This window comes from Artemia franciscana, chromosome 20, assembly GCF_032884065.1.
Source record: "Artemia franciscana chromosome 20, ASM3288406v1, whole genome shotgun sequence".
Lineage (NCBI taxonomy): Eukaryota > Metazoa > Arthropoda > Branchiopoda > Anostraca > Artemiidae > Artemia > Artemia franciscana.
In genome coordinates this window covers 17,986,297-18,274,654 of record NC_088882.1, presented here as the reverse complement: position 1 = coordinate 18,274,654, position 288,358 = coordinate 17,986,297, and the positions used below count along the sequence as shown (strand labels likewise).

General features: G+C 35.6%; 3 protein-coding genes across 10 annotated transcripts in view; all 3 read left to right on the top strand.

Moving 5' to 3' along the window:
- Positions 1–73,743, top strand: part of LOC136039842 (ATP-sensitive inward rectifier potassium channel 12-like) — a 139,951-nt gene extending 66,208 nt beyond the window's left edge. The window contains exons 3-8 of one of the 7 annotated variants that reach the window (XM_065723764.1): positions 43,480–43,748; positions 46,753–46,934; positions 51,390–51,617; positions 61,744–62,125; positions 70,372–70,442; positions 70,518–73,743. In XM_065723764.1, coding sequence (XP_065579836.1) covers positions 43,480–43,748; positions 46,753–46,934; positions 51,390–51,617; positions 61,744–62,125; positions 70,372–70,442; positions 70,518–70,577 — 1,192 coding nt within the window. In that variant the 3' untranslated portion in view covers positions 70,578–73,743. Of the gene's footprint in view, positions 1–16,043; positions 16,196–25,494; positions 25,597–35,953; positions 36,028–43,479; positions 43,749–46,752; positions 46,935–51,389; positions 51,618–61,743; positions 62,126–70,363 lie in introns of those variants that run through there. The other 6 variants (XM_065723762.1, XM_065723760.1, XM_065723763.1 and 3 more) reach the window with 6 other exon arrangements.
- A 4,427-nt stretch (positions 73,744–78,170) lies between these two features.
- On the top strand, positions 78,171–96,808 carry LOC136039836 (small ribosomal subunit protein uS4). The gene is made up of 4 exons (XM_065723752.1): positions 78,171–78,280; positions 87,814–88,043; positions 89,313–89,499; positions 96,591–96,808. The coding sequence occupies exons 2-4, from the start codon at positions 87,821–87,823 to the stop codon at positions 96,760–96,762; spliced, it is 582 nt and encodes a 193-aa protein (XP_065579824.1). The 5' UTR covers positions 78,171–78,280; positions 87,814–87,820; the 3' UTR covers positions 96,763–96,808.
- A 5,621-nt stretch (positions 96,809–102,429) lies between these two features.
- Positions 102,430–274,170, top strand: LOC136039835 (protein rhomboid-like). Of its 2 annotated transcripts, XM_065723750.1 has the most exons (10): positions 102,430–102,507; positions 124,062–124,177; positions 128,004–128,202; positions 139,080–139,103; positions 170,355–170,519; positions 245,585–245,815; positions 265,904–266,046; positions 268,092–268,204; positions 269,015–269,115; positions 271,486–274,170. In XM_065723750.1, the coding sequence occupies exons 3-10, from the start codon at positions 128,032–128,034 to the stop codon at positions 271,786–271,788; spliced, it is 1,251 nt and encodes a 416-aa protein (XP_065579822.1). In that variant the 5' UTR covers positions 102,430–102,507; positions 124,062–124,177; positions 128,004–128,031; the 3' UTR covers positions 271,789–274,170. The 2 variants fall into 2 exon arrangements, with proteins under 2 accessions (XP_065579822.1, XP_065579823.1); XM_065723751.1 differs by lacking the exon at positions 124,062–124,177 and having other exon boundaries at positions 102,481–102,507.
- Positions 274,171–288,358: the final 14,188 nt, after the last annotated feature.

The following is a 288,358-nucleotide window of genomic DNA, read 5'->3' as shown; positions in this document are numbered from 1 at the left end:
TGATGTAAAATCAAAAGTCATATCTGACGTCTCGAACAGTTTTCGATGGAGTATATCTTCGGACATTTTTGACTTATATTTTTCCCATAACTCTGTAGGAGCTGATGGAGAGCAAGTGCACGAATTTGACTTGGGGTTGACGTTTCGCACGCGTCATTGATGCAGTTATCCCAGTGTTGGTCATTCTCCAATAAATTCAGAGCTTGGCATGCACTACGGTAAGTGTCATGTATAGTACCGTTTACAGTTCTCAAATACTCAAAGGATGTCGGACCGGGTACATTCACCAAAAGCAGGCGTAGGAAGAAGCATTCATATTGATTGGGGTGAACGGTGTAGTCTTCCTATCGTGGTATCTTTGAAGATGGTAGGTTGGCCGTAAACCCACTGGTTATCTACTTCGATGGTGGTACCGTTGCCATTGTATGTTCTTCAGTCATTTTACAATTAGAAATTTCTCTTTCAACAGTCTTCTTACAATGAAAAATTTGTCTTTGAACGATATTCTTAAATACCTGTGTCCTGGTCGTCATTTATATTCCCTGTGTCCCGGTCGTCATTTGTGTCCCGGTATCCCAGTCTGTAATTTCTCTTTGAGTGTCCCGGTCGTTATTTATATTCCCTCTGTCCTGGTCGTCATTTGTGTCCCGGTCTGTAATTTCTCTTTGAGTGTTTTTTCTTTTTAGTATTTTTTAGTTTTTTACATTTTTTCTTTTTTCAGTTTTCTTTTTCTTCTTTATTTTTCAGCTTCACTATGAAATACATATCGCCGAACCTTTGTTTTTTTAACTAAAATCTGGTAGGCATTGATGACCTTATCCAAGTCAAAATCCCAAACCCAATCATCATCGCTATCATTTTGAGTTTTGATATGTTATGACTCTCGCTGTCCAGGTGGATCTTCATCTAACTGCGCGGTTTTGCGTTCTTTAGCCTCAAGCCTGTTTCCTTGCTGTTCTTTTGATTCCTCGGCACGCTTTCTTTTCTGACTTTCTCTATCAGCAGCAAGTCTGCTTTCGCGTTGCTCTGGTAGTTCCTCGGCACGCTTTCTTTTCTGACTTTCTCTATCAGCAGCAATTTTTTTGGCATAGACTCTTTGAGCATCTTCATCAGTCATTGTAAACTTAAACATTAATAGAATTCTACGCGAACATATGTCTTATATAACTTGAATGACGTCACCTTCAAAGCAAAAATGATGGCAACTAATTTCATGACGTTAGCCGAAACATGACGTCACGTCACCTTCAAAGCAAAAATGATGGCAACTAATTTCATGACGTCAGCCGAAACATGACGTCACCTGATCCACGATCCACAGATCCACAGACAACTTATTTTTATATATATATAGATATAGATTTGTGCGTTGTATCGCTGCTGTTTCGACATGTGTAGAATTGGATCGTGAACAAAGTTACAGTACGAGTGATCTATTGTCGTATGTACAAAATAACATTTCCAAGTTAACGTCGGAACAAAAAGACATTTATGATACGATACTCAATTTCAGGACGTATACAACTACCTGCTGATTTATGTAATTTAGTGACGTCCAAAAATGAATTGATTGAAAAAGTATTTCCGAATATTCTAAAAAATTATAAAAATAATAAATGGCTAAGTGAAAGAGCGATTCTTGCACCCAAAAATATAGACGTCCACGAAATCAACAATATTGTTTTGACCAAGATTCGAGACCAGGCAGTCCTTTACAAGTCAATCGACACAGTTTTGGAACCAAATGAAGCGGTTAAGTATGCATGTTTGTTTGTTTGTAAAAAGAGCGTTTGCATATGACGTCATTATTAGTACATACGGCTTTGTATATGCACAGACAATGGGAAAGCCAAGAATGTTGTATATTCGCAATTTTTACGTAGTTTAACTCCTGCAGACGAAATGAATGCTTGCCTGAAAAATTCTAATTTATGGGCACACGTAAAAATATTAAAATTAACTACAAATATGCGTGTCCGATTGCAAAACGATGACTCTGGTCAAACATTTTCTGATCAATTGCTGGCAATTGGAAACGGAAAGCTCCCAGTAGTGGGAAAGCCAAAAATGTTGTATATTCGCAATTTTTACGTAGTTTGAAACACATATATAAATCTATCTATATTCACAGGTGGGACACAGGGACACAACTACAATGGTGCGTAACTAATATGGCGCGTAACGACTTACGCGCGCCCCAACAGCTAGTATATATATATATATACATATATATATATATATATATATATATATATATATATATATATATATATATATATATATATATATATATATATATATATATGTGTGTGTGTATATATATATATATATATATATATATATATATATATATACACACATATATATTTATATATATATATATATATATATATATATATATATATATATATATATATATATATATATATATATATATATATATATATATATATATATATATATATATATATATATACAAAGAATAAATACTTGAAGTAGTACTTGAAGTAATACTTAAGTACAATTTTGGCAAGTACTTGATATTTGATACTTAAGTAAGAATTCGGAAAGTACTTATTACTTGGTATTTAAGTAAAAAAACAATGAGTACTTAATACTTGATACTTAAGTAAAAATTTGGAGTACTTGTTGCAGCACTGCTGTGGACTGACACAATTAGAAAACTAAGATGTTTCTATGTGAAGCAAAGATAAAATGTATGCACTGACAATCTTGTTCTACGGATGTTTGCAGAAGTTTCTGTTTTGATTGAAAATTTGATTTTCGTAACAAACAGCCCTAAATATCCATAGCGTGAGCTTAAAAACCATTTTTTATTAATTTTTCATTTTGTACTACGTTTGATCTATACCGGGTAACTCGATCAGTAGGCATTACGGTAGATTAATGAAGCGATCCCCCTCCGACAAAGACCATATGGGCTACGCACCCACGAACAAAAACTACTATACTTTTCTTATTTTTCGCCAAGTTGGGTTGATATCCGATTATTCCTTCAAGTACATATTTTAATGATTAGAAAGTAGACACCATTTACCTCGAAAGATAAAAGTGTCCTAGAATCCCAAAAGCTCAATAAGGACACTTGCTCTTACCCCCACTGAATCTAGATCCAAAGATTGTCTTTGAAACAAAATATCACGGGAAGAATCTAATGACACTCTCCCCTTTCACTTTCCCTCAGAGGCTAGACCTGGTTGTGGTTATTGATAAGGATAGCTAGGAGCTAGCTCCTTTGTCCTACCGATTTTTGTTAAGATTAAATGAGAGAACAAGTTTTTCAGCTGAAAGTAAGAAGCAACATTAAAACTTAAAACGAACATTAATTATTATGTATATGAGAAGTGTTGCTCCCTCCTCAACACCTCGCGCTTCACGCTAGAGTTTTTAGTACTTTTAAAACAGCTTCTTATTGTTCTGACTAAGCGAACCTTGTGTTCAAACTTTAGCGTAAAAAGTAAGGGGCTGTGGACGAGGCCCCTCTCAGGCGTAATAATTAAATAAGTTTTAAAATAATAATTAAGTTTTAACGTTGCTTCTTATTTTCAGTTGAAAAAACTTGCTTTTTTTTGTTTAATTTCTGGTCTTTTTTTAATAGAGCCTGGAATCTGACTTCACCTATACGCGAAAATCCCTTCTCCCCATGAACATATCCTCTAGACAATTCAATCCTGGTATAATTGCCTTTAACATCTCCACATGTAAAATTGGATAGACAAAGAGAAAGTAAGACATAAGAAGAATTTTGTATAGGAATTCTGGCAAATTCCCCCAGTGTAAAATTTTCCCTGAAAAGTTTGACCCCTGGCAACCTCCCTTCCCATGAAAAATTCTCCCTGTGAAAAATCCCTCAGCAAAAAATTTCTCTCCCCCTCCTAAAAAATATATGCATACTTCATAACAGTTAATACTATACGCCAACAGTGGGTAAATTTCATAACTTAAAGACCTTTCCCCAGGGGCTGTAGGGGGTTATGTTATATCCAAAGGCATGGTTATTCAGCCTTTCGACTATTTTGAACAAAATGGCCATCTCAAAATGTTGGTCGGGCGATTTTGAGAAAAAGGAGCGTGGGAGGGGGTCTAGTTGCCCTCCAATCTTTTTGATCCCTTAAAAAGACCATAAGAACTTTTAATTTCCGTTCAAATGAGCCCTTTCTCGATTTTTTAGGACCGCTGCGTCGATACAATCAGACTTTCTTCTGGCATAAAATACAAAATTTCACATTTTTGCTGATAGGGGCTTAAACCTCTACAGTAGAGTTCTCTGATACACTGAATCTGATTGTGCGATTTTCGCTAAGATTCTTTGACTTTTAGAAGGTGTTTCCTCCTTTTTTGAAAATCAGGCAAATTTTCCCAGGCTCGTAACTTTTGATGTGTGAGACTAAACTTAATGAAACCTACGTAATTGGAATCAGCCTGATAAGACAACTTTTTTGATATACCTATTGGCATCAAAATTCGGTCATTTATAAGTTTCGGTTACTATTGAGCCGGGTCACTCCTTACTTACAGTTCGTTGACACAGCTCTTTATGGTAGATATACTGAAAACAATAATGTAAGAACTGTCACCTCTACAGAGCTCATACTGTAACCGAACATCCAAAAGGCACATCTACAGGAACTAGCTCTTGCTTCCGAACAGGTCTGACTAAGAACTGACATACTGTTCATGCAGAAATGCAGATGCTGAGGTTGTAGAGACCCTATTTCTTTGTCACTCATAGACGTCTGACCTGCCTCGTATTTCCAAAGGGAACAGCTAGGATAGTTGCTTTTATCTCTCACAAACTGTGGTTGAGATGTGATGATACCATCCAGAAGATGTTGCAATGACGGTATTTTTTTCTCCCCCTCCCCCTATTAGGATTATATCAGAGACGACGCTATACCATTCCTTATAGTAACAGTCATACGGCTCCAATGTTGTTTTTTCCGGAGGCTCTTCATATGGAAGGGGTCGTCGTATAAACTTCAAAGGGGGCTGATTTGATTAGAAATAGGGAGTTCTAGTGCACTTTTTAAGATTCAAAAGTGAATATAGGGCAAATAGCCTTCCCCCTCCACGCCCTTTTCCCCAAATACATCCGATAAAAGTTTTCAGATAGCCATTTCGTTAAAAATAGTTCAAACATCAGATAATAAAAATTCCGGGGTCGTCACAACTCCTCAGGGCCAAAAGGCAGGCGTTGTAAGTTATGTCCTGGGGGCATATATGGTTCTTATAGAAAGGATGTTCGTATAAACTTCAGAGAGGGCTTATTGTATTAGAAATTGAAAGTTCTGGTTCACTTTTAAACAGTCAAAAGAGATCGAAGGGCAGTTAGCTCCCCCCATCCACGCCCTTGTTTCTCCAAACCCATCCGATAAAATTTTGAGATAGTCATTTTGTTAAAAAAAAGTTTAAAAATCAGGTAATAAAAACTCGCAGGGTCGAAGAGCCCTGGGGCAAGTGTTTTAAGTTATATCCCGGTGGCATATAAGGTTTTTATGTAAGGAAAGGTCGTATAAGCTTCAGAGGTGGCTCATTTGATTGGAAATTGAAAGTTCTAGTTACCTTTTTATGAGTCAAAAGAGATCGGAAGGCATCTACCCCCCACACACCCTCTTTTTCCCAAATGAATCCGATCAAAATTGCCAGTTTATTTGAAAAATTCAACGATCAGATAAAAAATTCGCGTAAAGGGTTGTAACTTATGTCCTGGTGGTATATAAAGTTTTTATGGAAGAAGTGGTCGTTTTAACCTCGGAGGTTGATAAGAAATTGGAAGTTCTAATTCCCTTTTCACAAGTCAAAAGTGATCCGATGGCAACCTGCCCCCCCCCCCCCCCCACCGACCCTCTTTTCGCACAATGCGTGCGATTGAATTTTTCATCTAGCCATTTTGTTCAAGATAGATCAAAGATTATATAACAAAGACACCCGGGATAACACAGTCCACCAAAACCTGGGGGCAAGGGCCAAAACCGGGGGCATACCCCGAGTGCATATAAGGTTCTTATGGAAGGGATGTTAGTATAAACTTCGGAGGGAACTCATTCGATTGTAAATCAGAATTTTTAGTGCCCTTTTTAAGAGTCAAAAGTGATCGTTGGGCAACTAGCCCTACCCTTCCAAGGCCCCTTTTTCCCAAATATATCTGATCAAAATTTTGAGATAGCCATTTTGTTCAAAATAGTTTAAAAATCAAATAGCAAAAACTCAGGGATCAACATAACCCCCTAGAGCCCGAGAGAAGTAATGTATGTTATGCCCCGGGGGCAAATAAGCTCTTATGTAAGGGGTGGTCATATAAACATCTGAGGAAGATCATTTGATTGGAAATTGAAATTAATATTTACCTTTTTAAGAGTCATCAAAAGTGTTCGGTAGGTATATACCCCGCCCCCCTCTTTTTCTCAGATGCATCCCATCCAAATTTTAAGATAACCATTTTGTTTGAAATAGTCCAAAGATCAGATGGCAAAACTTCGGGGTCAACATAACTGCCCCCGAAACTCAGGGGAAGGGTTGTAACTTATGTCTCGGAGGCATATAAGGTTTTTATGAAAAAGATGATGGCATAAACTTCGGAGGGGACTCAAATGATTTAAATTTGAAAGTTCTGGTTCTCTTTTTAAGAGTCAAGTGATTCGATGCCAACTAGGTTTCCCCGACCAAACTGAAGGCCATAAGGCTCCAGTTTTTCCCCAGAGGTGCTTCACATGGAAGGGATGGTCGTATAAACTTAGGAGGGCCTCCTTCGATAGGAAATTGGAAGTTATAGGGCCCATTTTAGGAGTCAAATGTGATCAGAGGGCAAATAGCCCTCACGCCTTTTTTTCACCAGATGCATCCAATGAAAATTTTGATCTTAGTTCAAGGATTAGATAACAAAAACTCCGGGGTGGATACACTTCCCCCAGGGACCAGGGGCAGGCGTTGTAAGTTATGCCCAGGGGGCATAATCCCCAAACCCATCCAAAAAAAAAATGTTGAAACAGCCATTCTATTCAGAATAGTTCAAACGTCAGAAAATAAAAGCTTCAGATTCGACAAAACGGCCCAGAGCACAGTGGCAAGTGTTTTAAGTTATGCCCCGGGAGAATATAAGGTTTTTTACGTAAGGGGTGGTCGTATAAAGTTCAGAATTGGCTAATTTGGTTGGATATTGAGTTGCCTTTTTAGGGTCAAATGTGATCGAAGGGCAACTATCCCCCCCTACACTCTCTTTTCCTTTAATGCATCCGATGGATTTGAGATAGCCATTTTCTTGTAAATAGTCCAGCGATCAAATAACAAAAACTTCAGGATTAACATACCCCCAAAGGCCCGGGGGAAGTAAGGGTTGTAACTTGTGCCCCGGGGGTATATAAGGTCTTATGGAAGGGGTGGTCGTATAAACTTTGGAGGGGACTCAAACTATTAGAAATTCAAGGTTGCAATTCCATTTTTAAGAGTAAAAAGTGATCCGATGGAAACTAACCCCGCCCTCCTCCGCACCAACCCTCTTTTTCTAAAATGTGTCTGATCAAATTATTTGTGTAGCCATTTTATTCAAAATTGACCAAAAATTATATAACAAGAACTCCAGGGATAACACAGCCCCCATCCCCTGAACCGGGGGACAGGTGTTGTAAGTTATGCCCCCGTGGTACATAAGATTTTATGGGAAGGATAGCAGTATAAACTTCAGAAGGGGCTCATTCGATTGTAAATTGGAAATTCTAGTGCTCTTTTTGTGGCACTTGGTGTTTACCAAGTGATATATAGTGATCGCAACTTATGTCCGTCGGTCTGTCTCTCTGTCTGTCGGTCGGTCTTTCTGTCTGCCTGTCTATCGGTCCTGGTTTTGCTAGTTTGGGCATTTCCAGATAAGCTAGGACGATGAAAGTTGGCCGGAGTATCAGGGACCAGACTAGATTAAATAAGAAATAGTTTTTCCCCTATTCGACCATCTGGGGGGGGGGAGCGATCGAACGAGATAGAACGAGGGAACGAGCGAACGAGATAGCGAACGAGAGCGAGCGATCGTTCGCTCGCGGGGAGCGAGCAAACGAGATATGGCTTGCTGGTCCAGGGGTATGATTCTCGCTTAGCCGTGGGAGAGGTCTTTGGTTTGAATCCTTGACCACCCTAATTTTTACATGAAGAAGATCCAAAACTAGATACGTGATCAATATAGCGATTGTTGAAAGTCGGCAGGCATATCAGGGACCGGACCAGATTAAATTAGAAATAGTCGCTTTTCGGATTCGGCCATCTGGGAGGGGGAAGTGGAAGGATGGTTATTTCGGAAAAATTAGAAAAAATTAGGTATTTTTAATTTAAGAGTTGGTTATCAAATCTAAATGAAATTTGATATTTAGAAGGATCTCGTGTCTCGGAGCTCTTATTTTAAATCCCGACCGGATCCGATGACATTGGGGGAGTTGGAGGGGAAAACTGGAAATCTTGGAAAACAGTTAGAGTGGAGATATCGGATGAAACTTGGTTGGAAGAATAAGCACAAGTCCTAGATGCGTTATTTAAATAACCGGACCGGATCCGCTCTCTTTGGGGAGTGGGGGGAGGGGGGTATTTCCAGTGCTTTAGCGAGTTCAGTGCTTCTGGACGTGCTAGAACATTGAAAATTGGTAGGCGTATCACGGACCTGCACAAATTCACTTGATAACAGTCGTTTCCCCGATTCGGCCATCTGGGGGGGGGGCTGGAGGGAGCGGAACTCGTGAAAAATAAGGTATGTTTATATCATGAATGGGTGATCGGATCTTAATGAAACTTGATATGTAGAAAGATGTCAGGTCTCAGATGCTCCATTTTCAATTCAGATTGGATCCAGGGACACTGGGGGATGGAGGGGGAAACGGAAACCTTGGAAACCGGATATCTCGGAAAACGCCGGACCAGATCCGATCTCTCTGAGGGAGTTGGGGGGGGGATTTCTAGTTCTTTGGTGAGTTCAAAAAAAGCACGAGTTCTAGATGCGTGATCGACATAACCGGACTGGATCCACTCTCTTTGCGTGTCAGGGACCGGCACAAATTGACTTGATAACAGTCATTTTCCCCGATTCGACCATCTGGGAGGCTGAAGACTCTTGGCTCTTCCGACGTCGTCACAAGTGCCATATGGGCTCTTGGCTCTCGTTAAGAGTTAAAAGCGATCGGAGGGCTACAAGCCCCCTCCCACAAGGCTTTATTTTCCTCAAATGACTCTGATCAAAATTTTGAGATAATCATTTTGTTCAAAATAGTCTAAAGATAAAATAACAAAAACTCTGGGTTTGACACAGCCCCCAGAGCCACTAATCAAGTATTGTAAGTTGTGCACTGGGGGCATTTAAGGTTTTTATGTAAGGAGTGGTCGAATAAACTTCAGAGGTGGTTCATTTACTCGAAAATTGAAAGTTCTAGTTACTTTTTTAAGAGTCAAAAGTGCACGGGGGGAGGGGCAGTTACCCTCCAATCACTTCTGGCTCTTAAAAAGGCAACTAAAATTTGAATTTCCAATGAAATGAGTCCCCTCTGAAGTCCATTTGAGCCCCCCTTCCATAAAAACCTTATATACTCCGGGGTATGACTTAAAAACACTTGCTTCCAGGCTCTGAGGGGTTGTGTCTCCCCGAAGTTCACGTTATCTGATCTTTGAACTATTTGAACGAAATGGCTATCTCAGAATTTTGGTTGGATGCATTTGGGGAAAAAGTGTGGGGGCAGGACTAGTTACCCTCCGATCACTTTTCACTCTTAAAAAAGGACACTAGAACTTTTGATTTCCAATCAAATGAGCCTCCTCCGAAGTTTATACGACCACTCCTTCTATAAAAACTTCATATGCCCCCGGGTCATAACTTTCAGCATGAGCCCCTGGTTTCTGAGGGATTGCGTCGACCCCGGAGTTTTTGTTATCTGCTCTTTGCAATATTTTGAACAAAATGGCTATTCCAAAATTTGATCAGATGCATTTAGGGAAAAGAGCGCATGGGGTGGGGGGTCTAGTTGCCCTTCGATCACTATTGATTTTTAAAAAGAGAACAAGAACATTTGATATCAATCAAATGAGTCCCTTACGAAGATTATACGACTATCCCATCAATAAAACCTTTATATGCCCCCGGGACACGACTTTCAACACCGTTCTCTGGGCTCTGGGGGGAGGGTGTGTCGATCTTGGGGGTTATATTGTCTGATCTCTAAACTATTTAGAACAAACGATTATCTAAAAATCTGATCGAATGCATCTGGGAACAAGAGGGCGTGGGGAGGGGGCTAGTTGCCTCCAATAACTTTTCACTCTTATAAAAGGTACTAGAACTCCCGACTTCCAATCAAATTAGCTCCTTTTAAAGTTTATACCACCACCCATTCTATGAAAACCTGTATGCCCCCGAGGCATAATTTTCACATGTGCCCCCAGGCTCTGTAGGGTTGTGTTGAACTATTTTGAACAAAATGATTATCTCAAAATTTTAATCAGATGCATTTGGGGACAAGAGGGCATGAGTGGGGCTAGTTACCCTCCTTTTACTTTTCACTCTTAAAAGGAGCACTAGATCTTCCGTTTTCCAATCGAATGAGCCCCCTCTGAAGTTTATACTACCACCCCTTCCACCCCTCTCCAGGGGAAAAAAATAATAATTATAAAACATTGAAGCCTTTTGACCTGTACTATAGAATAGCGTTCCCTCTGATTACAGAGCTCCCCTTGTGATACACCAATTTTTCTTGTACAAAACAGAATTTGTAGATAAGTAAAAAAAAATATATATATATGTAAAACTTGGTTTTTAAACATGTCGTGTGCGTCAGACCTTCATAATGTTTTATCGCGCAAGAGAATTGGTTTCAATTTCTTACAACTTAAGATTGTTTACTACTCACTATTGGTATTATAGCTGGTAAGACCAAAATGTTACCTGATAAATCAATCCAATATTTCTATATGCTCTTCAGGGACTTAGCAGCTGTTAAAAAAGTATTTATTTTTATGCTTAAGTTTTTAAGATAATCTGAATCAAACAGTTTGAGGTAAGGAACTGTAGTAAGGAGCGACCCGGGTCAATAGTAACCAAAACTCTGAAAATGGAATTTTGATATCAATAGGTACATCAAAAGAATCGCATTTTAATGCTGATTTTAAATATATAAGTTTCATCAGGTTTAGTCTTACCCATCAAAAGTTATGAGCCTGAGAAAATTTGCCTTATTTTGGAAAATTGGGGGAAACACCCCTTAAAAGTCATAGAATCTTAACAAAAGCACACCATCAGATTCAGCGTATTAGAGAACCCTATTGTAGAAGTTTCAAGCTCCTATCTACAAAAATGTGTAATTTGTATTTTTTGCCAGAAGGCAGATTACGGATGCATGTTTATTTGTTTGTTTTTTTGTTTTTTGTTGTTTTTTCCCCAGGGGTGATCGTATCGACCTAATGGTCCTAGAATCTTGCGAGAGGGCTCATTCTAACGGAAATAAAAAGTTCTAGTGCCCGTATTAAGTGACCGAAAAATTGAAGGTCACCTAGGCCCCCTCCCACGCTAATTATTTTCCCAAAGTCAACGGATCGAAATTCTGAGATAGCCGTTTTATTCAGCGTAGTTGAAAAACCTTATAACTATGTCTTTAGGGACGACTTACTCCCCCACAGTCCCCGTGGGAGGGGCTACAAGTTACAAACTTTGGCCAGTGCTTACATTTAGTAATGCTTATTGGGAAGTGTACAAACGTTTTCAGGGGGATTTTTTGGTTGGGTGGAGGGTATGAAAAGAGGGTGATATGTTGGGGGAACTTTCCATCGAGGGATTTGTCATGGGGGAAGAAAATTTCCATGAAGGGAGCGCAGGATTTTCTAGCATTATTTAAAAAAAACAATGAAAAAATAAATATGAAAAGTTTTTTTCAACTGGAACTAAGGAGCAGCATTAAAACTTAAAACGAACAGAAATTATTACACATATAAGGGGCTCACCTCTTCGTAATACCTTGCTCTTTACACTAAAGTATTTTTAGTGATTTAAACTATTTATTCTGCGGCTTTTGTGATTCAGGGTTCATTCTTAATGAATTGGGACAAAATTTAATCTTTAGTGTAAAGAGTGAGGTATTGACGAGGGGGTGAACCCCTCATATACGTAATAAAAACATGAGATTACAAAAGTTCGTTACGTAAGCTAATTTATAAGTTACGTTTATCTTTTACTAATAAAAACATTCGTAAAAAATTTAAAGTTCTAGTTGCCTTTTTAAGTAACCGAAAAATAGCAGGGCAACTAGGCTTCCTCCACCGTTCCTTTTTTCTCTCAAAATCATTCGATCAAAACTATGAGAAAGTCATTTAGCAAAAAAAATATAAACTGGCAAATTTCGTGTTAATTATTCCTCTGCGGAGAGCCAAAATCAAAACATGCATTTATTCAAAAACTTTCAGAAATTAAATAAAAAAAAACAAGCTTTTTTAGCTGAAAGTCAGGAGCGACATTAAAACTTAAAACGAACAGAAATGACTTCGTATATGAAAGGGGCTGCTTCCTCATCAACGCCCCGCTCTTTACGCTAAAGTTTTTTACTGTTTTAAAAAGCAGAGTTGAGAGAAAGAGTCAAACTTTAGCGTAAAGAGCGGGGTGTTGATGAGGAAGCAGCCCCTTTCATATACGAAGCAATTTCTGAATGTCGCTCCTTACTTTCATTCAAAAAAACTTGTTTTTTCTATTTAATCACTTGGTAGATACCAAGTGCCATAAAAAATAAAACAGTATATTTATAAAATAGTATAAAACATGCACCAAGATTTTATTAGTAATATTATCATGCTTTCTTCTAAAAGTCATTTTAAATAACATTATGGTAAATTACACACCATCACACAGATAAAAATTACAGACTGAGAACATAATCAGTTTCATTAGCAGTAGCTATAATGTATGGCAGACTAATGTCAAGAATAAATATATTACTGGGCTATGTACAAAATAAAAATAATAAGCTTTTTCTGTGAGCCAGGGTAATGGGGCTGCTTGTCATACACCACCAACTCCTATACTCTACTGATGATGTGCTGTAATATCTAATTTAAACCACAGAAGAATGTCCCTGTAATCATACCTATTTGTGGTCACTAATGCCTAATAGGCTTCAATAGCATCTATCCTAGCACTTTCCAAGTTGGAGGGTGTGTCACCGGGCTATAAAAACAATTACAGACCTTTTTTTACATTCTGTATAGTGTTTAAATAGTTACTATCTTAATAACAGACCAGAACAGATCCAACATTTGACCATATTTTGCTCTGAAGTGTGAATTAAGGTGATTAGCTGTCTAAATACTGGGTATCTTATGATACAATTAGATAATGTATTGTTAAAATTCTAGTTTTGAGCCCATCATTGAAATATACTATGAAGCACCTACCTCTAATTATCCTCTCTATGAACAATCTTCGACTGTTTAGTGACTTCTTGCTATCTTGTAAAGGGGTTAGGTTAGGAAAATTAAACTTTTGGGGATGGGTATATAGGCTGAAGTATAGGTAAATTTATAGCAAACCACATAACTGGCTTTTGTATAAAGTGAATATACCACTTGATGCCTTTTTTTATGCTCTTTGTGAATATAATAATTGTTTCTACCTTAAATTGATATTTAATCACTTTTTTAGCTCTTAAAAATGATGAATTTTCAAAAAATTATTACAGTTCATATAACTAACTTACCAATAAAGTGAACATACCACTTGATGCCTTTTTATGTTCTTTACAAATATAATAGTCGCTTCTACCACAAATTCAAATTTAAGCACTCTTTAAGCTCTTAAAAATGACGAATTTTCAATTAAAGTAAAAGTTATCCATTGTTTCTGACAAAATAATACTGTTTTCTCTCCACTGTTTTTGACAAAATAATACTAAGCTGAATACTTAGCTGATACTTAGCTGAATACTTTCAGCTAAAAAAATTTGTTTTTTTATTTAATTATATACTGAAAGCTATTGATGAAAAGCTTTATAGATTAGTTTGTTGTTGCCAGGCTACGTACTCACTTTTAACTAATAAATCAACATTCTTGTTTTTTTATGCTTGGTGTTTGTGTTTTCGGTAAAGCGCTAGTTTTCTACAACCCTAAAAACATAGGGAAATACGATTATTTTGTTTATTTGTACTAATTTTATTGATATTTGTTAGGTAGACTGTGAAGCAATAGTTTTTGTTCGTTTTAAGTTTCAACTTTGCTCTTTACTTCTCTCAGAAAATGTGTTTTTTAAATTAATATTCCATGTCAACACTCCTGTATACACTAGTATCATGCATGGAACCTACTTGTCTGCAGTTTACTATAGCATAACCAGGTTGGCTGTCTTACCTTCAAATGAATATTTGATGACCAAATACTGTATTGGTTATAACTAGAGTGTTATACTTCAAAAATCACAGCAGTCTGTTACCATTACTGTTTTCTTTTCCTACACCAAATTTACTTGGGCTAGGATACCATCTATACCTATTTCTACCGACACGGGTATCAAAATTCCCTAATAAAAAGACCATATTTACATCATGGACCTTGTCTATTTGTTCCTGTAGCTGTAAGTAAAATTCGTCTGAGTCACTACTATCTCCATCAATCGGTTCTACTCTACATGAGCCATTGCTACTATGACTGATACCCTGCACTTTTTAGTCATAAAATCAGCAACTAGAATTCTATTTTTAATACCTTCCTGATCAAAACAAGATTTAGCAGCTTCCTTATCCATCATGAGCCCTACTCCCTGCCTATGCACTCTATCCTTCCTGCCTAAGTAAATAAATTCTATATCACCTAATTTCATGTTTTCTACCCCTGGGAAATGAGTTTCTGAAACTCCTAATAAATCCAGTTTGAAACTTCTAAATTCATGAGTCAATATGCCGATACAATATTTGTTTTTTTAGCGTTCTAATATTCCAAGTTGCAATTTTTATGTTCTTTAAATCATTAAAATTATAATGACACCAGGAAAGCAATGGTGCGAGAACCATTGCAGGATGGGGACTAACACATTTTCTCAACTCTACATGAAGCGTTCAAACCGGCCTAGAACCGGATAGGAAGAAGTCCCTGGGACCTCTTTTGGAGGCTTTGTGCAATCCTGTACTCATCTTGGTCATAACATGGTTTTTCGCACTTGACGATTCTGTTCTATCAACAAGAGTTGAAATCTTCGAAAGATCACTACTTGAATATTCTATGGTTTTCCAAACCAGGAGTTATCGTTCCTGGTTTTTTTTTGGAACGATAACTCCCCGAAACCTTTGAGGGCGGAAACGTACTCTATTTCACGGAAGTAAACTGTTCTATAGGCACAGCAGATTGGAAAGGAGTTCTAATTCAAGTTGAATGTTTTCTTATTTTTTTATGTAGTTAAATTCGCTTGCGAGAGAATCATCTTTCACGAATAAGTTCAGTGAAAATTCTGATTTTTAGGGGGGTCTGCAGCATGCGCTTCTTGATGCTTTTGAATTAGAGGTAATCCATTGACATTTTAGAAGATTATTCGAAAACAGGGTTGAAAAGAGGGTTGATCCTTAAAAAATATACAGTTTAGTCAGCAGCCAAGATATCCATTGCTAAACATTCCCAGGAGTTTTGTTTTCCTAGGTGGATCCATGATTTGGGGGGGGGGGGGGCTAGAACTCTGATGACCATAAAAGTAAGTAAGTACTCCAAAGAACTAGATTGTTTCTAAGCCAAGGGAGGAGAGACATCACTCATTACCCCCTCCCACTGGACCTGATCGTCAAATAGAAGTTTTCCCGATCTGTTTTAACTGGATTTCTCCGGTTTTTCCCTCTTTATTTTGGTATGGGGTGCATTCTTCATTGCCATTCAGGGATTTTTCTACGTTACGACAGTTGGGGTTATTCCATCTCGTATTTCTCCTTCTAAGAGATTTGCGATGGTTTCTTAAAGTTTAAAAACAGAAGTGTTATGTTTCGGGTATTTTGCAACAATGGCCTGTAGCTAAATACAAAAAATACAAGGTGAAAAATCAATAGAAGTATCTTAGTCTGCTTTGGTTTGTGCTTGGATTAACACGAATTAATCTACTTTAATGTTTTATTTAACAAATTGGAGATAAACACGAAGGGAACTAATTTTCAAAATGAGACGCCCAACAGCAAAACAAAAGAAACTAATACTCGATAATATGTAAGTAATTATTAATATTTAAAAAAGATTTGCCTGTTCAAGTTAAAATAAAACTTAAGTTTTGCGTGTCGAAATACCTTCCATGCTTATTTTTATATTTCATTTATAATGTAAAGGGCTCTAAAATGCATATGTAAAAATATTTAATGAGGAGAGGAATTCATTCAAAGAAAGTCGAAATTCCAGGATTTTCCCTGATAAATTTTTCATAAAATTGTATTGCTGAGCCTACTGACCGTGTTTGTTAAAAGGGATTTAGTATAAAAACACACGATTAACTTAATATTTAAATGGTAATAGTGATATCACACTGTTTGCTTCCGATGGGGTATTATTTTTAGCAGACCAATCATGACCTTTTTATATTCGTTCGGGAAGAAGCTTATGTCACCGATTGGCAATGTGAAAGCACTTTAAGAACCTAAAAGATATGTGAACTTGTTTCGGCTGCTTTTTCTTTTGGTTGCTTTTTTGAAAATTTAGAAAAATATAGCTGACTAGCAGTCGATCACCCCTACTGAATAATGAATCGCTAGGAATGCATAATCAATAAGGATGTCCTGAACTAAGAATGTTTGGCTTGTTTGATGTTGAAATGTGGTAATATATTCTTGCAAAATGTATAATCAATCACTCTTTATTCGTATATCTGAAGGAAATTTGCAAATCATTCTTCCAAATAAACAGAAATGACTTTGAAGAGGTACATAATATGGTCGTTATGGATATTTACGATGCACTCTTATACCAAGGTTCATAAAGTTAATTAAAACCCTTTGGCTTGTTGTATATTGCATTATAAACGGAGAACTTGTTCAGTGTTTTAAACTGGACATTAATCTTAAATTTCTTCTTAAAATCTTCTTAAACTTAAGTATAGGGGTGTATAATTGTGCACTAGTCATTATGAAGGGGTACCGGTGGATCTTTGTGTAGGTTGGGGGAGAGGGTCTAAAGCCTTAAAAGTGTGCGTGTATGTCTAAACTGCCTAACTCTCTACGACTCTTCAGATAAATGTAGAAGGGAAAAAAAAATAACAAATACATTGAAGGCATATTGCTCTTTACTTGGCGCACACGGCGCTTTGTCTCTGATCCGTGCCAAAATTTTATATTGGCCTGATGCATAACAGCCTGATGTTATTCCCTATTATTGTTTTTGCTCTCTTTTCATTTAACTTCTCTGTTTTCTCCTAAAAATACTTTAGCATAAAGAGCGAGGTATTTAGGAGGAGATAAATACCTTGCTCTTTATGCTAAAGTATTTTTAGTAATTTCAACTATTTATTCTACGGCCTTTCTGATTCAGGGTTCATTCTTAAAGAATTGGGACAAAACTTACGATTTAGTGTAAAAAGCGAGGTATTAACGAGGGTACAAACCCCCTCGTATACATAATAAAAATATAAGGTTATGAAAGTTTGTTACGTAAGTTAATTCTTAAGTTGCGTGTATTTTTACTAATAAAAACGTTCATTAAAAATTAAAAGTTCTAGTTGCCTTTTTAAGTAACCGAAAAATTGGAGGGCAACTAGGCCTCCTTCTCCACCCCTTATTTCTCAAAATCGTCTGATCAAAACTAAGAGAAAGCCATTTAGCCAAAATAAGAATTAATATACAAATTTCATTTTAATAATTTATGTGCGGAGAGCCAAAACCAAACATGCATTAATTCAAAAACGTTCAGAAATTAAATAAAAAAAAAACTAATTTTTTTAGCTGAAAGTAAGGAGCGACATTAAAACTTAAAACGAACAGAAATTACTCCGTATCTGAAATGGGTTGTCCCCTCCGCAATCCCTCGCTCTTTACGCTGAAGTTTGGCTCTTTGCCACAATTCTACTTTTTAAAACAATTAAAAGCTTTAGCGTAAAGAGCGAGGGATTGCGGAGGGGACAACCCATTTCATATACGGAGTAATTTCTGTTCGTTTTAAGTTTTAATGTCGCTCCTTACTTTCAGCTAAAAAAATTAGTTTTTTTTTATTTAATTACGAATAATAAACCCGAATCTAAAAACAATCGTTGAAGGAGGGAGTCATAGCCTTCCTTCATGTGCGAGAAAGCGTTGATTGCTCTAAGAAAGACTAATCAAACACAAGAACTATTGTATTGGAATAAGAAGTATTTTAAAGCACCATATAACATCAGCTTAAAGAGTGGGAAATGAGGGGGAGTCAATCCCCTCAATGTATGGAATTTTTTCTGTTCATTTTAAGTTTTAATGTTGCTCATTACTTTCATAAGAAAAACTTGTTTTTTCATTTCATTTTGATCAAGAGATGACGATGACTAGAACCAGTAAAATACTGATCAATGTAGTCCGTAGGAAATAAATCAACTGACTATTTTTGATGGAAGATCTAAAATAATGATTGAAAAAATTAAAGAATTAAAGAAAAAGAAAATTAGTAAGGAGCTTATAGGCACTCCTCCTAGGAGAATAACCTGGCAACAACAACGGAGATGGCAAATGCTCTTCTAGAACAAGTCTTCCCATACTCTATAGCCTCTGAAGAAGTGCTAGATGATTTTTAAAAAATTAACGAGATAAGGGGAAAAATAAGCAAAACGCGGACGAATAACGGACAAATACTCCGAACAAGTACCATAATAAGATAGGAAAACTGCAGAAGATATAGCATACGAAATTGCAGTTCGAGAATTTATCTTGTTGGAATTTTTTAGTCAATTCTTGTTTAACTGTAGCGCTCATATCTTTACTAATGACTGGAAGGAAAATTTTAGGCAACCCCCTCCCGAAGCTCCGGATCTGTCACTGGGTGGTTCCAAAAATGTGCAGTATCTTGAATTAAATTTTTTTGGCTCTAGTTGTTTACCCCCCCCCTGGAAAATAACTCCCAGGAAAATACCCCCGTGGAAAATACCCCGCGCGGAAAATACCCTCCCCCCGCCGTGGAAAATATGGTTTCTAAATTTGAGAATTTTATTTGAGTTTTTTTTTCGTCGAAAAGTGCTAAGAAACGGGAAAAAGAGGAATTTATATACCAAAGTATCTAAAAAACTTATAAAACACAAATCCATTTTTGTTGAAAAGACTTCCATATGAACTTTTGGCAGTAGCGGGCCCCAAATTAAAAAAAATTGAAGAAGAAAAAAAATGAGGCGAACAATCATCAAAATTAAGCTAAAAACATATGGCACCAAAAAGTTCAAAGTTTAGCTTTCCTTTGAAAGAGTAGTTGGCTTTAGGATCCATCAAATTCTTATTGTTTAAGTTTTTACGGACAAAAGCGATATCAAATTCTACGAGTTTGTTTTTCTTATCTTCGACAAGTGGAACTACCACAAATCACCGTTAATAAATAAATGAAACCCAAAACTAACAGAAATTACAGTAGACAACCTGTTCAAACTCAAAACGAGCAAAAATTAAAGGAACAGGGCTGACACCGCGCATGTCTTCTCAAGATCAGAACATAATTTGAACTTTACTCAAATAACAAAAAAATGTGTATTGTCAGTTTAGTATACATATTCTCATATTTATTCTATGTAGTCTTAATACTATTATATCTATTAAAGTCAAAAAAGTTAAAAACATTTAAAATGTATTCTGTTTTCATTAAAGTGCAAATTATGGTCTGGTCTTGAGGAGGTGTGGGGATTGTCAGCCCTACTTATGTTAATTTTTTGCGGGTTTTGTGTTTGAATCGATTATCTAATGTAATTTCTGTTCGTTTTGGGTTTAATTCATTTATTGATGTTTATTTGTGGTAGTTCTACGTTTGTAAAATTATTTGAATTTATTTCTACTCATTTTTGGCTTAATGAGGCTCTTTACCAGTCTTTGACAAACTTGTTTTGTGGAAAAAGTTTTAAATTAATTTCTGTTCCTTTGTTGGACATTGTCTTTTTCATAGAAAAAAATATTTTGTATCTTTTTGTTGTTTTTATGGCACTTGGTATTTACCAAGTAACATATAGCTATCGCAATTTCTGTTGGTCTGTCTTTCTGTCGGTCCTGGTTTTGCTAGTTCGGGCACTTCCAGAGAAGCTAGGACGATGAAAGTTGGCTGGTGTGTCAGGGACCAGACCAGATTAAATTATAAATAGTCTCTTCCCCGATTCGACCATCTGGTGGGGGTGGTGGAGGGACGGTTAATTCGGAAAACGCAGAAAAAACGAGGTATTTTTAACTTACGAACGGGTGATCGTATCTTAATGAAATTTGGTATTTAGAAGGATCTCGTGCTTTTCAGCTCTTATTTTGAATCTCGACCGGATCCGATGACATTGGGGGGAAGTTGGAGGGGGAAACTGGAAGTCTTGGAAAACGCTTAGAGTGGAGAGATCTATTCTCTGAGGCCAACCTGACTTTTATACATAATAATGATAGATGGTAATAAGCTTACCTAAGCTATGGATGTCAGGTGATTGATTTTTCTTCTAAAGATAATTTCGACAGGACCTGTGCCTGTCGAAATTAACCTGATGATGACAGGCACAGGTCCTGTCGAAATTATCGTTAGAAGAAAAATTAATCACTTGACATCCATAGCTTAGGTAAGCTTATTACCATCCATCATTATTAAGTGGAGAGATCGCGATGAAACTTGGTGGTAAGAATAAGCACGAGCCCTAGATACGTGATTGAAATAACCGGACCGGATCCGCTCTCTTTGGGGGAGTTGGGGGAGGCGAACTTCAGTGCTTTGGCGAGTTCGGTGCTTCTAAACGTGCTAGGACGATGAAAATTGGTAGGAGTGTCAGCGACCTGCAAAAATTGACTTGATAACAGTCTTTTCCCCGATTCAACCATCTGGGAGGGAGTGGGGGGACGGTTAATTCGGCAAAAATAAGAAAAAATGAGGTATTTTCAACTTACGAACGGGTGATAGGATCTGAATGAAATTTGATATTTAGAAGGATATCGTGTCTCGAAATTCTTATTTTAAATCCTGGCTGGATATGGTGACATTGGGGGGAGTTTGAGGGGGAAACATGAAATCTTGGGAAACGATAAGAGTGGAGAGATCGGGGTGAAACTTAATGGGAAGAATAAGTACAAGTCCTAGATACGACATTGACATAACCGGACTGAATCCGATCTCTTTGGGGGATTTGCGGGGGGGGGGTAATTCGGAAAAATTAGAAAAATGGAGGTATTTTTAACTTACGAACGGGTTACCGAATCTTAATGAAATTTGATATTTAGAAGGAACTCATGTCTCAGAGCTCTTGTTTTAAATCCCGACGATCTGGTGACATCAGGGGCAGTTAGAGGCGCAAACCGGAGACCTTGGAAAACGCTTAGAGTGGAGAGATCGGGATTAAACTTGGTGGGAAGAATAAGCACATGTCATAGATACGTGATTTACGTGACCGGACTAGATCTGCTCTTTTTGGGGGAGTTAGGAGGGGAGTCCAGTGCTTTGGCGAGTTGGGTGTTTCTGGACGTGCTAGGGCGATGAAAATTGATAGGCGTGTCAGAGACCTGCACAAATTGACTTGATAACAGTCGTTTTCCCTGATTCGACCATCTGGGGGGCTGAAAGGAGAGTAAAAATTAGAAAAAATGAGGTATTTTTAACTTACGATAGGGTGATCGGATCTTAATGAATTTTGATATTTAGAAGGACCTCGTGTCTCAAAGCTCTTATTTTAAATCCCTACTGGCATTAAACCTCTGATTTTCCTTTTAAATCAATCTGTTGGTTCTTAGAATTTTGCTAGAGCTCATGCCATATAAGCTCTTGGCTCTTGGCTCTTCCGACCTCGTCAAAAGTGCTCTTAGCTCTTGTTTTCTATTAGACTCCATGGTTTAGCGTTGAAGATTATTTGACTGTATTTCTGATCGTGTTTGGTTTAATGAGGCTCTTTATTTTTCTTCAAATAAAAACCTGTCCCGTATGTTTCCCATTAACAAACACTATATATAAGTAATTAAAAAAAAAAAAAAAAAAGTTTTTCAACTGAGAGTAAGGAGCAACATCAAACCTTAAAACGGAAATTATTATGTATATGAAAGTGATTGCCCCCTTCTCAAGACCTCGCTCTTTACGCTAAAGTTTTTTTTGTAGAATTGTATAACAAAACTTATTATTTTAATTAAACGGCCATTGTATTTCAGGAATTGTTCTCAAAGAATTAAGACAAAAGTAAAAAATTTAGCGTAAAGAGCAAGGTCTTGTTTAAAACAAAGCTTATTTTTGTAACTAAATGACCATTGTGTTTCAGGAATCGTTATTAAGGAATTAAGACAACAAGTCAAAACTTTTGTGTAAAGAGCAAGGTCTTATGGAAGGGGAAACTCCTTTCATATACGCTATAATTTCTATTTGTTTTAAGTTCTGATGTAGCTCCTTAGTTTCAGTTTAAAAACATGGTATTTTAAAATTTAATTTCTAATAATTTTCAAATAATACCTGGAAATCCGGCTCCCTCCGTGAAAAATTTCGGTAGTTATGTAGTATACGCCACTCACTCGAGTTTACGATGTGTAAAACTCGGTTTCCGGATTTACGATGTGTCAAACCGGTTTCTTTGTTAGTTTCTTTTTTACTTTAGAAACAAATTTGGGCTATATATTTGCAAATTAGGGGGGCGGGGGTAAAGTATAGAGGGTCTGCATGCAAAATGTGTTGGGCACGATTATTCTACATATTTATGAAGTAAGAATTGTTTTCTGTCTTCAAACTGTCCAAATACTTTAACCACCCACCCCTTATGTGTAAATTTATAGCCCAAATTATTAATCCCCATCTATTCTGTCACTTGTCTTTGTCTTGTCTCACCTTAAGCTGAAAGAGACTAACGAAGAAACCTGCTTGTTCTCGCGTTTTACACAGAGTAAACTTGATTGGGTGGCGTATAATAGCCTACCCAAGTCCCAAAATTTCTTCCCCCTACAGAAAAGAAAAAGACAAAACTCAAATAAAATTTTCAAATTTGGAAAGCCTTATTTGCCACGGGTGTATTTTCTCGGGGGGTGTATTTACTGGGGGTTAATTTCTACGGGGGGTATTTTCTGCGAGGCGATTTTTCGGGGGGTATTTTTCAGGGGGTAAACGCTGGCCACTAAACGTTGTATTGTCAATGAAATTTTTAATTTACAATCTTATTGAATCGTCATCACCAACACAAAATGGAAGTTTTATTCCTTTCACTTAAAACTTATTGAATGCATTTACTTAGGCAGCATTGCTGGCTTATAGGCAAAGCTTTGTCAAGCAAGTTTTGATTAGGCCAAGAAAGCTGCAAAACACGAGCTCGTAGTTAACCAGGTGCGTCAATAGGTTTGTGATTAAATGAAAAAAAAACACGTTTTTTTAACGGAAAGTAAGGAGCGGCATTAAAACTTAAAACGAACAGAAATTACTTCGTATATGAAAGGGGCTGCTTCCTCATCAACGCCCCGATCTTTACGCTAAAGTTTGACTCTTTTCTCTTAACTCTACTTTTTAAAACAGTAAAAAACTTTAGCGTAAAGAGTGGGGCGTTGATGAGGAAGTAGCCCCTTTCATATATGAAGTAATTTCTGTTGTTTTTAAGTTTTAATGCCGCTCCTTACTTTCCGTTAAAAAAGCTTGTTTTTTTTATATTTAATATCTGAACGTTTTTGAATCAACGCATGTTTTGATTTTGGCTCTCCGCAGATGAATAATTAAAACCAAATTTGCATGTTTATTTTTTTGACTAGATGGTTTTCTCATAGTTTTGATCGAATGATTTTGAGAAGAAAGGAGCGGGGGAGGAGACCGATTCGCCCTCCGATTTTTTTGTTACTTAAAAAGGCAACTAGAACTTTTAAATTTTTTAAAATGTTTTTATTAGTAAAAGATATACGTAACTTACAAATTAGCTTACGTAACGAACTTCTGTATTCTCATGTTTTTATTGCGTATATGAGGGGGTTGGCTGGCCCCCAACCCCCCATTGCACTTCCTGGATGAAGGGCCAAGAAACGGAGATCAGCACCGCCGGTACGGACTGTAAAGTCTAATGCCGTATTCTGTACCTTTTTTTTTTACACTAAAGCTTAAATTTTGTCCCAATCTCTTAAGAATGACCCCTGGATCACAAAAGTCGTAGAATAAATAGTTGAAATTACTAAAAATACTTGGAGGTGAGTCCATCATATGCGTAATAATTTCTGTTCGTTTTAAGTTTTAATGCTTCTCCTTACTTTCAGCTAAAAAACTTTTTTATATTTATTTTTTCATTGTTTTTTGAAATAATGCAAGAAAATCCTGCGCTCCCTTCATGAAAATTTTCTTCCCCCATGACAAATTCCTCCAAGGAAAGTTCCCCTAACATATCCCCCTCTTATCAACCCCCCCCCCCCCCCAAACCTAAAAATTCTAAAAACTTCTGTACACTTCCAAATAACCATTATTATATGTAAGCACTGGTCAAAGTTTGTAACTTGTAGCCCCTCCCACGGGAACTTTGGGGAAGTAAGTCGTCCTCAAAGACATATTTATAAGTTTTTTGACTACGCTGAATAAAATGGATATCTCTGAATTTTGATCCGGTGACTTTGGGAAAATAATTAGCGTGGAAGGGGGCCTAGGTGCCCTCCAATTTTTTGTTCACTTAAAAAGGGCATTAGAGCTTTTCATTTCCGTAAGAATGAGCCCTCTCGCAAGATTCTAGGACCACTGGAACGATACGATCACCTCTGGAAAAAACAACAACAAATAATCAAACAGTTCGTTACAACGAACTGTTTGATAAATTTGGGTTGAGTTTTATGAAGACTGAGTTAAATGAGAGTTTAATTGAACGGGAGTTGAGCTGCAGGAGGATTTAAGTGAATGAAGTTAAGTCAAATGAGGGTTTGATTTCATGGGGTTAAGTTTAATGAGAGTTGAGCTGCATGGGGGTTGAGCTGAATGAAATTTGGATAGCAATGGGGTTGAATTAAATGGGGTTCGAATCTCACAAGGTATGGATTGAGCTAGGATTCAGCTAACGGGTTGCGCTTAATGGGGCTGAGTTAAACAAGCGTTCAGTTGCACGGGAACCCTTTTTTACTGATCAGAAGTTAACTCAAAGGGGTTTCCCGACTTCACATACAAAAGTCCTGAATATTCTTGGGTGCAATCCACATAGAAAGGCTAAAGAAATCTGTCTTTTAAGTATCCTTTTCAACGTTAACCTTTTGAATTAGGAGAAAATGACAGAACAGTTCAAACATACAATTCAGGAACCAAAATCATTTCCTTGATGTTTTGCAAAAAGTTACTGATGATGAAATTGCAATTCTACTGAATTATCTATGAGATATTTTAAGGAATATATCAAAGATCGCCTTAAGCTTATCAGTAAAATTGAAACAGGGACAGTTTCATCAGCGTCAGAATTCTACAGTTCAGAAATGCTTTCTCTAAATAAGCCACCATACAATATTTTCATTTCTATTTCTAGTAAATTCGAGGTTTGTAGCCCCTAATTAGAGAAGGTCAAATTAAACTTAACTATTTATTTGTATATAACTGTGAATTAGGATAAGCAGTCGGAGTTTTTATTCTGCATTTCTCAAGGTGAGTTAAAGAAATATGTTATCAATTCTGAAGTCTATTGGGCTTTTTGAGCCTTTCCCGAGTGGTTGTGGGTACGTAAAGTTTAATTATAATTAGTAGCAAATAAAGTAAATCAATTATTAAATCTAAAAAAAAAGTTTTCAAACGGACGCAGGAACGACGTTAACACTTAAAACAAACAACAATTATCTAATATAAGCAAGTCTAAACTCCCCCCCCCCTCTGCACGATATAGCTTGACGTGTGATTTATTGAAAGTATGATTGATAATATTTTTATTTTGGCTGTGTAAATTTTAGACTTTTCTTACGTATAAGACCATTCCTGTTTGTATTTAGGTTTAACATCATTCTTTGCTCATACGAACGTAATATGACTTCACACTGTAAGCTGTTCTGCGTTAATAGACGGGTCAAATCACCCCCTCCTTTCAACTTAAAGCTTATCGAATGAATTTGCCTAGGCAACATTGCTGGCTTATATACTGTATGGTAAGTAAGCAGTTTGGCAAAGCTTTGTCAAGCAAGTTTTGGTTAGGACAAAAAAGGTGCAAAACACGATCTCAAGCAACTATCTCGAGGAACAAAACTCGAATATCGACTCTTGCATCGTATAGTCCAAACATGTTCGTGACGATGAAAGGAGGCCATTCACCATAGGCTATTTATTCTTAAAGCCCTTCACAAGTTAACAGTATTTAAGAAGAAAGTTAATTATAAAATTTATATGTCTGATGCTCTGTATTTTTGTTCCTTCTTCCCACATAAGAACCAATAAATATCTAAGTTTTGTTTATGCATAACTTCCTAACCCTCCCTGGCACTTCCTGGCTGAAGGGCCTCGAAACGGAGGTCAGTTCTGCTGGTTAGGACTTTAAGGGTCTAGTGCCGTATTCTTTTACTTCTTACACGATGAAAGGAGGCTAAGTTGTTAATTTATCCCTCCATATCGATCCGGAAAGCCTCTCAAGAAACGCCGGAAAAATAAAGCTTAAGAATGCACTTTTTCATGCATCAAGCACCCCCTAGAATAATCCAAAGACCCCTCTCAACACCGATAGTTGGATTGTAAGCGTGCAATACTGTGTATAAATAGTGAAGCTTCCAATGAGTCAACGAATGCGTAGCAGTAAATGCCCGTTCGTTGTGAGATTTTACTTGTACTAAGGTTCGGCTAATGTTAATTTGAAGCAATCAGAATTTTTCATAGAATATTTTAGCCAATTAGAAAATTCCATGAAAAGTTTGGTTGAGCATTAGCGCTAGCCAGTGCCTGATGGTTAATCCCAAAAATGATACCACACTATAAATATTGGTGCTAGGGGGAGGGTGGGTAATCTTGTCATTTGATTATCTTGTTTTAAGTAGCGTAAAGAGTTACATTAACCAACTGAACGGCACGACATGGCTAGCGACATGAGTTGTCATCCGATCGCTTTTGGCTCTTAAAAAGGGAACTATAACTTTCAATTTCTAATCATTTGAGCCTTCTCTGAAGTTTATCCGACCACCTCTTCAATAAAATCTTAATGTGCCCTCGGGACATAAGCTTACAACCGATATGCCCGGGCTCTTTGGGGTTGTGCTGGACCCCGAAGTTTTGTTATCTGATCTTTGGACTATTTTTAAAAAAAATGGCTATCTCTACCTTTTGACAGATGAATTCGGGTAAAAAAGGCTGTTGAGGGTCTAGTTACCCTCCGATCACTTTTGACTCTTAAAAGGGGAACTAGAAGTTTCAATTTCCAATCAAACGATCCCTCCCTAAAGTTTTACGACAACAGAACATGCCCCAGGGCTCTACGGTTGTTTCGGCCCAAAGTTTTTGTTATCTGATCTTTCAGCTACTTTGAACAAATTGGTTATCTCAAAATTTTGATCGGATGTATTTCAGGAAAAAAGGGCTTAGGGGGCTAATTGCTCTCCGATCACTTTTGACTCTTAAAAAGGGTACTAGAACTTTCGATTTCCGATCAAATGAGCCCCGTCTGAAGTTTACACTACCACTGCTTCCATAAAAACTACAACACTTGCCTCAGGGCTCTGGGGGGTTTTGTCGACAACTGAGTTTTTGCTATCTTACCTTTGAACTATTTTAATTAAATGGTTATCTCAAAATTTTATTGGATGCATTTTGGGAAAAAGGGCGAGGGGGGCAGTTACCCTCTGATGACTTTTGACTCTTAAGAAGGCACTGGAGATTCGATTTCCAATCGAATGACCCCCTACGAAGTTTATATGACCCACCCTTCCAATTGAAGTGTCATTACCTCTGATAAAAAAAAAATTTAATAAAACATTGCAGCCTTATGGCCTCTACTATAGGTAACGGTGAAAAACTGGCGAGTTGTATATAAAATGTAAAGAAAATATTCACAAAATATCTATTTTGGGGGGGCGAACCTCAAGAAGCCCTTTGTGCATTCGTACCTATTAGTGCAGTTCAAAAACAGTGACACCTTGAACAAATTGCAAAAAAAAAATCATTTTATACAACTCTATAGAGAAAATGAGCTTATTAGCATATCCGAAACTGGCATCGCTACCCGAGGTGAAATGGGTCGAACTTGCTCTTCAAGTACGGAGATGAGGGGCAAAAAGCTAAAACTTTATTCTGTGATGAAAGAGATATCTTCTACGGGGTTACTAAGGTGGTGGGTAACAAAAATTAGTGTTAAAAGGGTAAATCACCAGTATTACCGCGGTATTTTTGTAAATTTCCCGTTAGAAATCCGTTATTAAGAGGTCCTTTCTTGGGTTTTCTCGATCGCAGATAACGAAAAAAGAAAAGAAAAATGACTGAAAACCTGGAAAAACACCCACTTTTGCAATATTAGGGAATATAGACTGCAAGCTTCTTCTGAAGAATCGACTGGCTTTTCCTTATCCCCTAAGTTGAGAAAAGTGCTTTTTAGGACTGAATAGACGGAATCTAGGCGTAGAAAACCACTTAATCAAATGCCCTGCTATAAAGAATTTGGTTTAAATTCTTTTCACTTTGTCAGTCATAAGAAGAAATAATTTTCAAAAATCATTGTCGATAACGGCAGTGTTGCCGTCTTCAGCTTCTATGGAATTTTAGCAGGAGATTCCACTGCAAAATTTACAAGCTATGACGCAATCTAGACCAGACTGAGCCACAGAGTCACAGCTATTTGATTTACCGGAGCCAAGACTTTAGAAGCTGCAACGGAGCGGGAGATAAATCAGTCATTGTAGGAACCAAGACTGTTCCTTTGCTCCTGAACTCCCAACGAAGAGACTCAAGGCAGTTATTTTCACTCCAGTTTCGTGTCTGACGGTAGACGTGCAGCGAGTGAAACTTTGCAAACGTACCTGTGGATGGTAAGCCTAGAGGTTGCATACATTTTGAGGACGTTGGTATCTTTTTTTAGGAGATACGATAGCGAGCTGAGTCTAGGTCTTCACAACTCTTGTGTCCAAAGATGGGCAATAAAGGGCATCTCCAATACTAGATATCTCCTCCTGGAGCTTCTTCGAAATACCCCAATTTCCTCAAATATGCTTCTATCCTCTTTTTTCCAACACCACGTATATGGGAAGTGGTAATAAACCCAAATAGCACATGGCAGAAAAGTAAGGAATTCCATGGTTCTATTTCCATTCTAGTTTTCATCATTTGTATCCCACAGAACACTAATGCTGCCATGTTCTGCTTCTGGATAATAATATATCTTCCTGGAATCAGAATTAACATAAACAGCAAAAGAACGAATAAGTTAGTATCGTCACCAACAAGTGCAGTAGGAAAAATAGACTTCTCAACTACAGTTTTAACGGTACTTGCATTCTTGTTGCCATCTGCGTGAATAACTTCGATCTCCCTTTCACATAAGCTTTTGCCGAGCATGTGAATGAATATTGCTTTTTTTTTTAATTTGTCCTTTGGATTTGAATATATGTATCTGCAGTAAATAACTCTTCTCTTCGGTAAAATTTAACACGTCTGCTTTGTTTTTGGTCTTGTGTTACAGTCCATGCTTAATGTCTGTCAAAAATGACTGTAGGGTATGGGTACCGCGTTTCGATAAACGCAAAGAACTGGTCGAATATCATTGAAAATCTGCTTCCAATCTACTACTGATGTCTCTGAAGAGAAACCTAACCATACAAACCGTGAAGGTGGGGTCTTATTAGTTTTCTCCTATTTGAGCACAGGTTATCTACGTCTTTACTAGCTCAAATAAAGCTTTCCCAAAATCAGGCTTTTTTCGTCTCCTCATGGGCTCACCATCGTCAGAGAGTGATGAAAAAAACAAGAAATAATTCGTGCTGGAAACATTCTCTTTGGCTGCCGTGAAGGTTACTTGCGATTTCTTTCTGAAAACATAACCCTTTATGTAATTGTCAAGCGTACCATCAAGAATCGCTGTTCCCTCTTTTAGAGCTTCTTCCATGTCTAATTCTAAGAGAGCCATTATCCCATTCACTATGTTTCTCAGTCCTTTACAATCTTCGAATAAATTTGACTTTGCAAGCATTTCCACGACAAGCAGTGTATCTTCATAGTCGCTTTTTTGCCTCGAGAGTCTGTTCAATAGTCGAGTATTTCTTCCTATAAGTTCCTAAATAAGATAGTTGCAAGCAAGACGCGAAACAACCCAAAGATTTTACTAAAATTCTGTCATTCTGCTTCATCAGTAAGGCCTTTGTGTGCCTTAATACTCCTCATAAATTCCTGTTCTATTGCTAGTTCAGCTGAAAAGCCAGCCCACACTCTATCTTGAAATGGAACTACTGTTGTAAACTCATAACTTTCAATAGGCAGAATTGGAGTCCCCAAGCTATGCTCAGGTGTCCTCGCAAAGTGCGAGTTACTGCTTTTTCCGTCAATATATGAGGAACTGTTTTTTCAAAATAAAAATTCCAAGAACGTCTTTCAGGTTTGATTCTTGTATGATACGTCCTATGCACCCAAGAAAGCTCATGAGAAGATAAAATCTTTCTAGTTTCAAGACAATTCTTTTCTATATTCTTCCAAGTTTTTCACATTCTATTATTTCCATAGGCTTTCACCATAGAGGCTGAACAGCGTTAGGATGGACATGAATTCGTATTTTCCCTTTGCTCATCCATAAACATCAAGGGAGAATGCAAGCAGGCTTCAATACTTGAAGGAAGGTCGATCATGGGTAGAAACAAGATGCCTGCTTTCTCAGCTGATCCTCGAAATATTGCTTGCAAGAACTCATTCTAAGCAGGCCATGACGCTGTAGGTACCAATAAATGACCCACACTATGTCAAGCTCACGATAAGGATCAAAATTTGAAATTTGCAGGAGATTATTGTATTTTACCGTTGAAAGAATTGCGCTGTTTTCTTTGCTATTCAAATTGTAAAATTGCGGAGCACCAAATAATATTAGCTTCTGCTATTTTTAGCCACCGTAAATTCAAATTTTTTTTTTGGTTGAAACTGGAGTTATCACTGCAATTATAGCTAAACCTTGGACAGCACCCTTGCCATCTAAAGTGCAAACATCATGATCCACATTGTCAGCCACATGCTGTATAAACTTATTTTTACTGAACTGGGTTTCTACTTTCCGGTTGCATGGTGTACACTTTTTGAACTTATTTGCTTCAGCGTGTAAGGAACAGAACTGTTTCATTCAGAGTATCAAAAATTATTCAGGAAACTAGTATGTGGAAATCAGTAGGATTGGCTGGTTTATGTCTGAAGGTGAAGGGATAGTTATTGGTCCAGTGACACATATAAAATTTATTCGACAGTATTTTCATGCCCTTTTTTTGTTTTTTACGACTCCAATAGCTCCGTAAAAGTTATTTATTCAACAAATTTTCAAGATTTATATTTTTCGCCCTCTTACCTCGCACACTGAGGGCAGACTTGACAATTATAGCAACAAAATATGTTGTCATGCCCTCCCACTTCAAATACTAAAGAGGGATTTCCAATCCTTCTTATACTGGTAATGCATCATTTTTATCTTCATTTCCTTTTTCTACGATCAAAATAACTCTACAGAAGACATCTTTTTGACTTTTCGCTTTTGCCCCCTCTTCCGCACTTGAGGAGGATTTGACCATTTCACCTGGTGGTACTGATGCCGATTTTGGATATTTTAATAAGCGCATTCTTTTTCTATATTTCTGCTACAATTGTGTCTAGGTCTACCCTTTTTTATTCGTATCTTTTTTTTGTATTGTATGCCACCTGTACATATGACATGCATGTCGCGCTATATAAAAGGAACATTTATTCCTTGCCAAAAATTTACCACACCAGGTCAAGTAGGTATGCAGAATTTGTAAAAGAGGGGGGAGGAGATAGATATTCGGAAAATTCTTAAAACGGTGAATTATATGAAAAATACTTGGATTCATGGGGTGTAAGGACCAGTCCCCCCCCCCGCAGTATACCTGCCTGGAGCAAAAAGTCATAGTACCAAGAACGGTATTTATTTTGTACTTTGTTTGACCATATCTGAACACGTGAATTCAATACTCAAGAAATACGAGCTCTGTTTACCTACAATTTTACTTATCAGACTATTAGACTACATTAATTGCAGCAAGGCCATTAATGGTAACAATCTCAGGCTTTTATTGTCTAAGTTTTATTGCATGCATTTGCTAATAAAACTTGTGTGCTCAAGTATTTGAAAATGCGAGGCAATGGGCCAATGTTTTGCTTGAATTCCAAAGTTATGTCTATTCACAGTATATAACATAATTTTACGTTTTTTTTCTAGGTGTCTCTAGGCATATTTAATAGCTTTTAGGCAAAGAAATCTAAAAAAAAAAATGCTAGACAAGTTGTCGTCAGTGTGGGAATTAAACCCACGATCCTTCAGAAGCTAGCCAAAGCCTTTATCCGTAGACCATCCAGCATACTCAAATAGCTATGAATAAGGTTTCAATGGGCACATTCCTAAAATCAACAGAGACAGCTTTGCATAATCCTACAAAAATAGCGAATGTCACCCACCTATTTATTATAGTTTTATAGATATATACACAGTCCAAAAAGCAACAATCTTTGTTCATTTTAAGTATTCAATTTTACTATTTTTTCATCAGAAAGACTTTGTTTCAAGCTAATTTATGTAGACATATGCCGTACAAATTTAAAAGTAATGTAAATATATTAATATGAAACTTCTGTACCAATTGCACCCGCCGGAGATTGTACCCATAATAGATCCTTAGACTCGATAATATGAAAAAAACTTCGTTTTCTTAAAGAGTTAAAGAGGCTGCGTCCCAAAGTCGAACCTTAAAACGTACAGGAATTAGGAGAGGCAGTTGGGGGGCTGCCGCCCCCCAAACCCCCCGCTTTTAAAGACTCTTTTGTACAGGTTTTTTGTTGTGGGGGGACTTCATTGTTACTAACTACTAGTTTCGGCGCAATGGTTCTCCTGTCGTTTTGTGTTTAACATTTTTCGAAGTTATTCCATCATTCATTCATTTCAATTTTTTGTTAATTAAAAGAGGGCCTTTCCGAAGCCAGGAGCGGGGGGTTAGGGGGGCGGCAGCCCCCCACAACAAAAAACCTGTACAAAAGAGTCTTTAAAAGCGGGGGGTTTGGGGGGCGGCAGCCCCCCAACTGCCTCTCCTAATTCCTGTACGTTTTAAGGTTCGACTTTGGGACGCAGCCTCTTTAACTCTTTAAGAAAACGAAGTTTTTTTCATATTATTTCTGTACGTTTTTCTACAATCCATGGTGGATGTAATCTAATAATAATTTTCCATGTTTATTTTCTCGCTTTCTGTATCAATAAATTCAAACTGACAAAATTATCTAATTTCGATACTTTTAATAGTTTAGCAGCTTAATTAAAAATTTAGCAGCTAGTGGTTTTTACCCACCCGCCTCCGGTTTATGGGCCCAGCGCGCTTTCGCTGCGCCTAGCTGCTGTTATGCTTGTTATCAAACAAGTTATTACAATAGAAAATTTCACCAACGGCTTCAATTAGGAAATCAATTTAAATGGTTCTTTTAACTTGCTTCCATCAAGCCTTACCCCCGCTTCAGTATAAATTCTTGTGAACATTCCAGTATGTAATTCTGATCACATGTTTCCATGTTTATTTTCTCCCTTTCCGTATCAATAAATTCAAACTGACAAAATTACCTAATTTTACAGATTTTAAAAAGTTAGCAGCTAGCGGTTTCGATCCACCGACCTCTGGGTTATGGGCCCAGCACGCTTCCGCTGCGCCAAGCCGCTGTTAGTGTAAGAATTTTTCAAACAAGTGATGTTATTACAAGAGAAAAATTTTACCTTCAATGGGGAAATGGGTTTTTCTAAGCTAGAAAATCGGGGGGTTAAGATTCTCCTACGAAACTTTCAAGGGCACTTACTCTTAGAATTCCGCGTCGAATGAGTCTTCGTACACCCAGATCCGATGTCGGCTGTGACCTGTAGGCGTGGCAGAAAAAAAGGGTTTCTGTCATTTTTCTCAAATAAAAATTTTACGGATTAAGACAGAATTTTTGAAGCTTTCAGTCAGTCTCACCATGTCGAGCTGATCATTTTGATGTACTTGATGTTGAAATTCGTAACTTTTAACAACAAAAAACTTAACATGGGCTCTTATAGGGAAATGGGGTTTTTCTAAGCTAGAAAATCGACGAGTTAAGATTTTCCGATGAAACTTTCAAGCAAAATTACTCGGAGAATTCCGCGTCGAATGAGTCTTCGTACACCCAGATCCGATGTCGGCTGTGACCTGTAGGCGTGGCAGAAAAAAAAGAATATGAACATTAAGTGGCTATGTGTGGTTTCTGGAAAACAGGGAAGGAGTTATCGGATCGAGCTGAAATTTCGCGGATAAGCTCCTGAGCCCTAGGGGACCTTAACTTGTGAATTTCAGCCCGATCGGACAACGTTAAAGGGGGGCTGGGGTTGGTGGGTCGAAACTTTCGGCCAGATTTTCCCCATGAAGGAAAAGTCGGAGGGGGGATGAAATATGGCAGGTTTCTTAGTTGGAGCTCGGGCTACGAAATGCATCCCTCCCCATCCCTCTGCGACCACTGGAACCGAAGATCGCTTAACATTGTCGTGGTTCGCCTCTTTAAAGAGGCACGAGTGTGCCTCCTTGATAATCAATACGCATCGAATAACTTATCCTGCCCACCGCTCTTATTTAGACACGCAATCTAAGAAATTTACTCTGTATTATATATATATATATATATATATATATATATATATATATATATATATATATATATATATATATACATATATACAGGCGAAAGTAAAACAGTTCAAAATAGGGATGATACCTTTTTATTGACAGTGAATAGACATAAAATTATTTAACTGGATATTTCGAACACATATACAGTGTTCGAAATATCCAGTTAAATAATTTTATATCTATTCACTGTCAATAAAAAGGTATCATCCCTATTTTGAACTGTTTTACTTTCGTCATGGAAAGGCAGTGTGGTCTTCGAAGTTATATACAGGCGGAGAAACACACTGGAACAAGGACAAATTTGAAAGTAATCAATACAATGATATAAGTACTTTCCTTTTTAGTGTAAGTTACAACAGAGGTTTGTCGCAAAATCGCATTTTTCAAAGGTAAAACCTTAATAATAGGAGCACTGAGTAGAAACAATTATGTTACAGCTTACTGTGTGATATTAAATGTGAATGGGGGGGGGGAATGAACTGCTTATAGCTGAGTAACAGCTTCAGAGGTCACTCCTTGAAATATCATGACTCGAAAGAGGTGTAATATACCCACGTAAGTTGGGTTAAAGACTCGTGCCTTAGGGTCTTCAAGCTATTCAGATTATATTCCCTGATAATCGTTTCTCTGTGTTTATGCGATCTGTCGTGGGATACAATCTTCTATGGATGCCGTCTTCCTGGGTGCAAACTTCTTGATGCAAATCTTCTCAAGTGTATTCTTCACGGGTACAACCCTCTAATTACTCTTAAAATTACGTCAAAAAGCCTTTGAAGTAGGATATGGTGAAACCTTTTCATCCCTCGTTTCTTCTTCTAGAGGACAGGATCCTAGGGACCCTCTCCTGTCTTTATTTCCTGTATTGACCAAAACTCTATTGTACTCCGGAAGGTCGAGTTCAAATGGGTCTTATAAGTCAGTATTGTGAAATCCAAGCACCTCGAATTAAGATAGGCATCGCCCTATCCTACTTCATCTTGAGAGGCGATAAACATCTACCCTTTGGACACTATCAAGGGATTTAAACATTAACTGCTCTATTTAGTTCACTGGCACAGTTTGTCTTGGTAATGTTATGGCGTTTACCGAAAGGATTTTAATAGTTGCGACTTATGTCAAAACACTTTGCAAAGAGTAAGTGTTTTGAAAACAGTCTTATTTACTAAAGGTTGAATAGGCTAGTTACCGTTTTGGTAAAATACTAGATTTGGCTTTTGTTGATCTTGAAAAGTAGGCGAGTTAGGTAAATGGAACTCTCATGAATAGATCCAAAGCCTTAATGATCTTCTGGGGAGGTAGTTTAAAGTGCCAGTAAAATTCAAGTTGAGTAACTTCTTGCTATCTCAGAAAGGGGTAAGGTTAGGAAAATGAAACTTTTGGGGTTCGGTCTACAGGCTAAAGTATATCCTGGGAAGGTATTTTAAAGTACCCACCTCCACTCCTTCTCCCTATAGAGAGCCCTAAAATTCGCCTACATGGCAGATCTATACCTATTGAAATTTGGTTAAAATTTTGACAAAACAACATTTGACCTTTATTTTATTTTTGAAGGTCGTCAAAGGTCAGGGCCCTCTGGAGGGAGAAGGAGTGGAGGTAGGTACTTCAAAATACCTTCTCGGGACATACTTTAGCATGTAGACCCATCCCTGAAAATTTCATTTTCCTAACCTAACCCCTTTCTGAGATAGCAAGAAGTCAATCAACTAGAATTTTACCTAAAGTGCCTACATTCACTCCTCCCTGCAAAGGACACAGACCTTTTAGAATATTTGTGTTATAAAAGTGGAACCTTGCAAAATAGATCATATGCTGAAATGATCCACAAGAAAAAGTGTTTGGTACTTATGCACTATAGCGACTCCACTCATGATGTGAAGTTAATCCTAATGAAATACACTTAAATATGATGAAAATATAAAGCTTTAGTAACAAAATTATGGAAACTACAACAAAGAATTATGGAAAGCAGGCTGTCCTGACAGTGTTATATTAAATAGCCTATCTAGGCTAACCGAAATACCAATCCTATATATTATAATTAAAATATACCTATATTGTAGTTTATCTTACTATGTCTAAGCTAACTGTCTCCGAATGCAAACAACCTAGTTTTAGGCATACAGAACAGATCAAACTTCTTGAGTGGGGTCGCTATAATACATAAGTACCGAAACTACAACAAAGAATTACGGAAATCAGGCCACCCAGAACGCATTACATGAAATATGTAACCTAACCTAAATAACAACTCTATATAGTAAAATATTTAATAAAAATATATCTAAGTTGTATTTTATCTCACTGAGACAAAGCTAATTATCTCCGATTGCAGTGAAGAAACCAGTTTTTCTCTGATAAAGAACTTCAGTGGGGTGGCTGTAATACATAAGTACTGTACTTTCAATGATTTTGTTACTTAAGTCTTATGTTTTTATCATATTTTCGTACATACCATTAGGACTATCGTAACTTCATTTCTTGAGTGGGATGGCTATAATACATAAATACCCTTGTTGATTGTAAAAGGATTAATAATCAAACAGTTCGTGGTAAGAAGCGACCCGGCTCAATAGAAACCGAAACTCTTAAAAACGGAATTTTTACAACAATAGTTACACCAAAGGAATTGCATTTTAATGCTAATTTTAAATATATAAGTTTCATTAAGTTTAGACTTACCCATCAAAAGTTACGAGCCTGAGAAAATTTGCCTTATTTTAGAAAATACGGGGGAACACCCCTTAAAAGTCATAGAATCTTAACGAAAATCACACCATCAGATTCAGCGTATCAGAGAACGCTACAGTAGAAGTTTCAAGCTCCTATCTACAAAAATGTGGAATTTTGCATTTTTGCCACACGACCGATCACGGATGCGTGCTTATTTATTTTTATTAAATAAAAAAAAACTAGTTTTTTAACTGAAAGTAAGGAGCGACATTAAAACTTAAAACGAACAGAAATTACTCCGTATATGAAATGGGTTGTCCCCTCCGCAGTCCCTCGCTCTTTACGCTAAAGTTTGACTCTTTGCCACAATTCGACTTTTTAAAATAATTAAAAGCTTTAGCGTAAAGAGCGAGGGATTGCGGATGGGACAACCCATTTCATATACGGAGTAATTTCTGTTCGTTTTAAGGTTTAATGTTGCTCCTAACTTTCAGTTAAAAAAACTAGTTTTTTTATTTAATTTCTGAACGTTTTTGAATTAATGTATGTTTGATTTTGGCTCTCCATACATAAATTATTAAAATAAAATTTGCATATTAATTCTTTTTTTGGCTAAATGGCTTTCTCTTAGTTTTGATCAGACGATTTTGAGAAATAAGGGGTGGGGAAGGAGGCCTAGCTGCCCTCCAATTTTTCGGGTACTTAAAAAGGCAACTAGAACTTATAATTTTTAACGACCGTCTTTATTAGTAAAAAATATACGTAACTTAAGAATACGTAACAAACTTTTATATTCTTATATTTTTGATTATATATATGAGGGGGTTTGTCCCCTCGTTAATACCTCACTCTTCACACTAAATCTCAAGTTTTGTCCCAATTCTTTAAGAATCACCCCTTAATCAGAAAGGCCGTAGAATAAATAGTTGAAATTACTAAAAATACTTTAGCATAAAGAACGAAGTATTTATATCCTCCTAAATACCTCGCTCATGCTAAAGTATTTTTAGAACCCCTCATATGCGTAATAATATCTGTTCGTTTTAAGTTTTAATGCTACTCCTTACTTTCAATTGAAGAAACTTTTTCATGTTTATATTTTCATTGTTTTTTTTAATAGTAATGCTGGAAAATCCTGCGCCCTTTTCTTTGAATTTCTCTTCCCCCATGAAATATTCCTCCAAGGAAAGATCCTCCCACATAGCCCCCTCCCCTCAACCCCACACCCAAACCAAAAAAATCCCCCTGAAAACGTCGGTACACTTCCCAATAACCATTACTGTATGTAAACATTGGTCAAAGTTTGTAACTTGCAGCCCCTCCTCCAGGGACTGTGGGGGGGGGGGGGGTAAGTCATCCCCAAAGACATAGTTATTATGGTTTTCGACTATGCGGAACAACAAAGGTTATCTCAAAATTTTGATCCGTTGACTTCGGGAAAAAAAATTATCGTGGGAGGGGGCCTAGGTGCCCTCCATTTTTTTGCCACTTAAAAAGGGCACTAGAACTTTTCATTTCCGTTAGAATGAGCCCTCTTGCAACACTCTAGGACCACTTGGTCGATACGATGACCACTGGAAAAAAAAACAAATAAACAAGCACCCGTGATCTGTCTTCTGGCCAAAAATACGAAATTCTACATTTTTGTAGATTGGACCGTAAAATTTTTCCTATAGGGTTCTCTGATGCGCTGAATGCGATGGTGTGATCCTATGACTTTTAGGGGGTTTTTTCCCCTATTTTCTATAATAAGGCAAATTTTCTCAGGCTCGTAACTTTTGATGACAGACTAAATTTGATGAAACTTATATATTTAAAATCAGCATAAAAAATCCGATTCTTTTGATATATCTTATAGCATCGAAGTTCCGTTTTTTAGAGTTTCGTTTACTATTGAGCCGGGTCGTTGCCACATCAAACAGTTCGTTACCACGAACTGTTTGATTTTTTGTTGTTGTTTCTTTTCCCCAGGGGTGATCGTATCGACTCAGTGGTCCTAGAATGCCACGAGAGGGCTCATTCTAACAGAAATTAAAAGTTCTAGTGCCCTTTTTAAGTGAGCAAAAAAATGGAGGGCACCTAGGCCTACTCCTACGCTCATTTTTCCCCAAAGTTGCCGTATCAAAATTCCAAGATAGCCATTTTATTCAGCATAGTCGAAAAACCTAATCACTATGTCTTTGGGGACGACTTACTCCCCCACAGTCCCCGTGGCAGGGGCTGCAAGTTACAAACTTTGACCAGTGTTTACATATAGTAATGGTTATTGGAAAGTGTACAGACGTTTTCATATTTTTTGTTGAGGGAGGGGTTGAGAGGAGAGGGTTGTGTTGAGGGGACTTTCCAGGGAGGAATTTGTCATGGCGGAAGAAAATTTCCGTGAAGGGGACGCAGGATTTTTTAGTATTTTTTAAAGAACAATAAAAAAATAAATATGAAAAAGGTTTTTCCAACTGAAAGTAAGGAGCAGCATTAAAACTTAAAACGAACAAAAATTATTAGGTATATGAGGGGTTTACCTCCTCCTAATACCTCGCTCTTTACGAAAAAGTAATTTTTTATTTTCAACTATTTATTTTACGGCCTTGGTGTTTCAGGGGTCTTTCTTAAGGAATTGGGACCAAATTTAAGCTCAAGTGCAAAGAGCGAGGTATTGACGAGGGGGTGAACCCCCTCATATACGTAATAAAAACATTCGAATATAGAAGTTCGTTACGGAAGTTAATTCGTAAGTTACGTATATTTTTACTAATAAGAACGTTCGTAAAAAATTTAAAGTTCTAGTTGCCTTTTTAAGTAACAAAAAAATTGGAGGGCAACTAGGCCTACTCCCCCGTTCCTTTTTTCTGAAAATCATCCGATCAAAACTATGAGAAAACCATTTAGCCAAAAAAATAAATTAATATGCAAATTTTGTTTTAATTATTCATGTGCGGAGAGTCAAAATGAAAACATGCATTAATTCAAAAACGTTCAGAAATTAAATAAAAAACAAGTTTTTTTAACTGAAAGTAAGGAGCGGTATTAAAACTTAAAACGAACAGAAATTACTCCGTATATGAAAGGGGCTGTTCCCTCCTCAACGCCCCGCTCTTTACGCTACAGTTTTTTACTGTTTTAAAAAGTAGAGTTGAGAGAAAGGGTCTACATTTAGCTTAAAGAGCGGCGCGTTGATGAGGGAACAGCCCCTTTCATATACGGAGTAATTTCTGTTCGTTTTAAGTTTCAAAATCGTTCCCTACTTTCAGTTAAAAAAACTTGTTTTTTTTATTTAATTTACGGTCATAAGCTAAATACATCAAACAACAGTGATTTTCCCTATGTTGGTCCTAGTTCAGTAACGATTATCAATGTTTTATAATTTTCAAATTTCTCACTTGTAGGTAAGTAATTCAGCAGGTTTTTTGGCAGTGCTAGGAAGTTTCAGAGATTTTAGGTTACTTTTAGGCTTGCTCAAAAATTAAAATGTTGGGTATTCGCTTGAAGAAGTAACTTGAATCTAGTTCTCTAATAGTAGGGAACTTTATACATATATATTACATATTTCTTCTCTATTACCTATTTGTCTAGGACTAGACAGAAAGCAGGTTGTCCTCGTTTGGGGTGGGGGAATGTCATAAAGAAAGATTTAAAGGAAATTGGAAGTTCCTGGGACGGTGTACAGAGGGATGCTTTGAATATATTCTGATAGAGGAGGAGCGTGCGTAGCTGTGCTGGCCTCGGGCAGCTTGGTGCCGCAGTGAGTGCCAGTAAACCCGTGTACCAGTAAATTGAATCAACTGTGATGAAACAAAAACTGGAAAAACAAGTTGCGGGTGGCCGAATGCACTGAAAATATATAATTTGGGTTATCTATTTGCACATTAGGGGGTTTGGGGGAAACGTATAGAGAGGTTGCATGTAAAATTTTTCAACTGTGATTATTTTGCATATTATGAAGCAAGAACTATTTTCTTAACATGTTTCCTTCTCTCCAGTTATTTCCCTAGGCATCTCATATTATGTCCCAGTTCCACGATCGCCAAAACTGACTCCAAAACTTGTCTCCAGACTTTCATAACTCTTCTAGTTTTCCACCTTCCTGCATTGAGCTGTTTATTTCTGACGACTAAATTTGAAAGTATCAGCTACAATTTTTTTTCTAGCATGTAGACACTACTTACAGGGACATCGTTTCGGGGGACATGGGTGGGGCAGTTGCACCCTAATAATTTGGAGAACAAATAGTATATAGCCTACACCCGTTGTCGATCCGGATATGGACCCCTCTTGCCCCCCCCCCCCCCCCAATAAAATCTTGGAGATACAACCCTGACTACCTACGCGATAGAAACACTTGTGACTGTGCAGTATTTCAAGAGTTTTTTGGGCAAAAATTAGCAAACCGTAAACAGCAGTTAAGATATTTATGAGACTTGGTGAAGGAAATCGCTAAAATCTTGAGATTCAAGGAGGGTGAATTCAAGGTTGTTTATGCATTCGTATCTGTATTAAAGCAACAATTAATTATTGACGCCAAAAACCCTGCTCTAAGAAGGTCGTTTTACTTGTATGGACAATTTTAATTTTTGTTTCTCCTCCTCCCCTAAAATTTTGACACTGTTGCTGGATTTTGGTCAGTGAGTTTTGACAGTTGCTTTTGATTTTTTTGCAGAATTGGATTTGCTATTTCACGAGAATATTCATCAATAAAATAAAATATATGCATTATTCATTAATCTGTTATGTATTTCAAGGAACAGAATGGAAAATCGCGTCGAAAATCTTTTAAGTAGTTCTTAATAAATCTACACAAGCGTATTTTGGCTACTGAAAAATTTTTATGTGTCAGTGACACTTCTGTGTCTGAAATTAATCATTTTTAAATTTAACCTTGGACTTAATGTACATAGCATAGTAAATAATTACTTTATATTAAGCATGATCCGAACGTTTGCTCTTGTTACAAACAGGTCGTAAACATGGGTCTTTGACCGGAATTTTTCCTTTTTTCCCTTGAAAAAATAAAACGAAAATAGAAACAGAAAGAACGAACTTGTAATTTGAATGGCGAGTATAGGGAAAGGAAGACGCAAAATAACGTTCATTAACCGTAGGCGCTACGAGGCCTTGTAGCGCCTCGGTACTCTCGTTTCATTGGTGAAACGCACTACTGATGGTTATTCCCCCGTTGAGGGCAATTGAAAAAATGATTTTTAATCAACTTACCGATATTTTTGTGTATTTAAACATTCTTCACAAAATGTTTTTAGCGGGGGCGTCAATTGGAAAGTGTGCATTTGCTGCCCCCTACGCTTTAAAGAATACCTTGTGTTGGTGTTTTCTCCTTTAAAAAAACGCCCTTTTTGGTTCTTCCATTGAAAAAATATCGAAATCCCCCCCCTCTTGATACTGGAAAATAAATCTATCCCGCCTTCTACATTTTTGTGAATCGATGCCATTGGCATGAAGGTACTTAAAGTAGTTAAATCATCCGAGTGTAGGCACGTACACAATTTGTTTTTTGGGCGGATACTCAATGGGGAGAGGGCGAACTTTGAAAAATTGGAGGAAACAGACAAATTTTATGCAACATAGAGAAAATTGTTGACCAAATTGTGCCTGGTAGGATCTCGGCTCCTAATCCTTTTCCTGTGTAAGACTGTAGCTCCAAACATAAAGACGGAATTCTTGTGTTTCCCAGCACTCACATATTAGTTTTCTTACCACCATGTTGGTCAGATGCATACTCAGGGGGGGGGATTTATACCCCCTCTCTAAATCCCAATATTTATATTTTTTTTCTCGTGATTTAATAAGATGCCTTTTTTGTATTTTTCAAGTTTGTCTTCTGCGTTTCTAAACTTGATTTATAGGCCTTGGCTTCCGTATTCTTTAATTTTAGACGACTGAATAATTTTAAAGTCTCTTTTACAGATACCGACAGGCCAAGCTGTACTCCCGGAGAATGAGGCAAAGGGTAGTTTTAAAGAATGGAGACTGTAACGTAGTGAAAACCAATTTGACTAAGCGACGTTTGAGGTATTTAGCAGATATTTTTACTACTCTAGTTGATATACAATGGAGATGGACGCTGTTGGTTTTCACACTCTCATTTATTATGTCCTGGCTAATCTTTGCTGCTCTTTGGTTTCTTGTCTGTTTTACGCATGGCGATTTGGAGATCGAGAACTTGCCCGATGGACGTAAGTGGAATAAATTTGTCATTTTAAAAAAAATTTCCTCTAGTGAATATGAATGTAGACATATTCGCACGAATTTATTATGGGGACCAAAAATGAGAAACCGCATAGGGTAAATAAAAGCTTTCGGAGCATAATTTCTTTGATATTTATCAGAGTTGAATGGAACTTTCTGAATCGTATCAATTGTAAATCCCTGAGAATCTAAGAAAGTTTCATAGCCCTGGATGACCTAGTTATTTTCGAATATTAAAGAAAGTGTATCCTGAAAGTGATTGCTTACTCTTGGATTCTGTAAAACAAAGAAGAAAAAATCATTAATGTCTTCTGATTTCGAGTGGGATTGGTAAGAAGGCGCATGATATCGGTTTTTATACGAATGTAATTGAATGTGTGGGGCCTTCTTAAACAGGATATTTTGAGGAAGGCTTCAGGGCAATGTGTTTGGTAAATGATTAGTTATCGTGGTATAGGATGTTGAATACCCACTCAAGATTTTCCTGAGACTAATCACATGGCCTCCAAAGACCCCCCACAGCCAATAGCAGAAAATGTTTTACTCTGAGGGCTTGCTGGCCTATTCGAAATTATCTTGTACGCTGGTGGATTGAATCTTTTGTCGTCTAGAAAGTAAACCTCCAAAGCAAGCTGTATCAAGATATCGAGCTAATTTATCTGAAACGTAACCCCAAAACAGTCAAAAAAGTATTCGCGTATCTTTTTGCTCTTTCAAAATTGATTAGGCCATCTCTAGAAGGTCAAAATCTCTGTAATTATATACCTGTTTTGAAATATATATATGTATATGAATGTTCAAAATTCCAAAATATTATCTGCAATAAACATATATTAAGCAATTGCAGTTTGAAAATACGGGGCTGGATGCAAAATTATAAGAAACGTTAATGTATTAATTGCAGTATCTAAAAGAACAATAGCTGAGAGCTCATATGGCACTTGTGACGAGGCCGGAAGAGCCAAGAGCTCATATGGTATGAGCTCTAGCAAAATTCTAAGAATTAATAGATTGATTTAAAAAGAAAATCAGAGGCTTAATGCCGGTCGGATTTAAAATAAAAGCTCCGAGTCACGTGGTCCTTTTAAATATCAAAATTCATTAAGATCCGATCACCCACTAGTAAGTTATAAATACCTCATTTTTTTTAATTTTTCCTCTCCCTTCAGCCCCCCAGATGGTTGAATCGGGGAAAACGACTTTATCAAGTCAATTTGCGCAGCTCCTTGACACGCCTACCAATTTTCATCGTCCTAGCATGTCCAGAAGCACCAAACTCGCCAAAGCACTGAACCACACCCCCTAACTCCCCCAAAGAGAGCGGATCTATTACGGTTACGTCAATCACGTATCTACGCCATTTGCTTATTCTATCCTCCAAGTTTCATCCCGATTTCTCCACTCTAAGCGTTTTCAAAGATTTCTGGTTTCCCCCTTCAACTCCCCTCAATGTCAACAGATCTGGTCGGATTTGAAATAAGAGCTCTGAGACATGAGTTCCTCCTAAATATCAAATTTCTTTAAGATCTGATCACCCGTTCTTAAGTTAAAAATACCTCTGTTTTTCTAATTTTTCCAGATTAACACCCCCCAGCTCCCCCAAAGAGAACGGATCCGGTCCGGTTATGTCAGTCACGTATCTTGAACTTCCCCAATCCCCCTCCCAATGACACTGGATCTGGTCGGGATTTAAAATAAGAGATCCGAGTTATGAGTCGTTCTAAATATGAAATTTCATTAAGATCCGATCGCTCCTTCGTAAGTTAAAAATACCTTTTTTTCTAATTTTTCAGAATTAACCCTCGCCCAACCCCCCAAAGAGAGCGTATCCATTCCGGTTATGTCAATCACGTATTTAGGACTTGTGTTTATTTTTTCCACCAAGCTTCATCCCGATCCCTCCACTCTAAGCGTTTTCCAAGATTTTAGGTTCTCCCCCCCCTACTCCCCCCAATGTCACCGGATCCGGTCGGGATTTAAGAGCTCTGAGACACGATATCCTTACCAACATCAAATTTCATTAAGCTTCCATAGTAAAACGTTGTAATAAATAAACAGGGCAAGTAAACAGGAATTAGCTACATGTTTCACTTTTACCACAAATGCCCTCTCCGCTTCCAATTTTTCCAATTTTATTTAAGAAATAATTTAACCGACCATGTCCCGTTTTAATTTGCGTTAGCTGGTGTTTAACATTTATTTTAGAAGCAGCTATTGAATGATTTTTTGATGGAAAGAATTGTATTGGCCATGAACTCATTCTATTAGTGAAACCTTGATACCAATTTTCATAGAGAGCAATTTTCAGTTTACGTCTATCTAAGCGAGAGGGGGCTGAGCTATCATCTGATTGAACATCAAAAAAAACTTTTACAACCTCATCAGTGTAAATACTGTGTGACTTTATCCTGCTAGATATTGCGATGACTGGTGTAGGAGATTCTGACCAGTATTCTGGTCTGCCCATTTTTGCATAGCGCATAATTGTTAATTCTTTGTCTCTCAAATCTATTGGTAAAACTCCTGCTAACGCTGTTAGTACATCAGTTTGAGCGGTGCGGAAACAGTAACTATAGTAGGCTATATAACTTATTTTTGCAGGCTAGCCTATGAATGAGGATGTGAATTAGTGAACATGGGTTTTCAAAAGAGTTGCATATGTCAGGACTAAGAATAGAGACCGGGCTGCTAGCAGAATTTTCTAAATGGTCGCATTTCTGAACTCTTCGAATTTGTAAGAGGATGTGACTGGTTCTGACAGTTAAGAATGGGAATTTTTCAGCTGGATCTGATCCTCAGTGTGCCTCTGAATAAATTTGAATTTACTATTGAGCAGATTCGCAAGAAGTAAAGTGTATATTCAGTAGGCCCTGTAGATAACTTCATCAAAAAATCATTGTTCAAAATGCATATTTCTTGAAACAATGTTTTTACGCTTATAACGGCAGAATAGGTTGCAATTATTTGAATAAATATTTACTAATCTTCTAGCGATGCAGTCAAGTGGGAATTTTACTCCGTGTGTCATGGAAATTTACAATTTTGCATCGTGTTTTCTGTTTAGTTTGGAAACCCAACACACTATTGGTTATGGTACAAGACATACCACAGAAGAATGTCCTGTGGCTATTGTGGTCATGTGCTGCCAATCAATCAGCGGAGTCATGATACAGGTAAAACATGCCATAGCCTACCTTCTTTTTCTGTGTCATTTTCATGTTTTACAGATAATTTTCATTCTTGGAAAGCAGAGTTTATAGAAAACGTTCTTTAATTTTTACTAATTCTAAAGACTCGTGTTGGTTAATCCTCTGTCAGTGTGACAAGTTTTCGAATATCATTTTCAATTAGCTTGATAGTAATTTTTTCGGGCGAACAACCTGTATTTAAAGAAGCTTTTTTGGATGAAAATTGTTTTATTAGTTTAACAATATTTTCTACTATAAAAAGTTCTTGCTCTTTATTGAAAACGTAAGATTTGTGGAACACATTGCTCCTTTTTATGGCACTTGGTATTAACCAAGTGACATATAGCAATCGCAAATTCTGTCGGTCGGTCTGTCTGTCTGTCTGGCCGTCCCGTTTTGCTACTTTAGGCACTTCCAGGTAAGTTAGGACGATTAAATTTGGCAGGCGTATCAGGCACCGGACCAGATTAAATTGGAAATAGTCGCTTTCTCGATTTGACTAGCTAGGGGGGGGGCTGGTTAATTCGAAAAAATAGAAAAAATGTATTTTTAACGTTCGAACGGTTGATCAGATCTTAATGAAATTTGATGTTTGGAAGGATATCCTGTCTCAGGGCTCTTATTTAAATCCCGACCGGATCTGGTGACATTGAGGGGGAGTTGGGAGGAGGAAACCTAAAATCTTGGAAAACACTTTGATTGGATGGATCGGGATGAAACTTGGTGGGAAAAATAAGCACAAGTCCTAGATGATTGACATAACCGGAACAGATTTGCTCTCTTTGGGGTAGTTGGGGGGAGGAGGGTTAATTCTGAAAAATTAGAAAAAATGAAGTATTTTTAAGTTAAGAACGGATGATCGGATCTCAATGAAATTTGATATTTAGAAGCATATCGTGTCTCAAAGCTCTTATTTTAAATCCCGACCGGATCTGGTGATATTGGAGGAAGTTTGGGGTGGGGGAACCTAAAATCATGGAAAAAGCTTAAAGTGGAGGGATTGGGATGAAACTTGGTGGGAAAAATAAGCAGAAGTCTTATATATATGATTGATATAATTGGAACTGATCCGCTCTATTTGGGGGGATTTGGGGTGGGGGTTAATTCTGAAAAATTAGAAAAAATGACGTATTTTTAACTTACGAAGAGTGATCGGATCTTCATGAAACTTCATATATAGAGGGACCTCGTAACTTGGATCCAGCATCATTGGGGGGGGGGGTGCAGTTGGGGGAGGGGACCGGAAATCTTAGAAAATTCTTAAAGCGGAGAGATCAGGATGAAATTGGGTGGGAAGAAAAAAAAACAAGTCTAAGTTACGTGACTGACATAACCGGATCAGATCCGCTCTCTTTGGTCGAGTTGGGGGGGGGGCAGTTCGGAAAAATGAGGTATTTGTAACATACGAACAGGTGATCAGAGCTTAATTGAATTTGATATTTAGAAGTATCTTGTGCTTTAAAGCTCTTATTTTACATTCCGACCAGATCCTGTGACTTTGGGGTGAGTTGGAGGGGGAAACCGGAACTCTTGGAAAACGTGAAAATTGGGGTATTTTTATCTTACGAATAGGTGATCGGATCTTAATGAAATTCGAAATATAGAAGGATCTTATGTCTCAGATGCTCTATTTTCGACTCGACTTGGATCCGGGGACATAGGGGTTGGAGAAGGGAAACAGAAATCTTGGAAAACGCTTAGAGTGGAGAGATCGGGATGACACTTGATGGGAAGAATAAGCACAAGTTCTAGATACATGATTGACATAATTGGAACGGATCCGTTCTCTTTGGAGGAGCTGGGGGGGTGTTGATTTGGAAAAATTAGAAAAATTTTGGTATTTTGAACTTAAGAACGGGTGACCGGATCTTAATGAAATTCGATATTTAGAAGGAATTCATGTCTCAGAGCTCTTATTTCAAATCCCGACCAGATCTGTTGACATTGGGGGGGAGTTAGAGGGGGAAATCGGAAATCTTGGAAAACGCTTAGAGTGGAGGAATCGGGATGAAGCTTGGTGGATAGAATAAGCAAATGTTGTAGATACGTCATTAACGTAACCATATTGGATTCGCTCTCTTTGGGGGAGTTGGTGGGAGGAGTTCAGTGCTTTGGCGAGTTTGGTGCTTCTGGACGTGCTATAACGATGAAAATTGGTAGGCGTGTCAGGGAGCTTGCACCAATTGACTTGATAAAGTCGTTTTCCCAGATTAGACCATCTGGGGGGCTAAAGGGAGAGGAAAAATTAGAAAAAATGAGTTATTTATAACTTACGAGTGGGTGATCAGATCTTGATGAATTTTGATATTCAGAAGGACATCGTGACTCAGAGCTCTTATTACCTGAGTCACATCGTGACTCAGAGCTCATATGGCTCACGCCATATGAGCTCTTGGCTCTTAGCTCTTCTGGCCTCGTCGCAAGTGCCATATGAGCTCTTAGCTCTTGTTTTGTATTTCTTAAATCTAAGACAAGTGCCTGCTGAATTATTTTTGATGCAAAAAATAAAATCTGAACCCCATGTTATCATATAGACTTATACATACGTGTTTATAGAGGAGGATAGGGCTCCCCCTCCTAAGATAAACCCTTTAAACTTTTCTCCTGAAAAAAATTGTAGTTTCGCCTATTTTCGATCATCCTCCGTCCCTAGGCAAGATCCTCTAATGATTCCTTCCTCCCCCCCCCAGGTGGTAGGTGTGTGTATTTATGGTTTATGCATGATATACAATAAAAAATGCATATTTGGAATTGCATAAAGCTCGATTTTTGTTATCTATTTTAGTTACTGCATATATGTAAGAAACTTTACTGTTTATACACTGAAGGAAAACTTTGTTCCATTAGCCTCATCAATCCCGCGTTATCCATAAAAAAAAAAAAACACGTGCTAATGTACTTTAAGATTATAATGGAAATAGGCGCACTGTAACAAGTTTTCCCATGAGATAAACAATCTATTCGTTTTAGCGGATGTTAACTACATTTTTCGTAAAGCTATTAGAACTTTATGTACTTTTTTTAAGGGAGAGAGAAACTATAGGAAAATGACAGTAAGATTGTTTGATTATACGATGATGACTGGCTTCCTAGACAAGGAAGACTATTTTTTGGTCTTCAAGACACCGTAAAACAATTTTGTTTTTAGAAGATTAATTTCTAACTATTTGTGAACAGAAAGGGAGATTATATAATCCATGCATGTTTTTACAATCTATGTATCTTTAGAGCCAATGAGTTCAAAGTATTTCTTATGGGGTCTTTATTTCCAGAGGTGCTCTTCCTCTTAGGAAGTAGTTGAGATAATTCATGATAGGGACGAGCCAACGCCTCAGTCCCCTAAATGAATGACAACGTGAGGTGATTTGATTAAGTTTTTACAAAATTCTACTTTTTTTAGATTAACAAAACAAACGGCGAAACAACTAAGACATTGGAGAATTGTGAATTTGCAGGTATATATATACATATATATATATATATATATATATATATATATATATATATATATATATATATATATATATATATATATATATATATATATATATATATATATATATTATTTCTACTTAGCTATGAGGATATATACCTGTTCTTTAGTTCATATACGTACTTGTCTACCATATATATTATATCATGAATGTATATGTTTTTTTTTACATCTGTGAGCAAAATATTTACGAGATTCAGAAAAGCCATAACATTTGTTAAACCTTTAACCAGATTTTAAATTCTTTTTTCTTTTTCTTCCTTTCTTGTAAGATCATTGATGCCATTGGTGTATAATGACAGATCATTATTTTTGGCAATTTTTGTAATTACCGTCTACATGGGAGGGTAGTCTTCAGATAGACATGCATTTTGCAGAAACAGCATTGGTTAGTAAGATTAAGAACGGCAAATTGTCTAAAAATTACATGCAACAAAGGTAACAGTAATTCGCAAAATGATTGCTACTGTTACTAACAACTCACCGCAGCACCAAGTCGCCTGAGGCCCACACAGCTACGCGCGCTCATCCTCTATCCTAATCCAATCCCCATCTCAATCCCCCAGATCTGCCTTCCATTTAGCCCTAGACAGTTGGCCGAAAAGGACAATCTTCGGCAACCGTGGCTGTGGCACTTTGAGCAGGGTATGCACCATAGTTTACTGATCCGCAATTCTTTTGTAATAACTAATAAGCAAGGTATTACAAAACGATTACGGATTAGTACATTACGGTGCATACCATCCTCAAGCGCCGCAACCTCGGTTGTCTGCCCCTGTAGTCTTTTTTAATTTTTCTTAAAACAGTATACTGTTTTTTTTTTTTTTTTTTTTTTTTTTTTTTTTTTTTTTTTTTTTTTTTTTTTAGGATACCGATACTTTATAATATGCAATTCTAGATTTTTCAGATATTGATATTCAATAAAATAATAAGCTACGATTTTTCAGGCTTTTATGGTTGGTGTAGTTTTCGCCAAGTTGTCCAGACCGAAGATGAGGGCGCAAACACTCTTGTTCAGTCGGAACGCAGTGATTTGTCTTCGTGATGGTATGTTGTGTCTTATGTTCCGGGTTGGCGACATGCGAAAGTCACACATAATAAATGCAAGCGTACGTGCACAGATCATAAGGACGAAGGTTACACAAGAAGGAGAGTTGATCCAATACTACCAGCAGGTAAATCTTGTTCTAACTTACGATACCAGACAATCGATACGCGATCTCATCATTTTCTCTTAGTAATTTTTTTTTATTACATAAGCCTTGCCACATATGAATGACCAATTAATAACCATTACACGTGTTTTTTTTTTTTGTTTTTTTTTTTTGTCTTCAAGTTTTATTACAGACAGAGTCGTTTCTAGGCTGACGGGATGCTGGGAAAAATTAATCTAAGCGCCCCCCTCCCAGCTCGAATGTAAGCAAAACAAGTTGAAACAAAGTGAAAATTTTGATTACAGTGGGAAGTTCCCCAGCTGCGGCACCCTAGGCAGCTGACCCAGTTGCCTCCCTCCCCCTCCTATTAACGGTTCTGATTATAGAGGTGTCATTTTTCATACATTTTAAGAGGTCAAGGACTGAGAATTGTTCTTAGATAGGTCAAAACTGAAGAAAATCCATTTTTGTAACATCTTCGGACATTTTTTTCTTTTTTGGGGGGATCTATAATCATGTATACCTATACTCATATATACCTATAGTATATTCAACGCGAAAGAATTGACATAATAAAGAGCAATTTGTCATCTGTGCATTTGTTTTTTCCTTGGCTTCGTCACATAGACAGCTGGTCCTGAAAAGTTGGATGAGGGCTCTTTTGATCGCAAATGAGAAGTTCAAGTGCTCTTTTTAAATGCTAGAACCGATCAAACCATAAGTGTCAGGAACCTCCCACCCCTTTGACGATCCATGTGCACCTGGGTACTCCAGATTGCATTGGCTTAAATTTTCAGTATATCCATTTTAGCCATAACGGTCGAAAGCATAAAAATACCTCCGAGGCCACCTTGATTTGCTCAGCCTCAGGGTTCAAGGGACATCATAGACACATTTGAATAGAAAGTGGACTTGTTAAACCTTACTGAATAAGGGTCAACCAAGGATTTCATTCACTGAAAATAATATAATAAATTGAGTAAAATGTAGGATATATTTAACGGCAAAGAGACGTGCTGTGCAAACGGAACCCAGTGCTACATCTTCAGAAAGCACAACTGAGCCTAGTGAGTAAAAACCATGAAAAGGCTCATGACTAATACTACCAGTCAAAGGGAAAATACTAAACAAATCGCCGTGTTTATAACTTGGATATCAGCTGCTGTCAAATACTGTTTGTTGATCACGTTGAGTAAAATAAATAGAGGTTAAATAAATAAACAAACTAGGCTATTTCGAATACATGAAGAGTCAGGAAGGGCCAACACTAAGGAAAATCCTTTTAAGAGCATGGAGGTCAACCCCCTCACTCCTTTAGGTCCTAAAGTCGTCTAATTTAATCCTTTGCCCATTAATCGATTTTACAAATGATGTAGTATCTGAATACGTCCTGTTTTGTCCCTTGAGACCCAATATCTAACCCCCCCCCCCTTCCCCCATTTTATTGTATAAGTACAAACAATACAATATATCCATCAATCCCAAAGAACTTCGTATGGGGAAGATCTGAGGATTATTCCCCATCCTTGAGTAGGTACTCAAACAAGGGACATTGTGACTCAGCCCCTATATTTTTACAAATTATCCCTTTTTCTATATTAATTTCACAACTGGATCGATTTTTGATGGTTTCTTTTTTCTTTTTTTATCTAAATCGTATAAGTTTTTAATATTTAAACAGTAAACTAAGAAATGTTAATCTGATTCATGACTTTCCTGATATCTGTCCTTAATCTTTCAACCTTCTTAACTTCATTTTCTTTCCTTTGTTTCTAGTCGTTCTCGCGTATCAGGCTCTGGAGACCACCAGCATACATGCTAAACATGCCATACCGACGTACTTTAAGTCGCACAATATAAAACAAGTAATATGAACAAATGTATGGGAAAAATCTAACAGTCTGTATTTTGATAAACTTCCAATTTTCAAGAAATTTTGGCGATATTCCAGCCAAATTTTCGAAAGATTTGACTGATGGTAGAACAAAACGAGGGAAAGTTCTCGGGATATGATTTGTTCTTGCAAAGAATTCCGTCGAACTCCATCGTTAAGGACCGTACAAATTGAAAAAGAAAACTTTAATCAACGTTTAATGCTAAGATTGTTATGGTTATAATGTTTATCTCCTTTCATACTGAAACTGTTCCCTTCTCTATATAAGTTCATTTTGTCAGAACGCAAGTAGAACATCTTCAAAGAACATGATCATTATCATTCGCAGAAGCTTTGAATTTGGAAAATATGGCACAATTGAAGATGATTATGTTGTCCATACATTTTTCACAAGGGAAAAAGTTCTCTTCTGTATTTAAGTCAATCTGCCTCAATGTTTTTAAGTCTACTTTTTTCAGTTTTTGTTTCTTTGAAAGAAGGGTCCTTTGGCCTATAAAAATATTTTCTAGCTTCTACAAACTCGATTATTTTTTGCGAAAAGATCCATTTTGGGGTTGTAAAGGTAAACATAAAAAGTTGAAATCTCTTCAACTACTTCCGTCAAGGTTTTGCGTTTCGTTCCTTTTTACGGTTGCATTAATGTACAGTCTTACGTAGGGTTTTTAAAGCATATGGAGTCTGGTGTGAAGGGGAGAACAGAAGACGCAATGTAAAAGTTCCTTTAAGGTGGTATTTCTTGTTCAGGGAATGGCTTTCTCCATTAAACTGCCAAGAAAACGATATTTTCGTCTGGGTCTGCAATTAGAAGGGGAGAAAATACTAATTGTCCGTTAGGTACACTAGAAACCGTGTATTTAATCAACTATGGCTGAGTACGCATGAGTACAAGTGATATAAGAAAATGGCACTACCTTTTGCTCCAGAGTTAAATAAAATTTTCGTATCTCTGCATTTAGAAATTTCACTCTGGTCGTCATAAACATATCAATATGATTCTGATCATTAAAAACTATTGTTTTTCCATCTTATGGAAACTTGTGAGCCTTCGATCTTGTAGAGGCCTATGAAATATTTGTGCATGCTAGGATATATGGTAACAATAGCTGAAAAAAAAAATCCGTCCGCATCCAAGATTCTTTTTTGTCTTGGATTAAAAGCCCATTGATCGCTGTTCTGCTTACATATATTAGAGTTGAGTGCAACTCTTGCTTTTTGCTGGATGGAATATTTCATTAAATTGAACGGATGTAAAACATTGCTTTCTGTTCAACGACAGAAACATTAAAATGCCATTATCTTAACATAAGCTTATCTTAACATATTAAATTCAGTAACCAAAGTTTACCATGAAGACACCCCCATGTGCACTGGCTTCAAGGTGGTTTGGGGAAAAGGTGTGCTATGCATCCGGGTCCACTTCTATAACAATGCTCGAGATAACTGAATCTTGGTAAATAACATTATTCGAAAATTTTTACTTTTTGGGATTTGGATCTGTCATTTTTAGACGACAAGCCCCAGTCTCTCCGGAAAAATTGTAATTTAGCACCAGTGCTTTTTTGCGTAGATTATCAGTATCAATATTTTGTTTCGCTAATATATTTGGTTTTGTATTTCTGACAGAACATAGTTGTAATTACGAGGCCAAGATGGGAAAGGTGCCAGTTAGATTCATATGACAGGCATTAGAATGCGCTGATTTTTTTTTTTCCCTTGAGGCTAATTATATTGTTGCCTCATTCAAAAACACATCTTTGTTTAATTATTTAGACTACGGTGATTACTGAGTAAGTTATAGTAAATACTAAGCTATTAAGCTGACTTTTTTCCAGTAGACTTTAGTAACTAAAGTAGATTAAAGCAGACTTTTTTCTAGTAGACTTTATAAAAAAAAAAAAAATGTTGTCTACACATCTGATAGTATTAAGCAACGTTCACTTGCAAATCTGTTAAGACTTCCATGCATAAACATAAACATGGTTAATGTTTAATTTCATAAACATGGACCTACACTTATTTAGGCATGGATTTCCAGCCAGACATACAAATGAACGCCACTTTTAAGCCAGATAATGAATATAGTGACAAAAATAAGCTTCTCGATTGGTAGAATGACTATAGGTCTAGACCTCAACTGGAGGTCTAGCTTCAAGTTGTTGCAGCCAAATATTGAATATTGCACACAAACAAAAAATTCAAAATATTGATGTCCGTACAGTCACGGGTCTATAAGTCCAACCAAACGTGCTTGTGACCGCCATTTTAACGTGCTTATTGTGTAACGTAAACCTTTGCCTTCAGAGAAGAACTCCCTTAGCAATGGCTCAAAATGTACACCAAAGTCTGTATTCCCGTTAGTGTTACAGATAAATGTTTAGTTTCGTTCCAAGTGTTACAGATAAATGTTTAGAGCACTTAAAAACGCTAATTCTAGAAGCGCATCCATTTCTGGTTGACCCTCCTCCTCCATGGGGCAAACTAAAAATGCGTAAAGTGGACTTGCTTACAGGTAACATTACCTATAGAGCGAAGCGTATTAGTCCATGAGCCCCGCGGGTAGCGGAACGGGGTCTGTATTCTATATTTATTTAATAAACCTCATTTGAGGTTTTTTTTTAGTTTTATCACTCTTTGTTGAATAAATATAGAATACAGACCACGTCCCGATGCCCTCGGGGCTCTAGTATATGTATATGCTCTAGTATATGCTCTAGTATATGACTAGAGCTGTACGACAACACTCATGGGCTGACTAAAATGATAAACTGACTATCATTGCCTCGATACCGACTTAATTTTTGATTGTGTTCGTTCTTACATTTTGGGGTAAAAAAAATATCAGCTATGTTTCATATAAATATTGGTCATCGGCCACACTAACTTTTTACCTCTCTACGGCTGATCGTCTCATGGCTTGAAAATGTTTGAGGGTACTACAGATTGCTATTGGGATATTCTTAGAACTGGTAAAACTCGACATACACGCAAGAATTTCATTTGGAAGAGGGTACATTTCAAGGGGGTGCTTAAATTCATTGAAGCAGCAAAAATAGGTAAATTATATGAATCTTATTTAAAAAGAACCACTTTACGGGCCTTTTGGCTTGCAAAGTGCGACCTCGATGGCCGTGTGTCACCTGTCACAGCTTATTTCAGTCTTCGACCTTCGTATATTTTCCTCGCTTCACCCGGGTCGTATTTGGCCCTTCAGTCATTTTTTTCTTTCATTAGACGATACTAGTTTAAACGTGATATTAAATAACTTTGGAAAAACCCATCCGCAAAGAAAAAAAATGACACCAATTCCCTTTAATCGGATTCTATGTGCATCTGCATCTACATATGTTAGCCTAACATTGATATATCACCCCACAAATATATCTTTTGTCAAAACGGAGATATCTTGGGGGAGTTCTCCTCGGTAGTAAGCATATGGCTTTCCTTCACTTTGTATATAGGAATAAGGTAAATTGCTTTCTCAAAGAGAATTGATACCTCACCCCTGACCCGACACACGTATACATAATAACTGAGCGTTTGAAATACTCTTCGTAAGAATCTTATCGAATCTTGGCATGTCACACTCACATTGACGTTGAAATTCCTTGAAGGTATTTTAGTTTTGGCCTTTTCTCGAACATTTATAAGCAAGAGACTTAAACAAATAAAAATAGCAAGGTTTCGAACAAAAATGTTTTCTCCCCCCCCCCTTCACAATACGACACCATTCATATTACGAATATTAATGTGACTTCGAGTATTGGAAGCAAAGAATTACAGACAATGATTTACTGGCCCTATACTTTTAGGTTGCGTGCCATAACGTGGATTTCTTTAAATGTTCCGAGAGCTGGTCCCTTTGGATTTTAAATTTCTGTTAAATGCATAAAAGTAATCATAAAAAAACCTTGTGAAATAAAAATGTTATTGCCATAAATTAAATAAGAACAACCGCAGAAATAAAACAAAAAGAACACTTGGCCTCTTGGGACGAGGATTCACCACCACCACCCCGTGTCACCTTCTCGATGACTCTGCTGATACATGTCTTGAAATTTTAAACTTCTAGTATAAAAAAGGCAAATATTTCCTTCATTAATATGTCAAGAAGGTACAATTTGGTGCTTGTCAAGAATATTAAGCAAACAAAATTCTGGCACATAATAAAAAAAGATGTACTATGTTCCACAAGCAATAACGCCAGAAGAGAGTTTTTAAGTGTATCAAAAGTGGAAAGCCAATTTTAGAAAGAAAAAGAATAATTTTTCTCTGGGATATTGACCCCCCCCCCCCCACACACACACACACGCACGAATATACAGAGAAGAGCATTGGCTGCTTACCACCGCATCCCATATAGTAAAATCGAAGTTGCTCCTCCGAACAAGCCCGGTATTGACTCAGATTAAAAACTTTTCGATAAACAAACTTAAACCAATTAATATTTACTAACAAAGTACACGTATTTAAAACCTAAATATATAACAATGGGATCCGTTTGTAGAATAAAACTGAAAGAATAAAAATGAATAAGTAAACTAAAAATTCAGATAATTCCAAGTCATAGATGCAGCAGTAGTCGCAATCTACCCAAATTTGAGGTTTTGAGGTGTCCATCTTGAGAAGAAAAACTTTTTTTTCATGGGTGGTAGTGATGGGTCTTTTCTTTCGCAAAGGCTAGCAGTCTATACCAAAGTCTTAGAGAAATATTCAGTGATTCATTTAAAAGCTATTGCTCATACCCATGTGCTTCCGATAAATAAGTTTTGATAGCACTAAAATAAAATGAAATATTCCACAAAATCACATTGTCTCTAAGCATAGACCAAACAATTTTGGTTACATCTGTAAAGACGATAGCTTAAAAACATTATGGCTGTCATTCACTCTTTACTAGGTCCCTGCCAACAAAAAGGCAAAAGCTGTTTTCTATGTATTTACATGAAATCACTGTTACAATAGAAACTGCAACATAGTAAAGAGCGAACAACAGAGTAACTGGAAGTAAAAAAGGTGTTTTGAAAAAAAAAACTTTCTAGTGCTAAAAATGTTTCATTGATGCTTCTATAAAAGGAACAATGTGGATTGAGATTCATTTGTGAACCATTTAGCTTCATTTGCATGGCAGATTGGCCACTCACGAGAACCGAAGGCCTGAGCTCCCGCTTTAGCAAAGCAAGGGTCATTAAAAATTCATAAAGAGTAAATTCAACAAATTGATGGATAGATAGATTTATTCAACAATAAACCTCTTCCTTGCTAAGATATATTGCAAAAAAATTCTATCAGTAGCTTCAAAATCATGGGTTAGAAGGGGGCTGCTGTCCCCTCAAGCTCCCACCCTTCACGCTAAAGTGGTTGCATTTTTATCAGTGCTTCAAGAATGAATACTCCTACATTTGAAAAAGAGACATTTGAAAAAGTCTAGATAATAACTTTCAAAGTGGGATATGAAGCTTTTGGGGGGGGGGAATTCTGCAGGATTGACTTTGATCAGTTTATCTCTTTTGTTTTTGGCGGCTTTCTAATTCTCAAATTCAAAATTCCTCCATCTTTCCTCTCTAGTTTTTTTTCTTCTTATACGTTTGAATTGTTTGCTATATATTATGTATAAGAAATATATTCTTGACAGGACTTTGGTTATATTATTTCTATATTTATTTAGTAGTAGTTCTCCCAACTCTACGATCTGATGTCTCCTATGGAATTGTGCTCTCAATTAATTGATGACTTTAATCTATTGAATCTTGTTAAATGAATGAATGAAGCCTATTAAATTCAATGTATTAAGGAGTTTTCTTGGCAAATGAATTGAAACAAAGGGCGTGCTTAAAAAAAAAACCTGCAGCACAACGCTTTTTGCTTGGATCTGTTACCAGTTGTTCAAACGGGCAATGGTGGGGTTCAATCCATGCAAATTGGAAATATTATATAACGGCTATCACAATAACTTTTTCATTGCTCTCTAAGCCACCCCTCCCTTCCAAAATAGGTCGGACCTTTTATTGAAGCAAAAGAGTCACTATGCAACTGTCTACCGTTTAAAAATGACGGCTTCACGGTAAATTAAGCCTTGTTCTCAGGCCACCCTCACTCTCATCCAACACAGTTTGACACAGGTTTGTAGATTATTATTTTGAGTGCCGTGTTCAACACAGCAAATGTCGTTTCAGAACCCGTGTCCAACACGCTTGGGACCCATAACATGAAAACGCTTTAAAGTTTTGCTGGGTTGAACACGGAGAACCTGAAAACGATTTTTGTCGAATTCGCTCAAAACATGCTTCAAAGCCAGTGCCTGAAAACACAGCTTTAGTAGTATGCAGGTTTTGCTTTGTAAGGCTTGCTGCCAAAAACTTTTTACTGTTACGTTCAAAGGCTTTAAAAATTAAGATTAGTATCTTTTGCCCTTGAACAAAGTAACCATTAGACCTTAAGGCAAATTTATGTTGACTCACTCTGACAGATCTTTTTAAATGAGAATCTGATAAGCCTCTTTGTCATAAATCTTGCCTTTCGAAAACGCAATAATGAAGTTTTGTCGCTACGCACAGATAATGATTGAAAAATTATTAAGACCATTCAGTCCATTAAAAGCAATAATTGCTACACGATTCTTGAAAACGGTTAAAAACACCACTCCCTATCTTGCTGTTCCCCGTACCGTTTTGTCCAATGTAATATATCATAATTAGTATGCTAGGTGTCAAAATTCAGTGGCTGGACAATGGTTTTTTTTCGTAATAAGGATGACCTTATATCTCTTAAGAAAGTCAACCTCTTTACGCTAAAGTTTGACTCTTTGTCACACCTCTACTTTTTAAAACAATAAAAAACTTTAGCGTAAAGAGCGAGGGTTCTCCGATAGGTTGAATGGTTCTCCGATACTTTGAATGCGATGGTGTGATTTTCGTTAAGATTCTATGACTTCTAGGGTGTGTTTCCCCCTATTTTCCAAAATAAGACACATTTTCTCAGGCTCGTATCTTTTGATGGGTAAGACTTTGAGTAGGTATCTTTTGTTGGGTAAGATGGGTAACTAAATTTTATGAAACCTATATTTATATTTAAAATCACCATAAAAATCTGATTCTTTTGATGTATCTATTAGTATTAAAGTTCTGCTTTTCAGACTTTCGTTTACTATTGAGCCGGGCCACTCCTTACTACAGTTCGTTAGCACGAACTGTTTGACAATCATGAAATGTCTTTTTCGCATTCAAAACGACGGTCAATCATTGGACTGAGCTCGTTGCGCAGAAGAAATAAAAAAAAAAGCAATAATCCTATGCTTTTATTGTATAATGTTAAAAGTGTCTTTAAATGGTTTACCTTTAATGTCCCAAAACTCTTATATTGTTTTGTGTTTTCAGTAAAGGACTAATTTTCTATAATCCTACAAACATAGGGCAATATCACCAATTGGTTTATTTGAACTAGTTTCATCGATATATGTTAGATAGGGAGTGAAATAATAATTTTCGTTCGTTTTAAGTTTCAACTTTGCTCTTTACTTCCCTCAGAAAAGCTTTGTAATTTTAAATTAATTAAGATAAGAATTGGATTCTCACGATAAAAACGGTCTATTCCGCAGATTGTTTAAAACAAGGGGCTGCTGACTGCATATCGGAGGTGTATTGTCTGTCAGCGACTTAGGCAAAACTGTAAAATATTGCTCCAAAAGCTTAAGAAATATCAATCCACTTTAACTACAGAAGTTTGAATTTTTTCTCGGGAAAATTTTCACATACTTAGCCGTTAAAACAGGTTGATTTATTCCGTTTTCAGAGATGCTGTTTTACAATCCAAGTTAAAGTGAGCATCAAAACTATTATAACATCAAATTTGAGTCCAAAGTATAAATTTTGTTGCACTTGGAGCCTTACAGCCTTACCTTGCTTACTTTTTTGCCGTCATAAAAATCTTCGAAATTGACTGTAAGTCTAAGTTCCTTCAGAAGAAAACGGTAAATTTTATCTCCTCCTTAGCTCGGAGGAGATCCTTTCCTTCAGGAGAAAACAAGCCACGACCTATGTAAATGAGATGTCAAATGGGTGGCATTTAATGCTTAGATCACCACTGAGCATTGAGAGACTGGCAATGGAGCCAATTTTTTTACGATATTCTTAGTAGAGTACTCGTAATGACTGTATGAGCGAAACAATCCTGTTGCAGGTATAGAGTATCTAAACCATAGTATAAATCAAATTTATTTGGCTCTTTTCTTATTTATTTTTTCTACTAATTTTCCAGGACCTTCCTGTAGGAGCTGAAAATGGTGACAACTCGATCTTTTTTGTCTGGCCAATCACAATTGTACACATCGTCAACTCTGCGTCGCCTCTTTACAATTTATCTGCTGCGGATATCTTGAAAGAGAAGTTTGAAATTGTAATAATCCTAGAAGGGACGGTAGAGTCAACAAGTATGACGACACAAGCAAGATCCTCGTATATCCCAACTGAGATCTTATGGGGACACAGATTCCAGAATATGGTCAGTTTTAGGAAGGACACTGCCACGCATAATATTGACTACAGTCTATTTGATTCTACATATGAAGTTGATACTCCATTGTGTTCTGCTCGAGAATTGGACGAGTTTAAGAGGGCCAAAGAAGAAACTGGGGAAACAGGTTGGTTTGCTTGGATTTACCGTTTTTCACCCTTTACTGTATCTGAAAAGCAGTACCTTTTATGAAATGAGATTTTCGAGAAATATAACTAAGCTTATCCCTTCCCTCTTTGACATGTCCCAAGATCAGGAGGTTTTCTTGTCATTTGTCTCACAATTTCACTGCAGAAATTCGTTCTATATGTTAACCATGCAGACATGGTCGTATTGTCTAATAGGTTAGATTACGCCTGAAGCATAGAGGGCGCCTAGCTTTGGGGCCGACTCGGAGTTTTATGAATGGAATAAGTTTTCTAGAAATCTTTAAGAATTTTGTAATGACAAATATTTAACTTTGACGAGACCATTCATTAAGTGAGGAGGTCATTTGTATAGAAATTAAATAAAAAAAAAAAACTACCATAATTTAAACCAATCGTTTGGAAAACGTTATTAGAGAGGGGGTGCCAATCTGAAAGAATTTCTTTTTATAAGAAACCTCAATTAAGACTCTGCTTTTGTGCCTCCAGGAATTCTTAAAATTAGTTTTAGGTGTCAATCCCCCTCCCATTTGTTATTTAAGCTCCTCCTTCCTTCCTTAGGTGGAACTCCGCTATTATTTCGAAAAGAAATGTTTAAATTATATAAATTAAAGCATGGTAGCGTACATCACTCCAAGGCTAATATTATTCTAGGCCATGAAAAACTTCACAAATCATATAAAAATTGTGTTGTGTGTAGCTTGATATATTTGGCATTAAACACGTTAAAGATATTGTTTTATCAAACCTGTAATATAACTGGCCAGGCTTTCTATTTAAATTCTTGCAGAGCACATTACATTTTAATGTGAGTGATTATTTTAAATTTTCTTAGGAAACGCAAAATTTTCGCAAAGAACACCTTGAAACCTCCTGGCCTTTTCAGAAACAGTGCATCAGTACATAAAAGTTACGTAATAGGCATTCTGTTTTATTTGTTATTAAATTAAAAAAACAAGTTTTTTTAACATAAAGTAAGGAGCGACATTAGAAATTACTCCGTGTATGAAAAGGGCTGTTCCCTCCTCAACGCCCCGCTCTTTACGCTAAAGTTTGACTCTTTCTCTCAATTCTACTTTATAGAACAGTAAAAAACTTTAGAGTAAAGAGTGGGACGTTGAGGAGGGAACTGTCCCTTTCATACAGCCGTTTTAAGTTTTAATGTCGCTCCTTACTTTCAGTTTAAAAAAACTTGCTTTTTTAATTAATTTTTGAAATTTTGCGTATTAATTTTTTTTGTAAATGGCTTTCTCTTAGTTTTGATCAGACGATTTTGAGAAAAAGGGTGGGGAGGAGGCCTAGTTACCCTCCAATTTTTCGGTTATTTAACAAGGCAACTAGAATTCTTAATTTTTAACAAATATTTTTATTAGTAAAAATTATACGTAAAAACTTACAAATCAACTTACGTAACGAACTTCTATATTCGTACATTTTTATTATGTATTTGAGGGGGTTTTCCCCCTCGTTAATATCTCGCTCTTTACATTAAAACTTTAATTTGTCATAATTCTTTAAGATTGACCCCTGAATCACAAAGGCTATAGAATAAATATGTGAAATTACTAAAAATACTTTAGCGTAAAGAGCGAGGTATTTAGGAAGAGATGAACCTCCCATATGCGTAATAATCTCTGTTCGTTTTAAGTTCTAATGCTGGTCCTTACTTTCAGTGGAAAAAACTTTCGTATCTATTTTTCACTGTTTTTTTTTTTAAATAATGCTAGAAAATCCTGTGCTTCCTTCATGGAATTTCTCTTCTCACATGACAAATTCCTCCAAGAGAAGGTTTTCCCACGTAGCCCCCTCCCCTCAACCCCCCAACCAAAAAATCCCCCTGAAAAGGTCTGTACATTTCCAAATAACCATTATTGTATGTAAACGCTGGTCAAAGTTTGTAACTTGCAGCCCCTCCCCTAGGAACTGTGGAAGAGTAAGTCAGTTCCAAAGAGTTATTATGTTATTATGTGTATAGTTATTATGTTTTTCGACTATGCTGAAAAAAATGGCTATCTCAAAATTCTGATCCGTTGACTTTGGGAAAAAAATGAGCGTGGGAGGGGGTCTAGATGCCCTCCGATTTTTTTGGTCACTTAAAAAGGGCATTAGAACTTTTAATTTCTGTTAGAATGAACCCTCTCGTGACATTCTAGGACCACTTGGTGGATACGATCACCCCTGGGAAAAAAAACCAAAGAAACAAACAAACAAATAAACACGCACTCGTGATCGGTCTTCAGGCAAAAAATACTAAGTTCCACATTTTTGCAGATAGGAGCTTGAAATTTCTACAGTAGGGTTCTCTGATACGCTGAATGTGATGGTGTGATTTTTGTTACGTTTGTTTGCCTTTTAGGGGTTTTTCCCCCTATTTTCTAAAACAAGACACATTTTTTTTTCCAAAACAAAAACAAATGTTAAGGTGCTTATATATCTAAGGTATTCAAAAGGGTTTATAAAAATATATTTAGGTATTAAGTGACAACATTTGACCCGAGAGTACAGAAAGTGCAAGAGACTCGATATCACGCCAAGTCAAAATCACGATGTCAAAATCACGCCAAGGGTGCTACTTTGACGCCCTTATTATAGAGTAAAACAATTTCCTAACAATGGAAGAGAAATAGTTTGATTTTTCCCTACGACAAAAAAATGTAAAAGAGTTAGTTTTCCATTTTAAGGAAACATATTAAGAGATTCGTAAAGTAACTAATAAAAAAGTGCCGAAAAATAATTAGGTGGACTCTACAAAAGGAGATCCTATCGGCCTTCTTGTATTCTCACAAAAAAGCACGTTTAGCTAAATGGAACCCCGATAGAATATGGGTCCAGGTACAAGTATACCACCTTTTCCTCTCCCCCTAACTAACTCACTGCGCTTCGTTCGGGTGTCAGCTTTACGTCATAGTATCATGTCATAAAATCGCGCACCACACTTTTATACTACTACTGCTAACAACTCATTGCAGCACCTAGTCGCCCAAGGCCAGCACAGCTACCCAGACTTCTCCTCCATCTCAATCTATTCAAAGCCACCCTCTTTACACCCTCCCAAGAAGTTCCCACTTCCATCAAATCTTTTCTAACGACATTCTCCCACCCCATTCGAGGACGACCTGCTTTTCATATAGCCCTAGATGTTGGGTGACAAGAATGACCTATGGGAATCAGTCATACTTTTATGTACGTCTATATATATATATATATATATATATATATATATATATATATATATATATATATATATAAATATATAAATAAGTTGTTTGTTTGTGTGTCTGTTGACTGACGTCATGTTTGTGTGTCGACTGATGTCATATTTGTCGACTGACGTCATTATAAGGATTGAGCTGTACGTCGTCATGAAGTTGTTTGTCGACTTACGTCATGTTTCTCAACTGATGAAATTACAGACCGGGACACAAATGACGACCGGGACACAGGGAATATAAATGACGACCGGGACACCGGGAATATAAATGACGACCGGGACACAGGGACACAACTACAACGTGGACGCCTGGGGGCACAGAGGGGGATATACAAATGACGACCGGGACACAGGGCATGTTCGAAGAAAAATTACAGACCGGGACACAAATGATGACCGGGACACAGGGAATATAAATGACGACCGGGACACTCAAAGAGAAATTACAGACTGAGACACCGGGACACAGGGACACAACTACAACGGGGACACCGGGGGTCACAGGGGGATATATAAATGACGACGGGGACACAGGGAATGTTCGATTAGCAATCACCATCAACAAAGCTCAAGGGCAATCATTAGAATAATGAGGTATAGATCTGAATACGGATTGTTTTTCCCATGGACAATTATATGTTGCATGTTCAAGAGTCGGTAAACCTGACAATCTGTTTATATGCACAGACAATGGGACAGCGAAGAATGTTGTATATTCACAAGTTTTACGTAGTTCAAAACATGTATATATCTACTGTGTATATAACTACAATGGCGCGTAACTAATATGGCGCGTAACGACTTACGCGCGCGGGGGGTTGGGGGGTTGGGAGGGGCGCGAAGCGCCCCCACCAACAGCTAGTATATATATATATATAGATAAGTTGTTTGTGTGTTGTGTGTTGACTGACGTCATGCATGTTTGTCGACTGACGTCATTATAGGGATTGAGCTTTTTGCCGTCATGAAGTTGTTTGTCGACTCACGTCATGTTTGTCTACTGACGAAATTACAGACCGGGATACCGGGACACAGTGAATATAAATGACGACCGGGACACTCAAAGAGAAATTACAGACTGGGACACCGGGACACAGGGAATATAAATGACGACCGGGACACAGGGACACAACTACAACGGGGACGCCGGGGGGCAAAGGGGGGATATATAAATTACGACCGGGACATAGGTAATGTTCGATTAGCAATCACCATCAACAAAGCTCAAGGGCAATCATTAGAATAATGAGGTATATATCTGAATACGGATTGTTTTTCCCATGGACAACCGGGACACAAATGACGACCGGGACACAGGTAATGTTCGATTAGCAATCATCATCAACAAAGCTCAAGGGCAATCATTAGAATAATGAGGTATATATCTGAATACGGATTGTTTTTCCCATGGACAACCGGGACACAAATGACGACCGGGACACAGGGAATATAAATGACGACCGGGACACTCAAAGAGAATTTTCAGACCGGGACACCGGGACACAAATGACGACTGGGAAACCGGGACACAGGGAATATAAATGACGACCGCGACACTCAAAGAGAAATTACAGACTGGGACACCGGGACACAAATGACGACCGGGACACAGGGAATATAAATGACGACCGGGACACAGGGACACAACTACAACGGGGACGCGGGGGCACAGGGGGATATATAAATGACGACGGGGACACAGGGAATGTTCGATTAGCAATCACCATCAACAAAGCTCAAGGGCAATCATTAGAATAATGATGTATAGATCTGAATACGGATTGTTCTTCCCATGGACAGTTATATGTTGCATATTCAAGAGTCGGTAAACCTGACAATCTATTTATATGCACAGACAATGGGACAGTGAAGAATGTTGTATATTCGCACAGTAAAAACTATATATATATATATATATAATGGGACAGTGAAGAATGTTGTATATTCGCTATGTAAAAACTATTATATATATATATATATATATATATATATATATATATATATATATATATATATATTCACAGGAGGGACACAAGGACACAACTACATATGGCGCATAACGACTTACGCGCGCGGGGGAGGGGCGAAGCGCCACCCCAACAGCTAGTATATATATATATATATATATATATATATATATATATATATATATATATATATATATATATATATATATATATATATATGTGTGTGTGTGTGTGTGTGTGTATGCATTTTTTCCTTTGGGAGGGGCCTTTAGCTTCAAGCTTATTGTGTGTAAATTTTAACATTTCTAGCTGGAACAGTTTCGGTTATTAGCGGACACACAAAACGACAAACACGTATATTTTTGGCCATTTCAATACTTTCACTATAATTAAAACGCATCCACCTCCCCTGTTATGGACTTGAACATGTCCTCCTCCTGATCTTATGCCTGTTGTATATCCCTAATCTCCTTCAGCAAATCCTAGTGTATTTGCATGAGCGACATTTTGTATTCGGTATTTTGGCCACATCGACTGTGGTAACGCTTCAAGCACACTATTGTTACACAACTACGCTTTTTATATGCTGTCATTCTTATAGCGGCTATTATGTAAATAAGTAAATTTGCATATTTTTTTCTGAAAAACCAAGATAAGTGTTCTACTCTTACGGTAGTTATCACGTCCAAGACATGTGCTATTCAAAGTTTGTATTCCAGGCTATATAACGACAGTGCCGCATTTAAAACCCCAGTCTTCATTGTTTCTTTGATGCTCAGTTAAACCGGTATTTTACTTATGAAACCACGTGATCCATAAAGAAAGGATAAACTATCAGGATCTAGAGTTGAACAGTAGTAAATTGTTGAGATTTTGACAGAGGAGTACGGATCTGAAATCCCTCACCATGCGTATACGTCAAATGCTTTTTCTCTGAACTTTTTGAATTCGTGAGCAAACCTGTAAAATTCGGGAATTTTCAGGGAAACGAGACTGAATTTTAGTGTCGAAATTGGAGACAGAATCAAGCACAATCATTTTTTTTTTATATGCAAGAGACATCTGTCTTTACCTCTGATGGAACCTTTGTTAGGCCAAAAACTCAGATTTTCTTTTTTTGTCCGTTAATAAACGAGTGGTGGGTGTGTTAGCTAATAGTTGGTTTTGCGTTTGACTTAAATTATTAAAAGCTGTATGCTATTGTATTAGACACAATTTTTTTCTATTGTATTATTGTAAAAACAACATACACGACATAATTTCGTTTTTGTAAATCTTTTGCCGTAATGAGACAAATTCATTAAGAAGGAGCGGAAATTTAGTCTTATGAAAGTAATGCGTCACCTCAAATCCAGATAGGCACTAGTAGTTGCCAAATTCAATTATATGATAAGCAAGCGCTATCTACAAGACAAAACTAGATGATTCATTCAAGTCTCCCTTTGGGTTTACATGCATGTGCTACCTTCTTGGAAGCTGGAAAGAGTTTTGAGAATAAGGGCTCTGGTACGATATCCAACATATTAGCTACCTTGTTCCTAGGTTTTTGAATTCATTTTTAAAACATTACAAAGTGACTGTCAAGATTTAGCACAAACGAAGTAATAGCAGGAGAGGAGAAGCGGACGAAACTGAGCAAAAAAAATCGACAAGTAACATAGTATGAAAAGAACGAAAAAACTACCTGCTTTTTTGATCCAATTACAAATGCGCAATTACATAAACAACAACTAAAAACAAAGACCTGATCCACAGGGCACGATGGGCAAGGTAGTGACCAATAAGTTCAAATTTCAAGCCAAAGAAACTTATGGTTTAAACACATAAGAATATTCGATTTAAAGTTAACATCAGCCTATACGAAACTGAGCTGTTTACGAATTTGATTAAATTTCGTTAAATTGAGAATTTCAATCATAGTAGTGTCTACCCCTGTAGAACCGACTGATGGAGATAGTAGTGACTCAGATGAAATATACTTACAGCTGAAGGATCAAATAGACGTAGAAATAAAATATTTTTATGTAGAGGATTCCAATGCCCAAGTCGGTAGAAATAGGGATATATGGTATCCTAGCCTAGGTAACTTTGGTATAGGAAAGGAAAATAGTAATGATTACAGACTGCTTTACTGTCTAGGTGTAATAATCTATTTATGACCAATACAGTATTTGGTCATAAAATCGCCGATAAGTTAACATTGTATCCACATGATAATAAAACAGCTAAACTTATTGATTATATTATTGTAAACTGAAGACTGGCAGGATCAATACAAGATACTGGGGTATATAGTACTTTGGTTAGTAGATACGCCATCTAGCAGTGTCTATGATTAGTTTAAAGCTGAAATTTGGGAATTGGAATTACTTTTTAGGATGCTATGACGTTGGCAGTGTCCATAATGAGAATTTGAGAGAAAATTTCCTGGAACAGTTGAAAATTGTACTAAATCTGAGACTAATCTGTAGATCTGTAGAAGATGGATGGAATAACTTGGGGAAAATAGTTTGTTAAGCTGTTGATGGTGTGTTAGAGAAGAAAGTTAGTAACGCAACTAAGAATTTTATTGATAATACTTTATGTTTAATAGAGGAGGAGGGGCTATTACAAGAATTATTTGTATAAAATATAATATGAAAATAAAAGGAATGTAGCAAAAGTGGAGAAAGGATCAAAATACGAATTAAGGAGGTGTGAAGTTAAGGCCATGGACAAAATTGAAGATCTGGAAAATGCTTTCAGATGGTATAATAGTAAAATATTGTACTGGTACACTAACAAATTGAGAGGGAATAGTCAATCTGGATTTGTCTCTGTTAAAGATATGGACGTGGCCACATTTAGTGACAAGGAAGAGTTAAAGAGGGATTAGTAGAACATTTGGAGGCTGGGCTAAGCCGTGATAGAGTCAATATATATATATATATATATATATATATATATATATATATATATATATACATATATATATTAAATGTTACTGTTTAATATCAGTTTCTACTGCATTGCTTGTGAGTTCTAATAATCTTTTTTTTTAGTCATCCAGTTTCCGCCAGACCAGATCCTCCCTGGACTTGGTGCTTACTCTCCTCTTACACCCTCTTCAAACGGTTCTCAGTTCTACAATGTCTACACTACATTCAATAGCATTGGGCCTTTTGACCGAAATACACGATTCCCTGTTGGAGCAGCAGATGTTTTTGGACCTCTTTTACTACCACCATTGAACGCACCCGAAAGGCCACAAAGTAGAGACGGGAGAGATGGGGACGTGACAAAGAAGCTACTTGAAGCTTAGCACTATCGTCATCATTAGCATGTATGAGAGATAATCATTTTTAAGTGCCAGCTAGAAGAATAAGTCTGTGATGTCGATTAATAGCCTTATTACAAATTTTTCGGTGCCAAAAAGTGCGAAAGAAACAAGAAATTTAATTATTCTGTTGGTTCAGAATACGTAGCCTCGGTTATTTTTTATCTGGATTTCAGGTTAAACTTTGTCTTTACTAATTATTGTTTAGTCGAGCCCATTCAGTATCATTCGCTTAGGAGCAAAATTATTGTCGCTTAAAATGTTCTAGCTATAGAGTAACTATTTTAAAATACACTGAGTGTGGTCGGACCTTTATCTTCAACTGAACTACAGTCAACGTTAATTGATTTATGCTCTTTAGTCACAGCTGCGCCTAGTGTTTTACCCTCGCACTCTATTGGGCTGTTCGTAACTTCACTGAGTTGAATCTGCGCGTAGTCACCTAAGAATGTTGGGAATTTCAAATTTAGAAATTTTTTTACAAAGATGCTCTTAAAGTAATTGAAAGAACATCTTTTAAAGAACACTCTTAAGTTCCTTTGTTATTTTTGTAATCGGTATTGCAATTTTTAAATAATTTGCCGTACTGACAAAGAGGGAAACTAGTGACGTTAAGACCTTGTCATAAGTGTGGTCCAGGGTTCGAACACACTCATTATGTTAACTATCTAGTTTTAGATGAAAAATATTTTGGCCGTTGCTAGCAAAAATTGCTAAAATTGCTTTGATATCGTATTTTCTATAGGAATATATAATAAATTTTTAGCGTAAAACCTTGCAGGCCTTTCTTGCACGACCAATTACTTCCTTGTCTTTTTCTTTAATATGTAAAATTTGATTTTAGAAAATTGGTGTTTTTTATGCTTATAATTAAATGAAGGTTCTCGTCTTGACGAGTTTATGAAGGGTACAAACTCGGTACAAAGGGTACAAAATCTCATAAAAAGACCGAGTCCCATAATTCCCAGTCCTTTGGTCAGGGATAAAATTCCTGTTTAATATCTCTTCGACAATGAATGAAATGTCAGCCACACAACTGATAGGAAATTCGATATAACTAAACTATTAGAGGGATATAGCCCAAAAAAAAAACTTATATATGATGAGCCTTTCCATTATGCCATATCTTCAGTGGGTATTTGTGATCTTTGATGATTCATTTTGTGCCTTGATCAATGTGTCTTTAAATTTAGAACTGTGATGAGAATATGTGCCTTATATTTTTTTGTATAGTCGTTAGTGCAACTTTAAATTGCTCAAAAAGCTTTTTTTTAGGTGTTTCGGTGCCTTAGATTTCTTAATTTTGAATTGAAAAATACAATAAATGTCTAATTTTTGACATTTTTTCAAGTTCCTTTCTGCATCTCATAGGCTTGATTAGGACCTATTTATGGTGAGGGGCTGAGTATGTTATTAGCACTATTATATTTAAATAGTAAGTGTGTTCTTTTATGCAGACTTTAAGAAAAGTTGAGGTGTATATATAGTCAAGAGCTCTTCCTTCTCAGATGACTTGTGCTAATTAAATATTCTAAATATTACTAAAAAGCTCATAATCTTCCTGATTGTTTATTTTAATTCTCGATATAGCAAATGCTCAAGAATCGCAAATGTATGGTTTTGTTATTATTTCGACTGTCGCGATTTGTTGTTTGCTTCATAAATTCAAACAGGAATACTGCAAAACTACGCAATACCAACTGTAAGCTCCCCTCTTCTTATTAATGTCTGAAGCCTGTATATAGTAGCAAAATGGTTATATACGAACAGTTTTTCAAAATGTGTATCATTAGGAGGGTGTATTTCAACCCCCTCCACCCAGGAAGGCAAATATACAGTAAATTTTCTTGGTCTATTTATCAAAACAGCAGACTAAAGGTGTGTTATATGATAGCCATGGGAAATTAATCGGAAAATTGTGATATTTCAGTGGGACCAAGGCAGACGCCACAACCCTTATTTGAATGCATGAGTTGTAACTCCCGACTTTTCTGATCGGTTACATACTTTGTTCTATGTGAACTGTCTATAGTGTTATTTTGTTATGCCTTAAATAACAAAAGGTAAATGAGAGCATTACTAGGTGGTACGATGAGATTATTTATTGTTTTATCAAAAAATATTATTGATTGACTAAAAGTAGTGTCTCTAAGTTACGGACCAGATCCGAACTGTTATGATCACCAATCCGTCCTGATCAGCGCTGCCAACGCTTGAAAATAATTTCTGACGAAGACTGTATGGCAAGAGATTAATTGTTACCATTAGAGCAACAGGTTAAAAATTTGGAAGAATAGGAAGAAAATTTTGGATCAACTAAGCTTGAACAGATATCCAAGTAAGAAAGGAATGAGTAAAACCAAGTGGTTCAGGAAGATTTGTATTGTACCAAAAAATTTCCAAACGTGCCGGATTGTACTAGGGCTTTTGAATTGCACAAAAACGGTACAGTTGTACCGCGTCGGCAACGCTGAACACAATTAGTCACATCCCTGAGTTGTTGGGTTTTTTGTTTTATGTTGAAGTGGCGCGTATTCTATTCTTAAGACCTTCATTGTGCCCTTAGTCGGTAAATGATTTGATACCTCTTACAGTGAATGGTCGTTGATTATAGTTTCCTAAAATTATTTTAACTTCAGCTGAATTTTATCGCTGACCTAGTGAGTATCTTTTGAACTAAAATACTCACCTAAATTTTAGGTTGCTTTTCCATATTAAAGTAATTTAATCACCCAAATTTGAAATAATCTATTATGTGTGAATTTAAACTGCTATCTCAATCAGGTATTGATTTACAAGGCAATTATTGATTCCATGCATAAATGCAAAGCCATTAAATGTTAGAACCATTAAGTGATTATTTTTATATTTATGAGAATTTAAGTGAATAAGCTACCAATTAAGTCAGAATATCGTAGAATACGACTAATTGACTTTTTTTTTAGTTAAAGACAATGCTAAAATTGGCACCGTTTTTTGCTTTTCTTTAGCAAGACTGATTGATAACTTCACCGATTGATTGTTTATTCATTGATGGTTTATAGATAAATGATTAAATTTTGATTATTTATGTGTTTAGATTATTCAGTAAAATTGCTGATTAATTAGTTAATTAATTGATTAAGTCGAATGATTCTAGATAAACAAAAAGTATTAATGTTTTAATCACTTTTAGAAGGTTTTGCTTAGAATCTCTAAATATAAATTGGGCCTCTGGCTGATTTTTGGGCATGATATTGTATTAAAATAGCCTCTTATTTTAAATCACAAGGATTCTTTTTTTTTTAGCTCAGTTGCTAAAAGTCAAATACCCCATCCCACACAAATAGCAAAATGTTTATATACTTTGCTTGGTGGGATTTTTGACCACTTGGGATAAATACATTACTTTTTTCTTTTTTTACTGTATTAGTATTTTCAAGCGTCTTTAACTTTGAAGATAAACGGCTGTCGAAAATTCGTCAAACTACACGATTTTATAAATAAGCAAAAAAGGTTAAAAAGGGGCATCTTAGGTGATTGGCTGTTTCCATAGGTGTTTTATGTTTTTTCAAGAAAGGGTTAATAAAATAATTCTTAGTCTGTTTTATAATTGAACAAAAGACACAACGTGCAATGGAAAAACTAAAATATTGAGAACCGACTTGTTCTGTTTTGGTACGAAAAACAAATCTCATGACATGCCTATTGAAGAGACATACCGTGATGCCTATTGGTAAGAAAACAAATCTCATAATGCCTACTGAATGACCATATGGCTTCATTAATTCAAATTGCATTGTGGGACATTTTGGGCTAGATTTAAGACTTACAGTTCATCTGTTTAAATTCGGCACATTAAATCGAAGATTCTAATCGGATCTTCTGTATATTGTTTGGTCCTCGAGAAAGTTTAAAGTTTTTGCTTCTTTTCTTAAATACCTATTTGGAAACCAGAGCTTGTAATCTATTGTAGTCATTTCGAAAGCTCAAAAAAGCCTTTCTTTTGCAAACAACTCCTGAAAAAAAGATTGATTCCTCTTGAAAACCTTCGTTCAATTGGATAATAATAACAACTCAAAATTCGAAAACATCTTTTTTGAATGTTCGTTCTATGCAATTTTGATCATCTAGAATACTGCTTTTTAAAGCGCTCTTGACGCGCAGCAGTATTGAATAATTACCGTACATATTAATGGTAATAAATATCAATGTTAATGGTAATAAATATTAATGCATATTAATGGTAATTAATGTGCATTCAATGGTAATAAATATCCACACACACATTGATACTATGTTTTATGGCGATAACCTAAGACGAAGGGGGATAAAGAAATGAAAAGGTGTTAATGCATGCACCGTATGTTCTTTAGTGTAAGCCGAATTTATCTAGTTGTATATTTTTTTGTTTAGCTTTTTTTGCGTATGCGAAAGTGTGTATTGTTTGTTGTTGTTTTTTTTTTTTTTTTTTTTGACGTGTAAATAGTCACTTGTGTCCTACGTATTATAATAAAATTATGCAATAGCAAGATTTTGTAAGCTTTATTTTTGTATAGGATGATACTCTGTTGCAAAAGTAGAACAGGTAATTTTTAATTGCTCATATAAATAAACTCTAGGCATTAATTTTACAGACGGCTTTACTCAAATCGATTTAGTACATCAAGCTTCTAAACTATCACTGGAATGCTATTTAAAATTATTGAACTCGAATTTCATTGTTCTCAAATTGAAGGTTTTTGATAAATTAAAGAGATTTCTACATTGGAAGAGACCTCTGAAACCTTTTCCACGTCGAGATCACTTAAAATCTCATAATATGATCTAGTACCTTCGTTAGAATACGTAACTTGATTCCAGCTAAAATTTTACTGTATGTATGTACTGCAGGTAAATGTATAAAAGTCTCCTAAATTCTTCTTGAAATCAGCTCTTGGAATCTTCTTGCACCTAAAGAGGCGCTTGAACCCCTGGTCTTAAAACCCTGTACTTTTAAAACTAGTTTAGTTATTTCTGAGACTTCGGGAAATAAACTTCGTTGCTTAGAGTACAAATTTTTTTTTTATGATGCCCACAACTACCAATCATGCATTGGGGACAAACTATAAGTTATCCATTATTGACAATACCGTTTGCCACCTGGAGCACCAGTATCATATATCTAGCGGTGACATTGTCATCGTAGGTGTCCCTTTTGGCCAAATTGCAGTCGTGATGCTTGGGTAAAATTCACTGCAGCTCAATACCTATGATTCTAAATCGAACAAAGGGAGAGGCTAATAAAAAGGATTTTATTGGCCATTCAATAGCCAAAAAGTAGACATCTGTAATTAATTGTTCATATTTTGGAGGAATAACCATCATCTCTCGGCACATACTTGTTCAAGCAATTTTTCAATTCGTAAAAAGCGACTTCTATTTATCTTTAAGAAGGCTTTGCTTCTTTAAAAATATACTGTATTTCAACTTGATAGGAATGCAAAAACAGGCAAAAAATATGAAAAATAAAAATTGTACGAGTGTAATTGTAAAAGGGATTGGGTAGGAAGAAGTCGTACTGGGTATGTTCTTCATAGGGGGAGAGGAGGGAAGGGAAGTAGGATGGGAAGTGTCTGGGAGGAGAAGGTTTACATGTTTAAAACTTTAATCGACCTTACTACATTTTCCTGATAGGTGAAATTTGCATAAATGGACCAAACTACAACGACCAGATCTACAATCAACACTTAAGAATCAACTCTTTCTTAAGAATTCTTAATAAAAAGTCACTTTTGGCAAGGGCAAGGTTCATTTTGACAAGACTGTTTGGTAACCTTTCCTTAACCTGACTAGTAACTTATTTAACTTTAATGCTGCTCTTGGGAGAATTGGATAGGGTCATTTTTTGGAAGGATTAATTACTGATAAGCTATTAATTTCTATTGAGGTGACATCACAATGCTTTAGTCTACAAAATTGAAGCGCTACCCTCAGTCTTGCATTTTACTTCCTGACGGGAAACGACTCTACGTAACAGTGATTTGGGGAAGTTGAAATCATCTTCTGGTAAAGGGGGGTCAGCAGAAATTCGGCATTAATCTCCTTGGAGTTACTGAGTATGTTGACTGGAATTTGTAGAGCGGGGAGTACGATGCGAAGATAAAACATGTGACTTTAAAGGGTTTACCTGCATGCTAAAAGCATCCTTAGAGAAAAAGTCAGAACATAATCAACCTTCATTCCAGTCAGTAGTTTTAATTCCAGCACACTTTTCAGATCCTACATGAAAAGAAGAATTGCATCCTCCACAATTGACTGAATTAGAAAACACTCTTAATCTTGTATTTTAGACAGGCTAATCTTTATGGATGTGAAGCGGTTAACAAACTATATATACTCTGATTTGTCGCAATGTGTTATTAGGAGGAACACTAGATGAAGACTAAAATGAAAAGGACATAATTTTCATCCAAGACTTGGACCCTCAAGGCTTGGGAGTACATTTTTAGGGAAACGAACATATAAAATGAGAATTATATTATGCACCGCTAGCTTAAGATAATTCAGTTTATCCCTTTGAATATTCTTCTAGGCATCTAGAATGTGGTTCGACCTATTTCTAAGCTTAAACTTTTAAAATATCTTGTAATAACTTTTGTACTTCAACGGCTGTAATGAGCCGTTTCTGTGTGAACGTTTCGCGATTTTCCTGTATCCGTTATCCGTGAGACGTTTTGTGTTAAAAAAATAAGAAGAAGAGAATCCTAACACTGTAAACCAATGGCGAAACAGCTAACTAAAAATAATTTAAAAATCCGAAACAGTTTTATAGTTTTTATACCTTATACTAACAGGTTTGACATAAGCTAAGACGTAAGCCATGCTAAGTCTATTTCATCTTCTGAAAACAAATCCCTCGGTATCATAAAAGAACCATCTCCAGCCAAAATCCAAGAGTTTTTTATGAAGTTATATAAAGCACTTGTACGACCACGTCTGGAGGTCGGAATGTCATTGGCAGGCCCTTTTTTCAAAAAAGATAAGAAGTTGCTTGAGGATGTCCGGCGTCGTGCCACTAAGATGGTTAGCAGCATGAATAAATTTCCATACGAAGAAAGACTACGTCGTTTGAAGCTACAGATACTGACATACTGAAGAAAAAAGGGGTGATATGATTTTAACCAAAAACACCCTTTCCGGTCTTTTTGCAGAGCCCTTGCATTCTGGTATTAGAGGATATTCAATGAAGCTCCCCATGCAACATTCCACGAGTAGACATAGAAGTTATTTCTTCAGCCAAAGAGTCAGCAATCTGTGGAATCAATTGTCTGAGGAAACAGTTTCTGCAACTTCAACTGACACTTTCAAGTCCCACCTTGATAAGGAATGGCTCTGCCAGGAGTTCATTTACAATTGGGAAGCTGCAGAGTCCTCCATAAGAGTCTAGATCAACAACCACAGCCTAAACCAAACGAATTTTTTTCGTCATTGGGCATCACACGGATGGAAAATCCTTATATCGCTCAAAACTGCGATTTAAGGTAACAAACGCTGATACCGAAATAGATGGCGTCTTTACAAAAGCGGCTCGACTGTTTTATACTCATCGCTTAACGGTGCTATTCATTTTCCGAAGAAGCTTCTTAGTTTATTTGATTCACACATCAGCTGGAGGCTGGAGGTAAGATCATTTTTTTTTATCCAATTTAATCCTTCTAGTTTTATATTGTTTTTGGCCTGGAAAATATTGGAATATTTGGTGCAAGCTGAAAATACCAAACAATGGAATTATTTATGTTGCTTTTCTAAAAGGAGACCACATTTATGGTGACCAATTATTCCCACTGGGTTGGCTCTAGTGAGAGGTGATTGGGTCTACACTTCCATTGTGTCAAGCTATAGTTAAATAAGTAAAAAAAGGATGCAGCACTAGACTCTTAAAGCCAAACCAGCAGTAGTGATCTCTGTCTAAAGGCCCTTCAGCCAGGAAGTGCAATGGGGGGATGAGGGCCAGCCATCCTGTGCTTTTGCACATCCTTCCTGTTAGTAAAATAGGAGTACTCCCAAAACCTGTCTGTTTTTCCAACATGCCAAAGGAAAGTAGTATTCCCCCAAAAGAGGTCTTTAACCCTAGATTTACAGATATTTGAAACCTTGACAATTTTGATTTAGCATAGGGCATAAGGCTGAAAATACTGCTTGTAGGCCTACCTCATTTTTGAGCAGAATATCAATTTAACAAGGCCTCCCTTTTAGGTAAAATTCTAGTTTAGTGACTTCTTGCTATCTTGGAAAGTGGTTAGGTTAGGAAAATGAAACTTTCAGGGAGGGGTTTACAGGCTAAAGTATTTCCTAGGAAGGTATTTTGAAGTACATACCTCTGCTCTTTCTCCCTCTAGATGGTCCTGAACTTTGATCAGAACCTCCTCCTTCTGCTTGAATGAAGTAGGCTACAACAAACTTGTTTTCAGCTTCACAACCTTGCTCAATCCTAATTTACAAGGTTTAAAAAAAACATTGACATTGCTCTGAATTCTACTCAGAATTCTACTAGTAATAGAAACTTAAGGTAAAATGTTGTTTTGTCAAAATTTTAACAGATGTAGACCTGTCATGTATGTGAATTTCAGGGCTCTCTAGAGGGAGAAGGAGTAGAGTGGGTACTTCAAAATGTACCTTTTGTAAAATTATATCAAACCATATAACTGGCTTTCATATAAAGTGAATACAGCCCACCACTTGATGCCCTTTTTTATGCTATTTAAGAATATAATAATTGCATTCTACCTCAAATTCAGATTTAAGCACTTTTTGAGCTTTTAAAAATGACTTATATATGGGGTGTGAAAAAGGCTAAAAACATTTGTCTCAAACTTTAATGTTATATAATCCACAAGCACTGATTTCCCAACATCAATTTGGATAAATTAATTTTACCAATGTTATGGCGTTTTTTTCTTTGCACTCAAAAAACTTAGTATTATTTTGTCAAAAACAGTGCAGAGAAAACATAGTATTTTTGTCAGAAACAATGGATAACTTGTACTTTAATTGAAAATTTGTCATTTTTAAGAGCTTACTGAGTGCCTAAATTTGAATTTGTGGTAGAAGCAACTATTATATTTGTAAAGAACATAAAAAAGGCATTGGGTGGTATGTTCACTTTATTGGTAAGTTAGTTATATGAACTGTCATAATTTTTGAAAATTCATCAATTTTAAGAGCTAAAAAAGTGCTTAAATATCAATTTAAGGTGGAAACAAATATTATATTCACAAAGAGCATAAAAAAGGGCATCAAGTGGTATATTCACTTTATACAAAAGCCAGTTATGTGGTTTGCTATAAATTTACCTATACTTTAGCCTATATACCCATCCCCAAAAGTTTAATTTTCCTAACCTAACCCCTTTACAAGATAGTAAGAAGTCACTAAACTAGAATTTTACCCCCCTTTATAACAAAAATATAGTCAAAGGTTGTTAGTAGAGAGGATAAGTAGAAGTAGGTGCTTCATATTATATTTCAAAACTAGAATTTTAACAATACATTATCTAATTGTATCATAAGATACCCAGTATTTAGACAGCTAATCACCATAATTCACACTTCAGAGCAAAATATGGTCAAATGTTGGATCTGTTCTGGTCTGTTATTAAGATGGTAATTATTTAAACACTATACATAATGTAAAAAAAGGTCTGTAATTGTTTTTATAGCCCAGTGACACACCCTCCAACTTAGAAAGTGCTAGGATAGATGCTATTGAAGCCTATTAGGTAATAGTGACCACAAATAGGTATGATTACAGGGAGCATTCTTCTGGTTTAAATTAGATATTACAGCATATCATCAGTAGAGTATAGGAGTTAGTGGTGCATGACAAGCAGCACCATTACCCTGGCTCACAAAAAACTTATTATTTTTATTTTATATATAGCCTAGTAATATATTTATCCTTGACATTAGTCTGTCATACATTATAGCTACTGCTAATGAAACTGATTATGTTCTCAGTCAGTAATTTATATCTGTGTGATGGTGTGTAATTTACCATCATGTTATTTAAAATGACTTTAAAAAGTGTATAAATAATAGAAGGAAACATGATATTATTACTAATAAAATCTTAGTGCAGGTTTTATACTCTATTATTTTTTATGGCACTTGGTATCTACCATTTCCCTGATTTGACCATCTGGGGGGGGGGGAATGGTGGATAGTTAAATTGGAAAAAATGAGGTATTTTTAACTTATGAATGGATGATCAGATCTCAATGAAATTTGATATTTAGAAGGATATTGTGTCTCAGCTCTTATTTTAAATATCGACTGGATCTGGTGACATTTGGGGGTGACATCTACATAATTGGAACAGATCTGCTCTTGTTGGTGGGAGGTTTAATTCTGAAAAATTAGAAGAAATGAGGCATTTTTAACTTACAAAGAAGTGATTGGATCTTAATGAAAATTTCATATTCAGAAGGACCTCATAACTCAGATCTCTTATTTAAATCCCAACCAGATCCAGCATCATTGGGGGGGGGGGGAAATCTTGGAAACACTTAAAGCAGAGATTAGGATGAAACTTGGTGGGAAGAATAAAAGCATGTCCAAGATACATGACTGACATAACTGGACCAAATCTGCTCTCTTTGGTAAAGTTGGGGAGGGAGTAATTTGGAAAAATAAAAAAAAATGAGGTATTTGTACATTACAAATGGGTGATCAGATCTTAATGAAATTTGATATTTAGAAGGGTCTTTTGCTTTAGAGCTCTTATTTTAAATCCCGACCGGATCCAGTGACATTGGGGGGTGTTGGAGGGGGAAATTGGAATTATTGGAAAATGTGAAAATTGAGGTATCTTATGAATAGGTGATTGGATCTTAATGAAACTTGATATATAGAAGGATCTTATGTCTCAGATGCTCCATTTTCAATTCAAATTGGATCTGGGGACATAGGGGGTTGGAGGGGGGAAACAGAAATCTTGGAAAACACTTAGAGTGGCAAGATCAGGATGAAACTTGATGAGAAGAATAAGCACAAGTTATAGATACATGATTGGCGTCATTGGAACGGATCTGTTCTCTTTGGAGGATGGGGGATGTTGATTTGAAAAAAAATTAGAAAAATTGAGGTATTTTTAGCTTAAGAATGGGTAACTGAATCTTAATGAAATTTGATATTTAGAAGGAACTCATGTCTCAGAGCTCTTATTTCAAATCCTGACCAGATCTGTTGACATTGGGGGGAGCTGGAGGGAGAAACTGGAAATCTTGGAAAACGCTTAGATTGGAGAAATTGGGATGAAACTTGGTGGGTAGAATAAGCAAATGTCATAGATACGTGATTTACGTATCCATATTGAATCTGCTCTCTTGGGGGTAGTTAGGGGGTGGGGTTCAGTGCTTTGACAAGTTTGGTGCTTCTGGACATGCCAGGACAAAGAAAATTGGTAGGCATTTCAGGGAGCTGTACAAATTGACTTGATAAAGCTGTTTCCCTGATTAGACCATCTGGGGGCTTAAGGGAGAGGAAAAATTAGAAAAATGAGGTATTTTTAACTTACAAGTGGGTGATTGGATCTTAATAAATTTTGATATTTAGAAGGACCTCCTGATTCAGAGCTCTTATTTTAAATTCTGACCAGCATTAAGCCTCTAATTTTCTTTTCAAATCAATCTATTGATTCTTAGAATTTTGCTAGAGCTCATACCATATGAGCTCTTAGCTTTTGTTTCTTCTAGTTGAGATCATTGCAGGTGAGTGGTGCTAGTGGATCAAATCAATCCACTAGCTTTGCTAGTGGATTGATTGGTATATTTGCAAGAAGTAATAAAAAGGAATCAAGTAGTAAATTCATTGTCTCTTGTCAGTATTGATATATATTTATATATATATATATATATATATATATATATATATATATATATATATATATATATATATATATATATATATATATATATATATATATATATATATATATATATATATATATATGTGTGCGCTTTTCTTCCGTTTTGCCAAATACCTCCTACGTTTTCCTCCCTGGTACAGAAACTGTCCTCATTAAAAAGTATCACATAACCGACCCTCATGTTGCAGTTGAAAATTTAATCAAAAGACACAATATTAAAATAGTAGATCACGATTGGTATAATCTCCTTTTACAATAGTTCTGTTTTCGTTTATTCATTTTAGTGCTATTTTGTTTGCCCTTTTATTAGTTGAGTCTCTTTCTAGTTATGTCTCTTCTGATATGTTCTTATATATCTTCTTATATTTATATGTTCGTGCTCCATTTTTTTCATTTCGTATGATTGACGGGTTCTAAAATATATATATATATATATATATATATATATATATATATATATATATATATATATATATATATATATATATATATATATATATATATATAGATATATATATGTATATGTATTTTCATTGGCTCTAGTTTTTAGTAATACCAAGTATTATAGCCAGATTTTTACCATATTAAGGATTTTTTCCTAAATATAAGAATCAGATTTAGATTTAAAAATATTTACAACCTTGTATATCAAGAATTAGAACCTTCTGCCTTCTTTGAGCAGTTTTAAAGGTATTTCTCAAGCTTTTATGTATAAAAAATGATGATAGTAAAATATCATCAAAGTTCTTTGCTTTTGGGAAGGAAGGGGCACTGGGAGGTACTTCAAAATACATTCTCAGTGGGGCATTGAGACTCATCAAGTTTTATTCATAAATCAACTACTCTTCAAGATGCGCAAGAGGTCTGCATCTAGAATTTTACTATTCTTTAATAGTAAGGTGACTTTAAATTGTGTTCTATATTGTCCTGCTGCCTTAATGTCTGGATGTAGACCTGCTCCTAGTCATTAAACTGTATAATAGACCGTTGTTTTATTTATATTAAGGTGTATTATAACCAGAAATCAGAGGAGAATTAAAAAAAGTATACAATTTAATCCTATGGGTGCCAATTTGAGGAGGTGAAAGTGTTCCTGTTAAGTATTTAGTGGTTGATTACCTCTGAAGGAAGAATGCTAAATAAATAAAAGTAGTATAATTAGATTCTTTATTTTATGCTCTTCCCAAATTTCATGGTTTATTTTCTGACAATGCACCCTACCCCTCTGATAGCCTCATATATAGTCCGTATATATATATATATATATATATATATATATATATATATATATATATATATATTTCTCGGCTAATTGAAGGTATGTCTCATGTTTTTTTTTTCATGCTGGCTTTTTGCAGTCTTAACTAGTTGGAATTTACTTTTGTCAGTTAGGTTTCACCATTTTTTAAATTTCATCTGCACCTCAGCAGCATCTTTGACAAAAAAGAACAACAATTGATTTTTAGGTCCAGGCTTATCTTATTACCCTTGAAATTTATGTCTAATGTCAACACATTTGTGCCTTCCTTATTTCAGGAACTACTCATTGTGAATAGTCCCATTTGTTTGAAGGCTAGAGAAATCTCAGGCTTAATCCCAGAATGACAGTATGTCATGTTTGATTCGTGGCCTGTAAACATTTTATTCAACAGAACCTTAGATTTGATTCTGTTTAATTAATCTAAACTGGACATGAGCAGACTGCCACATCTGGTCAGGTATTTTGCATTCCGAAGATTTTTATTTGTTCAAAATATTGTATATGATTTTTCTAATGACTGGGGGCTTATTTGCGGATTATTTTTTCACCCTCGTCCCCTCCACTCCTAACACTACCCTTTTAAATTTGCTAATGAATAACTTTCTATGATTCATTGATGTATGGTAGTGTCCCTATTGTTTACTAAGATATTATTATAGTTAATTTTCTCTTTTTGTATCCTTTCAAATTGCTCTCAGTGCAATTCCATGTACGCTTATCAATTTTTTTGGAATTTAGTTTCTTGGAATTCAAAACTTCAAAACGTGGTTCTTATGTAGTATGATCTATACAGTTGCAACTGAGCCTCAGTATGTTTATGATTGATTTCAACCCAGTTAACAGTATTAGCTTTTTTATAGCATAATAATACAACCATTAAGAACTCTCTGTAACAAGAGGCCAACTCAGCTGTGTATGCTCCTCCTCCACCCTAATTTGTTCAATGCTTCACTATTAGCCCCCCTCATTGAGTTTTAATTTCCTCTTGATCCTTTCTCGTGACTTCATTTGGGGATGACCTTTTTGCTTGGCCTGAGACAGAAGACAAAAATAGCACAATCTTTGAGAATTGTTATTCTCTGATTGTAAAATGAGGTCTTGCATCTTGTTATTCCTTTAAAATGTAAAAGTGGACAATATTTTTTAAATTATTTGACAAATCTTCCTCTACCTTTCAAAGTCCTTGTGTTTCAGAGCCATGCTTGACCATTGTCATTATGTGTGGCTTCCAGCATATTAATCTGGTTTGCAGATATCTTCCCTATTCTTCCAAACTTTTTAAACTGCAAAACCCCCCAGCACATTGGAATTGCAATTACATCTTCAGTACATTCACCCTTTGTACCAATAAAGCTAACTTTACTAGCTTTGCCTCTTCAATTTACTAGCATTGCCTCTTCATCCTCATTTATTTTTAGCCTAGGCAACTCAGTCTTCATACCAGTTATTTCTAAACTTTGTCTTGTACTCTGTATCCTCAAACCCTCTGAAAATTCATTCATTTTGCTAACATTTTATTTAGCACACTCAAATTATCTTCATGGTCCAAGTTTTGGAGTGTTACACTATCCTATTTGATACCCAGTTTCTCCATATCTTTGCTGTGCTCCTTGGGAGCAAGTCCATATGAATAGGGTGAAATCACAACCTTACTTACTCCTGATTCCACACTCAACAAACTAATAACCTCACTTCTTACCATAACTGTAGCAATATTATTCTGTGCATAGTTTAAATAACTTTAATGCACTTATCTATGCAAGGACACTACCATCACTTGAGGTTTCCTGTCAGGTAAATCAAATGTCTGTTCATAATTTATAAAACTGAGGACTAAAGAGGCCTGATTTATCAGACTTCAAAATTGTTGTTCTATGTGCAAATCTGGTCAATACACCCTCTCCCTATAACCACACTGATCTTCACTTAAAACTGAAACCAAAAGTTAGAATATACACAATCTTTTAGTCTAATAAGCTAAATAATGCTAATTAATTTGCTTCCTGCAGAAATAAAACTAATGCCTGTAATTATCACAGTCATTCCTATCACCTTTCCTTTAATTGGTTTTGATTAATGTTTTTTTAAGATCGCTAGGAACTTTCTTTCCTGAAATCATATTTCCATAATTTATGTCTGCTTCACAACCACCATATTTCAAAGACTAATTTGGCATTTGGCTTGATTATTTTTCAATCCTTTTAGCACTGTAAAATAAATCTTCCTTTTCTCCCTAATTGTCATTTCTTATTGCTTTATCATGGTTTAACACATTTTCAAATGTTCTGCTGATCTATCTTCAATATTTTTTCTTACTTCTAATTGAGGCTCTGCTTGTCTCTTGAACTAGGACAAATCCAGAGTGACTACTTTCTCTCAATGTCTTAACAAGCCATACAACATCTTGATGTTATGCCATCTGACTATCTTCCACATTCTTAATTTTTTCCATGACTTCCATTTAGCATCTTCTTAGTCATAATTTTATGCCTTCTCTACTTTCATCTTGTTTTAGGTCTTTCACTCGGGAAGTCCTGTACAAACCCCATCTCTCTACTGCTAAACTCGGTGTTTTTTCTTGTACTTCTAGTTGGATTTCTGATTTCCTCCCCAAGATTTGATCTGTAACTCTTCAAACTACAAAGATATTACTATATGTTTTTTTTTGCTTTTTATGTCAATAATAGTGTACACAGTCACGTTATCAGTGAAACTTCAAATAAACAGTATTTTCTATGAATGAATAAAAAATAAATGAAACCAAAATTGAAAATAATCAAGTCAAGCTTCAAATCAGTCGGTATTATTATGAATATTCAAGTTGAATTTCAAACGTAATTCCAGAAGTATTGTTGTTTGAACTAGTAAAGTTATGCTTCTAGGTATTTGCAGTTGGTGACTGGCGTTTACCCCCCCCCCCCGGTTCCAAATTTGACAATTTTTATTTGAGTTTTTTTTATTCTCTGTAGGGGGAAGGAACGTTGGTATTTGTGTATTATGTCACTCACTCAAGTTTACGCTGTATAAAACTCGAGAACAAACCGGTTTCTTCATTAGTTTCTTTCACCTTAGCGTGAGACAAGTCGTGACTTGTCTGGAAATATATAATTTCGGCTATGTATTTGTACGGGGGGGGGGGGGTAAAGTATTTTGACAGTTTGAAGTCAGAAAACAATTCTTACTTCATAATATGCAGAGTAATTGTACCTAACACATTTTGCATGCACACCTGCTGTACTTTACCCCCCCTCCAATGTGCAAATATATAGCCCAAATTAGTTTACACTCATGTAAATGTCATGCCACGCAAATTAACGGTTCTGTGTTTATTTTAAATTCTTGATCAACCTGCCTAGAAATAAAACTCAAGTAAAATTTCTGAATTTGGAAAGCCTTATTTTCTGGGAGGGGGTAAACGCATAGAGCCTTGCAGTTAATGGCTGTTTGGTAGGCAAATCCTTTAATCATTTGCAGCCCATTTAACTCAAAACTAGTTTTAGAGGGAATAAGACTTTTTTTGTCATAAAATGCTGATGCTACTTTTTGACTACCTCATGTTTTCAAAATGCTGTATGTTGAAAGCATTTATTAGAACGCTTAAAATAATGTTTTCAAGTTAGTAGAACAAGTGGATAGGATGTACATGCCTCAGCTGGATAATATTGAATACTGATAATAGTTTTATGAAACAATTTGATTTCTTACTAAGGGAAGATGTTTCGATAATTGGAGTCCTTCTTTCGACTTAGCTTATAGAACAAGGTGCACAGACTGTTTTTTAATAACCTGTCAATGATGCTGTTCTGCAAAACCTTGAGCAAAATGCAAAAATGTTAACTAAATTTCAGTTTAGACTGTCAAATAGACAGGATAGTTGAAATTGCTCTAATTGTAAAGAAGATATCTACGGATCCCCTCCCCCTTTTTTTTAATTATATATGTACTTGTTTTAGTTTTCTCTCCCTGTATGTTATTGTCCCCTCCTTCCTACTTGGAGGTTAATACTCTGTAATCTGTTATTTTTGCAGCTAAAAGATGGTGAATCATCGAATTGCTAAAGTAGAGTCGAAGACCTATGTTGCCCCCCGCAGGCCTTTTGAAAAAGCTCGTCTTGATCAGGAGCTTAAACTTATTGGCGAGTTTGGTCTGAGAAACAAAAGAGAAGTATGGAGGGTCAAATACACCTTGGCTAAGATTCGTAAGGCTGCCAGAGAGCTTCTTACACTTGATGAGAAAGACCAAAAAAGATTGTTTGAAGGTAATTAAATATTCTTATTTATGATCTGACTATTATCATTGTTTTCAAAGGTTTGTATCCGAAAAGCAGCTTGGTAGACTTATCTTCTGTAAAAAGAAAATAGTTGTTTCAAGAATGATTTTGTAAAATACTCGCCCATAAAAATGAGCCTGTTTATGTTCCCTGCTCAAGTCAAAAGCTTAAGTATGTCTCACAACACAAACTTTACTTGAATACGGAGAATGTGTATTCATCTTTTTTGAATTGATTCTGTGATTTTGTTTTCAATTGCACTGCAGTTCTTATAACTTGACATCTTTGATTTAATTCAATATTATTATCTGTTTTAAAACCCCTTTGTTTCAGTCTTATAAGATTCTGAGCCAAATTTAGATGCTTATTATAATAAACTCTTGGTCATATAGAATCATACTAATAGCTTTACATTGAGGAAAGAGTAGGATTTCTTCTGATGTGGTTGATCCAGTGGATTTGTACCCTCCTGGGGGAGGGGCTGTTAAACATGAAGTTGTAAATGTAAAATCTTGACATAAATAGTTTCGACTTTTTTTTTGTTTTACGTCCTGAAAGGTATTTTCAAAGAAAAAAAACATAATGATCAACTAAAGGTTGGTGGGATAGTGTCAATTTTAGCCACAAACACTATTCACCCATAATAGCTATCAAAATATAACAACAATTTGCACTAAGTTAGTCAATTTCAGTTATTATTGTGTGTCTCTTCAATTGTACATATATATCATTATGCAAAATCCATCTTAATTTTTTATTAACAGTCGCATACAAACAATGAATAAATAAATGATGATGCTGAAGTATAAAAAAGAGAAGTCTAAATTTGCAGAAGGGTAGCTTAGTTCTGTGAGGTGAAGCAGAACACCAGAAAAGCACAATGTGAGGGATGAATAATTCACTCAGTCAAAAAATATTTTAGCATTCTCTTCTATAAAAATTCACATGGATCAGCTGTTACAATCATATCTCCTTAATTCCAAAAACTAGGTTGCAGTTTTAATTTCAAAAAATGCAAAGATTCCCCATATCCTTATGTGAATACGTGATTCACTGGTTGTTTATTAATGATATAACTAACTCAACGATAAAAAAAGAAAAAGATGTGCTACTGAGATTTTTTTAAATGATGCAATTTATCTGACACTTCTTGTCATAAATTATCTTTGATTGAAAATTTTTCACTGACACTTATTTTCAAAGTATATTTTTGTCAATTTGTTTTTGAGTAGACTGAATCTCTATTCGTATCCATAGGTAATGCTCTGCTTCGTCGCTTGGTCCGCATTGGCGTGTTGAGTGAAGATCGCATGAAGCTCGATTACGTTTTGGGTTTGAAAATAGAAGATTTTCTGGAAAGGCGTCTTCAGACACAAGTTTTTAAACTTGGACTTGCCAAATCAATCCATCATGCTCGTGTTCTTATTAGGCAAAGGCATATTCGGTAAGGGTACATTAGTTTAAAGGAAGTATTTTGTGTATTTGTATTAGTTTCACCTTTATAATTATTTTTGCAGAATATTTTTGTTTGTTTCTTATTGAATATTTTTTGGAGGATTATTCATTAAAATAATGGTACAAATTTGAGATGAAGAGGGGCCATTTACGGGGTTTAAAACTGCATTACGAATAACGACAAAGACCACACTGCATACAAAAACAAGAAGCCGTTTAAAATGACTCTTTTCAAAGACAGTAGCTGTAAATTTGAGTAAATATTTTGGCTACATGTTCAACAGCTGTCTTCATCAAGGATAAAAGAAACTAGATGGAAAACATCAAACAATTGAAGGTGTAACCATATTAAGTAAATTTGTCTTAAAGAGCTATAATCTATTTAATAATAGTTATTTTTCTATTCATTGAAGCTTATTCCTCCTATTCTTGGCATGTGGAGTCATTTTGAATGTGGCCCAAAGTTGAGTAAATCTGTTTATGTCTAGGCAAGATTGAGAAATTCATAGTTACTCTAAATAATTGTCGAAAAAAAAATAATTGCTGGCAGAATTGCTGTAAAAGATGTTGACGATGAACTTGTTTGTTTTTCACATCGTAAACGTGTTGATGTTTACATCGTACTTAGTAAAGATCATGTCTTTTCATGTGTTGCGTCGGCTGTAAATAAGCGATTATAAAAAATACACAAATGTTACATAATTGCAATAATGTAATACCTGCGTGGGCAAGAGCGAATGCGTTGTTTACAATGATGTAATGCCTGTGTGGTCAAGAGTGAGTGAGTTTTTTGCAATGATGTAATACCTGCGTGGGCAAGAGCGAGTGCGTTGTTTGCAATGATGTAATGCCTGTGTGGTCAAGAGTGAGTGAGTTTTATGCAATGGTGTAATGCCTGTGTGGGCAAGAGTGAGTGCGTTGTTTGCATTGATGTAATGCCTGTGTGGGCAAGAGTGAGTGCGTTGTTTTAGCACTTTTCCTCTAATCACACATGGCTATAGCAATAGACAGGATTTCGTTGTGGCTTGTGCCTGTGCACAATCCTCATTTCTGTTCTGACTACAGTTTATACAAGAATATAGGTTAGATAATAACTCATTCTTTTTATATTGCCGTTTTCGCTGTGAATTTTACAAATTTTGGGGGAAATAATGCAGAATTAAAATTTATGCTACCTAGCCGTAACAATAATTCAGACGAAATGGTTGTGTTAGCTTACAATACTTCTAGTTTGAATTCAGACTGGGAGATTCCAAGGTTTTGGCATTTTCTGTTTTGCTGTTGCGCAAACTAACTTGCAATATTTTTGTATTTCTGACTTGGTTCTGGAAGTTGGATTACTTGCCTTTTTCATGGAAAGGAAATCGTCTAGGAGGGACTGTGATCTATGGGATCGGTTATAACAGATAATATTTGGTAACTTTTTGTTCTGGCGAAGGCCAACACCTCAGATTAATACCCAGCGTGATTTAATATCATCGTGCTGTAAAGGTCATATTCTAGATTTACAAGTTACTGTAAACACCTTTATTTCTAGTCTTATCCTGAATTTTCCTGTTGTAAGGAGGTTCAAGTTGTATCTTCTCATTTTCATATAATTTTTAATATTTTCATATAATTTTTTCAATCGTGTGTTAGTATTTGCTTTACTCCCTTTTATTATTAGACAGTCATCGTTATATCTAGTGAATAATTGTTGATGTTTTGGTACTTGCAGATAATGGAATTGGCTGTTGTTTTTGTGACCAAAACTTCAAATAGTACAATCTATTCTTTAAGGCCACTTGTTTAGAGCTTGCTCTAAACAACGCCTTTGTCATTAACAAGAATGACTGATTTGAAAGAAAGGTAAAATCTGCTTTGCCTTAGATAACCTGTTCTGCTGGAATTTTTCAATTACATCCGTTGGACAAGTTTGCCTGTCTTGTATGTGCAGAACGTTGCTTGTTGCTCCATCAATCTACAATTGACGCCCTGTGGTTGAAATTAAATATATAAAAAAAAAAACAGAAATTCGTTAGGAGGACGATAAAAATTCACGTTAAAGAATTAATTTAATATTCATTGATTCCGATGAAGCAAGCCGCTCCCTAAGCTATTTTAGTTTCATTTACATAAAGTGTTACATAAGCGAAGCATATTGTTTATCATTGAAATTTTTTTTACCAGGATTGAATTGTCTAGAGAATAAATCCGTTAGGAGGGATTTTTCCGCAGGTATAGTCAAATTTTCTGGCATTATTTAAAAAAGCTCAGAAATCAAATAAAAAGGCAAGTTTTTTCAACTAAAAGTAAGGAGCAACATTAAAACTTGAAACGAACAGATATTAATATGTATATTAGGGAGTTGCTCCTTCTCAACACATCGTTCTTTGTACTAGAGTTTTTTAGTTCTGTTAAATAAACCTTCTTATTGTTCTAATTAGACGAACGTAGTATTTCAGGAGTCGTTCCTAAAGAATTGGGACAGAATTAAAACTTTAGCGTAAAGAGGAAGATGCTGAGGACAAGTAACCCTCCTCATATACGTAATAATTTTTGTTCGTTTTTAAGTTGGCTCCTTACTTTCAGCTGAAATTTTTTTTTATATATTTAATTTCGGATCTTTTTTTTTAATAATGCCAGGAAATCCGACTACAACTCCGGAAAAATCCCTGCTCCTCACGGATCTATTTTCTAGACAATTCAATCTTGGCGAAAATTTACCCAGGATAATTACCCTTAGCATCTCCACGCGTAAAATTGAGTTGGCACAGAGAAAGCAAGATAGAAGAAAAATTTCGTGTAGGAATTCTTGCAAATTCCCACAGTTTAAAATTTCCTCGGGAAGATTTGCCCCTGGAAACTTTGGAGATTTGCCTTCTTGGAAAATCCTACCAGCAGAAAATTCCCCCTTCCCTTGCCGAGAAATGTATGCATACTTCCCAAATAACAAATACTATGCATAAACAATGGGAAAATTTTGTAACTTAAAAGACCTTTCCCCAGGGGCTCTTGGGGAGAAGGTTCATAATATCTCCAAAGGCATAGTTAATCAGCCTTTCAACTATGCTGAACATCTGGCTATCTTAAAATTTGATCGGACAAATTTGAGAAAAAAAGGGGTCGTTACCTTCTGATTTTCAGTACCATAGTTTTATCAATTGTTTCTCAAAGGGATATTACGTGGCCGTACAAAATCCTACTTTAGGACTGATAGAAAACCCTACTCGTAAGGAAAAAAAAGAAGTGGCAACACTATATTTATCAATAACTTAGAAAAGAATTGCGTCAATTGCATAAATTTCTTCGAAGGCTATGATCTTTCATAGTGATAGTACTAGAACTTTATTCTTTTTGAAAAGGTGTAGACCAAAAATATTCCCAAGAATCAAGAGGGGTTATGTCTGGTTCTACCTCCCCCTCCTTCCACAAAACTTGTTCTTTTTTTGTCATAAGGTTCAATGAAAGTTAGAACATTTAGGCATTAAAATGCACTCTGATACGCCAGGTCTTCATATTTTTGCATTAACAATAGCTAAAAATATAGCAAATAAATTCCAGAAGTATTAATTCTTCAATACCCGAGTCAGTGTGAAATCCAATCCATGCAAATTTAGTTATTGTACAAGTAAGATAACAAGGCTCGGGGTCATGGGCGTACATAGCTTCTTGTATGGGGGGGGGGGTGAGCTGAAGTTATATTGGCAGTTCAAAAAACCTTAAATTGCCAGCAAGTTATATCATACCATAAAATCTTTATTAATAAATAATCACAAAAAAATAATAAATCAACAATAAGCTTCAGTACTTATCTTCTTGGATTAGAGTCAAATCTTTTCAAGACATGCATAATTGCTCCTTGTTTGACTTTTATTCTGTCATTCCAGCTGTTTATTTCCAACTTTTTCAACCACCTACCTTTTATCAACTGTTTTTTAGCCATCTACCCTTTTTGAGCTGCTTTTTCAGCCATATCTAATGTAAATTTGAAGTTCGGGGGGTAGCAGCCCCACTTCTGTACGCCCATGCTCCAGGCTCGAGCAAACCGGTTTAATTGTGACACTAATGAACCTTGGTTATAAATTAGGCAAATATAACGACAACTGAGGGCGAACGAGTTTTATGTCAGAGTAACATGGGTTTAACATCAGTCTGGCAGTGTCCAAATTTTGTTTTAGTGAGTTTTTGGCTTTGAAGGGCTGTGTCTTAATTTTGTTGTCTGGTCTGCAATGAAACGAAATCGAATCTTCTGGAACAGTATTAACAAAGCACAACAAAATAGTTCAAAGTGTATTCTTCTAAGTTCCTCTCAAACATTGCAATCTTCTGGGTTTATTGGAGAAAATGATTTGAGGCATTAGAGTGGTCTTAGAACTCTCGTTTAAGTGATCTCCATACATCATTTCTTTAGCGAATGGAAAATACTCAATGAATGAAAAAACAACAAATATGTTTTAGAAAAAAAAATTTCTTCTAGAGTCCACTATGGATATTTCTGATTCCCATTAATACATCTTATTCATAGTTGTATAATGCTAATCACCAATGCTTGATTTTATATTGGTATCAATTAATTTAGAGTTTTATTCTTTAAAATTTAGTTTTACAGAGGTCAAGGCTGAGAAGGTTACCCGGGATACCCATGCCTATTCCATCTACAAGAAGCCTTTAATATATCGTTGGCCTCCTAGTGCAATTTTACTGGTGTTTAGAATCCATGTAGAATGATCTGTTTTCTTACGCTAACACTAAAATACTTCATTGAAAAAAGAAATGTTCAATGTTTACGTAATATTCTTTCTAGCTATATATTTGAGTACATTCTATTCGTGTTGTAGGATTCATCCATAATGTATTCGATCAATGAATTTATTCATACTAAACAAATCTATTTTACAAACACAACTAATGATTACTCGCCTTAAAAGACTCAACTTATTGGGGGCTTGTTAGATTTTTTTTTTTATTAAGAATATGGAATTCATGTAGCTGGCCAAAGTGTAAAGATTTATCAGACTCAAATTTGTTTTTTGATGCCGATAGATATTGACAAACGATAAATGATCGCTAAAAATGGTACGTGTAATTTAACCGTTTTGCAACTTATCCAAATTTAACTTAACTTTCTTGCAACTCAACCCTGTTTAACTCACTCTAATTTAAATCAGGCACTGTTTGACTTAAGGCCAACGCTAAGAATAAGTCAGAACTAATACCGATTAGAAGCTGAAAATTTGCTTCAAGTGTTTTTGGTTTTATTGGAAACTGCAAGGGTATGGATTTGCAAAGGGGCAAATGAAAAATGATTTTATACCCAGCTCTCTGAGCTCTTTCAGTTTGATTGTTGGAGTGATGTAAAAGTGTTTTGTTTGGGTTATTCCATATAGGATCGACGAGGAAATGACACCTACCGTAATGGGCTGGGGGATATATCCGAGGACCTTTGCTGGTTACCCATTTCTGTGCCCCACGATGTTCCAGCGACCCGCTAGGGCTGGTGAAAAAAAAAGAAGGCATGTTCGGGATTCAAGCGCTTTTTTATAATTCCCCATTGATTTTAGTGTTGAAATGAAAATAGATAGCTTCTAGCACTAACGAATCAGCTTTGTGGTTGAAGGATTTTTTTTAATTTGGTAGTTTTTTTAAACCTTTTTTGTGTTCTCCTTTCAACTGTGTCTGGGAGGGGGAGTATTAAAGAGGGATATTTTTAAACAGCATTTTGGGGGTCTTTGATCATGTATGTTTCAGTGGTAGATCTTTTATGGCTTTAAGCCTTTACACTCCAGAAATGACACTGAAGTCCCATTTTGGTACCTTAAGTCATTTTGTGATGGTGTAGTCATGACAAAACGCGTAAATATAAATATTAGCTTTCAGATTACCTTAAGCAACTCTCTGGGATGTTCTACTGGAGAAATAAAGCAGAAAAGGGTGATTTACCAGCGTTTCCTTGCAATTCTTTGCATGGGGGTTCAGTTGCACCTAAGGTCAGATGTGCGAGGGCTCAGTTGCAATTGAACCGCTGAAAATAGTGTCACGGTAGATCAAATTTAGGTTTAGTCACAACGACCGTCAGTGAAAAAAGGCGAGTTGTGGCTATCTCCATAAACGTAATATAACCGAATTTATGAAACTGTAATCTTTCGCGCGAATCGTCCTTGGGTTGTTACGCATCTCTTCCAGAAAATTATGTTAGAAGATTAAATAAATGTTTTAAGCTTTTGTCAGTATTGTTCTTAAAAGGTTTTTTCTCAATCGTTTTTATTTTATACTAAAACCCCAATTTTCATGTTTCTTTTTCCCTCGTTTCAGGTTTTTAAAATATTTATGTTAATTTGTAAGATAACATTGAAAGATGAAATAACAAAGCTTACACGCGAAAATTTGCAATGTTCTCAGTAAATGTATATCACGTAGAACTGGTTTGTGCAGATACTTTTTTATTTGATTTGCGGGTAAAACGTTGCAAGCAATAATATGTGTCTTGATGTTTTGCTAAACAAAATAAAGGGTATTTTTTAACAACTGTTCTCTGGACAAACTTTAAAATATTTGGTGGTAAGTAGTTGAACTATGTCAATGGATATTTTACGATTAGATATGAGATCATTTCTGGAAGTTTCATTTGCTTGGTCTCTTCTACTTTAAATTGTGAGCAAAAGTTGTCCTCAAAGTGTTTTTTTTTTAGGTCTCTAGTTTTGACCTGAGTTTTAACAGGTTACATTTCGTATTATCTAGATGATAAAAAAATAGACTTAAATCGTTAAATTGTTTCAAAATAGGCTTAAATCGTTAAGGGTCAAGAAAGCTCTATGGATCATTAGACCTACAAAAATTGCTTTTGTTTGTCCCTGAGCGCCTTCAAGTCTCTCGGCTGGTTTTCTTGGTATGCAAGTTCGTGCGCTTTTTCATTCGTATGCAAGTCAAATATTTCTTATTTTTCAAAATATTTCATGTCAAAATATCACCACAAATATTTCTTAGGGGAGAAATTTGAAATGCAGTTTTCATCTCCTGGAGGGTACTGTAAATTTTAAGAGTTTTTAGGGGGGCTTTTTGATATAGACTTATGCTGTATTTTTTCATTTTTATTTATAGTGTAAGAAAGCAGTTAGTTAACATCCCTAGCTACGTTGTTCGGCTCGATAGCCAGAAACATATCGATTTCTCTCTCCGATCACCATTCGGTGGAGGACGCCCTGGCCGTGTCAAGAGGAAGAACGCTAAGAAGGGTACTGCTGGTGCTGCTGCTGAGGAAGATGAAGAATAAACGTTTTAAGCTGTGATTTTGAATAAAGGTTACAGTTTAAAATTTAGCTTTGATGTTTGATCGTGCTTATTGCTAATAAAAGGTATCAGTATAGGATTTTTTGACACAGTAAACTTTTAACAATGTAAATTATAAGCTATACCCTTTCTTATGTTAAATTATCCCAGTTACACCATGAAATTTAAGGGGTTTTGTTATATAGCATCCAGCCCATAAAACAAAACTTAAAATTATGACCATAATGATTCTAAGGTTTTGTGTAAGATTTGAAGAATCTTACCTGTCAAAAACATCAAACACAAAATATAAATGACAAAATTATATTATTTTTTTTGCAATTTCAGGATTCATCTTAATTTATATTAAAACAGGAAGTTTTAGCTTTGTTGAAACGACTATATTGACAGAAGTAAAATTTGAAGTAATTGCCCAATAGGATACAGGAGTTCCAGGGGAATTATCTTAGAAGGATTCTGATGAATTATCGGCTCGAGTTTGCCCCTCTTTCAAATACAAGTTATATGTATTACAGGGAAGATATACGAATCCCCTCTTGACCCTTAACATATACTATACACTTCGTAAAACTTCAGGTTTTTTCTTCGTAAGAATTAGTGAAGAACGAACTACGTTGTCACAGGTGTCAGCCAAACCACACATTAAGTTATTTTCGTAAAACGTCAAGGCGTTATATTTTCACAATACAACTATTAGCTGTTCTCTCTTCAGCTCTATTGGCCCTTTTGACTGGAAGAAAGACTGAAGACATCTGCTTTCGTTTGAACATCACGACGTTTAAACAAAATGCCACACTAGCAGTGGAGAAGAGGGCACATAAGGGCTACCCATGCAATAAAAGTGATTTTCCTTATTGTTTAAGTCGGGAGCTGTAAGTTCCGGCGTAGGGTTTTCGGTCATGTCGATTCCAATTGTGTACTTTTTTTTTTTGATCCGACGCCATTTGCAGGGGTTTCAAGAAGTTTTTTTTTTACTTCTAATTATTTAGTGTTCAAAAACTTCTATTAAGAGATATCGTGATAATATAAATATGCGAAAAAAAGATCAAAGCATTTAAAAAGGGTTGTATAAATCCTTGTAGTGAATTTATCCTGAAGCTACCCATCGACTGCGTTCGGTTTCAGCATTAAAATTTTCAAAAATATTTTGAAACTTCTGGAGCTGGGGAAAATCTACCATAAGCTCTAAACTACTTTCAGGCCAATTTGTTATGTCGTTGGAAATCAAGCATACGATCTGGGAATATGCGAGAAAATTGATACCGTACAAACTATTATGGTCAGACGTTCTAGGTGAAAAGTAAAATAAAGAGGATAGAAATGACGACCAGGCACGTGTGCAGGTAGAGGCTTCGTAACTGAGCCTCCTATAAATGTCATAATTAAAAATGGATGTTAAATGTGTTTGTAGCCTTAGTTATGGGCACTCAAGTAAATTCTTTCGTAGGTGCTTGTTAATACTGTCAAAAATGAGTCAAATTACAAATTTATTTTAGTGCAATAAAAGCATATCTCACATTCAGAACTACTACAGGAAATTTGCAGTGCCCAGATTTGTTTGTTCTGCTTAGGGCTTGGCTGAACGGAAAGCAGGTCATCTTTGTCTGGGGTGGGAGGATGTCATAAATAAAGATTTAAAGGAGATGGGAACTTCCTGGGAGGATGTAAAGAGGGAGGTCTTGAATAGATTGGGTAGGAGGAGGAGCGTGCGTAGCTGTGTTGACCTCAAGCGGCTTGGTGCTGCGATGAGTATTATTATTAGTAGTAGTTTCATTGAGTCGTGACTACTAACCAGTTGATAACGTATCAATTAATGCAAACATCTTAGAAGCAACTTGAATTCGACGGTATTAGTTGGCAAGTGAACAAACTGATTTAAAGAATTTCTGATTAGCTATTGTATAAAAACAGAATTATTTAACTAGGTAAATATTCTTTTTACCTTCTGTTCAATTTCGTGTGTAATTTTGGTGCATGGCTCCTGCATAAATTATTTTTGTTATTTATGTAAATTTGGTTGTTTTTTTTTATACACGACAAATACCTCCTGATCAGTTTATTGGAAGTCGAAAATTGTTGAATTCTAATCCGCTTATTATTGCATATGCGAAATACCATGTGAAAATAAATAATAGTAATTGAATAATAAAAACAACTTTCCTAAGCTCTGTGGAAAGGTTTTGCACTTCCATTGGCGAATTAGCTTTTTGCTGTCCATAGAATGCTGCCTGAAAACATGTCTGTAGAATATTAACATTAGAGACGGTTAGGCTAGGTCACGTATTTAATATAAAGAGTTGTGGGCTTCCTGCTTTCCATAATTCTCTGTTGTAGTTTCCGTAATTTTGTAAATAAAGAATTATAGTTTCATCATATTTTGGTTTATTTCATTATGATAAATTTAACTTCTTAGTGTGGTCACCATAACACATAAATACTAAATAGTCCCCTAATTCTCGATTTAGTTACTGTTCTCAAGAAGAATCGTATAGCGTCGGGATATTGAGCTGGAAAATTCTAATTGAATGTAGTCTAATATTATTGTCAAATATCAGAGATTAATAGATGGTGATTCTTAATAGAGCACAAAGAGTCAAGATGGATGTCAAAACCATTCCAGAATTTGTGGGATGGTTTACTAAAAGACAGGAGAATAGGGTCGATTTTTGCAGGAAAGACAGCTGGATGAAATTTTTACGTCCACATGAGGCTGTGTTTTCGCTTTGAGTAGTACGATGAAGTATATTGAAGTTCAACTCCAATTGTTATGAAAATAGGCCCTGGGCGAATTATTTTTCAAAAAATTGTGCCATATATCTTCCCTGTTTGAAGGCTGACTCGCTATAGCAAGGCCTGGCTCTCAGTAGGTTCGGTGGATGTTCGTCGCTGAAACAAACCAAGGAAAATAATTAAGATTTAAAAACTAAAATGGATTGATAAAATGAATAAATAATTAAAAGCTCACAATCGTGCTTAGATTACAGAGTTGAATTATTGAAATGCCTAAAATACCTCGAGAACAATTCAATAATTGTTACAGACTAAATTGGGTTAGTACAGTTTCTTGCCCTCATTAGTCAACTTGTTATAGAAGGAAGTTCTTAACCATTTCTATTATTTTTTATTATTGTGTCTAAATTTCTGAGCATTGAGCAGTCTGGTAATCAAAATTTGTGGGCAAGTCAAAAGAGAGGATGGTGAGAATATACATTCCCTTCCGTGTACAAGCTTCTCAGGTAAGAAAACTAAGTTGTTTGTGGTATTTAGTTCCTAGCCGATTATTTTATTTTATACAGCACATAACTCTTTGGCAGTTTCCTAAGAATCATAAGGATTTGTCACTGTTCTCACAGCAGAAAATACACCTTTAAAAAAGAAGTTTTTATAAGTGTGGGATTAAATCGAGCAGCCTACAAGTCAAGAAAACTTACTTGGGTTGATAAATTTCATGAATCTTTGTTTGCTAATCTATCAGAAGCACGTTGACTCTTCCCAAAGTTCATTACATTTTAAGTGTTCAAACAGTTTGTGATATCAGAATGTAAATAAGGAGCGACTCAGCTGAATAGTAACCAAAACTCTAAAAAACGAAATTTTGATATCAGTAGATAAATTTTAAAAAAATGGCTTATTATTTTGATTCCAAATATATAAGATTCGTCAAGATTAGTATTACTCATCAAAAGCTATGAAGCTGAGAAAATTTGCCTCATTTTCAGAAGAGGGGGGAAACATCCTTTAAAATTCAAAGAAACTTCATGTAACTATCAGATAACCCAGATGTAGAAGTTTCAAACTTTTATACACAAAAATGTGCAATTTTAGTTATTTTTGCCAGATGAAAGATCGGAGATGTGTGTTTATTTGTTTGATCTTTGTTGTTGTTGTTTTTTTTCAGTGGTGATTGCATCGAAGCAAAGGCCATCGAAGATCCCGGGAGGCTGCATTCGAACGAAGATTAAAAGTTATATTGCCCTTTTTAAGTGACCAAAAGATTGGAGGGCAGCTAGCCCCCTCCCATGCCTCGATTTCTCCCAAATATCGTTCGATCAGAATTTTGATAGCCAATTTGTTCAGCATAGTTGAAAGATCCGATAACTGTGCCATTAAGGGTAAGATGGCCCACCACAGCCTTTGCGGAAAGGGCTGTTATGTATGAAATTTGTCCTTTTTTTGCGTGTAGTATTTGTTATTGGGAAGTATACATAAATTTTTGGGGGGTTTGGGGAATTTATGAAGTATTCTTAGGAGTGAAATACCCATCCAAAAGTTTAGGAGGGGGACTGGAGGATTTTTTTGACAATTCTTTTTGGTCATGCTTTCAGTATAATGCTGGCAAAATCAATAATTTTTGGCATAATCTTAGCCCGTTCATAACAAGATTTAACTAGTGCCGAGATTTAGCTAACACTAAGTTATGCTAATTAGAATTCTTCAATCAATCAGAAAATTCTATTAATAATCTTAATGGCTTTAAAAGCTTTAGCTAAATCTCAGTATTAGTAAAATTTAATTTTGAAAGAAGCTTTGCAGCTCTTTGCGCTTTGTCTAATGATTACTAACATGCTCCTTATGTTTTCCTCGAAATAGACTCTCTTTATTGAGACAGGTGTATTCACATATACAGTTTTATATTTCATGGAGCATGCGAGAAGATTCTTGCAGTTTTCTGCTATTTATTCTATTCCTTCAATCTAAATATATGGTGAGAATCTTGACTAACGGTGGAGTTTTATCACGGAGCTTTGCAGAAGCTGATCTCTATTATTATTTTTTTTAAACCGTTAACTTGATATTTTCCAAAACAATTTGAATATTTTGAAAATTTACATTAATCTAAGCTTTGCTCTGAATTCGGAAAAAATGTCCAATCATACATAATTCAACAATGTGCTCACCACTCTTCAAAAAATGACTAAATTTCTCTCAGTAATGTTCATTATAATTGCAATACATGATCAATTGGAATTTTGCAAGTTTTTTTTAAATTCAATTCCACAACCATTTATGCTTTCATGGAAATATGCCTTCTTGAAATACCGAGAATTTGCAAAATTGTGAGTGAGCTCGGATTTTGAATTTTAGTTGACACAGACTCAACTCCAAGCCTTTTACCTTATTTAGTCACACTAAATTTTGCCATTTACCTTCGAGCCCTAGCTAACTCTTCGTAATTCCAGGCACTGAGTAAAGTCAGCACGTAGTCAAGGTTATTGGTAATTTTACTTAGAAAGATTAGAAATTCTTGACAAAGCTTGTTTTAGGGTATTTGAAAAGGACTCCATTGGACTTCTTCAGACAATTTTCAATGTTATTATAGTAAATTAAAAGGATACAGTGTCAAATAGTGATATCTAATCTCTCAGACAACGGCCATGTTTTTAATTTTAAACCTACGACATTCAGACCTCGCCATGCCTACAATCAGAAGTGGTTGAGCAGGCTTTGCTAGAGTATTCAGTGCTCGGGTACAATCTCGCTTTTTGCATTCTCTCCGACTATCACAATATAAGTAAGGCATAGTGTTAGTAAAAATAAAACCTCAGTTGTGGCAGCACTTCAGAGGCTGCGCATGGGGATATCCGTCCCCCTCCTCCCGAAATAGGACAAGTTGACAAGACTGTAATAAATCATTGTTACCGTCAGATAGCATAGATGGCGATTATTGGCATAGTATTTAAGTACAATATTCATTGACAGTATAAACAAATAATTACTAATGTTCAAGGTTGGTAGTAGCATTGAACTGTTATTTTTTCACGACCTTTATATGACGAGTTGACCATTCTTTAGAAGGAAAAAATGAAAATCGTAGTAAATGAGCTAATTTTGAACTCATTCACAATGTTCAAATTGGCCAAGCTAGGCCTAAATCAAACAGTAATAAAGATTGGCATTAGTTTAGTATTCTATATTCACAATTATTTCCAAATATACTAGGTATTACCATGAAAGGTATTAAGGGGGGAGGGTGAAATTGCTGCAGCAACATCTATGACATAAGGAAGAGTTTGAATAGGCAGAGGGATAGGATAGGCACTGTTCTTTCATTATACCTACCCTGCCTAGCAAGCTTGTTAAAGCATGCCAAATCAAGCAATAAAACTTCAAACAAGCTTGGTTCAAGCTGCCTGCTATCTGTTGCAAGCTTAAATCAATGCTTGAAACAAACATGCCAACAGCACAGCAAATCCTTGATAGAAGCTGGTATTTTATATAAAAAACATTCTTGGCATAAGCATGCAAGACTAGTCATTGTAATTTGAAAATAGGTAAAATTCTAGTTTAGCTATTTTTTGCTATCTTGGAAAGGGGTTAGGTTAATAAAATGAAATTTTCAGTCAGTAGGGCCAAAAACACACATTAGGAAGGTATTGGCAAGCTCCTATGCTAACCCAATTCTGATTTCTAACTTTTAGAAATTTGCCTACTTGACAGGTTTACCTATTGAAATCTTGACAAAAGATTTTATCTTGATTGTCAGTTATTGGTATCTTTTTCTCTGGTTTAAGTTCTTAAAATAAAACTCATTATTTGAGTAGGATTTTGAGCCATATTAATAGTTTTTTTTTTCTAAATTTGGTGAATGTATTTTTAGATCTATAAAACCTCATAAATTAGGATTAAGCAAAGCTGTGAAGCTAAAAACATATTAGTGGTACTTTATCTAAGCAGATGATCTATTTTTCAAGGTTTCACTTTTATAACACAAATATTTTCAAAGATCACCAAAGGCCAGGGCCCTCTACAGAGAGAAGGAGTAGAGGTAGGTACTTCAAAACACCTTCCCAGGAAATACTTTAGTCTGTAGGTACGTCCCTGAAAGTTTCATTTTCCTAACCTCTTTCCAAGATAGCACAAAGTAGCTAAACCAGAATTTTACCTGAAAATATATTTGAGCCAAAATTTATGCATGTCAGATTCCCAGCTCAAGCTTGTTTCAAGCCTGCAACTTTGAGAGTATACCCGAAACTACTGTAAATCACATTGACCAGCAGGTAAATCCTGTGTTGTTGCTGGTGAGTGATAGCAATGATTCAAATTGACAGCCCACTTTGTTTTCCATGGTTGCTTCAGCCAGTCATAATCAACTCCATATTTGAATGCATTGATGGTCAGGGTTATTACCATATAATCATTTAATGAATTCCATTTTGACACAATTCTATTTTTTTTTCATTCTCTATTCTCTATTTTTTTTTTATCAATTTTTATTCTCTGTTTTTTTTTTCAATTCTCTTTAAGAGAAGTGTTTTGCTGTATCTGCATTCTCTTCCAGAACAGCTTTAATGAGTAGCCTCTAGCCTTTTGCTGGGTGTCTAGTAAAATATAGATGGAGAGTGTTTGCTGGTTAATAACTTCTTAGTCATGACCAGGGGAGTAGCTCCAGTATTTTTATGGGGGGGGGGGGCAAGAGGGCTTCATATCTGAATAGTAAAGGGGCATGGGCTATACAATAGTTATTTCCTCCAAATTATTGGGGGGTGTAACCCCCCTCCAAAACAACACCCCTGGTAATGACCATGTCTGTTCTTCATCTTCTGTAAAATTAGTGAAGGTAGCCTAAATTTTCTTATTCTTGTAGGATAACCTGGACTTTTGCACCCTTCTATACATTTTTTTGCCTTTCATTATCTTAAATTATAGCTTGGAGCAATCTAAGGATTTCTCCTTGCAGAGCTCCAGAAATGATGATTTGAGTTGTATTCAGGATTCTTTAGTGATCAGTTGTACTGTGCTGATCCATAGCTTCCCAGTTGAGTTTATACTCCCTAGAGGACCACTCTGCACCAAGTCTTTGTTTGAAGATGTCTGTAGATTCAGCAATAACAGTTTCTTTAAGAGTTTTCTTGAACTGTTGTTGATTCTTGAGGAAAAAAATTGAGTGCAGACTCTGGATAGAGTAAGCTGCTTAACAAGTTTCAACTGATGACCTCTAGTTCTTGAGTTAGGACACTGATGCTGGGAGTGTATTAGCCCTCATTAACTTATAGGTTAAAATAACATCACCTCTGTTTCTTTTGTATACAAGAGTTGGATGTTTCAGCTTTGCTAGTCTTGAAGGTTATGAAAGTTTCCACATGCCAGATATCACTTTGGTTGCACATCTTCCAACACTTTTATGTCCATTTGTTGAATAGACTCAAATGCAGTTACACCATCCCTATTGATAGGGGAGGCAAGAGTCATTCTATATTCTATGATAGGCCAAACTATGACTTTGTACAACTTTTTATTAACCCTAGTCTTTGTGATGTTTTACCAACATTCATTCTTGTATAGGATATGAATTTCAACTTGTTACCTATAATAATCCCAAGATCTCTATCTTCGTTTGCATCTGAAATAGGTTGAGATTGTGCATTATTTGAACCTATAATGTATACATGACCAGAGTTACTTTTCTCAAAATGGATAGCTCTTTACTTTTTGATGTTTTAGGTACCAACCCTCTATCCATACAGAGAAAGAGTTAATATCAGCTTGTATTGTAGTGTCTGCATTTACTGGGCCAATTATTTTAGAGTCTTCAGCATAAAGGCTCAGTTTATTTAGGACTACATGTGGGGCATCATTAATATAGATATTTGACAATGTTGGCCCAAGCACAGTACCTTGTGGAACTCCATTGATGACTTGCACTTTCAGAAAAGAAAGATTGGCCTCCATCACCAGGAACCTTGATTTCTTGCTTCCTGTTTGTCAAGAAGGCCATTATCCAGCTGGTTGCAACTAAATTAATACCAATAGCATGCAGTTTTATACTTGAAGTAAACTTGCTAATAGTAAGGCTAATTCTTGGTTTGCCTTGATATTGGCCAGCAGGCTGATATCAAGTCAAATTGTTGGACAGTCGTGGTTTCTTTATAATGTCTACTTGCATTTATATGCTGCCTCATTGATACGAATTTGAATCAACATTTTAATTTGTTGCTGAAATTCTTTATCTTACAGTTTTCAGTTAATTCACAAAAGTAGAATTCTTTGCAAACAATTTTTGTTAGGGTGGCAGGAACACTGTAAAATTAGGGTGCTAAATTGAATATTATTACTACTACTACTACTAATAACTCACTGCAGCACCAAGCCGCCTGAGGCCAACACAGCTACGCACGCTCCTCCTCCAACCTAATCTATTTAAAGCCTCCCTCTTTACACCCTCCCAGGAAGTTCCCATTTCCTTTAAATCCTTATTTATGACATCCTCCCAACCCAGACAAGGACGACCTGCTTTCCGTGTAGCCCCAGACGGTTGGCCAAAAATGACAATCTTCGGTAATCTGTCATCCTTCATCCCTAGAACGTGGCCTAGCCATCTCAACCTTTCTTTCATTATAGCCCCAGAAAGCGGGATTGAACCACACTTTTCGTACAACCTACTGTTTGAAATACGGTCAGTCAGCCGGGTACCCAGAACAGTCTGTAGGCAATTTCTCTGGAAAACATCTAGTAAATTTTCATCTGCTTTTTGGAGTGTCCATGCTTCAGAGCCATATTTGACCACTGTCATCACTGTAGCTTCCAATATTCTAATCTTGGTTTGTAGGCTTATCTTTCTATTCTTCCAAACTTTTTTTAACTGTGAAAAAACACCCTGAGCTTTAGCTATTCTACTTTTAACATCTTCACTGCTCCCACCATCTTTACTAATAATACTACCAAGGTAACTGAAGCTCCCAACCTGATCAATCTTTTCGTTACCTAAGGTCACCTGTTCATCTTCACTTATTCCTAACCTTAGTGACCTAGTCTTCTTAACATTAATTTTCAAGCCTATTTTAGCACCCTGAACTCGTAAAACCTCTAAAAATTCATTCATTTTGCTCACACTTTCATCTAATATGCTTAAATCATCAGCATAATCTAAGTCCAGGAGCGTTCTTCCTCCCCATTTGATTCCATGGTCTCCAATTGCCTTTCCTGTGCTCCTTAAGACGAAGTCCATCAAAATGATCCATATAAAGGGGGATAGAACACAACCCTGCTTAACTCCTGATTTAATACAAAACCAGTTGCTAACCTCATTTCCTACCTTAACCGCAGCAGTATTATTCTCGTACATAGCGCAAATCACTTTAATGTATTTTTCTGGTATACCATATAACGATAAGACCTTTGTTAACGCTGTTCTATCAACAGAATCGAAAGCTTGCTCATAATCGATAAAACTAAGGACCAAAGGTGTTTGACAACGAAGGGACTTCTCAATTATTAACCTAAGAGTGAAAACATGGTCGACACATCCTCTACCTTTTCTAAAACCGCATTGTTCTTCCCTTAAAACTTTGTCTACAGCATGTCTCGGTCTAAAAAGTATCATATTACTCAGTAATTTGCTACCTACAGAGACCAGACTAATGCCTCGATAATTCCGACATTCACTCTTGTCACCTTTCTTATACAGTGGTTTAATTAAGGTTTTCCTAAAATCATTGGGTACTTCCCCTTTTTCAAAAATCATGTTCATAATCTTCAGTAGCTTATTCCTAACCTCAGAGCCACCATATTTAAGGAACTCATTAATCATACTATCAGCACCTGGGGCCTTATTATTTTTTAATCCTTCTAGTACTGTCGCTAATTCTTCCTCACTAAACAAATCTTCCTTCACATCCAAGGTATCACAAACTTTTTCATTTTCATCTATATCTTTTCCTGCAACTGTATCTCGGTTTAGCACATTCTCAAAATGTTCCACCCATCTTTCTTTAACTTTTTCCTTATCACTAATTGTGACCCCATTTCTATCTTTAACTGGGACTAGTCCGGATTGGCTACTCCCTTTCAATTTATTAACATGCCAGTATAATATTTTACTATTATGCCGTCTAGCCGCATCTTCCAGATCAATTGAATATTAATTCAATTGAATTCAATTGATTGATTCAATTGAATCAATTGAATATTAAGTCTAATATAAAGAGCTAAAAATACTTATTATACAATACAGATTAAAATTTTAAACTATAAAAGATAAATTAGTGATCAAGTTAAATGTTCCATTGTTCTTGAATTACTTCAGCCAATTATTCACAAAAGTAAATAAAGATGTAATGCCTTCAATTTTAAGGGTCAAACTAAGCTAATTTGGACCCAGTGCTATAAACTCATATAATTGTGGGTCAAGGATGGGGGGGGGGTAATTTGTTATGTTCTTCAATGAAAATACCAAACAAAGGCATTTTTCAATAACAATACCAAAATACACTGTATTTTTCCCACACAGGGGTGAGGGGGTGGGGGATGAATGTCTGAGATTTTTTGCTGTTTTTTTTTTTTTTAACATAGTTGCACATAAAAGAATGATCAAGTGTGCATACAAGTAATACCTTAATGTTAAAAAGATACTGATACTTAACTACTACTAATGCTGATACGAATTTGATAATTATCAGTTGTAAAGAAAAGGCTGTGGTTTCAGTAAGACTGACTAGAGACAAACATGAGGATTGCTAGGAGCAATTATTTTCCTTCTAAACTAGCTACAACAAAAGAACAATACCGTCTGATTTGCTATTCAGCTTTCTATTTATTAGATGTTTATTGTTAGTCCTCTCTCTAGTCCAAGTTTTGTTCACCATATTTTTGAGCTATTTGAAACAACTTTCCCTGCCCATTGCTGCTTTTGGTGTTTCTGATTTTTCAGACGTCCACACAATTTTACTCCATCTTTATCTTGCTCTAAACAGGAACCCCTCCCAATGCCCAGGAAGCATTGGAGAAATAAGGCTAATTCTGGATTTGAGTTATATCAGAGGATTTGAGTTATATAAATTGCTGCTCTAAGTTTCCATCTTTTCTAATTTAAAATACTATGCCTTAAATTATTGACTCTAATTGGTTAATTAAGAAGTTTAAGCTTAAAGGTTGAACAATGTTCATCTCAAAATATTTATGAATGGTATATATAATTCCTCCTGTAATTGTGCATAAATTTGATTCTATTGATAAGTGCAACCCTATATGTGGTGTGAACATTAAGTGCATTGATTGTTGCTGTAAAACTTGAAAAAAAACTGGATGTTAATGAAAAGATTGTTGCTTCAAAACAACAAAAAATAATGACAAGAGGAAAAAATACCAAAATGAATGACACAAATTGTAATAGTTATTGAAGAAAACTTAACAAAAGTAAAAATGACTAAAATAACAAACCACTGCAAAATATTAAATTTATCTGAATAGTTGTGGGTATCCGATACAGGGTATTTAACTGACTTGACAATAACTGTTTCACCAGTTAAAGAAGACAAATATTCTAGAATTCAGTTACAATACCTTGTATGATGTTTTAAAATAAGCAAACTAAATTCAGGACATTCATGCAATTTAGTCATAACTTCACATACAAAGGGCTGCAAAGAGCCACTATCAGTGTAGGCAATGAAAAATTTCCTAGCACCCTCCCTCTTATTGGCTTCTTCAAATCAACTATGAAATATTTCTCTAATATTCATTATGCATGATTCCGTGAGATAGCAATGCAGTTCATACTCTCCTCTAAGCTGAACCACTACAATAGCAAAATTTTAATTTATTGCATTAATTTTTTTCTTTTGCTAATCCAGCCCATATTTGTTGACTCTCTCCAAAGTTTATTAACTTTGACTTCCACTTCTTAAGTTTGAACTTGTTTAGGGTTGAGATATAATATTCTGTCCTATTTTTTAATTCAACCTTCTGAAAAAGGATTTAATGCATATTACTTTTCATCCCTATTTATACTAAACTCCTTATAGATAATTTTTTGATTTCCATGATTCTCTGAAACATTGTAACAAAATAACACAATTGTCAATTAGTGATCAAACAAATTTTCCACAACTGTCAATTCGTTAGAGTTGTGTTTTGTATTGTACTTCACTTTAGGGTGAATCTGTTGGTATTTCGGGCTGGTGAGGCCTATTTTCTAAATTTTTTTTGTGTTCTGCCCATGTAAAATTTTCCATAAGAACAAAGTATTATATACACAGCATATGTTTTTTTAATGTTACATTTTTTTTTCCAGTGTTTGGTGAAGATCCTACCATTAGAAGGGGTTTAAAAGCAGTTATTGTATTATATTTTTGTTTTCTTTATTTAATTTTTGTCAAGGTAAAAGATAATATTTGAAAGATAAAGATAAAGAATTGGTAATTGAAAAAAAAAAATCAGTTTATACGCGTTTAATGATAATTAGTTGATTCTGTATATAACCAGGTGATTTCTCCAACTACAAGGTCTATCAAACTGTTGATAGGAGAAAAAAACAAAAAAAACTCAGGACTATTGAAGAAGATAAAATAGTTCCTTGCCTATTACAAAAATTGAACAAATAGTGACAAGATGTGATATTAGCTGCCTTGTAAATGCCAACTCACTGTACAGTCTTTAGTAAAGGCTGGAAAAGAGGAAAGACTCAAAGACATACCAGGTTATTTGCATAAAAAATCTTGTTCTTGTGGAAAATTTTTATGTGGGCTGAACAAAATCAAATATAGAAAATTGGCCCCAATAGCATAAAAACTAATAGATTTCTTCTTAAATATAATACCAACTTAAGTAGTAGTTGCAGAACATCTGTTTGATCTTCCATACTGTAGTATGTTTGTCTAACAAAAGCAAATAATAATTAAGTTTGGGCTGTTTCTAAGTATTAGAAAGATAAAAGAGAAGAAAAACACAAGGGGATCAGCATGCATAGAGATGAAAGGGGATGCAGATCAAATCCTATTTATAATATTTCATTAAACAAAAAGAACAGAACCATGTACGCTTCTAATATTGAAGAACACAAAAGAAATTTTGGATGCTTCTTCTTCTTCGGAAATGCTCAACCTCAGGCAAGTTTAAATTTAATAAGTAAAGGTTAAAATGAAATAAACTCCAGGAAATTCAACACACTTTGGCTCACTTAGCAAAAGAAAACAAAATCTGCTTTTAATTGTAGTTAATTTGACCTGTACTATCCATATGGTTTTTAAATAAAAATATAAAGTTGGATATATTAACTAGCAAAATATGCAAGAATTGGCTTGAAGGGGCAGAGATGAATATTTAAAAAAAAATAGGGAGGGACCCAAAACCTTTATGTACATGCCTGATCAGATTTGATAGCAGAAAGTCTTTCTGTAAGGTGGGACCTCGTGAGACACACCTTTGATTAAAAGCGAACTTTAGACATATCATGTGTTCATTCTTTATTTATAATACTATTGTACTTTCTAAACTAAAAGTAGGCTTTACTATTATTTGGACTCGCACATAATGTCCAAGCTTGACTGGTGTGTAGTTTTCACCTCTGTTTTCACTAATCTTTCATGCAAAAAAAATAAAAAAATCTCTACCTGCAAATCTATCAAGGTACTCAGTATGAGTCCCCTTCAGACCCAGGCAGGATAATCTGTCCCCCTCTTTGGTGGCCCTGGACATCCGATTACTTGTCGAAACAGGTATTATCAAATTAAAAAGTGGTTTAACTTTTAAAAGTGTTTAAGGTGGCAATTTTGCCATTTTTATGGTTGTTAGAGGCTCTGGTACTGAGGGTGTAGCCCATGCTTTTTTTCAAATAAGTAGGAAACTAAATTTTTGTTTCAGTGGAAATCAATTATTTTGCAATCAACACTTTTGTTGGGTATGAATTTTGTAGTATAGAACATGAAAATTGGAAGATAAAATTTTGCAATAAGGGTGACGTTTACATGGCTCCTTTTTGGTTCTAACCAAATCTGTTGCTACCTTGAAAGAAAAAACATAAAATCAAATTACAAAATCATCTTGAAATTTTTTAAAAAGAAACAAAAGTACTGTATCTCAAAACCAACCATCTTCAATAAAATCAACACTTTGTGGTAACAAACTGTAGTAAGGAGCGACCCGGCTCAATAATAACCGAAACTCTAAAAAACGGAATTTTGATACTAATAGATACATTAAAAGAATAAATTTTTTTAAGCTGATTTTTAATATATAAGTTTCGCCAAGTTTAGTATTACCCATCAAAATATGAGCCTGAGAAAATTTGCCTTATTTTCGAAAAAGGGGGAAACACCCCCTAAAAGTAATAGTATCTTAATGAATATCACACCATCAGATGCAGTGTATGAGAGAACCCTCAAAATTTGGAATTTTGAATTTTTTGCCAGACTACGTGTTTATTTGTTGTTTTTTTTCCCAGGGGTGATTGTATAGACCCATTGTCCTAGAATGTTGCAAGAGGATTTTAACAGGAATTAAAAGTTCTAGTGCCATTTTTAAGTGACCAAAATATTGGAGGTAAACTAAGCCCCCCCCACGCTCATTTCTTTCCCAGAGTCACCAGACCAAAATTTTGAGATATACATTTTGTTCAGCATAGTCGAAAAATCTAATAACTATGTTTTTAAGGGTGACTTAATCCCCCATAGTCCCCAAGGGAAGGGCTGCAAGCTATTAACTTTGCCCATTGTTTATGTATAGTATTGGTTATTGGGAAGTATACAGACGTTTTCAGAGGGAATTTTTTCGGGTGATGGGGGGTTCAGGGGAAGGGGTCTACGATGGAGGATATTTCCAAGGGGAAGAGAATTTCCATGAAGGGGGCACTGGATTTTCCAGCATTAAAAAAAAAAACAATGAGAAATTAAATAAAAAAACAAGTTTTTTCAGCTGAAAGTAAAGAGCAACAATAGAACTTAAAACGAACAGAAGATCTTCACTGAACCCACCTGCACATATTAATATCTTCACTACACCCACCGTCTTCACTAATAATGCTACCTAAGTAGGTGAAGCTGTCCACTTGATCGATCGTCTTGACTGCTCAACATCATCTCTTCACTTTCACTTGTTTCCAGTCTTAGCAACTTAATGTTCTTAACAGTAATTTTTAATCTTATTGTTGCTCCTTGAACTCTCACAACCTCCAAAAGTTTATTTATTTTCTAACATTTCCGTCTAGGACACTCATAACGTCAGTAAAATTTAAGTCTAGGAGAGTTTTACTTCCCCATTTGTGCTCCCCCATAGTATTTGCTGTGCTCCTTGTTATAAATTTCATCAAAATAATCCATGCAAGTGGGTATAGAACGCAACCCTGCTTAACTCCTGATTCAATACGAAACCCAGTGGCGTCGTTGAGGAGGGAGACAAGGAGAAAATACCCCTCCCCCAATAACCTTGAAAAAAAACTATAATTTATCAAGTAGTTTTAAAAAATGTTTGAAAGCTTGTTTTAAGTGTCAAATTTGCTCTTTACTTTTAGCTTCTACGTCCATAGAATATCAAGGGCTTCTACGTCCATATAATTTTCTCGTAAATGTTTTGAATTCCGAAATAGAGGGCAATCCCCTTCCATGATGCAAAAATAGGCACAAGCTATGGCCTCTTTGTATTGTATGACACTGAGTCGATCTTGCCATGGGCTGATATAGGCTACGTATGGTAGTTTTATTCGCAAGTTTGCTGGCTGCCTCGTTGTACAGTGTTCATTGGTGGTCGATACTGGGGTTGAAATGTGCGTCCGTTTCTTGAATACTTCAATAGTTTGGGAGAACGAAATTATTGGCAAAACTCCTGAAAGCTCTTCCCATCATTTTATTGGTTTGGCTGGAAATTTGGTCCAAATGTCTGGTAAAGTTTAGCACTTCTAATGGACGGCTCCCATGGTGTCAATAAAGTTAATAAAACTGTCCCCAAAGTTAATAAACCGTTTTCCTCCCATGACTTTATCGACTTTATTACAATAACCAAATAGTAGAATTTTAAAAAAGCCTTTTTAAAAAGCCAGTAAATTTTTACCAATGTTGAGCAATTACTCATTTTTCTAGTCTAAAATAAATGATATATATGTAATTTGAAGATGTTTTTCTCAGTTCCATGTCTGATTAATTCAAGGGATTTGCTACAAAAAATTGATGTTAACTCACAAAGGTAAAATTCTTGTGTGAGTGGGAGAAACTCTATGATATGAAACTTTTTTGAAAACATTATTAGCTTTAATGATGCCGTGGGATCCCCACATAAGTCCTCTGTAGTTTATACTTTGTGGACAGTACAAGCACTGAAGAAAAACTCACCTAACAGCAGTATGATGAGTAACGGTCTGGCACTCTGTCTTGTGATCAGAATAGGCTCACAATATGTATTCTTGATTTGACATGTAATCAAATAAGGATCTTAATACTTCTTCACGGAAGTTCATGCTTATTAGAAAGTATATTTTTCGTTTTTACGTTAGTTGCCTATGGTGTTACCGTATTTGAAAAAGCCAAAATTAAGTAACCTTTCATCCTTTCGCAGCCAAAACGACTTCTTGTTTGTTTTCCAGGTTTTGGCCTGGAAGTATTAAGTTGAGTTGAGTCTTGGCTTCATAGAGTCCCAAGTATTTTCTCTAATAATAAAGATTTCAACAAGGAACACTAATTTGGAACAAGTCCATTCGAAAATGAAATTCAGATCATTATCCATGCCCTAGGACTTCAGCAATCCCAAGATAAGTTCTGATTCCTCCTCCCCCACAAACAGAGGATTGTTGCGTAACAATTAAAGCCAATGATGGAACATCTGTTAGATTGTTTTTTTTGGGGGGGGGGTAAAGTAATTGAAAAAGCCGAAAAACAAGTGGATTGTGCGAAATTACACAAAGGGTACAAGGGTATACAATCCAAGATTTGAAGAGGGACCAGGTCCACACTCCCTAAATACACATCTATTGTGTAGTTCTTATACAATAGTATGAGTTCTGAGAAAGGTTAGCTTCAGTTCAGATTTAGTGCTGTTTCTGAACAATGAGGAAACACGTTTCGTAATTTTTGGTGCTGACATGAAAAATGAGTTTTATGCTTGTGAAAAATTCAATATTTAAATTTGTGGTGCTAAGTGTCATTGTTTTACCGACTTTATTGCGATTTAACTTTGCCAAGATTCTACTTGGGTTTAAGGAAGTCATTAAGAAAGTATTAAGTCTGGTTCACGGTAGATCGGAATACAAAATGAAAAATTTAGCTGCAATCCAGCAATTGTAAACAACAAATTATGAAATGGATGAGTTAGAACTTGCTGATGGATGGAGTGGAAAATTTTGGTTTTTATTTATGTTGTATATTCGCATTTTGAACATGACGTAAAATGGACTCTAAATTATGGGGTTTAATATGAAATAATTGGTAAAAATAGAAACAACAAGGAATCGTTAAGACGCTTTTGGGAATTATTAAATAAAAAAAGAATTTTTTTTTAACTGAAAGTAAGGAGCGACATTAAAACTTAAAACGAACAGAAATTACTCCGTATATGAAAGGGGCTTTTCTTCCTCAGCGCCCGCTCCTTACGCTAAAGTTTGACTCTTTCTCTTATCTCTACTTCTTAAAACAGTAAAAAACTTTAGGGCAAAGAGCGGGGCGTTGAGGAGGAAAAGTCCCTTTCATATACGGAGTAATATCTGTTCGTTTTAAGTTTTAATGTCGCTCCTTACTTTCAGCTAAAAAAACTTGTTTTTTTTATTTAATTTCTGAACGTTTTTGAATTAATGCATGCTTTGATTTTGGCTCTCCGCACATAAATAATTAAAACGAAATTTCCATATTATTTTTTTTGGCTAAATGACTTTCTCATAGTTTTAATCGGAAGATTTTGAGAAAAAAGGAGCGGGGTAGGAGGCCTAGTTGCCCTCCAATTTTTTGATTACTTAAAAAGGCAACTAGAACTTTTAATTTTTTACGAACGTTTTCATTAGTAAAAAAAATACGTAACTTACGAATTAACTTAAGTAACGAACTTCTATATTTGTATGCTTTTACTACGTATATGAGGGGGTTCACCTCCTCGTCAGTACCCCGCTCTTTACACTAAAGCTTAAATGTTCGTAAGAATAAAAAGAATAAGAACTAAAGGCCATAGAATAAATACTTGAAATGACTAAAAATGCTTTAGCGTAAAGAGGGAGGTATTCCGAGGAGGTGAACCCCTCATATGCGTAATAATTTCTGTTCTTTTAAAGTTTTAATGCTGCTCTTTACTTTCAGTTGAAATTTTTTTCCTCATTTTTTTTTAAAAAATGCTAGAAAATCCTGCGCCCCTTTCATTGAAATTCTCTTGCCCCATGACAAATTACTCCATGGAAAGATCCTCCCACGTAACCCCACTTCAACTTCTCCCCCAAACCAAAAAAATCCCCTAAAAACGTCTGTACACTTCCCAATAACCATTACTATATGTAAACACTGGTCAAGGTTTGTAACTTGCAGCCCTTCCCAAGGGGAACTGTGGGGGAGTAAGTCGTCCCCAAAGACATAGTAATTTGGTTTTTCGACTATGTTGAATAAAATGGCTATCTCAGAATTTTGATTCGTTGACTTTGGGGGGAAAATGAGCGTGTGAAGGGGCCTAGGGTCCCTCCAATTTTTTGGTCACTTGGAAGGGCAATAGAACTTTTAATTTCCGTTAGAATGAGCCCTCTTGCGACATTCTAGGACCACTGAGTCTATCCGATCACCGCTGAAAAAAAAACAACAAATAAACACACATCTCTGATCTGTCTTCTGGCAAAAAATGTGAAATTCCACATTATTGTATATAGGAGCTTGAAACTTCTACATTAGGGTTTTCTGATACGCTGAATCTGATGGTTTGATTTTCGTTAAGATTGTATGACTTTTAGGGGGTGTTTCTTTCTATTTTCTAAAATAAGGCAAATTTCCTCAGGCTCGTAACTTTTGATGGGTAAGACTAAAATTGATGAAACTTATATATTTAAAATCAGAATTAAAATGCGACTCTTTTGATTTAACTATTGGTATCAACATTCCATTTTTTAGAGTTTCTGTTATTATGGAGCCGGGTCGCTCCTTACTATTTGACTTCGGTAAATTATCATAAACTAAATTCAATCCAAATTTTCTACGTAAAAAAGTTTACCTCGAGCACAATTTGAGGTTTTGAGACCAGACGCAGACATCTATTAGCCGCAGTGCCTTCATAACTAGAAATTGTTTTTTCCAATTTGGACGTTAATTCTGTCGTTTTTTAATGTTGTTACTTTATTACTTGTTATAACTTTCTTTGTATGATTTTTAAGGTCTTTTATTTGGCTATTTTCAAGCATATTAAAGGCATATTGCTTTTTCAATGTACTTTTTTTGTGGAATTTATTAATTCTGTGAGAGGTTTGCTGTTACAATCTCGGTAACTCGACCTTTGTCTTATAGATATACTTGCTAAGTCGAATTTCAGGAGATCCCGATTATTGATGTTCCATTGTATTTTTAGTATGTCTGTGAATTAGCTTGTATTCAGTTATGCGGGACATTAAGAAAAAATCGATAGAATGACAACCCCCTTTTTCCCGATTCTAATAATTAGGGGAGAATCAGTTTTCTGTCTTGGTACAAGATTCGTGACTCGTATTTCTGAAACAGTAACCTTTCTATGCTTGAGCGTGCGATATAATAAATGAAAGGAATTTGTATTCTAGCTGATTCAGTAGGAATGCTTCATCTAATTTTTTTTTTATTAAATGAGTTAAAATAAATGGTTCTTTGATTCACATTAATTCAGTAAAAATAAACTTTTTATGGAGTGTGGCCAGCCCCACCTTGGTTGGACTAGCTTTGTGATTTGCCTTTAATTTCTTGAATGGGAGCTGAATCTTTTTTGAAACGAAAAAAACAGGCTATTTTCAAGTTATTAATACTAGAAAATTGGTTATATACTGATCAATGTGTCAAAATGAGCATTATTAGAATCGTTCCGGAAGAAAATACTTAGTCTTTTGAAATCATAAATGAAGGGAGATGTTGAAAATAAATGTTTTTGGTCAATTGTTTGGATTATAAGGATTTCTCGTCACACTGTTCAAGAATTGTTCATTCAAGGTATTCAAAGTAGAAATTTATGGCAGTAATTTTTTAAGTTTTTCTTTGTGGATTTTTGTGCAATTATAAATGGAAAATTCCGTTCCGGAAAATTCTGGAAAACTGAAAAATTATAAACCTTTTTGCGTGCACATTTAGCTGTGCTCAGTTTCGACTTACGCATTTGCGCAGATTAATTTGGGTGGTTAAACTGAATATATAATTTCTATGTCTGTGTAAGTGTGAGATCTGGTTTTACTTTGAAGTATCTTGGCCCTTCTGTATGGAATTCACTTCCTGTGAGTGCTGGAGAGGCTGAGCACCTCCCGCAATTAAAAAAAAATTAAAAGAATATTTGTTGGGGAATTATTTTTTCTTTTTCTTTTTTTATCTGGGGATTGGGAATGGAGTGGGTTATAGAGCTGGAGGGAGGAACGGGTTGATGCGTCTGGGGTGGAGGGAGCTATATTTGGATGAGGGTTGTTACCCCGGGGGCGTTGAGAGAAGGTAAGTGCCTTTGTTCTTTTTTTCCTTCAATTATCATTTTAATTAGTGTAGGATGCTTCTAGGAACATTTATGTAGTTTTTTTATTATTATTTTTAATTTAGGGTGTCTTTTGGAATATTTATGTAGTTAATCGCTATGCGTTAGCAAACTTTATTTTTTTCTCTAGCGTAGTGATTTGTATCTGAAATAGTTTATATTTTTGTTTATTATGTAAATAAAAGTCAAAAGTCTGTGTCTATTTTTGCTATTTCTTTGTCAATTTTTGGTGTATTTGTTTCTATCTAGTGAAATAGCGAAGAGTTGGCATCCCCAGCTTTTGGCCACTTCGAAAAAGTTTATTTTGAACTCAGGTCCGTAAAATTTTCTGTTTTGGCTGGTCCACTTCCGAAAAACATGCACTATAATATGATGGTTATATGATTACATTGGCTCATCTAAGCGGAGGCTAAATGGTTAGAAGATACTGTTGTTGCGTAGATCTACAGTGGTGTGACTACTGTGGTTTTTTCAGCTCACTAGGCTCTTAGGGAATACAGAAAACAATATGTTAGCTCCTTTAAGTTTTAGTATGCACGCTGGTTTAATTTATAATAAACTGGATTAAAATTTTTTTATGGAACTTAGCATTTGTAACATTGTTTTAAATATGTATATTAATACAGTTTCAAACACACTACAAGGTGCTCAAGAAAATTCAGAGAAATCTGTTTGATATGGCTCCGTAGACGCCGCTTGAAGGAGGGGTGCGGGCGTCAAGGCCTCATAAAGATTTGAAGAGCTGTTGAAATATGGGAGGAGAAAAGAATTCTCCTGAAAATCTCCTGAGAATGAACTAAATACAAAGATAGTCAGATATTGCAAACATACTACAATATTAATAGCTTCTCTTATGGTAGGTTTTTAGTTTAATAGTAACCAGAAACATCATTTTTGGAGAGGGTGGGGATACTATGCCCTTTAAGGGGCAAAGAATTAGGCATAATGTGGACCAAATTAGGCCTAACTCTCTGAAAGATGAGCAAATAATTCCCTTTATTCCCCCGTCCTCTGTAAGGAAGAACTTTTGAATTTGGACCTCTCCCTCCAGAGGTAAGTTGGAATGGTATATCCGTTTATAGTGTACATCACGTTTTAACACTAAATTTGATTTATGTGAAACTCGTCATTTCAATTGCGTCCGTTGTCTGGATCTTACTAACTTACCTTTTCAAGGTGTTTTCTGTGATCAAACAGTTCAAGGAGCGACCCGGCTCAATAGTAACCAAAACTCTAAAAAATTGAATTTTGATATCAATAGCTACATCAAAAGAATCGCATTTTAATGCTGATTTTAAATATATAAGTTTCATCAAGTTTAGTTTTACCCATCAAAAGTTACGAGCCTGAGAAAATTTGCCTTATTTAAGAAAATAGGGGGAAACACCCCTTAAAAGTCGTAGAATCTTAACGAAAATGACACTATCAGATTCAGCGTATCAGAGAACCCTACTGTAGAAGTTTCAAGCTCCTATCTACAAAAATGTGGAATTTTGTATTTTTTGCCAGAAGACAAATCACGGGTGCGTGTTTATTTGTTTGTTTGTTTGTTTTTTTTCTTTTCTTTTCCCCAGGGGTCATCGTATTGACCAAGTGGTCCTAGAATTTCGCAAGAGAGCTCATTCTAACGAGAATGAAAAGTTCTAGTGCCCTTTTTAAGTGACCAAAAAAATTGGAGGGCATCTAGGCCCCCTCCCACGCTTATTTGTTTCCCAAAGTCAACGAATCAAAATTTTGAGATAGCCATTTTGTTCAGCATAGTCGAAAACCATAATAACTATGTCTTTGGGGATGACTTACTCCCCCACAATCCCTGGGGGAGGGACTGCAAGTTACAAACTTTGACCAGTGTTTACATATAGTAATGGTTATTGGGAAGTGTACAGACGTTTTCAGGGGGATTTTATTTTGTTTGGGGGTGGGGCTGAGGGGAGGGGGCTATGTTGGAGGATCTTTCCTTGGAGGAATCTGTCATTGGGGAAGAAAAATTCAATGAAAAGGGCGCAGGATTTTCTAGCATTACTAAAAGAAAACAATGAAAAAATAAATATGAAAACTTTTTTCAAATGAAAGGAAGGGGTAGCATTGAAACTTAAAACGAACAGAGGTTATTATTTATATGAGGGGTTCTAAAAATACTTTAGCATAAATAGCGAGGTATTTAGGAGGAGATAAATACCTCGCTCTTTATGCTAAAGTATTTTTAATAATTTCAACTATTTATTCTACGGCCTTTCTGATCCAGGGGTCATTCTTAAAGAATTGGGACAAAACTTACGATTTAGTGTAAAGAGCGAGGTATTAACGAGGGTAAAAACCCCCTTGTATACATAATAAAAATATAAGATTATGAAAGTTTGTTACGTAAGTTAATTCTTAAGTTACGTATATTTTTTACTAATAAAAGTTCTAGTTGCATTCTTAAGTAACCGAAAAATTGGAGGGGAACTAGACCTCCTTCTCCACCCCTTATTTCTCAAAATCGTCTGATCAAAACTAAGAGAAAGCCATTTAGCCAAAAAAAAGAATTAATACACAAATTTCATTTTAATAATTTATGTGAGGAGAGCCAAAACCAAACATGCATTAATTCAAAAACGTTCAGAAATTAAATAAAAAAAACTAATTTTTTTAGCTGAAAGTAAGGAGCGACATTAAAACTTAAAACGAACAGAATTTACTCTGTATATGAAATGAGTTGTCCCCTCCGCAATCCCTCGCTCTTTACGCTAAAGGTTTTAATTGTTTTAAAAAGTAGAATTGTGGCAAAGACTCAAACTTTAGCGTAAAGAGCGAGGGATTGCGGAGGGGACAACTCATTTCATATACGGAGTAATTTCTGTTCGTTTTAAGTTTTAATGTCGCTCCTTACTTTCAGCTAAAAAAATTAGTTTTTTTTTTTATTTAATAGCCCTTAAAGCTGTTAACTGTGATGCTAAGATCTCGTCTGAACTGTAATTCAAGAATTGCCTGAGGCTCAATAGTATGGAATTTTTCTCGACGCATTCTTTTAATTAGTAGTTTGGTCAGGAACTAATAAAAGCCTTTTTGCTCGATGTTCTAGATTTTCAATTCATATTAAAAAAAAGACAATTCTTACAACCCAAATTATCGTTGACTATCTATCTTTAGAGGTGCTAGGCTTAATCACCCCGGAAATCCCCTCCATAGAAAATCCCCCCGTTGGAAATTCCACCAAATAATAGCTCCCGTGGAAAATTCCCCCCGCATAAAAATTAAGTTGCCACAGAGAAGTATGAAAAATGAAAATAATGAAGATTAGGAGGAATTTTGGAATATTTTGCCGATATTCCAAAATATAGGCAGAATATGTGATGTAGAATGTTTCATAGTATTTCAATTCAATTCAATTCAATTTATTCAAATAAAACTAGAATATAACACGAATAATAATAAAGATCCTGGAAGCGAACTTGTTGAGGACCATAACCACAAAAAATTGAAAATGAAGAAGAGAGAAAAAAAAAGAAAAGAGAAAGCATGGGTAACTAAAGCAAATTGAATAAGAATTTAGAGAGTTATAATATCAAAATTTTAGTACATTGTTATACAACGTGCGAAAACTTGTGGATAGCTCGACACTGGAGGGTATTATATTCCATTGAAGTATAGATTTATAAATGGGGGATCGCTGGGCGGAACTAGAGACACACTTGGGGACAATGAAGGAACGGTTGGATGAACTGAGACAGAGGCCTTCAGAATTATTAATACTAAAATAAGATAATAATTGAGGAGGAAGATTTTTATGGTAAGCGGAGTATGCAAGGTATAGATTTAATTTTTTGATGATTTGTTCAAAAGGGATAATACCAAAATCGGAGTACAAGTCCTGGGTGGGATATAGTCGGGGCAGCCGAAAAACTGCTTTGATGGCACGGTTTTGGGCAGATTTTAATTTATTGGTAACTGAAGGAAAAGTGTTGCCCCAAACAGATCCACAGTATGAGATATATGGGTAAATAAAAGAGTAATAAAGGTTGACAAGGATATCGGGAGGAAGAAAATAATTCGCACGATTAATCATACTTACCTGTCGCAAAATTATGGCTCTGATGTAGGACACGTGTGTTGCAAATGATAGGGAGGAGTCTATGTGGACACCAAGAAACTTGGCAACTTCGACCTGTGGGAGAAGATTGGTAGAATATTTTAGGCCAAGTGCTTGCTGAGCTTCATTTTGTTTTTGTAAGGGGTTCGAAATAATACAACCTGACTTTTCTTGATGTTAATGGTCATATAGTTAACAAGACACCACTCCTGTACTCTATTCAGAAGGATTTGAGTAGAGGCGACGACGGATGGTAAATTAGGTGATGAAAAAGTTGCTATCGTCAGCAAAAAGTACTGGGTGCACTGATGGACCCAGGTTCGTAACCAAATCATTAATATAAAGGATAAAAAGTATTGGGCCAAGAACAGAGCCTTGTGGGACGCCCCTTCGGACAGGTAGGGGATGTGAAGTCAACCTGCCCAGACTCACACTCTGTACTCTACCGGAGAGATAAGAGCCAAACCATGAGAAAGGAACTCCACGAATCCCTAAGTTGTTGAGTTTACTTAATAGAACACTGTGATCAACCATATCAATGGCCTTAGAAAAGTCCAGAAATGTGCCCAATATAGTATTTTTAAGGTCAAGTTGGGAACGTATAAACTGTGTGGCGCCTATTAGTGCATGAGCAGTTGAAAATTTGGAACGGAAGCCATATTGATGAGGAGAAATCAACGAATCTGAAGAATGAATCCCAAATAAAAAGGGAGAAAGACGTCGGAATATAATTCTCTCGATCACTTTAGATATAACTGGGAGAAGTGAGATTGGACGATAATTACTTATCTCAGACGGATCGCCTTTTTTATGAATCGGGATAACAATTGCTGATTTAAATATTTCTGGGAAGACTCCATTGGTCATAGACAGGTTTGCTATGTGCACAATGGGTTCACAAACATAGGAAGATACGGTCCTAAGAAGCTTATTACTTATGCCAAAGAAGTCAGGTGTACTACTATTAGTACACCTGACTACTATTAGACTACTATACTACTATTAGAAAGGTAGACCCGTCTTGGATCGAAAAAATAGCAATTTGATTGAATAAAAACCTGGAATCGAAGAAAAAAGGAAAGTTTTAAACATTGCCAATTTGAAAACTTCGAAAATACATTGAAAAAATAAAATTTTTCCAAGAGCATACTGGGCTTGATTTAGAGTTATCCATAAATTTAAATTGTATCTTCTTAAGCATAAGAAATGCATTTGTGTATCTCTATTTAAAGGGGGATTATGCAAGGATTTCCCCAATGTTTGCCAAAAGTATTCTTGGGAAAATTGTTCGTCAAAAATATACCTTTTTGTTTTTGACCCCCTCCCAAGAAAATATCTCTGATCCTCATTTTCGTAAGATTTAAACCTGTGTTAATCAACTAATGTCTGCTCTGTCATGTTCTTTACAAGTCGTATACTTCTAACAGATCAAAGTTTGTTTTGTTGCATTTATGGAATTTTTTTTGATCGCTGGGCTTTTATTCATATTAATTACACCTTTTGTGGTTTTGACCCCCTCCCAGGAAAATATCTCTTTTCCTCTCTCCGCAGGCGTTAAAGCTATGTTCGTCAACGAATGTCCGCTCTGTCGTGCTCTTTGCAAGTCGTATGCTTTTAAGAAAAAATTATCTTGGCGTATTCCGGATTTTTTTTTTTTTTTTGATTACTGGCTTATTACTCACATTCATTACCAACAAAAAAGTTTAAAAATAGCATTTTCATTTTTCGAATTAGAAGTTGAAATTTTTCAAATTACAAGGCCTGGCCGCAGTGACTTTGTTATGTTCTACCATTCTATTTTAACTCTTCATTTTATCCATTAAATAAATTTGTTATATATTAATTTCTTTTTACAGGAATTCGCAATTTACGTTGAGTAATAATGATGAAGAATTTAAATATGATTGTAGTTCTAAAGAACATTGTTTGTTTTCAATAGCTTGAAAAGGAGGATACAATGTCTCACTTAGTGGTAAGCCAATTTTTCACTCTAAGGGAGGATTGATAATACAGAAATGAAATCTGTGTTTAAGTTCAGAATTCAAAATGTATGACAGTACATTCATATGATAATAGTAATAATATTTATTACGTACAAACATACAAAAGTATAAACAGTGGAGTACAGGAGAAAAAATTAATAAACAAAGCAAAACAAACACGTAACTCAAGAATAGTAAGCACAACAAAGCTAATATAACAAATAAAAACAGTATAATAAAATAGACTGACCAGTAGAACTGACGAAGTAAAGCTGCATTGATAACTAGAAATATTTGCAAACACAGTATAGACCGCTGCCCATGTTTCGCATTCATCATGTTCATCAATTATTTTTAACCCACAAAGGTAACACTATGGAGAAAAGAAAAAGCAAACGAAATTAAGAAAACGACCAAAAAACTAAACACATATCCTACATAATACATAAATAACAAGAGAAAATATAACTAAACTAGAAAGATAACTTATAAGAAGAAGAAGATTATGGCACCATCGCCATACAGGGAATTATTCTTACAGAGAGATTGGACATAACTTGAAAGCAGTGGCTGCTGTTCATTTTTGTTGTTGTTGTATCAACGGATTTTGTTTTATTATTATATTGAACAAACGAAGAGTAATAGCAATAAGTAGTGTAGTAAGAACATTGAAAGGACTTGAAGCATAAATGAGGAATAAACTATAAATCACTAACACTAAATCCAGAAAGGCTATATTTAAATATTTCTTCATGTTATTAAATCCCTAACACTCATCAATGGTTTTATTCTTTCGAAGCGTCCCTAAAGTTCTCCCCCTCCTCCTTTATATAGTTAGTACTACTCAAAATTCACTTGAGAAGGCTCAAGAGTTCAACAAGTTACTGTAAAACCTGCTTAGCTTGGCCACCTAAAAGGTAGAATTTCGCAACCTTTGGGACGTACGTAGTAGGTCGGTAATCACGGCTCGTACAAGTGGAAAAAGAGAACCGTTCAAATTTACGACGACCACAGGTACAAAGACCAAAAGAGACCTAATCGCTAAATATATATTTCACATGCTGGGAATCAGCCATATTCTCAGAGATTTCGTTTGGAGGAAGGATCATATCAAAAAAATATATGAAAATCCCCCCTCCGCTTGTGTAACGGTTAAGGTGAGATATATTTGTGGGCCATGTGGCAACATGGAAAGTTAAGTTGGAACAGGAACAAATTACCAATTTGGAACGAAAATAGAATTTCTTGTTTAAAAATACTTTAGACGAATGAAGCTTCCATATTAAAAAGCTACTATTTTCATTCCTTCCTACTGAAAAACTCTAAATCACGACCCTGCAAAATTTGCTTCTATAAATAGCTGACTTGTGAAGAAGTTTGTCACTAGAGCTCTTTTCTTTAAATTTTGCTGTTGGCTCTGCAATGAAAGCTCTCGAGGTTCTGTAGCAATAAAAATTTTCCACTAGACCGAGTTGAAAACAGAGAAAAAGAACGAGAATGGATTAGCGAAAAGGAGAAATGCTGAGAACGAATGAAGAACCGAAAACATGTAAATGTCTCTATAGGCTAAATGATTTAAAAAAAAAAATTGTGAAGTGGAGAGTTTTGAATATGTTTTGGTATTCACGGCCCTAAGGAATTTGAATATTAAAATCAGTCTTATTATTTTTGTACAAAGAATGTTTGTCTTCATCTCAAAATTAGATTAAGAATATGGTAGAAAAAGTATAAAGAAAAAAGTTGGCACGGCACCAATAGAATAATTAATTATTAACGGATTATACACGAAAGGTGAACGTAGTATTGTTTTTGTAGGCAAATGTTACGCTTTTGAATTTGATGGGGAAATTGTTGGAATGTAGAAATAGGCTTAGTCAGAATGTACTCAATGGCTGGAAGTAAAGATGATAAAGGTGGAAGTAAAGGTAATCCAGTTTTTCACCCTGGGAATTTTTGTTGCCATGGTGAGTGAAACCATGAAGTACTACGTGGATGGAACGCTTATAATAGCTTTTAATTTTAACTTAATGGATTTTGCCTCAGCTCACCAGACTAGAAGTACCAGACAAGTGTAAATCCATCAATACTTAATATTGAAAGGTAATGTATAATTTTTTTTTCCACTTGTGCCGATAAGCCAATAGTTGCTATTGCTTACCACACTTAGAGACTATGGTAAGCTGTATTTGATTTTGGTAAGGTAATTGAAACGGAAATACTAAAAAAGGTGGGGCCAAATGCTTAGAAATTTGAAATGTGACAAAGATTATGGTAAATCATAATAGAAATAATTACCAGAGTGGGATGTCTCCAAAGTTTACATTTATATTTTCCAGCGAGACAAGAAATTCGACTCAATCAGTGCAAATAACGAACTATGCGATTGTTTTTTAAAGAAAAACAACTAGATGCTATTGTATTATAAGCCATTACATGCAGGCTTAGTCAAGGAGCATGGACAATGATAAGAGAGGAAATCCAAGCTTGTCTCTGAGAGACGAAAAAAAGTGATGCTATATGATGCTATATAGTGATGCTAAAAGTAATTAATGATACTTAGCAAAAATATTAAGTTAATTACTGAAACCTAAATAAAAAGAAAGAAGAAAAAGTGAGGCAATTTTAATGGTACTTAGCAAAATCGTTAAGTTAATTACTGAAACCTAAATAAAAATATTAGTTGTGCTTTTTTGCTTTTGCTTTTCTTAGGGCCGAAAACAGGATAACCAAGTTTTTCAGAAGATCCTAGTAGGTATATTCGTGTGCATTTTGATTACCTATCCTGTGTTCTGTGGACTAACCTAGTCTTAGCTGTTTATAATTCAGGAAGAACTGCTGCTTTCAGATACATCAGGTTGGATCCAATAAAACTTACACCTTAATTGAAGGTCTAATTTTTTTTGAAAGTTTAAATTTGAAGGTATAAATAATTGATGGTCTAATTGAACAGGATCCAATTTGTCTTCTATTGAAATTAAACTCATTTTTCATTTTCCTGTTTTACTTGGTAATGGACCACTCCACTGTCAATGACTTTCCTGGTTTCAGGTGCCTATCAAACTGGTGCTAGAACGCTTGAGTCGGCTCTGTTATCAGTCTTCCAGGTTTCTTAAGGCTGAATCTTACAGTAGTCCAAAAGAGTAACTTTTAAGACATAGACACCCAAGTGATTGAGAAGTATGATAGATATTATTTGGTCCTTCTAATTAGTGGTAGCTTTTTCATAATCTTTTCTCAGAGGGTGCAAATGTTTTAAGCATGAGAATATAGAGGGTCCCAATATAATGGAACCGGGTAGTCCTTGTTTGCCAACCGATTAGGGCCAGGTGAGAAGTAGGTCGTCAAAGAATGGGATGGGAGGTTGATGTAAGGAAAGATCTAGAGATAAAGAAATGGAAATCTCTTGGGAGGGTGTAATCAGGGATGGAGGAGGAGTCTGTGTAGCTGAGTTGGCCTTAGGCGGCTTGATGCTGCAGTGAGTTCTTAGTTGTAGTAGCTTTAGTAATTATTATTACCAATACAGTTTTTAATAGCAGACATGACAGCTACCCAAACTGTTACTAGTTTATTGTGACACATGCATGCACGATAAATATTTTTTGAAAAAAACTAATTTAAGATTTTGGTTAAATCAATTCTGAATGATGGTTAAACCTTTATTATAAACGAATTTGGATGATTCAATTGGTTCCGAAATTTATTATTAGCTGAACCTAAGAGCAAAAACTCACTATGAATGGGTCTTAAGGCCTACCACAGCTAGTGATACCGGAATGTTGTTTTCTAGTTTAAACTAGTTTTTCTTTTATGTTTTAGACTGACAATGGAACACGCATATCTTTAAATGAAGTTTAAGATAGATATTACTTGTCTGAGGAAAACTATGTATTTATTGTGGAGAGGCCAGCTCATGAATATGGATTCGCTGGACGAGATTGTGGCCGTAAATGATGATTATGATGAGGGAGGATCGCTTTTTGACGAATCTGAAATTCGGAAGGAGCTTCTTACGGATGTAAGTGTGAACTAATTTTTAATGTCTTGCTCTAACTTTAACAGAGCATGCAATTAAAATGTAAATGACTCATTAGTAGGCTGGAAATAACCAACATGTGAGGGAAATTTCAATATTAATCTACACGTCTATTTCTTTAAAAAAAGTTCATTTTTATGATCAAATACCCACATTTTTGCCTATTTTGGCAAGTTTTTCACAAAGTTTTCCAGTGAGCTAAATCACCAGAAGGTCCTTGGAGGGAGGGTCTAGACCTCATCAATAAGTAATTTTGGGCGTCATTCTGCATAAATTCAATCTTTCTCTTCTGAGTCTGCATTGCTTTCCTACGTTTTTAGGTGATTCTTTTTTCGCGTCGCCATGGTGTTCGCAATAGTCTCTTTTCATTACTTTCTGTGTAAAAACCATTTGTAAATAAAAGAAATGAACTTTCGCGAAGTTTTTATTGGAGATAACATATATTACAAAAATATAAGACTTTATAAGAAGTATTTAAAGGTAACTTGAAGATGATTTTCATTGTCACTTCCTCCAACCTTTGGTACACCCTTTTCATCAATAACACGCTGTAACTAAATAAAAGAAAAACTTAAGACAAATATATTGACCTCTAGGCAAATTTGACGATAAACTTTAATTCATTTTCATACGGAATAACTTTGCTGAATTTATTATTCATGTTTGAAAATCGATAATTTGCTTTTTATGTTTGAAAATCAGGCACTGTGTGTCAACATATCTGGAATATTCATTTTAACTAACTACTTGTATTTCTCGTTGATTATGCGTGACTTGTTTCAAATATCCCTGGAAAAAGTGACTCACCTCTGTACTTACTGTAGTTATTTTGTTGAATAATATTCATTAAAATCATTTTCATAATTTTATAAATTAATTTTATAATAGTCCATAATTGAATTTCTGTAAATATAATAATTATTCCATAATAGAAAATTCTTTCTGTTACTATGGTGTTTGAAAGTCGCGTAGCTGTTGTATTGACACATTTAATCTCTAAGAAAAAGCGGCTAATAAGACAATGTTATTCCTATCGACCTCTGAATCTATCCATCTATTTTTTAAAGTGTCTTATCTTATGAATAGGAGCCCAAGAATTGCACTATAGTGTTCTTAATTTCTGTTTAATCTCCAAAAAAAAATACTAGTAAGACAAATTTTATTCGCATTGACCTCTAAATAACTTCTCCATCTATTTTATAGTTGATTCCTTATAGAAGAATCCAAGAACTATTCAGTAGTGCTTTTAATATCTATTTAATCTCTGAAAAATAATATTAATGAAAAAAGCTTATTCCCATTGAGCCATGAGTAATTTTCAGCAGCCAATTTTAACCGAGTCTATTCTGAAAAATATTTGAGAACTGTCTTCCTACTCAAGTACGCCAGCAAATACCATAAATTGTTAGGTATATCCCAGCAGATAATTGGAAATGAAATAAGACTTTAGTAAGCTAGTTTTTGAAGAGTTTGTATGGCCTTGGATTATTATTATTATAATTATTTCTTTTCTGTATAGCTTGAATAAAGAGATCGCAGGCTTGAAAATTTTAGCTTGATCTTTGGAAGCTTAGCTTCAAGGAACTCTGTCTAATCTAAATCAAGCAATTATAAACTAGTACAAAGCTACCCACTCTAGTCAGAACTGCTATTTCATTTTTATTTGGGGGAGAGGTGTAGAGTCAAAAATATTTCTTGGGAGAGAGCCAAAAAACTTCCTGTTATTGTCCGATTTCCACAAATGTTGATTTCCCTGCAAATTTGTCGATTCGTTTGATTGGATATTTTCTAGTATTCTCTATGTATATTTTTTCATATTTTCTAATGGGGTATTTTAGAGCTAAAAAACTTCCTGTTATTGTCTAATTTCCACAAATGTTGATTGCCCCGCAAATTTGTCGATTCATTTGATTGGGATGTTTTTGAAAATCCTCTATATATATTTTTTATATATATTCTGATTGGATATTTTAGAGCTAAAAAACTTCCTGTTATTGTCCAATTTCCACAAATGTGGATTCCCCCGCAAATTTGTCCATTCGTTTGATTGGATATTTTCTAGACAAAAAAGGTTAGCCTTTAGTACAAAAAAGTGGAATTGCAGAAAAAATTGAACGCACTGTCGATAAGAATACAATAAGATCAAGTCAGGAACAGGGAAGTTTGATGTTCATTTATGAAACAATCGGATATGTTCTTTTTGATCTAATTGAGGGATTTTTGCTTAAACTTTACTGGCAATAATGGGAAAGGTCACAAGTAGCAATCTAGTAATTCTGATGGAGAGCAGAAAAAGTGAAACTGACTTTAGAACCATTTATCTTACATAAGTCTATGGTATAACCTGTTTCAGGTTGGTATATGCACTTTTTAAAGGTTTGGAATAAAAAGCGAAGAACAAGAAGAAATTCAAGTGGGCTTTGCTCACTGCTTTTTCAAAAAAAAAAAGATATTTCTGTAGCCTGATAGGAATTAATACTGAAATATGTCGGACAGAGTGCGAATTTGAATTTAGTTCATTAATTCGCTGAACGTCCTTGTTTTATTTGAAGCACCTGCATTAAAAAAAGTTTTTTTTTTATTTCACTTCCTTTGTGAGGTCCTAAACAACTCCCTCTTTCTAGTCAGGTATTGATCAGAATGAGTTATGGTAGCTTTTTAAAAGAAACGTGAAGAATTTTCTGACTGTATTTATGCATTCACACAAGATTTCTCTCCGCCCTGTTTCTTTGACGCAGTGCCATCTTAAAAACAGAAAATAGATAGATGCCGTAAAAGTATGATAAATGAAAATTAAAGTGAGTGCATTTAGGCTAAGATAATAGATAACAAACCATGGATTATTTGACGAATTTTGGTTGGGTCCCATATTAAACTTTATTAATCGTAATTAATTACCTATTACTATTTTTTCTTCAAAACATGATATATAAACAAAAAAGTTACCATCCTCATCATTTACAAGGACTGAAAAGGCTCGAATGTTTGACCCTTTTGTTAATTATGAACTTTATGATACAAAACTGGGTGTGCTCTACTGGGATCATCAGAAAACATCTGGACTCTGATTGTAAAAATACTTGGGGGAAATACTGTCTTCAGATAAACGTTGTATAGCCCCACATGACTCGGTGGGTATTACGGACACTTGCCAATTTTATAAAGAAAAGATAAGTTACTGCATTTTCTGTTATTCATCATATGTGATTGATCAATGTAATACAAATGTTTTAATGGTCATTAATGAATGTCGATGTCTTGAACGCACTCCCTAATTCAAACTAATTTAGTGATATAGAAAGAAAATAAATTATAGTGCCTTCAACACCATGTTGAAGAAAAACTAAGAAACATTTTCTTAGTCGAAGGAAAACTAAGAAAAATCAGGTAAGGAAGCAGAATTTAGTTTAGGAGGTCGTCGAAAAAAGCTTGAAAAAGGATAGCATTAAAACAAAAAAAAAATCTTCTCTGCATGTTAATACTATACAAACAACTCACTGCAGCACCTTGACGCCTATGCCCGACACTGCCGAAGATGCCCTTCCTTCATTCCAGTCTGTCCACAGCTACAGTTTTTACTCCCTTCCGTGATCTTTCGATTTCCTTTCAACCCCATTCGAGTATCTCCTTCTTTTCGATTGTTCCCAGAAGGGTTGTCAAAAAGTATGATTTTTGACAATCAATCATTCTTCAACCGATCGACCGACTCATCCTTGACCTAGAAAAAATAGCACAGTGCACCTCGGGTATTCTACCTTTTACGTCTTTATTGTATCAACCATCCTGTTAAATCTTTCATAATTCTTGATTTAAGTGACTTGGTCTTCTTAACACTAATTTTCAAACTTTTTCTTGTACCCTGAGCTTTTAAAAGCTCAATAACTTCATTCACTTCGCATACATATCTATGTAATACACTCAAATCATCTGCATAATTGGATTCTAGGAGAATTTTGCCTTGCCATTTGATCCCGTGCTTTGCCATAGCCTTTACTGTGATTATTCAGACCAAATCCATCAGAATAATCCGTATGATCCTCATAACAGCACAAACTTCTTTACTCCATACAAACCTTATATGCCCAAAAGGCATAACTTGCAATTCTTGCCTTGAGGGCTCTGGGGATTGGGGGGGTGGGCTGTCATCCTTATAGACAGAATTTCTGGACCTTTCAACAACGTTGAACAAACTGGCTATCTCAAAATTTTGATTGGATGTGTTTGGGAAAATGGTGGGCGTCGAAAGGGGGTTGCCCTCCAATCAGTTTCTACTATTAAAAGGGCACTAGCCTTTTCAATTTTCAATCGAATGAGCTCTTTTTGAAGCTTCTATGACAATCAGTAGCGATCTCAGAATTTCTGTCAGATGCATTTCGGGAAAACACGAGGTGAGGGGGGGGATCCACCCTCCGATCACTCTTAATCTTAAAAGGGCACTAAAACTTCTGACTACCAAATGAGCCCCCCCCCCGAATTTTATACGATCACCCTTTCTGTATAAACCTTATATGCCCCTTGGGCATAAATTATAAAAAGCCGTTATCATCTTCAATTATATAATATCCAGACCTTTCAAGTACGTTGAACAAAATGGCTATCTCAAAATTTTTATGGAATGTGTTTGAGGGTGGGCGAGGAGGAGGGTTAGTAGTCCTTTCAATTTCCAATCGAATAAGCTCTTTTCGAAGTTTTTCCGACAACAAATGGCCATCACAAATTTTCTATCAGATGCATTTTGGGAGAATACGAGGTGTTGGGGGGGGGGGGGTATCCACCCTTCGATCACTCTTAATTTTAAAAAGGGTGCTAGAACTTCTGATTACCAATCCAATTAGCCCCTCCAAAGTTTATACGATCACCCCTTGTATATACCTTATGCCTCCAGGGCATAACTTACGCCCTTGCCCCAAGGGCATAACTTACACCCTTGGCCTGTCTTTTACGATCACCCTTTCTATATACCTTATGCCCCCAGAGCATAACTTACACCCTTGCTCTGAAAGGCCTGGGAGGGTTGTCATCCTCCAAGACATAATTCCAGACATTTTATTTACGTTGAAGAAACTGGCTAGCTCAAATTTTGATTGGATGTGTTTGGGAAATTGGTGGGCGTGGGAGAGGGGTTAGTTGCCCTCTCATCACTTTCAACGATAAAAAGGGCCCTACTCCTTTCAGTTTCCAATCGAATGAGCCCTTTTCAGAGTTTCAACGAGAGCTCTTTCGATATGAAGTGCCCTGGTATAAGTCCCCCAAAAATCAAGGAGGCACACTCGTGCCTCTATAAAGAGGCGACACACGACAATGTTAAGCGATCTTCGGTTCCAGTGGTCGCAGAGGGATGGGGAGGTATGCATTTCGTAGCCCGAGCTCCAACTAAGAAACCTACAAAATTTCATCCCCCTCCAACTTTTCCTTCATGGGGAAAATCTGGCCGAAATTTCGACCCGTCAACCCCAGCCCCCCTTTAACGTTGTCCGATCGGGCTGAAATTCACAAGTTAAGGTCCCCTAGGGCCCAGGAGCTTATCCGCGAAGTTTCAGCTCGATCCGATAACTCCTTCCCTGTTTTCCAGAAACCACGCATTAGCTACTTAATTAACGCATTTCTCTCCATAAGAGCCCATGTTAATTTGAAATTTTAAAAAGTTATTGAGAAGTTATATTTACACACATGTAAGTGATTAGCTCAGTCGGTAGAGTGTGGGACTTTTAATCCTCTGGTAAGGGTTCAAGTCCCTTACGGGCGGTTTTTTTTAACAACATCAAAATAAAAGTGTATAATTTTGATAACACCTGGACAGCTTATCAATTGAGAGATAACAGAATATTAGCTTCTTATGAGCAAAAGAAACATTTCGGTCATTCTATCTATTTTTTTTCTATTTTATACAATGATTTAAAAGCGGGGGGGGCGGCAGCGACCCAAGTTCCTCTCCTAATTCCTGTACGAGGAGTACAGGAATTATTAAATTACATCCACCATGGATTGTAGAAAAACGTACAGAAATAATATGAAAAAAACTTCGTTTTCTTAAAGAGTTAAAGAGGCTGCGTCCCAAAGTCGAACCTTAAAACGTACATGAATTAGAAGAGGCAGTTGGGGGGCTGCCGCCCCCCAAACCCCCAGCTTTTAAAGACTTTTGTACAGGTTTTTTGTTTTTTTGCTAACCCCCCGCTCTTGGCTTCGGAAAGGCCCTCTTTTAATTAACAAAAAATTGAAATGAATGAATAATGGAATAACTTCGAAAAATGTTAAACACAAGAGGACAGGAGAACCATTGCGCCGAAACTAGTAATTAGTAACAATGAAGTCCCCCCACAAAAAAAACCTGTACAAAAGAGTCTTTAAAAGCTGGGGGTTTGGGGGGCGGCAGCCCCCCAACTGCCTCTTCTAATCCCTGTACGTTTTAAGTTTCGACTTTGGGACGCAGCCTCTTTAACTCTTTAAGAAAACGAAGTTTTTTTCATATTATATATATAAAATAATACATTGTGCCCACATCGCTCTTGACTTAGGCAGCACTATTGCTCTGCCTATGATAAGAAATGCTTAGAATATTTATGTGTTAGCGTAAGCTAACAATACTCTTGATTAGTTTTAAAGGTTTATTGAAAGGGGGAACATTTAACTTAGTTTAGGCTGATATTAGGCTTTTAAAGCTAAATTTAGGCTATTTTTGACATTACAATTGCGTTGTTAAGTTTTGTTTTGACTAGCCTGCCTATCCACGATGAAAACATCTACCCTACAAAAAAGATGTTTCAAGCAGCTGCAATAGTGATGTTTTTCCACTATTGAAAAAAGAGAACCGTGCAAGATTTATTTATATATATATATATATATATATATATATATATATATATATATATATATATATACATATATATATATAAAATATATATATATATATAATAATATATATAAGTAACTTAGTCTGATGTTGAAACTGCGTTCAATAGAACTCAATAATAACGCTTATTAAACTAGTTGTTGCAATCAATTATTATTATAAGCTTTGTTGAACTTAGGACAAGTTGAGTAAAGTTTTATCAATGCGTAAAGCGAAGAACTAACAACTAAAGCAATCTAGCGCAACCCAGCAAAATCAAAGGTTAATCGTGTATGCGACTAACCCTATTTACGGAAAGGTTATAGTTTTATTTACTATTTTTGTGCTAGCTTTAATCTTGGCCGAATATTATAAAGAAAAACAAGTTGCTAAACGGATTCTAATTCTTTATATTTACGTTTTTTAAAAGCTAGCGCAATGTTTTGTAAGCTAGTCTAGCCCTTGACATGTTAAAACCAGAAGAATTTTAAAAACAAAATAAACAAACTTACTTTCTGAAAGTTTTAGATTGGATCCAGAGAAACTTAAACCTTAAACGAAAATATAAACTTTGAAATTGTTTTTTTTTTTTTTTTAGTTTTTTCAGTTCGGCTGGGTAGTCCTTCACTGGTAATGTGCAGTTTCTTATATCTAGAAAACCCATGTTTAAGCGCTTGAGGTACCTCACATATCAGCCTTCCATACTCTTTGTCTAATTTTGACAATATAGACAATCTTTGACAATATATAATTTCGATGATGGAATTTTTTAGGAGTCGATCAACTTGCGTTATCTTTTTGGTTGGATTCAATTTAGTTTTTTTTTCGCATTATCCTGAATAACGTGTTATTTTGTGATTTGCAACATGATTTCTGTAACTCCATGCTAAAATATGCTTAAGCCTATTTTCCATATTCGAACACAGAAACAAATATCTGAATACACATATACACAAAAAAAAAAAAAAAAACACCTGAAAACATTTTTACAGTTTCCATAATATCATTCAACCAGCTATGTACCTTTTTAGTTACTTTTTCTCTTTTGTTTTTCTATGTGTTTAATCGAGTTAAACTATTTGACATTTGGCAACAAACTATATGACAACGTCTGCGGCTTTAATTTTCATGTTTACATTTATGGGTTAGATCGACTGTTTTTTGTTTCTTTTTGTATCCATCTTTTTTCTTCTTTTTTTTTTTTTCATTTTGACATGCCATTGACATAATACTTTCGGCTTTTGACATTCAAATTAAAGTATTTTTGTCTTACCTAAATTTGATCTAGAAATTATCCTTTTTTTTCTAGTCGAAGAGATCTAGAAATGTAATTGGATTCGGAAATAGTTTGGAATTTATTTTATGTTTACAGGAAAAATAGATTCTAACTTCTTGAATTTTCGGAATACATGCCGCAAAAAAAAGGATATTTTTAGAATCAAGCGAATTTTCTGGGTAGAAAATTTAAATAAAATATTGCTATATCCAAGAATTTTTCGTTAAGATTTCTTTTTCAGTGGAAACTCTTACAATAGAAAACACTCATATAAAGGACAATGTGATGCACTTGTCCCTTTTTGGCATCATTAGTTTCTAAAATTCACAATATTATAAAACTAGCGAAAGAACTTCGTCAGTTTTTTGCATCTCCCTTTGCTCTCCTGTGCCTTCGGCTTTTGTAAATAACGTGCTTGAGCCTTTGGCCCTTACAAATATACCCTGGGACCGCCTTTCCCTGCTCACTTCACTCGCTGTGATCAGCAGCATTGGGTTAGTACCCCCCTGTGCTTATATTCTTGATTTTGTGTGTTTAGTTATTTAGTTTCATGCATTTTGGAGAATAATCATAGCCCATTATCTTTGTAACTTTTTCTGCAAAAATTCCACGTTTCTAGCTTGAATAGTTTATCTGCAAAGTCACTGGGGGGATAAAAGTAGTAGTAGTAGTAGTAGTAGTAGTAGTAGTAGTAGTAGTAGTACATTTTCGTTTGTTCGGCGCGTACTGAAAGTTTCAGCTTAAAAATCTTTGCCGTTCCTAAGATATTGCTGATATCCCCTTTTGGCAACTTGCTTGCACGTAGTTTGTTTTGATTTACTTCTTTGTCCCACTTGACATTCCCTGGAAATTTCACCTTAATACCCGTGGGCTTAGAAGAACTGGTAGCAGTAATATTAGTTGTGGTATTAGGAGCAGCAGAAGTGGCAGCAGTAATAGCAGAAGAAGTAGTAGTAGTAGCAGTAGTAGCTGTTGTTGTAGTGGTGGTAGTAGTACTAGTAGTAGTTGTAATAGCAGCAGTAGTAGTTATATGCACTTAAGTTTCCTTTGTTCAACATCCCCCTCAACACTCCCTGAAAGTTTCACCATTATAAACTTAGCAGCAGTAGTAGCAGTACAGTAGTAAAAGGCACACAGAGTCCTTTGGTTGGTTCAATATCCTCTTTTTAAAGTTTCATCTCAATGCCCTTAGCCTCAGTAGTAGTAATAATGCTAATAAAGCGACTATCATATAGTCGTTGTGGTAGTAGGTGTATGCACATATTGTATTTCGTTACCTCGAAGTCCCCCTCAACACGCCCTGAAATTTTGAATCTATGACTTTAAGTCGTTTGGTTAGTTCAACATCCCCCTCAACTTACCATGAAAAAGTCAACTTAACTCTAAGCTACTCTTGATTTATTGCTGATACTACCTTTTGACAACTGCAAATAGTTTTTTTGGTTTATTTCAACACCCCCCTAAACATTTTCATAAAATTTCATGTTAATGCCTTTACCCATAGTGGAAATAGTAAATTAGTAGTAGAAATAGTGGCCGCAGTATGCATATAGTGCCAGCTTAATACTTGAAGGTGTTTCTGGGATATTGCTGAAACGCCTTTTTGACAACATGCATGCACATAGTGTATTTCGATTTAGTTGAAAACCCCTCCCTCTAAAATTTCCCTGGAAGCTTCACCTTAATATCCTTAGTCTCAGTAATAGTAATAATCGTATTAGGTGTAGTATTGGTAGTTGTAATAGTATGTACATATGTGCTTTTTGGTTAGTTCAACATCCCTCTAACATATGATGAAAGTTTGAGCTGAATACTCTAAGCCGTTCCTAAGATATTGCTGATACACCCTTTTGACAGCCTGCCTGCACTTAGTGTGTTTTGATTTAGTTCAAGACCACCTAAACATTACTTGAAAGTTTCACATTAATACCCTTAATCTCAGTAGTATTAGAAGTTGTAGTAGTAATAGAATGAGTAGTAGTGCCCCTCTTTCCTAATAGTATGACCCTCTATCCCAATAACAAATACAATATGTAAACACTGGGTAAATTACAAAACTTAAAACCCTTTTCCGAGGGGCTGTAGGGTGTCGTGTTATTCCCAGAGGCATAGTTATTTGACCTTTCAACCATCCTAAAAAAAAACGGTTGTCGTAAAGCTTTGATTGACTTTCTTTGGGGAGAATGGACGTGGGCTTGTTACTCTCCAATTACCTTTGACTCTTTGGGTACTAGAACTTTCAATTTCCAATGAATGAGCCCCTCCCGGATTTTCTACTATAAATCGTTTTATACGGAGTGCTCGGGTGAAAATAAAATAGTCATCTATAGATCCCACTTCGTTCTTTATTTAGGCAGTGCTATTGCACTGCCTATAATACGAATGCTAACCTCCGTCACCTATTACTAAGTTTTCATGATTGGCATTCATTGGCAAACAGATTTTTTGCTGAGAAATGATAAACTTTCTATAGGTTTTCTGATATAGGTTTTCTGATATAGGAATGATAACCTATAGGTTTCTATAGGAATCATAACCTATAGAAAATCTATAGGTTTTCTATAGATTTTCTATAGAATTTTTGCAGAGAAATGATAAACTTTCTATAGGAAAGTGATAAAGCTGATTTACTTTCTATTTCTTGATGTTTAGCTCTTCTAATACTTAATCCAAGGCTATTTGGGATATAAGTTTAGATTTATCCATACCTGTTCCTGTTATATACACTTTGGTTCACACGATTTTTTTTTTCAGAAATGGCGACAGATCTTCGATAAGGTAAGAATCTTCTTTCATCTTCTTCTTCTTCTTGTTCTCCTTGTTGGATTATCTGGAGCTAATGCGAGTACACTCTAGATCCTCTGCAATTTTATTCGTGGTCTCCGTTTCACATTATCGTAATTCATACTTTAATGCCTTCTCTGGGTCCCTTACGTTCCTCTTATTGCCGTAAGATCTATCGCTCAGAAGTTCTTGTTCAAATTCGTTCTGTTTTCTTATGTATTTTTGAAGACCACACTTCCATTCCATGACTTAAAATAACAGTTCAATGGGGACAAATCCTTTTATTACACAGTGAAAACATAACACAATCTCTGGATATTTTGGTCACATACACAGTGGCGAATACTGTCTGCTGAGGACGGCCACAGTGTATGTAACCGAAATATCCAGAGACTTTTTTTTAGTGTTTTCACTGTCTAATAAAAGGATTTGCCCCTATTGAACTGTTATTTGTACTTCTGTTTCTTTTTCTAAGCTTAAAGCATTTCAGCTAAAATTTCTAGCTCCGTTTCTGACTTTCCTCTCTAAGACAATTTCTGCTATTTCGCAAACTATTTTCCTAAAATTGTTCCAACATCTTCTTTGTGGAATTCCAATTTCTAGTTTCACACAACTGTTATTGGAAAGTTTCTCTCAAATTTTGATCCTGGAGTTTATCAACGTCATAACTAATTGGAAGGTAGCATAACTAATTGGAAGGTAAATTTCATCTTTAATTAAACTCTATGCGCTATTAGGTGATAATCTTTACTTTTAACATCAGTAACTTTACTCCTACCTACCCTAGTGTTCTGTATTGATCCTGCCAGTCTTTGTTTTGGGATAACAAAATCTATATAAAGTTGGCGGTCTTACTATCATGTCAGTACCGGACTAAGTCATGCCTGTTTTTTCGAATCTAAGGTCACCACTCCCCCTTCCTATTATATATCCTTTCTCTATATGAGCGTGTACTATGGTCCTGACTCTTATGCCTTCAACCTTCCTCTTGAGTCTCCAATAAACGCAAATTGAGCAATTATGCAACCCTAAAGTTAGGCGCGATATTGCTCGGTGCTGTAGTGAGTTATCAGTAGTAGCAGTAGCAAAATTACGCGTCATCCATGGAACGCGACACCTTTCCGCCTATAATTTTTTCACTTTGCTTGGTAGTAACGCTCACAATACAAATGGCCTAAAACCTAATTTTGTTCCGATCACCATAAGCATACAAAAATGTTGATTCTCCCTTTTATAAGCACTAGTTCTATCATGCTGAATGTATATAATTTTAGTTTTGAGAAATCAATTTTTATGTTCACTGTAAAAATCTATCCCCGGTTTAAACAATTTTTTAATGGGCCGATAATCCCTCACCAGTGTCGTGAGATGTGTCCATGTGCTCATGAAAAGTTGAGGATTTTTCAATGTTTCAAATGAATTGAAAATTGGAAAGAAACAAAATCAGGGGGAATCATGAAAAACTCTTTGATTTTTTAGGAAATTAAATACCAAAATCAGTTCTTTTCATCTGATCATCTGAATCATCTAAGGAGCAACATTAAAACTTAAAGCGAACAGGAATTATTCCATATATGAGGGGGCCTGCCCCTTCCTCAATCCCTCGATCGTTTCGCCTAAGTTTTTTAAGTGCTTTAAAAAAGCTTTTTCTTCTGATGAAACGGTCCTTGTGTTTCAGGTGGTTTTAAAGAATTGTGACAAAAAAGTCGGACTTTAGAATAAAGAGCGAGGATTGAGGAGGAGGTATCCCCTCTCATACGGTATAATTTCTGTCCATTTCAAGCTTTAATACTGGTCCTTATTTCAGTTGAAACTACTTGTTTTTTATTTAATTTGTGACCGTTTTTCAAACCGTGCCGAAGAAATTCCCCTCCCCCTCCATGGAAATTCGCCCCGGAAGCTTTCCTTCCCATGGAAATTCTCCTCTAGAAAATTCCCTCCCGCAGAAATTTTGAATCTATTTTGAAATCTATTTTGAAAATAGCTATGTCTGTGGAAAAAAATGAAGATATTAGACTATTTTATGATTGCACATGGTAAAGACTGTGATTCGAGGCTCTTTTCCTATTTCAAAAGTCTTAGTTTTCGGGGGTAATAGTCATCTATAGATCCCACTTCGTTCTTTATTTAGGCAGTGCTATTGCGCTGCCTATAATACGAATGCTAACCTCCGTCACCTATTACTAAGTTTTCATAAGTTCCCCCCGAAAAATTTTGACATTTTTCCTTAAAACAAATGCTTTATGTAAACAAAACATGGGTAATTCTATTACTTACAACCCTTTTCCCCAGGGGCTGTAAGGGGTCATGTCATCCTCAAAGGCACTTGATCTTTCAACTATTCTGAACGAGATTTCCATCCCAAAGTTTGAGGGAAAAAGGGGGCGTGGGACGGCTAAATTTACCTATAGTATTTTTGGTCACTTAAAAAGGGCACTAGAAAAAGGTAAATTTCTGTTCGAATGAGCTCTTTCCCGATCTTTTAGGACCATGGTTCAATAGGATCACACCTAGAAAAAAAGAAAAAAAAAGAAAAACAACAACAAATAAACACGGACCCGCCATCTTTCTCCAGGAAAAAAATTACAAAATTCCACTTTTTGTAGATAGGAAATTGAGATCTCTATAGTCTGTTTATCCTATATGCTAAATATGATAGTCTGATTTTCACTAAGATCGCCTTGACTTTTTGGGGGTGTTTCCTCCCTTTTTTGAAAATCTGGCAAATTTTCTCAGAATCAAAGTTTTTGATGGGTGATATTAAATTTTTTTTGATGGGTGATATTAAATTTAATGAATTTTGTATATTTTGAATCCTTTGATGTATTAAATGTTATCAAAATTCTCTTTTTTTGACTTTCCGTTACTATTGGGCTGACTCGCTACTTACGTACAGTTCCTTACCGCAAACTATTTAATTCTTTGGTCTTTGGATTAAGCTTTTAGTTACTAAAGAACTAAAGTTATATCTGGTAACTGGTAACAAAAAATAAACGTTTTGTATTATTTAACAGTTTTGTTAGCGTCATACTTCACCAAGAAACGATCCACTACTGGACTTGTTTATATTTAAACTAAACTTAGGTTTAAAACAAACCATCACAGAAAACTCATCATAAGAATAATAGCCAATTATGATAAACCAATTGAATAAAAAATCGGACGTTCCAATTAAAAGACGTTAAACTGGTGACGCTCTATATATTGATCCTATCCCTAGTTTGTCATATATTAAATGCCTGGAAAAAAACTCCCTTGATGAAGGTCTGTTCGTTAGTAATAGTAAAAAAGACTGAAACGTATTTTCAATTTTTCAACCCTCTTATGGTATTTATGCCGTGTAACACAAAATCTTTTGAATTTACGCAAGCGAAACAACAATCCATGTATTGTTATGAACATTTTGCATCCTCTGTTAGCCCAAGCATCATGAGTATTGTGTCTTAAATCTGTTGGGAGAAATTCCAGCTGCTTTGCGGGTCACTTCCTGACCCCCCAATGGAGTAGATGCCGTCGGACACGTGCCTTCTGCTGACCTTGTTTACTAACACCTTACCACGACTGTTTACTTATATCTTTCAATCTATTTCATTAATTCCCCCCTAATGGTCATCTCGAAAACACCTGGTCAGCGTAGCAGGAAGGTGATGAAAATAAGAATAAATACCGAAATATAAGGGAGAAAATGCTGTAACAGGATTTTGATGATTCTTGTAGGTCTATATCTGCCGCCTAGAATTAGGAAGTATTCTTATACAAAATTTCAGTTTGTAGCAGGTATGAGGACGTGTATTTACTCGGGGCTGGGTATATACACAAAATCAGCATATACAAAAAAATATTAAAATGGAATTAAAAGAAAATAGTATTTATTCTAGGATTTCTGATTTGATCAAGTGACTAGCCCCCTCCCTTCTTGCGAACGTGATTCATTTGAATTTGACCCGTTATATTGAAAATGTTGCTGCAGAATCAGTTAAGACTAAAAAAAGTTAAAAAGGGTTATCTGCCCTCATCAATCGACATAGTCTAGTGTTGAAAATAAATTTTTTTCTTTTTTTATATATAAAAGACTGGCTCCAAAACGCTTCAAATTTTATAGAATAATATAGGGTAGAATAATCATACAATAACCTAAATTAGAACAGAGAATAAGCACAGGGTAATCTTTTTTGCATTTAGGAGATGTAAATAAAAATAAAAAGTGATTAGGAAAATTTCAAGTTTTAACTCTAGTGTTTTATCTTTGGAACTGGAGCTTCAGTTTTTTCCGTTTTTCTTCTTTTTTTTTTTACTTGTTTAACTTTAACAGCTAACCTTCTACGTCGTGCATATAACTTAGCCCAAGAAAATTGTATCGATTTTAAAACGAGGGCTACGTCTATTTTACTGACTCTCCAAATCCTAGTGCCACTCAATGAGTATTATTCAGATTTTGGGGGGTCGTTGTTTGAAATTAGACTGTTTAGTAGGCTTTTTGAGGACATAACTTGCTTTTGCTGCTTAGAAATGGTTAGAAAGGGACCTTTCATTAACAAAAGTAAATTATTCAGTTTCATGGCTAAAGTTTCTAATTTGAATTTCAAAATATAAGATTTTGCGAACAGATCTGGTGTTGAAATTGTCTAACTCGTAAGAATATCAATTATAATGGTTTACTTAGACTGTGTTGGACGCCCTTTTCTTTCAATATTGGGCCGATAAATAAATGGTCTACCTATAATAAATGGCATCCAAAATACAAGTGTATCTCCGCTAGGATTTTTTCATCCGTGTCTTAAATAGTCAATGCCTTGACGCTAGTGTGGGAACATGTTTGCCACAAGATGTTCATTTTTATATTCAATAGTTTTTGCTGGAACTAATTACCTTTCCCAACTTAGACTCTATGGGAATATTTAAATTTTAATAAATATATTTTAGCTTTTTTTGTCACTTTTAATTTCAAAGTTATAATTTTGCTGGAAAGAATATAAAGGCTAATGTATAAGAATTTAGTTTATTGGGAGCATTGGTTGCATTGTATGTAAATGTGACCTAGGTACCCGGATACGACAGGGGAGTGTAGACCAGCCCCCTCTAATCCGCAAGATTTATGATTTTTACTATTTTTTCTCAATTTCAAAAATCTATTGTAATTTGCTCGTGATTTACTTTTCTTAACAAATTGGTATCCCACAAGGCCTGGCTTGGTAATAGCCAGGCATAATAATCCCACAATACCCTGGCTTGGTAATCCCACAAGGCATAGTAGTATCAGTGCTAAACATGTTTCGTACTTGAAACAAAAGGTAATAGCTTTCAACGTTCAAATTCTTATAGTCAAAGGGTCAGATATGATTTGTTAGATGCAAAAACATTCTAATGGCTTCAAAATCCTCTTATTCTTTAGTTAATATTCTTGAGTTAAACCATATTTTTTTGCCTCTAAACTTTGGTTAATAAAGACTTAAAAACGGCCTAAGAAGGTGTCATTTACACTTGAATTTTGAAAATTTTCCTATACCCTCTGCACAGGCCTGGCTCGATTGCGGAATAATTTTAGAGAAATTAGAACTATGAAAGTGACGCTTTATGCAGCTTTGTCCACCGTTTATGCAACGACAAAACTAGCTATCATGCATTTTTTTGATTTTCTATTTTTTACCTGACTAGCATTTTTTTGGTAAAGTACCGATGGGGAAGGTATTATTGCTATAAAGGTGAAGCAGATAGCAAGGTAGATATGTCTCTAGATGCCCAGCCAACTCAAGCTAGCCAGTTGACGCTGATCAAGACAATAACGTTATTAAAATGAATCTGATAACACATTAACCAAGTGGCTACCCAGGATTTGAAGTCTAAAGATTTCCTTGATTTTACCATTTTGTTGATATAATTTAGGAGGAATTTTCCCATGACTCCAAAACGTTAACTCCCACGAAATAAATTCCTGCGAACATGCCTGGACAAAACTTGACTGCTTAAACTTTTGAGTCCCTGGTAAGGGTCTAGGGTTGACATTACGGAATTTTTTAATAAGGCCGCTGTGAACATGAATGGTTTAATTTTTAAACGAAAACCCTTAGAATATGAGCATATGACTATATGAGCCTCCAAGTGATAGAGCTTGTGATTGGCTATCGTTTAATCAAGTTAAAATCAAAAGATATTAAGGTTGTTGTTGCAGCGATTCTATTTGTAGAGGCATCTATTTCATTTGGGAAGGATATGTGTTTATTAATATAAAAAGATGCCACTATATACTTAGCTCTTTTTTGTAATTTATAGATTTTGAGAAATGGGGTAGTTATAAAATCACCTGATTCCCCCACGTTCTATGATTAAATGGTGATTTTGAAATTCCTCGGTAGTACGGAAAACTGGCAAGCTTTCTAGTCTGATTCAGGACGCATTAGAAAGGTCTAAGGGCTTCTCAGTCGCCCAGAATCAAAGAATCGATTCATCAGGACTGATTGCCTTATTATAGGCTAGCTACAAAAGGACAATATGTCCACAAAAAATTCACTGGACGAGTGACAAATTCTAGTTTATTGATAATCTAGGATCAGAGTTGAACCAAGTGAAAAGGGTGTCCCCCCCCCGCCTTGCATTGCATCAGCCACTGAGTGTTTGCCAGTTATTATACACGGTCTATTGAATTGTTTTTGAATTGAAATTTTCAAACATCAGTTAGAATTTGTGTAGCTGGACAAGTTTTCTTCATGTGGCTAGCGATTCGTGTACTGCTTATCCAGGGATCATGGCCCGTAAGGGTCTAGTATTTATATAGTATATATTTTGACCGGGAGAAATATTAAAAAAATGGAGTAAAGATATTGAAATTAATTCTCTTCTCTTGGCACATCTAGTTCAAAACCAGGGGGGAGAATGTATGTAGTCTTTTTTGATTCGGGACTATCTAACATATGAAATGACAAAAACCCTGACTGGAAGATTTAATGTCCCTATTAGCGACAAGAAAAGTAAGTCATATTACCGTATTTACTAATAGGCGGCAACTTAATATCCTCACACAGAAGCAACCTTCTTTTATGTTGATCCATTTTTATCATTCTTTTCTATTCACACTCTGAAAAAGTTACAAACCCGTGCACGGGGTAACGGAGGGGGTTTATAATGGTTGCAACCCCCTACTGATACCAGATGTATTATCTGGTTAGTCGTAAGAAATTCTTGGGGTCCAGGTGCTTTTATATTAATAGTGACCCATGGTCAGTGTTTAGTGTCAACGTGTTGATGAGTCAATGATGATAGTCAAAGGGGGAGGCTTATGAAAAGCTTCTGTTGACAATGAATATCAGAAAAAGGCAAGGAAAGTAGTTTTGAACTACGGAACAGGAATCAGAAAATTTCAATTAAGAGAAGGAACTGGTTGAAATGTAGACGAGCTGGAAACTTGAAACTTATCGAAATTCTTATAGTTTTTAACCCCAACCACGCATTGCACTCTCGGCCGAAGGCAGTAAATCAGGAAATTGGTACCTGCTCTGCGCAGACAATGGGTCAGCATGCGGAAAGTTTTTTTTTCTTTTTCAAAAGTCAAATCCATTCACTCTACTGCTCAATTTTTCAAAAATTTCGGATTCAAAGCATCTAATTATCTAACCTTTCTGAAAATTCACTAGAGATGTAATTTAAGACCTCAAAATTACCGTGTTTTGGCTATCGGACGCTATTCTTTTTCAAGCCGTTTTGACGAAGCACATTAGTAGGATATGATAGCACATCATTTGATGGGGGGGGGATTCACCAAAATATGAATGAACAGGCAAAGTATTTAGTATTGCAGGAAAATAAAGAACAAAATCCTAAAAACCGTGATATTTCGGGTGGTGCTGGACCCCCAGACCCTTTCCTAGTGTGCCTGCTTAAAGTTTACCAATTTCTTGAAAAAAGGAGAAGATATTCTCCAAACACAAGCACAAGCAAACACAAATGCCACAGATTTGGTGCACCGAATGATACTGACTCTACAATCTTCATTGTAATATTTTTCCTATATTTCTTTCATAGAATTTATAAATAATTTACGGAAAGTGTTGAATTCAAAGCATTTAGATTTAAGAGAAGGCAAAATAGAAAATTATAGCAGTACTTTCTCCGTCATTTAAATCTTGATTGGGAAAATTTGCTCCAAAATCAATTTTAAATAAAAACATGTTAAATCCCAGATTTTTGAATTGTATTGATTTGCTATTATTTTTCGGAAAGAGGATTGTAGTCCGATTTAAGTTCCATGCTTTACGCCCATGTGTCCTCCAAAATTCAAATTTACGGTTTTCCCATAAGTCCCTTGTTCGCATAATTTGTCTGTTCGCCTAAGCCTTATTTTTCACAAATATTCTGTCTTGAAAAATAATAAACAGTGCGCGAAAACAATAGTGACTAAAGGGAATAAATTTGGGTCATTTTCATAAATAGTAATTTTCATAAATAGTATTTTCTTATGTGATCTGGGAATTCGAGAGAAAACGAATTGAGTTAGGATCTATCCTTTGAGGTAGGGTCAGGCAAGATCCCGACGAAAGCTAGCACTTTTTCCCTACAACACTGTCAAAGTTGGGTTTCTTTGTCTCCCCCTAACTCCGGGGAAAATCTCGGCCCTTCAATTCCTCAAATAGAAATTCAAATGAAGTTTCTGAGATTTTTTCCGATAGGTTCCTAGCTAAGCTAATTAATACAGGCCACTGAGTTGTATGTGGAAGCGAATGCAGGACCGGAGGCAGGGGCACGTGAATTAGTAACAGTGTGTAGCTTTTTCTTCTTTATTTTCTCAATAATAGTCGAAGTCGGTGAATGGTAAAACTCTATTTTAGGTTTTTTTTTGCTATCTTGGAAAGTAGTGTAGTTAGGTGAATAAAACTCTCAGAAAATGCATCCAAAACCTTATTAATCTGGAAAGATACTTTGCTGCATGTGCATCCATTCCTTCTCCCTCCAGAGAGTACTGGCTTTTGATGACCTTTTATAATCTTTGCTTTATAAAAGTGAAACCTTGCAAAATATATCTTTTGCTCAAATGGGGCAGAAAGAAGTGTTTTGAGCCTCACCCCTTTGCTCAATCACAATTTATAAGGTCTAACAGAACTGTAAATCTATCTCTTAACTTTAGGGGAAAAAAAACTTCTGATTTAGATTGAAATTCTATAGAAATAATGGGAATTACGTTTTTAAAAACTAAAGCCAATGAAAAAGAGACTGAAAACTCCAAATTAATGAAAAAATACCTCCCAGGAGTATATTTTTGGCCCTTGGTTCATTTCTGAAAGTTTCATTCACAAACTCGACTTTTTTCCAAGATGACAAGAAGTCCCTAAAATAGAATTTTACCCTGTGGAATTTTACCACACTTGAGAATAAGTTTAAACGCACAAAAATATTTCTGGGGACAAATGAAAGGCTTATGTCTCCTGACCGTGTCTATGATTTCAGGCGTATAGACTCTGCTACCTCAACAGATGTAATATGAAATGTATTGTCAAACGGGGTTTTTTACCCCACTGTCCTAAGCTAAGCACATCGTACCAGTTGGTTTAGTTTCTGTTTTCCAGCGTCAACGTTGGATTTTCTAGATGTTTCTGCGTTTTCCCACATTGATTTGTCTCTTATTCCTGCTTGCAGAAATAATAGAAAGGTGAAGCTTTTTATGCCAAATCGTGACTGTCCCATTTTGAATCCCTTTAAGAAGCATCCTTGTTTTTATATTCTTGTCCTCCTTATTTCTTTTTCTTTACTGGTTCACTTAAACCCTTGTTCTAAATAAGAAGAAGTTTGGAAACATAGCGCACAGCTGAATAGTGTGGATTCATTTTGGTATATAGCGCTTAAAACTATTAAATGCATATAAGCAAATTTTGATGCGGTAATAAAACTTTAACCCCCCCTCCCGAACAAAAAAACTAAATGCACCCTTGCTCTGTGGTCTTTGAATTTAAGGCGCGGAAAAATTCTTTCCCAATCTTCTCGGTTCTCTTCTACCTCCTGTGAAGTAAAGAGACTTCTGGAAATGCTGCCAGGGGATGTAGGTTCTACGGAGAAATTAGCAGCAGAGCATGTCAGAAGACAGGCTTAAAAAAACAGATGCTGTAGCTTATGCTCTTACGAGGATCAAAGAAAAATTGTTTTCCCCCTCCCCAACACAGAATTCGACAGTATTTGCTTCTATTAGTAATTAAAAGGGTTATTAATTAGAAAAGTAAATCAATCATCTGCTTTAATTCTACCCCGCCCCAAAAGAGTCTTATTGAAGGTTTCTACTCGATCCCCCTAGCCTTGAGACAAAACAGTGTATACTTACCTAAGCTATGTTTGAAACTTGACCCAATTTTGAGACCTGCTGATTCGATAGTGAGAAATAGTCACAATGTAAGCTGCCGTTAGGTACCCGTTGTACAACGTTGCATGATTGTTTCAGAGCTGAGAGTTAGCCTACTGACGTACGGATAACTAGTGAAAAAGGTAGGGGATCTTCTCACTTCCTAACTTATTTAGGAAAAAAAGTGTTGTGTACCCCAATCCGCTTCTGGAACGATAATGTCATTATCATATTGCCTACCAGTCGTTGAATAATCGGTTTGCCCAGTAGTTGAAATGTGCTTACTTTCAGTAAGACGGAATTGGTTTGTAATTAAAGATATCATTTTTTCCCACATTTGAACATTTAGTTTTTGATTACTTTTTTGTTCCATTTGGGCGATCTCGAAGCTGAGTAAATTGGTTTACAGATGAGTGAATTTTTGCATGAAAAATATTTCCGTACTTCCGGATCGGAAACTCAACAATATGAAATGGAAAACGTGATTGTTTCCTTAAAAACAAGGATATGTTCAACATTTGCTTTGGTTATCGATCAATTATAGTCATCGGTTGTTTGATATTCATCAAAGGTAGCTGTCACATTTTTAGTTTGACAGGATATAAATTTTTGCTATTTTTGAAAATATTTATGAATTTTAATGTGAGCCAAAAAAAAAAAAAAAAAAAACATAAGAACAAAAAAGGAGTGGACTCCATTCTTTTTTTTTTCTTTTCATCAAACCACTTCGTATCAAAGGGATTGTTGTAGAAACTTCGGAGAGGACTCATACGATTGGAAATTGAAAGTTCTACTGCCCTTTGAAGAGTAAAAAGTAATTGGAGGGTAATCACCCCCTCCCACGCCCCCTTTTGCGACCCTCCCCCCCAAAGACATTTGAACACAATTTTGAGATTGTCATTTTGTTCACATAGTTGAAAGGTCAAATATCTGGGGTCTGCCGTATTTCCCCTGGAAAATCTCCCCCGTGGAAACTCCCAAAGAATAAAAAATAAAAGAAAAGACAAACGAGAATGGGGTTTTATAAAGCCAACGGAAATACTGGATGAAGCAAAATGAATGTTTCGGGAGGACAACCACTTTCCTTCTTCAAAGTTATAAGAGGAAAGGTACTTTTGTATTATACCAAACACGCTCAAGATCAAGAAGTGAAGTTAATCATAACAAAATATACCAAAACATGATGAAAATACAATACTTTAGTTTATATAATAATGTAATTTGGGCTATATTTTTGCACATTCGGGGGGGGGGGGATAGAGTAACATGCCGTATTCCAAAATTTATTCTTTTTTCGTTATTTTGGTTTGTCATACTTCTCCCTGGCTGCTCAAGTTTACATTTTGAAGGGCTTTCAAACGATGGGAAAATTTCGGTAAGGGAATTTTTCAGAGGGAGCTATTCGCTGGGGGGGGGGGGCATACACTACACCTAGTACCCAAAAAACTATATCTGTAGGGACTATATGAATCACAGCCCTTGGAGCAAGGGCTGTAAGCTAAGCAACTTGCCTATTGTTTACCCGTAGGATTTCTTATTGTGGAAGGGGGTATGCTTGACTCTAGGTCTCCAAAGATTCTAAGGGTAATTAGGTGAAGCTTTTGGAGAATATTGTGGAGGATGCCGAACTAAATCAAAACCCATTATGTATATATAGGTTGTCAAAAGGGCATTTCAGCAATATTTCAAGAACGGCGTAGGGTATTAAGTTGAAAAATTCAGGGTATGTCAAGGGGGATGTTTAATTAACCAAAAGACAATATGTGTTTACTACTACTACTATTACTACTAGCACAGCTACCAATACCACTAAGGTTAAGGGTGTTAAGGTGAAACTTTCAGGGAATGTTAAGAGGATGTTGAACTAAATCAAACCACACTGTGCGAATGCAGGTTGTCAAAAGGACGTATATGCAATATATTCAATCTTAAAAAGGGCTCTAGAACTTTTTATTGCCAATCTAAGGAGCCCCCTCTGAAATTTATACGACCACGCTTTCTACAAAAACCTTATATGCCCCAAGGGCAAAACTTATAGCCCTTGTCCGGAAGGCTCCAGGGGGGGGGGTTCATCATCAAAGACATAATTTCCGGACCTTTTAACTACCCTGAACAAAATCGATATTTCAAAATTTTGATTGGATGTGTTAGGGGAAATGGTGGGCGTGGGAGGGGAGGCTAGTGGCCCCCCAATCATTTTTGACTATAAAAAAGGCACTAGCCCTTTCAATTTCCAATCGATTGATTCCTTTTCGAAGTTTCTACGACAACTCCTTCGTACGAAGTGCCCTGGTCTAAAAAAAAAATAGTACACTATGCCCACATCGCTCATTACTTAGATCCCTTATCACTTCCTGGATTTTCTAAGATAATATACTCAGTTTTTTCCTGTGTTACACCCTTTTGACAATCCTTACAAACATAACGTGTTTTGATTTTGTTCAACACTCCCCTCAACATTCTCTGAAAGGCTCGACTGAATGCCCTTCGTCTTCTTGGAAATTAAACTCCAAACATGCACACCTTTCTCAATAACATATACTATGTGTAAGCAATGAACGAATTTCCTAGCTTACAGCTCTGGTCCTGAGGACTGAGGGGAGGTTGACATCCCCTAAGACATAATTACTAGACCTTCGAACAAGGCTGAACAAAATAGATCTCTTAAAATTCTGATCGGATATGTTTTTGGGAATGGTAGGCTTGGGGGGGGCTGATTGCCCTCCATTCATTTTGACTCTTAAAAAGGGCACTAAAACCCCCGATTTCAAATCAAATGAGCTCCATCTGACCCAAGGCTCACACGACCACCCGTTCTATAAAAACCTTATATGCCCCGGGGCATAGCTACAACCCTTACACATGGTCTCTGGGGGATTGTATCCACCCTAAAGACATTGTTATGGAATTTTTGAACCATTGGTAAGAAAATGGCTATCTCACAATTTCAGTTGAATGCGTTTTGGGAAAAGAAGATGTCAGGGATGGAGGGCTAGTTGCTTTCCATCTTGTTTGACTCTTAACGAACTAAAACTATACATTTACAATCAAATGAGCCTCTTCTAAAGTTCACACGACCACCCCTCCCATTAAAACCTTATATGCCCCTGGGTATAACTTACAACACTTACCCCCAGGATCGGGGAGATACTTTCAACCCCAAAGGCCTTATTATATGATCTTTGGAATATGTTTTAATAAATAGATATCTCGAAATTTCTACTGGATGCATTTTTGGAAAATATGCTGTGGGGGGTGGCTGCCCTCCGACCACTAACTCATAAAAAAGGGCACTAGGAACATCTGATTTCCAATCAAATGAGCCCATTCCGGAGTTTTTATGACCACCCTTTCCATAAAAACCTTATACGCCCCAGGGTATGACTTACAACCATTGCGCTTAGGGCTGAGGGGGTTGTCATCCTCAAAGACATAATTTCCAGACCTTTCAACTACGCTGAACAAAATCCCCATCTCAAAATTTTGATTAGATGTGTTTTGGGAATTGATATATAAACTGCGCTTTCTATATAAACCTTATGTGCCCCCAGGGCATAGCTTAAAAACCCTTGCCCCCTCAGGGCTGTGGGGGTGGGTGTCATCTTCAAATACATAATTTCCGAACCTTTCAACTACATTTAACAAAATGATTATCTCAAAATTTTGATTGAATGTGTTTGGGGAAATGGTGGGCGTGGGAGGAGGTAGTTGCCCTCCCAGCTCTTTTGACTATTAAAAAAGGACACTAGCTCTTTCAGTTTCCAATCGAATGAGCCCTTTTCAGAGTTTGTGCGACAACTCCTTCAATACGAAGTGCCCTTGTCTGAAACAAACCAAAAAATAAATAAATAAATAATATATTGTGTCCGTTTCGCTCTTTACTTAGACAGCGCTACTGCGCTGCCTTTGATAAGAGTGTTGAATGTTGTAAACAAATCATATTTTAGTTGATGGTAGGTTCACTTCGGTAGTTTTTTTCTTCTTCTTCTTTACTTTTTGCTTTCCTTTGTCGCTCCTCCTTTTTTTGTGTGTGTTGTTATTTATGTATGGATTTGCGTTAAGGTTTTTCCTCTGCGTCACAGGATGTGCAGCTTAATAGGAAGCATTATTATTTCACAGATCCATGCGTATAATGAAGTTTCACCCTCCTTAAAACAGGCCATAAAATTTTTTACTGGACCTATATGCAAGGCCGTATCCATAATTTTTTCAAGGGGTGGGAGGCTGAAAAAAACTTCAAACAACGCATCAGAAATTGATTAATATGCATTTTTGTTACGTTTTTACGAGTCGGACAAAAATTTCTGAAGGGGGGTTTCAAGCCCCCTACTCCCCCTGGATACAGCCTTGCCTCTATAAATACGTTATCGGGCGATTGTGTTAACAACCTTTCTCAATCCATTCTAAGATCCCCTCCGTTAATTCTTCTCAACCCCCTCGGATTCATGCATCCTCGGTCGGAACGCCTTGTTTATAGTGTGCTTTTCAAAATTTACAAAGTTAGTGTATTATGTTTTATATTTGTTTTGTGTTTTTGGGAAAATATAAACTTATATGATGTAACTAAGTTAAATAAAAAAAAAGAAAAAAAAAGATGAGACTAAACATGAGAAAAGAAATTTGTTTCGCCTGGAAATTATGCCCGATCCTGTGGGTCATTTACTTTATGGCACTTCAAAGTATCACGTAAACATTTGAATTTGAATTTGCAAACTTCGAGATGCACTTTAGCTTAGTAAACACTTGACGTAGGAATTCTATAGCAAGCTCTGAATCCTCAGAATTAAAAAATAACACTTAAAAGTTTCATTTTCGTAAGCCTGAAACATGCAAATAAATTGGGACCAGCTGCACAAAAGGTTTGTGTAAGAAAATTCAAACACCGTTAGTTTCACATTGCATTTTAAAATAAACGATTGTCATTCTGACAATCGTGTTAAGGTAAAATTTGTATTCCGAGTGTTTGCGCCTGTTCGTGGAGAATTGCTGTTGGGAGTTCAATACAGAGACAATCTTCTTCTATTAGGAAGTAATTGCTATGCCATTTGGAAAGAACATTTAGTTGGGAATATATATATATATATATATATATATATATATATATATATATATATATATATATATATATATATATATATATATATATATATATATATATATATATATATATATATATATATATATATATATATATATATATATATATATATGTATATTTTTCTTTTTGTATCTTTTTGTTTTATTATGTATAAGTATACAATATACAAACTAAAATGGGATTGCCAGGTGTGTCTGTTGGTCCAGGGTTGTCAATAGGACAATCTATAGGAAGCTCTGGCTTGTCAATAGGAATCGTGTGTTCATCTCTCATGCCAACAGTGATTTAACTAGATTTTTTCTTCTTTAAATAAGTAAATTTAAAGCAATATCCCGCTTCTCGCTTGCTGTAAAAATAGCTAAATAAAAAGAAAAGAACGAAAGCGTGAATAGATTCTGAACTCGACGAGGGCAACAAATACAAATGGCTTGCAATATCTATATATATAATACTATATAAGTAAGAAACAATTGTGTATGTATTTATGTATGCATTTATTTATTCTCGAAAATGGCTACATATTTTTTTTGGGGGGGGGGAAATTGGCGTCCTGGGAAATTCTGGCCTAAAAAACGATCTAGATAGGTCAGAAGTTCGATAAAATTCGTTAAGAGCCTTAATTTTGGAAAAAAAAAATTATGTGAGTGACGTCTTTTTTATATACATCAGTATTGCAACGACATTGTCACACTTATCCCACTTATGTGGAAACATTTAAGATTTTCATGCATGGAGAGGTTTACATTACTTTGCTTAAAGAGCAAAAAAACCGGTAATTGCAAAAATATTTGTATATATTTTGACAAGGATTACAACAATTCAAAAACCTTAAAAAAGGAAACCAAAAGTCTGAAGCTTAGTAGAAAATCGGTGTTAGAAATTGGATTTGCTTCAATAATCAAATGTCTTTGAAAAGACACCTGTATGAAAATATATATCAGTTTGGAAAACTTATCTAGAGGTAAACAAAAAAAAAAAAATTACAAGTGTCATAAATGACGATTCGTTGAAAAAAAAGAAGTTTTAGTCCCACCACCTGAACAGTTAACAAATATACGACCTGGACCATAATGTAATACTAGACCAATGAGGGTAGCTAAAGCAAAGGGCACTGCCATTAAATCCAAAATGAGTGAAAATCAACAATCTGGACCATCAAATGAGACAAGAGCCCGAAAACGAAAGTTTATAATTGTTATGAATGATAATTTGTTGGAAGAAAAAGATGTTTTTGTCCCACCTCTTGGACAATTAACAAATCTACAACCTGGACCATCATGTAAGACTATACCATTAAGAGCAGCTAAAGCTAAGGGCATTGGCAAATTGTCTGAAGTAATGAAAATCCAAAATGAAGATTAAGGAAAAAGGGGTTAGAAGATAAGCGATAGCGGATACAATACTTATCAAAATTGAAAATGATCGTTATGATTATTGGGTTTGGGATTTTTACATGGATAAGGTTATCAATGCTTACCATGCCTTTTGTTAAAAAAATTTAAGTTTCGGCGGTATGTATTTCATAATGACAAAATACAAGCCGGGGCAAAAGTTGACGTTTCTCATTTTGTAAAAGCTCCAAGCGATGAAATAGCTATAAATAACGACATTGGAGTTTATGAGGACGTTAGCCAAGAACCTGCTACTACATCAGCCTCTGTTAAAAAAACAAAGATTCGGCGTTATGTTTTTCACTTTGTCAAAAGGCAACCCAAGGCAAAAGTTAAAGGTCCAATAACTAATTTAGGCCATTTAAAATGTTTAAGGGGTTGACTGATGAAAACGAAACACAGATAAATGTGATTAGAAAACTAGTGAAAGCGTGAATAACAACAGCTAAAGAAAAGGGCATGGAAAAAACGGCAGCGAGAATCACAATGTACTGTTAAAAGAAATTTCGAACGGTGATCTATGGTTGGAAATTGGAAAACATGTATTTGTTATTAACAACGCCTTAAGAAACTAAATGAGACGATATATGAATCTAAACTGCTAAAGCAAAAACCACGGAAAAAAAACTTTTTGAAGTAAAGATGAATAAAAATGGACAATGAAATCTGTGGTTGAAAAATAAGGAACAGCCATGACTGGCCACAAAAACGATCTAACTAGGTCAGGACTTCAAGAAAGAATTCGTATTTTTCACAAGTTGGCTGTATCGAACCTCTGGTGACGTCGTGACATCAAGAAAAGGCTCAAATTGTCTGCCGTTAGAAGACAAGCGACAATTAGAATCCATATATAGAAGCCTGTCGCATGCCGAGGGTGGGGGCCCGGCAGCAAAGCCGCCGGGCTCCCGGTACTAAGTATGTAATAGTATAAACATATAAGTATATTTTTGTGTATCTCGGATTCACTAATCATGGTTACAGCAGTAGCTGTAACCTAGTAAAGAGCGAAGCACATCCCATAGTAACCAAAAGTTAGAAATCGCAGTTTGAAAAAAAAAATACCTAGCAAGAAAATGTCATCTGACAGTGATTCAGGAATGGTAACTATTACTTCGGTTAATGTTAAAGATAAAAGTCCATTGCGAAAAGTAACTAATGTTGATTTTGAAAAAAAACCTGATACCCTTGAAAATGGTGTCAGATCGAAATAAAAAGTGCACCATTGAAATCAGCATGGTCAAAAACCTTGGACAGGGGAATTACAGTCCCTCATCCTGAACAGCAAGGAAAACCACTTTTTCTTGCATCGGTAGCGCTGATGTCTCCTTTTTTCTTTGTTTATTTTTTGTTTCTCCAGGGCTAGCAGGTTACCGAAACATCATAGAGACATGTTTAGTGGTTCATTTATAGTGTATATCTCGTATCTACGCGCTTTTTATAAATTTCACCTTCTGCAAGTGCCGTATGACACTGAAAATGGCATTTCTCAAGGGACGGGACTAGCGGACAACCAGAATATCATAGACAGATGTTTAATAGCTTATATAAAAGCTAATGCTCATATCTATGTTCTTCCTGTGAATTCCACCATCTGCAAGTGCCAAATGGCACTAAAAACGGTACTTTTGGTGCCACTTCTTAAGTGGAACAGCTAAGAAGAATAGAATGGAACCATTGTAATAATTATGGTCCAAAATCCATAAGTGGAGTTTTACAGGAGCCTCTCCCATATAATCCCCCTCCTAGGCCCTTTAGTAAGTTTCATATATCGTCTGCTCACCAACAGGCTACTGCAACATTAGCAGGGCTAGTGGGTTACCAGAACATCATAGAGAGATGTTTAATTGCTCATTCTAACGGAAATTAGAATAGCTAGTGCTCTTTTTAAGTGACCAAAAAGATTGGAGGGCAGTTATCCCTCTCCCTCTGCGTCCCCTCCCCCAAAGTCGTCCGACCAAAATTTTGAAATAGCCACTTTGCTCAACATAGTTCAAAGGTACAATAAATATGCTTTTGGTGATGATATGACCCTCCATATTCCCTAGGGAAAGGGCTGTGTGGCATCGGGCGTATCGGTATCACGCGTATCGGTATCGGGTGTTCTTCTCAATCATGGTTTTGTTTTTTTTATATGGTTTAAAATCGAAACGGAGAAAGATTAATGCTAAAAAACAAAGTTTTTCTAAGGGAAGTAAACGCCGAAGTTGAAACTTAAATCGAACAAAAATTATTACTTTACAGGCTATCGAACTTATATCGATAAAACTAGTGCAAATGAACAAGCTGGTGATATTTCCCTATGTCTGCAGGATTGTAGAAAACTAGAATATTGAGCCAAGTACTAAAAGCAAGAATATTGATTTATTAATAAAGTGGGTGTGTAGCCTCAAAACTACAAACTAATCTATAACGCTTTCATGGTCTTACACGAGCTGCGATATCAGGAACTTTCAGTATACAATTCAAATTGTCTTAAAAACTTAGACATAAACATATATATTATTTTAATAAGTGCAAAGCCCTTAAAAAGCATACAAAAATAATAGATTGATTTAACAAGTAAAATCGTGGTGACGCCTAGTATTTTTCGAAATGAAGAACAAACAAACCAGTAGTATCCCCTCACCGGCTCCCGTTAGAGCCCTATCTCAATGTACTATTGGGGTTGGTAGCCCCTTGTATCCACCTGTATTCTGTCACAGCCGCTTCCATCTTTCCAATTGAAATAAGAACGTTTCCTGGCAACCCTTCATTCTGATTAGAATATTGTTCTAATGAAAATGCATTTTGCTTGACAAGATTTTTGTGTCGATGAAACAATGCAACGAATATAAGCGCTATATACCATTACATAAGGTATCTCAACTTCAACGAAGTTTTGATATGGATTCTAATATACAATCGGAATAGATTTTTTCTGTTCTCTAATGGTATCGAGCACACAGGTTCTTTTGATTGTCAATGACATTTGTTTCGATACCAAAAATTTGTAACGGTGTCAAAAATTGTAACGATACCTAAAATTACAATGACTATGTCCGGCCAGGTATCTTTTTTTAATATAATGGTCCCGAGTACACTGATAAGATAAGATTTATTCATCATGAAATACACATACAAGATTACATTTTACTATTCCCCCAAAGACTCTTTGGCCTGTAAAGAAGGGTAAGATAAACGAGTCACTTACTTAGAGAAAAAAAATAATCACTCACTCACAGAGAGGAGTGCAAAAAGGAGAAGAAAAATATAAATAAAATAAAAGCTATAGAAAACAAAACTAAATAGACTAATAGATTGAATAGACTAAATTAATTAAGTAGATCAGTAGATTAAATAGACTCCAATGAAATAATAATAAATATATATACATATATGAAAAAATATAATAAATAGATAAAATAAATTCTAATAAGCCAAAGAGTTTTCAACAACTTTTTTTTAAAAAAACCGAATGAGTAGCACCTTCGAGCTGATTCGGGCAACTTATTCCGCACAATATGACTCGCAATTAAAGGATTAAAATCTGACCTTACACGAGGATTAAAAGGAACTTGAATATGATTTTTTTTGTATTGCGAAGATTATAATTATTCTAATCTGAGGTGAAAGATGGCTGAATACTTAGGGGATTGGGGATTTCACCATGAAGCTGAGAAAAAGTAAAACATGCACACGAAAGAACATAAAGTGATTCGAGATCAAGTAATGGTATAACTTTTGAACAATTAGTTTCCTTAATGAGGTTTCTAGCTTTCTTGTAAACCTCAGAAAGTGGTTTTAACGATGAAGGAAAGGTCGACATCCATACTATTGTATTGTAAGACACGTAAAATTGGATCAAGTAGTGGAAAAGGATTTTCAAAATTGATCAAGGGAAAATATGTTTGCTGGTCTTCCATTACCGGGCTTTTGCATGCGTTTGGTCCCCCATATTTCCCCCAGAGCCCCATATCTGCCTCCAGGGCACCATGTCCATCTTCAGAACCCCAATTTCTTCTTCCCCCACCCAATTTTTTTGTTTTGAACTTAGAATTTGTTTTTTGAACTTAGATTTTGTCGTCTCTTATTGGGTTTCTCAGAGTGCATCCTGTGATTCAAGTTTGTTTCTAGCAGGTAACATTAAGAATTTCCTTAAAACAAGCCAATTACAAGACAAATCCTTGATTTAAGTTGAAATTTTTGCCAATTTAACCAAAAGTGATTTTGTTTAATTTTGGGATAGGCACCAATTAAAAGACTCAGAATCTACCAAGTAGTTGAGTTTGTTTTACTCAATAGTGCTTTTTTTAAATTTTTTTCCGAAATGCAGTTGGTAACTAAGACATTTGGAATTTACCAGGTAGCTAATTTCTTTTGTTGTTAAAAGTGCTTTTTTTTTAGTTTTTTTTGGTACTCAGGGAGCAACTAAAACACTCGGAATTTATTAACTACCTGAATTTATTGTTGTCAAAAGTGTTTTTATTTAAATTTTTGATGCTCAGCCACCAATTAAAAGACTCAAAATTTGCCAAGTAGCTGAATTTGTTGTACTCAAAAGTGCATTTATTAAGTTTTATTGATATGCACTTGGTAACTAAAATACTTGGAATTTACCAGCTAGCTGAGTTTGTTGTAGTCAAATGTGCTTTTATTTTTTCTGTAAGAAAAATAAACCCTGGCCTATGAAAAATCTCAGAAACTCCTCTGGTCTCGGTTTCACTTCTTATCGTAAACAGCAAAATATTCAATAGTTGTTCTTTTCCATGCTATTAGAATGTCAGTAAGAAAAATAAAATGTGGCCTATGAATGATCTCATAAAACTTCTCTGGTTTTGGTTTCACCTCTTAGCGTAAACAGCGAGGCAATAAGTAGAGGTTTGCTCCCTCATATACGGAACAACTTGTGTTCGTTTTTAGTCTTAAAGTATCTCTTTACTTTATAATTGAATAAGCGAGAAAATAAAAGAAGTGTCCCATTGTTGTAACTCTGACCTATGGATGAATATCAAAAACTTTTCTGGTCTTGGTTTCATCTCATAGCGTAAGCAACGAGGCATTCAATAGTGGTTCTTTTCCATGCTATTATAATGTCATTAAGAAAAATAAACTCTGGCCTGTGAAAAATCTCCCGAAACTACTCTGGTCTTTGTTTCACCTCTGAGTGCAAACAGTGAGGCAATAAGGAGATGTTTGCTTCCTTTTATATGGAACAGCTTATGTTTGTTTTTAGTCTTAATGTAGCTCCTTACTTTATAGTTAAATAAAAGAAAAAATTAAATAAGTGTCCCATTGTTGCATATTGGATGTATGGAAAAATCTCATAAAACTCCTCCGGTCCTGGTTTCCACTCTTAGCGTAAGCAACGAGGCATTCAATAGTCGTTCTTTTCCATGCTATTAGAATGTCATTAAGAAAATAAACTTTTGCCTATGAAAAAATCTAACAAAAAAACTCTCTGGTCTTGGTCTCACGTACTAGCGTAAAATGCGAGGCATTCAACAGTTGTTATTTTACATGCTATTAGAATACCATTAAGAAAAATAAAGTCTGGCCTATGAAAAATCCCAAAAAACTCCTCTGGTCTTGGTTTCACCTCTTAGCGCAAGCAACGAGGCATTCAATACTCGTTCTTTTCCATGTTGTTAGAATGCCATTAAGAAAAATAAATTCTGGCTTGTGAAAAATCTGTAAAGACTTCTCTGGTCTTGGTTTCACTTCTTAGCGCGAACCGCGAGGCAAAATGTAAAGGTTTGCTTCCTCATATATGGAGCAACCTCTGTTCATTTCTTGTCTTAATGTAGCTCCTTACTTTATACTTGAATAACCGAAAAAATAAAAGGGGTGTCCCGTTGTTGTATCTCTGGCCTATGAAAAATCTCGCAAAAATCCTCTGGTCTTCGTTTCTCTTCTTAGCGTAAACAGCGAGGCATTCAGTAGTCGCTCGATCCCATGGTATTAGAATGTCATTAAGAAAAATAACACCTGGCCTATTAAAAATCTCAAAAAATCTTGTGATCTTTGTTTCACCTCGTAGCATAAACAGTGAGGTATTTAATAGTCCTTCTTTACCTTGATATTAGGATGTCATTAAGAAAAATAAACTCTAGCCGATGAAAAATCTCAAAAGACCTCTCTGGTCTTGGTCTCACCTCAGCTTAAAAAGCGAGGCATTCAACAGTCGTTGTTTTCTATGCTATTAGAATATCATTAGGAAAAATAAAACTCTGGCCTATTAAAAAATCACAAAGAACTCCTCTGGTCTTGGTTTCACCTCTAAGCGTAGACAGCGAGGCAATAAGTGGAGGTTTGCTTCAATACAATTCGACACAATAATCTTGTCAAGTAAATGCATTTTCTTTAGAACAATATCCAATTAGAATGCAGTGTTTCTAGGAAACCTTCTTATCTCTATTGGCAAGATGCGAATTGCTGTAAACAGAGTATGGGTGGATACAGGGGGCTTGCAACTCCAGCAGTACGCTGGGACAGGGCTCTCACGGGTGCCATTGAGGGGCTACTATTTAGACCCTAATGTGAATTCTGGAAATCGGGTTGTTTCTCTCCATACAACGGAATTATTCCTAATATTAGGAGTCTGGTTTCCTAATACTATCAAAATTACTTCACTCCGAACTTGTCTACAAAATTATCATTAAATGTCCTTTTTAGATTCAAAACGACAGTTAATCATTGGACTGAGCTCACTGTAGAAGTGATGCTAAATTAAAAAAAAAAAAAAAAAAAAAAATTTAAGCCGCAACCCTTAAATGCTTTATCTTTATACTATTAAAAAGTGTCCTTAAAGGGTTTGTTTTACTGTACCAAAACTCCCATATTGTTTTGTGTTTTCAGTAATGCGCTAGTTTTCTAAAATCCTGGAAATATAGAGAAATATCACCATATACATATTTGTACTAGTTTTATCGATATATGGTAGATAGGCTGCGAAGCAATAATTTTTGTTCGCTTTAAGTTTCAACTTCATTCTTTCCTTCCATCAGAAAAACTTTGTTTTTTAAAACTAACTTGTACAAGGTTTTAAACGTTTTAATAAGGAATACATAATCTGCTTTATAAAATCATGAACGACGCTAGTGGGTTTTGTAAACGGTAATGCAGGAAATGTTTTTATTATTCAATATGTCTCACTATTCGAAAAGATCATAGCCCTTTTCCGACATTAACAAAAAAAAAAAAAAAACAGACAAATTTTTCCAACTGAAAGAAAGGAGCAACATTAAAGTTTAAAAGGAAAAGAAATTATTACTTTTATGAGGGGGTTACCCCTTCTCAGAACCTCCCTCTTCACGCTAATGTTTTTTTTGCACTTCAAACAAATTTTCTTAGTGTTCTGATTAATCAAATACCCCTGTGTTTCAGGAATCATTCAGGAAAATTCAAGTTTTAGCGTAAAGGACGACGTGTTGAGGAGAAGCAACCCCCCTCATATAATTAACAACTTCTGTTCGTTTTAAGTTTTTTGTTCCTTACTTTCACCTGATAAAACTTGATGTTTTTATTTAATTCCTGTTGGTTTTTATGGCACTTGGTATTAACCAAGTGACATATAGCAGTCGCCAATTCTGTCGGTCTGTCTGTCGGTCTGTCGGTCTGTCTGTCGGTCTGTCGGTCCCGGTTTTGCTACTTTAGGCACTTCCAGGTAAGCTAGGACGATGAAATTTGGCAAGCGTATCAGGGACCGGACCAGATTAAATTAGAAATAGTCATTTTCCCGATTTGACCATCTGGGGGGGGGGGAGTGGGGGCCCGGTTAATTCGCAAAAAATAGAAAAAATGAAGTATTTTTAACTTATCAGCGGGTATTTGGATCTTAATGAAATTTGATGTTTGGAATGATATTGTGTCTTAGAGCTCTTATTTTTAATCCCGACCGGATCTGATGACATTGGGGGGAGTTGGAGGGGGAAAACCTAAAGTCCCGGTTTTGCTACTTTAGGCACTTCCAGGTAAGCTAGGACGATGAAATTTGGCAAGCGTATCAGGGACCGGACCAGATTAAATTAGAAATAGTCGTTTTCCCGATTTGACCATCTGGGGGGGGGGAGAAGGGGCCGGTTAATTCGGAAAAATAGAAAAAATGAAGTATTTTTAACTTATGAGCGGGTGATTGGATCTTAATGAAATTTGATGTTTGGAATGATATTGTGTCTCAGAGCTCTTATTTTAAATCCCGACTGGGTCTGATGACATTGGGGGGAGTGGGAGGGGGGAAACCTAAAATCTTGGAAAACACTTAGAGTAGAGGGATCGGGATGAAACTTGATGGGAAAAATAAGCGCAAGTCCCAGATACATGATTGACATAATCGGAACTTATTTGCTCTCTTTGGGGTAGTTGGGAGGGGGGGAGTAAGTCTTAAAAATTAGAAAAATGAGGTATTTTCAACTTACGAACGGGTGATCGGATCTCAATGAAATTTGATGTTTAGAAGGATATCGTGTCTTAGAGCTCTTATTTTAAATCCCGACCGGATCTGGTGATGGGGGCGGGGAGTTGGGAGGGGGAAACCTAAAACTTGGAAAACACTTAGAGTGGAGGGATCGGGATGAAACATGGTGGGAAAAATAAACACAAGTCCTGATGATTGATTGACATAAACGGAACGGATCCGCTCTCTTTTGGGTAGTTGGGGGGGGGGGGGGTTAATTCTGAAAAATTAGAAAAAATGAGGTATTTTTAACTTACGAATGGGTGATTGGATCTCCATGAAATTTGATTTTTAGAAGGATATCGTGGCTCAAAGCTCTTATTTTAAATCCTGACCGGATCTGGTGACATTGGGGGAAGTTTGGGGTGGGGAGACCTAAAATGATGGGAAACCCTTAGATTGGAAGGATTGGGATGAAACTTGGTTGGAAAAATAAGCAAAAGTCTTGCATACGTAATTTACATAATTGGAACGGATCCGCTCAATTGCGGGGGGGGGGGGGGGGTAATTCTGAAAAATAAGAAAAATAACGTATTTTTAACTTACGAAGGAGTGATCGGATCTTCATGAAACTTCATATTTAGAAGGACCTCGTAACTCTGATATCTTATTTTAAATCTCAACCGGATCAAACGTAATTGGGGGGGGGGGGCAGTTGGGGGGACCGGAAATCTTAGAAAATACTTAAAGCGGTGAGATCAGGATGAAACTGGATGGGAAGAATAGAAACCTGTCTAAGATACGTGACTGACATAACTGGACCGGATCTGCTCTCTTTGGTGGAATTGGGAGGGGGGAGGTAATTTTGAAAATTGAGGTATTTGTAACTTACGAAAGGGTGACCAGATCTTAATGAAATTTGATATTTAGAAGGATCTTGTGCTATAAAGTTTAACTTTAGGTTCTGACCTTCTCACAAGTGCCAAATGAGCTCTTGGCTCTTGGCTCTTCCGACCTCGTCCAAATGAGCTCTTGGCTCTTCCGACCTCGTACCATATGAGCTCTCGGCTCTTCCGACCTCGTCACAAGTGCCATATGAGCTCTTAGCTCTTGTTCAAATTATGCCAGGAAATCTGGCTCCGCCTCTGTGGAAAAATCACCCTCCTGTGGAAATATTTTTTTAGAAGATTCAATCTGGGTGAAAATTTACTCTGGACATTTATCCTCAACATCTCTGTAAGTAAGATTGTGTTGGCAAAGAGAAAGCAAGAAATATAAAAAGTGATTTCGTATAGAAATTATGGCCAATACTCCCAGTGTAAAATTTTTCTGAAAAGTTAAACCCTTGGAAACTTTTTCCCCATACAAAATTCTCCCCCTGGAAAACACCCCAGCAGAAAATTTGCCCCCCTACCCGAAAAATATATGCATACTTCCCAATAACAAATACTATTCGTAAACAATGGGCACATTTTATAACTTCGCCTATTCACCCCTTCGACCCCGCCTCTCGCGTTCTGTTTAAACAAAAAAAAACCTCCTTGCCCCAATAAGAGTTTCCACGGAAAGATATAGAAGAGCTTTCATCTTTTGCATAGTTAAGATATTCAATCAGTGAATTTCCGCAGCCTCTCCTAACTCCCTTTTTACCTCATAATTTTTCATTTTAATGTTTATTTTGAAAATTTTGAGGTTTTATTTTTTAATCACATAACTAACTTATGTTTTTGTTTCATTGTTTTTATCCCCTTCTTAATTTTATGAGTTTTCATTATCTTGACATTTTTGCTGATTTGGCAATGACCTTCTAATTTTATGAATTTAATTTGTTTTTGTTTTTTTTTATTTTTACGTATTTAAAATTGACCTTTTTATAATTTTCTGTTGTTTTTTTTTTTGGGGGGGGGGGTTCTTTTTTCGTTGTATTGACGCTAGAGTACGAATTCGGCCCATTTGGGCTTGTGATAGTTTTTCAGCTATAAATCTTATCTTAACTTAAATACTTTTGCTTAGGGGCTGTGAGGGGAGGGGGTCATGTTATATCCAAAGATGTAGTTATTGGGACTCTCAACGATGCTGAACAAAATGGTTATATCACAATTTTTATGCAGTCGATTTTGGGAAAAAAGGGGCGCGGGAAGGGGGCCTAGTTATCCTCCAATCTTTTTGGTCACTTAAAAACGGCACCAGAACTTTTAATTTCCGTTCGAATGAGCCCTCTCCCGATTTTATAGCATTACTGCGTCTATACGATCACCACTTGAAAAAAAAAACAAATAAACACGCATCCGTGATGTTTCTTCTGGCAAAAAAATTAAGACTAAATTTTTGCAAATAGGAGCTTGAAACCTTTATAGTAGGGTTCCCTGATACGCTGAATCTGATGGTGTGATTTTCATTAAGGTTCTCTGACTGGGGTATTTTCTCCCTTTTTCAAAATCTGTCTAATTTTCTCAGGCTCGTAGCCGTTGATGGGCAACATTAAACTTAACGAAACTTATATATTTGAAATTAAAATAAGCAGATTCTTTTGATATACCTATTAGGATCAAAATTTAATTTTTTAGCATTTCGGTTACCATTGAGCCAAGTCGCTCCTTACTTACAGTTTGTTATCACGAACTGTTTGATTTGGAAAATCTCTTCAAATGAAAAGTTTGTTGTTTTTTTTCTACAAACCTTTTCTTCCTCCTCTGGAAAATCTTGGCAGAATATCGCTCTTTTTCCTTGTTTATTCGGGTGCTCATGTTCCAATATTTAAAGGAAAGCTTTGAAATAACCCCAAGGGAGAGAGGCCTAAAAATAAGTTTCGATATTTGAATAACGTGTTGCCTCCAATCCGCCTGTAATCTTTCGAGAAGATAGCAAACAAAAGATACCAAATATAAGAAAATCTTGAAAAAAAAAAATTTATGGGAGGGAGCTCAAAATAAATTTGAACTCCTTGTCTTATATTTATAAATTGTATTGTTAAATTATCCTACTATATATTAGGGCCTTCGACATCTAGAAAAAACATTTCATAAATCGGATATTGTGTCAATTCAGATATAATTTAACCTTAATGGTACAACTTTTCGGAGCGAAGGTGTTATTCTTTCTTTTTATCAGAAAATTAAGTTTGTGTAGCTTCAAAATTAACCGCAAAAATTTTAAAATGAAAAAAAAAACTATCCTATCAAGTTTTTAAACAAAGCTATTAATATATTTTTTTTCAATAAATAAAATTTATCTGTTCTAAATAACTTCAAGTAACCTACAAACAACCTTTATAAATAGCCTTTATCCTATAAATGTTTCAAAACGCACATTTTATTCTTGCTCTTCATCAACAAATAATGTATATCTGTTCCGTATAACTGCAAATTTGGTATTTCGTTACATGGGAGACCAAACCAGAATAAAAACTTCCATTTTACTTATATACTTTAGAGATGTTTCTGTTAATAGCTTTATGTTCGTTTAACACTTTCGCGTTTTACACGAGGAGATGAGGTCCAAATAAAAAAAAAAGAAAAAAAAAGAAAGAAAAGGTCTTGATTCTACGTTGGCTCTTCACGCTCTTGAAAACCCAGATCACTTAGTTCTTTTTGATGAGGCAACATTGGTGTAAACAAAAAATGGTTTGCCACAATCTTTGGGGCAAACATTGGAAATAAAAAGGTACACAAGTAAAACTTTAAGCAGAAACACGGGGATACTTGTATATACCCTATTTATGATTAATAAAAAGAAATATTCCGTCTCGTTTTAGAATAAGATCAGTCAGTCTTGTTAACACAATTCGAATCAATAGACAGGGTGCATCTGTAACAATGGATAGAACTCATATGCCAATGCAATCTATTAGTAGACAAATCTCTAAAGTTAAGGTAAAAATGACGATTTTGGTTCTGCTTCGACTCTCCACGCTTTTGAATACCCAGATTATATTTTTTTTTTTTCATGATGCAACTTAGTGTCTACAATGAAGACTACTTTTACTATTCACAACTCACTGCAGCATCAAACCGCCTGACAACAACACAGCTACGCGAGCTCTTCCTCCTTCCCAGCCTATTCGGAGCTATTTGAAACCTATTTCAAGAGAGTCTCCCTCTTGAGACCCTCCCGAGAATTTCCCATTTTCCTTAAATTTTAGTTTACGACACCCTCCTACCCCATTCGGGGATGACCTGCTTTTTGTTTGGCCCTAGAAGGTTGGAGGACAAGGACTATCTTTAGCAATCTGTCATTCCACATCTACAGACCGTGTCCTAACCATTTCAGCCTTACTATCATTATTGCCCTAGACGGCGGGATTGACCCGTATTTTTTACAGCTTACTGTTTGAGAATTGGGATATGGCCAGTCGGTCGGGTACACAAAGTAACCCTCAGGCAATTTGACCCGCATTTTTTTTACAGCTTACTGTTTGAGAATTGGGATATGGTCAGTCGGTCGGGTACACAAAGTAACCCGTAGGCAATTTGACCCGCACTTTTTTTACAGCTTACTGTTTGAGAATTGGGATATGGTCAGTCGGTCGGGTACACAAAGTAACCCGTAGGCAATTTGACCCGCATTTTTTTTACAGCTTACTGTTTGAGAATTGGGATATGGTCAATCGGTCGGGTACACAAAGTAACCCGTCGGCAATTTGAGCCGCATTTTTTTTACAGCTTACTGTTTGAGAATTGGGATATGGTCAGTCGGTCGGGTACACAAAGTAACCCGTAGGCAATTTGACCCGCACTTTTTTTACAGCTTACTGTTTGAGAATTGGGATATGGTCAGTCGGTCGGGTACACAAAGTAACCCGTAGGCAATTTGACCCGCATTTTTTTTACAGCTTACTGTTTGAGAATTGGGATATGGTCAATCGGTCGGGTACACAAAGTAACCCGTCGGCAATTTGAGCCGCATTTTTTTTACAGCTTACTGTTTGAGAATTGGGATATGGTAAGTCGGTCGGGTACACAAAGTAACCCGAAGGCAATTTCTTCTGGAAAACATCTAACAAATTCCCCGTTTCACGGAGCGCCCTTGCTTCAGAACCATACTTGACTGCAGCTGTCATCACTGTAACTTCCAATATTCCAATGTTCGTAGCCTTATCTGCCTATTCTTTCAAACTTTTTTTCAACTGTGAATGGTTTTTCACAATCTTTTAGGGGGGTGATTGAAAAAAAAACGTTAGTAAGTACCTCGCTTTGAACATACTTACTTGGGATATCTTTATAAAACGTATTTATGATAGAAAGAACATTGAAAAGGCGATTGATTACCCTTTGACCGGTTTCAGCTCTTAAAAATGGCACTACAACTCAGGGGCGTCATTTTGAGGAAGACAAGGGGCTGGCAGTTGCCTCCTCAATAACTTAGTGAAAAATTATAATATTACCCATTCCTCTTGACTCTCCGGATATGGATCCCTCTTCCCCCTCAATAAAAGCCCTGTAGCTACGCCTCTGCTTGAACTTTTAGTCTCCAATTGACCGAACCTTCCTCCAAACTGGTATAGCACTCTGTTCTATAGGATAAGGGTATAAGAGAAAAACAATCCAAGGTAGGCATACCGATTTTGAACAAGTCAATAGTAATGAGTTACCCATTATGATGCTCATAAGCTGTAGGAACAAGTCGTTCGATATGCAGTGGTACGACAATTATTTTTCAAGCATCCACAAAGGAGGGAGGATTGATGAGCTCCTTTCCTGATTTCTTATCATCCAGTATTTCCTCCAAGGAAAGTGCTGGAAACTTATACCAAAAAATTTACTTAGTGTCGGGTTTGCTGCTCCCTCGAAAAATTCTCTGGAAAACACAAATTTTTGTTTTGGAGTGCTTGTAATATTTAGAATATATAAGAAATTACCAGTCATATTTATCAACGAGAAAGCTGATCAAAGAGACCTACTGATGAAGGGAACGTATTTTCAATATAATCCCCTCACTAAATATCTTCAATGAGAGGGATTCTGAAGCCATTTCTTTAAGAGTTCAGTCATTTTCCCTTCCATCCTCGTTATTCAACCCAGGCTGTGCAACAACATGAATCTAATTGTTTTGTTTTTTTTTATTTCAGTTTGATCCTGAAGGTTTTGGTGAAATTCCATGGGATGATTTTTTAAAAGTATTAGAAGCACCAGAGTTTCGCGTGGAAATTTCGGAACAGAAAGTACAAATTTTCCAGGAGAAAGCTGGACAACGGAAAGCAAATTCTATAACATTCCAAGATTTCGTAAACGTGGTAAGTTTTCACTTCCAGTAATTATAAAACCTGGTCTAAATAGTGCAAAAACTTAACGCATTTTTAGTTAATTAAGACGGGAGTTTAGATTTATAGTAAACTCCCGCCCACATTGGGGATTATTAACGGGGTTCCCCATTCAGATAGATACTTTATCAGGATAGGATCTGTATGTGAATACCTTTTCTCCAAACCTTAAAATGTTTTGGAGTTGATAATTTCAATGTAATAGGTGAGCTTCGTTGCAATGGAACGAGGCTCATGTCCATGAGATGCGACGATTGGTGATGTCAATGAACTACCAGTTGATAGAGAGTGGCCAGATGCGGTGCATTTGCCCCATTTTAGCACTTTTTGAGGCGATTACGCATTGAATTTATCAGATCGGCACATTTTTGGGTGGAAAATCGTTCATTTGGCGCGTTGTCACTTGAGAAATGGAGCTTTCGGTGCATTTTCGCTTTAATGGTGGCGTGACATTAAATCAAAAATCTGGTGACACCGAGTTGATGCACTATTGCATATTTGCAATTGTCTTCAACAGTTGAGGCCAAAACTGGGTTGAAAACCTCATGAGGTTTCTTTTTGTTTTTATGCTATTTAGTTTACTTTTTGTTTCTTTCCCAAATCCAAAGGATGTACCGGACATTTTGTTATTTTAATGAGATGTGTAGGTCATTTAGTGATTTATCAAATCAAAGTCACAGTAGACAAGCACCACAGAATGGTACTTGTGGCAAAGATATGAAGCCTTTTCAGGGACAATGTTTTTTTAGGGTTTTTCAGTCTCTATGGTCATTGTGTACAGCTAAACACTGTTGCTTAATTTTGGTTTTATTATATTAACCAGGCAAGTTAACATTGAAAGGGTTTCGGGTTTTCGTCTCCTTGAAATCCCCGGATATTAGAATTTCCTCATATTTCTCGTATGATTCACCTCCTTTTTTTAACTCATCTCTCCTCTCAAATAAAGCAGCGCCTACTAGCCTGACATAACAGACTCAAGGTAGCCTTTAAACTGGATTTAATAATAAATAAAAATACTTTTCTCTATCATGTTCCGTCCTCAACACATTTCATGAAGTAAAAACTCCTCTGCAAATAGACCCAGTAGATAAAGACCCACAGGGGGACACAGAAATCCAGTAATTTTTTTAAGGAATCGGTTCTAAAATTATGCCATTTGGATATTAGGCGCTGAAGTCCTCTCCCAATTAAAAAAAAGTCTATCTTTTGGATTCCTTTTAATAATATCGAAGTCTTTGTAATAAGCCTTAGAATTCCAGTTTAAACCTGGTCCATCCTGTATCCTAATCAACAAAAGGGTGTTTGCAATGCGGAAATATCTTTCTAATGATACCCCAAGCGGCACCTGTAGTACTTCGGATAGCTACAGGAAATCCTGTCCATTGGAAGGACATGTGTTTCCGATTCAGCTTGTTCCGCATTCTGGAATATGTGTAAATCATTCAGTTTACTGACCATTAAATGGATGTAACATACCTAGTTTAGAACAGGCACGTCGAACGCGTTTATGACCATAAAAACATCAAATTGGGACTGAATTAGAAAAGAGGATGAACATTGTTGAATATTGAGCGTCAAAGTTATCAATCTTATTGGTCTGCTACCAACTTGTCGGCAATCTGTCTCTACCTTTTCCTGGCAGTGCAAAACATGAATCTATGGACCGTATTGCAAAAAAGAAAAACAGTGTTAAACAGAAAATTAGGTTCATAGACGTCAATCTCAGTGGGCCACTAATAGCAACTTGTTAGGGTACTGCATCTGGCCCTGGTATAATCGCTTCTTTTATTGAAAAATACAGAAATTATCTTCAGAGGGTGTTATATGCGGGTTCATTAAATGGGTGTCTTCCAAAAACTAATACTTCTTCAAGTATGCCTTTTAGGTTGCAGAATGGCTGTCGAGGATCGGTGCCAATTCTTAATAAAAAGGTAAAAGGCGAAGTGGGTAGACTTACAATTGCAAGCAAAGTCTACGGTGTTTTAACACAGACGTCTACGAGGAGGAAGGGTGGAGAGGCTCAAGTATCCATCCATTTCCCCTTGGGAAGCTAGAAAAGGAAATATTAGAAATTGTGCAACATTTGGAAAAATGTGGCAACGTTTTGGAAAAATAATCTTTTTGGTTCAAACGTGTATCCCTCCCTAGGAGAACTTACTGGGTGCCTCTGAGCTCAAAAGGGATGTGGTATGGGTTTGGTGGATGGTTTCACTAAAGTGCTCATTATTGAAAGGCCTACTTGAGATACGCCTTTTACTCTTTAGGAGGGCGTGGTACGAGCTAAAACTCGGAAAAATACGCACCATAAAGTCTAAAAATTGTTTGCTTGACTTCCTAATTAGTGAAATGATCCGTAATCTAACAGGGCTTGTTGGGAACATGTTGAAAACAGAAGTTTCCACAGGAAAACAATAATGAGGTTAGAAATCTGATTGGACTTCCGTAATTTCCTTGTGGCGCGTGCTACGGTTTTAACAAAGGACCAATATTGAATATTTAAGACTATGTAAACAAAACACCCATGAAGGCGGAGGGAAGTATAATTTAATATAGAAATTTATTCAACCGATTCATTGTTCGTGTAGATTAAGGAATTAGCAAAGGGATTGGGGGGGGGGGGGACAATCATCTGTCTTAACAGGTAACATAGGACCTTGGAATTATTTTTAATGATCACTTTGTCCTGTTTGCTGTATCTTCCTCGGGGATCTTGAGCTAGTATTTGATCTACCTTTGAGCTTACATCCAAACCCCCTCCCCAGGGGGCTTTAGCTCCCCTTGACTTTTTGCCAAGTGTTTTTCTTGTGAGCTCCCAGCTCTTCTTTTTTATCAGGGTGCTGGATCCTAAGCAAGGACATCACGGCATTCCGTGCCTTTGAAGCGGCTTAATATATTGCCAAGGAACTTAAGAGAACATCTTTTGATGTTAAGGGATGGTTCTTCCTTATGGACACAGAGCTGTATAATTTGGCAGTTGGATATTCTAACCCGTCTATTCTTACGAAGTATATAACGAAAATAACGTTGATTGTGAACATCCAAAGCCCTCCTGCCTTCATCAATCATGTGTCGCAAGACTGTAGTAGCATGGCTCAAAGAAGTGCTAGGTAGACTTTGACCTTGGTTTTTGGTGGGAATTCCAAGTTTTGGTCATAGTGCTTGTTTCAGACTAGTCCCCGAGCTGACACTGTGTGTGCAGAAATATCTCTCAGGTCCTCCATCAGATTTTAAAATATAGCCATGATACTCATATTTGCGATATTTTCTATTGGCTTGTCATCAAGCTTATCCTGCAAAGGATTAGATCGGTTGATCCCAGTTTTTTTTTTTAGCCTTTGAGCTTCTCGTTGGTCAATTCAATACGCCTCGAGACCTGGGAGATATAATGAGTCATATCTTTGAATCCATAGGTGGGAATAACAATTCCACTTGAAAAATCGCTCACCGTCAAGATGCCGAAAAAAGTAATCTAGAAGAAAAGTTCTAAAAGAAACGGAGTATCATTTCTTTTAATTTATTTGTTTTTGGAATTATAAGTTTTATGGTTGTACGCCTCAATAAATACATTAAAAAAAACAAAAAACACATCAGCAGTGATGGTGATATTCCGACGGTCTCGCCAATTCTTCTTTTTAAATGACTGAAGCTCCTCTTCGAGTATTTTGTATTGTAGATGACCTCCTGAGGGTTAATTCTGCCTGATATCCGATGCCCGATGAAAGTTTTTGACAAATAGTCTTTCTTATTCCCTATTACTGTTTCCCATATAAAATTAATCAGTATGAGTGGGATTATGACGATTTATTGTCGTTGTCTTAATTCTGACGGGGATCTTGGAGATTTCCTCAGAAGGAGGACAAAGCACTCCGCTTGTTGAATACTGACAAGGAACGTCATGACACTTCTGAAAGAATTTTGCAAGGTTACTACCAAAATTTGAGGCTTTCGGTCCTCATTTCAATAGTGCCCTGGTGAACTATACGAGTCCTTGTGTCCTAGATGAAAGAAGATTAGGATGCTTAGTCATGCGCCTAATGCAGCAAGTGTATGAAGGTAAAAAAGAGCTATTTGGAGGAAATTTTTTGTAGTACATGATAGCTAGAATAGCAGGGTTATAATTTCCCTAAGATAAAAGGACGCAACTCATCTCTAATGGTCAGACCCAGAGAAATTGATACGATGTGCAACCTAAGAAAAATAAAAGGACACAAGCGCAGCAAATTATATGAAAAAAGAGGGGAAAGGACAATTTTGCACTTGTCTTGTTTAGAATTCATGACTAAATGCATGGACTACGGAAGTTCGAGAAACTTTATTTGCTTAGAACCAAACGTAGGGTTGCAGAGATGGGATGGAAGGGCTTGTGATAGATCCTTACATGAGAAAATAAACACCTAACTTCTAAGCGGGTTCGTAATGTTTTCTGGAATTACACAACTCCTCAAAATCCTACTTTTAATCTCAAATTTGTACCTGTTCTTCATATCAACTTTTTCTTTTGGAGGGGGTTCTCCCACCCAGATTGTGTGAGTGTGGGTACCGATATTCCGAATGCTCTCTTATTGTTGCATCTTTAAATCATCATAAGACGGCTTTTGCTTATACTTCCCTAAGGAAAAGTAATTGTTTGATTAAGCTCTATAAATGCAAAGAAATATACCCATTCAACAATGACCCCACATCGTTAGGGCAAACATATATTGTTGATGGTGAGATACTGCTGCTAAATCCATTAAAATAGAGTAGGTAAGCTGTAAAACTTAAGTGGATTTGGCTATTTGAGCATTTGTGCAAAGTTTTTGGGGCACGGGTTTCGGTGTTTCACGGATACTTGTAATTTCTGCTCTTTAAGTAAATAACTAAGGCTATGCATGGTTGAATAATCAACCAATAGCCAACTTAAATGACTGTGAAAACATTTTAGTTTACTGTAATTGGCCTTGTGTAGGAAAAAATATGTATAAATTTTTTTTAATCCAAAGTAAGGAGCAACATTAAAACTTAAAAGGAACAAAAAATTATTCCGTATATGACAGGGACTGTCCCTTCCTCAACCTTCTCTCTTTACGTTAAAGTTTCAAAGTTATTTGAAAATATTTCTCATTTGAATTCTGTTTCAGGAGTCGTTCTTAAAGAATTGGGAAAAAAAGTCAAACTTTCGCTTACGAAGCGAGGGATTGGGAAGGGGCAACTCCCCTCATATATTTAATAATTTCTGTTCGTTCCCAACGTGGGGTGCAAGACTTACCTGTGACGAATGGCAATATTTTGGTGGGTCATTGGCAGGACGTGCGCCCTTCGACTGACTATGCTTCAGAGCCTTAACTTTGAAAAAACAACAACATATCTATATGAATGAACTTGCATTCAATGCATTTAAACAGAAAAAAGATGCGTGACAATATTGCAATGACGTTATACACTGCATAAAAGGTGTTGTATTCAGACAGTAGTTTTCATTAGTATGACATATGCCTATAAGACGGAAAAAGATACCCAGTTGCCTAGGTGGCAAGATACCCAAATGCCTAGGTGGAGCATGAACCAAAATCGGTTAAGAACCACTGCTTTAGACTTTTACAGGTAGGGAAGGGTAAAGGGTCAACAGCCGAATTCTTATTTGTAGTGATTTTTTTTGTTTTAAGTTTTGTGTTCTGTTTAAGTTTCACTTGTTTTAAGATTTATTTATTTCTTTACATTAATATCTGTTGTATCTTTGTTTTCTATGATTGTTGATTTAATTTCTGTTCTATTTTGGTTTCATTTGTCCTTCAATAGTAGTTTTTGTTCGTTTTGAGTTTACTTTTCTTTGAAAAACTTCTTTTTCGTATTGCCTTTTTTTAAATTAATCTCTTAAAAAGGGCACCAGAACTTTCAATTTCCAATAGAATGAGCCCCTTCCAAAGCTTCTACGACAAATCCTTCTATATAAAGTTGTTTTGGTGAAAATAAAAAATAAAATCAAAATAAATAGTACATTTTGCATTCTTTACTTAGGCAGCGCTATTGCGCTGCCTTTTATTATTTATGACACCTTTGGAATGGCTTAAAAGATCCTGTTGAAACTTTAAGGGAGTATTGTAGGGTAGGATTCGACCAAATTCTATATTTTGACTGGAAGGGAAATCAAATTGAACGACACTCGAAGTAGCATGTCATAATTGTCTTTGGAACAACTTTGGGGAAGAGTTGGTAATACCACGTGCTGTTGGAGAAAATAAGAGCAGAGGGCAAAATAATATTAAATTTACCGTAGGGGAAGTGGTTAAGCACTTTTTGTCTCCAATCAACGTAACAATAACGTTTTCGCTCTATAAAATTCTGTGTAATTTATAATTTATGTACGGTTAAGTAGTGAGATAAATTAAAATGTACAACGTGATCCCAAGTGTATCTGCAGAGTCTTCGGCTTAGGACGTTAAGTTGAAACTTTAAAAGAATTGCTAAAGATGGGGAGGGTGGGGGATGTTGAATTAGGACTTGAGGAAAGAGTAGGACTATATAATAAAAAACACCGTGCGCATCCAGGCTATTAAGATACCACATCTGCAGTATCCCGGGAGTGGGCCTTTGAAATTTAAATCCGATTTTCTAGTGTCCTTTCTAAGAGTCGGAAGTGACTTCAGGACAGCCACCCTCTCCCATGCCTCTTTTCGCTTCCCTCTCCCTTCCATGACATCAGACCAAAATTTTGGATTGTCATTTTATTCAGCATAGTCGGAAGGATTATAAATATGCCTTCGAAAATGACATGGCCCCCACAGCCTCTTGGACAAGAGCCATAATTGTCAAGGTTACTCTTAGGGTTTATCTCGGGAATTGCTTTGGGGTTTGAATTGAAACTTTCCAGGAGTCTTGTACGGGTCAACTGGACCTCACGCTTTGACTTAGTGAAGGGGGAAGGGTTAAATCAAAAACACTGTATGTATCCAGGTCATTGAAAAAACATATATGCAATATCACGGAAACGGTATTTGAAATTAGAATTATAGGCACTCTGTTTGATAAAGGTGATTTCTTAAGTCTTATTAACCGATGATTTGGAAATACAAAGTGATTATATCTTTTATATTGACTTTGTGTATATTTAAGCAAACAAGTAATTGCAATAAGATATAATAAAAAAAGATTCTTATAATGAAATGTATGGCAATATGCGTCTATATTCAACGCTGTGACAAGAAGAAGGTCAGGATGGCTTCAGCTCAATAGAAGGTCAAAAATTATGCAGATTTTAATCTTTTTCAATAACAACTCCTCTCTCCATCCGCCCAAAAAATATTTCGTCCCGTAAAACTATTTAAATGTTTGAACAAACTTACTGTTATTCAAAAATTTGGCCTGCATATTCCTATTTTGTCCAAAATTTTTATAGCAATGTAAAATCTTAATTCATAAGGAGAAAATATGAAAAAAGATCGACAAATGTTCCTAGTATTAATCAACAAAATAATATGTCACCTAACAACGGACAGAAATTAATCTAAAGAAAAACACTTTTATAAAAAGTTTATCAAAGAAAAGTAAAGAGCTGTACCAACGAAAGACGAACAGAAATAAAGTCATATAATAACCCGAAGACGAGTAGAAATGCTATCATTGGCTGAATGGGACCCAGAACGAAAAGGAATTGTAATTAATGATAAAGTCAAACTTAAAACTAACAAAAATTGCCATAAATAGGAGTAGAGCTAAAGCCCCCTTGGCATTCTAAAGACCAGAGCTTCGTCTGCTTGAAACTGTAAATGTTTTGTATTTCGACCCAAGTGTTTTTATTTGTTACGACATTAACAGCAACACACACACACTCACACACACACACAAAATTCTATCAAGGCTAATCAAGATTTACAAAAAAGAGTTGTGCTACCCGTCCCCTTCTCTCCCTCAGTATTTTGAAAAGCATCATATTTACTAAAACATCAGCAACAAAAAGAAAGAAAATCACCATAATAGTCAGATTACTGAAAATAAGTTTCGAAAGTAGGCCGATTGTTTTATTTGAAATGTAATGATATTCAATCCTGGAAGTCTAAGCAGTTTTTGATATGTTAATGTTAATGATAATAAATATCATTGCATATTACATATGAGAAAGCGTTAAAATATGTTTGTTTTGTGTAAAACGCGTATGTCGCTCTAGTCTTTAGAAACCATAGTTCTGTTTGTGGTAATTTCTATTCGTTTTAAGTTTGACTTGATTATTCATTGTAGTTTCTGTTCATTTTTGATCTCATTTATTATTTATGGTGTTTTCTCTTCGTTTTGCGTTTGAATTATTATGACTATATTTCTTCTCGTGTTCTGCTTTAATGTATCTCTTAATTATTTTTTTTTGAAATTTCTTTTAAATTAATTTCGAAAAGCAAAGACAATAATTGAGCTCTTTCTCTCAAAGCATTATTCTGAAAAGTTAAACTTTGATTTTAAAGAGTCGGGCTTGAGATGCGGTATTTCTCCTTAAATCAAACAGTTCGTGGTAACGAACTGTAGTAAGGAGCGACCCGGCTCAATAGTAACCAAAACTCTAAAAAATGGAATTTTGATACCAATAGCTACATAAAAAAAATCGCATTTTAATGCTGATTTCAAATACATAACTTTCATCGAGATTAGTCTGACCTATCAAAAGTTACGAGCCTGAGAAAATTTGCCTCATTTTAGAAAATAGGGGAAAACACCCCCTAAAAGTCATACAATCTTAATGAAAATAACACCATCAAATTCAGCGTATCAGAGAACCTTATTGTAGAAGTTTCAAGCTCCTATCTACAAAAATGTGGAATTTCGCATTTTTTGCCAGAAGACAAATCACGGATGCGTGTTTATTTTATTTTATTATTTTTTTTCCAGGGGTGATCGTATCGACCCAGTCGTCCTATAATGTCGCGGGAGGGCTCATTCTAACGGAAATTAAAAGTCATAGTGCCCTTTTTAAGTGACCGAAAAAATTGGAGGGCACCTAGGCCCCCTCCCACGCTCATTTTTCCCAAAAATCACCGGATCAAAATTCTGAGATAGCCATTTTATTCACCATAGTCAAAAAACCTAATAACTATGTCTTTGGGGACGACTTACTACCCCACAGTCTCCCTGAGAGGGGTTGCAAGTTACAAACTTTGACCTGTGTTTACATATAGTAATGGTTACTAGGAAATGTACGGACGTTTTCAGAGGGATTATTTTTGGTTTTGGAGGGAGAGTTGATTTGGGGAAGGGGTGTTACGCGGGAGGATCTTTCCATGGAAAAACTTCTCATGGGGGAAGAGACTTTCAATGAAGGGGGCGCAGGATTTTTTTGCATTATTTAAAAAAAACAAGGAAAAAATAAAATAAAATATGAGAAGTTTTTTCTACTGAAAGTGAGGAGCAGCATTAAAACTTAAAACGAGGAGAAATTATTGCGCATATGAGGGGTTTACCTCCTCGTAATACCTCGCTCTTTACGCGAAAGTAATTTTAGTAATTTCAGCTATTTATTCTACGGCCTTTGTGATTCAAGGGTCATTCTTAAGGAATTGGGACAGAATTTAAGCTTTAGTGTAAAGAGCGAGGTATCGACGAGGGGTGAACTCCCTCATATACGCAATAAAAATATACGAACATAGAAGTTCGTTACGTAAGTTAATTCGTTAATTACGAATATTTTTACTAATGAAAATGTTCGTAAAACAATTAAAAGTTCTAGTTGCCTTTTTAAGTAATCAAACAATTAGAGGGCAGCTAGGCTTCCTCCCTCTCTCCTTTTTTCTCAAAATCTTCCGATTAAAACTATGAGAAAGCCATTTAGCCAAAAATGAAATTAATATGCAAATTTCGTTTTAATTATTTATGTTCGGAGAGCCAAGATCAAAACATGCATGAATTAAAAAACGTCCAGAAATTAAATAAAAAACAAGTTTTTTTTAATGAAAGTTAGGAGCGACATTAAAACTTAAAACGAACAGAAATTACTCCGTATATGAAAGGGGCTTTTCTTCCTCAAGGCCCCGCTCTTTACGCTAAAGTTTTTTCCTTTTTTAAAAAGTAGAGCTAAGAGAAAGAGTCAAACTTTAGCGTACAGAGGGAGGCGTTGAGGAAGAAAAGCCCCTTTCATATACGGAGTAATTTCTGTTCGTTTTAAGTTTTAATGTCGCTCCTTACTTTCATTTAAAAAAACTTGTTTTTTTATATTTAATTTAGGGTAAAACTGGGTTGCTCTATGGTACTAAAACCAGTAGACATTAATTATAATAAAAAAGTTTGCGAATGAAAGTAAAAGCGACATTAAAAAAATTAAATGAGCAGAAGTTATCCCGTTTACTTGGGAGGCTATCCCCTCCTCAATCCCCTGCTCTTTACGTTATTGTTCGAGGTTTGTCACAAATGCTTAAGAACAAATGCTCAAGCAAAAGGTCAGTTCATTGACGTTCATTTACTTTAAATGAGACAATTTTCAGTTCAAAGGCTGTAAAGGGCAATTTGTTGCACTCGTAAATACTCCGTGCATAGTGCGTCATTGTGCATTGTGCGTAAATACTTTATGCCTCGTATACGGAATAATTTTTGTCTGTTTTAAACTTTGATTTTGCTCTTTACTTTCGTTTGAAAAAAACTTATGTTTTGGGAAATAATTTCTGTTTGTTTTAAGTTTTAATTTCACTCTTTACTTTTGATTGAAAGTAAAAATTGTTTTTTTTTTGGAAAAGAAATAAGATGTCGAAAATATACTACACAGTGTGAAATGAAAGGTTAGCTTGTCTTTTTTGAACTTAGTTCATCAAAGAAACTGTAGACAAATATACTTTACCAATCGATTCAGCATGAAAATGTGCCACAGCAACTGTATAAAATGTCCTCTTATCCCCCTGTTTTATGTATGGGACAGTATATCAGCTAAGCACAAAATCAGAATACTTCCCGTTGAGAACCCGCCCTAGCTAATTTTACTAGGTCTGGCTAAGTTTCAGACAAAACTAATGGGTTTTATGTTTGGTCCCAGGATTACTGATGGAAAATCTATTTTTTCTTATGCATTGAAAAAAAAAATCTGCCTTACCCAATTACATTTAGGCCTTTCAGAAGACGGGCTCATATGCAATTGCGCCATTCGCCCTTCTCTGTTGGCTGTCCCAGCAACAGCTATTATTTCCAATAGCATAAATTATCATCGTAGACAGAATTTCAGCCTCAAATAATAACGCCTCATTTGCTGTCAAATAGGGGCACACTTATCACACATGAAATTCCATTCTGCCCAATTACCCATTCGCCCCCTGATTTCCCAAAAGTGATACAAACCAAAGATAACAATTTTTCGCCTAAAGTGCATCTAAATACAAATTCACACGCTCTGAAAAATTTGTACTTTATCACGATTAGGTCTAATTTCTTAAAGATTCAATAATAGGCTTAAAGCAGGATTAGAGTCATACCTATTCCATCAACTTCAATGAAAAATGGTGACAATAGGCCTGTTCCCCATTGTCACTGACTAAAAAATGGTGGCATGGTTCGACGTTTGGAATTATTTATAAGGGTCGGAGATAAAAGTGCCTCTTTGGGAATAGTACTTTCTCACCTATTTTTCTAGATAATCTGCTTTGGTATAAACTATGCAGAAGATATGAAAATTTCTCTCAGTTAATGTCATATTAAGGAGGCTTGGTTACGGGGTTTGAGCCCCTTCCCCGAATTTTTGTCTGGCTCGTAAAAAAGTAAAAAAGAAAATGTATTTAAACAATTTTTTGATCCGCTTTGTAAATTCTTTGTCGTAAACCCTCTCCCCTGAACAAAATCCTAGATACAGCTCTTAGTTGTTAGTTTTTTTTTTTTTTTTTAAAGTCTTGCTTCCTTTAAGCCTTGCTAAACATGGAGCCACCAAATTCAGTTTTTTTTTTTCTTTTCCTTTCCTTTTTTTGGTAATGCACCCTCGTTTTAAATCTTTTGTACGAACCTGAATAAGCTATAGAATCATAGACGGATACAGATCTTACTATCAAGGGAGTATAAGGATTTTTTTTCTAGGTGGAGATAGTGGTGTAAAAAAGCTTTTTTTTTAGACGACATGTGAAAGAAAATGAAATTATCCCGGGCAACGATGTAGGACACTGTCATCGGGAAAGGGTAGGGGGTGCGTGAACGTGTTTTGCACCGTATTTTTGCAATTTTACAGGGAATGAGGACATCAGAACTATCTTAAATGTATTTTTTCTCTAAGTGAAGGTCACATATTGTATATGACGCATTAAGGAGCCAATGTGATTAAACTCGTATAACAAACAACTGAGTCATTCCTAATGAAAAAAAATGCATCCTCTAATAATGAAAAAGGGTATTTGTTACTCTCTGCGTGTTTTGAGAATACTTCATTTTTAGCGTGGTAAAATTAACACAAAAAAATAGAATGGACCGAGTGCTGGGCCGATATAGTTTGTGTTATTTTATATTGCCAAACATTATTTAGTTTTATTTCCATTTTTATGAAGTACCAAGTTTAGAGTCTCTCAAGTGCTTTGGCACTAAATTCTGTAAAAAAAAAGAAGAAAAAAAAACCAAATTTGGCCGCTGAATAGCCATGTTAGAATCATACATAGACCATGTTACTCTTTATTCTTGCATAGACTTATTTAACTAAACTAACTAGATCGGGAATTATCTTAATTGTGTTTTGCGAATCTCCACTTAACCACTTTAGGCACCTACAGGTGAGGGGGCTGCTGGCCCTGCAATCCACCCAGTCCTCAAGCTTTTTATGACTCTCCATAATTTTCATTTTTCTTGTAATCTGTTTTTTTTTTTTCAGATTTACCCCCCTCCCTCTGAGATATCGCTTCCGCTCTAAAACTTATTTTTAGTCAGTGAAACCTCGAGAGAAACAATTAAAGACAGTGGGTTTTATCCACCTTCTTGTTTTGTTTTGTTTTTACGAAGCTTTGGAGCTTTAGATATGACACCGACAACGCGTTAATTCATCAAGTAATCTATTTGCACAATTCTCTAATTTTTTTTAGATATTCAGGTACTCAAAAAATCAACCAAAACAGTATATTCGTTTAAAATTCTGTAAAAATTTCATTTTTAACCTAAAGATCACCGAAGGTGCGTTGGAAAAGAAAGATCGCTTAGAAATGTTGTCGTGGCCTTTACGACTCCTAAACTGTAATTCAAACAAGACTAGTTTAACTGAGGTACGTGCTGAATTTTTTTTTTCGTTCAGAGGACCGCATTTTGGGACTCAAAGTAGAAAAAAAAATGGAACAGGTAGACTGTTTGGAAAAATAAAGTATTTGAACTATGGGGAAACATTGTTAATTTGAATATTTTCAAGTCAAGGGCATGAACCCTAAGCCTGTTCTTCATCTGCATAAGTATATGGTTCAACTGAACCTCATCACCATCTTTACATATTTAATCGAATTTTTTCAGCTGCAAATTGCTGAAGACTACAATTTACCCTTAATATTTTTCAATCGTTTATGGACGTTTGTTGTTGAGGTTATTAGATTTTATGGAAAATGTTAGCAAAAAGGGTGTTTCGAACAGGAATAAATAAATAAAGAAGTCATTCGCAGATATCACCTATCTATAGTATAGGGTAAATACAATATAGGCCCCATCAGTGAAACTGAGGTCACTATCATTTTCACTTTTATTGTTCGCGGATGATATTATCGTGACCGCAAAATCAGCAGAACATTTATGGATATTGTTAAATTTGGTGGAAGAATACCTTGGCACGAAAAAATCAAAAGTCAATGCAACAAAAATTTAAGCTTTTATATTCCAACGTCGTCGAAAGCCAAGCAAAAAAGAGAAGGAATTTTACTTTAAAGGAGAAATGCTAGTAGTAGTAGCAGTGGCAAAATAATTGGCCTTTCAATTGCAATTTTCTGTGTTTAATTTATTTTCATATTCAGCTTTTTGATATGGGCGTAGTCAGCTTTTATAATATACCCCTAAGGGGGGTGGGTGTGCTTTTCTTCTACAATTCTTTTTTTCGTCAGACATATCACTATTAGATCCTATACAGATATTTTTGATAAGTTTTTGGTCAACCTAAGTCATGGAAAGAGGATAAACATCCGCTGTATAATTTTGTTTGCGCATTACTTGATTGTTTTGACTTTTTAAGAATAAAAAAAAACATGTGTAGTGATGAATTTGATGAAGTTTATAAACGAGCAAATTGTCTCTCTCAAGCCTAAGGGATGTATATGGTATTTTTTCACTTGTGAGATAATTGCTAAAACTTTTATTAAGCTGTTCTCAAAGGAAAGATCTTCGGAGCCCTTTGGTCCTCCTAAATTGCTCTGCTGATTCTCCCTTCAAGAACAATTTTATTCACATTATATTTTATGTAATTTTAAAAATATCATATATTCACATCAAAATTTTACTAATACTAGGATTTAACTAGTGCTAATTTGAGTAGCCAATCAGAAAATTATATAAACCATCTGATTGGCTCAAATCGGAGCTACCTAAATTGTGGTATTAATAAAATTTCATTATAGCAAATGGTTTTGCCAATTTTTTCAAACGTGTGAAAATGTCAGAACGACCTGGCCTGACAGCACTGCTAGAAATTCAAAGACCTAGCAGAAATTCGAATAGAATAGTGGTGGCCGGTTTTGAAACTAAACTACATTGTAGGTGAAAGTCATGACATTTTTTGTGGATCTTTCTTATGTGTTTTATTGTAGAGAATCTTCTGAAATGTATTTCAGAATTACTCAGTCACATTGACTTCTAACAAAATTATTCAGTACTTAGTGGAAGCAAGGTTTGGTTCATTGTGGGCTGCATATGCTGTACGTATATTTAGAGAATACCCTAGTGACTATCAGGTAGAGAATTAGCCTGTTTTTTTTATTCTGAAACTTTAAAACATTTTTAAAATGTGCTAGTCACATTTAAGCAGTTGCGTTTCTGGCCTCTCTTGTGCCCAGGACCAAATCTTGATTAGCCCCCCTCCCCTTGTGTCTCCCACAAAATTTTTGGACCATATTTGGCAAAATTTTCATATATTAAAGAAATTGTTTTCAATTTATAATTTAATTAATGACGTATTAGTTATTTTAGTTTATTAACTGCCCCCTCTACTTTATTTTAATAAAAATAGAATTTCGAACAATACAAATTGATCATAAATATTTGATTATTTATTTGAAATTTCGCGCCCCTAAAATATCTGCTCCCGGGGCAAGCCCATCTATCCCCCCCTAAAACCACCTCTCCATTCAAGCAAGTCCGCAGGATTTTTTTATTGAAGGAGGGGTAATAATAAAAACATCTAGGAGAGAGGGCAAAATTTAAAAAAAAAAATTTCATTTGATAATTTGAATTAGAATTGCCCAAAAATTCAAGAAAATTTAGGATTTCGGGGGAGGACCCCTCCTTCCCTGTACACGTCCCTGGAATTAAGATGGTTCCTGAAATGCTCATATAAGCAAATTACCCTAATTAAAACACAAAATAACAAAATTGTTGTTTTCTTTTTTATTTTTGGAAGAAAAATTCTAGTCGACTGGACCTTTTAAACGAAATAAAAAATAAATAAAGTTAGTAAATAGCTAATATCCTGTCCTTTTGCATTAGTATTTACAATTTACTGTTCGGAAGTAAAGGGAAGTACATCGCGTGAAAGATCCGTGGGACCCCAAGTATCGGAAGTCGTCAGGAAGTGAGCTTACAATAAAACGACATGGATGACTTGTTTTCCTTTTACTTTACTAAGTAGATTTTAAATAAATACAATTGTGCCGGTGCTAGGTTTGATTGCTCTAACGTGATTGTTAGATTTTTCTTTAAATGAAGGAATTATGGCATCTTATCATAGATATAAGGCTAAATTACAAAGAGAATACGAAACATAGATACATACATATATGAGCATTAAGTGTAGGGAGGGTACCAACAGGTTTTTTTTAGGACGGAAGTGGTTGAAAGTATTTAAAGAGGACATTATTATACATGAATTGTGCAGATTTTGCTGGAAGGGTGAAGGGGAATTTTTTTCTAAAGTGAAGGAATTATGGCATCTTATCAAAGATATAAGGTTAAATTACAAAGAGAATACGAAACATAGATACATACATATATGAGCATTAAGTGTAGGGAGGGTACCAGCATGTTTTTTTTAGGACGGAAGTGGTTGAAAGTATTTAAAGAGGACATTATTATACATGAATTGTGCAGATTTTGCCTGAAGGGTGAAGGGGAAATTACAAAACGAGAAAAAATTAAGCCAATGAAACAAAATAAGAGAAAGAGTGGCAAAGGCCCAAACTAATTTGCGCCCAGTACAAAAAGAGGTTTCGAAGAATCGACAATGAAAAACAGAGACTGTGAAAAAGCCAAAAAATTAAAATATAACAATAAAACTGTTCTGAGTGTGTTACTCTTGTGTGAATGTGCGAGTTGCCTAAATTAAGGAAGGAACGTTTCATGACGACAAAATTAAATATATTGAGTTGATGGCCTCCTATCTTACTTGGGCGATTTTATGTGCAGTAATAGATTTATTAAACAGGAAAGGCGTGTTTAAGGCTTTAGGTCTAAGTTTTTCTTCTTTTTTTTATTTTATTAGAATGGGCCTTTCGTTAGGTCGGAATTGCTTGTGATTTTTTTTCTTTTTTTTAAGTTCTTTCTTGTTTATATATATATATATATATATATATATATATATATATATATATATATATATATGTATATATATGTATATATATATATATAATCCTTGGACCTCTTTTTCTGCAAGCGTCACCATATTCACAAGGAGTGATGCGGCTCAATAGTAACCGAAAGTCTAAGAAACAGAGTCTTGACAACAATAAATACAGCAAAAGAATCTAATTTTGATGCTTATTCAAAATACAAAAAAAAAATATATCAAGTTTAATGTTACTCATAAAAAGTTACAAGTCTGAGAAAGTTGGTCCAGTTTTCGAAGAAGGAGGGATCGCTTCCAAAGCACCAAGTGATCTTAATGAAAATCACACCATCAGATTCAGTGTATCAGAGAACGTTGCTGTAGAGGTTTCAAGCTCCTATATACAAAAATGTAAAATTTGTGTTTTTTTTTGCCTGAAGAATGATCACGGATACGCGTTTATTTAATTTTTTTGTCCAGGGCAGATCGTATAGGACCAGTGATCCTAGAGGCTTGGGAGAGTGCTCATTTTATAGGATATCAAAAGTTCTAATGCCCTTTTCAAGCGACCAAAAATATTGGAGGGCAGCTAGATTCCCTCCCACACCCCTTTTTTCCCCAAATTCACCTTATATAAATTATGAGATAGTCATTTTATTCAGCATAGTCGACAGATCTATTAACTATATTTTTCAGGATAATTTGACCCCACCCTAGTCGCCGGGGAAGGTCTGCAAGCTATGGACTTTGCCCATTGTTTACATATAGTATTGATTATTGAGAAGTAGGCTATACAGATATTTTCGGGAGGGGGATTACGTGGGAGAATCTTTCCATTGAGGAATTTTCGTGGGGAAAGGAATTTTTCATAAAGGAGGAGCCAGATTTCTCGGCATTATTTGAAAACAATCAGGAATTAAATAAATAACAATTTTTTTTCAAATAAAAATAAGGCACAACATTAAAACTTAAAACGAACATAAATTATTATGTATACGAAAGAGTCGCCCCCTCCTTAATACCTCGCTCTTTACGCAAAAGCTCTTTTTCGAACTTATAAAAAAGCTTATTATTCTAATAGTTATTATTAAATAATTGGAACAAAAAAAATCAGACTTTAGACGGGGCCAGAGAACGGAGAAGAACGGATCACTCCTTGACAGAAGAAAAACCTACAAATCAAAAGCCGAGGTATACATTAGGACCACACTAATAGTACTTAAATAGGGAGTACTTAAATAGTACTTAAATACTTAAAGGAGGGGCCAGATTTCTCGGCATTATTTGAAAACAACCAGGAATTAAATAAATAACAATTTTTTTTTCAAATAAAAATAAGGCACAACATTAAAACTTAAAACGAACATAAATTATTATATATACGAAAGAGTCGCCCCCTCCTTAATACCTCGCTCTTTACGCAAAAGCTCTTTTTCGAACTTATAAAAAAGCTTATTATTCTAATAGTTATTATTAAATAATTGGAACAAAAAAAAAATCAGACTTTAGACGGGGTCAGAGAACGGAGAAGAACGGATCACTCCTTGACAGAAGAAAAACCTACAAATCAAAAGCCGAGGTATACATTAGGACCACACTAATAGTACTTAAATAAAAAGCTCAATGCGGTACTTTAGGCATGCCTCTCGTTTCCAATGGTAAAGGGCAATAATTATGCTAAAAACAGATGGTTTGCAAAACCCCTTTTTCCAATAATCCTATCAATTACATCCTATTTAAGTACATCAACAAATTTTCCACATTCAGGCATTAGAAAATACCCAATTTTCGCCCGACTTGCCCTTTAAAAAAATAATAGGTATTTAGAACCTTTTTGGCATGTAATTACGTGTATCCCAATGTGGGTGGTGGTAGTTTTGAACAACTTTATTTGGATGCGTAATTTGTTGGATGAATTGGTATATGTCGGAAAAAAGACAGTAAATAGCTTTGATTAACTAGATTTTTCCTTTGTTGGCCGAAGCAGGATTGTCACCAAATTTTTTATCCATCCAACTATGTTTTGGTCATTAAAATGGAAATTTGTGTTCTCGGGAGTCTAAATTTGATCTCTAGAGTTTAGCTTAAATGTGCCTTTAACTGAAGTTGAAAATATTTACAAATGTTTAAAAATATTTGCTAAATCCAAGATTTGTTCACGGAATAGATTATTGTAAGTTTTGAATGTGGATCTTAAATAATTCGGTACTTTTTAGTTATACCGACCACACTCATGTTCTCGATCTGAGTAAGACCGGTTTCTCTGTCTGCATTCGGAGATAATTAGATTAGTCTCAGTGAGATAAATTACTATATATGTGTATTTTAATTAACGATTTTTTATATAGAGGTGGTTAGGTTAGGTATCTAGGTACTTCTTTGTTAGCTAGCGCACATTCGAGAATTTGTGTCGCAAACATGAGACAATAACCGGTTTCACGGTCTTTATACCAGACAATTCGGCTCAGTAGGAAACTACATTGAAGCCATATTTTAATCAAATATTTAGTTGGTATTTTGGTTAGGTTACAATAGGTTTGTTGGTACTTGTGTTTTATAGCCACCACGCTCAAGTTCTGTCGAGAAGAGAAGTTTGGTTAATGCTAATGAAATAAAACAAAATACGATTAAAATATAATACTCTATCAACAAAATTATGAAAACTACAACAAAGAATTATGGAAGGGGGCCACCCAGACCGTATTATATTAAATACGTAACCTAAACTAATCTAACCTAACCAAAATAACAAATAAATATTAATTAAAATATAACTACAATGTAGTTTCCCACCGAGTCGAAACTAATATTGTCTGGTATGAAGACCATGAAAACCGGTTATTGTCTCATGTTCACGATACAAGATCTTGAGTGTGGTGGCTATAAGACAAAAGTACCAGTTTGTTAAGGGTACGTATTTGATATAATGTGGTGTGGGTGGCCCCCCTTCCATACATCTTTGTTGTAGTTTCCATAATTTTGTTACTACACTATTATATTTTTATCATGTTTTGGTATATTTCATTATGATTAACCTAACTTCAGTTCTTGAGTGTGTACTAGCTAACAATGAAGTACCTATATTTAATCTAATTTGTTCTGAGCGGCCTGATTTTTATAATTCTCTATTGTAGTTTCCATAATTTTGATTCTTAAAGTATTATATTTTCATCATACTTTGGTATATTTCATTGTGATTAACCTAAATTCAGTTCTTGAGTGTGGTTGGGATAATTGGCTTAGTCTCAGTGAGATAAATTAAAGATAAAAACAAGTACCAATGATTCTTTCAAAATTAAGTGGATTTTATTGTTATGTATTCTTTACCTTTTTCATCAGACAATGCAAAAGTATATAGTGGTTTAAAAAAATTGAGCTAAATGAGACACAATCTTGTGTATGCTAAGTAAAACAGAATGAATAACCTTCTGGCCGTCTTTACGCCTCTGCTTAAAGGGAGACTATGCAGATGCGTACAAAACACGCACATGCGCAAAATACACATATATTGACAGATAAAAATAGACCCTTGCGTACGCTCACAGGAACTGACACACACACACACAAAAACACAAGGCTAAGTCTACTATAAAAACCTTCTGATGCAATGTCAGATTATAGTCAAACATTTGACTTCTTTTCAATCTATCACACCCCTCCTTCTTTTACAGCCTGTCAATACCCGTTCAAAGCGGCTCTAATAAAGTTAAAACTTCAGGTAGGGGGGTAGTGAAGAACCACCGAAATTCCTTGCGTTTTCGGCTTTTTCAAAAAAGGGTGATAAGTTATCATTGTGAATTTGTGTGACAATTTTGTTAAGAATGTAACAACTCTCGCTAAACCCTAGGTAGACTACCCGTAACGACCCCCCAAAAAGCCATTGGTTTCGAAATTAGTATGAAATAAGCCCCCTCCCTCCTAGGGTTCTGTCAGTACATTAGCGACCACCAAAATATACCCCTGATTTTTAATTAGTTGCTATTGTCCATAAGCTACTCATAAACTATCCAACGCTAAATCTTTTCTTCAACCTGTGTCATTTATGTCATAATCCGTTTGCAAATAGGTTAATAAAATGAATGACAAAATAAACTACTAAATCAAATGAGAACAATTAGTCGAGAACAAATTAGAACAAATTACGAATTAGTTTGAGAGGATTCAAAAGGTGTCAAGTTACAAAACATAATTTTAAGAGGGAGATCAACAGAATTTGGGGCTTTTTACGATGAATAATAATTAGTTTTATATTTGTTTTAAATAAGAGTTTCTAGACCTACAGGAGCAGGCAGTAGGAGTACGGGCAAGGATTAAATGAGTAAGATCTTTTTTACAGGGATGGAATAAAGAGCAGTATGCATTGATCCCTCTACCAGTGCTAAAAACAGCGCGAGAATGTTAGGTCACTTATACATAGCCTGGGACAAATCATGGTGACGGAAAGTCTTTCGACTTGGGTGCAGTTTAACTTTCTAAAACTTTTATTTTGTTTTCTTATATTATGTGGATCTGATGAGCCAAAAGAACCTGGAAATGCCCACTAATTCCTAGACAGGGACACAAACTTCATTTCTTTTTGGAGGGACTTGGCCCTCTCCTCAAAGGAGATATTTAATGGTTTATCTGATCATGGAGCCATGGGAAGCTGCTTCTCTTCAACACAGGTCAATGCGGTTTTGGTACCAATAGTTTCATTTAGAAGCATATATGTAAAATAACTACAACATTAGTTAAAATGAGGTGATGGAAAATGAATCCCACTAAAGCAGGAGGGCGAGAGTAAATTTTCAGTCTTAATATTTAAAAAAATGCTACACAGTGTTTGATTGTTTTCGTAAAAATAATACTGCAGAAAGAAGAGCAGAAAAAATGAATAATTGCGTCAAACATGAAATAAAGACTCTATTGATGAATCAATAAATTTTGAAACGAACAGAAATTCCGATAAACAGGAGTATGGCTACCCCCCCCCCTAAAGTTTCTAAAAGTTTTGCGTCATTTAAGCTTTCCTGTAAAAAAAAATATACATATATTTATTTAAAGCAAAGCACTTTCCCTTTTATAATTGCAACTTCGAAAAATCAAAAATTGCTGAGATATCCAGGAATTAGTATCATTATATATTAATCAGTCGGTCCGCTTTCATAAGTTTTTTCCTTTCATCTTGGTTATTATGGTGATTTTATATATCTGTTTTTTGCCGATGTTATGATAAATAAAAACCACTTTGTTCAAGAGAAAATATAAAACGACAATCACACTCCAGCCGTCTAAAGAGGTTGGGAGGGAGGGGGTAGCACTACTCATATTTGTAGGCCTTGATTAGCCTTCATTTATCCATGAAGACTGTCTGTTCAATGTCTGAAGGCAATATCTGTTCGCTTTAAATTTCAGTTATTATAAGTCTTTTTTTTTCGCTCACCCTAGGTTTTAATATGGCTCTTCACTTTTCCTTAAAATCTTTCTAAACGTTTTTAAAATTGATTTTCGTTCATTTTTGATTGGCATAGTTTTATTATTATGGTTAATGTAAGGATATTTTTCATCGTTTTTAAGTTTTTATGCTGAAGAAACAAAACACTTGATTGTAATTTGAATGTTGGACGAAATCTTAATATCCTGTCAAAGTTTAGATTGGATGTAGTATGATGTAATAATTTTTAATAAAAAAAAAAAACTTACTAATAGAGTTCTCTAATAATTTTGATCTTCTACACGAGTGAAGCCATCCTGAACCCCCCCCCCCCCATCCCAAAGATACTCTTGAATGCTCACTTGTCTTAATCAACTGTTTTATTAAAAGAAGCTTCGTATCTTATATTTTGTTGTAATAATTTGTTTAAATTATTGCATGTCAAGGTCATCTAGTAAAAAGAGTAGTGTAAAAAATAATAATAACAATAATAATAAACCTGTTACCAATTTCCTTTAGAACATCCCGTAGACTGGAATATTAACCAATCTTTAAACCCTGTGAATAAGGAAAGGGTAGAAATAAGGAAAGCAAAAGCTTCTCATTTTTGAATTTGTATTTATTTATTTTTTTTTTATTTTCATAATTTTATTAACGGTTACTTGGACAAAAATTATAGATTTCCCAGACCGTAAATATTTAGTAATAATGAATATCAAAGCTACAGGTGCTAGAATGGTGAGGGGGGAGCAATTTCCTTTTCCTGACCATGAATTTTAGTTAAAATATTGCTATGAACGAAAATGCAACGAAAAATACACACACACACACACACACACACATACACACACACACACACATATATATATATATATATATCCAAAAGTGCCGTTAAGCTTCTACTTAATCCCCACAGCTGTTCTTAAGATTCTGTAGATTTGATATTTGGGTGACGTGCACGTTCAACTCCATCCCCAAGCAAAAGTGTATTGTTGCACTGGATTTAGGATCCTTTGTCCGAGAGGGCGACGGTTCGAATCCTACTGTACCCAATTATTTGGTTTGGGACAGGGGTCAGTGGCGTGACTCTGTAAGCTCAGTCAGAGTCGACCCAGCTCTAAATGGATACTTGAAGAAACCTGGGGAAGGTAAACAGGAAGGGTGTGCGAAAGCACAGAATGGCTGGCCCCCATCCCCCTATTGCACTTCTTGGCTGAAGGGCATTGAGAAGGAGGTCAATACCGCTGGTTCAGACCTTAATGGTCTAGTGCCGCATCAATTACCTTTTTTTTCCCAACAGTTCTCGAAATTTTGAAGACATAGAATTTTGACAACTTGGATGCACATCATGTCTCTTGATTCAGATGTTCCTGTCCCTCCAGACATAGTTCAACGTCCAACTGCCTCCCTCCTTAAATACTTCATGCAAGTGTCAACTTAATACTCTCTGCCATTTTCAAGATATTGCAAATACAACATTTTGACAACTTAAAAAGGCATGTGTCTTTTGGTGTACCTAACTGTCTAACTACAAAAGAAAGAAAAAATATTGTGTCGTATCAAATAGACAATTTTACAATGTCTCACTACTTACACGTGAGCAAATTTTAATTCATATTATGTTGATTGGAGTTTGGGACACTTTGGGAGCGAAGAAAGATTAACTTTATGAGGAGGAATTAGTAACAGCACTGAAAGGTTTAAAAGTTAAAACAAAGGCCCAGGTGCTGATAGTTTGGTAAATGAGTTTTTTAAATATGGTGGCTGTGAAGTTAGAGATATTTTACCCAATACTGTGAAAAAAGGAATCACCTAGCGGTTTCAGGAAAGCTTTATTTAAACCCATCTATAAGAATACCCATCTCAGTAATTCTAGGGACAATGTCTTGGTTTTTTAAGCAGCAAATTACTAACAATGATTATACTTTGCAGACTTAGAGATACTGTGAATAAAGTCTTAAAAGTATAACAGTATGGTTTTAGGAAGGGAAGAGGATTCGTCGACCGAACTTTCACTCAGATTAATAATTGAGAAGTGCTTGAGTCATTAAACCCCTTCCATCCTCATTTTCATAGATTATGAGTAAGCGTTTGATGCGGTTAAGGTAGGAAATGAAGTTAGTTATCAAGAGTTAAGCAGGGTTGCGTTCTATCCTATTTATATGAATCATTTTGATGAAAATTGTCCTAAGGAGCATGGCAAAGGTTATGGGGAAAAACGGAACCAATTGGAGAAGTAAAACCCTCCTAGACTTAACATTATGCTTATTATTTGAGCTACTTAGGTGAAAATGTTCACAAAATGTATGATTTTTGGAGGTCTTGAGAGTTGAGGGTGAGTTGTACTATTCGTAAAGACGACTTGTGCAGTGAAGATGTTGAAAGGAAAATAGCCAAGGCCAGTGTGGTTTTCACAGTTGAAAACCACAGTTTGGAACAACATGAAGGTAACTCTGTGAGCCAAGATTAGAATGTTGGAAGTTATAGTAATGGCAGTGGCCAAGTAAGTTTTGAAGCGTGGCGCTCTAAAATACGGAGGAGGATTTGGTAGACTTTTACGAGAGAAATTGCCTATGGAGTATTGGGGTATTCGACTGACTGACCGTATCTTAAAAAGTAATCTGTACGAGTAATGTGGTCTGATCTGTTTTCTTTGACTGTAATGAGAGAATGGTTCAGATGAATAGGACTCGTTCTGCGGATGAAGGATGACAGATTACCAAAGATCGTCCGATGATCTAGGGCCAAACGAAAAGCAGGTTGTCCCCGAATGGGATGGGAGAATGTTGTAAGGAAAGATTCAAGGGAAATTGGAGCTTCTGAATAGGGTGTAGAGAGGGGGGTTTGAATAGATTAGGGTGGAGGAGGAAGATGCGTAGTTCTGTTGGCTTCTGGTGGCTTGGCGATGCAGTGAGTTATTAGGAGTTGTAGTAGTAGTAGTATTGGAGTCCCCCTAGTCTGAGGATTTAAAAGCACAAGTTTTCGAGCCAATCAAGGAAAAAGTTTTTGAGTCTTTTATAGCCCACTGAAGGAGGGGAATATTGTTTGGTGCATAAGTGTAGTAAGGTGCTTAAGGAGGAGCTTACGGCTATAAGTGTCAACCTGATCAGTGACAAAAAGTTATCTAGCCGAAAAGTCAATTGGTAATTTGGGTTAGTGAAGGCTCCTGCACCTTGGGTTGTGTCGTCCCCGGGCGCACATTTGGTGGACCTTTATTTTGATGGAAGGATTATCTTACCTGTTTTTGAACCTATTTTTAGGAAAGGACTGCTCCCAAAATTTTATTTCAGACTCGTCTTGGCCAATGGACTCAAGGCTCTTTACTATACACATCGCCAAAGCGGTTCCTCTGATGATGAATTAAGGTACATATATATTCAAGGAGTTTACAGGATGGCTTCAATCCACACATATGAGGCTCCCCCTCCTCATCCGACCCAAATTCTATAGTAAAAACTCTTTTAAAAAATTACTGCACAAATTGTATTGTAAAAATTTATTTTAAAAAATTCATTGCACAAATATACGGATAATTGATATATTTTGTTTTCAGTAAAGCACAAATGACGCCCCTGGTTTTTTGGGATGGGGGGGGGGGTCCCTGTTCTAATTTTTGGCGATCTCTTTCCGTTTTAAGTTTGATAGTTTTTTTTTTTTTTTTTTTTTTTTTTTTTTTTTTTTTTTTTTTTTTTTTTTTTTTTTTTTTTAGTTCATGTTGATTTTAGAACTCATCTATTCATCCGTAGCAGAAGCTGTTGCGTCATTTCATTAAGCTTATGGGAAAGGGGGAAATGTATTTTTGAAAATCTAAGTAGGGAGTTTTTTTTTTCAATTTTTCAATGAAAATAAAAACAAGTCCAAGTTCTTTAATAACGAATATAAAAAATATCATAAAACTACCAAGTTAGTGACCCACAGTAAGATTAACTCGTGTGTAGGCTATAAACTAAACAAATAAAGAAATAGCACCAGCTCCAAGTGCGAAAAAATACCGGGAACGAAAGGCATTTTTCAATGAAAACCAGAAGAAAGGATATTTTTCTAAATCTAGGGATGGGTGCAAAAAATCTAAGGAAGGGCACAGCCTATATTTGGTAATTTGAACTAATATGGCTCTTTGCTTTTCTTCGAAAAACTTGTTATTCCTTAAAGTTTTTTGGCTTAATTACAGAAAAAGACGGACATTTTGTTATGCCACATTAAAAATACCTAAAAGGTTCCTTTTCCACATTCGATATACCCTGTCTCCTCCAACGGTTTGATCTCCCAGGAGAGAGATTCTTGTTTCGACTCTATACATAATACCTTTGAAGTATCGATGTCTTGCATTTCTGCTTAGGCTGCAATAAGTGGGCCATATTTTAATGATCAAATTGACCTACTTCCACAATAAGGCTTAAAGACTTGCAGACGTGTGTTATCAATCCTCTCGAAAATGCAAAATTCGGATATTTGGAATTCTCAAGAATTTCCGTAGGAGCTTGACGTCCCAATAGTATTGCTTTAATGGAATTTGCCCTAATTAAAATTTATTGCATTGTTCAGCTATTTATTAGATGTTGCGAGAATTTAAAATGCTGCTTTTGTTTCACATTTTGTAGATGTTTAACAAAATTGTGACGAAAGATTTCTAGAACTGATCTATGGTTGCCTTGCTGTTCCATTGATTTTAAAGTATCAAAGGGCCAATACCCATAATGGCTCGTGTTTAGGCGCGTTGACAAGAGTCTGTTTCATGGAAGTTGCATATTCGTGACCTAAAATAAAGAAAGAGGCAAAAAAGGTGGATTCTATAAAATAAAACGGAATTTTGATACTAAAAGATACATCAAAAGAATCAGACTTTCAGGCTAATTTTAAATATATAAGTTTCATCAAATTTAGTCTTTGTCATCAAAAGTTACGAGCCTGAGAAAATGTGCCTCATTTTGGAAAATAGTGGGAAAAATCTCCTAAAAGTGACATAATCTTAGCGAAAATCACACCATCGCATTCAGTGTATCAGAGAACCCTATTGCAAAAGTTTCAAGCTTCTATCTGCAAAAATGTGGAACTTCGTAATTTTTGCCAGAAGACCGATCACGGGTGCGTGTTTTTTTTTTTTTTTTTTTAGGGGTCATCGTATCGACCACGTGGTCCTAGAAAGTCGCAAAAGGGCTCATTATAACGGAAATGAAAAGTTCTAGTGCCCTTTTCAAGTGACCAAACAAATTGGAGGGCACCTAGGCCCCCTCCCACGCTCATTTTTTACCAGAGTCAACGGATCAGTATTTTGAGATAGCCATTTTCTTCAGCATTGTCGAAAACCATAATAACTATGTCTTTGGGGATGACCTACTCCCCCACAGTCCCCGGGGGAGGGGCTTCAAGTTACAAACTTTGACAAGTGTTCACATACAGTAATGGTTATTTCGAAGTGTACCGACGTTTTCAGGGGGATTTTTTGGTTTTTGGGGGGGGGATTGAAGGGAGGGGATTATGTGGGAGGATCTTTCCTTAGAGGAATATGTCGTGGGGGAAGAGAAATTCAATGAAGGGGGCACAGGATTTTCTAGCAGCACTATAAAAAAAACAATGAAAAAAAAAAAACATGAAAAAGTTTTTTCATTTGAAAATAAGGAATAGCATTAAAACTTAAAACAAACAGAGATTATTACGCATACGAGGGGTTCTTCTCCTCCTAAATACCGCGCTCTTTATGCTAAAGTATTTTTTGTAATTTCAACTGTTTATTCTACGGCCTTTCTGATTCAGGGGTCATTCTTAAAGAATTGGGACAAAATTTAAGCTTTAGTTTAAAGAGCGAGGTATTAACGAGGGGACAAATTCCCTCATATCTATATATATAAAAATAAGTTGTCTGTGTGTGGATCTGTGGATGGATCAGGTGACGTCATGTTTGTTCGCATATGACGTCTGAATTATTTCACACTAATACAAAAGAAGAAAAAAACTAAAAAAGGTAAAAACTACAAAAAAAACTAAAAAGAAAAAAAACTAAAAAAGCTAAAAAACTAAAAAAAACTAAAAAAAGGTAAAAATCTAATAACTAAAAAAAACTGAAAAAAATAAAAAAAGGCAAAAACTACAAAAAAAATAAAAACTAATAAAAAAACTAAAAAAGCTAAAAAACTAAAAAAACTAAAAAAACTAAAAAAAGGTAAAAAACTAAAAAAAACTAAAAACTAAAAAAGAAAAAAACTAAAAAAAAGGAAAAAACTGAAAAATAAAAGAGAAAAAGAAAACTAAAAAAATATGAATAAATATATATAAAAATAAGTTGTTTGTGGGTTATGTCTGTCTGTCTGTCTGTCGAGTGACGTCGTGTTTGTCCGCATATGACGTCTGAATTATTTCACACTAATACAAAAGAAGAAAAAAAAACTAAAAAAGGTAAAAACTACAAAAAAAACTAAAAAGAAAAAAAACTAAAAAAGCTAAAAAACTACAAAAAACTAAAAAAAGGTAAAAAACTAAAAACTAAAAAAAACTGAAAAAACTAAAAAAAGGCAAAAACTAAAAAAAAAACTAAAAACTAATAAAAAAACTAAAAAAGCTAAAAAACTAAAAAAACTAAAAAAAGGTAAAAAACAAAAAAAAACTAAAAACTAAAAAGGAAAAAACTAAAAAAAAAGGAAAAAACTGAAAAATAAGAGAAAAAGAAAACTAAAAAATATTAATAAATATAAAAAATATAAATATAAATCTAAAAATCTAAATAAACTAAAAAAGAAAAAAAAGAAAAAAGGAAAAAAATAAAGGAGAAAAACAAAACTAAAAAACGAATGTATATACAGACCGGGACACCGGGATACAAATGACGACCGGGACACAGGGAATATAAATGACGACCGGGACACAGGGACACAACTACAATGGGGACGCCGGGGGGCACAGGGGGATATAAATGACGACCGGGACACCGGGACACAAGGAATATAAATGACGCCCGGGACACTCAAAGAGAAATCACAGACTGGAACACCGGGACACAAATGACGACCGGGACACAGGGAATATAAATGACGACCGGGACACAGGGACATAACTACAAAGGGGACGCCGGGGTGCACAGGGGGATATATAAATGACGATGGCGACTCAGGGAATGGTCGATTAGCAATCACCATCAACAAAGCTCAAGGGCAATCATTAGAATCATGAGGTATAGATCTGAATACGGATTGTTTTCCCATGGACCATTATATGTTGCATGTTCAAGAGTCGGTAAACCTGACAATCTATTTATATGCACAGACAATGGGACAGCAAAGAATGTTGTATATTCGCAAGTTTTATGTAGTTAAAAACATATATATATATATATATATATATATATATATATATATATATATATATATATATATATATATATATATATATATATATATATATATATATATATATATATATATATATTCACAGGTGGGACATAGGGACACAACTACAATGGCGCGTAACTAATATGGCGCGTAACGACTTACGCGCGCGGGGGGGCTTGGGGGGGGGCGCGAAGCGCCCCCACCAACTAGGTGTTGGGGTGGCGCGAAGCGCCACCCCAACAGCTAGTAAATAATAAAATTATAAGAATATAGAAGTTTGTTACCTAACTTAATTCCTAAGTTACGTATATTTTTTACTAATAAAAATGTTTGTCAAACATTAAAAGTTTTAGTTGCCTTTTTAAGTAACCGAAAAATTTGAGGGCAACTAGACCTCCTTCTCCACCCCTTATTTCTCAAAATCGTCTGATCAAAACTAAGTGAAAGTCATTTAGCCAAAAAAAAGAATTAATATGCAAATTTCATTTTAATGATTTATTTGGGGAGAGCCAAAATCAAACATGTATTAATTCAAAAACGTTCAGACATTAAATAAATTTTTTTTTTTTTAACTGAAAGTAAGGAGTGATACTAAAACTTAAAAGGAACAGAAATTACTCCGTGTGTGAAAGGGGCTGTTCCCTTCTCAACGCTCTGCTTTTTACGCTAAAGTTTTTAATAAGGTAGAACTGAGAGAAAGAGTCAAACTTCAGCGTAAAGAGCGGGGCGTTGAGAAGGGAACACCCCCTTTCATATACTGAGTAATTTCTGTTCGTTTTAAGTTTTAATGTCACTCCTTACTTTCAGTTAAAAAGCTAGTTTTTATGGCCCTTGGTATTGACCAAGTGACATATAGCACTCGCAAATTCTGTCGGTCTGTCTGTTGGTCCCGGTTTTGCTACCTTAGGGACTTCCAGGTAAGCTAGGACGATGAAATTTGGCAGGCGTATCAGAGACCGGGCCAGATTAAATTAGAAATAGTCTTTTTTTTTATTTGATCATTTGGGGGAGGGAGTGGGGGGCCCGTTAATTCGGAAAAAATAGAAAAATGAAGTATTTTTAACTTACGAACGGTTGATCAGATCTTAATGAAATTTGATGTTTGGAAGGATATCGTGTCTCAGAGCTGTTATTTTAAATCCCGACCGGATCTGGTGACATTGGGGGAGGGGAGTTGGGAGGGGGGACCTAAAATCTTGGAAAACACTTTGAGTGGAGGGATCGGGATGAAACTTGTTGGGAAAAATAAGTATAAGTCGTAGATACATGATTGACATAACCGGAACGGATCCGCTCTCTTTGGCGTAGTTGGGGGGGGAGGTAATTCGGAAAAATTAGAAAAAATGAGGTATTTTTAACTTACGAACGGATGATCGGATCTCAATGAAATTTGATATTTAGAAGGATATCGTGTCTCAAAGCTATTATTTCAAATCCCGACCGGATCTGGTGACATTGGGGGGAGTTTTGGGGGGAACTAAAAATCATGGAAAACGCTTAGATTGGAGGGATCGGGAGGAAACCTGGTGGGAAAAATAAGCAGAAGTCTTAGATACTTGATTTATATAATTGGAATGGATCCGCTCTATTCGGGGGGGGGGTTAATTCTGAAAAATTAGAAAAAATGACGTATTTTTAACTTACGAAGGAGTGATGGATCTTCATGAAACTTCATATTTAGAAGGACCTCGTAATTCAGATCTCTTATTTTAAATCTCAACCGGATCCAGCGCCACTGGGGGTGGGGCGGAAATTTTAGAAAATACTTAAAGCGGAGAGATACTTAAAAATACTTAAATACTTAGGTTTAAGTATTTTGAGTTTTTTTTAAGTATTTTAGGTTTTAAGTTTAAATACTTAAAGCGGAACCTGTCTAAGATACGTGACTGACATAGCCGGACCGGATATGCTCTCTTTTGTGTAGTTGGGGGGGGGGGGGGGGGGGGGTAATTCGGAAAAATTGAGGTATTTGTAACTTACGAAAGGGTGACCAGATCTTAATGAAATTTGATATTTAAAAGGATCTTGTGCTTTAAATTTCTAATTTTAAATTCCGACCAGATCCTGTGACATTTGGGGGAGTTGGAGGGGTAAATCTTGGAAAACGCTTGGAGTGGAGGAATCGGGATGAAGCTAGGTGGATAGAATAAGCAAATGTCCTTGATACGTGATTGATGTAACCGGACTGGATCCGCTCTCTTTGGGGGAGTTGGGGGGAGGGGTTCAGTGATTTGGCGAGTTTGGTGCTTCTGGACGTGCTAGGACGATGGAAATTGGTAGGCATTTCAGGGACCTGCACAAATTGACTTGATAAAGTCGTTTTACCAGATTCGACCATCTTGGGGGGGGCTAAAGGGAGAGGAAAAATAAGAAAAATGAGGTATTTATAACTTACGAGTGGGTGATCGGATCTTAATGCATTTTGATATTTAGAAGGACATCGTGACTCAGAGCTCTTATTTTAAATCCTGACCGGCATTAAGCCTCTGCTTTTCCTTTTAAATCAATCTATTGATTCTTAGAATTTTGTTAGAGCTCATACCATATGAGCTCTTGGCTCTTAGCTCTTCTTGCCTCGTCGCAAGTGCCATATGAGCTCTTACCTCTTGTTCTTTATTTAATCTTAACTTTTAGGCTTCCACCCAGTGTCTGTGTTTTATTTACATTTTTATTAAAGATAATGTTTCTTTTTTATAAGAGTTGTAATATTTAAAGTTTTTAAACCTCAATCACAATATGCCGTTGATGGGATACAAGGTGGGGTTTGTGGGGTTCATGCCTACTTGTTGCTATAAATGGCAGTCATTTGACCATTACCATTTCACCAAAAATTATGTGAAATACTCTAGATGTGCCGGTGATCACACGAGTAGCAAGGCTAACCTTTGCCAGATTACTGTGAAATCGCCCTCTGTGGTGTCTCCAAGTCACCCGTGCTGCAATTTTAAATATTTTGAAGCTTATAAGCTACTATCTCAATGAACTGCTCCCCTCTCCACATAGTATTTTGAAACCTTAATGGTGATGCTGTTGAACATCTCCTATTGGAAATTATCATGTGTAGTAAGAATTTAATTTTCCTCCATGTACACTTTCGGTCGTCAGAATCATTTAGGCTGCTTAAAACTCAGGGAAGTAAAGTTTTGTGTCTCCGAATCCACTCTGGCAGGGGACGCCCTTCTTGTGGCGTGCTAGTTCTGGCTAGTAACAGGCTAAATCAAGCTCTATACAAGATAGTGAACTCTTTTATCGCAGTGAAAATAGGCACTACAGATTCTATTTCAGTTTAAATGACGACTGATTACAGAGATAGCGATTGAGAAGTTTGTTGCAACTATTGTGAAACTTTCAATGCTGTAACTGGTTGTGTTTCGAAGTCTTGGCTACGTTCTGAGGGATGACCAACTGTGATCTCTATAACCTTGCCTCTCCTAGGACTCAAAGTCTTTTAGGCAATTGCAGTATTGTAATAGATACATACACATACACAATAATACAGTAATAGATACATCAAGGGAATTGTCTTTCTATGCCGATTCCAAACATATACAATTCATTCAGTTTTATGTTGCCCATCAAAAAAATGCGATCCTGATAAAATTTGTCTGATTTTCAAAAAAAGGAGAAAACCCTTCAAAATGTCAAGCAATATTAATGAAAATCACACCACCAAATTCAACATATCAGAGAACCCTACTGCACAGGTTTCAAGCTCCTATCTACTAAATGTACAATTTTGTATTTTTTTGTCTGAAGAAAGATCTGGTACGCGTGTTTTTTTTTTTTTTTTTTTTTTTTTTTTTTTCTTGGGGATTGTCGTATCGAACCAAGGGTCCTAGAAGATCGGGAGAGGACACGTTTGATCGGAAATAAGAAGTTCTTGTGTCTTTTTAAGTGACCAAAAAGATTGGAGGGAAAATAACCCCCTACATCCCTTTTTTCCCAAAGACATCCCATCAAAATTGACACTTAAATCCCTGGACAAAAGGCTGTAAGTTACACAATATGCCCATCATTGATCTAGAGTATTCGTTATTGATAACTATTGTTTCCAGGGGGTGAATTTTTAGTTCCTTGGAGTTTTTAGGTGAAGTTTGTAGTTAGAGGTAGGGGAGGGGGGAATTTCCCGGTATGATTTGAAAAACGGTCATAAACTAAACAAAACAAAAACAAGTTTTTTTTTAGCTGAAAGTTAAGAGCAACATCAAAACTTAAAACGAACAGAAATTATTCTGTATATGACGGGGGCTGCCCCTTCCTCAGTCCTTGCTATTTACGCTAAAATTCAGCTTTTGATATCTCTTAGACAAACAGACTGGTTAGACGCACTGGCTAGGCGTACAAATTATACGCCTAAATGTATAACTTTTAGCTACAAATTGACTGGGCCCTCTCAGAATTTGTTTACGATCACTCCTTCCTTACGAAGTGACTTGGAGTGGGGGGGGGGACAAAAAATTAAACAACGCATTGAAACCACGTCACTCTTTACTTAGGTAAGCCTATTGCGCGGCCTATGATAGTTTTTGTTCGTTTTAGATCTTGAAGTTACTCTTGACTTTCATTTGAATACCTCATCTTTCCATTTATAAATGGAAAAAACAGATTTTATAGTTTTTTTAATTATCCTTCGCCATCGACATCGTAACTTTTTTAATTTTTCAGTTTATTCTCACTTAGTAGTTTTTGTTTGATCACGACAATTACTTCCTGATAAAATGGTCCAGATGTAGATTGTTCGTAATTATCTGTAGGCTAGGTATTGAGAACTCTTGCAACGATCTTTTCAGGTGCAAAGACTCCGTTACCATTAGTCGTCTTGAAATTAAGATAAACAAAATCTAAGAGCTCAAATGGCACTTGTGACGAGGTCGGAAGAGCCAAGAGCCAAGAACTCATATGTTATGAGCTCTAGCAAAATTCTAAGAATCAATAGATTGCTTTAAAAGGAAAATCAGAGGCTTAATGCCGGTCGGGATTTAAAATAAGAGCTCTGAGTCACGAGGTACTTCTAAATATCAAAATTCATTAAGTCCGATCACCCACTCGTAAGTTAAAAATACCTCAATTTTTCTAATTTTGCCTCTCCCTTCAGCCCCCCAGATGGTCGAATCGGGAAAAACGATTTTAACAAGTCAATTTGTGCAGCTCCCTGACACGCCTACCAATTTTGATCGTCCTAGCACGTCCAGAAGCACCAAACTCGCCAAAGTACTGAACCCCACCCCCTAAATCCCCCAACGAGAGCGGATCCAGTCCGGTTACGTCAATCACGTATCTACGACATTTATAAGCGTTTTCCAAGATTTCCGGTTTTCTTCTCCAAATCCCCCGAATGTCAACAGACCTGGTCGGGATATGAAGTAAGAGCTCTGAGACATGAGTTCCTTCTAAATATCTAATTTCATTAAGATCCGGTCACCCGTTCTTAAGTTAACTTATGCTTATTCTTACCATCAAGTTTCATCCCGATCTCTCCACTCTAAGCGTTCCCCGGTTTCCCCCTTCAACTCCTCCCAATGTCACCGGATCTGATCTATTTAAAATGAGAGTTCTTATATAGCCCAAACTTGTTTCCAAAGTATTATCTTTTCATAATATTATGTGATATTTCATTAGGATTAGGCAGAAAAACAGGTTCTTCTTCTATGAAGAACTTAAATTCGGCGCTATAACATATAAGTACCACACAAACACACACACACATATATATATATATATATATATATATATATATATATATATATATATATATATATATATATATATATATTTGTTGTAATGATTGTTCTTTATTACCTCTGATGAAGGTTTTTTGTTTTAAACTGAGCTATTCGGAAATATTTTGTTTTTGCGTCGTATGCACTTTACAGAGCAATGGCCTGATTTTAAATCCTTAAGGAAAAACACCTATAAACATTAATAGCCTACTCTTATCTGTCATATTTTTCAAAACAAAGGAACGTTTGACTGACCAGTTGGACCTCGGAAAGGAACACAGAAGTAGCCTAGTTTTAAAATAATTTAACTAGGATGAAAGTGAATACATTACTTGACGTTTTTTAAATGGTCATTAATGATTCAATAATTGCTTCCGAGGGAAGTTACATTTTAACCTCTAATAGACTAAAAGGGCTCAAAACAGCCCATAGCAACCAAAGATTTTAAAATGTGCTTCTAAAAAACCAACTACTGAGAAAGCATTGCAATTTGTAACTGAATCAGGAGCAATTATGATTTTCATTTTTCTTAATATCAAAACTTTACTATGAAAGCAAATGGGCAGAAAGTCTTCAAAAAAAACATAAACTCTAAAACAATGTTGCTGTTAGTTTTGTTCTGACAAAACTATTTCTAATAATTTATTTCTAATTATATTTATTCTAATAATTTATTCTAATCTATTTCTAACAATTTCTAAGGGGTTTCAGGCTCATTTTAAAATTTAGTATTTTTTTTTTCTAAATAACTATCAAGACTACAACAAAAAAAATATAGTTACTATTCCAGAATCAGCTGCAAATGGCATTTTCTCTCACGAGGTCTTACCTCCTTCCCCTCCCTTTAATCCCTTTTGACTCATAAATACATAAATTTGATTTTTGTAACCCCCCTCCTGAAAAAAAAATCATGAATACGGTATTGGTTTATAGTGCCGCATTTTTATGATATTAAAATTTTAAAAAAGGGGGCTTGTGGCGGTGACAGCATCATATTTAGTCATATCATTTTTTTTGTTTAAATTTTTCGAGATAAGATATTTTAATTTATATTTGGTATTTTATTTTACATCTGCTCGTTTTGCCAAAACTTTCTCAGAAGCTCAGAGAAGTTGTAGTCAAAGAGGTTTTCAAAAGAATGAGAAGCTGTAGTACCCTTTTTAAGTAGCCAAGGAGATTATGAGTGCAAAGTGGCATTTTTTGCAACAAACTAAAATGTTGAACCCGTTTTTAAGTCAAAAATACCTCGATTTTTCTAATTTTTTCAAATTAACACCCCCCAACTCCCCCAAAGAAAACGGATCCGTTCCAATTATGTCAATAACGTATCTGTAACTTTTGCTTACTCTTCCCATTAAGTCTCATCCTGATCTCTCCACTCGTAACGCCTGAAGATGGTCGACAATGTCTAGGAAGTTTTCTGGCATTCTCCTCATTTAGCAAGAAACACTTGGAAATACCAGCTTGAGATTCGAGAAGAATGCCGTTGATATCTAGCTCGCCGTAAAGAGCAGAGAAACGCTTGAGCAATTCTGTGTTCATAAACTTGGTCGAGCTTGGATTCAAGGCTTCGAGTGTGCTCAGCACTGAAAAGTTATCTGTGAACCTTCTGTCAAATTCGGCTAGTAGACGGTTGAAAGTCTCAAAGTACTCTCGCTTCATTTCATCCGCCAATATAGTAGTCGGATTTCCAGATTCGACGTACTTCTTTCCTAGTATCGAAGTTGTCACAAATTGTTTCAGATGCCTGGTGATTCTTTTGAGTTTTTCGAAGTCGTCCTTTCTGACCAACAGAGGAGGGCCTAGTCGCGGTTTCATTCACAGCAGGTACTTCGATTTCGAGTTTAGACTTCTTGAATGAAGCGTCTGAACGCAGGTCGGTTAGTTCGCTTTTTGTGGCCTGAATCAGGGTGCGCGATTGGGAAATAACCAAGTCGAAGGCCTGGAGCTGCTGAGACAGCGAGTTCGTCGCTCGCATAATTGCTTTTATGTAGTGCAATTGGAAGATAGCAAGGAACGATTCCATCTTCTTCTGTACCGCAGCTGCCTCTGCCCATGCTTCGCTGTCGGCTCCCTCACTTACAGCAGATAGTACAGCTAAAATGCATTCATATCAGAATCTGACCTTCGATATTTATCGATACCAGTAAGACCATCGTGTGGCAGTACTTCTTTCCATCTCCAAAACTAGCAGATCTTCAGCTTTCTGGGCCTCAACAAACAACTGATGCCGAGTGCTGCTGATGAAAATGAATGTGTATAGAGTCTGGACCAGTGAGAAAAAAGAACTAACAGTGCCGACAAATTCAACGCAGCTCGCAATGACCAAATTTAGCTTATGTGCAAGGCAATGAATGTAGAATGCCAGTGGCCATTTTCCTCTCAAACGAGCTTGAACACCGGAGAATGGTCTTCTAATTACGCTCGCTCCATCGTAGCACTGTGCGACACAGTAGTTCCAATCGAGTCCAATTCTTGTCACTGTGTCATGAATGAAATTGGCTAGACTTTCAGCATCCAGGCTTCTCATGGGATAGTATCCGAACGGTCTTTCTTATACTTTTCCTTCGTCTAAGTACCTAAGAAGAATGGCAAGCTTCTCTTTCTTCGAGTTTTCCTTTGTTTCGTTGACCTGAGCGGCAAAGTATTTGGCGCTATTTAATTCTTGTACTATCGTGCGCTTGAGCCTGGAACCGATCACCGAAATCAGATCGTTCTGGTATTCATGGGATGTATAGTGACCGTACCGTCTCTGTAGCTTGTTGAAGAGCATAGGAGAGTACTCTGCGAGAAGATTGTACGTCTCGACAAAATTTCCCTTGTTTGTCGAGGATTCTGTTTCGCCGTGCCCCCTAAAGGCAGTGCCGAGTCACCCCAATGGAGCTGTTACTTTTTATAAGCCTTTTACGTGCTCTATGTTCCCCTTGATATCCTCATTTCTATCTGTCATTAAAACAGACGCGATTGGTTGCATCTCCTTGGTTTCTAGGGCTTTGAACTCCGTCCATGAAACTGCACTGTCTTTGTGGCGGTCACTTCTAGTATGCTGTTCGAGGACGTTAGAGATGTCTTTCCATCTTCTCACGCCGACGTCTATGAAAGGTCTTGACCCGTTCCTCTGCCCTAGAAGAGAAGATGTTCCGCCAAAGCGTCTGCAGCAGAACCAGTAAACAGAATCATCCTGGACTGAATACTCCAGCCACGGGTGCTTTTCATAATATGAAGCATTGAATGACCGTTTCGACTTGCCTTTTGCCGTCACTTGCGCAGGGAATTATACTATTTTCGATTGGGATGGTTGATCGAGAGAGGACAAAGAAATGTCCGTAGGGCCGCTGGACCGGCGATGCTCTTCATCTTGAAGCGTATGTTGCCGAAACTGAGGCTTCGATAGACCTGCGACAGGCGTAGTGGTTCCTCTGGGTGTCTCGTTTCCTGCTTGTTCAATCTGAGGGACCGTCACTTCCTTTGGAGAAGACGAAACGTCGGCGGTGGTTTGTTCAGATGCTGAATTACACAGCTGAAAGAAAGTATACACATGAGTTTGACTTTTAACCAGTGTAACACCCCTGCTAGTTTAGCCTACCCTTTTTCAAGTCCATTTTTGTGGATTTGTTGTAGCTTCAGTCACGTCCTGGTCACATTAAAGGCTTATTTGCGTTCTTGCACCGGCGTTCTAGAATGGCTCGAAGATTACTTCTCGACGCTGATTGCTTGATATTCATAATTCAGAAACTGAAGATGTTGTGGAAGCAACTCTTTTCGGATATGTCTAAGTGGTGGATTGATAATCTGACCGCTAAACAGATTCAGAATTTTGGCCCAAGTGGTGAAACGTGTGTTGTGGCTACAGCAACTCGAACCCGACTCTAGTACTAGTTTTGCAGCAATTAGTTACAGAAATCGATAAATTGGGATGCACATTTGCCTAAGTTGGCTGGCTTGTGGTCTAAACTAGTAACGACGGATTTTCTCCGACTTAAACAAGGAATTATCTGACTAATGAATGGCGACCAAGATATAAAAGAAAATATATATTTAACGTAGTTCAATAAGTCTTAATACGGTGTACTACTCAATGCGGTTTTCTGTGCCTCTTATTAGTACAAAATACTCGAACTCGACTCTTTGAGCCTATAAATGGGAGAAAACAGGAGTTTACAAACTGTGTTGTTCATAAATGACAGAAAAACACGGAAAATCCTTTTCCGCGCGAATTCAGTTCTTTTAGTCCGCGAAACTGTGAGTGGCACAGAAAACTGAAACCCAAAAGAATAGAAACTCAAATTTGCATTTCCTTGCTGAACCGGTTCACACGGTGACGGTTTCTGTTTCCTAATCCATCTACTCAGAGAAAACTGATTTTCTGCCTCTTTTTCCTTTTTCAAGGCTGCCAATTTTCGCTTTTGAGCTCCTGACAAACTCATGATAACAAACATATAAGATGTTGAATCAACAAGATCACAAACAGTTCTGTCACTCCAATCCTAATCCTTGTCCGACCCAGTTTGTGCTAGGATTATGACTTTATACTAACTAAGGCTAATGTCTATTAATATCTTAAGTTAATAGGCTTAATGGTGTCAAGTCTTCTATTTCACTCTATAAAGTGTGACTTCCTCTGTGCTCTCTTCTTTAGAGTCTTATGGTAGCGTTGGCCTACAATTTGGGGTTCGATCGCTAGAGGTTGTCAAGCATCTGCAACTTTCATAAGGTTTATGTATTCAGTATAAAAATGTTTATTTACACATATGATTTAGGGAGTGTACATAAGACGAGGACAGAAACAGAATAAGAACTGACTCGAGTAACCTAAACCGGTGGCTTATATTTACTAAAACAAGGAAATAAACATCGAAACATTTGACAGGAACTGGCCTATTTTAATCTGTCAACTTAGAGGAATCACTGCAAATATTCAGAATTTATAATATTAACATAATCATCTAGGAAATGGGTATTTGACAGAACTTGACCATTTAATTATGTATCTAACCTACTTTCAAAGTCTACAATGGTTAATAGCAAATAGCATAATTACCCCAAGGGTCGTCAGGTAATTACGCTTTTTGGTTCATAGGCGTGCAGTAATTCCAAATCAATTAGACAGAATGGATTATGTTCGACATAATTGATTATTATGGCTGGCAAAGGGCCCTTTGTGGTGGAAGCTTGGGCCCCCTGAAAAATTTGGGGTGGACATTTGCCCCCCAAAAAAATGGTGCCTCTGAATACGTGACTGACATAACCGGATCCGCTCTCTTTGGTGGAGTTGGGGGGGGGGGGGTAATTCGGAAAATGAGCTATTTGTAACATACGAACGGGTGATCAGATCTTAATGAAATTTGATATTTAGAAGGATCTTGTGCTTTAAAGCTCCTATTTTAAATTCCGACCAGAACCTGTGACATTGGGGGGAGTTGGAGGGGAAACCGGCATTCTTGGAAAACGTGAAAATTGGGGTATTTTAATCTTATCAATAGGTGATCGGATGTTAATGAAACTTGATGTATAGAAGGATCTTATATCTCAGATGCTCCGTCTTTGACTCGAATTGGATCCGGGGAGATAGGGTGTTGGAGGAGGCAAACAGAAATCTTGGAAAACGCTTAGAGTGGAGAGATCGGATGAAACTTGATGGGAAGAATAACCACAAGTTGTAGATACGTGATTGACATAATTGGAACGAATCTTTTCTCTTTGGAGGAGCTGGGGTGTTAATTTGGAAAAATTGAGGTATTTTTAACTTAAGCACGGGTGACCGGCTTTTAATGAAATTTGATATTTAGAAGGAATTCATGTCCCAGAGCTCTTATATCAAATCCCGAACAGATCTGTTGACATTGGGGGGAGTTGGAGGGGGAAATCGGAAATCCTGGGAAACGCTTAGAGTGGATGAATCGGGATACAGCTTGGTGGATAGAATAAGCAAATGTCGTAGATGCGTGATTGACGTAACCGTACTGGATTCGCTCTTTTTGGGGGATTTGGGGGGAGGGGCTCAGTGCTTTGGCGAGTTTGGTGCTTCTGGACGTGCTAGGACGATGAAAATTGGTAGGCGTGTCAGGGAGCTGCCCAAATTGGCTTGATAAAGTCGTTTTCCCAGATTCTACCATCTGAGGGGCTAAAGGCAGAGGAAAAATTAGAAAAAATTAGGTATTTATGATTTACGAGTGGGTGATCGGATCTTAATGAATTTTGATATTTAGAAGGACATCGTGACTCAGAGCTCTTATTTTAAATCCCGACCGGCATTAAGCCTTTGATTTTCCTTTTAAATCAATCTATTGATTATTAGAATTTTAGTAGAGCTCATGCCATATGAGCTCTTGGCTTCTGGCTCATCTGGCTTCGTCACAGGTGTCATATGAGCTCTTTCGATTTAACCGTCCTCCACTCCCCCCCTCCCAGATGGTCGAATCGGGGAAACGACAATTTCTAATTTAATATGGTCTGGTTGTTGATACGCTTGTCAGATTTCAGAGTTCAAAGTGTCAACATCTAAATTGGATATTGCATGGACATTATTAATTCAGTAAGTTTTTTGTGAAGAAAATCAAAATTTCGCAATAGGGATTATAGTGACGCATAAGTATGAATCAGTCGTGCTCTTTGACCAGTTTGACTGGTTTTTCCCAGTAAAGGATAATGGATAACCGAGAGTATGTGCATTGCCCGGTAATGAACTTTTTGCAAAACAACTGGGAAGAAGGTATTGAAGACGCTACTTTTATTCAACAAGCAATAGACTTTTTTGAATGCGGTGTTATTGCTGATGCGAAAAGCGAATTTTGGGCGAAGGTTGCGCCTAATGATAATTGCCCCCGGCGCATCGGTGCGAAAGCTTCTGCAAACAATGTGAAAGATATTCCTGATTTTATTAAGAAACTGGACTCTGAGGAGGTATCAACTCCGATTTATGTGATCAAGTCTCCAACCGAGGTCCCGGTTTTGCCCGCAGTCGCGTATTCTAGGCTGTCAACAAAGGTGAATCGTGTGGAACAACTACTCAAGGTTGTTGCCACCAAGCTGGATGCTTATGAACTGAATTACCCGCAACTGCCGAAACCTGCAATTCCCGACTCGCATGCTACTATTGTTGTGTCGAACCTTCCATCTACCCTTTCGGACCCAATAAAACGAAAAGATCTGATAGATCAGATTGATGGACACGAATCAATCACTAGCATTCGCCCCGTTCGTGACAAACTGTTTATCAATATAGATAAGTCAGTTGCTGAAGATTTCCGCTTATCGGTGACTGGTGCGTTTACTGGCTCTTCTGCGAAAGTTCTAACCAAGAAGTTTTACGGACTCCTGAAGGGAATCCCGCCTGATTTTGAACTGTCCCACCTGATATCGTGCCCTGGTGTTTCTGGTGCCTCTAGGCTAGGGAAATCGCTTGCAGTAAAACTTGAATTCTCCGATGCAACATCAAGAGTCGAAGCATTTAGATATGGTCTCAAAGTTGGATACGAAATCCTAAGTGTTTATGAGTTCAAAGCGATTCCCCGGTGCTGTAACAATTGCCGATCCCCTGACCATCTCCAGTCGTCTTGTCCCAGTGTTACACCAAAATGTGCGCGATGTGCCGGTCCTCATGTTTCAGATAGAGACTCGCCTTGCAATTTGTCACCTAAGTGCGCAAACTGTGGAGGTGATCATGTTTCGTTTAGCCTCACTTGCCCTAAATTGAAAGCAATTGTCAGTCGCAAGTTACCGAAAACAAACTAATGTCTGAATCAGTATCACTCGTGTCCTTCAATATTAATGGGACGAAAAACAAGGACCTGACCATTGATGAACTGTACAGTAAGTTCGACATTGTATGCTTTCAGGAACATCTTTTGACCGCAACGAGTGTTAATTTCCTGCGCCGCAGTTCCGCCCACCTTGTTTTCACATCAAATACTAAATCTACTTTTGGAAGGCCTTCAGGGGGTTTAGCATGTATTATAAAACAAAAGCTCAGCTTTCTGTCCCCGTCATGCTATTTCTCTGATGAACATTTATTGGCTATAAGACTTGGTAAAACCGTATTGATAAACACTTACCTGCCTCACGATGGGAAGAATATGACATCGCTTAATAAATTCTCCAAAGCATGCTCTAGTTTGAAAACTCTCCTTCAAAGTATAAGCAAAAATGGGTACGAATTTATTATTATTGGAGATATGAACACTGATGTAAAACGTGATTCTGCTCATACTGTGAACCTACTTGATTGTCTCCCTGATTACAGAATAATTGCGAAGGATCTACCTTTCTCGTATGTGCATAATTCCGGCAGCTTATCGGATATTGATCACGTGATTTGTTCCCCGTTCATTACATCTTCAACTGTGCATGTCCACGAAGATGAGCAAGATATTGATCACCTTCCTTTATTGCTGTGCTTTTCGATTAGAAAAGATAGTACTGACCAGGCTTGTGCTCCTGTCTCTAAATGGTTTGTGCGGAGTAATTGGAAAAATGTTAATATGCCATTATATATTTCAACCCTGGCCGTTCTCCTTGGTTCTTTATGTGTACCTTTTCATCTACTCCAGCTGAGTGTTAGTCCTACTAAAAGTAATTACGATCTGAATCATTATTACAACCAAATCGTGTGGTGTTTAAAACTCGCTGAGAAGGTTGCTGTCCCTCAGGAGCGAGTGAGGAAAAGTACAAGGAAACCAATCTGGTCGTGTGACCCTGAGCTGAAAAGTGTGAAAAATAAAGCCAAATTGTGGCTGCGTATATGGGTTGCTAACGGTCGACCATTAGCTGGGAATGTGTTTGAAATAAAACAAAAAACTAAGCGTGAGTTTAAGAAATGTCTGCGATCGAGCCGTTACAAAGGGTTAGACTATCCTACCAATAAGAAAGAATGGGACAAAGTGATTAATTCAGCTAATTTAAATAACTCGGCAAATCCTAATTGCCCCATTACGCCTTCCGCATGGTCTGACCACTATTCAGTTATATTTTCCAAAGTGAATTATGCAGTGCACGCGCTTTATTCGAAACTGCTTGATTCGGTTCTCCCGCCTTCCCTGACTCAGGCACAAGTTATTCCCGTTTCAGTTGACGCTGTAATTGCATCTGTTAAGAAATTGAAATCAAGTTCTCTTGATATTGACGGTATCAGTGCTTGTCATCTAAAAATAAATTGCCCGTCTTTGTTTTTCCATTTACAGTTGTTTTTCCAAATGTGCCTTTGTTGTTCTCTCGTTCCTGACAGCTTTTTGTGTGGAACTGTCACTTCTGTACTTAAACGAGGTAAGACTCCTTTGGATTGTTCTTCTTACAGGCCTATCACGGTTGCTTGTAATTTTAGTAAAATCCTTGAACACATCCTACTTCCTTTCATAAGTATGAATGCTAATTTCGGAGAGAATCAGTTTGGTTTTCGGTCTGGCATCGGGTGCCAGCACGCTCACCGTGCTCTTGCTTTCCTTCTTAAAGATGCTTCGGCTAAAGGGTATGGTATTCATATTTGTGCTCTTGATCTTTCTAAGGCTTTCGATAGTGTTGTACATAGTCAGGCTCTTTACTCTCTTTATAGTCACGGTATTAATCTTTCAGTTATTTTTCTTCTAAAGTTTTGGTATAGTAATTCTTATCTTCTAATTAAAACTAATGGTGCCCTTTCATCTTCTAATGTTCTTGTTCGTCGGGGCGTACGGCAGGGTGGAGTGTTATCTCCTAGTATTTTCAAATTTTGTATCTCTGGTATTCTTGAGAATATTTCTTCTATGTGTTTTGTTGGTTTGAGTGATATTTCTTACCTTGCTTATGCTGATGACATTCTTCTAATTAGCCGGTCTAAACTCTGTCTATCGCAGATGGTTCATAAAGTTTCTTCTTCTTTTACTAAAATCGGTCTTTCGCTTAATGTTGATAAATGTGAGTATCTTTCTTTCAATGTTCCCTCTTCTCCTAGGCCTCTAATTTTTCAAAATTTTTCTATCCCTCATGTAGATTCGATCCGGTGGTTGGGTATTACACTTACAAAAAATCTTAAAACTCTTCGGGAGCGTGCTGTCTGGGATGCTAGAGTGAAAATCCAGATTGGTTACTCTAAAATTGTAGCCAATCGAGGGAAATACAATCGTATTGCCCTTGGTAAGCTTTATTCTACTTTTTCCGATCATTCTGTTCTTTACCTTTCTGGGCTTTACCCTATATTTAAGAAAAAAGATATTAGCGATATTCGATCCTCTTATTTCCGTTTCTGTAAATTTCTTCTCTATCTTCCTCTGTGGTATAGGAATCGAAAGATAATCAAAAAGTTCCATCTTCCGAACATTACTGAGAAGCTGACTGATCTACACAAAAAGCTCTCAGAAACGGCGTATCGGCGTTTGTCGCCTCACCACGGTCTGATCCGTTTGTATGATTAATGTCTATTGTTGACTCTCGTTTTTTTTTTTTTTTTTTGTATCACATTTTTTTTTTTTTTATTTGTTTTCCGTTTTTTTTTCAAGTTTTTACTCCACTATTTATCTTTTTGATGTAAGTGGGTTAGAAATAAATATTATTATTATTATTATTTCATCGTCTTAGCTTACCTGGAAGTGCCTAAACTAGCAAAACCGGGACAGACAGACCGACAGAATTTGTGATCGCTATATGTCACTTGGTAGATACCAAGTGCCATAAAAACATAATCTTTTGATGGCTTATATTACTATTATCGAAATCCTATTTTAGAGCTTTGATTTTAATTGACAAGGGCTGCTCATTACTTATTGTTCGCTACCATACATATTTGATCGGTCAATGGGATCACCGTTAGTTTCCTAAAAACACAAAAATTGATGAAGTAGAATTTTGGTAATATCCAGGTGGTATATTTTTTGGTAAATCCCTGTCATTTTCATCCTTCAAGTACCGGAAATAAGTTCTTTTCAATGCAGTTAGTTGAATTTTAATATCACAAAAAAGTATCTGTGCTGCCTTCTTTATTTAATGACTATATCACGCCAATTTGTCATAAATTTCTCAACGTTTTTAGTTCTTCAAGATATCTTAATTTCTTTTTTGGTATGGTTTTTCACTGACGGTGTTGTTTACACGAATTATTGCTAGTTGATTTTAGGGTCATTCGCTTTTTCTTCTTTTTTTTTCGCCTTAGCGTCAGGGCAGAGAAACAATTCTATACTTTTTTATGTAAAGGTTTCTGAAACTTAGGATTGATATTATATATAATTAAATAAAAAAAAACAAGTTTTTTCAACTGAAAGTAAGGAGTGACATCAAAACTTAAAACGCACAGAAATTACTTCGTATATGAAAGAGGCTGCTTCCTCATCAACGCCCCGCTCTTTACGCTAAAGTTTGACTCTTTCTCTCAATTCTTCTTTCTAAAACAGTAAAAAACTTTAGCGTAAAGAGCGGGGCGTTGATGAGGAAGCAGCCTCTTTCATATACGAAGTAATTTCTGTGCGTTTTAAGTTTTGATGTCACTCCTTACTTTCAGTTGAAAAAACTTGTTTTTTTTATTTAATTTCTGAACGTTTTTGAATCAATGCATGTTTTGATTTTGGCTCTCCGCAGAGGAATAATCAAAACGAAATTTGCATATTTTTTTTTTTTGGCTCAATGGCTTTCTCATAATTTTGATCGAATGATTTTGAGAAAAAAAGAGCGGGGGACGAAGCCTAGTTGCCCCCCGATTTTTTGGTTAATTAAAAAGGCAACTAGAACTTTTAATTTTTTACGAATCTTTTGATTGGTAAAAGATTTACGTAACTTATAAATTAGCTTACGTAAAGAACTTTTGTATTCTCATGTTTTTATTACATATATGAGGGGATTCGCCCCATCTTTAGTACCTCGCTCTTTACACTAAAGCTTAAATTTTATCCCAATTCATTAAGAATGACCCCCTGAATCACAAAAGCCGTAGAATAAGTAGTTGAAATTACCGAAAATACTTTAGCGTAAAGAGCGAGGTATTAGAAGGAGGTGAGCCCCTCATATGGGTAATAATTTCTGTTTGTTTTAAGTTTTATTGCTGTTCCTTACTTCCAGCTGAAAAATCTTTTTCACTTTTATTTTTTAATTGTTTTTTTTTAAATAATGCTAGTAAATCCTGCTCTCCCTTCATGGAAATTTTCTTCTCCCATTACAAATTCTCGAAGGAAAGTTCCCCCAGCATATCCCCCTCTTCTCAACCCCTCCCCCAAACCAAAAAAATCCTCCTGAAAACGCCTGTATACTTCCCAATAACCATTACTATATGTAAGCACAGGTCAAAGTTTGTAACTTGTTGCCCCTCCCACGGGGACTGTGGGGGAGTAAGTCGTCCCCAAAGACATAGTTATAAGGTTTTTCGACTACGCTGAATAAAATGGCTATCTCAGAATGTTGATCCGTTGACTTTGGGAAAATAATTAGCGTGGGAGGGGGCCTAGGTGCCCTCCAATTTTTTTGGTCACTTAAAAAGGGCACTAGAACTTTTCATTTCCGTTAGAATGAGCCCTCTTGCAACATTCTAGGACAACTGGGTCGATACGATCACCCCTGGAAAAAAAAAAAAAAAAAAAAAAAAAAAAAAAACAAACACGCATCCGTGATCTGCCTTCTGGCAAAAAATGCAAAATTCCACATTTTTGTAGATAGGAGCTCGAAACTTCTACAGTAGGGTTCTCTGATACGCTGAATCTGATGGTGTGATTTTCGTTAAGATTCTATGACTTTTAGGGGGCGTTTCCCCCTATTTTCTAAAATAACGCAAATTTTCTCAGGCTCGTAACTTTTGATGGGTAAGACTAAACTTGATGAAACTTATATATTTAAAACCAGCATTAAAATGCGATTCTTTTGATGTAGCTATTGGTATCAAAATTCCATTTTTTAGAGTTTTGGTTACTATTGAGCCGGGTCGCTCCTTACTACAGTTTGTTACCACGAACTGTTTGAAAAACAGGTCTAGTTTAGACTAAATTCAAAATTAGTAATTTTTTTTTTACGACAAAAAAAACAACACAATAAAAGCAAAAACACATGATCAAATGATAAATAAATTATCCACCACCTGTAAAAATTTCAGCACCAGAAAAAAAGTATGTGTACTTGCTTCTGGTCGGATGTAGTCCTTATGAATGAATTAAGAGGGGTTTCAAAGAAAAGTAAAGAACGAATTTATAACTTAAAACGAGAAGAAACTAGTTTATATAAGATATTAAACGAAATGTACATATAACTTACTTAAATAAATTCTATAACGAACATAAGTCACAATGAGAAATGAATCCAAACTTAAAAACAAATAGAAATTACAAAATAGAAAATTAGAAAACAGAAAATATATGTTACAAATAGAAATTAGAAAATGAAATAAATAGGGATGTATTGCCGTTCTTCTAATCCCCCGAAGTACTAGACTGAAAATAAATTAATATTTTTATAAAGTTTTTCTTTTTTCGTTGTAGGGTTAAAAAAATTAAATATAGCTTCAACGTGTAAGAGCTCTTTTTTTATTATTATTTTTTTTCAAGTCTGTTGTTAGTCCAATATGTAATTATTTTACTTTCGTCGATGGTTTGTTCCTTTCAAATCCAATACTTTCAAATGTATACATAATTAAACGGCTAAATTGAACTTTAAATGTAAGATATTCAGGGATGTATCCAGAATTTTTCTGGGGGTGTTATACTCAATGACTTGTTTTCGGGGGGAAGGGTTACACCAAAAAAACGCTTAAAATTTTTTTTATGTTCATTTTTTACGTTTTTACGAGTCAAATGTTTCGGCGGGGGGGGGGGGGTTCAAACCCCTCTACGCCCCCTCCCCTTTAGGTATGGCCTTGAAGATATGTATTCAGTTTATTGTAAAAGACAAATGATACTCTAGCCTTACACAGGGTTTGAGGGATGCTAAAACCTCACTTATTTGACATTAAAAGTTTCAAGATGTAAAACATTTGTAATGATTATCTTAGGTGTACGTTTTGAAAGGATCTTGTATCCAGCAAAAAAAAGCATTTTTTTTCAATATATGAAAATAAATAAGAACGGTAAAACTTGAACGATTTGAAATTTTCCCCCTCGAGGGTGGCTGTCGTCCTTCTGTATCCTATACTCTGCGCTATATGTGTCAATATATTACAGATATATTGTAGTCTCAACAAACCTAGCTAATAGTGTCGCAAGTTGAGAACAGGAATTTGCTAAGTATATTTAGCTTTCAGTAAAGTAGACATGATTCTAACCTTCTAGGAGCGGAAAGGTTACACATGTCTGTGATAGTATAAGTAGTTCTAGCTTTGGCGTCATTGTTCGAAGCAATTCCCGTCGGTTTTAGATTTCATTTCTTCATTCCTGGTAATTTCTACTTGTTATACTTAGCGACTTATGTATGAGCTTATTGTTGCTTGTTTTAAAGTTTAAATATGCTTTTTGCTTTTCATGAAGGGTTTTTTCCGTAATTTAATCAGTGAAATAAAAAAAAAGTCGGATCAGTTGATTCTTCAACGATGCGAGGAGTTACTCACTTCTCGCCATCCGGTGTACATCCTGGACAGCTACGTGTGTGGTTTAGTTACATCATGCTTGGCAACTCCTCCACTCTCGTCATAGTTCTGCAACGCTTAGCCCAGTTTTGCCACGCTTGCTACTTACCAAATGGTGCAAATGGTTTCTGAGTGTGAGTGACCCCCCGCACTATGGTTAAAACGGGAATATTGTTCTTTTTCTTTGTTGCAGACAGAGGGGAGAACTATTCGATGTGTCATATCCCCTGCGCGTGCATTTTATTCATCGAATTGTTTTTTGTTTGTTTTTTTTCGTGCTGCTATTATTTTTGAATATTATATGAAAAATGTTGCTTTATGTCTAATCAGATATTTTTGTGCATACCAGTGTAGCATATATATTTATCGCAAGTTGTATAAAACTATATGCTCCAAGAGTCTGTTTTAATACGAAATATCGCTTAAATACCCTTCTTTGCAAAACCGCCCCAAAATGACCACCCCAATAGTGACCACCAACATATTAAACCGTCTAATTTACTAATATTATCACCACTATATTCCAGTCTGCACGATTAAGACAATCTCACAAAACACCAGGTAATGACAGTATCACACGAGGGGGGTATAAGGCCTTTTTTGCTGCGATGAACCCCACCATAATTTCGAATCGGCAGGGTTTACTTGAAGTGTTTTCGAAACAGAATTGAAGGGGTTGAGATAAATGCATTTAAAATTCCTTTCGTCGGTGGGAGTGGTTATAGAGATGGAAGGAGGTCTGAGGAGGAGATGGATAGGAAACGTGATGGTCGGATGCATATGGATATAGGAAAAGAAATACTAAAAAATTTAGCATGAAATAAATCTTACTGCAATAACCCTGTTTTTAGTTAAACAAAAAAAAACTAATCGCACCGTATTCTCAAATCGAGGAGTCGCCAACTTTCAAAAATTACGTACACTAGGGGGCGCATGCGAAGCATGGCAGAACTGTGACAAGCGTTACGGGGCTCTGTCTCCTAGATTTATACCCTAAAAATGCACCAGGTAGTGGAAAGTGTCCGACCTCTTGGCTCAAATTTTGCAAAGAAAATAAGATTTGTTCTTGCTAGCTTGTATTCAATCTAGTTTCTCAGAAATCGACTCATTCTACATGAAAAACTGGAAAAATATGAAAAAGTACAGAAAGTTTGGAAGGGTGTTAAGGCCTAAACTCCTCTCCTCCGCGTAAGTACATGACAGGCGATTTACCGTTTTTTCTTATATATTAGAGAAACGCTGTGATAGCACAGTATATTGATACTCTGCTTGGCAATACGGAGTCCGGGGGTTCGACTCCCTCTCCCGGAAGGTTGGGCGACAGGTTTGCTAGGTGTCCCTGTAAAGAAGAGAATCGACAACTGAAATGTTGATTCGATGTACAATGCGCCATCACTGACTCTGAAGGATCTTTATTCCGTGTAAATCGGGATTGTTTATGTTTCCCCCTTCCCAGTTAATGTAGGTCGGACGCTTTTTTGCATAGTCAATCCAGTCGTGATGTTTACTTCGATGTTGAAAATATTTACTTTTTTATTCTTAGTTTTGCAACCTTCCTCAATTACCTCACTCATTTTACATAAGAAATTGGGTAAAAAAATAGTCTTATGAACAAATAAATTCCTCCATGAAGATCTATGAATAAATTTGATATAAAACAACTAGAAATTACAAAAATGAAGAAATGAAACCTAGAACGGGCAGAAATCCTAAGAACAATGAAAACAAACTTAAAAAACAAAATTGATCAAATCGACCATCTTGCCACCCCCTAAGGGCTCAAGTTTTATTTATTCTCTAATAAAAAATTATTATACAGCTTAAATCAAAATTTTGATTTAGCCAATTTATTTTCTCTTCTTTTGGAAGGAGTCTACTTCTGAGGAAGAAAACAATGATTAAAAGTAGTTTAAATTGGGTTAGTTAAAAGCAAATTATAAGGAAGATTAGACTAGTAAACAGGAGCGTCAATTCGCGAGGTGTAGTTGTATTTTAAACCTAGTGGGCATTTTTTATTTTCCAATGAAAGTACATAAAAAGGCATTTTTCAATAAAAATACCCAACAATAAGGATTACTCAAAATATAGGCGAGGAGGACACAGGCCTACCTCCAATTGACACCATTGCTTGTACAACTAAATTGTTTTTTAGAAATATCCTAAACACTGACACCGAAAAAAAGTCTCCTGGAAGTTTGAGCAGTATTTATTTATTTATTTTTATTGTAAAAAATGTCAGAAATTTTTTTTCTCGCAGAAAACGTTGCTTTACAATTTTGGAGAATTAAACAAAGTTTGGACGGTACTCATATTTTATTGTACATATTTTGTGAGACTTAATGAAGTTCACCTTAAAATGAATATTAAGATCCCATGACAAGCAATTTGAATCAAAATCTATTGTTTTCCTGGCTGAATGGTAAGCATAAATTGCCACTTTTGTTCCAAGCCTTTCTAAGAGGAAACGAAACCCCTTGTTCGCGGTATTGCATATTCATAGAGAGAAATTCCTCTGTTTGCCACCCAGAAAGATTTTCTCTTGTTAAATTTCATTGGTATATGGCTTATAGTGAATTCAAACACGCTAGAAAATACTCTTCGCCGTTTTTTGTTGTGTTTTTCCCATTAGAAGAAAATTCTGAATTTTTTGCAGTATTAGTTTTACGTTCATCCCTTTTCTGCTCTAATATTTCTCCTTTCTATACGTTTAAGCGAAAACCTGATATTTTGAATATCCTTTTAGACTACCCTATAGGTTTTGCACCAATATAATTTTAATTTGAATTGTAATTATCTCCTTCACGTTTCACGTAACTGAACAAAATTCTGCCCTGTGTCAACGTTATAGACAACCAGATTCGTTGTATTTTCATCCCAAGTTTTAATCGTCACATTGTTAACAAACTTTTTTTAACCACATTTTATACAATCACAACACAGGCACGTACGCAGGAATTTGTTGTTGTTTCTTTTTTTTTGGGCGGGGGGGCAACTCATTCAAATCCCTTATTCTGTGATAAGTATCAAAAATTGTGGGAAAATTAAAAAAAAAATCATGATATTTCGGGGGTGGGGTGGGCTTGGAGATCCCCCTCCCCCCTGCGTACGTGCCATATAACCACAAACTGCCTGGCGTGTTGTCAGAAATCTTGTGTCAATCCCACAGATGGTGTATGCGGGGTGAGGGGATCATCGCTTGAGATTTGTCCGAAAAATCCTGGATGGGTGAAACAGCGGCGTAAAAATTAGCTTTTTGAATTTCTGAACCCCTCCTCTCTCAAATAAAATTTGTCTATTATGTCTATCACTGCGAAACTCACTAGATATGCCCGTTTGCTTTGGATGGGATAATATATGATCGAAGCTCTTAGCCAAGCGAGACTTCAAACAATTTTGTATTATTATCAATTATTATTATCAATTAGAGGCAATTTTTCTAGCGGCAACTCTGGGTGCAGTACTTGCTTAGTGACCTTAAAAATGAACAAATACTGTAAAAGCTAGTTTCATTCAAATGAAGTTTTTATTTTTTTTTGATGCGTTCTCCCTTTGTGTAAATTTCAATCTGCTATTAGTTTAATGTCATTTTTGGCCAGTTATGGTTTTATGGTCGATTCTCGTATGTTCATTATGTTCATTTATGTTTTTTTCGTGATTGATTTTGTACTCTAATCTCATTTTTTTGCAACGGGCTATAAAAAAATGGAACAAACAACTTCGTAACTCGCTTAACTACTCCTTTACTCCCTTCCATTATTTTTGTTCTCTCCTGTCACTTTCAAGTCGTTATTATTTACTCCTGCTTTTCCTTTATCTTTGCTAAATAATCTCACTACCTGTTTTGAGTGAAATACATTGAGACATAAAAATACTCGGGATATGGGTTGACATTTTACAATCCTATAAATCAAGGTTACTTTATGAAATAAGTGAGTTTACCATAATAAAATTCAAGGGCTGGAGGAGGGGTAGTAAATCCTTAAAAGCTCTTTTCGGTTATGTAGATTGTTTAGATCCTAATTGATCTTGGGATAATGGTTTACTTTAAAGGAATTCCGCAGGGGAATACCTGGCAAACACAGGCAAAGGACAGAATATTTGCTGTAATCTAGCATATTCAAATGTAGTGTCTTTCGTGTTGTTGCCTTACTTTATTTTTTTACTAACCATCTAACCCATGTGTCTGGTTAAGTTTTGTAGGGAGGGGAATGGAAGTTTTAAGTTCAAGATTCTTTATGTGAAATGCCAAAATATCGGTTTTCACGCCTTTTCATGAATAGGCATTGATAATGGCTTCAAAAGCAGATCTTTCGGGATGATACGGTCCTACCCAATTATTTTGTCAAATGATTTTTTGGCTCTATTGGATACCTTTCTAATTGATTGGAATCAAGAGAATGCATTAATTGTTTTAAAAAGTAGAATTGTGGCAAAGAGTTAAACTTTAGCGTAAAGAGCGAGGGACTGCGGAGGGGACAACCCATTTCATATACGGAGTAATTTCTGTTCGTTTTAAGTTTTAATGTCGCTCCTTACTTTCAGCTAAAAAAATTAGTTTTTTTTTTATTTAATTTCTGAACGTTTTTGAATTAATGCATATTTGGTTTTGGCTCTCCGCACATAAATTATTAAAATGAAATTTGTATATTAATTCTTTTTTTGGCTAAATGGCTTTCTCTTAGTTTTGATCAGACGATTTTGAGAAATAAGGGGTGGAGAAGGAGGTCTAGTTGCCCTCCGATTTTTCGGTTACTTAAAAAAGGCAACTAGAACTTTTAATTTTTAACGAACGTTTTTATTAGTAAAAAATATGCGTAACTTAAGAATTAACTTACGTAACAAACTTTCATAATCTTATATTTTTATTATGTATACGAGGGGGTTTGTACCATCGTTAATACCTCGCTCTTTACACTAAATCGTAAGTTTTGTCGCAATTCTTTAAGAATGACCGCTGAATCAGAAAGGCCGTAGAATAAATAGTTGAAATTACTAAAAATACTTTAGCATAAAGAGCGAGGTATTTATCTCCTCCTAAATACCTCGCTCTTTATGCTAAAGTATTTTTAGAACCCCTCATATGCGTAATAACCTCTGTTCGTTTTAAGTTTCAATGCTACTCCTTCCTTTCATTTGAAAAAACGTTTTCATGTTTATTTTTCATTGTTTTCTTATAGTAATACTAGAAAATCCTGCGCCCTTTTCATTGAATTTTTCTTCCCCCATGATAGATTCCTCCAAGGAAAGATCCTCCAACATAGTCCCCTCCCCTCAGCCCTACCCCCAAACAAAATAAAATCCCCCTGAAAACGTCTGTACACTTCCCAATAACCATTACTATATGTAAACACTGGTCAAAGTTTGTAACTTGCAGCCCCTCCCCCAGGGATTGTGGGGGAGTAAGTCATCCCCAAAAACATAGTTATTATGGTTTTCGACTATGCTGAACAAAATGGCTATCTAAAAATTTTGATCCGTTGACTTTGGGAAAAAATGAGCGTGGTAGGGGGCCTAGATGCCCTCCAATTTTTTTGGTCACTTAAAAAGGGCACTAGAACTTTTCATTTCCGTTACAATGAGCCCTCTTGCGACATTCTAGGAGCACTTGATCGATACGATGACCCCTGGAAAAAAAACAAAAAAAAAATAAACACGCACCCGTGATTTGTCTTCTGGCAAAAAATACAAAATTCCACATTTTTGTAGATAGGAGCTTGAAACTTCTACAGCAGGGTTTTCTGATACGCTGAATCTGATGGTGTCATTTTCGTTAAGATTCTACGACTTTTAGGGGGTGTTTCCCCCTATTTTCTTAAATAATGCAAATTTTCTCAGGCTCGTAACTTTTGATGGGTAAGACTAAACTTGATGAAACTTATATATTTAAAATCAGAATTAAAATGCGATTCTTTTGATGTAAATATCGATATCAAAATTCCATTTTTTAGAGTTTTGGTTACTATTGATCCGGGTCGCTCCTTACTACAGTTCGTTACCACGAACTGTTTGATTGATCTTGTGACAGTAGCTAATCAGTCTTTAACGGTTTACCTCAAGATTAGTCTATATTGGAGCCGGGTACGCTTGAAGACATTTGCATTGATGTCTTTTTTTTGGAGGGGGCAGATATGAAGAAGTAGAAATAAGAACAGTTATTTTAAGGGCATTAATTATTAATGACGCAGTATGCTTTAGACTTTTACGGTGAAAGAAGGAGGCAAAGCCCAAATTCTTCTTTGTAAAGATTTTGTTCGCTTCAAGTTGGATTTGCATATTCAATTTAAGTTTCACTCGTTTTAAGAATTATTTACTCATTTATATTAGTAACTATTGTTTGTTTGTTTACTATGATAGTTTATTTCATTTCTGATCGTTTTGGGTTTTATTTATGCCTCAATAGCAAAGTATTTTTGTTCGTTTTCAGCTTGAATTACATTTTCAACTTAAGCTCCACTCGTTTCGAGATTTATTTATTCATTTATAATTAGAACCTATTGTATGATTTTCGCTATGATTGATCGTTTAATTCATGTTCGTCTTGAGTTTCATTTATTCTTTAATAGTAATTTCTAGTTGTTTCGAGTTTAAGTTATTGTAATGTTCTGTTTCTTCTCATGTTAAGATTAAAATGGCCTTTACTTTTCTTTAGAAAACTTCTTTTTCGGAAAGTTTTTTTTTTAATTAATTTCTGTTCATTTTTGATTGCCAATGTTTTAAGTTTTTTCAAAATACTCTATTTCAAAATATTTTTTATTCTAAATAACAGTTTTGGTAAGAATTAATAAAATAAACTGGATATTGGATAAATAATGATATTAATTGCTGAAAGCTCACCAGCTCAAGATTTTGTTTCACCTAGGCCGGCTTTAAATCGTTGATACCACTAGGCCCAAGCGTTTTTGCCGCTCCGTTTTCGCAAGATTTTCGGGAAAATCCCCAAAGCTTCAAAAAAAGTTAAAACTATATGGCCTAGTGGGCCTATTGGTAAATCCTGGTCTGGTTTCACTGCAATTTTCATTTTATTTTCAATGTTGTAATAACAACAAAAGAAAATATTTTTAATATAATTCCTTTTAGTAGAGCATCAAACCCGCAGTAGAAGTACATAACCCCTCTCCCTGAAAACGACCACGGTCTAAAAACAATCCTTGATCCAGTTCTCACTTGTGTTTGATTTCTGTTTATCCAATTATTATAATAAAAAAAGTTAAACCACTTTCGCAGAACTTCGTAGCCACTTAGGTAAGAAAACGATAATTCTAAGTAAGAGAATTGGTTATTTAATAAGAGAATGATGCTCTTACCGTTAGTGAAACGGACCCATACTCTTGTTTGTAGTGAAGAAACCATTCATTAAAAGTACATACTCTCAATTCTTTCGGTAAGAATTGGGAGAAAAAGCTTTCGGAAAGTTTTTTAATTAATTTTTTTCGTTTTTTTGATTGCAAGAAGTTTCACGTTTATAAAAACTCTTTATTCCAAAATAAGATTTTTTTTCAACATCAAACTTTCATTAAAGTATCAAAACTAGTATCAAAGTAAACAAAGTATCAAAGTAACAATAAGCAGCTTGCACAACTTACAGCCATTGCACCGTAAATCGAAGTTATCATGTAAATCCCTAAATCCAAGTATCAAAGTAAACAAAATATCAAAATAACAGTAATTGAGTTCCAAAACTCGGAGCCATTTCCCCGTGACTGAGAGGGTGGGTTAACCCTTTAAGCATAGTTATTTGGCCTTTGAACTATTTTGAACAAAATTGCTATCTCCAAATTTTGACCTGATGCCCTTTGGAAAAGTGGGTCGTGGGCTAGTTGTCCATTGATCACTTCGGACTCATAAAAAAGAGCTAGAAGTTTCAATTTCTGATAGAATGAACCACCTCCCAAGTTATATTTATTTGAATTTTGAACTATTTTGAACATATTAGCTATTTCAAAATTTTAACAAGATATATTTGGAAAAAAAGGCACAGAGGGGGGGCTTGTTGCTTTTGATCACTTTCGATTCTTAACCACCTACAACTTACATAAGTTATAATTCTTGTCCAGGTGCCTTGGAGGATTTCTCAACCCCTAGTGTATAGTAATTTGAATTTAAGGCTATTTTAAACAAAATAGCTATTTCAATATTCTTACCGGGTGTATTTGTGGGAAAGGCGTGGGGGGAGGGGGGTAGAACCCTCCTATCACTTTTGGAAATTCTTAAAAAGGTAACTAGGACTGTCGATTTCCAATCAAACGAGCTATCTCTGAAGTTTATACGACCGCCTTTTACATAAAACCTTCTGTTCCCTCGGTGTATAGCTTTCAACACCTGCCCCCAGACTCTGAGGGGATGTGTCGACCCCGTAGTTTTTGTTATTTGATCTTTGAACTATTTTGAACAAAAAAGCTATCTTAAATTTTGATTGGAGAGGTTTGAGGCAAAGGGCCTGGGGGGGGGGGGCTAGTTGCCCTTTTGAATCTTGAGAAGGGCACTAGAAATCCTGATTTACAATTCAATAAATCTACTCTGAAGTTTATACGACCATCCATTCCATAAAAACCTTGTATGCTTCCAGAGCACATTTTACAACACTTGCCCCTGGATTCTGGGGGGGGGGTTATCCCAGTAATATTTATTATATTATCTCTGCTTTGTTTTGAACAACATGGCTGTAAAAAAAATTCGATTGGACGCATTTGGGGAAAACAAGGTTGGGAAGGAGGGGAGCTAGTTGCCATCGGATCACTTTTGACTCTTAAAAGGTGAACTAGAACTTTCAATTTCTAATCATTTGAATCCCTTCCAAAGTTTATACGAACACCTCTTCCATAAAAACCTTATATGCCCCCGCGGCATAAGTTATAATTCTTCCACTGGATCAGGTGGGGGGAGGGGGGTATGTTGACTACGAAGCTTTTCTTATCCTATCGTTGGACTATTTGAAACAAACTGGCTATATCAAAATTTTCATTTGATGCATTTTGGAAAAGAGGGTGTTTGGATCGAGGGAGTAGATGCCCTCCGTTAACTTCTGACTCATAAAAAGTAACTAGAACTTTCAGTTTCTAATCAAATGAGCCACCTTAGAAGTTTATACGACCACCCCTTACATAATTAAATAAAACTGCAAGTAAGGAGCGACATTAAAACTTAAAACGAACAGAAATTATTCTGTATATGAAAGGGGTTGTCCCCTCCACAACGCCTAGCTCTTTACGCTAAGGTTTGACTCTGTCACAACTCTACTTTTTAAAACAATAAAAAACTTTAGCGTAAAGAGCGAGGCGTTGCTGAGAAAAAGCTCCTTACTTGCAATTAAAAAAACTTGTTTTCTTATTTAATTTCTGAACGTCTTTGAATTAATGCATATCCAGATTTTGGCTCACCGTACATGAAGAATTAAAACAAAATTTGCATTTTTTTTTTTTTTTTGCTAAATGGTTTTCTCATAGTTTTGATCGGACGATTTTGATAAAAAGAAAGATTTGGGAGAGGAGGCCTAGTTGCCCTCCAATTCTTGGTTACTTAAAAATGCAACTAGATTTTTTTACTTTTCGTACAAACGTTTTGTTAGTAATAAACATACGCCCCTTACGAATTAATTTACGTACCGAACTTCTATATTCGTGTATTTTATTACGTATATGAGGGGGTTTGTCCCCTTATCAATACCTCGCTTTTACACTAAAGCTTGAATTTTATCCCGAATCTTTAAGAACGACCCCTGAATCACAAAAGCCGTAGAATAAATACTTGAAATTACTAAAAATACTTTAGCGTAAAGAGCAAGGTACTGTGGAGGAGACGAACCCCCTTATATACGTGATATTTTATGTTAGTTTTAAGTGTTAATGCTACTCATTACTTCCAGGTAATTTTTTTTCTCATTGTTTTTTTTTTTTAAATAATGCTAGAAAATCCTACGCCCCCTTCATGGAAATTCTCTTCCCTCGCGAAAAATTCCACCCCCGCCCCAACATGAAAAGTCCCCCTGAAAACGTCTGTACCTTTCATAATAACCATTACTATGTGTAAACAATGGTCAAAGTTTGTAACTTGCAGCCCCTCCCCCGGCGACTGTGTGGAATTAAGTCGTCCCCAAGGATATAGTTATTAAGTTTTCGACTAAGCTGAACAGAATGCATAACTAAAAATTTCGATCCGGTGACTTTGAGGGGAAAATGTGCGTGGGAGGGGGCATAGGAGCCCTCCAATTTTTGGTCACTTAAAAAGGGCACTAGAACTTTTGATTTCCGTTAGAATGAGCCCTCTCGCGACATTCTAAGACCACTGAGTCGATACGATCACCCCTGAGAAAAAAAAGCAAATAAACACGCATCCGTGATCTGTCTTCTAGCAAAAATGTGAAATTCCACATTTTTGTAGATAGGAGCTTGAAACTTTTACAGCAGGGATACCTGATACGCTGAATCTAATGGTGTGATTTCGTGATTTGATTCTTGACTTTTAGGGGGTGTTTCCCCCTTATTTCCTACAATAATGCAAATTTTCCCAAGCTTGTATCTTTTGATGGGTAAGGCTAAACTTGATGAAACTTATATATTTAAAATCAGCATTAAAATGTGATTCTTTTGATGTAACTATTGGTATCAAAATTTCGTCTTTTAGAGTTTCGGTTACTGTTGAAACGGGTTGCTCCTTACTACAGTTCGTTACCACGAACTGTTTGAAAATCTTATAAGCCTCTGGGGCATAACTTAAAACCCTTGCCCCCAGGCTCTGGGGGGTCGTTTAGACCCCTGAGTTTTCGTTATATGATGTCTGAAATATTAAAAAAAAATTGTCAATCTCAAAATTCTTATTGAATTGGTTTGAGGAAAATAGGGCGTTGTTAGGGGGTAGGAGTAGTTGGCCTCCGATCTCTTTCGACTCTTAAAAAGTGAGCTAGAACTTTCATTTTCCAATCAAATGAGCCCTCCCTATAGTTTATACAAGCATCCCTTTCATAAGAACCATATATGCCCCCAGAGCATAAATTACAACGCCTGCCCCTGGGCTTTGGAGGGTTGCGTTGACAGTGGAGTTTTTCTCATCTAACCGTCATCGAACTGTTTTCAACAAAATGGCAATCTCAAAATTTTTATTGGATAGGTTTGGGGAAAAGGGGTGTGGGGCATTAGTTGCTCTCAGATCTCTTTTGACTCTTAAAAAGTGAACTAAAATTTTTAATCTAAAATCAAATGAGCTCTCTGTGGAGTTTATACGAGTTTCCCTTACAACGCCTGCCCCCAGGCCCTGGGGGCTGTGTCTGCACAGGAGTTTTTGTTATCTGACCTCTGAACTATTTTCAACAAAATAGCAATCTCAAAATTTGGATCGGATGAATTTGGGATATTACTCTTAAAAACTGAACTAGAACTTTCTGTTTCCAATCAAATGAGCTCTCTCTAAAGTTTATACAATCATCCCTTCCATAACAACCGTATATGCCCCCAGGGCATAAATTACAACACCTGTCCCCGGGCCCTGAGGGATTGTGCCGACCCCAGAGTTTTCTTTATATGAATTTTGAATTATTTTTTAAAAGAATTGGCAATTTCTAAAGTTCTTATCATAAGGGTTTGAGGAAAATAGGGCGTGGAGTGGGGGGGGGGGGGTAGTTGCCTTCCGATCACTTTTGACTCTTAAAAAGTACACTAGAACTTCTAACTTCCAATCAACTGAATCCTCTCTGAAGTTTATACGAGTATCTCTTTTTGTAAGAACCATATACACCCCCAGGACGTAGCTTACAACGCCTCCCCCACCAGACCCTGGGTGGGTTTTGTTGACACTGGAGTTTTTGTTATCCAATTTTGATCTATTTTAAAAAATGGATATGTCAAATTTGTATCGGATGGGTTTGGGAAAAAAGATGTGGTGGGGGGAGGCTAGTTGCCCAACGGTCTCTTTTGACTCTTAAGAATTGAAATCCAACTATCAATTTCCAATCAAATGAGCCCTCTATGCAGTTTACACAAGCATTTCTTCCATAAAAACCTATATGCCCCCAGGGCATAATTTACAATGCCTTTCCCCAGGTCCTGGGGGTTGTATCGCTAGTTGGCCTTCGATCACTTTTGACTCTTAAAAAGAACACTAGAACTCTTGATTTCCAATTAAATGAGCCCCCTTTGAAGTTTTTGCGACGACCCCTTCCATATGAAGTGCCTCTGGAAAAAAATATAATAATAATGAAATATTGGAGCCGTATGGCCTCTACCGTAGGCAACGCTATAGCGTTGATAATCATTTGGACAAATATAAAAAAAAAGTTTATGCAGAGGATTAGTTTGGGCTGTAGCTACCTGTGTTTTTGTGCGTGTCTTTATCGAACTGTTATTTTAGCCACACGTGTTTCTGCTAATATATGGGTCAAGAACTTTCTACATATACTACTCAATTCACTTGTTTTTTTTTGTTTTTGTTTTTTTGTTTTTTTTTTGTTTTTTTTTAATATTGTCGCATATAACCGACAGCGGGAAGGATCTTTGAAGTTGTGCTTTTTTTTTAATATTGTCGCATATAACCGACAGCGGGAAGGATCTTTGAAGTTGTGCTTTTTTTTTTTTTTTTTTTTTTTAATATTGTCGCATATAACCGACAGCGGGAAGGATCTTTGAAGTTGTGCTTTTTTTTATATATATATTGTCGCATATAACCGAGCGGGAAGGATCTTTGAAGTTGTGCTTTTTTTTTTAATATTGTCGCGTATAACCGACAGCGGAAGGATCTTTGAAGTTGTGCTTTTTTTTTTTTTTTTTTTTTTTTTTTTTTTTTTTTTTTTTTTTTTTTTTTAATATTGTCGCATATAACTGACAGCGGGAAGGATCTTTGAAATTGTGCTTTTAAATTTAGACGGCCGACTTAGTATGAATATGTTTTTCTTTGTTTATACTCCGCTTCTTTTTTTTACAATTATATCGGAACAATTCCTGAATCGGATATACGAGATCTAAACATGCAGTCTGCAAATTTGTCAAAGTTGATGGAAGTTTCTAAAATAAATGGGACGTTTTGGGCTCGTATATTATTAGTCGTGATGGAGTTGAACCACTGGTAATGAATCTTAGAAATGGTTTAATCTAGAGAATAGCAGCATATGACATTAACTTAGGATTAGGTTCATGGTGCTGCTCTTCCGCTATTTGAAGAGAAACAATAGCAGCCATGGTGTTACAGCTGACGCTGCATGCTTGGCGGCCAAGGTATCTGATACTATTGTGTCCAAAAAGGCCTTAGCTTCAGCTTCTTCAACACTTTTATTATCATTATTATATATGTTATTATTATTTATATTATTATTATATTATTATTATTATTATATTATATATTATTATTATTATATTATTATTTATTATATATTATTATAGCCTACTTCGTCTGTCAAGGTGAATGATCTCAGACATGTAGCAATGCTTCGGTAAATGTTTGGTGTAAAATATGTTTTGTTTCATTAGATTCTTTTCAATAACATTTTTTTTATCCTTGTATATTTATGTCCGCGATCCTTGTTCGTAAGTAATAATAATAATAATAAAAAAGTTATATAAACATAGTTAATTTTTTAAATAATCTAAATAGTTGTATTCCCTTTTATAAAATACAGTCAATATCTTCGTTAAGAACCTGTCACACTTGTTGTTTTTGCCTAAATTTTCCTAACTTTTACTCAGATTTCCCAGACACACAAAATCTCTAAGAAGTTTAATTTTAGAGAATAGAAATTAGAATTATTTAGGATAATGTATAGACAGACAGAGATAAGAAGTTCAGCCAAAACTAATTCTGTCATTCTTGTGGGGAATAGTCCCTGTGGAATTTATCTTGGCGGATTTTATGGACACATTTTTCTGGGTTCAGAAAAGCACGCGATGTAATAATTACTTTAGAATTGTCCCTGTTTCTTTTTCAAGTGAGCATTTGAAAATTAAAGAATGAAATGAAATAGATCAACCCCATAAAAAATAAAGAGCGGGCACAGATAGAAGAGAAGATTTATTCCTTATTTGAATTTAAGGCAACAATGATCCGTTCGAAAATTATTTAAGATTATTTTGCCACTTCTGAACGTGAGTACAGATCAGTTCAAAAACCGGTACATTCAAATGATAGTGGATTAGAGAGACTAATTGTGAATATCGTAGGCTATGTGTTGTTTTCTTATAGGCTGCTCATATTCCAACTTTAGCCTCAAAATTCGTAAGTTTTTAGAGCTTGATGCAACTTCGAAATTATTCACATGGTTGCCACATATATGGGGGAAGGGGGGAGAAGTTACGATGCGAGATTTGTATGGACGGAGAGCTGGGTGGGTCTTATAAATCTCTAGTGACCAAATCTTAAAATGACTGCAGCCAATCGGTCATTCCCCTTCCCCCCCTTTTCCTGGGAGAGACGAATATGCGTGAAAGGTGCGAAGTGCAATAGTATTCAAAGGAGGTGTAATACTCTCCCGTATTTCTTTCCAATGTTAATCTTTTTCTTCTTTTATAACTTAAAGCAGAAATGAAGTATTCATGAGTTAATTATGGTAATGAATACGTATTATTAATCGAACTAAATGGGGTTGACTTCCAATTACATAAACGAATTAGACAGAAATGAAATAATAAAGAGAGTCAAACATGTAAGAAAATTGCGCAGGTGAATAAAGGCAGGTGGTACTGATAGCACGTGTCCAAATGCCCAATTAACACTCCGGCTACCAACTGACATTAGCTGATAAAACAGCTGGTCATCGGAATTCTACCCCCCTTAACTTATGCTCCGGTTGAGGCGGCTACCCCGTCTACCAACAGGTGATAAGCGGTGATTGGGCATAACCGTGTAATTATCCAACATGTTTTTTGTCATAAATGCTTGTATTCTCAATTGAGTATGATAAAATGATATAAACAAGAAGCAAGAGAAAAAATGTTTAGGGTCCCTACCGTCCGATGAATAATCAAGATGCTATATTTTATAAGTGGTTTTAGGCGTGGGACATCACTTTCGTTAAGACATCGAACACGATATTCAAGTAATCATTCTTTTGTTTTTTCAACTGACTTAGTTGTTAAAATACGAAGTAGTATCCTTGTTTGTTTGTTTTTTGTGGAGCTGGAATATAATATTTTTTATTGCTTCTATACACAGGTTGTTCAAGTCCTAAGATTGAAGTCAGATCCGGCAAGAGCTCTTGGAAGGCACAGGAATTTTTAATTAGGAAGGTAGGCTTGTACGCAGGATTTATTGGGAAGTAGGGGGTGAATCTCGAAAGAGTCCTTAAATTACTGTAGAAAAAACGCTTTGTTTGTAAAATACAATGAAAACTGCAAGTCAAGATTTGCTTAATTGTTTAGGGTCTAGCATAAGAAGTTTAGTAAAAGTACGCATATAGGAATATAATGGTCAAATATATTAGTCAATATTAGGTAACGCACGCAACATTTGCCTTCAAAAGGGTAACTCTAACACAATATCCCTGGCTTTTTTATTTGTAAGCCTTCTGTAGCATTGTGATCTTCTTTTCATTCTTGTTGTTGAAATCACAGTTTCCGAAATGTAGACGCCGATGGGGAGGGGGGCTCTGTTTTCTTCGGAATAGGGAAGATAATAAGAAACTTCTCTTTTGAAGCTGGACCACCGTGTACCCCCCCCCCCCACCCTTTCATTCTCAGTTACATGTAAAATTAAATTATTTTTGTTTATATTGCTATCTATTAGTACATTTAATGCATTTTGATTTATTACTCTCACAACCAAGGTCGTATCAGGAGGGGGAGCTACCGGGTTTGACCCCCCCCCCCCGACGAAAGTTTGTCTGACAAGTAAAAAAGTGGAAAATGCATATAAACACATTTAGACGTGTTTATAAATTTTTCGTTCCCTCCCCTCCCAAAAAAGATACACCGCCCCTGAACAAATATCCTGGATATAGCCTTGCTCACGCCTATCCGTTACAATACAAATCGCATTGATGTGGCAGCTATTATTTGTTATATGCTAATAACACTTGTAAACTTATATTAATGTTTGGATTACCTGTCAAAATAATAATAATAAAAAAAATATATCAAGATTCTAAGACGCTGACCTGAATGCTTGAAAATTCAAAACACAGTTTGTTTTAATTACCCTATTCTAGCCGAGAATAGCTTATTCAATACTTCAGTAAAAATCGAGTTTGATGACAAATGAAAGGTTTATTTTTGAAAGATTTTATTTTGAAAATTTATTTTTATTTATTTTTTTGAAATTTTTATAAAAAAAATATTTTTTTATCTTCAACAAACTTAAGCAACGTACAACGTAAATTTTTGAATGGCCAAATTTTGATTGATTTTACTGTAACTAACTTTGGTGTTTTTAAATTTATTAGAAAAAGTCCGCTCCACCCACCGAAAGCTTCCAAAGTGAAATTATATTTTTGCCCCTAATGCTGGTACCCATACAGTAAGTGGTTTCATTTTGTTTGCCCCCTCCCCTTATATTTTGAAAAATACCTTTTGATGGTATTTTTATTGAAGATGCCTATTTTGGTATTTTCTTTGAAGAATTGAATAAAACGAGATTTAATATGTCTCAAACTTTGTTTGGACGTTTTTTTTTTTGAGGGAAGGGGGGAAATGGTGGGCATGGGGGGGAATGGTTACTATCAAATCACTTAGACTCTTAAAAAGGGCAATATAACTTCCAATCTCAAATCAAGTGAGCCGCATCTGAAGTTTATACGACAAGCCATCCCATAAAAGCGATGCTCCCTGGGCATAGCTTATAGCCCTTTCCCCAGGGCTCCGGAAGGTTTTTTCAGCCCTGGAGGCATTGTTAAATATTCTTCGGGCTATTTTGAATAAACTCTATTTGAATGAACAATCCAATGAGTCCTCTCCAAAGCTTATATGACCACCCTTTCTATAAAAACTTTATATGCCCTTAGGGCAAAAATTAAAACCCTTGCCCTAAGGTCTTGCCCCGCTCCTATATTCTGAAAGATACCCTCCCTCCCCTAAATTTTCGAGAATTGACGCCATTGGCAGACTTAAAAATTTGAGAAGGTTTTTCAGTCGTTCGACATATGTTAATGAATTCATCGACAAATGAAATGAGAAGCATTGACGGCATTTGAAACGCAAGACGACGAGCAGTATTCTTAATGCTAAACAGCATAGTTATAAACAGAGCAAGAGGAGACATTCTGCCTTCGTAGGCTCCTTTTCTGACTGGGATTCTTCTATTTTGGTGCGTCTGCTCCCTAGGCGTCGGCAGAGGGATCCCCAGACGGATTTGAAGCCAAGAATAAATGGCACAGAAAGCCTTAATAATGTAATGATTTATACCCTTTTTAGCAGAAGGAAAAAACGCTGTCGCATGGTTTAGGGCGTCAAATGACAGTCTGACATCAATTCCTCAAAAAACAAGAAGAAACCAGAAGCGTCTGGTTTAAGAAGCAAATTGGGAGCAGCAGAAAGTACCTTGGGACCACCGGATCCGCGCTGGTCGAACATATAGGTAGAAATAACACTTGCTTTCGAACTCATCTATAGCAACTAAGGTCATACTCATAAGGTCTATATATCTAACACACAGGGTGCCATCCCTACTGATTTGTCACTATTTCTAGTGAATTTTATATTGCCTAAGCAAACAATCACTAATTCAGCACATGAACCATTTGATTATTGAAGAAAATCACTAAATAAACCAAAAATCACTAAAAACTAGGGATTTTTTCCCCACCGAGTGGCAATCCTGCTTACACACAGCAGTTGAAATGGTAACAGACTTGAACGAAGTGAACTTTACAGCGCTCTTCCCGTCTTGAGAACTGGTGTAACATTTAAAATATACGATGGCGAAGGAAAAATGCCCAGGGCTAGGATCATCTGCGTGAGCAATTTTGAAATCTGTGCTAGGGAAGGGCCCCATGTTTGATAATGCAGACCATTAGTCCTACTAATATCGGGAAACTGTTTTGATTTTAACCTCCCCCACTCTCTCTCTCTCTCTTTGTCTTAGTCTGTATAGTATTATTTATTTTGTTTCTGTTAATTTTTTCTTCCGTATCAGCAAATCATGAATAGCATACATTGAATTATAAATTATACTCGAAACAGATAAAAATATCTGACAAAAATAAATCCGTGACAACAAAAACCTCAATTGATTAGTTAAATGTCGTCTTAGTTTAATTTTCGGTGACCTGATAGAATACCTTTATGTAAATTTTGGCACTTGTTATTACTTTTCAACAATATTGTTGTTGTAATCTAATTAGCCTTATTCGAATTTTATTTCTTCCTCAGAAATATTTTGGAAAAGTATCAAAGAGAGTAAATCACGCAGAAAAAGGATGCCAATACTGTGTGGTTTCAAACAATCCTTAATTTTGACCCCTTTTAGATTTTGGAAAGGTGTTCGTGACCCCTCTTTGTCCGCAATGTTTGATAAACAAAACACAAAATAAAGGGTTTGAAAGTATATTTGGGGGCTTAACAAAGGTTATGATGTTTTCTTTGAAAAACTTCGTGAGATATTTTTAATTATAAGACATTTTCATATAAAAATTGTTTTCTAGGCCGTCTTAGCGGAATGGATTTGTGCGCTGGAGTTAGGATTCTTTGTCCGAGAGGGCGAGGGTTCGGTACCTATAGAAATCTGGGGAAGGTAAAGAGGAAGGGTGTGTGGAAGCACAGGATGGTTGGCCCCCCCCCATGGCTGAAGGGCAAAGGAAGGGAGATCAGCATCGCCGGTAGGGACTGTAAAGTCCAATGCCGTATTCTTTTTTTTCTAGCACTTACACTTCTGGACCCCCCCCCATTATTTATGTGTAACCTTTATTATTTTATTTTACCTAATATTATTATTATTTTACCTAATGGAGGCCTCCAAAATGTTTCCTACGAAATAACTTCATGTTTGCATTTTTATCAAATATATCATACGCGTATTTCGAAATATTCTTATATATTTTAACATTTAAAAGTTAAAAACCACTATTAGATGAAATGTTTCGTCTTAAATTACTGGGACTTCCCGGAATTAATATCATTATACATTAAATATTCAATTTATTTTCATTGCTTCTTTCGAGTCATCTTGATTATTTTAGTTTTTGTATGTTTTGAAAAATTACAACATACTGTTCAAAGTGCATGTATTTTTCATTATAAAGTAAATGAAGCAATGGGCTTTAGAAGGTTTACGGTTAGGAAGAAGGGAGGGATTAACCTAACCTTACTTCTTATGTGTGGTCGCTATACTACGTAAGTACCGACTTGAGTATTCACTTCCAATTTTACTCATTTTAAGATTTATTTATTTTAATTTCTGTTCTTTTTTGGGTTTCATAATTACGAGTAATTTCTGGCAGTTCTAAGTTAAAATTATTATACGACTTAATTTCTGCTCGTTTTAAGTTTTAGTGTGACTCTTTACTTTTCTTCGAAAAACTTCTTTTCGGAATTTCTTTTTAATTATTATTTAATAAATTCTGATGTGTTACAGCCACTCAGTACATGTGTGCCTTGTCTTCATATAATGAGAACTTGCAATTTACTATATTTTTTTTTTTTTTTCAATGAGTGAAGAGGATTGACGAAGGAGTCACTCATATTACAACCGTCCGACTCAGTTTGTCCATCTTCGAACCAAAAATGTCTTTTATTGAGTTGTGTCACTTTTGAAAGAATATAACCTGTGTGATATTAGTTTCGTATATGCTTATGTATATCTCATGTCAAATATGAAATGTATATTAATTGCTTTAATTATTTGGCACGTGATGAGATCAATTGATGTCAAATTGTTCCCTCTTAGCTAAAATTTCAACCAATCGGAATTCAGCATTAAATTAGGATAAACCAATCAGAACTAAGCATTTCTCTGAATCGGATCTCAATATTTTGCTACCAATTCAAGGTAGTAGCAATCCGGCTTTGAATGAGGAATCAAATGTATTGTTTAAGGATTTAATATGAAAACGATCTCGAGTTGAAAACGATGATTGGTATTTACTTGCTATTTTCTTTAAGTTTGAGTAATTCCCTTGTATTCAGGGCTTCTTTACAAAAATCATAGCTAGTTTTTGGCAATTAATTTTCTAGTTTGTTCGTCATGTTTTCTTGGGTAATCAGTCAGTTAGTGGCGAAATTTATATGTGCTTTTTTTTAACCTTGAAAGAGTAGTTGAGGGAGGTGTCTGAGACTCAGGAATGAACCTATAGCCTCAATGATCCCCCCAAACAGGCAATGCGAGGTACTTATATCGGTAACATTTTCGCAGTTTATATGATTGATTTACATACCAATTTTATTTAAACAATTTATTTATTTTACCAATAAAGTGAACATACCACTCGATGCCTTTTTTATGCTCTTTACGAATATAGTAATCGCTTCTACCGCAAATTCAATTTTAAGCACTTTTTGAGCTCTTAAAAATGACGAATTTTCAATTAAAGTATGAGTTATCGCTCGTTTTCGACAAAATAATACTATGTTTTCTTAGCGCCGTTTTCTTGGTCGTTTTTGACAAAATAATGCTTGTTAGTATACAAATAATAGGAGTACGAGTATTAGAAATAATACTTCTTAGTGCTAAAATTATTCATAATAAGGTTAGGTTAGGTCAAAAAGTGCTTAAATTTGAATTTGCGGTAGAAGCGATTATTATATTCGTAAAGAACATAAAAAAAGGCATTGAGTGGTATGTTCACTTTATTGATAAGTCAATTATACGAACTGCGAAAAATTTACCCTAATATCCACCCTTCTCCTTCAAAACCCACTTACCTTTAGTAAACTTTTACGTTTTTCATGAAATAAAAGTGAAACCTAGAAGAAAGGATGTACTGTTCAAATGAGGCACGAGAAAAGTATCATATACCCCATACCTTTGCTCAGTGCTGGTTTGTAAGGTTTAGAAGATTTATAAATTTATATCTTAAATTCAAGGAAAAAACTCTTAATATGGTATGAGATCCTGCTGAAACAAAGGCAATTGCAGTTTCAAGAACTATAGCCAATAAAAAAGAGTCTGAAAGCCGAAAATTAAGGTTAAATGTTCAAAGCATTTTGAGGCGGACAACACATTTTTATTAATTCCTTTCATCGAAATTATCTTCTATTTTTCAATTCTATCTTCTATTAAATTATCTTTTTTTTTTCGTAAAAAATAGAAATGTATGGACTCGTCGTCTATGCAGAGCCGCTCTTAAGGCTCTGCCGGGTAAAATTAATTAAAATCCCCCCCCCCCAAAGTTGACTCAAGTATAAGGATAAAAATAAATTAAAAAATGTGATCAAAGTGGGAAATTCCTCAGCCACGCCTCCCCTCCCCCAAGCAGCATTGCACTGAGCAACTGCTCTGGTTAATTTAATCGCCCAAGGGATCTCTCCTGTGAGTTGTGTTAATAGTGGCATCAATTCTAGAAAAAGTGATAGTTGGGCAAAATATAATTTTCGATTGAAGGGAGGGAAATTATTATTTTTTTTACAATGAAAATCCCCCCAAAAAGATATTTTAATGAAAAGTACAATAGTATAGTTCAAAAAATTGTGTGGGGGGAAGCACATTTTTGTGCATCCCTTTCATAGAAATTACGGCTGAGTGGAGGTATCGGCCGAAATATTTACATTTTCTTTATAATTCTTTTATTTTACTAAATGAATTAATCATCCTGTTTCTCTTTTTCATTATCCTGTGATTTCTCAAATTACCGTGCGTAGTCAGTGTGGTCCTAAATTTTTATTTATTAGCCGATTGACGTTTTGCAATAAAAATGATTATGAACCTAAGTCCTTCTTTACACCTTAATTACCAACACTTTTTTGGGTAAATCACAATATGAATCCTAAGAAGGCGTGTTGAATTTATTTTTATTGTGCATTTTTAGTAATTTACGACCTGTTTCTGAGTCACTCTTGCGTCAGTTGTCGTATTTGGTTATACCCCATCGGGTTTTCTTAAAATACATTATTCGCCAAACGTAGCCTGTCTGTTACATATTTGTAAGAATAAATTTGTTAATATCCAAGACATATTGTTATTTTCGTTTTTGAGTGATGCCGATAAATTCACTGTTTGGCTGTTATTGTAAAGTAGCTTTATGTAATTCGCATTAGAAGATGTTTGTCTAGAAATAGGCACACACGCAAAAATTATTCTGAAAGGGCACGGTATTGGCTTGTTTGAAAACAAGAATAAACCAGCAACACATATGAATTATGTTTATGAAAAACGTTAAACAACAGCATAAAAATTTTCAGATTTGCGGGAAAAGGCACGTGTCCGAATTCCCTTTCCCTTCCTGTGTATGTGTCTGCCAACAATGTTTGATGTCAGATGTCACATCAAACTTGGATGTCACATAACGTATTTAAAAGCATAATAAATTTGGTGTACTTGGTAATTATGCCGAAAACACTCAAGAAATGAAGTTAGGTTAATCATAAGGAAATATACCAAAATGCGATGACGATGTAATGCTTTTTGAACAAAATAATAAAAAGTACAGAAGGAAATTATGGAAAGCAGGCCGCCGAGAATGCATCAAATATTTATTAAAACATAGATGCATCTTAGATTTTCTCACTGAGACTAAGCTACTTATAACCGAATCCGAAAGACAAACCGGTTTTTCTCAGATCAAACTTCTTGAGTGTTTTCGGGACATTTAACAAGTGCCAAAATTGGAAATATGAATGGATTTTACTGGAAATAGCATTTGTTTATAGCGTTATCTAGTATGTTGAAATTTGTATACCTTTTATTAAAGAATTTAAACTACCCCCTGCGTGCCAGCCAAAAGCACTTTCCATTGGGATATGACCAACACAACATGTATTGACAAGCGATCCTCTTGTATTTGGTTTGTACAAGCGTGATTTGGCAGCGGCTCAATCATGTCTCAACAAGAATTTTAACAAAAATACTGGAAAAAGATTTGAAACCTGGATGTTTTTCTATTATGCACCTGAGACATTCTTCTCGGTAAATTTTAAAGTAATGGTTGGCTACCCCTCTGACTGACCGTATCTCACACAGTAAGCTTTACGATAAATTGAGCTCTATCCGGCTTTCTAGGGCTATAATGGTAGAAAAGGTTGAGATGGCTAGGACATTTTCTACAGATCAAGGATGACATTTGCCAAAGATAGTCCTTATCGTTCAACGGTATAGGACCAAACAAAAAGCAGGTCGACCTTGAAGCTGGAGGGAGGAGATCGCAAGGAAGGATTTAAGGGAAATAGGAATCTTGTGAGGGTGTAAAAGGGGGAGGCTTTAAATAGATTGTGTTGGAAGAGGAGCGTGCGTAACTGTGCTGGCCTCAGATTGTTGCTGCTATAGTGAGTTGTTAGTAACAGTAGTAGTAGTAGTATTGATAAATCCACTTACAAGATTTTCCTTTTTTGGATCAGTTTTAAAAGATCCCCCTTTACCTAATGGGTTTTCCAGTGTTACTCTTAGTGCCACTCAATTTTCGCTCCCCCCCAAAAAAACATCTTAAAAAATTGGAGTTCTAATCAAGTTTATAAGTTTGTGTCCCAGTCAGAATTTAAAAAGCTGCTGTTCAAGTATTTATACGGCAAGGGGGATGCTTCGAACCTATAAGATAGGAGCTGTCACCCCCCCCCCAAAGAAAAAACCACAAAAATTGGAATTCTAATCAAATTATAAGTTTGTGGTAAGTCCCAGTCAGAACTTGAATAGCTACTGTTCAAGTATTTATGCGGGAAGGGGAATGCTTTGGACCTATAAGAAAGGACCTGTCACACTTTCGTTTTTCATAAGTAATCTTAGATAAACTAGAAGGCTGGTGACAGACTTCTGAATGAAATAAAAAAATATTACCAGAAAAGAAAGAAGTCAAACTAAAAAGGGAAAAAAATAGTATATATATTCATAATAAATTAAGGAAAAACAGGTTTAGAAGAAGAAGAATATTTGTTTATCTTGAAAATACGTTGCTATTTCAAGTTCTGTCATGTATGATAACCATACTTATTCATAATTGTAAGTTTTCTGATTGAATAATAAGGTTACTGGGTCTCCGAGGATTTTGTGTTTTCGTTGGCTTCTTAAATAGAAATTCTGTCGCAAGAACTTCATCGATCTAACACGTCTAAAAATGGAAGCGATAGAAAGAAGATTGAATTAATAAAAAAAAGGAATGAATGAACAGAGCTACGAATGATAAGAAGTCAGTTATGGAGCTAGGTCAGTGGCTCCCAACTTATTTTGGGCCATGTCCCATCTAGGTATCTCTAAAATCCTGATGCCCCCTTGTGATATTTAAATTTTTGTTTAAGATTTTACGTTTATTCAGCTTAAGGAAGCTTAAAAAGGCATCAACTTGTATTTTTTTGGGCCGTCATCTAGGCATATTTTATACTAACGAAAAATATTGTCTGAATACAACACCTTTTATACAATGTATAACGTCATTGCAATGCTATCATGTGTCTTTTTTACTCTTTAAATGTATTTGAATTTGACATCATTCACATGAAGTACTTTTTCAAAATTAAGGCTCTGAAATATAGTTAGCCAAAGGATGACGTACTGCCCATGACCCACCAAAATGGTGTCATGCCCCGCCGACGGGGCCTGCGCCCTACGTTGGGAATCACAGGGCTAGACAGACGTAAAATTTTCTAGTATAGTTTAGCTTTCTTTCCCTGAAAATCCCGTGTGTTCTTAGAAAACATTTTAAATATGTCAAAGCATAGATGCTCAGCAAGGAAAATGTATGATGTCAAGTCAGTTGTCCTCTGCTAAAACCAAATATCCACACGAAAATTCAATTCTGAGCTTAAGATCCCTTATCTTGAAACTGCCCCATGTATATAGGTTAAAACAGATTTCACTGGTTTTCCAGTTCTAGTACAGGCATACTAGAATCCCAAAATCTAGTGTGTACATAGCAGAATAGGGAGCGGCGAGAGGTAGGAACAAGATATTATTTCGGAAAACCTATGGACGAAATTTTTTATTTTCATATATTTCTCCGGCTCCAAAAATTGAGGAAATCTATTCTGTGGTTTTCTCCAAAATTTGGAGATAAAGTTGCTAGGTTTTAGAAAAACGCAGCTTGAGTCATACTTGAGAAGCACTAAGTGAGATTGAATGTGCTAAGTGGAAGGTCGACAAAGAAAATTCGTATATTTAAAGCAGGATGTTTCCTGAATCGGTTATCTAATATGACACTACTATTTATATCCAATTGTATGATTCAAAAACTCTATTAATTCGGATCTTGAATGATAAAAAAAAACTCTATATGAAAATCAGTTTGCTGGGATATATGCATGATTCTATATTGTGGATAACATTCTGCTGAAAGTCCTTGGATTTAGCCCCCTCTCACTGCCGCCCAAAAAAAATACGCATTTTTGCTGCCTTTAACGTTGACGCTCCATCCTTGTAGTAAAATGTCTGATAGTCTTTATTCTGAATAAAAATACTATATTTACAGATGAGTGGTAAGCGTAGTCGAAGTTTTAAGTGTGCCGTTCATCATCGAGACAGAGAGATCAGCAGTGAAAAGGATTACCATTTGCTCCCTAAAAATCCCACTTTATTCCAAAAAATGGTGAAGCTCGTTGCTGATGAGTACCTTATTGAAGAAAGGGACAAAAAATATTATGCTGATAATTACCAGTGTTGTCCTCCCCCTTGGTTCATCATATTTATCACCATAGTAGAGGTTAGTTTTTACGGTTTTGTTCTTATTCCTTCTGTAATTTGGAGTAATGATTGATTTTCTAGGTTAGAAATGTCATTTACAAGTTTCTTTAGGGGGGGGGGAAGGTTAAACCTCTAATTTTCGCTGGTGAAGAATAATCATAGTTACAAGAGCATCAACTCTTATTCCGTTTTGTAACGATTATTATACATTTTCGGTATGTGTTCTACGAAATTAATGTCATTTTGGCCTTTAAGTAATGATACAAATAAATTATATACATAAAACAAGCAGCAGAGAAGGGTGAAAATAAATTTGCATTGTTGGTGCTCTTTGCAATGCATCGGTCATTCTATGACAAAATAATTGTTCTGGATTTTCCTTGTTTATAGGAACTGTGTTTTAGTTTTTGTTTGAAGTTTTTTAAATTGACTTCTAAAACAATTGTTTAGTTTCTTGCTTCCGAAATGATTTTCGTCAATTTTAATCCTCTTTATTTACTTTTGACTTCTAAAATATAATTCTGAATTTGCTGTTATGTCCTCGTATTGTGTATTTGGTCCGGTTCTTTCTCTTTCTCTTATTTTTTCTCTTATATTTTTTTTTCTTTACATCTGTATGAAATTTATTTATCTTTGATATAGCGTGTTAGATGTAATGTATATCCCCCCAATAAGTTAACTTAAGGGGGATATTGTATTACGTGGTGTATCATTTTCTGTATTGTATATTTAGTATTTAATAAACGAAATGAAATGAATCTCTTCTAAACTGCTCAATGGCTTAATATCTTATACAGTTTTGTTTCTTTCGAACAAACATTTCCAATCAAAGCGTTGTACTGACTACCGAAGGTTTGCCCACTTTCAAAAATCGTGTGGCGAAGTTGTGCCATGCTCGATATGAGGAAGTACTGCGTGGTGAAGGTGTGCTATGCAATGTTGAGCATATGGCACTCCAAGATGTGTAACAGCGAGTGGACAATCCCTCTGAACCCACACCCAGTAGAATTTCCCTTATTTTTGAGTTTCGAGTATATATACTTGTAAATATAGATTTGGATATATATGCATAGTTTCTTTAAAAAAAAAAAAAAAGGTTGAGATATTCTGGGGTTTCCAAAATCATTATCACAAGCATCGACTGTGATCAGATTTCTATTTCTTCTTCCGATAAACGGGGGTGAAAAATAAGCCGACTAGACGCCCTTCCTTGTCGGATGGATGACATACAATAACAAAAATGAAATGATGAACCATATCATCCAGAAATTGATACACATGCCCGATAATGACGTTTGGAAGGAGACACCACCTTGAAGTAAAATAATTTAAAATAGAAAGTGATGAAATGAAAGTCGTTAAGAGCTAAACGTTTTAAAACCATTTAGTCAGTATTTGATTGGAATCAGTTGAATTGTTAGTGGGAGGGAGGTGCTCTAAGGCTCTAGATTTTCTGCCTGAATTGAATACTGTGGTTGCCTTTGACATAATGGCTATATTTCCTATACATAATTACACTAAAAGATGGATATGCACTTCCAAGATGGATGGATATTTAAAGACGAGTATCGCACCAGCCATTTAGGTATGGGGATATCCTGTCCCATCCCCACATCCCAAGATTTTATTGACCATTTCATTGAGATCCCTATATCCTAGGATTTTTTTTGGATTTTTTATAGTGCTATCAAACTATATGTCTATATCCTCACGAGAGAAAATTGTTGCCTATGAAGGCTTTTACTGAAACGATATCGGAATATGCTGAGATGCAATCGATTTACGAGATGCAAATAATGAAATTAAAAACATTGTTTATTGTAAAGATGTTTGGTTGCCTTCTAAATTATCATTTACAGCGCGCAATTCATCTGTGATTTTTCGTCTTTACCAAGGACTGATACGTGAGGTGCATATTAGTAGCTGGATTAATTTTTGTTATAACTTTTCTCTTTTCGTTTTTGAAAAGAAAAATTACAGCATATGTTGCTTTTGCTCTGAGTTTTCTGATCTTCCATTGCATTTACATCAAATTTCACATGTCTTTGTCTCTGTTCAAGAAGTTTTTTCGACATTTTTTCAAGTCACTAAACAGCTTTTGAGTTATAACCTAACTACTGTGTGTGCCTCCGACGCTGACTCGATATCCGTGCCCAGTTTCATTTGTGTCTAAAGGGGATATGAGGGAGGGAGCTTTTCCCTCAAGGAATAGAAAAAAAAACTAAAAAAAGTATAAACGAAGCTATCTCGTAGCATAACAAGCCATCTGTTTAGATTTATTGTTTATAAGACTTGATTGATTGAGTTTAAATGACTAAAGAAGTCTTGTTTATTTATAAAAATTATAATATATTTTTTTTAAATAATTTTTAAGATTGTTTTAAATTCCAATGCTGTCATATAGTTTTCCTGGGAGGGGGGTCCTTAGGAGATTATTTTTCCTTTGTGTAGGTTTATTCGTATTAGAAGTACCAATGTTAATTTCTTTTTGGCAAATATTTTTATTTTTATACGGTGATATTCTTGTAGTTTTCTTGTGGACGGGGGTCTGGCAGACCCCCCCCCCCCTTGCGATTGCAGGTACTTTTATGACACAGTATCGATGTTCATTATTGATAGCATACTATTCATCAAAGCTAAACAAGAATTAATCTCAAACAGGAAGTTTAAAATTTCAAATGCGTCTAGAAACGTGATAAAGTAGTTATAAACTAGCGCGTGCCCCTTCCCTACAAAGTGAAATTCTATCCGGACAAAGCCTTCCGGCTATTTTCTATTGTTCGTGGTCCACTTATACCTGGACTTTCGGCTTCAAGTAATTAAGTTAAAGAGACTTCAAATTATTTCCGCATTTGAGAGCTGACGGAGATCTGGGAGGTCTAATTAATTGAAAAGAGGAAGATGATTAATAAATATTTATTTAATTGGTTAATATAATTCTTAGGAATAATGATATAGCTACCATCTTGGGGAATCAAGGAAAGATAAGCTTTTTTAAACACTAACACCCGATGTTTAGCACAGGCAAGGGCAAAAATAGAGTTTAAGACGGTTTTTTGCTGTGTTTGTAACTAGGGTTGAGGACAAGGTGCGATATATGCTATCTTTATAAACGAGCGATAAGTGTGTATGTATGTATTTTTTCTCGAAAACGGTTCCATTTTTTTCGGGAAAATTGACATCCTGGTTTATTCTAGCCAAAAAAAAAAAACGATTTAGTTTGGTAAGAAGTTTGAGAAAATTCGTTAAGAGCCTTAGTTTTGGAAAAAATATTTGTGAGTGACGTCGTGTTTATATACATTAGTATTGCAATGACGTCACACTTCTGTGGAAAAATTGAAGATTTTCATGTAAGGAGAAGTTTATATTAAATTGCTTAAAGAGCAAAAACTGTTAATTGCAATAATATTTGCATACATTTTGACAAGGGATTACAACAATTTAAAAACCTTGAAAAATAAAACCATAAATCTGAAGCTTAGTAGAAATCGTTGTTAGAAATCCAAATTGCTGTAATAATCAAATATCTTTGTAGAGACTTTGGTATGAAAAGACATTAAATTGCGTAAAGAGCAAAAAATGGTAATTGCAAAAATATTTATATATATTTTAACAAGGGATTACAACAATTCAAAAACCATAAAAAAGAAAACCAAACGTTTGAAGCTTAGTACATATCGTTGTTAGAAATCGGACTAGCTCCAAGAATCAGATATCTTTGATCAGATCCAGTATGAAAAGACATTAAATTGCGTAAAGAGCAAAAAACTGGTAATTGCAAAAATATTTGTATATATTTTAATAACAGATTACAACAATTCAAAAACCTTAAAAAAGAAAACCAAAAATTTGAAGCTTAGTAGAAATCGTTGTTAGAAACTGGACTTGGTTTATTCGCCGTATTACTTCCTTCTACTTTGCCCTGATTTTGCTGTTTTGGCTAATTTGGCCCCTTTCCTTTTAGATAAATTCCTGTTTACTTGCCTAGTCTAGTTTAAAAGAGGAAATTTAAAAACATTTAAACACATTAAAAACAATTAATTAAAAACATTAATTAATTTATTAATTAATAAATTTAAAAACACTTTATTAATTATAATTTTAACAATTATAATTTTTATAATAACGTTATATTATTATAAATATTATTATATATTATATTATAATATATTTAAAATATATTATTATATATTATTACAAATATATTATTATAAAGTTATAAATTAACTTTATAATTTTATTAATTAAACAATTTAAAAACTTTTTGCTGTGCCTATCATAGCTATTGCCTAAATTAAAGCTACAAGCTTTATGTAGAAAATGTAATTTTACAGTTAAAGTTTTGTAGTCCCTTGTAACAGATGGAGTCATATACCTTAAAACCGCAATTTTGATTATGTTTTTCGCTGCCTCCTCAAATAGAAAAAACTGTCAATATATTATAAATGATGACCTTATGATGAAATTCCTCTTACAATCAGGGAATGACTTGCACTATTTTGTATATGTAGATGTAGTTGGCTCTGAACTCACAATACTGTCTTTTGCAGAAAACTAGGTTTTCTTTTCTGAGCAATTGGACAAAAGCCATATGCTTACAACCTTTTCAGGGATTTTATAGGATTGGTGTGGCCATTGCCCACTACCCACCTCTCCCTCCCTATGATAGCTTTAGATATGCTTGTTTTAGATTTTTTTTGAGAGGTGGGTGTAATTGAAATTTTTTTTTATTCTCAAAAAATCAAAGAACGTAGACGGGAGGGGGTGGCTCTTCCTCTCACCCTCTCTTTTAATCTGCTACTTACAAGTTTTCCACCAGAAAAGGGGTACTGAAAATACCTTTATTGACATAGGCCTACATTAGAAAAAATACGACATGACTAACTGTTATAAAACTTTAAAAACAAGAATGGGACTTGACGTTCTGTTGTATTATCAAAGCGGAAACAGAAATTTTCCTTTTAATATTTTCTTCCTACCCAACCCATATTATCTTTTTTAAGTGTTCGATAAAAACTTTTACCAATTTAATCTTTTATGTAAATTTCCTATATAGATAAATACCATAGTAACTGTATGCGTTGTATTTTATTATAAAACATGTTTATTATATAGCGAATGGTAGATATTCGTAATGCCACAATCAAGGACTTACACCGAAACTTATTATGAAATATTTTTTTAAATCAAAAGAAACCGCGAAATAGGCAAATTGCAGTAAAAGTATAAGCAACTGTACAATTTTCAATCGACCCAGTGGTCCTAGAATGTCACGAGAGGGCTCATTCTAACGGAAATTAAAAGTTCTAGCGCCCTTTTTAAGTGACCAAAAGAATCGGAGGGCACCTGGGCCCCCTCCTACGCTCATTTTTGTTACAATTTACTTACTGGTCCCAAGACCTTCCCTGAGTACATATCGGTGTAAAATGTAATTTTTGGGGAATGGTGTCTTACTTTTTTCGTTTATCTGTCTCATTTGTTCTTAAAGTAAATTTTTACTCCCTAGGCTTCGGGATTAAAGTTGACTTGCACCTTCCAAGGTTAAACGTTAGCTGAAACATCTTTCAGAATGAATAGATTTTAAGATGCATCTATAAAAACTGGTGCTCCTACCTCATTGTCCAATGTCAATTAAATGAAAATCTTGCTGATGATCCTTTTCGTGTGCAAATTAATAATTTTAAATTTGTTCATACATTTAATTGTAGTTTTAGATACGATTAATGCAGATTTTCTTATTTTAAACCCGGTTTTAAGGAGAATATGGTGGTATAATTGAATAAATATTAGTAATAAGCTAAATTGAATAGGTTAACGCATAGATACTAGTTTTATTTTATAAGTCCAGAACACCATATAAATATTCGTTTTATGTCATTTTTTTTATGATGGCAATCCTCCTCATAAGGCATAGTTTTATTATGCTCACATAAATTCTTTAAGTTAGCTGTGTTAAAAAAATAAAAATAAAATAAAATGCATTTTTTCGTAATTAATATCTCGTGGACTCAGAATAGTTGTGTTTACGTCTTCTTTTAGAAAATGGTAACGGAAGCGTTGGAACATTTTCGAACGACTTCTTTAACATTCCCGCTAAACGAAGCATAACTGGTTTTAGTTACGAAAATTTTGTTTAATGCAAAAGGGGATATTGTTACTACGGCAACTGGAAAGTATTTCCATGGGATTTGCTCTTCTCCATCGATTTTCTTTTTATTAATGTGGAATACAGAAAATATTTCATGTTTAGATTTCATTTCCAAACAGATTGAGTTATTTATATACAATTTAATCACTGCTGTGAATTATTTAATCATTACGCATGCTTGTATCTATTTGTTGTGGTGAGGACCTCACCAGGACCCGCAGACGCATATAGGACCTATTTTGGCGTCAATCCAAAAATATTTTGGGCGGAGGGCAAAACTTATTTGTAAGAGGTTATGGGGGCAAATCTGTCGTTTCTTTCAGTGAAAGTATCAAAAAAGTATTTTAAGTGACCCCCCCCCCGAAAAGGGTATTTTTCATAGCTAGGGATGGGCAAGAAATCTAGGTGACACGGACAACCTTCAACTTCGATAATCAATTATAAGAATATAATACTTATATTTACCACTTGCCATTATTTACAGTCCTTCGTAGTTTTTTACTCTACGTTTAGGATTCCCAACCGGCCTCTTTGTTTACCCATGTATTTACGCTGAACCGAAAGTTAATATAAAGGTATGTGTAGAAATTTATGCTTATTGCTGACAACATATTTCAGAGTAGTTTTATCTTCATAAGTTTGAAAATAATGGGTGTAATTAGTGGTTTCATACCTAGCTAGGCAACACCGAGAGCGAATTTCTCTCTTCATGGAATTTGTCACGAAAGCAGCCTACCTTGTAGAGCTAGCATTTTCAAGAACCTGACGTATATATATGTATATATATATATATATATATATATATATATATATATATATATATATATATATATATATATATAGGTATATATATATATATATATATATAGGTATATATATATATATATATATATATATATATATATATATATATATATATATATATATATATATATATATATATATATATATATTTATATATATATTATATATATATATATATATATATATATATATATATATATATATATATATATATATATATATATATATATATATTAAACATACAGATTGTCTTTGGGGGAAGATTAGGAAAAACTACTCTTGGTTGCCAAAGGATTGACTCCCTGTTTCGTTTTTTTTTCCTGGTGCCTGGGAGAGACCATCACAAGTATGCCAGGGCAAGGGAAAGGACGGGGGTAGGTTAGGTAAGGGTCAGCTCATCTAACGCTAAGGATTGTAAGCCATCTTTTGAGGAAAGCACAATAAAATGTTTGTTGACTAAACAAGGAAAACTTGTGGTGGCTAAAATTTAAGTCGTTATTTAGGGAGTTTCGTTGACAATTATTTAATTTGCTTCGTTTGTTTGGCTCTCATTTCTGCCCGTATTTGAATATAATTTTTCTGTTATCGAAAACCATGCATAAGCTCAAGTATTTTGTCTTTCCCCTAAATATTTTCTTTTATTTGGAAGCCTCTCTCTTTATTCAGCGAGAAAGAATGCAACTTTTGAGTCATTTTGTCTGCTAAATCCAAATCTATTGTCTAAGGGGGTTTCGTATGTTTATCACTGAAACCTTTTTCCGAAGTCGTAAATTTTCGGGAAACGCGGAAGTACAACACCCGGAAAAGTAATCCCGGCGGATTGAATTTCCTTATCTAAACCCTCTTGTTTCAACCCTGTCAAAGATCACGAACTTTGGGACCATATGTCCAACTTGTATCTTTGTTTTAGAAAATTTTCAAGATAGCGTGATGGATTTTCATTCACCCCCGGATTTCATCTGGGATAAACTCCTAAATTCCTCGTTCCGAAATAGTTTTGTTTACGTCTAATCTATTTCAAAGGTATTTGTTTTTAGTTAAAAGTCATTGATAAATAAAACATTTGTGTGAAACTTTAACACAATAGCCGCCATTTAATGGAGGCTGTGGGGCTCGTAACTAAAGTTAATTCAATAGAGCGTTCCATAAAGAAAAATATCCCATAAGTGTGGTAAAGATTGGTAGGTTATCCTTTACTTTTGCCCTTCCCCTAGGGATATTCTTGGCTCCTACTAAAGAAACCCCAGGACTAACATTTTTTATTAGTATTATGTACTATTTAGTACATAATATTGTATAGTATTAGGGGAGACTGGGGTAATGGCGTTCACCTAAGGTAAAATGAGAATAAAAAATAGCATAAACCTAAAATTCAAACGAAATAATGTTAAATCGCTGACATAGTATATTTTACCTATTGTATACTCAAATTGAGCCTTAGACAAGCTTACCTATTGGTATTATGAATGATTTTGCAAAATCAGCTTTGACCGGTATTACCCCCTTTCATAGGGTAATGGCAGTCGCTAATGTCATGTTCTACTAAATGGCTGTAAATTAAGAAATATGAGAAATTTCAAAGACACAAACATGTTAAACTTAAATCGTTATATTTTTATTGTTACATAATTCCGTATTTAGGAAATTACAAAAATGTAATTGAAAGCGTGGACATAATTAGAAGCCAAACACTTGAAAAACATCTTTCCATACAAAAAATGGCTCACAAAATTTAAGCGCCAATATATTTAACTCATGAGCTTTAAGAACTTTAAGTCAATTTCACTTTCTGGAGCACATGTCACATAAACACGCGTCAGGACTGTCCCATCCAGAACATTCTTGGTGTGCCCATAATGCACAAGAGGTGGACCGATACCATGCCTCTCCATCCTTCTATGTGTCTTCGCAATAGAAATAAATTTCTTTACCCTTTTCTCAGACAAAGCTCACTTTTTTATTCGTCTTCACAAACGTTATCCTCATCAATCGATTCGCTCTCTTTTTTCTTAAAGCAGGATTTTCATCGCTGTTGAAGTCAAGATCTGAGAATGTTGCTTTTGTCTCGCTCCTTTTCTTGGTTCATCAGCCCAACTACTGCATCCAGGTAGAGGAGAAATCTCTTGCACAGACACATCAATTTCTGTGTTAGGCTGAATATAAACTTTTTCAAGTTAGGCCGAGGATTCTAAGTTTTGTTCAGTCATGACTTCGTATTGGTCTACTTTTGTGATGACTTCATTTGAATTAGCTTTCAAGTAATCTTCCACACAATCAGGCGTTAACTCTTGATTCTTCTGGAGGATGTCCTCTACCAAAAAATGCTCATCTTTGAAAACTCCTTGATTAAGAGGATGGATCCCAGTGTTTTTGAACCCGCTTGTTGCTTTTGCAATCGTAGCAACTGGTGAATAGGACTTAAAGAATAGCTCTGCTACATCGTAAGGGGTAAATTTGACTATGTTCCTGGTTTTCATGAGCCTTCAAGGGTGAGTAAAATACTACATTCAGAGGCTGAAGCCTATGTGATGTATGGGGTGGCAGCGACACGATAACAATCCCTTTCTCCCCACAAATATCATAAGCTTCACCTGAGCAATGAGTGGAATGGTTGCTCAGAATAAAAAGCATTTTGTTGTTATTACTAGCATGAATAAACTGAGCAAAGTGTTTTACCCAAATAACGAACAGTTTTTCATTGATCCAGCCTGTCTTAGAGCATGAGTAAACTGATCCAGGTGGTCCGTTTTTTTCTAAGAGCGGGGACATACGAGATCAAGGAAAAATGAACATTGGTGAAGCATAAAGCCCTCCCGAACTCATTGCACACACAACTGTAATGTTTTTGCTCCTTTCCCAAATTGTAATAAGACCCACATGCTTTTGGCCCCGTTCTGCCAGTATTAGACCAGGGTCCTGCACAGTACTTCCTCTTTATTAAACCCCATGGCTCTTCCGATGCCAGTGGCTTCGGGTTTGCGCACACTAATTTTGTTTCTGTCCATGAACTCCTACATCCAATCCAGGCCAGCCATTTTTGTTTCTTGATCGAATCTATGACTTAAATGGTTTTTTCTGCATATTGAAATGCAATTTTCCTTAATTTTAGTGCAGTGATGCCGTAGAAAATCTTCGATAAAGTGTCTACGTGGTCAGCTAGAGCTGCTTCGTGTAGAGGGAAGACACACTCCCTGCCTAAGCTTGGATCAGATTCAATCCCACTCTTCATTCGTTCTTGCAACGGGCTGAATGGTATTTTGAACTGATCTGCAGCTTTGCGAATCGATAATCCTCTAGTAATGGCTGTTTTTGCTTTCCTTAAGTCCTCTGCAGTCCATTTATCTTTATATGTTTTCTATATTTATTTTCTCGGTCTCTGAAATATAGAAAACAAATTTATGAAAAATATTGGCACTAATGGGGCAATGCCGGTCGCGACTGCTGTTACCCCAAGTGGGGTGACCACCATTACCCCAACCGCATGGTCGTTATTTTATCGGCTAAAAATGAAAATATAAGTGCTTAAACCTTAATAAAATGCTACAAGATACAACAATATGGCTTACCTTGTTATTGCGAGATAAGTCTTGTTTCGTGAAATGTAAACAGAAAGAGATGATAGTGGATTAAACTATTGTCTGTCTTATAAGGTGAAGCGTAAAAACAGTCTTTCTTGCACAACAGACAAACTAAAACTGGCAAGATGGCGAGCGCTCCACTAGCACTTCCATACACTTTCTTGAGATGGCAGATACAATCGGTATGCATCTGCGTTATCGACTTTACGAGAAATCATGGTGACCGTCATTACCCACTGGCCGCCATTACCCCAGTCTCCCCTATATACAGTATTTAGGGGCGTAGTTTCGGGGCGGTAAGGGGGCAGTTGCTCCCCCCTAAAAATGGAAAAGCTATTACATAGTCTATTCCCCTTCACTATCGAGATAAGGACCCCTCTTCCCCCCCCCCCCAATAAAATGCCAGAGCTACTCCCCTGTCAGTATTATTATTACTGATGTTAAATCAGTGGTGTTTTGTAACAATTCACTTTTAGTGTTGTGTATCTTTTCTTGTTCTCTTTACTTTGCGCTATATCTCTTTAAATTACATTCGTATGTCTAATTTAAAATCAATCAAAATAAAAAAGTTGACTTCTAATTGTTATTTAAGGTTGCTTATTTACTAGGCGCCTCTTTTTTTCTTTTTTTTTAACGAATAGAGACAGTTTTACATGGGTGCTCTTACATCGTGTGGCACGCAAATTCGTCGACAAGACCATTGTAACGATGATTTTTTTTACAAAATGAAGAAAAATATAGAAAAGACGAAACAAATTCAAAGAATTTAAAATTGTTCCAGTGAATAGGTTTAAGATTAGTTCTGCTTTTCTGTTTTTTCCTTTTTATGCATTGAAGTAGAAATTGCTGTGCAATTAGTTAAGGATTCCGAGTTTGAGCTTGTGTCGGTTCTAGCTCGAGACTTTATGAAGCAGGTGCTGTTTTCGGTCCACGGCTTCTTCATTTACTTTGTGGTTACTATCAAACTGGTTTTTGGACATTCACTTTTAGTTATATTAAAACTCAGTGTCCATGACATAAAATTAGGACTGCATAAAATACTGTGTTTAATGCTCACGAACGCTTAAATACGAACCTAGTCCTTAATCCAGAATCTACTTCTGGACAGGGATGCAGGAGCTCCGCGTAAGCTCCCCAGCGGCTCCCTAAGTTCCCATTCTTTCATGAGAAAGAATGAGCTGAGGTGGAACCACATAAACTACCGAAACAACAATTTAAAACATTAAAGAAATATGGTAGCCTATATACAGTCCAGGGGCTCCGTGAAATATGTAATCTTATTTAAGCTTTCTGTAAAGACGAAAATATGAATCATTGGTCTTGAATTCAGGCTAAAAAAAAAGAAAAAAAAAAAAAAACATCTGTGGATGTGTAGGGCTTTCAACCTCAATAACAGAGATTTGGTATAACATGACGCCTTGCCTTTTAAGAGTAAGCCTACAAATTTTCAGTGAAAAAAAAAGATTGCTTTAATATCTTGGTCTGTTGGGCAATAATATTGTTTGTTTACCAAGAAGACCCAGACATTTTTGAATACTTGAAAAACTGCTAACGCAAAAGTCTTTGAGTATTTTCTTTAAAAACCGGTTCATGCTAGGTGGGCTTCTGACAACCCTCTTAAAATGTTCCAGATCTCACCACTGTATAAGTTATCCATGGACATACAAATTTGTTAAATAATAAACCTTTCTTCGCTCACTTTTGTCTTTGCTGTAAATTTTTTATGGTATAAACTTTTTTTCAAAAACAGGATATTAATAACCGAGAAAATTAACTCTTTTTGCGATCGTATAACTTCTTGACGGGTCGTGAACTCCAGGAATTGTATCAGCTGTATGAAAGAAGGTAACACCTGTTTTAGTGTGAATAGTAAAATTTTGATATTCTGAGCCCTAGCAATAAAGGATTCTTATAACTGTTAATGTTGTCACAATTGTTAGAAACGCCCTTGCAGGGCTAAGCAGTTGGAGTTGGACCCTTTCTCTACCTTTCGCTAAATGTGTAAGAAATTAAACACAAATACGCACTTCTTTACATTTAATAGCTGAGATATCTTTCCAATTATGGAATTCACTCCCCACTTGAAACAGAATTGTGGATGCGGGACCTTACCTTTAACTGTAGTCCTTACTTTTTATTTATTCTCGTGTTCAGCTATTTAGTAACTTTAGAGGACTTGAGCTAAGGAATTTATGTAAAAATAGCCCCATCGATGTGATCAAGAAACATATGTATATACACAGTATATATTTTTATATATATATATATATATATATATATATATATATATATATATATATATATATATATATATATATATATATATATTTATATGTAAAGCCCCATTAGATTATACCACTGACTAAAACTTATCCTTTACGAGCGATCCATCTAAGCATATTTAGCAATAGCCAAGAACAAATATTATGCATATGTGATTTAACTGTTCTAAAAGTGAAAGTGCTGAGGCTTATTACCCTAAAATAAATGGAAAAATGTTGTATTCACACGAAGAGAGATGGATGTTTTTCTGTGTTCGAAGTAAATTGGTCGCGTACGGTTTTTGCAATACTCTGTTGCAATTCAGCTGCGGTAACTGATTTCAGGGGGACACACAAATACATACAAACTAACGTAAGTTTGGAGACAGAGGAGGAAGGAATTGGTGCACAGGGTTGCCAACCGGGCACATTTTATGTCAAAAGGACACATTCCCTTTGCCTGGACACAATGACATAAAACCCCAAAGTGACACGTTTTAGACATTTAGAACGCATTTATGGCATTAGGAAATTTATGATAAAACGAAACATTTCCCTACTGAATATATATCTTGGTAAAAAAAAATATCACTTTTCACTAATGTAGTGCTTTTTTTCAGCATTCAGGCCAAAGATATCAGCAAAGCCTAAAATATTTTCTCCAAAGTAAGGGATTTACATGTTCATATGAGTTTACCCGTTTATGAAGTCAATTAGTATGAATTTTTTTGTATGGATTTTTTTTCATTATATTTGATGTTAATTGGCTGCTTTGAAAGAGGTTTGCAGATTGTGTTTTTGTTAAAAATACAACTGGTAAAGAAACCCTCCAGTTTGAGATTTCGAGATTGTCACATTTTAGCTAAAAATGACACGTTTTTGGATGCTCAGGGGACACACTCATGGACCAAAAAAGTTGGCAACCCTGTAGATGCATCGTCAGAGGCTCAAAGTTTTATACACTTGTGAGAGGTAGAAGTGAACAACCCTTTGGCTTTAACACAATGTACGTTTCTCAAAATTAACAGTTCAGTCGTTAGCATTTGGCTCTCTCAAAAATCTTGGCAAATGTTAGCTTCTTTTTTCCTTTTTTTTGACGGAAAAGATTGCGAGACAGGTGAAATGATAAAAATTCGGACTCCTAGACAGAGTTATGTCTAGTAGTATTTTCTTGTCTGTGATTCACGTTTTCTTCTAAGTCATTAACGGAAATGAAACGGAAACTATAGTAGATTGAAGTATCTAGAAAAAACACCACTGCAAATCTATTTAAAACAGTTGTGATGAAAGAAATTCAAAATCAATAAGGATAAGGGGCTGAGAAACCTTGCCACTTAATTTGCCATTAGGTGGCGACATCGAAAATGTAAAACTCTGTTTTTTCAATACGTTGATTCAAACAAATATTCCCCATAAAAGCAAATGGAAGGTTGCCACAAAGATTTTTTTCCTAAATCTCTAAATACATTTTTACGTAGAATGAAGTATATCTGGATTTTTACAAAAAGAATAAAGTCCAATCTCACTCTATCTACCCCCCCCTCCTGCCTTACTCGTTTTTCCACTCTCTCCCCACACTTAAAATATAGAGTAGCAACCTCCATTTGCACTACTCGGAGAGAATTTTTGGGAGGATGTCTAATTTGGGACAAGATCTTCTGAAAATTTGATTATCCAACCCCTCTGAATTGCCCAGGCCTACAGTTAGCGCCTCAATTCCTTTGCTTTCTTATTAAGCCTGACTCTTTACCTCATTATCAGCTTGTGTCATATCTGTAATTTGTTTAAACCCTAATAGAAAGAAGCAATTGCACCTTTTTCAATGCTATCTTTTACAATTTCACCATAATCGAAAATAGCTTACATGTGGTTAGATCAGATTGAACAAAAGACAATACCCTATTATTAAATCAATTCTTGATCTTAATAATGGATTATTATTAAACTGACCTCTCTGACTGAAATATGATACTGATTTCATCAGTATCAACACTATTCATTGCGACTTGGACAGACAGATGGTTTAAATCTAGTATTGTAGTGTTTTCATGAATAGGTTGAGACTAGCCCCCTTGTTAGGAACTGAATTTTCTTAGCAAATATGGAAATTATTTCTTTGTTAGAATAGAAAAGATTTCTTTGATACCGTGAAATTATTGCCCATTCTTGACATATTTTGCGGAAAAGAGATTGAATTAGGTTGAGTATAACGAAGTTGGCCACTGTAGCCGGGAATATTTCGCAGGAAGCCAGTATAGATTAATTGCCAAAACGTATCGAACAAACTGTAAACTAAAAGAGATCTTATAAGAAGTGGGGATTCCCCTCCTTCCCCCTAATAAAACTAATCTTGAGTTTTAAGACATGAAGTGTAATGTGAGTCTCCCCGCCTCCCAGTCCTTCTTTCCATGAATGGTGTTTACAAATTCTAACTCCACCATCAAAGCAAAATCGAGCATAGCTCAGTCCTTTTTCTGTTAATGGGAATTGGTCCCAAGAACTCTGTTTGTGTAGTATGTAAACCTTTAGCAATTATCAAGGACATGACCCCGGGGTGCAAATAAATAATCTTGCGTGTTCTAAACCAAAACATATCCTGTATGATTTTCAGGATTTTGAGCTAAACAATATCACCAGACCTCCTTTGTCGATTATTGACGCCTAAGGGACTGCTATGTCGGCCCTTTCCCTTTTCCCTGGCTCTAATATATAGTATGTGCCAACATTTTCACACAATGTATCAACTTCAAAATACTGTTGGTTGAATCTTTGGACTTGATGTCTTTGGTTACTTACCCTACCACCAAAAAAGAGTTACTTACCGGCAGATTACTTGACATTTTTAGGTGAACGAAATCAAAGTAGCAAGACGAATTCAACAGCATAAATCTATAAAATGATCGCCTTCATTCCGATAGAAAGATGGTGTTTCAGACACTAGCCGGAAAAGTAGAAATTAAAAAAGCATAGGAATAATTATGACTCCATTTATTATATCGACAACCACCTGGCTACCTACCAACCTTCGAAAGAAAGAAAAAAACTTAATAATTAATTCTGAATTAACATCCAAGAGAGACCACACAGCACTAAGGGTTGTCCGAATCCGATAATTAGTCACAGATTTTTTCTTCCTTTTCTCTGACCATATGGACCATGCCCCAGGATTAGGGTATACTAAATTTGGACTTATAATCATAAGTTTTTCATCTAGGGTGAAAATTAATGTAAGATTAAACCCGAATGCCATTTTTTCCGTTTAGTTTCTCTATTTTTTAGTTTTGGTAACACCAATTGTTATATTCCTGGGCTGTATAAAAACGCTATAATTCAACAATAAGACGAATTGACTGCTTCAGCAAGATCATACATTGATGGAATTAAGTGTCGATATATTAGTTACGGATTTGTGTGGGAAATAATAAACCATATTTTGTTTCAAATAAGGATAAATAATACAAGTAAATTTCTAACATTTTCGCTGACTTTACCAATCGATGCTGTAAGGACGATAACCGTAGATGGTGAGCTTCACTCAAAACTTATTTATTATAGGGTGTGTGGTTTGATTTTGGCCAGCTAAAGTACACTGCTGTTTATGCTCAGAAGGCGGAATTCACATTTATATACCTAAGTAAATTTTCACATAAGACGATTCGCTCTAATTAAACTGTATGTCTAATAAAACGAGTCTCGAAGTAATGATACAGGGTTAAAGATTTCAGGGGTATTAATAAGTGGATGACTTTCCTAATACTATTTATCCGAGGTTTCTTAAAATACACTTTCTAGGTCAGGGGTGTCGATTAGGGGAGAGGGTGGCATTTGTACCCTATATTTAGCAAACTTTTTTGGGTATTTCATTAAAAATACTTTATTTGGAATTTTCATTAAATTACCCTTCTCGCCTATATTTTGGAAAATACAATCATGTTTTGGAGTAGATTTTTTTTTCTCTGAGTCATATTCCCATTCCATATTCTATTAGAAACCACTATTGCAGACTGTCTCAAATTCTATTTCTGTGCAAGAATGAATTTGTAAATAGTAGAGCAAGCATTTTGCAAGAAAAAAAACTATTTCAAAAATTCCAATAAGGAAGAATCTTTAGAAAAGTGCGTAGCGTCGATTTATAATGTGGTTTCATTTTGACCTGCAATTTTATCATCACGGATCAATGCTAAGGGAGGGGTATTTTAGTCATATACCCTAAAATGTCGAGATCTTAACAATTGTTCCAATAATCACTTAAATATTTCCATTCAATTCACACTCCGTTTGGCATTCGTTTGAGTTTGAGTTTTTGCGCTCTCTAAAAAAAATACCTACTTCCGTGCCTGTTTCTGTTAGTCTTTAAATTGGAGGCGCTGAAATATTGTTGGTTTCAGTCTTGGTGGTCTTCCAGTGAATACGCATCTAGAAAAGCAACCAACGGATAATGAATCACGAGAAGAATGAGAATTTTCTTCAATTTTTTCTAATAAATATACTAAATATTTATGGATATTATCAACTAGAAAATAACAAATAGGCCACTATTTCCAGTTTCGCAATCCAAAGAAATATATATTTTGTAACTTAACGTCTTTCGGATTCTCTATCGCTGAAGCAAAGGTGTTGGTGCTTTCAAATTATGGACATTTATGACCAGCTTACATTTCATAAATGGGTAGTTTTATGCCCGATTTACGTATTCCATATTTGGACCCTTTTGGGTAGCATCCAATGTCCATCTTATATCTTTTGTTCTAGACTCAAAGACTTGCGTCTAGTTTAGAAGATAAATGGATGAACGTAGATTCGATTATTGTCAATAGGTTTGTTTAATTGTCAGGGTAATTAATGTTCAAGCTCTATAGTTTTAAATAGTGTATCTTTTAAAATTTATTGTAAAGCCTGTTCAAATTGGGAGAGTTTCCTTCTAACCCGGTGGTTTCCTTTGTGAGCTTCACCAAGATCTGGGCAGAGCCCTTCCTAGAGTTGGTGGTGCCCGCCGGGGCATCCTGGGAATCTGACCTGGTTGTCCTCCCCTCTCCTGCTGAAAATAGCTCTGCATCTGGGACAGAGGGGCTTTCTTAGCTAATATTAATATATCTTTGAAAGAACACATGCCATGTAAGTTTGTGTATTACATTATTTACCTATTATCGAGTCTATTTATTTCTAATTTACTCGCTATTTTATTTGTAACTTTATTGCGTAGTTTATCTATTTTTGAGAAGTTATTTTTTAAGGATTAATTTTTGAGACCTTGAACTTATAAGGGCCGGCTGGAAAGTTACCAATGATTTAGGCACACGCACGTGCACAGAAACAAACCTTGATGGGGGTCAAAGAATTTTTTGTACTAAAGTATTCTACCAATCACACTCAAGAAGTGAAATTAGGTTAATCATAATAACATATACCAAAACATGATGCAAATACAATACTTTAGTTTATATAGTAATATAATTTGGGCTATATATTTGCATATTAGGGGGTTGGGTAAAGTAACTTAACCTTGCACCCGCTCCACCCCCTAATTTGCAAATATATAGCCCAAATTATACAAGTATAATGCACTCTGTCACCCGCCATTTGTCTTTGTGGCTATGAAACCGGTTTTTTGACATCTTACATTCAGCAAACTTCTCGACTGTATTTTGTGTAATACATAAGTATCGAATGGAGTACCGAATAAGTACCGAACGGCACCGCAAAAGTACCGAACGGAGGAGCGGGAAAGGTTACAAGTAACTAGATTTGATTGGCTTTTATGTCTTCTTCTTCTTCAAAAAATATTATGACATTAGGCAGAATCGGTCCGTTGTACTCCCTAGAAACAAATATGTATAGGAGACTTAGAACGGACTCCGATTTGTATGTTTGACTCTTAAAAGTGTAAGTTTTTGACTTAATGATTTTCGAACTTGTACTTATATACACTGTTTGCACTATTTATACTGCTTGTACTGTTTATATTTTGTGAATAGATAATACGTGAGATGCTTCATCCATTCTTTGTAAGTTTTTCTTTTTGCCGGGCATGGTCCTTATCACCATATTTGTAGTCTAAATATCTGTATATGGTCAATGACTAATACTTCTACTATATCTGGATTAGATTTGCAGCATTACAAACAATTTTGAGCGAATGTCTGTGTGTCACAATGTACTGCTATATTATATTTGGTCCCATAGACGGATTTTGGCTGATGGGAATAGTTGTTAAGTTGTAAATTCAAGACGAGTACAAAAAACCTGACTAGAAACTTATCTCATTTAATTGGGGCATTGAAACTGGACCTTTAATTTAGGAAATTTGAATTATGAAAGCAAATCCAAGGTTATTTGTTAGTTGAGAAATACTGAAGATCTCTTACCAGGCACCTAGACAGAAATTTCTGTAGGCTATCTTTTAATGAAATCTAAGAGACTGTATGCGATCCCTAGGATGAGAAATACTCACCTGACTTGAAGCATCAAGCGCAAAAAAATCGTATGCTCTCTTTAGGTAGTCAGAAACCCTTTACTCTGACTTAAAGCATTGCGGGGAAATAATGGCTTCAGTTACCCATTGTATAACATCATATGATTGTTTTCAGAGCAATGGTTGGCTGGAAGTTATGGACACTTACTAATTATATAATGTAACATTGCAGGAAATGATTATAAATTATGATTTTTTAAGGGTGTATAATGATAATAAAAAAATATGTGAAAGAAGACAATGCAAATTTCTTGTGTACTTAGCTTTAACTGTTATTTTCATGTAAATTAGCATTACTCTTGGTATCCATTCCACTGTTTATTTATTTGTATATTTTATTTTAGCTTGGATTTTTTACCTACTAAACAATATTGAATGGTGAATTAAGTGCCTCTAGTCCCGTACCAGAATCGATCCCGTAAAAAAAATTGTATGCTCTCTTGAGGCAGTCGGAAACCCTTTACTTTGACTCTTAAAGCACTGCGGGGAAATAATGGCTTCAGTTACCCATTGTATAACATCATATGATTGTTTTCAGAGCAATGGTTGGCTGGAAGTTATGGACTCTTACTAATTATATAATGTAACATTAGAGGAAATGGTTATAAATTATGATTTTTAAGGGTGTATAATGATAATAAAAAATATGTGAAAGAAGACAACGCTAATTTCTTGGGAATGCGAGTGGGTCTCTCCCACTCCGTGTATAATGATAATAAAAAAAAATATGTGAAAGAAGAAAACGCTAATTTCCTGTGTACTGCTTTAACTGTTATTTTCATGTAATTTAGCATTAATCTTGGTATCTATTCAACTGTCTATCTATTTGTATATTTTATTTTAGCTTGGATTTTTTACCTACTACACAATATTGAATGGTGAATTAAGTGCCTCTGGTCCCGTACCTATTGACAGCATATTCTTATACAGGCCAGATAAAAGATCTGAAATCTGGAGATTTGTGTTCTATATGGTTTTACACTCGGGGTAAGTGCTTTTGATTTTGCTGAAATATTAATATGTCAATTTGAGTTAAAGGATATAACTAAGGAGTTTCTAGACTTGGATCTCCCCCTTGAAGTGGTGAAAGATACATAACTCTATGCAATTTTCAGTTATTTAAAGAATTAAAAGGACGTTAAATTAAAAGTTTTGTAATTTAACCTTTTCAACACAATTTTTTGCACTCCAGCTATGAAGTTTTACTCTAATCTGCTGCTTTAATTCGTGCCATTTATTGTAGCAGTAGGGGAATATACTATGTTTATTTCATGTTATACCGCAACACTCAAAGATATATTTTACCCATAAAATTTATTTGATTTCTCCTTTTGAGCAAGATGTGCCAAGTTTTGAGACTCAGCATATTAAGAAACATTTAGTAATACCCCCTTCCTCACTGTGGTGTCAACTGAGGGACAGGAAGGCATTTCCCCCTGCTCAGGTCTTCCCCTTTATTTTGAAAAATTCCTTTTTGGATATTTTTATTCAAGAATGTTTTTTTTTGGTATTTTCATTGACTTTTTTTCAAAATAACAACATTCCTCCCCCCCCCCAACATTTTCAAACATAATTTCCCCACCCCCACCCCCCGTTACACTTTGTGAATTGACACTATTGCTTTTGCTAGGATTGAACCTGTGTTGACATATCCCTAGATGATTAAGAGCCAATATAACAATTTCAATATGTTTTTACTTCGTAATATTATTCCATTGTAGATGAAAACGCTCTTGTTATTATTTTGTTTATCATTTGTGAGCAAAATTGAGATGACTTGGACAATGCTTGGACAATCCAAGACAATACTTGGACAATTCTGATTCTCAGATTTCTTCAGTTAATTAAAAATCTAAGAATGGTGGAATTTGGACTCCAATTTAAACTGAATTAAAGCGTAACCAGTGGATATAATTGAGGGGTATTATGGGGTTAGATTAAAACTACCGAGGTAGGCTACCCGTGTTTCTTAGGTAGGCACGATCCGAAATAAGATTTTTTCAATTCTCCCAAATTATATTGCTATTTAACGGTAAGTCTGGTTTTGTCCGTGGCACGCTATATTATTGATATCGACGCATTGACAATCGGGATTTTTATCGATAATGACCATTAAAATAAAATGTAGAATAAAAAACAGCGAAATGTCTACAAAATTTTATGCATGCAATACAGCTTATTTACTTTAAAGAAACATCCCAAAAATTTTTATACCATGGGTTCACCCACTTTCCACTCCTAGAGTACATCTCGGAGCGCCATATAGGTAGCACAGTTCTGCCACGTGTCGGACAGTTCCTCTATGCGTGGCACAGTCCCTGCAATTCTTGGTCCAGTTCCACCACGGTTGGCTCGCGCCGCCTGGTATCCGTGATTTCTGGTGGTTGGAAACCCTCTCTCCGTACCGGACACATATGTTTGTGGAGGGGGGGATTCAGGTGTTGTCAAATTTTCAGTATTTTCTTTCGTGATACTCTTCGAGCGTTACTTACTTTGTCTACGGGTATAATTCTCACAGGGGAGGAAGGGGGAGGGATCAAAGTTAGAGTCTAAATTTGACAGCAAAAAGTGAGTGATTTGTGTAAAAATTATGAGGATGGTTGGCCCCCAACCCCCCATCGCATTTCCTGGCTGAAGGGCCAAGAAACGGAAATCAGCACCGCCGGTAGGGACTGTAAAGTCTAATGCAGTATTCTTTACCTATGCCTCTTTTTTAAATCTGGTATATAACTTTTAAATGATTAGACTCCCCATATGAACTATCTAATACTGTCCCGTGCGCCCTTACTTGACAATATCAAATAAATGAGTTAAGTAAAAAAAAATACTTATGCAAAAAGATCGACTTCTGTACCCAGCACTTGATTCCCACACCCTCAAAGAGTATGGATATTCCCCGTTTATAAGGCCCTGCTATAGATTCGTTCGCTTTCTCTGAACGTAACTGTCGACAATTTATTTCATTCTTCGTCAATGTTGAAAGATGTCAGCATTTCTAAATGTATATTACATGTTATTGTCTTTTGTTTCAGATGGTTGCATTTAACATTTAATCTATCTGTTCAGTTGTTGGTTGGGTTGCCACTTGAAATGGTCCATGGATCCACTCGTATTGGAATTGTATATATGTCTGGTGTTTTAGCCGGTAATTGAGCTTTTTTGTTTTCTATTATTTCATCACTCATCTAATATATTTTTAATTCTTCTCACCACAAACAAATTCAATTTTACTTGTCTAAATTTCAAACGAGAAAATATATCTATATAAATTACTTCCCCTGTATTGATTCCTCTAAATGTTCAGTTTACTTAAAATTTAAGCAAGAAAAATTATCATTGCAAAGTTGTTAATTTAGGAATTTTACTTGACGTAATTGGTAAGCGTTCTTAACTTCCATCCAATCACTAGTCTTCAGCTCTGAAAGTAATCACATGATGTTATGCACTGGGCACCTGAACCCTAAGGGCAAGCTAAATGCCCATTATAGAGATCGCATAAATTCAATGGATTTTCCTTGAAATATCGAAGATGTTGTTTCAAAATTTGTCTTCTCTCATGTTATTTCTTATATATTCCATATAATTCTTCTGTTTTTACTTTTACTTTTTTTTACTTTTTACGTTTACTTTTTTTTTCAATCTAGTAATTTCGATGTTAGAAGCTTTGATCATTATAGTGAGTTTCAATTTTCTGTGTCATTTTTCGTTAATAATCTTGAAATTATTTTTAGCGTATTTGGGCGAAAAATTCTATTTTGCATCCGATTGTATGGGACAACAGAAAAAGTTAAATTGAATAATTGATCCATCTTGTACTTCTTATTAGAACTTAAATTAAAGAGCTTGTCAGGGATTATCACTGACCAATAATCTAGCTCCACTAATTTGTCTAAAACTTCTTATTTTGCCCCCTTTTGACCGGACATCTTAATAAAACGCCCTCATTATTTTTCAGGCTCCTTAGGAACATCAATTTTTGATAAAGATGTATATTTGGTTGGTGCTTCTGGTGGTGTATACGCCCTTCTGGCGGCTCATCTGGCTAATGTATTACTTGTAAGTCTCCTTTTTTTATTATATAACTAATTAAAAGGCGTAGGTATTCCCATATTTGAACAGCTTCATATAGTGGTAAAATTCATATAGTGGTAAGATGACTGCAATTTATCTGGAACCAGCCAAAACCACGGAAAGCGCTGGATGATTTGCCCCCAACCACATATTGCACTCCCGGCCGAAGGTATTGAATCGGGTGATCGGTACATGTGTAACGCAGACCATGGTTGGCATGCGTAAAAAAGTAAAAAAAAAAGTTGAAACATGTTTTTTTAATGAAAAGGGTAACCTGTTTTCGAAGGTTTTAGAGGGTAACAAGTTGAAATGAATTGAATTGACTTGACTCGACATGATTTGAAATTGCATCGGTTCTACATTATGGTTTCAACCAGACTATATTATGTTTTAACCCATATATATATATAAATATATATATATATATATATATATATATATATATATATATATATATATATATATATATATATATATATATATATATATATATATATATATATATATATATATATATATATATATATATATATATATATATATATATATGTTTGCAAGTCAAAAATGCGAATTCGTTTTACACTATTTATTAGTAATGTATTTTTGATTCTTGGTGAAGTTTGGGGAAAAACGATATCTTGTTGTCATGAGGGAGAAAAGTCTTGTATTTCAGGTTGGTTGGAGATTTCCCTGTGTGCTCTTGTGTTTGTGAATGTGTGTTAGCCTCTATATGTGTGATATGACAAGATGTTTTGTCTAAAAATGAATTTTAACCTATTGAAGGAGCAACTTCTTTTCTTCTAAGGGTTTCAAGTGAATATTTATTTAATCAAGCCTTACAAAAAAATTATAAGATTCTTTTAGTTAACTTAGTGTGATTACATAAGTTCAAAAGATTTTGAGTAGCATTTTTCTATGGCATACAGTCTTAAAATAGCAATAAGTGAGAAGAACATAAGATTTGAAAGTCTAAATCCAAAAATTTATTGAAGTTTCAAATTTTAAAAGAGATTTAACCCCCCCCCCCCTCCTCCACAAAAAAATACCCTGCGTAAATATGTCAATTATTTAGAACTATTTCACTGAGGGTCTGGCACGTACACAGGGGGGGGGGTCTTCGCCCCCCCCCCCCTCCAAATTTTGTGAAATGTTAAATTTCCTCATAGTTTCTTGGGATTTCTGGTAAAAGTAGGACATTTATTAAGAATCTGGATACATGTGTAAAGCCTTTTTCTGGGATTTTACAGCATGCAATTATCCAGTCAAGTCACTGCCCAATTATTAACCCATTTTCTGTCTAACTTTTTACCCTCTTTGAAGTAATTAGCGATTGTACTGTTTTTTGTTTTTTTTTCGTTTTGTAAAAAGAGTGAGTTTTCCACAGCAAAATAGAATTATCCTTGATACTAGGGCGTTTGTCCCCCCTTTTCAGGATAAAGTACAGCTTTTAATGGATCAATTTAGAAACTATCATTTTTCATTAAAATCGAGGTTTTCGCAATAGAAGAACTACCCCCCACATCACCCATATTGCACTGTTAACCCTAAAATTTCCCTTTCAGTGGGATATAAAATATTAATCACTGGTGCTAATTCGCTACGAACATAACCTTAGCTTAAAACGTACTTTTGAGCTTCAGTCTTCTTCCCCCCCCCCCATCCACTACGATACTACATATTAAAGTTAATCTGTATTTTCTGATATACGTACTTTTTGAATTTATTTAGTTACTAAATAAAAAACTGCTACTTTATATCTGCTGTTTTGAGGGTTTTGCCCCCCCCCCACGAATAAATTCCCGCGTACGTGCCTGCTGAGGGTCCTCATGGTAAATATTCAGTTAAAGGTTTTATTAGAAAATTTTTCGCTAATATTGAAAGCATCGTCCTTGAACTTCTTTCTAAGGCTTCTTAAAAATTTATTTCCCGTGGTGACAGATTTCTAGTGTATTTTGTAGGTTTGAAGTGATGTTTTTGTACTTGTTGTTTTTCACATCCTTTCTCTAAAATCTTGCACACCAGGAACAGGGCATTTCCCCCTTAAATCTAGCAGAGCAGCCTCAATTTCACATATAGATAGGAAATATCAAAGCACTCATATATATATATATATATATATATATATACATATATATATTCATATAATTATGTAATAAAATAATTTCAATATTTCGGGAAAAAGCTTGCATTTATAATAATTAACCCTGAAAGGCCATTCCCACCCAAGAAAATATATTTTGAATCTCTTTTTTTTTCATTTTCATTGTTTGTATTTACACGTGGCTTTTACTGGTATTACGCTAATAAACTATATATTGAATTCAAGAGTAAAAATTTGTCTTCTTTTCTTTGCAGAACTATTATCACATGGAATTTGGTATCCTGCGATTAGTTGGCATCTTAATGGTAGCAAGTGCTGATGTTGGTTTTGCCATTTATGATCGCTATGCTGAGCAGCAGCTGCTGGGGCCATCTGTGTCTTATGTCTCTCATTTAACTGGAGCATTAGCTGGTTTAACAATTGGTTATATTGTGTTAAAAAATTTTGAGCAAAAATTGCATGAACAATTAATTTGGTGGGTAGCTTTAGGTGTATACGCGGCTTGTACTATATTTGCAATTTTGTATAATGTTTTTACGCCTTATCCGGATTCGTAAAAGCCATGGTTTTGTCAGGTTGGTTTTCCAATATTATTCTAGTTCAAAGCCGCAGTATAAACTTATTTCTGTGATGTATTTATCATTACTATTGTCAATTATTAACCGAGAACCTATCAGAAAACGATTTAGTGACGTGTCTGCCAACCAGTATTTAAACCCATCATGTATATTTTCCATGTTTTTTTTTCTAGTAGAAAACTAGCCGCCTCCCCGAGTTTAGCCCAAAGAATTCCTCTCCATCCTCAAAAAGTATTTGGGAACTTGTATTCTTAATAGTACATTTTTTGGTATCTCAGAATCCATCACCTGGAAAGATCACCAAATATCCCCATCTCTCTCTCTCTCTCTAAACAAGGGGTTATAGGTATGATCTAAAGAGAAACTTATGAAATGTAAATCAGGCACGCATGACGGTATTTATTCTGGAGGTGATTCAACATTTTGGTTGATTAAAAAAAAGGACCAAATTATGTAAAAAAAAAGAAGAAATTGTGGGAAAATAGTAGAAATACTAAAAATTCAAAAGGAGGCGGGAGGGGGCACCTTTTCGATGTGTGTCCTCCTGCATTGCGTACATTTAGCTCATGTGTTACTAATTTACTATATTATTGTTCTTCGCATCTTAAACGGCGTATAAATCTATTATCTCTATTGTTAAGGAACTAGGAATTTAATAATTTATTTTAATTCTTAAAATTAATTTTTGTCTATATTTTAAGCAAAATTTTATTTATTTTATGTTTCTGCATTTTCGGACAATGTTGTACTCATGGGATAATTCTCTGGAAGTCTCTCAGAACGGGCATAGCACTCGTTATTTTGTTTTTATTTCTAAAGATAGTTCCGCTTTAGATTATAAAATCAGCAGAAAGCATACTTCCGTGGGATTTTTTTTCTCTAGCCGTCCCCCTATCTTTTGAAATCTAGTCTTTTTTTAAAGTTAGGTATTGTTATGTATTTTCGTGCTATTTTTCAAAATCTAGTCTAAGTTGTTGACTTTTATTACGTATTCTACCTCTGAAAATGTTTTAATGATGTACCCACATTTTCTAATTGGCTTTTAATGGTAATTTGTGATTTGTAGCATATGCAATGGCCCTATAAGGAATCTATTTGAAGATCTCCAACTCAAGGTGAGGGACGGGAGTGTAACTAGGAAAAGGATCTTAATATAACCATTATTTCATCAAATATTTTTCTATGATTTTCTAACATAATTTGGGGGTTCTTCTCTCGCAATGCCAATGAGCGGAAAATAAATATAAATTAATATAAATAAAATATAAATTAGAAATATAATTAAATATAATTAGTTTAAAGCATTTGGTCGTGTTTTTTGTATTGTCAGGTAGCGAATACCATAAAAAGTTTGCACAAGAGGTTTCGAAACGTATGGTTCTAGAATAATAAATACTAAAAAATTATCAACTGCAATTGAACTTTAATCAAATTTCTGGCACTACTTTTGTCCTAAATGAGAAGCGCCCATGGCTTTCTGGTCAAGTTATTTTCTCTTTAAATGAAAATGAATATTTTTATGATTAAATGTTTGTAGTTCTGCCATCAGTAGATTGTATCATTTAAATTTTTTCCTTATAAGCATTGCGAGACAGGGATGTACGCAGGTCGGAGGGGGGGAGACCTACCCCCTCCAAATTAATTTTTTTTCGAATTCCCGGGCTATTCTTATTCAAAATTTTGTCTTTATTATTGCTCCTCCCTCTCCCCATCCCCAAAAATGAACCTTATATATGTACCTGTCATGAGATAGGTTTATAGATATTACATTATCTTAGCTTAAAAAAAGTATATAATCTGAATTAAACAGTTTTCAATGTTACCTAAAAAAGAAAAACATGAGTAATTTTCCGTCAAAAATCACAAAACCTGATTTTAATCATAACATTTAATCCAATTAGAATTCACACTTCTTTTGGAACAAGTCAGCTTTCCCTTATCAAGCCGTTTGAGCCTTGACCTTGAGAATTGCCTTGAGTCATAGAGTTGTAAAAGCATTTAGTTTTATTCAAAATTACCAGGAACTAATTTTGAGAAGTTTCTTAAATATGAACTAGAGGTCCGTTGTATATCGTCATGTTTTCCATTAAGAGTCGATTAGATGTCCTTTGCTTATCATACTCTTATCAGTATTGTAACACCAACTGTCTTGTCGAATTTTCAAAATTAGTTCGATGAAAAGTAAAGCACGGTCTTCTTATGAGAGCTCTTTTTTGTAATAAAGGTATTACGAGATTTTGGTCTGAGCTGGTTGCGTTTATTTTGTTCTTTATTTTAGTTTTCCGTCCCGTTTTGTTTTGTTACTTGTGAATTTTGTAAATACGGAAACATTTCGATGTCAATAAAAGTATTACACGGTAATTTTTTTTATCTTTTGATGAATAGGATAATTTTTTCAAAAGAATGTGCTGAAAAATAGATCCGTGGAATTTTTTTTCTATATTGTAAACATACATATTGTATCGCACTTTCATATTCCGTCCCGTTGACAGTTTTTGATTCAGTCATTATATGCGTTTGTAAATACGGATTGGCATTTCTTTTTCTAATCATAATATATCAAGATTAATAGGCTATTTATTGAAAAACTATTATTGGAAGCTTTAAGAAATGATTTCTTTTAATTGATATGGTTTCTAAAAGAAGACTGATAAGCCTCACAGTTTTTTTAAAACTGTGGAATAATAAATAGAAATTTTTTAATTTCTATTGATGAATAGGACAATTTTTTCAAAAGAATGTGCTGAAAATAGATCCGTGGAATTTGTATATATTCTTTATAAACATACATATTGTATTGCACCCTCATATTCCGTCCTGTTGACAGTTTTTTTTAAATGAATCATTATATGCGTTTCTACATGGTCGTCTCAGGCCCATAGCTACTGAAGAACGGAACTTTTACACAGCAAAAATATGATTTTTATTGAATATAATTCTCTATCCATGTTATTCTTATGGTGCTAGTAACTCTCTGGGATTTTTAAGCGAGTCTGTAATGCTGTTAATGTGTGTTTTTGCTGCAGCAAACCATAAAATCATTACCGAAATATTACCTAAATACTAGATAATATAGAATAAATATTGAAATACGCAGGTGGGTAAAGAGTCATCGCGCATTCAGCCACTCACCATAAAATTAATGGAATCAATGACTTCGTATTATTGCAAGTAAAGAACTGGTCATTTTAATACGGTGTATACTGCTTCAATCACCTTAAGGCCCATTGACAGTGAAATTTTACTAATACCGAAATTTAACTTGTGCTAATTTGAGCCAATCAGAATTTTTCATATAATTTTTTAGCCAACCAGGAAATAATATGATTATTCGATTAGCTCAAAAGTCAACTAGCTAAATCTTGGTATTGACAAAACCTCAGATTTCATGGGCCCTAAGGAAAATTTCACTGGTGTAAAGGAATAAAAAGTGCAAGGAGGCCGGGCCGTAATCTATTACAAATTAAAAACGCCTATATGGTGAATATGAACCATTGACGATCAATGCAAGTAGATTACAAAGAGACGAAGGTAACTAAACCAAAATAAAAACTGGATAATTCTGATACGTCGGCATGCTCAATCGATACTGCCTCGGATACTTTGAAAACGAGGTCCAAAGTGAGAAAGATTCCAATTTTTATACTTCAGCGTCAAAGCGGTTGATTGACTCTCAAATCTTTCAATATTCTCCAAAACTAAAAATTAATGCCAAGAAATGACAGATGCATTTTGGATATTTCATTTTCATCAGGCGATTGATAGACTAAAGTCAAATCAGAGACATGTCTGGTGATATTTTCTTCGCTACCTTTATGGACCATTAATTCGGTCAGTTAAACCTTTGGTTAACAGCTACACAATCACTCTGGCATCTCTGTTCCTCTTGACCGTCTTGGTTTAAAGGGTATGCTGTATCGTTTATTAAGCTGTTCGTAGCCATTCCTCTAAATTGGTCAAATTTTGCTGTCAATACCCATCGAATAGGCCAAAATGTGGGAGTCTACCCAACGACACAATTTATATTTTACACAGTCGAGTTTATTGACATCATTCTTCACCGTTTTGTGCGCAATCTCTGCTGCAACCAACGCTACTAGTAAGTTGTCGGAGCTCAGAGTAGCCATAACAATTTATCTCAATACATTGATCATGTATACCCCTTCTCTTAGCAATCTGATTTACAATTTGTGATCATCACTAACTCCTATGGAAAGCTCAAAGCTCTTTAATCGGTGTAGGCTAAATTTTCCTGGGAAAGGTTAAGAGCTAAGTAGTAGTTGGATCCCCTATAATTAAGATAAGATTTATTCATCATGAATTACACATATAATATTACATTTTACTATTCCCCCAAAGACTCATTGGCCTGTAAAGAAGGGGAAGACACATGATTCACTTACTCAGAGAAGAAAAAAAAAATCATTTACTCACAGAGAGAAGAGCAAAACTGAGAAGAATTCAAAATGTAAATAAAATAAACCTATAGAAAACAAAGCTAAATAGATTGAATAGACTAAATTAATTAAGTAGATTCAATAGACTTCAATAAAATAATAAAAAAATAAATAAGAAAAATAAATAAATAGATGAAAAAAACTTCTTTGAAGCCAATGAATTTTTAACAACTTTTTTTGAATAAACCGAATTAGCGACACCTTCGAGCTGATTCAAGCAACTCATTCCATACAATATGACTCACCATTAAAGGATTAAATTCTGAGCTTACACAAGGAGTAAAAGGAACTTAAATATGTTTTTTTTTTTGTATTGCGAAGATTATAATTATTCTAATCAGAGGTAAAAGATGGCGGAACACTTAGGGGCCAGGAGATGTCACCATGAATCTGAGGAAAAGTAAAACATGCACACCAAAGAATATACAGTGACTCGAGATCAAGTAATGGGATAACTCCTGAACGATTAGTTTCCTGAATGAGGTTTCTAGTTTTATTGTAAACCTTAGAAAGTGGTTTTAATAGTGAAGGAAAGGTTGACATCCATACTATTGGACAGAAAGAAACGTATGAGTGGATCAAGCAGTGAAAAAGGATTTTCAAAATTGATCCAGGGAAAATTATGTTTAAGTTTCCTTAAAATACCGAGACTTCTGCATATCTCAATTTTCATCAAATCAATGTGAAGCTTGAAAGATTGGTTTATATCAACAAAAATGCCCAAAAAACGAATATATCGATCTTTAGATCTATGAATTATCCCATTTGGCTGGTGAATTTCGGATAACTGGGGATAAACCTGAGAAACACGCGAGAAAATGAAAAAAACTGGACTTAGAAAAATTTAGGGTAAGATAATTATCATCAAGCCATAAAATTACTCTCTCAAACAAATTTTCCAAATTTAATAGAAGCTCTGATCCACAATTTCCCGAAGTGCCAAGTGTGTTATCATCAGCAAAATAAACACTGACATCAGAAGAAGGTGAACTATAGTTGGCACTATGGGCAAGGGAAGGCTTAGGATGACAAAGTCTATGAAGCAAGTTCTAAAGTTCAGCTTTTTTACTACATAACAAAGATCATTTACATAAAACGGAAATAGCACAGCCCCTAAGACTGATCCCTGTGAGACGCCAAAATTCACCTGTGAGGGTGAACGGAAAAGTGGATCAATATAAATTAACCTATCATTCAAATAAGACTGAAACCAAGAAAATACATTTCCCCTTATGCCCCTTATGCTCATCGATTCTTGGCCGGCCATGGGGACAGTTCCAGAATGAGAAGAACAAATTAGAAGAGTATTAATATTCCTATTTATACTTGTTTTAAAAAGGATGATTAAGCAGACATAAATTTAAAGTCTTTTTCGGACATGGGGTGGGGTGAGGACGCTAATCCAAAGAAATCGATAAAATCTGTTCATCAAAGGTAAAAGTTCATAACCTATACTAGTCTAGATATTTGTATTGACAAAGGACAACCCCCAAGGATTAATTTCTTAGTAACAATACGATAAAAGTTAGCAACAACTGCAAAAATACAAAATGGCAATGACTTTTAGGGGGTGTTTCCACCTATTTTCTAAAATAACGCCAATTTTCTCAGGCTCATAATTTTTGATGGGTAAGACTAAACTTGATGAAACTTATATATTTAAAATCAGCATTAAAATGCGATTCTTTTGATGTAGATATTGGTATCAAAATTTCATTTTTTAGAGTTTTGGTTACTATTGAGCTGGGTCGCTCCTTACTACAGTTCGTTACTACGAACTGTTTGATATTTTGATGGACTTTGTCTTAAGGAGCACCGGAAAGGCAGTGCGGGGAAATGGAATCCATTGGTCTCCTGGACTTGGATTATGCTGATAATTTGAGTGATAACTTAAATTTAAGCTGTCAATGATATCGCAAATCCCAACAGTCGAGCAGTCCGAAATTGCAACTTTCCGTCAGTACACAACTTTTCCTAGAGTCCAGCACTGACAAATGGATGTAAATATACAATGTTGTACATCTATTTCCAGAAAACTTGAAGAGACCACCGAAGAAGACTATAGAATAAACTTTTGAAGTATTTTATGAACAACGAATAACAACAGTGTAAAACTTAATCACCTTGCAGTCAAGACTGAACAACTTAATATACGTCAAAACAGAAATTGAAAAAAAGGGGCTATTTGGGTGATTTGTCTTTATATTAAAAGCTGAGTTTCTGCTTCATTAATTAGTTCATTAAATGAGTTAGTAATTGCTGTAGACCTCATTAATGACAGGTTGGTTGGGTACCAGCCAGCAAAAAATTTAGTTTTATTTTCTTAGTTTCTTCTATTGTGTTTTTAAATCATAATTTGAAGTTATTCTTTCGATTCTACCGAAATTTTTATTTTTGGGTGCAGTCGCACTCATTGATTAATACTTTTGCTTCACAAACATAAATAACAACAAGGTGTAGTTCTAGTATTGCATTTGTTTTGTATACGACAAGCAGTTTTTAGTGCTGAATGTTCAAACAAACTGCTGAAATAAATTAGATTAACAAGATTAAAAGATTGTCCAGAACTTTGGTTGTTAACACATACATGTGTTTATTTTGAGCCATAACTATGAGTAAAAGGAAATTTAACCAAGGGTGTGTTTCTATGATTAAAAATTTATCAAGATTGAATTCCCCTTGCTTGAATGTGACTACAGCTCCATTTTTAGTTTCATATTCTCGCTAAGATTTATTTCGTCCATGGATACCCCTCCGCCCAACTTTCAAGTATTCCCATAATTTCCTATATTTGATATTTTCGCCTTTTATTTCTTCCTTTTTTGCATGGACTAATGATAAAATGAACCGACCCCCCACCCAAAAAAAAAACAACCAACAAGCGAAAAACCAAAAAAATCATAAAGCTACTAGCTCCCATGAGCTCATGTCAATTACGACCGTTTATAACGATTATACACAGCTCTGGGTTCAGGTTAAACCCTATAGATTCTAGAAGCCATTTTAACATTGAACCATTATGAGGTTTGGAAAGCCCTTTGAAACTAAAATGCGCCCCTCCCTTAAGTACAAAAGAAAAACATGTTCATAATAAACTAAAATTGTTCCCTTTAAAATAACATGCAATTAAAAGTTCAAGATAATGAAGTAAAGACAAATTCAGGATATTGAAAATAAACTAATAAAGTTCCACTAATTTGAAGTGAGCCAAATCAAGGCAGTGTCCAGAAGGGAGGGAGTTACTGAGTTTGACCCCCCCCCAGAAAAAAATTTTTCGACCCATAAAAAAGTAGCAAATATGCATTTAAACTAATTTGTGATGCGTTTTGTAAATATTTTTTTGTCCCCCCCCCAAAAGAAAATACCAAAATTTCTCTAGTTCCTAATACACATGGTTAACTAAGAAACAGATTGCCATTTTATCTTAAAATTAAGAACATTTTGGAAAGAAAATCTATTTACATTCATGAAAAGATACAAATCCGGTTATAAATAGAATTGATAATTAAGAAATCACGCACATATCCTAGTGACGCAATTTTACTGACGCAGGTATTGTCGATAACATTAAAAAAGAATTAGCGTTGCAGACTACTTGGGTATTTTATAAATTTTGTTTCTATCCATTCATAGATTTTTGGCAAGACGCTGATATAATTGGATTTAACATAATGGTCGCTAACGTGATTTTGCTCTTTCTTCTTGAACTTTCGTTTTATACCTATGAAAACAGTGGTGTACTCAGTGATTTATTTTTTAAGGGGGAGGGGAGAATCCTCAAATAAAAAAGTAATTATTAATTCTTTTCAAAGTGTTGAATTACTCAAACGTACGAATTTTATCATTCAAATATGGGAGCGATTCAAACATTGAGCCACCCTGGACCGGTTGTTTTCACTCAATTATTCAGAGTAGCACTTCAACATCCGTGCACGGAACTTGTTTGTCAGTGCCCTATCGTCGAAACAGGATTATACGTGCGTAGTGTCAAGCCAGTAGCGCAGGGATAAAAATGCCTAAAATACTAATTAAAAAACCAGATCAAGTGAAGAGTTATCTGCGGGAGTACCCCGATGAAACATGAAAAAGCGATTCTTCCGTTTTATGTTGTTTGAGCTGTGATACAGCGGTGTCTACTTCACAGCGTTTTCAAGTTATCCAACATATTGCGACAGATAAACATAAGAGGAGCAAGGAAAGAGGATCAGGCCCTCAACAAACTTTTATATCGGCTTCTTCATCTGATGCAGCACGTGAAACTTCATTTAATACAGATTTATGTTGCGCATTAATTAGGGCAGATATCCCCTTTCAAAAACTCAGTAACCCAAATTTTAAGAGTTTTTTAGAACGCTATTCAGGAATGAAAGTCCTTGATGAAAGAACATTAAGAAAAAAATATTTATAAATTATTTATTTAAAAACTCTTGCTAAAATTCAAGTTAATGTTAGAAATGACCCTGTTTGGGTTTCAGTTGGTGAAACAACTGATGCTGAAGGAAGATACATAACCAATTTACTAGTTATAAGACTAAGCGCCGATTCAACTTCACAACAATTTCTTTTAAACAGTGAAGTTTTGAAAAAGTGTAGCCATACAACTGTTGCTCGTCTTTTCAATGATTCGATGAGTCTTCTTTGGCCAAATGGTGTGTTACACAAAAAAGTTTTTTTTTTTGTCAGACGCTGCTCCATACATGGTGAAAGTGGGAAAAGCATTGAAGGTATTCTACCCAAATATGATCCAGGTAACTTGTCTTGCACATGCACTCCACTGAGTAGCAGAAATTATCAGATTTCAGTTTTCTGACGTTGATTCTTTAATATCAAATGTTATAAAGGTACTAGTTGTTGGTACCTTTATCAAACCAACACCTAGTTGGTGGGGGCGCTTCGTGCAACCCTTCAAAGCCCCCCCCCCCGCGCGCAAGTCGTTATGCGCCATATTAGTTACGCGCCATTGTAGCTGTGTGACTGTGTCCCACCTGTGAATATAGGTAGATATATATATGTTTTTAACTACGTAAAACTTGCGAATATACAACATTCTTCGCAGTCCCATTGTCTGTGCATATAAATAGATTATTAGGTTTACCGACTCTTGAACATGCAACATATACTTGTCCATGGGAAAACAATCCGTACTCAGATGTCCCCGTCATCATTTATATATCCCCCTGTGCCCTTCCTGTGTCCCCGTTGTAGTTGTTCCCTGTGTCCCGGTCGTCATTTATTTTCCCTGTGTCCCGCTGTCCCGGTCGTCATTTGTGCCCCGGTGTCTCGGTCTGTAATTTCTCTTTGAGTGTCCCGGTCGTCATTTATATTCCCCGTGTCCCGGTCGTCATATGTATCCCGGTCTGTAAATTCTCTTTGAGTGTCTCGGTCGTCATTCATATTCCTTGTGTCCCGGTCGTCATTTGTGTCCCGGTGTCCCAGTCTGTAACGTCATAAATCTTCAATTTTTTGTCTCTTTTCTTTTTTTCAGTTTCTTCTTTTTTAATTTGTATTCTTTTTTAGTTTTTTCTTCTTTTTTATTTATTTTTTATTTTATTAGTTTTTTTTTTGTTTTCATTATTTTTTGCTTTTTAGTTTGTTTTTTTTAGTTTTACCTTTTTTATTTTTTAATTTTTTCTTCTTTTTTTAGTTTTCTTTTTCTTCTTAAATTTTAAGTTTTTTCTCCTTTCTTAGTTTTTCTTCTCTTAGTTTTTTCTTTTCTAGTTTTTAGTTTTTTCTTTTTGTTTTTTAGTTTTTTTTTCCTTTTTTTAGTTTTCTTTTATTTTTTTCTGTTTTTTTTCAGTTTTTCTTTCCTTTTTTATAGAAGATAGTTTTTTTTTAGTTTTTTTCCTTTTTTTAGTTTTCAACTTCATATAATCTTTGAGAATCCTCAGTAATGCGCCATATTAGGAACGTAGCGATGGTTCTACTTTAAATGGGGTCCAATTGATTTGAAACGGGAGGGAGCAGTTATTTGTAGAAGGGGTATTTTTTTCAAATTAAAGCTTGGTGAAACAAGTAAGCTTGATAAAATGTTAGCATTTGAGGTAAAATTTATGTTCTTATGTTTCCTTATTTATATTGTTGGTTCTTCCTTACGAATAAGAATCCATATCCCTAAGCAAATAAATCTTTATATCCCTAATAGGCTATAGTCTTATATTCTTATAAATTCGTAAAACTACAAAGCTACAAGAATATGACGTGATGTCAACATGTTTAAAGACTTGTTTGATAGGAAGTTACTATGTTTAATGATTTTTGTAAGTAACAAAATATAATATTGAAGTAAAATACATTGCTTGAGAAAACTGCATTTCATATACAAAGTGGTGCAGCATATGTTGACAAAATATTATAACACACGTATCTTAGAAAAAGCCTCTTCTTTGGATGGTATAATTTCATATTTGATTGACTCAATAATTTTAAAGTAATTATAAAACTCAAAACCAACGGGAACTGTGAAATCTTAATCGTTGGTGTCTTTACAACACGTGGAGGGATTTCTTTCGATTATGTTTTATTTCCTTTTTCTCTTTTTTTGATAATCCTTTCTCCTTATTCACTTTCTTCAGTCTTTTGGTGGCAGTAACATCTGGGTTATTTTTTGCAGCAGCATTGGCCTTAACTTCAACCATTTTCTTAAACAGAATTGAGTGGTCTGACCCGAGTGGCCGCTTTTCTACTTGTTCAGTGAAAACAGCATGATTCCATGTTCTTTGCTCAACAGCTACATTCAACCGATCAAGCAGCTTGCTTGATAGCGACGGAACAATTGGCTGCAAAATTATACCAACAACTCGAAGAGTTTCAATACAAGCTCCTAAAACAATGTAAGTTTCGTCCATTTTATTTTGCTTTTTCATATCCCATGGCTTTGTTGACTGCATAACACGGTTGGCGGAGTTCAATATCAACGTTATCTTTAGTAGCCCCAAAGAAAACTCAAAATCATCGAAACGTCTGGCTACCATTTCAGGTAGTTGAACTAAGCTATTATAAAGATATACTCCTTCTTGTCCAAGTGCGCAAAAACCTTCTTTAGAAATAGGCGGAGCAATTTGTTCGACGTTAATTGCTGGACTAGTGCAACGGTTTAAAAGATTCCCTAAAGTATTCGCCAAGTCCCGGTTGGTAACACTGATCAATTGCGACATATTAAAATTGTTATCAGAAACGGGAAGACTTTGTCTTAACAGGAAGTAACGCAAGGCCGTTACTGACACTCGTTCAATAGCTCCAAAAGGACTGAAAATGCTACCATCCGACTTTGAAATTTTTTGGCCGTCTATTGCTTGATGGGAGTAAACTATCGCTTGCTGAGGTATCTCAAATCCAGAAGCAATCAACAAAGCAGGGTCTTCATTACTTTTCTGGCCAGTATGTTGGATTTGCAATTCACCCTCATCAGTCCCAGTGACAAATAAAACTTGCATTTCTTTAATTATCTGATAACGAGCAAAAGCATCATTTAAAACACTTGTAAAACAATGACCAATATCAGGGACTGCATTCGCAAAAGATATGGGATTTATGCTATCAGCAGATAAAAACTTATTTTTATCTGGGAACATGGTTTCGTTCTCATGGCAATCCTTTTGCTGAGTCTGTTCGCTCACTGTTTCCCTCTTAGTTTCAACAACTTTCTTAGCATCAAGCCACGCTTTCTCAGACTGAGATAAGTTTTCCGTTACTTTGTGCTCTATCTGTTGCTTCCTTTTCAGTTCTTTTTCCAAGTTTGTCATGTTTGAACTTATTTTGACCATTTGGTAGTAAAAGCTGGACAAAATTCCATCTAATTCCATTCTCCCAGTTTGGCTTTGGCATCTTTTCAATTTTTCTTTAAGCGAATTTGCGCATCGAATACAATTCATTACTTCCCACCGTGCTCTTACTGCTTTCTTCATTTCTGAGGATCTGTAAAATTGTGATAGTGCATTTGCAATTGTTTCAAGCTCATTTCCAAGTTTTTTGAGCGGATCAATCTGTTCACTGCCAGCCATATTTTTAATTTTTGAAAAATTGGTGGTCTTCTTGTTCATTTGAGCTGAATTGTCATTTCCCAAAGACAACTTTTTAACCTCTGGTTCCAATTTGGAAAGTAAAGTAGATTCAGAGACATTCCTTTTCTTCACTAATGTGCTCTTCCCTACAACAGGACGCCTTATATCTATTTTCTTCTCAAAATTTGTCATTTTTTTATGAAGTTCAGTTGACATGATATCTTGTTTGCTTTGCGGTATATAAAATACTAATAGTAAAAATTACCCGAAACCGTCACTTATATGCATTAGGTGACGTCATTTAAGTGCATGGGGTGACGTCATTAAATACGCCTGGTTTGCAGCCAGAATAGACTCGCTTGGTATGACGTCATTCAACTCTCAATCTTTCAAATCATACAATTTCGCAGTAATAATAGGCGGTATCCTTAGGATGAAAATACCATATTTCTGCCTGAAATCCCGTCTATATATCCCGTTTACACATTCTAACTTTTTACTTATATATTGTCCAATAAATAATTACATACATGTGTACATATTTTATAATTTTTATCACATATAAATCCGAGCCCTAATTATCACCATTAATTCAGCACGCTTATAGTATTCAGTGTTTTGAAATATTTTGATAAAATAAAAAAAGTTAGATATGAATTGTATCCAAGGCCCAATAATGCCTCTTGAGTACAATTTATTTCAGTTCTAAATAGGGGATTCAACATGTAATAACATTTATATTATAGTCTTTATGTTAACATCTTCTTTCGCAAGACAAGAACAAAGTAAAACCTAGGACTTTTACATTCGCTTTGATAATAGCATAGAAAAAGCTGAATTTCTTTCGTGAATAAGTCAATAAATGAAATGTAATCGTGAAGAAATGGAGGTAATGGGTGACACTTTTTAACTAAGCCAGTGAATAAAACAAACTAAAAAAGCCTAGATATTTCGGCACCACATTCGAGGACCGCTAAAAAAGAAAAAAAAAGTACAAAATGTATGAAAATAACCTGAAAGTACGAAAAACTGGTTTTATATTACATTTCGCCATTCACTTATATTACATTGTTTTATTTCGCCTATTTCTGCAATTAATTTCAAATAAAATATTTTCTATAAAACAAGCTTTTAAAAGAAAAGTAAAGAGCCGTGTTAAAATCAAAGACGAGCCGAAATAAAGGCACGCGATAATTAAACATAGAACGAACAGGAATTAAATTCAGTGAATAAATGAACCCCGAAACACGCAGGAATTGCAACAAACAAGGAAGTCAGACTCAAAACGAAAAAAATTACAATAGACAGAAGTGGGGCTAATGCCCCTAAACCTTCTAAAACTACTACTACTAATACTAACATCTCACTGCAGTACCAAGCCACCTGATACCAACACAGCAACGCAGGCTCCTCCTCTAACCTAATCTATTCAAAACCTTCCTACCTGACACCATTCCAAGAAGTTCCCATTTCCCTTAATCTTTCCTTACAACATTCTCCCATCCCATTCGGGACGACCTGCTTTTCGTTTGACCCTAGAAGATTGACTGACATGGATTATCTTTGGCAATCTCTCATTCTTCATCCCCACAACTTGTCCTAGCTATCTCAACCTTTCTCTCGTTATTGCCCTAGAAAGTGGGGTTGAACCACATTTATCTTAAAGCTTACTGCTTGAGATACGATCAGTCAGTCAGCTATTCAAAACAACTTGTATGTAAATTCTCTGGAAAACATCTAGCAAATCCTCCTCCGTTTTTCCGAGGGCCCAGATTTCAGAACCGTACCTTCTAAAAATAAGTTGTCCTTAGCAGTCTACTGAAAAAAAAAATTTTAAACATTTTTTTTATTCCTAATATTATCCAAAAAAAAAAGAAAAATCAACCCTAATCAAAGTTTACAAACAGGTGCAATATTAAGGCAACCATTCCCCTCCCTACCTCTTAAACCCTCGAAATGTCTTGAAAGTCATATACATTTATTTGAAACTATCTATACTTTAATAATGAAGTTTTGATTTACCAAAATATCAATTATTGTTTGATGTTCTCTTAGGAGCATCAAAATCCTTAACTGAGCTGTAGAAAATGAAATACCAATTTAAAAAGGCTCTCTTCACTGGGCGTAGTAACAAAAAAATTTATTAGCTGCTGGTTAGAAAGGGAAAAATATAAAAAGAAGCGAAAACCTGATAATATTGGAAGTTAACTCCTTAGATCTATTTATCCAGAATTGTTTCCTGGAAGAATATGAGATGTGTATATTTCAAAATCAAATTATGGAAGAAATAAATCGTGTTCTATAAAATCTTATTATTGTAAGGTCCATATAACTTTTTTTCTCAGAAATCCAAACGCCATTGAAATTAACTTAACTGAATTATAGCAGAATAACCATACGCTATTGAAATTAACTTAGCTGAATCATAGCAGAATAACCAAGCGCCATTGAAATTTCCTCAACTGAAATATAGCAGAATTACGTTTTAATTTATAATCCGCATTTGAAATAGTAATAGCGCTATCTACTATAAACAACAATATTTATGGCTAACAGAGTTGCCACAGACATTATTTTTATAGTATTTCATAGAAAGTTACGATTAACGTTACTGTCCTGAAGACAATATTTTTTTTAACCTCAATGATTAGGTTTTAATTTATAGCCCACGTTTGAAATAAAAAAATCTCGCCATCGAGTAAAAAACAAACAACATATGACTGTAACTAGCAAGGTTGCCACGGACATTACCTTCGTAATATTTGTTACCTTTTAAATAGAAAGTTATGATCGGCGTTGCGGTCCTGAAACCGTTACAGCTTAAAAAAATCGATAAATTTTACATTTTTAAATGAACCTGTTTTAAATAAAAAGTTGAGTTGAGTAAATAAATAAAAGTGGATATGCAATGGTGTCCGAGCCATCGCAAAATAGCGGACAAAATAGGAGAGCTAAATGATTAACAATGAAAAAAAATAAAAAATAGAATTACCTTTGAATCTTGGTAATTCCCCCAATCGATATGTAGAGTATTTAATATTGAACGGTTCCTGGTAACCAAGTGTAAGTAAGGAGTGTCTAGGCCTAATAGTAACCAAAACTCTCAAAAGAAATTGATAACAGTTAATACATCAAAAGAATCGGCTTTTAATGCTGATTCCAAGAATATAAAACTGATTAAGTTTAATATTGCCCATCAAAAGCTACGAGCTAGAATTACTTTGCCAGATTAAAAAAAAAAACAGGGGAGACAAACCCCGCAAGTCAAGCTATCTAAATGAAAATTGAACCATCAGATTCACCATATCAGATACCTCTACTGCAGAAGTTTCAAGCTCCTTTCTACAAAAATATGGAAATTCCCCAAAAAAAAGATCCCGGATGCGTATTCATTTGTTTTTGTTTTTTTCTACGGGAGACCATGTGGAGTCAATGGTCCTAAAGATAAAAAAAGGGCTCGTTCGACCGAAAATCAAAACATGCACCCTTTTTAAGTGAGTAAAAAGATTGTACCATGAGAAAGCAGAACTTTTTGTCATTTTACAACACCGAATTGTGGCATCGATGAAGTTTCTATGTATTGACAATTCTGAGATAGACAATTGATTTAAAAATATCAAAATCTAAATATTGAGCTTCCAAGTTGCAGACGAAGTATAATACCACCCAATGGGCACTCATTCCTAAAAGTCACGTAGTCTATAAAAGGTAAATAATGCCCTAGATGGACGGCTGAAAATCACGATCTTTGGCAATGTACAATCCATGCCCTATCCCTCCCGACCTTTCTCTCATTATTTCCCAAGAAAGCAGGGGAGAACCATATTTATCGTACAACTTGCTGTTTGAATACGGTCAGTCAAACGATTATCCAAAACGGTCCATATACATTCTCTCTAGAAAGCATCTAAGAAAACCCTCCTCGACTTTTCGGAGCGCCCACGCATCAAAACTATACTGTACCACTGTTATCGCTGTAGCTTTCAATATTTTAGTCTTGGTTTTTACTTTTCTTTCTATTTGCCCAAACCTTTTTCAACCTTAAAAAAACACCCTGGGCCTTAGCTATTCTACTTGTAACATCTTCACTGC

Excerpts from the sequence above, each read along its gene's own strand:
- LOC136039836 (XM_065723752.1), top strand. The coding sequence starts at position 87,821 with ATGGTGAATCATCGAATTGCTAAAGTAGAGTCGAAGACCTATGTTGCC. Across the intron at positions 88,044-89,312 it reads CCAAAAAAGATTGTTTGAAG|GTAATGCTCTGCTTCGTCGC; the intron begins GTAATTAAATAT and ends TCGTATCCATAG. Across the intron at positions 89,500-96,590 it reads ATTAGGCAAAGGCATATTCG|TGTAAGAAAGCAGTTAGTTA; the intron begins GTAAGGGTACAT and ends TTTTATTTATAG.
- LOC136039835 (XM_065723750.1), top strand. The coding sequence starts at position 128,032 with ATGAAGTTTAAGATAGATATTACTTGTCTGAGGAAAACTATGTATTTA. Across the intron at positions 128,203-139,079 it reads GGAAGGAGCTTCTTACGGAT|AAATGGCGACAGATCTTCGA; the intron begins GTAAGTGTGAAC and ends TTTTTTTTTCAG. Across the intron at positions 139,104-170,354 it reads GGCGACAGATCTTCGATAAG|TTTGATCCTGAAGGTTTTGG; the intron begins GTAAGAATCTTC and ends TTTTTATTTCAG.